Raw genomic sequence first — 280,835 nt, forward strand, 5'->3', positions numbered from 1 at the left:
AATTTGTTGAAAACAAATGAATAAAGAACAAGTAAGGCTTATGAGAAAAGGGGGGCTGAATCCATGAGTCCATGACTCCTTTCCATTGACAATCAAAGATATTCAAGTAAGCCACTGAGCTAAGGGCAGGGTCCAAGTCAGGCTCTCTGTGTGTTTGTGCTCAGTCGCGTCCACCTCTTTGCCATCCCATGGACTGTAGCCTGCCAGGCTTCTCTGTCCATGGGATTTTCCAGGCAAGAATAGTGGATTGGATTGCCATTTCCTACGCCAAGGGATCTTCCCAACCAGGGATCAACCTTGCGTCTCTTGCACTGGAAGGCAGATTCTGTACCACTGCACCAACTGCAGATTCTAACTAAGAGCAACAGGAAGCCTAGCAGGGAACTTAACAGAGAAGACAGAAGGAGTTTGGAAGCACGAGTATGTTTGTTTATCAAAGCTATGGGTGAGGTGAGAGTACTAGTTCTCCCCACATATACCATTGAAAATTCAATTACTACTAGCACAGTTAATTTTGGTCATATGAGTGTATTTCATGGGCCATGGCAGAGTGAGGGGCTCTGAGCTGAAAGAGACTTTACCACCTGTGAAGCTATTGCTTCTGGAATAAATTAACTGGCATCCATGGAAGGAATGAATACAGAGCTTCAGTGGAAGGTGTCTGGATCCACTGACGGTAGCAGTGGAGGACCAGAAAGAGTGGTCATTATAGTGTTCATCCTCAAGGAGAGCATCAGTTTCTGCTTCCCTAGTAGGAAAATCATGAGAGAGTAAGAAATGGTTCATGAACATACTCCTGGGGACCCTCAGAGATATTTAGGGAAAACTCCTGGGAATATTAGGAAGCTTTACAGCAAAGTGGATAGGGAACACAAATTCTTAAAATTTGGGATAATATAACTGTACTTTTTTGTCTTTTATTTATAAAATGCTAAAATTTCTTTATACCCTTACTCTTTTCTACAAATGCTTGAACTTCAGTGAAATCCTGATTTCCCCAATATCATTTTCTGGATATGAGAGAGACCACCGCCTATCTTTAATAGCAATTTAACTTTTTACTGGATACATGGTTTCTCTGAGTACATATTACATTTTTCAATCTCTGTTCTCACCTAACCTCCCGAGACTGTTGAGTGACCAAGAGCTGCCTCAAATGACATTAAAGACTTTGGCAACATGCCTTCAAGACTGTCACTCTCCACACCTTGAAAACTCCCACCTTTTACCCAGGCTTTTTTCCCACCACTCAAATAACCTCCTTTTAATCAAGTGCAATAATGTGTGCCTAGGATCAAGACCATCAGCCACAATAAATATTAGTTTCAAAACAGAAACAAAATTCATATGTCATTTTCTTCTGAGATCACAGGCAATATCCCTAGGAAGAACTAACCATTGCATCTTCCCTGCTTCCCCAGAAGTTCATCTTATTATGCTTACATTTACTATAACACATACCACATTTTATCGAAGTTGGCTGCTTGACCATTCAGCCCATGCCCCTCTGTCAAAGGTTGCAAATGGGATAAAAAATCATGTCACTGACTGGTTGGTTTGGCCAGCACATTATTGGTGAACAAACGAATTTGAAGGGTTGGCAAGCATCCTTCACTTTCTCAAGTGCCAACTCTCCCTGGGGTCTTATTCCTGCTTTACACACATTACAGATGATTTTCTGCACCTCCCTTCCTTGGAAGATTAGAGATCAAGTCTTAGTAATCTCAGTTCCTAACATATCACACTACACCCTGTTCATTACAGATACTCAACACATGCTAATAAGAAGTGAGAGAAAACCTTCTTTGTTATTTTGGCCCTACCCAGAGTCTAGGATAAAAAAAAAAGACTTATAAAGTGTTCCTGAATGTTTGCATGGTCACAGGAGATTTCAACACTATAAACCCTTCAGTGTTTCCTCTAAAGTTATCTTTAAGGGCAGGTTATAAGGCTGTTGCTGTTGTTCAGTCTCTAAGCCACACCCAACTCTTTGTGATCCTATGGACTGCAGCATGCCAGGTCTCCCTATCCTTCACTATCCCCCAAAGTTTGCTCAAACACATGTCCACTGAGTTAGTGATGCCATCCACGATCTTGTCCTCTGTTGCCCCCTTTTCCTCCTGCCCTAATCTTTCTCAGCATCAGGGTCTTTTCCAATGAGTCAGTTCTTCACATCAGGTGGCCAAAGTATTAGAGCTTCAGCTTCAGCATCAGTCCTTCCAATGAGTATTCAGGGTTGTTTCCTTTAGGACTGACCTATTTGATCTTGCCATCCAAGGTACAGGATACTGGATACTGAGATAGTTCAAGTGCTTTCCTGAGTTCCGCATTCCACCCTGGGAATGAGCAGGTCAGGGAACAATGAACAGGATGTCTGACAAAGGAGTAATGGTTGTGTCTGCTTCCCCAGCAAGCTAGGGCAAGCACCAGTCAAATCATTGCCTTCATCCTCCTCCTCTTCTTTAAACCGGTCACAGCGGTGCCGAGAGCTTTCTCAAAATACAGAATTGTTTTTACTTGCTTTTTTAACATTAACATAGAAGATGAGCTTCCTTCTCGCATACATTTGAAAGTGGAGAGTCTTACTTAACCCAAATAAACTCAGTGCATCTCATTATAGAGAGGGAAAAAAAAAGGAGAAAGAAAGAAAAATGCACCACCTAGGAATATGAATACATTTTTACAATTGCTTCGAGATTCAGGGCGTGAATTTTTTAATACTTAATATCCTAAGTTGTTTTCTTCATTTCCACAGAAATAACTCTGCAAGTTCAGAGTTTATTTTTTTAAGTTACCTTTTTTTTTCCAAATCAGTGGGAAAAAAATTACCATATCTTTCAGCTATATAAAATAGTTTTACAGTTTAGCACTTGAAGAACAACCCCCATCAATCACCTGCAGTAACTGAGGCACTTTATGTATCAAACAACTTAAGCTGAAATTGAAACAGCACTGATTGGCAAAACAATTTTGCCTTTCTAGTTTGTGGCCCGTCTTCTCATCAGTAGGTGTTATGTCTAAAGGCAAGTCCATCTTGTGGGCTTCCTTAAAAGATTTCTAGTCTTGGGAGTGGGAGAAGGAAAATTCTATCCCATTATTAAAAAGTATGATGCAACTACATGTGTTTTCCTGCAAATACTTACTGCCTGAGGAAAATTCCTTAAGGACATTATTATCTTTCGAATGCCTTATAAGAAATATTTAATGATCTGATTAAATATATATTGAATTTGCCAAGTAATGAAAGCACATTTTGGAAGGAAATAAAGTTGTTTATTCTTCACGAATTGTACTATATTAATATCTAAACCAGCTACCCTCTATGCCCTCCCCTTCCCCCACAAAGAAAAAAGTCTTGCTTTTCTCTTGTGTACCGTTTTCTGCCAGAAAGTTTCATTTCTGCCCAGTAGTTAGGGGGAAAGTTATTTTTGTGGGAAGGCATGCTAGAATAGCATTCTAGAACTTTACTGTGAACACATGAGCAGTCTGCAGTGTACTAAAAGATTAACTCTACATTAAGAAGTTTAATTTTCAATCTAAGTTACAGTATGCATATTACGTATTTATTAACACACATTTTAGATCTTCCCATATGATAAAAGGAATTATATTTAAGGTACTTTTCTAAAGTCTCCCACTTTTCCTTATGGGAGGGCAGCCAATTTCATAGCCAACAACACTGGAGAAATAACAGGATAGAGAAATAAGAGGGTTAGGTAGTAGATCTGCAATCTGTTTATTTGTTCATTCACCACCTATTTGTTACTCGTCTCTTCTGGGCCAGGCAGTGTGTTAGCTACTGACGCACTGTGCTGTAGAAAACTTACAGTCTAAGGAATAGCTTGTGACTTTTAGAAGCTAAGTGGTAACTAAGGAAGACTGTCCCCACCCCCAACTCTTCCTAGATCTGAAGAGAAAGATTCTCCAACATGTGAAATAAGTTCTACTTCCACTCTCTCTGTGATTTGTTCAATATAATATACTTACCAGTCCCTTTGCAGCAAAAGTGAACTAGGGATATAGACTACAATTAACCACGATCCAAGGGTGGAGTTTCTTGTAAGTAGCATTTTTTTCATTAGATTCTGTAATAAATTATAGAGATGGTATTTAAAAAATGAATACTTTATAAATGTGAGTCCTCATTAGAATGTATTAAATATTATTTATTAGAACATTAATGATTTATTAGTTTTTTTTAATTAATCATCAAACTGCTTTACACAATTAAGTCTAATTAATGCAGAGGGATTTCAGAGGGAGGGTGTTCTAAAATCTCTCTTTATTTTTATTAAGGAAACAGCACAATTTGAAGTTGCTACACAACCCTTAGCCACAGCTCAATTACTGGACAAGGAGGGAGTTTTGCAAAACAGCATACTTTATGGTTTGGGCACTAGGATCAGTTGGGGCTGAGAAAATGAAGTACTTTTGGGGGGTTATAAATTGTAGAGTGAGAAATTTAAGGGTTCCTAGAGTGGCTATCTGTTCGTTTGGGAGAAGCTCCACAGGTAACTCTGATAGTTCTTTCTTCTTTCTTCCACCTGCTGCACTAGGCCCTAAGTTCTTAAGGACAGGATGATGTCTAATTCATCTCTGCATGCCATTATCTATCACAGTACCTGACGCCTAGTATTATAAACTCGATGTTTGCGTTGCCTCCAAAACTCACATGTGGAAGCTCTATTCCCCAGTGTTGCTGTATTTGAAGTAAAGAAGTAACTGAAGTAAAGAAGTTAAATAAGATTTTAAAGGTGGGGACCTGACGCAACAGTAGTAGTGTCCTTATAAGAAGAGATACCTTGTTCTTTCTCCATGCGGGCACCCAGGAAAGGCCATAGGAGGACATGGAGAGAAGCCAAGAAGAGAGCTCTCGCCAGAAACTGAACTAACCAGCACTTTGACCTTGGACTTCCAGTTTCCAGACTAGAAGTAAGGGCATCTCTTGCTATTTAAGTCGCCCAGTCTATGGTTTTGTTATAGCAGCCCGAGTGGACAAGCACACAAACTAACTATTCTGACTAACAAATGATCTCTTCAAAAGAATCCAGGCCTTCTGAGGGCTCATGCCAAGGGGCACCTCCCAGGATGCTGCTGCCAGTGTCCCGTCCCTTCAGTGAGCCAAGCCTCCACAGGAGACCCTCCAACACCAGCCAGCCTTGACTACCGACATCTCTGAAGGCTCATCATTGCACCTGGAAAAGCTTTTGGCATCACTCTGACTTTGAAGTGAACTTTAACTCCTAAAAGAAATCTGTGATGACACAAAAGGCCTCAACTGGAAATCAGGAGGGAATATGTACATGAGTTTCAGCAACAAGTCACTCTGAGTTATGAGTGTGTGGATGAAGTTACAACAGAAGAACTCATCACCTGCTGTGTACTCAGGAAGTCCTGTGTTACACTGTCATGGAGAAAATTTAAAATATGCCCAAGAAAAAAAAAAATTCCAGGCTTTCTGGTTCAAACATTTGTTGAACATCTGCTGTGGCAGGAACCATGGCAGTCAAAGTGTCATGAGATGGAAGAGGATTGCAGTTATCTGTTTCTGGCATCTATAGAATGGGAACAACATTAATACTTGCTTAGATGTATGAGGAATGAATGAGATAAAGAGATCTTAACTCAGTCAGTGCTGAGGAACTACTTCACCATTTGTTATATTGTGTCTCAGGGTACAGTGCCACAGAAGAAAACTATAGGTGTTTTTTTCTCTTTCTGTTGACAGAGATGCCAGGAATGTTGCTCATCTCATCCGCCATTTTCATGGGTACAGTCCTTGTATTGTCTTGGGCACAGGGCTGAAACTTGGGTGAGGGAAGAAGAGAGACAGATACCCAAAATTTAAGGAGGCACCTGCTCTCAGGGTCATATAAGTAAAACCCTGTACTAGAAAGACACAGAGAATGAACACCGCCTACATTTTGCACTCTGGTTACCTTTCTACCTCCCAGCTCTGTTGGGGAATCTTTTTTATGAGAATGAGTCACCTAATAACTATTAGCAGTATCCTTCTTAGGAGTGTTGGAAGCTATCCCCATTGTGTGAGGGAAGAGATAGCCTAAGATTGTCTGGATTTTGAACATTTAAGAAAAAACTGCTTTTACTGAGTTGAGTAGTGTTCCCCCAGATTCACGTCCACTAAGAACCTGCAAATGTGACCTTATGTGGAAATAAGGTTATTGCAGATGTAATCAAGTTAAGATGAGGTCATAATGGATTAAGATATGCCCTAAAATCCAGATGACTAGCATCTTCATAAGAAGAAGGAAATTTGGACACAGACACACAGGGCAGAAAGCAATGTGTAGATGGAGACAGGGATGAATAAAGCATCCATAAGCCAAGGAATGCTGAGGATTGCTAGCAACAACCAGAAGCTACCAAAGGCAAGGAAGGATTCTTCTCCAGAGCCCTAACAGAGTTTCAGACTTCCATCTTTCACAACTGTGCAACATTTCTCTTTTAAAAGCCATTCATTTTGTGCTTATTTATTTTAGCAGCCTTGGGAAACTAATATATAGCTCAACTGTTAGATATGAATCTCTGGAAAAGAAGAGAAAGGGTGGCCTGGATCTGTGGGGTGCAGGACAGAATCAGTCAGGACCCAGTGTTTGTGCGGCCTCCTGTTTCTTTGGGAGGAAACTATCCATGCGAACTGAAAGGCTGAGCACTAAGATCTGAAACCCTGGGAGCCGAGAATAGGGCTTAGCTGTGACTAAGCTTAGCACTGGTGCTGGTGGTGTCATCTTCTTCAAAGACACATGGAAGTCCCTGGAGGAATCTCACCATCATTGTCAGGAGAGTAGAAGAGCATCTTCTCACATCCCTTGAGGGCCAGTGCTCATCAGAGACAAGTACCAGCAAGAGCCAATGGGAACAGCATTTGCCTTTCTATGTGAGTATGGAAGTTTCACTGGCCATCTTCTCTTCTTTGGGCTCCCTATACTCTCAGAAATCCTGGGCAGTTTGAATATGGGTAGGCTTAAGACAAACTGAAACGCGAGAAGGAGGAACCCTTGCAGAGGTGACACACACAGTGAAGGACAAAGGGGAGTCAGTAGAGATGAGAATGAAGGGGCAGTTTTAAGAAGAGAGGCTAGCAAAAATCAGGGCTTTGACTTGATAGAAAGATGGCACACTGAACCTGTGAAAGAACTGAGAAAGACTAAATGAAGGAGTTCTGAGGCATGAGATGGAGAAGTAAATGTCTCTATGTGGTAAGCTGAAAGTGATGGAGGTGGTGGGGTGGAGGAAAAAATATTAGACACTAAAACCAGGGCCACAGTAGAGGTAACTGAAACCCCAAACACATTTCCAAATGGGTATTGGTTTCATCAGTCCAATTATATCACACAGTTGCATTGTAAGTTCAATAGATATTAGTGGGCTAGCCTAGGAATTATATTAGTATTCTTAATAATGCTTTGTATAGATTATGATCTTCCTGAATTTCAAACAACCAACCTACAAAGAAGCCCAATTCATTTCTAAAAGGCAAATTAGCTATGCTAGTGAATTACATACAGTTACAGTTGCAACAGTTAGAACTGGACATGGAACAACAGACTGGTTCCAAATAGGAAAAGGAGTATGTCAAGGCTGTATAATGTCACCCTGCTAATTTAACTTCTATGCAGTGTACATCATGAGAAACGCTGCGCTGGAAGAAGCACAAGCTGGAATCAAGATTGCTGGGAGAAACATAACCTCAGATATGCAGATGACACCACCCTTATGGCAGAAAGTGAAGAACTAAACAGCCTCTTGATGAAAGTGAAAGAAGAGAGTGAAAAAGTTGGCTTAAAACTCAACATTCAGAAAACTAAGATCATGGCATCCAGTCCCATCACTTCATGGTAGATAGATGGGGAAACAGTGGAAACAGTGGCTGACTTTATTTTTCTGGGCTCCAAAATCACTGCAGAGGTGATTTCAGCCATGAAATTAAAAGACCCTTACTCCTTGGAAGGAAAATTATGACCAACCTAGACAGCATATTAAAAAGCAAAGACATTACTTTGCCAATAAAGGTCCATCTAGTCAAGGCTATGGTTTTTCCTGTGGTCATGTATGGATGTGAGAGTTGGACTGTGAAGAAGGCTGAGCACTGAAGAATTGATGCTTTTGAACTGTGGTGTTGGAGAAGACACTTGAGAGTCCCTTGGACTGCAAGGAGATCCAACCAGTCCATCCTAAAGGAGATCAGTCCTGGGTGTTCTGGAAGGACTGATGTTGAAGCTGAAACTCCAATACTTTGGCCACATGATGCAAAGAGCTGACTCATTGGAAAAGACCCTGATTCTGGGAAAGATTGAGGGCAGGAGGAGAAGGGGACGACAGAGGATGAGATGGTTGGATGGCATCACCGACTCAATGGACATGGGTTTGGGTGGACTCTGGGAGTTGGTGATGGACAGGGAGGCCTGGTGTGCTGTGGTTCATGGGGTCACAAAGAGTTGGACATGACTGAGTGACTGAACTGAACTGAACTGAACTGAGTGACTTACCACACCCTGAAAAGGCCTTGAAACTTGGGAGCAGATACAATTCAACATAAATTATCCTCTGCTACCAATATGCTCCAAATTGTTGATAAGCAAAATCATCACTTCTCTTCAATATTCACATGCTCTTTTTAGAAAAACTGAAATAGCCAGAAGTGCCACAATAGATCCGGATAAAACTAAGCCAAAAAAACAGAACCAAAGTACAGTTTGAAACATACCATTCCCTTCATGCTTACCACTGAGCCATTAGTAGCGTTGCCCGGGAACTACCCAGAGAGCCTGTTCTACCTGCCCTGATCTCAATCCAGCCATCCTTGAATGAACTCCAGAGACAACTGTATTTTCATAGGAAAACCTACCCTTTTGATTTTAGTGCAAGAGAAGCTGTAAGTCCAAACTCCTAGACTTACATAAAATACAATGGAGATTAAATAAGGGTGACAGTGGCTTCCTTGAATCCCCTTCCTGTCCAAGAATTAAATCCTCTTAGAGGTGAGACTCGCATCACCACAGAGCCTGGGGAAAGGACATGACTGATTGAGTTCATATTGTAATACCTGGTACCTCTCCTGCCTTGGGGAAGGAAACATAAAAGAAAGATGCCTATACCATGAAATACTCAAATATGTTCTTCAGAATTCAAGGACTTAAATTATTCATTGACTGGGGCATTTCTTTTTTATTTTATTTTTTTGAAGGAGAATAAAAGAGGTAAAAAATACTCTAATCTTTCTGTCACAAAATAAAATATCACTCCTAATATACAAATTCACCCTCAGAACACAGCATAATCTCACATTATAACCAATTTTGTAAAAAAAGTGAAAGTGTATGCAAAATAAGATAAACAAAAGGAAAAGAAAGCAACTGAGTACAAGAAAATAGCTCACAGCAAATGACATTTGGAATGAAAGATAGAAAACCCACACTATTTTGTTCTTTACCTAAATAGACAGAGAGCAGAAATGCACTGGAGACATTTGATAATCAATAAAACATTACCCTGAGGGTGCTATATACAGCTATAATCTTTAAAACAAAACTCAAGGAAATGGAACATTTAAATTAGAAGGACTTTTAACAACAACATGGCAAAAAAGAAAAAAAGGCTTAATGTCCTTTTCTATCAGGGAATTCTTAACGGTTATTTTTCACAGCCAGTTTTTAATCAAGCTATATGAGGAGAGAAAAAAAACCTTATGTCTTTCCTGTCACTGTAGCCTTCATAATCACCACAATTCAACATGACACCATGGCTTGTAAGAAATTCTCCCCGGCATCCATTTAAGTGGACACTAATTGGAAAGTTCAGTGAACAGAAAAAGGCTGTGAACAATATATATTTCACAAGCTGTATCCAATCCTGACCTTAAATGACAAGGAGGAAAAAAAATGGATCAACACAACCTCTGCACTCAGCACTGTATTGTGAAACCTGAATGTGAGGTAGCCCTGGGATAAACCACAGGCTTGTGCTAAGGCTGCAATCAAACCTGGAGACTCCAGGAGCGTCAATCTGCTCCAGACAGCTGGCTCTGTAAGGGAGCATCTGGGTGCCCAGCGCTGAAGGCGGGAACTCCACAGGCAAGCAAGTAACCATAAGATGTCACTGAAAACGGGAGCTCTCAACAGATGAACAAGGATTCCAACCTTTGATCCATCGTATTCTAGATGTATGTATCACCTTGGGCAGAGAGCTCCACCTCTCACATATGTCATCTATAAAATACTCCAGTGTTCTTGCCTGGAGAATCCCATGGACAGAGGAGCCTGGTGGGCTACAGTACAAGGGGATGAAAAAGAGTCAGACATGATTCAGCAATTAAACAACAATTCAGATGATGTAAATATAATATGTATGGACGTGAGAGTTGGACTGTGAAGAAAGCTGAGTGCCGGAGAATTGATGCTTTTGAACTGTGGTGTTGGAGAAGACTCTTGAAAGTCCCTTGGACTGCAAGGAGATCCAACCAGTCCATTCTGAAGGAGATCAGCCCTGGGATTTCTTTGGAAGGAATGATACTAAAGCTGAAACTCCAGTACTTTGGCCACCTCATGTGAAGAGTTGACTCATTGGAAAAGACTCTGATGCTGGGAGGGATTGGGGGCAGGAGGAGAAGGGGACGACAGAGGATGAGATGGCTGGATGGCATCACTGACTCGATGGACGTGAGTCTGAGTGAACTCCAGGAGTTGGTAATGGAACAGGGAGGCCTGGCATGCTGCGATTCATGGGGTCGCAAGGAGTCAGACACGACTGAGTGACTGAACTGAACTGAACTGAAATATAGCATAGCACCTGTCACATCATAAGTGCTGCTGTGTTAATAGCTATTAATAGTATCCATCCAGGGCTTACTACACACTATTAAAAAAACTTTTGTCTCTTGAAATAACCCTGTGAACTAGATATTATAATTCTTCCCATTTTATAGAGGAAAAAATTAAGGCACAGAAAGAATAAGTAACTTGCCTTGGTCACACAGGTGTTTAGCAGTAAACTAACACTTAACTCTGGAATTCTGGTTCCAGTCTACACATGCTGTTTCTAATTTAGTTTCATTAAATGAATGGTAATTATATTTTTATTCTTGAAGACTTGTAATCGTATTGAAAAGTGATAGCAACACTGTAATCATAAAATAAGATCCTATATAATCAATAGTTCTCTTTAAACCTCCAGAGAACCAAGTCCTACAAACAAGAAATGGGGACAGAAAGGGTTTAAGAATCATTATGAGAGTTTCTTCAGTGTCAGGGAAGGAACTACCTGACTGCCTACAGAAGATCCTAGGCAACCTAGGGTTTAGGGAAGCTGCCCCCATCCTGACTTTTGGTAGTTTCTTTTTTTTTTATTGTTTGTTTTTTAATTTTATTATTATTATTATTATTATTTACTTTACAATATTGTATTGGTTTTGCCAAACATCAACATGCATCTGCCACGGGTGTACATGTGTTCCCCATCCTAAACCCCCTTTCCACCTCCCTCCCCATACCATCCCTCTGGGTCATCCCAGTGCACCAGGCCCAAGCTTCCTGTATCCTGCATCGAACCTGGACTAACAATTCATTTCTTATATGATATTGTACATGTTCTAATGCCATTCTCCCAAATCATCCCCTCCGACACAGAGTCCAAAAGACACTGTTCTATACATCTGTGTCTCTTTTGCTGTCTCACATACAGGGTTGTCGTTACCATCTTTCTAAATTCCATATATATATGTTAGTATACTGTATTGATGTTTTTCTTTCTGGCTTACTTCACTCTGTATAATAGGCTCCAATTTCATCCACCTCATTAGAACTGATTAAAATGTATTCTTTTTAATGGCTGAGTAATACTCCATTGTGTATATGTACCACAGCTTTCTTATCCATTCTTCTGCTGATGGACATCTAGGTTGCTTCCATGTCCTGGCTATTATAAACAGTGCTGTGATGAACATTGGGGTACACGTGTCTTTTTCCCTTCTGGTTTCCTCAGTGTGTATGCCCAGCACTGGGATTGCTGGGTCGTTGCTCTGCTAATCCATCTCTTTCCCGGCAGCAATGAGGGAACTCACCTTTATTTTACACTCTGGATCCCAAGATTCCCAACTAACCAGTTTTCTGTGTCTAGATCTACACTTAGCATCTAAACTTAACCTTGGGAGTTGCAGTTCCATGATCCTAGAGACACTGAAAGGCTATGCCTCAGAACGGTTAAGCCTTGGTGATTGGGGACCAAGGGTAAAAACTTCATATATTATATTTGCATGATCTTTTTTTATAACTCACATTTCTTGATCCATGCAAAAATCCTTCACAACTGAAAGGGCTCAGGTCCAAAGATATAAAACTTGCACAAGGTCACAGAGTATAAAACACCGATCTAAACCTGGGTCTTTCTAGCTCTGCTCAGCATCCTCTTTGTCCTGATCCTTTACAACTACATAACGTGCAAATTCATCCCCAAGTTGCAATTATGCCTTAAGGTTAATTCTAAGAATTCCTAGAATTTTAGAAGGCCATTGATAAGATAACTGCTTGGTCTTCTGTCCTATTAATACTCTGGTTGCTAGATATTCTGACCCAGCAAAGAGGACTCTGGGAGACTATGAAATCTATGGTTTGATTACCTTTTGTGAGTCCTGCCTTCTGTTAACAGATTCTACCTCATAGTCCTTGGGTCCAGTCTATGGTCCAGATGGATCAATTACAAAATCCATTTCCCACAACACAGTGATTAACTCAGAGATGAGCACATAACCCAAGGGAAGCTGATCAGAATCCTTTCCTGGATTTGCTGCACACACACTAAGAGAAAGAAGTTCTCTATCACGTGATGAGAAGATGTGAATCTGGCATCTTTGATCAGTCTTCCAGGTTTTCAGCATCTACATTTCATGCCATGGGTCAAAGCCTGTTTTCACAATGCTGAGACTCTCTACCTCGCCTTGTATACAACCCCTGTACCAGAACATGGTGAACAATCCTCCTTTCTCCCCAAACCTACAAGTGCTTCACAAATCATGCAGACTTTACTGACGGTTTCTGAGAAGGGAGAGCTTCCCTCAGACAGCAGAGGCCTCCAAAATCCACTCTAAACATACTTCTCTTTCCTCAGAAAACAAAACAAAACAATTTCTCTCTAGAACAAGCATATCTCCTCTCCATTTTTCCAATGACCACCTTGAGCTCTGGTTTCCTGCCACACATACCTCTTAATATCCCCTCACCTAAATCAAACCCTGCTGGCTGACTGAGGAGTATCACTGGGAAAAAATAAATAAGTAACAAAGCCAAAATCAACCAGGGAATAAGAGTTTCCAATCACCCTTCCAAAAGCAAGTAATACATTTAAGCATGTACTATGTGACAGGCATTGTTCTTGGACCTGGGGATACAACCATGAAAAAGATAGCTTAGAGCTTATGTTCTAGAGAGAAGATCCAGACATTCAACAGCAAATACATATGTCAGTCTGGTGCTATGGTAACGATGACCAAGACTGGTGGGAGAAAGCTACTTTATATTTCACAATAAGCAAATGCTTCTCAGAGGAAGTCTGAGATCTGAATCCTAAAAGAAAGGGAATGGCCATGAAAAGATGTGCTTTCTAGAAGAGAAATCACCAAATATAAAAGTCACGAATCAATCCTAAGAGGGTCAGGAAAGCTGGGGCTAAATGAGGGAGGAGGAGAGAGAGAAGACAGAGAAGTATGTGGGAAGGCATTTATGAAGTCTGGAATTCATCCTCCATAGAGTGGGAAACCTATGTAGGAACTGAGACAGTGATGGACATTTTGTAAAGTATGATCTGACTGCTGCTTGGAGAATGACTGTGGAGGCTCAGGGAGGAAGAGTGAATGGAAGCTCCCCACCCGCTCCACCCCAGGCTGTTTGGCGCTGGCTTTCTCTGGGCTCACGGTATCGTGTGGGTTCTAAAATGTTAGCCATCCTGGTGGATGTGTAGTGGTATGTCACTGAGGGTTCAGTTTTCTGTTCTTAGTGTTTAGTAAGATTTAGCATCTCCTCATGTGTTTACTGGCCATTTATAGATCCTCTTTTATCAAGTACTAGTTAAAGTCCTTTGCTCACTTTTCTATTAGGTTACTTGCTTTTTCCTATTATTTTGTAGAAGTTTCTTAATTATTTTATACCTCTCCTGAGTCAGTAAGTTGTTGTTCAGTCACTCAGTTGTGTCCGACACTTTGAGACCCGATGGACTGATGCACTGCAAAAATCTTTCACTCTGTGGCAAGCACTTCCACTTTTTATATTTCTTAATTTTAACGCAGTCTGGCTAACTAGTACTTTTCTTTTTAGTTAATGATTCTGTGTATGTGTCCCTTAGCTTGTTTTAGCTTCCACATTTAGCTCCATGCACCAGTTTTTTTTTTTTTTTTTACATATATGAGAGAAAGGTTAACATTTCATTTTTTCTATATGAATATCCAATTAACTCAGCAACATTTATTGAAAAGATCATCCTTTCCCACTGCACAGCAGCATTATCTTTCTCATTAATCAAGGGACTATAAACGTGTGAGTTCATTTCTGGAATCTCTCTTATATTTACACTTATTAAAAAGGTTTCTGTCATATCAGAATCTCATTGCTTTGAAGTTTTTCTCATCTATTCCAAGTCTATTTGTCTATTCTTGCTCACGTATCACATTGTCTGAATTAGATTTGATATCTTGTAGTATAAATCACTTCTAGATCCCACATGCCACGGAGCTACTAGGCACCACAACTACTGAGCCTGCATGTTCTAGAGCCTTCGGGCCACAACTAGAGAGAGGCCCACGTGGGGAAGTGAAGAGCCCTCAGGCTGCAACTAAGACCTGATGAAGCCAAAAATAGATACATTAGTAAACAGAAAAAAATCACTTCTCTTAGTGACAGCTTGTATTATATGTAGTCACCTTTGTTTTCATCTCTCTGATTGGCTTACTATACCAGAAGCAGAAGATATTAAGAAGAGGTGGCAAGAATACAGAGAAGAACTATATAAAAAAGATCTTAATGACCCAGATAACCAATATGGTATGATCACGCACCTAGAGCCAGACATCTTGGAGTGTGAAGTCAAGTGGGCCTTAGGAAGCATCACTACAAACAAAGCTAGTGGAGGTGATGGAATGCCAATTGGGCTATTTCAAATCCTAAAAGATGATGCTATTAAAGTGTTGTACTCAGTAGGCTGGCAAATTTGGAAAACTCAGCAGTGGCCACAGGTCACTTTTCATTCCAGGAAAATGTCAGTTTTCATTCCAATCCCAAAGAAGGGCAATGCCAAAGAATGTTCAAGCTACCACACAGTTGCAGTACATGCTAGCAGGGTAATGCTTAAAATCCTTCAAGCCAAGCTTCAACAGTATATGAACTGGGAACCTTCCAGAGTTACAAGTGGGATTTAGAAAATTCACAGGAACCACAGATCAAATTGTCAACATCCACCGGATCATAGAAAGAGCAAGGGAATTCCAGAACAACATCTACTTCCATTTCATTGACAACATTAAAGCCTTTGACTCTGTGGGTGAAAAATTCTTAAAGAGATGGGAATACCTTACCTGCCTCCTGAGAAACCTGTATTCAGGTCAAGAAGCAACAGTTAGAACAAGACACAGAACAATGGACTGGCTCAAAATTTGTAAAGGAGTACATCAACGTTGTACATTGTAACCCTGCTTACTTAACTTGTATGCAGAGTAGATCATGTGAAATGCTGGACTGGATGAAGCACAAGCCAGAATCAAGATTGCCAGCAGAAATATCAATAACCTGAAATATGCAAATGACACCACCCTTATGGCAGAAATCAAAGAGGAACTAGAGACTTGATGAAAGAGAAAGACAGTGAAAAAGTTGGCTTAAGATGCAACATTCAAAAAACAAAGATCATGGCATCTAGTCGCATCACTTCATGGCAAATAGATGGGGAAACAATGGAAACAGTGACAGACTTTATTTTCTTGGGCTCCAAATTCACTCCAAATGGTGACTGCAGCCACAAAATTAAGATGCTTGCTTGCTGGGAGCCAGCGTGAGGAACTCTGCCCATGGGAAAGGTCATGAGGAAGGAGGCTCGGCATACGCAAATGCGGGATCGAGCCTCAGGAGTCCCCCTGGAAATTCTTGAGCATCTACCCCCAAAACCAGAGTCTGCCTACTTTCTGCTTTGTGCTCTCACCTACACCTCTGACTCTAGTGGGGGCTGTCCCCCACCACCATCTCTCTCCTGAACAGGTTCTTCCGGCCACATGTGATTGTTCAGAGCCTTCCAACCGTGAGAGGCATGAGATGTTCTAAACTGTCTGAATACAGATTCCTTTGAGCAGTTAAAAGATTGATTAGAAATTGTATTGGTGAAGGGTTTTTCCCTTTTTGGGCCAATGTTTGCTGCTAAGTTTTCATATCCCTTACCTGCTGTGTCCCTGGCAGTGTATTGATTAATATGATTGGTGTAAGTAGTAGCTTTAATGTTTGTAACCTTGGACCCTTGAGTTAATTCTTTTTCTTGTTATAGCCCACCACACCTTTGCCCTATAGGAATTTAACTTTATCTAATGCTTTTGGAGGGTGGTGCCTGACTAATCACCTTTAGAGAAAAATAAGTTTTCTGAAGAAAGGGTCTTAAAATGTTAACAGGCCTCCAGGCCAGAAGATGATGCAAATCACCTAAACTTTTGCATATGATAAGTTTGCAGGAAGAAAGCCTGGCTTACTGCATGACTCTACCCCTTCCCCCATTATCTTCTATGCATAATTTAAGGTATAAAAACTACTTTGGAAAATAAAGTGTGGGCCTTGTTCACCGAAGCTTGGTCTCCCCATGTGGTTCTTTCTCTCACCTTCTGGCTGAATTATTCAGCCTCTTTTCTCTACTGAATTTTCTCACTGAGCTATCCTTATTTAACCACTCTTTATATCCTTAATTAACGTTTAATTAAGCAATTGTTTCCTGATCCTTGCCGACACCGTCCCTGCTTCGAATTCCCTGGATCCACCAGGGCTGGACCCCAGCATTTGCTCCTTGGAAGAAAAGCCATGACAAACCTAGATAGCATATTAAAAAGCAGAGACATTACTTTGTCGACAAAGGCCATACAGTCAAAGCTATGGTTTCTCTAGTAGTCATGTATTGATGTGAGAGCTGGACCACACAGAAGGCTGAGCACTGAAGAAGTGATGCGTTTGAACTACGATGTTGGAGAAGACTCTTAAGAGTCCCCTGGACTGCAAGGAGATCAAACCAGTCAATCCTAAGGGAAATCAACCATGAATATTCATTGGAAGGACTGATGCTGAAGCTGAAGCTCCAATACTTTGGCCACCTGATGTGAAGAACTGACTCACTGGAAAAGACCCTGATGCTGGGAAGGATTGAAGGCTGGGAGGAGAAGGGAACAACAGAGGATGAGATGGTTGGATGGCATCACCAACCCAGTGGACATGAGTTTGGGCAAACTCCAGGAGATGGTGAAGGACAGGGAAGCTTGGTGTGCTGCAGTCCATGGGATCCCAGAGTTGGACATGACTGAGACTGAACAATAACAACACCAGGTTGTCATTTAAGGTTTTTGATGAGAAGATGAAATGCTCATTGTAGTATGTTAGGAATCTTGTGATACCATGGGTATCTTGACATGGTGTGAAGGATGATCAGTAAGGACAAGAGAAAGGAAGTGAAAATGAATTTAGATAAATTATGATAGGGGTCTACACTTAATATTAGAAAGAGAAATGAAAAGACAGATTTAAGGATGTAACAAAAGTAGTCAGGAGGGTTCATGCTTGACCGGATGGCTGTAGGAAGAAAAGGCAAGGGAGTCATCAAAGATTATAGAAAGGATTGAGGCATAGATATCTGAAAGACTGGTGAGACTACTCACTGAAATAAGAAAGAAAGGATCAAGAGCTGGTTTGAGGAATGAGGGGAAGATGAGTTCAACAGACAAGAAATGGAATCCACAGGATTTAAAGAACCATAGCTAAAAGTGTCCTGCAGGCAGCAGTGAACAGTGGATTGGATGTGAAAAGAGATCAGGGATGGAGAAGGAGAACTGGGATGATATATACACAGTGTGCTCTCAAAGGGAGAGTGCACGGAGAGAGGACAAGGGAAGAGGGATAGTAGAGGACCCAGACAGAAAAGGAGACCAAAATCAGAAAGAGACAGATGAGGAATGAACAGAAGAAGGAGAGAAAGAGGAAGAAGGGGAAAAGTGAGGAGGGAGGAAAAGAAAGAAAAAGATTTTTTTTGTCAGTTAATAGAAAAGCAAACTGGAAGTGTCCAACTCTTTGCAACCCATGGACAGGAGCCCACCAGGCTCCTCTGTCCATGGAATTCTCCAGGCAAGAATATGGAATTGGTAGCCATTCCCTTCTCCAGGAGATCTTCCTGACCCAGGGATCGAACCCAATTCTCCTATACTGCAGGCAGATTTTTTACTGTCTAAGCCACCAGAGAAGTTAATAGACAGAGCTAATGTCAAATCCATGTATTGCTCAAGCATTCTACTAGAAAATTACCTTGGTGGGACATCACCACAGAGCTTTTAAGACTCCATCTCCCTTCCTGATGTGCTCTTCTGTGTCCACAGCTTTCTCCTTGCCAGCAGAAGACCTGTGGGCTGATGGGGGAATATTTGGGAGCCCCTGGATTTCCTATTGTTGGGTATGCATTTGAAGTGATGGTAGGTGGGTGGGTACTGATTCCTTATATTATTAGAGTGGTCTTCCAAAGAGGAATTAATGCAGAAATTCATTGACTTGGGGATCAGGGGAAATTATGTTGCATATTATAATAAAATCATAAAAATAATGCCTTGTTTCCTAATTGCATTCAAGAATTTTTATTGCATTGCTTATCTTTTATTACACTTAGTCAAATTTTGGAATGTTGATGATTCACAAATAAAAGATCATTAAGTATTCCTAATGGCCTGTATACAAGGTTAATTTATACCTGGAAGCCATATGAGGTGTTAACTATATTCAGGTTGCACTTGAGTGGTTTGAAAGGTAATTGTTTTATATTCTCAGAGCTTAAAAGGACTTCCTAAAACAGAGTTGACTATCAAACACAAAGAGACAGTAAAACACTTGAATTGTTTTCTTAAAATTCTCTTCCATTCTCTGATCTATCTAACACCAAAGTATTTCATAACACATATTTAATAGTGAGACATTTTGGAGAAAGTTCTACCATCATTGATTAGAGTTTTGGGCCTTGAACAATTTTTTTGCTTAAACAAAATACTGAAAAATTAGAAAATGAAAAAAAAAAATCTTTTGCCTTAATCAATCTGATAAATTCAAAGAACTAAAGCATACTCAGCAGTCATGTCCATTCCTCTTTCACCTATCTGACCCCTTGGGGAAAACAAGCTGAACGTGAAAAGTGGAAAATTCATCTTATGTATGATGTCACTTAAAAAAAAAGCACTCCTTACTTGGACATGGAGAAGTAAATTTAAGCCAGCAAAGAGGTCTCACAGCAGCATTTTTCTCCCCTCTCCCCCACTTTTTTAAAGGATAATTTTGTTAAAAATATTAATAAGTGAACACACCAAGTTAACCTGCAGTCACACACATGAAAGCCCACGTGTCCAGAGGCACAGTACCGTGATTGGGAACTTGACTACTTGACTGCTAGAGCAACTATCTCATGACACAGTTATTATGATACTCAATAACCAAAATATTTCTGGATGGTTTTCAGAGCCAAAAAAGAAACTGGAGTGTAGCAATCAAAATTATGATGCAAAAAGAAGACAAAATAATTTGGCCATGTGAATAAACCCAGAATTATTTTTGAACTGAATTTCAATAATTCCCCTGGCCATCTGAGAGATTCTCACTCCTAAGACCTCAAATATCATGTGTTATCATCTTTACATTTTTGAAATAATAAAAGTTGTAAAGATCAAGTACATATAATCTTTGCTTGTCTTTCAAAAAAGTAACTTAAAAATGTGAGAGAGAGAAGGTTGGTGTATATGTACTTAATCCATTTTTCTATATTTAGTTATCTTGATTAATAAAAGTCAAATAAATAAAATAGATATTTCAGACTTCAGAAGTTAATCTGTTTTAAAAAATAAGCATTAACTTTTAATAAAGACTCCTGAACACAATCTAAGAGACATTTGGAAAAAAGTCCCTCAAAATGTTGATTTCTAACCAGGAAGTGGATCTGAAAAAAAATCATAGCCCAATTAGCGTCACTCATGACTTTATAGTCTTCCTTTTATGTTTTGAAGAATGCAAGAATTTGAATTAGATGAAAATTACAATTCAGAGGTTGAATTCAGTTGTGTACTTGAACATTGTGTAAATTCACTGAGCTGAGGCCCACATCTGTTTACCTGAGAACATTTCAATAAAGTCTTTATAATGTGCTTGCAGCTCCAAAGTGCTGCTAAACTCAAAAATTCTAAAGCTATGAATAATTTTTGTGTGAAATGGTACACTGAAATTAACACTACACTTTTTGAATAAAAAACCAAGGTGGTACATAGAAATGTCTTCAATTTTCTTGGCTCGGGAAACACAGCTGAAGCCGTGTCTATCAGGAGGCTAGGTAGCAATTTCTTAAGGTAGTACTGGAGCAACCTCCAGTCAAAGACAAAAAAAAAAAAAAAAAAACGCCATCCCACATTGGACATGCTGTGAAGTCTTCTGCTTCACTCATCCCCTGACTTGTGAAGCACCTGGCAGGATTCCTAACATCGCCTATTAAACTTTCCCCTCCAGCTCTCCTGGAGATCACAAAACCACATTTTATTTTCAAATGGAATGTATCCCACTTAAATTGTTTTCAATCCCCATTAATCTCCAACAGAACAGTATGAAAATGGGAGACCTTTGTCATTTGATGATGCTAATAAAATGGCCAATGTGTATTATACACTTATTGTGCATTAATCACAGCAATAACCCTTTACCTATGTTATTTCACTGAGTTCTCACACAGTCTATGAGATAGATTCTGTATTTCATCATCTCATGGAGACCATCAGCACATTATGCTTTTTTAAATATACAAATAAAAAAGAGGGAAAACATTGCCAAGTAAACTATGACATAATGTTTTCTGTTACTTCGAATTTATATTTTACATTTGTTGAAAGCACTCTTGTACCATACCACCAAAAACTCCTTTGCAATTTTTTCCTCAATATATGAAGGGATTTGGAATTTTTCCTGTGTGCAGTTCAGTTGCATGACTTGGTGTATGATAAGTAATCCTTTTGGTATACCTCAGCAACAAAATAAACACAGTTTCAGCTACATGTGGGTATCTTCCTCTTTGGGATATCATTAAGCACTTGATTTTCCTTTGCAAGAAAGTCTGTCAAGATGATCATTCTTCTAATGATGAATGTTTGCTTCACAAATATCAAATTTAAGCCCCCTGTTCTGTTTCTGTGTATACAGTAACTTTTTGTCTTAAAGCCAGTGCGTTGTGTGATCTTTCTGAAAACAACTTAAATGAAAATTAACTTAGCATGTGCAGTAACATCAGTGCCCATAAACTCCGGTAAAGTGATAAGAGGAACAGCAATGACCAAGTATGGTTCTGTGCACTGACAATGCCAGCTGTGTCTCAGCTGCCACGAGGCCAATAGTGACCGTAAAATACTGTTCTTTGTATGAGTCATCTCAATTTCTGAGATATGAAAACGTATAAATAAAATACGTTTATTTTATATCTATAAAATATAGTGAGTTCAAAACAGTATATAATTGTTAAGATGTCAATCCAGAAACCGTTACCCAGGAAATCGGACTCTGGACCACATTCTCTTAATTGCTACAATATACTAGTCATAGGAAAATTAAGGAAATAAGTCCATATCCTTATCTTAACTTTGCCATAATGAACTAAAGTTGGAACTCAATATAACTTTCACCTTAGGTCTGTGGATTTAATTTTAAAACTTTGCTGCTGCTTCTTGGGTTTTTATTAAATAGTGACACCAGCCTTAGTACTCTGTACAAAGAGGTGATGGTTTTTGACTGGAGAGTTTATGATCTAAATTAGACTGGACAAAACCTGGGAAATGAGATGACAAAAGATCATGAAAAGTTGGTGTTGGTTTCGATTTGCTTAATTTTCATGGCGCCGATTTTCTTAGTGCTTCCTCAATTTACACTTTCTGTCTCTTTTCTCCCATTATTTTTGAGGTATGTCAAGCAGCTAGTATGTTCCCTTTGTTGAAAGTGAAGAATCTGTGTGTACCAGTATTCACACAGCCAGTAAGTAGATAAGATGGTTCTAGCCTCATACTATCCCTGTATTAAGAGCACATCTATGTTCAAAAAATTATAATCTTGTTGCTGTGTTTAACAAATGGCTGAATACAATGATCCTATATGATGACACAAAAACGCTCCTTCAAGAGGAGAATTTGACGATGCACCAGATGTAAACATTTACCTTGAATTTAGTGAAAACAGCAAAGTGGAACGGTGAACAGCATGTGCTCTGGAGCCAGCCTGTCTTGGTCCATATTCTGGCTCAACCACTAAGGAGCTTTGCAAGCTTGGTCAAGTTACTTAAACTTTCTGTGAATTGGCTTCCTTATGTTGTATATGGCAGGGATCATATTAGCAACAAAAATTCTGGATGTAAAGAAAATGAAAGACTAAAACTCTATCAATAAATAAGATTGCATATATACTAGAAAGAATGGTCTTTAAAATAGACAGGAACCTAGAAAGGATGAGTAAAGAAATTTGAGGGAAAAAAGGAGGCACTCTGTTGTTATATTAAACTTGAATTGACTGTCAGTTCACCTCACCTTTGGTTTTTATATATGTTATTATTCATCCATACACATCTAATCTTTGTAGTGACCCTCAAAGGGTTATCAACTCCCAGTGCAACTCTTTTGCTCACTGAATAATACTTCCTGTTTAAATTTCCAGAAACATATCCACATATCATATCATAGTCCCAGTTCTATTTGTTTATACGTCTGGGCAAGAACATCTGATAAACACATGCTGTTGTCCCGAAGCCACTCTGACTTCTTGGTATTCGTGAGCACACTCAAGAGACTTACTAAGTGAATGAACGCCTGCGGAATCCATACTTTCACCTACTGCCCTTATAGTACCAGAGATAGTTACCAGCTCTTCTCAGGACTGTTAAGAAGCATGTTTACACGAAGATAGTATGGAAAATAATTTCTCATTCACAGCGGTATTAAAGTGCTCCAAAAGGGTCATGGTGAAGAAGCATAGTACAGCTGTGGTGAAATTTCTTAATTCATCAAGAAGTCTGTTTTCCCAATACGAAAATCTAGGCTTAATATGTGTCCCATAGGCATATAACTACTACTTCTGCTTAACACACTCTTCATATTATTGCAGGATGGAAGGGTGGGGAATAACCTCAAACATCAGGAAATCATAATGCTTTTGTTCATGGTAGACAGTGGTAACTCTAGCTGGCCTTTCATATTTCTCTTCTTTGAGCCTTCAATCACCAACATTCCCTCCACACATCCCACCCGCCCCTGCCCCCCATGCATACTTAGGAGAGGACCACATGACCCCGGCTCCTATAGTCACAAGACTCCATCCTCAAGGCCTCAGTGGCTCAGGAATAGGCACGTGACCAAGACCAGGCCAATCAAGAGTCCTTCTTGGGAAACTTTTCACTTAAACTGAAAGGAAAGATTTTGTTTTCTTTCTGTTACAGTGTTGGAAGAGTAGCAGGTTCCCAGCCTGTGGTGTTGGAGAAGACTCTTGAGAGTCCCTTGGACTGCAAGGAGATCCAACCAGTCCATCCTAAAGGAGATCAGCCCTGGGTATTCTTTGGAAGGAATGATGCTAAAGCTGAACCTCCAGTACTTTGGCCATCTCATGTAAAGAGTTAACTCATTGGAAAAGACTCTGATGCTGGGAGGGATTGGGGGCAGGAGGAGAAGGGGACGACAGAGGATGAGATGGCTGGATGGCATCACCGACTCGATGGACGTGAGTTTGAGTGAACTCCAGGAGTTGGTGGTGGACAGGGAGCCCTGGTGTGCTGAGGTTCATGGGGTTGCAAAGAGTCGGACACGACTGAGTGACTGAACTGAACTAAAACACTTTTAAGGTAGGTGTTACAGTTGTCCTTACTTTATGCATCAAGAAACAGAGGCAGAGAGAGATGACAGGTTACATAACTTTCCTGGGTCACAACACTAATACAGATTCAAATGGAGGAAATGGCACTCCAGCATCTGTCTTTGCCCAGAGTCAATACACGGTGCTCGGATGCTCTGCCCCAGACCCTAGAGTACATTTTTTAATAGCCTGTGCACCTGGGTGCCTGCCCTTTTTAATTTCCACTCTCATATCTTGAGTCTGTGTTTCCTGTTGCATGAGCTCCACAACCTATGTGCCTATGGGGCCTGACTGCCCCTCCTGTTCTGTCTACCTTGGCTCTATCTTCGTACATGTGACCCATGTGACCAAAGGTAAACTAATGCTCACTGAAACTGCCCAGATAATATTTGCAGTACTTGATCCCATACGCTGACAACAGAAGGATGGCCAAATATGAGGCAGCCCTGAATGAACTAACATTACCAGCAGGGAAGACCCAGAGGACCCACAAGTAACAAAAACTGCCTCTAATATTTACCTCCTTTTTTTTTTTAACCTGTTGACATTTGATAATATGAAATATTGCCTAAGATAAATTATTCTCTTCCTGAGAATTCTGGGGCTAGTTATCTGGTTTTACTCACTGTGTTTACTAAAAGAATTTGCACTATATTTGCAGAGAGTTCAAATATCAAAGATTAATTTTTATAAAAATATAAGTTACTAAAGGGATACTAGGTGTTGAAACTGGAAAAGGCTTTGAGGTTGATAAAAGGGTACAAACTAAGTTATAAGATGAATAAGTTCTCAGGATCTATTATATAGCATGATGACTGTAGGTGATTACAGCTAATACTACTGTATAGTATACTTGAAATTTTCTGAGAGTATTTGCTATGCATATTCACCAAAAAAAAAAAAGTAACTATGTGAGATGATGGATGTGCTAATTAACTCAATTGCAGGAATCATTTAACAATGCATATGTACATCAAACTACTTTGTATACTTAAATATGCTGCTGTTTTATTTGAAAAGAAAGGAAGGAAGAAAGGAGTAGGGATAGAGGGAGGAAGGAAAGGAAACTAGCCTTCAAAACAGAACAGGGAAAATCACAAACCAAGACAGCTTAGTGATTCGACTGACTCTTGGGTCCAAAGTCCAAACGCTGGAATGAATGAGCTTCAAACAATCTTTTTCTTGATGCAGTCAGCCAAAGGTTCCAAGTAAAAGCAAGCATCTAGACTAGCTTTCAGTTAGGACAAGGCAGGACACATGACTAACATATTCATTCATGGAGTTTCCCTTTTGGCTCAGACGGTAAAGAATCCACCTGCAATGCAAGAGTCATGAGTTCAATCCCTGGGTCAGGAAGATCCCCTGGAGAAGGGAATGGCTATCCACTCCAGGGGAGGACACATGACTGACATACTCACATTGCCCACAAATAGATGAAATTCACCCAAAAGTCACAGGAAAATTAAGAATGGTTGATGGTTGCTAGGCAGCAAAATAACACACCAAGGTCTCCTCTATAGTACTGACTTTAGCGCTACATCCTTGACCATGAGTATTGGGTAAGTTATTCCCAGTTTCAGTATCTACATCTAATGGTACCAAGGGGTGCTCCTATTCAGAACTTCATGAAGATGACAAAAATATTTACTGAGATCAAATAACTCCATACTTGGTAACGTTGCCTAGATACATGTTAAAATACAATGAACTAGAAAGGATACATACAAGGTTCTGACAACCTATCTGTCACACAAAGAACTTATGATTAACCTGGAACCAGGAGGCTAAGGGAATGGCCTGGCCCAGAACAGTATCTCTCTCTGCGTTCCATATTTTCTGTGCTGGGGCATGGACTTCAGTCTGAAGGGTTCCACAACTTTGCTCCTGCACCTATTTAAAGTCACCACCATTATCAGTGAATAGTTGTTAAGGTTTGCCTTACCTTAAGTATTCTGTTACACTTGGCTTTGTAATAAATACAGCGGTTCTCTGCCTCTCAGACCAGCACTCTCCAAGTCTGTGGCTGTATTTTCTTTGATGACTACCTTCTCATCAGAGGATCAGTCATCTTCAGGCTGCAAGTATGACATAATATATCTTTTAAAAAGGGGATCACTCCTTCGACATAACAATTGAACACTGATTCTCCTTTTCAAGGAAACATGGGCACCATGATAACTGCTGGATAAGACCATATAAAATCATTAATCTTTGCTCACTCCAGTCCTTGCAGTGAGTCCTCAGGATTAGGTACAAATATTATTTTTAAATATCTAATAAGATAAACTTTCTTCCTAGAAGTTATTCCACTAACAGGATCAATGAAGTAAATCAAAATCCCACCTTCCTTCTTGATAGTAAACATTTACTATCCTGATGAGAACAGAATTTAGTTCTCATACATAATTGTTGTCAGATTTTAAAACTTGACTTTTTCCTTTTTTTTTTCTTTTTCTAATTTTATTTTATTTTTAAACTTTACATAAATGTATTAGTTTTGCCAAATATCAAAATGAATCCGCCACAGGTATACATGTGTTCTCCATCCCGAACCCTCCTCCCTCCTCCCTCCCCATACCATCCCTCTGGGCCGTCCCAGTGCACCAGCCCCAAGCATCCAGCATCGTGCATCGAACCTGGACTGGCAACTCGTTTCCTACATGATATTTTACATGTTTCAATGCCACTCTCCCAAATCTTCCCACCCTCTCCCTCTCCCACAGAGTCCATAAGACTTCTATACATCAGTGTCTCTTTTGCTGTCTCGTACACCGGGTTATTGTTACCATCTTTCTAAATTGCATATATATGCGTTAGTATACTGTATTTATGTTTTTCCTTCTGGCTTACTTCACTCTGTATAATAGGCTCCAGTTTCATCCACCTCATTAGAACTGATTCAAATGTATTCTTTTTAATGGCTGAGTAATACTCCATTGTGTATATGTACCACAGCTTTCTTATCCATTCATCTACTGATGGACATCTAGGTTGCTTCCATGTCTTGGCTATTATAAACAGTGCTGCGATGAACATTGGGGTACACGTGTCTCTTTCAATTCTGGTTTCCTCAGTGTGTATGCCCAGCAGTGGGATTGCTGGATCATAAGGCAGTTCTATTTCCAGTTTTTTAAGGAATCTCCACACTGTTCTCCATAGTGGCTGTACTAGTTTGCATTCCCACCAACAGTGTAAGAGGGTTCCCTTTTCTCCACACCCTCTCCAGCATTTATTATTTGTAGACTTTTGGGTCACAGCCATTCTGACTGGTGTGAAATGGTACCTCATAGTGGTTTTGATTTGCATTTCTCTGATAATGAGTGATGTTGAGCATCTTTTCATGTGTTTGTTAGCCATCTGTATGTCTTCTTTGGAGAAATGTCTATTTAGTTCTTTGGCCCATTTTTTGATTGGGTCGTTTATTTTTCTGGAGTTGAGCTGTAGGAGTTGCTTGTATATTTTTGAGATTAGTTGTTTGTCGGTTGCTTCATTTGCTATTATTTTCTCCCATTCTGAAGGCTGTCTTTTCACCTTGCTAATAGTTTCCTTTGATGTGCAGAAGCTTTTAAGGTTAATTAGGTCCCATTTGTTTATTTTTGCTTTTATTTCCAATATTCTGGGAGGTGGGTCATAGAGGATCCTGCTGTGATGTATGTCAGAGAGTGTTTTGCCTATGTTCTCCTCTAGGAGTTTTATAGTTTCTGGTCTTACGTAAAACTTGACTTTTTCATTTGAGCAAGTGTTCTTCACAACTGACAACCAAAGAATTATACAAATTCATTCAACAGGTAAATCCATTTTTACATCTGGGGTTATATTTTACTATTAACTCAATTGACACATGCATCAGAATTAATCAAATAACATCCCATATAAATGCTATTAAGGCTTTTTTTTTTTTTTTTACCAGTGAGAATAGGATAGCTGGGGCTATGCCACTGACTCCCAAATCTCACTGAATTTACACAACAGAAGTTGATCTCTCACAAAGATGGCTGATGACCTCCAGGGCAACTGCTCTCCCTATAAAACTCAGCTTCTTTTAATCTCCAGGAATTAAAGCTTTATGACGTCTTTGTGCTACACATACTTGTTCCTTCCGAAACTGTAGACTTTCTCTCTCTCTGACAACTATCTTTAGCCCTTAGACATGCAGCTGCCTCCCCTCATTAGTTCTCTTTTCCTCTCCAAGGCTCTTCCCTCGCACACTCACATGTGTCATTTCCTCCTCCACATTTCGGAAACTCCCAACTAAGATGTCATCAGCTGCTTAGTTACCCTGACTACTGCCATTTTCCTCTCTGCCAGTGCTCCTTTGTCACCTATCCAATCTATTTAAAATCCCTCTGCCAAGATATTCTATTCACATAAGCTAAGACCAAGACAGCTGTGTTTCTTCCCACCCACCTCTAACTTCCCTTCCTTCTCTGACTTCTGGCTACTTTCAATCCAACAGTCCACAAAATTTACTAATTTGTTTGCAGGATACTATAAACTGCACTAGGAACTCTATTCAGGAGAAAAGGATAACATAGCTTCCATCATCAAGTATATTTCAGTGTTTCAGGAATTTTTATTTGATAATCCAAATAAAACTGAAATGTAATACATTATACTTTTAGGTGTATGACCATCAGAGGGAGTTCAATAGAAGGAGATGGATGCTTGGACTTGACAAATTAGAAAGCCTCTAATTCAGTGGTTTCCAATCATGACTGATCATTAGAATCATCTAGACATGGTAAACAAAAAATACCTCAGATGAATGATTCAGCAACTCCAGGGATAGCAAGACTGGGATCTACAATTTATGTGTGTGTGTGTGTATGTGTGTAGATATTTTAAGTGCATAAATGTATACACAGGCATCTATGTATATGAGTAAAAATGCCTGGTGGCTCAGATGGTAAAGAATCCGTCTGCAATGCAGAAGACCCAGGTTTGATCCCTGGGTCAGAAAAATCCCCTGGAGAAGGTAATGGCTATCCACTCCAATATTCTTGCCTAAAGAATTCCATGGACAGAGGAGCCTGGCAGGCAACAGTCCATGGGGTCACAAACAGTTGGACATGACTGAACGACTAACACACACATGCATTTATATACAAGCACATATGTATAAAGCATGTATGTATACATAAATACATACATTCACACATTATAAGTAAAAATAAACACCTCTCCAAGTGATTTTTATGATTTCTATGATCTTTATGATCAAAGTCAACTTCATTCCTATATCTTGTTAACCAAATTGAAAAGTGAATTGCAGACAGGTTTAACCATTTTAGATAAATCACACAGCTAAATACTGACAAAACTGGGATGTCAGAAGAGCTTTCTTGACTCACTGTCCCCAAACTCCTCCAATGTTTTGTACTCCAAGAAGATGGTGGGAATATTTGGAGCTTCAGTTGGAACATGAATCGTGGCTAGGTTTCATAAACATGAGGAACAGATAGAGTATTCAAGAGAAGTTTCTTCTCATCTCTGTTCCTATCCTACTAGTTTAAATTCAAGGCATATTTTGCATATTTATTGAGAGGCTAAAATATATAAGGCATCAACCTGGACACAATCAGGGAAGGTTTACCTTTGAGAGGATATTGCCCTTTAAAGTCTTTGTTAGCAATGGGGAACCCCTGAGGAGCATTTTCAACATTCAAGTTCTTTTTGTCTACCTCAGACTACCGAACTAAAATTTCTAGAGATGGGACACAGAAATATGCATTATTAATGTGTTTCTCAATTGATTCTTATGCACAGTAAATTCTAAGATACGTGGTAAAGGGGAATAAAGACAAGACAATGGCACAGATAACGATTAAAATCAAGATAAGGGTTTTCAACTCAGAGAGGGAAAGAGTGTTGTTTCAACTTTGTAGCAAGGTCAAAGCTGTACAAACTTTTCTTCACCCATTAAAGAACTGAGGTTGCAGGGCCACCAAGTAACCTGAAGTCTGGGGAGATAAGGGTGCTTTGGGGGAGAAACAGAACCAAGTATTTGTTTACCTGGAGCGGACAACACTAGACACCACCTTAGCTGGAAAGAAGGATGCAGCTAATTTTTTAAACAAATTGCTAGAGGATAAGGGTGAGCTAACATGAAAGTGCCAAGTACCTAAGGATCTCAGCTACAGGGGCCTTCATACCCTCTTGCAGGATTTGACTCCAGGAACCCCACCCTGGCTCAACCCTTCACCTCTATTTTCCTACAAAACAAAAGCTTTAATCTGCAGGAGGAAGAGCATGAAAACTTCCATGTTAAGGCCTGAGTGAAAACCCACTGCAGCTAGAGGATAGGACAGAAAAAGAAAGCAAGAATCACATTACCCCTCGGAGAGGGGCAGAAGCATATGAGAAGGCCATAAGCCAGAGACCCAGGAATTACTGAACATGAGCTTATATGATTATACACATACACGTTACAACCCATACCAATTTAGAAAATCTAACTGTCTGAAGTACAATTAAGAATTAGTAGGGTCTGGAAATGTAAATGAGTGTAGCCTCTATGGAAGAGAGTATGCTGCTGCTGCTGCTGCTAAGTTGCTTCAGTTGTGTCCAACTCTGTGCGACCCCATAGACCGCAGCCCACCAGGCTCCCCCGTCCCTGGGATTCTCCAGGTAAGAACGCTGGAGTGGGTTGCCACTTCCTTTTCCAGTGCATGAAAGTGAAAAGTGAAAGTGAAGTCGCTCAGTTATGTCTGACTCTTCTCGACCCCATGGACTGCAGCCTACCAGTCTCCTCCATCCATGGGATCTTCCAGGCAAGAGTACTGGAGTGGGTTGCCACTGCCTTCTCTGAGAAGAGAGTATGGGGATTCCTCAAAAATTAAAAATAGAATTACCATATCATCCAGCAATTCCACTTCTAAGCATATATTGAAGGGAAATGAAATTCATTGTTCAAAGAGATATCTGTGTACCCATGTTCACTGCAGCATTATTGACAATAGCTCAGACATAGACACAACATAAGCATCCATTGATAGATGGATGGACAAAGATGTGACGTGTATACATATATACACACACACACACACACACACATATATATATATATATAATTTAGCCATAAAAAGGAAGTCCTGCCATTTATCAATGAGATCGGTAGACCCTGATGGCATTATACTAGTGAAATAAGTCAGACAGTAAAGACAAATACTGTTAAATCTCATAAGGCAAAATCTAAAAAGACCACATTCATAGAAACAGAACAGATTGGTAGGTACCTAGTACTCTTGTCTGGAAAATCCCAAGGGCGGAGGACCCTGGTAGGACTCGACTAAGTAGGACACGACTAAGCGACTTCACTTCCACTTTCCACTTTCATGTATTGGAGAAGGAAATGGCAACCCACTCCAGTGTTCTTGCCTGGAGAATCCCAGGGACGGGGGGGCCTGGTGGGCTGCCGTCTATGGGATCGCACAGAGTCGGACATGACTGAAGTGACAGCAGCAGCAGCAGCAGCGGTGGCCAGAAGTGGGGGTTGGGATAAATAGGTGAAGATGTTAAGAAAATAAAAGGAAACCTTGAGTAAGAACCTCTCAGTTGAGCCAGGCAGTCAACAGAACTGAAAGAAATAACAAAATGGTTGTTTTACACCAAAGAAATATTGGTCTACGTCCTGTCTTGAGCAAAACTGAAGTAACTTGTATCTAACATAAAGTTGGGTCAACCATAGACTTTCTAGTCCCACATCAAATTTCTCAAAACCTCATGTTTCCTTTGCATTTGATTCATCTTGAGTTCCTGTCCATCCTTCATAAGAGTAATTCTGTTTGCTGAAAGATCTGGTTGCCTATCATATCTTCAAAAGGTTCATAATATCCATTCATTTTATTTATTTAATATCCAAAAACTTGCAATTTAATGAATTCAAAGTAAACTATTTAGGTAACTTTCTTCTGGCCCAGAATTTAGGTCTGTACATTAGCTAAACTGCCTAATCTAACCAGGTTTTAAAATTTTGAACTCAGATATACATGGAACGTTACCCCAGATACACTATCACTGGGAAGATAACTTCTGAAAGAGATCACTATCTAATACCAAAGCAATACCTTCATTTTCTAAGAATGCATTTGTGAAGAGATTCCTTACTTTTAAAAGACAGATTGTAAATACCTTATATAGTAAGCATATGGAGAAAGCAATGGTACCCCACTCCAGTACTCTTGCCTGGAAAATCCCATGGATGGAGGACCCTGGTGGGCCACAGTCCATGGGGTCGATAAGAGTCAGACACGACTGGGCAACTTCACTTTCACTTTTCATTTTCATGCATTGGAGAAGGAAATGGCAACCCACTCCAGTGTTCTTGCCTGGAGAATCCCAGGGATGGGGAAGCCTGGTGGGCTGTGCGGTCTATGGGGACATGACTGAAGCGACTTAGCAGCAGCAGTAAGCATAACGAAAGAGTAAAGGTCTAGGATTTGCACTCAGAGACCTAGCTTGCAGTTTACTATCCATATAAATTTAAACCTCTCCTAATTCTAATTAAATAAGTAGTGCATGTGTAAGCACCATGTCTCTAAAGTACCATGTAAAAATGTTTAATTTTGTATTATTAACATACACACTATTGTCTTTCTTTCATTCATTCAATAAACTTCTATTTAAACCTCTTTAGAAATTAGACAATATTTTCTTCAAGTGACTTTTCCCAACCTTCTCTTCCCTATCTGGGCTCTTCAGACTGAATCTGATTCATCTAAGTAGCTATGTAATTTAGTTCATGATCTGACACATAGCAAGTACTCAATAAATATTTATTAAATAATTTCAGTCACTGTCAGCTTCCTCTTCCTCTCTACTTCCAGCAACTAATATATTCTAAATTATGTGTGGTAAAGTTATTCAACAGCACCCAGATTCACTCCATGACAATGTGTAGTTTTTAAAAGAACATTTCCACTTTGAATCTGTCTAAACTTGCCAGAATTAAGATAATTAATGGACATTCATACTTTGAATTTTACATCTTTATTCAAACTTCATCTTTATAAAAAAAAATTAATCACGAAAGGCCCACCATATGTTCAAAAGCTATTATGATTGTTTAGATAGAGAGAGACGGGTGCTCCCTCTTCTGGTTCTACAGAGAAAGATGATGACAGAAAACCCTCTGCCGAGTCAGACTCACATCCTGGGTAGGGAGGCCTGCCTACGCAAAGCATTATTTCAGAATTCTGGGGTGTGGGAGGCTACATAATGACTAAGTTTGCTATACATCCTTAACTGACTTAAAATACCGCATTGATACAAATGCTTGCCAGATGGGAAAAATATTATGAAAAAAGAGATCTTACTAATCTTACTCAAGGTTTGAAAAGCTATTATTTAAAAAGAAAGAAAGAAAGAAACCCAAGATAATAAAACAGTAAAATATATATATATATGAAATAAAACTCAACAGTTTCTCTTAAAATGACAAGTATAAAAAAAAAACAAAGACAGTTTCTTTCTTGGTGTGAATGGCTGTTAACTTTGCAACCCCCAAATAATATATGTGTAAGGTATTTTAAAGTTGCAACACAGAACGATGAACATTATTGCAGTTGGTCCTCACAATAGATGCTATAAGTCAATAAGCCAGGGAATGAATATTATCATTGTTGTTTCCTCCAATTTCAATGGAAGTACCTATACAATGATGCATAGCTTTTTCACAGGGCTTGCAAAACAAGCCCAAGACCACTTCTATGTTTCAGATGTTAATAATGGCTAAATTCTAAGTGCAGGCTTTCTATGGTCAGGCACTGAAACAATCAGTTTATAAGTTATGCCTCATTTAATTTTCATAATAATTCTATGAACTAGACACCATTATCACTCCCATTTTACAGATGAGGAAATTAAGCACTTTTACAGATGAGGAAATTGATCACTTTTCAGGGCCAAATTCAAGATTATGCCCTATCGTCTAAAGTAAATCGTGTGAAAACTCCCTAAAGTCAACTCAAATACACATGAGGAATTGCTTGGAAATCACAGCACTCTTCACAGAATGCCACAAAATATTGATATATTTAGTCCCATTTTATAAACTAGAAACACATTTTCTAGCAGAAAATGTTACTACAATATATATATATGTATATATATATATATATATATATATGTGTGTGTGTGTGTACCAACCAAGTTATACTTCTATCATCTATGTTTAAACATAAAAGTAAGACATAAATCAACTCCAGATTTAAATAGGGATCTTATGTCTCAGAATACCTTTAACTCTAACACATACAGACTACCTCATGTCTTGCAGAATTATGTATTTTACTCACCGGATTTTACAAAAGTTGAAAATTCTCCTGGATATGTTTCAGCTGTTTTCAAACCAGTCCAGAAGTCTTCCCATACCCCTCTCCAAGATAAAAGTCAGCATGAATTAAAATTTCTTGACACCTTAGGGCCCAGGGCTTCCGTGATAGCTCAGCTGGTAAAGACTCCATGTGCAATGCAGGAGACCCCAGTTCAAAATCTAGGTGGGGAAGATCCACTGTCGAAGGGATAGGCTACCCACTCTAATATTCTTGGGCTTTGCTTGTGGTTCAGCTGGTAAAGAATCTGCCTGGGATATGGGAGAACTGAGTTTGATCCCTGTGTTGGGAAGATCCCCTGGAGAAAGAAAGGCTACCCACTCCAGTATTATGGTCTGGAGAATTCCATGGACTGTATAGTCAATGGGGTCGCAAAGAGTCAGACATGACTGAACGACCTTCACTTTCCAGCCCCCATGATTAGGTATAAGGTTTGTTTTTTTCTTTTTTTAAGATCAGCATGTCCTCCCTATAGATCTTTAAATAAATTTGACTGAAATCTTGGCTTTTCAAATGACTTGAAATAATCTGCAGTAAAAATGTATGGCAAAAATTTGCACAGAAACAGAAATAACATGCGACTGAAATCAAAGATCTTTTGCTGACCCTAATTTTTTATAACTACATCTTCCTCTTTGCTTTGCAATATTTCTCCACAAGACTACTCTGAGTTTCTGCAGGCAATGCAAAATTTTTTAATCTCTAAAATGATATAGGTCTCCACATTCCCAAAACACACAAAAATTTTCAAGAAAACATTTTATCAAGTTAAAACCATGTAAGATGAACCCAATTACTTTATGAAGTGATGAAAAAGCTTGATTGGCTGCCCAATTTGCCATTTTCATGCTCATTGTTTACCCAGCTGCATGAGCCACTGAGCAAACAGTCAGCAGCAGTTGCCAAGGTTTTACCATAATAACAAATTATGAGGGAAAAACTTGGAATTCAGAAAATTCTGCACAGAAACTTAACTACTTTCTGAGTACTGGGGAACATACCAGTTTAGTGAAATGTGGCAGCAAAACCCCACTGTTCTACGGGTGTGTGGGAGAGTAGTTTGAGAAGCACATTTCCTTGGATTCAGACTTTGCTCCTCTTCGACCATCTAACTTCCCTTCCATGGATGCCCTAATAGGAAATCCACAGTAATTATCATACAAGAAATTAAACTGTGTGAAATTGCTCTTAATTAAATTTTATATTTGAAAGAAATTGAATTAAATCAAGCACCAGTGGACGAGCTCAGAGGTAACAGAACATGGGAGAAAATGCACAGGCTGCCATGAAGTTGAGTAAGAAAAAATCAACTGACCCTTTAAAGAATCGGTAATGGGTCCAATTCCTGAGTTGGGAAGATACCCTGGAGGGGGAAATGATGACCCACTCCAGTATTCTTGCCTGGAGAATCCCATGAACAGAGGAGTCTGGTGGGCTACAGTCCAAGGGCAGCAAAGAGTCGGACACGACTGAAGCAACTTAGCACAGCACAAAGGGCTGTGGGTAATACAACAGGATAGGCTCCCTGGCTGCCCCAGACACAAGTGCAGTTGGTGCTAACTCCAGGTTCTTTTCCAGAGACGTCAGCAAAGGTGCTCATGACAAAAAACAGGGGCATGGTGGATACCCTGAGAGAGTCCCCCTTGGAAGTAGAGGCCGGCAAGAGGGAAACAGCTGCTTCTGTGCGCAAAGCATGAAATTCAGGCACCTGGCTCAGACCATTCTCTCACAAACAGCAAAAGCCTGTAGCTTCCATGAGAGGAGCAGAGGTGAAGACCCATTGCTGATGGGAGAATGCAGAAGAAAAATTGTCTACCCTGGAGTAGGGCCAGTCCAGAATCCTGGGTTAATGCCATTAGAGGTGTGCTGTTCCTGCTGGGAAGGGCCAGGAGACTCTCTCTTCTGCACCAGGATAGCAGAGAACCTATCCTGTCCTCTTCCTTCACCACCCTTAATCCCCACCAGCAACATACAATTACCAGAACAGTCAGCAATTTCATTCGAGGTATGTGCCCAAGAGAAATAAAAGCTTACATCCTCACAAAACCTGTAGAGAAATGTTTAGAGCAACTTTATTCATAATTGCAAAGGAAATAACCTAAATGTCCATCAACTGGTGAGTGGATGACAAACTATATTATAGCTGTTCAGTGGAATACTACTCACCAATAAATAGAAATAAACTACTATTAAATATAACAACATGAAGGAATCACAAATGCAGTAAGTGAAAGAAGGCAGACACAAAAAGCTATATACTATTAATATATACTTCTATTCATACAACATTCTAGAAGAGCAAAATTCTAGTGACAAAGAGAGTTCACTGGTTTCCTGGAGGTGGAAAGTGAAGGTGTGAGTTGCTCATCTGTGTCTGAGTCTTTGCAAGACTCAGTAGTCTTTGTAAGACCCATGGACAGTAGCCTGCCAGGCTCCTCTTTCGATGGAATTCTCCAGGCAAGAATACTGGAGCAGGTGGCCATTTCCTTCACCAGGGGATCTTCCCAACCTAGGGATCAAACCCAGGTCTCCGGCATTGCAGGCAGATTCTTAACCACCTGAACCACCAAGGAAGCCCAGAGGTGGAAGAAGGCACAAAGGAATTTTGGGGGAATGTAATCTTCTAAATGTAAATTGGAGTAGTGGTTACATGTCTGTACAAACCCATCAAGTTCATAAACAGTGAATTTTAAAGTATATAATAAACCTGACTTAAAAAGTCAAAATACATATTTTAGCTTCATTTTTGTCAGAGTTTGAATGATTTTGAAAAAATTTTAAATTTACTTGATAGATCAGCTTTTATGGAATACATACTAGTATGCTATGCCATGTTCTATCTAACATGAATTAGTTACGACCCTTTGAGATTTTACAGTGTCATACACTACTTCTTAAAATATCTTCAGCAGTTTATGGATTAAATATGAAATCCCAATGTGAAAATTAACATATATAGAATTATATATGAGACATACGGCTCAGCAGGTAAAGAATCCACCTGCAACGCAGGAGATCTAAGAGACGTGGGTTGGATCCTTGAGTTGGGAAGTTTCCCTGGAAGAAGGAATGACAATCCACTCCAGTATTCTCATTGGGAAAATCCCATGAACAGAGGAGCCTGGAGGGTTATAGTCCACAGGGTAACAAAGAATTTGAATCAACTGAAGTGACTGAGCACACACATATACATGAGATAAGAGGGGGACAGGGCACAATCTTTAAATGAATGACACAGCTGTCATTCATGTTGTGGAGGACACAACATGAACTAGGTAGAGCAAACTAGGTCCAAAATGGTGGATTTGCCAACTTCCACTAGACCTTGAGCCTCATTATGCACTCACTGTAATACATCAGCAAGCTAGATGACACTTCGACCAGCGCCATGACATTTCTGAGGCCAACCATAAAAGGCCAAGAGTGAGCAGCGCCCCAATTCCTGGAAATCCACCCCTTATCCAAATAGTTGCAATAATCTTCCCACTTATTAGCCTATGAAATTACCCAGCCCATAAAAACTAACCACCTCATATTTCAGGACTGCTCTCACTTTCTGAAATGGACTGCATTTTGTTTAGGGAGTGTGTGTGTGTGTGTGTGTATTCGTGCACAAAGACACTAAGTCGCTTCAGTTGTATCTGACTTTTTGCAATCCTATGGATTGCAGAGCCCACCAGGCTCCTCTGTCAATTCTCCAGGCAAGAATCCTGGAATGGGTTGCCATGCCCTTCTCCAGGGGAATCTTCTCAACCCAGGGATAGAACCCAGGTCTGCCCCTTTATAGGCAGATTCTTGACTCTCTGAGCCAGGTACAGAGGAGGGAAGATATAAAACCAATGTGAGAGATCTGCAGTTAAGTTACAGAGAGTAACAAAGAGTAAACAGTGAAATAAGCACTTTTAAAAAAATATCTATATTAAAAGTTTCTACAAACAAAAAAGAAAAAGACAATTGACTAGAAAGGTGGGGAAAGGAAATGATTTGGTAATTCACAGGAAATAAACATCATTGCATTTTTTTAAAGAAGCAGTGAAAACAACAATGCTGAAAAAGTAATGTTCTAAAACTTCCTCATCATTTTTGACTGAATAGTTATTTAACTTATACAAACATGTAGGACAGAATACTTTTTTCTCCATGCACATTCTTTCCAGGCTTCTCAGCAATGCTAATGGACTCCAGATCACTCCAACCACAAACATTTATCAGGGAGAACAAGATGGCAGAGGAGTAGGTGGATGTGGAGTACATCTCTCTCAATGGATACATCAGGAATACACCCTCAGACACAGAAGAGCCTGCAGAACATCAGCTGAGAGCAGGCATGAGTACTTGACCGTGGGAAAAGAATATATAGAACCATGTAAAACTCAAAACCAACAAAATTTGGTAAAGCAATTATCCTTCAAATAAAAAAAATTATCAGGTATCTGAGAAGAAGTACATTCTCAAATAGGATGAATTTAGTCTGCTTCCTTAATCAGAACCTTCCCAACTTGTGAATTAAAATGGATGTCATTACTTCTCAATAATAACAGCCAAGTTACCACTACTATTTTTAAAATTTCAACTTGCTTTTTCTCACACCCTTGTTAGCAAGACCCCAGGTAAGTTGAGTAGTGCCATTTTAGCTAGACTGGCTCCACTTATTTAGAAAATTGATTTAAGAAACAATTTTTTAACCTGATGGTATTTGAAACACTGAATAAGTGCTGTTGCTTCTTAAGAAAAAATAATTGGGAACTAGGTGATAGAGACTTATTTATTTTACTGTAATCCTGACATGTACAAAACAGAAAAACAATATAGAAAACCTACTCACTCTCTAATGGAAATGGCTTCATAAAACTAAAAAGATTTGGTAATACTGAGCATCAGTCCATCGGACAATGGTTATTATCAACACTCAGTGCCTAGCTTGCTAGTTAATGAGGTGAGAAGAAACCAAGAATGGTTAATAATCCCACAAACTGATCATAATCAAATCATCACAGTGTTAATAAGAGAATTAAGGGGGTTATAACCTGAAAAGAAATATAAATATAAAATCATTATTTTGACTATATGTATTATGGCAAAGCTATTTTCTAAACCTACATGGAAGTCAAAAAAGATTAAACTTTCTTCCACAAAAACTTTTTTCAAAAAAAAAAAAAAATCAGGTCAAGCAGATTTTATTGATAGCACTTAAAATATTTATTCTTGCTTTGTCATTTAAGTCTACAAAGGAAACTCTCAATCAATTTGCAGAGATATTTAATTTCCTAGACATCATATACACTAAGACAAACTGTTTTCTGATTATGCTATAAACTTAACTCTGTTAAATTTAAGTTACAAATCTAGTTTCTCAATCTCTTACCTATATTTTCAAAGCTAAGTTAACTGTTTTCATTCTACAATATTGATATAGATATTCTTGTTTATATACATGACACTAACAAATATTTTCTCATTACACATTTTAACAATAATCTAACCTCAGGACAATTGCCTCTTTTCATTGGATTTGTCAACCTTTATAACAAACATTTAACCTAATGAAGACAATACATTCCCAGTTATGTACTGAGAACATAAACCTTTTTTTCTGAGTATAAAATAATTGATTCTCATTGCAAATATTTGAAAAGCCCTGAAAAGCTGAGAAAAAATGGACCAGTATAATCTCACAAATCAAAGGCAGCTACTATTAATTTGTATTCCTTCCTTGTTTTTATCTTTTTAAATAGTTAAAATCTCAGAAAGATATAAATTTGTTTTACACTATTTTCACTTGAAATGATTAAGAAAAAGCACTTTCTACCTATAAGGAAAAATAAGCTGGAAAAGAATATATATAATGGGATTATATATGAAACATACACAAATTATACATGAAACATACATGATCAGTATCAGTTCAGTTGCTCAGTCGTGTCCTATGGCAACCCCATGGACTGCAGCACGCCAGACTTCCCTGTCCATCGCCATCTCCTGGAGTTTGCTGAAATTCATGTCCATGGTCAGTGACGCCATCCAAACATCTCATCCTCTGTCGTCCCCTTCTTCTCCTGCCTTTGATCTTTCCCAGCATCTTTTCTAATGAGTCAGCTCTTCATATCAGGTAGCCAAAGAATTGGAGCTTCAGCTTCAGCATCAGTCCTTCTAATGAATATACAGGATTGATTCCTTTAGTATTGACTGGTTTGATCTCCTTGCTGTCCAAGGGACTCTCAAGAGTCTTCTCCAACACCACACTTCAAAGGCATCAATTCTTCAGCACTCAGCTTTCTTTATGGTCTAACTCTCACATCCATACATGACTACTGAAAAAACCATAGCTTTGACTATACGGACCTTTGTCAGTAATGTCTCTGCTTTTTAATATGCTGTCTAGGTTTGTGATAGATACCAATATATGTAATGAAGGTTATTAATAATTTGTCATATACATAGAGGATGAGATGGTTGGATGGCATCACCAACTCAATGGACATGAGTTTGAGCAAGCTCTGGGAGTTGGTGATGGACAGGGAAGCCTGATGTGTGGCAGTCCATGGGGTTGCAAAGAGTCAGACACGACTGAGTGACTGAACTGATATACATAGTCAAATAACTTGTCAGTTTCTCTACCTTTAAACTTATTCATAACACTCCTGATTTTGAGAAATTTTACATTTTTCTATAGTCAAAACTTGGAGAAGGAAATGGCAACCCCACTCCAGTTTTCTTGCCTGAGAAATGCCCTGGAAAGAGGAGCCTGGTGGGCTACAGTCCACAGGGTCACAAAGAGTCAGATGTAACTTAGTGACTAAACAACATAGGCAAAACTATTACTCCTTTCTTTTGTGAATTCCCTTATCTAGAAATTGGGAAAAAATCACCTTTTATTTCTACTATAGATCTATTAAGTTTGATATTGTTCAGTTACCATTTTAATTCTAATGTTTTGGTTTATGCTGTTAAATGAGAATCCAAGTTGAATTTTTCTCCAATTAGCTAAACAATTTCCCAAATAAGATTTATAAAATAATCCTTCTCTTTCTCATTAACTCATAATGTTTCCTTTATGATATATAAAACTTTTATACATAATACTGTTCAATCTTACAAGGCACCAAAATTAATCAAAGACATTATCCATTGTACCTGATCTGCTTTTGAAAGAGCTGCAATTAAAGATTCCTCTGCAACTCTCCACGAATTGTCTCCCTTACCTGCTGGGCTGAGGAAATTTCCCAAGACAAGAAGGAAGGATGCACAAAGGAGGATACAGAGTAACAGAAAAACATTTTCCACATTTTCATTCATGGTCAGTCCTTTCCTCTCGCATTGCCCACAAACCTACACCATTAATGAAACGAGGTAGAATAGAGGCAGTATTTACCAAGCGTTTATGGTGTTCCAGATCCTTTCATCCCCTCAAAACCTATGATACAGACATTCTTCCCTAATTTTGCAATTATGGAACTACATTCAGTAATTTTACCTAAACTGCCCATTCCCATACAATCAATAAGTAGCCAAAATTGATAGGATTTGAGCCTCAGTTGCTTTGAATCAAAAATCATGTGTTGAAAAATACCCTTAGTTGGAAAGAATCAGCCTCTTTCTCTCTCATGTGATCATTCCTTTCCTGGAATAATATTTTCATATTAGCAGGCCCGTGCAACACAGACCATAAGTTGGAGCTTTTATACATTTCAAGAGTAAGTCTGAATGTGAAGTTGAAGGGATGAGAAGGGAGGACTCTCATGACTGGGATGAGGGAACCCAGCAACAAAGGGAGTTACTGTCCAACAGAAGGTTAGAAGAGGATGTGACATCTCAATAAGTCACCAAGGTTAATAAGGACAACATCAGGACCAGATAATACCTGTTATAAATTAAAGGATGCAAGTTCAGTGTGAAAGAGAACACTAACAATGGACACTCCCTCTTTACTAATGCCACCAGTGATTAAAGCTTAAGGTCCTCAGAGTCTCAATCCAGGTGAAAAGAGGGAAAAGAAGGTAAAACAATCCTAATTAGGACAGTTTCCAACCTAAAGTAACTGAATAAATTTGACTCTATTTTTAGATTTCATTTTGTGTGTCATGAAGAATGGGGGTTAAGGTTCAAAAATTTAAATAAGCTATAAAAAACAATTGCTAAATTTATAACAGATGTTCATGGAATTGAGCCCCACTCAAACTAGTAAAAGAAGAGATGACTGTGAAGAATAGACACAACCAGCCTGCAAGTACATTAGAAGGGAAAACAAGATAATGGAAAATGAGGCTTCTCTCTGTGTTTCCCAGAGACACAGACCCTCCTTCTCCTTGGGCAGCTAAGTGCTGCTCCCTCTCCTGGCCTCATCCTGGCTGCCTGGAAAGGCCTGGTGTCAATCAAGAAGTCTCTTGCTCATAATACCAGTGGCTCCTGCCATTTCAAATTCTATTTCCTCCTTCCTTGCTTGACATTTCTGACTTAATGCACTCCTACTGATTTTTTACTCATTTCAGTCTTCCCTTCTCTTTGCCAGCACTTTTTCCTCTATTTTATAACCCAATGCAAATATCATTTGCATTGTCATTTGATGCAGATAAAACTCATGGATTCCGTGTGTGTGTGTGTGTGTGTGTGTGTGTGGTATATGGGTGAGGGGGGATACACATGTATTAATAATATGGTAGATGTAACACTGGACTTATGGATTACATGAGGTGGATTCCAAAACTTATGTTTTATAAGTGTAACATATGTCTTTTTCTGTAAGTCAGCTTACTTACTATTTTGAGTCTATCCTGCTATGGTGGTGGAAACTTAACATTAACCACTTTGTGCCCAGTCTCCTCCCTTTCCCCAGGATTATGGTAAAGTTGTAGAGTCTCACGTAGTGCCAAGAAATTGGAGTCAGACCCCCCAAAACCTTCCATGTGTCCCCTCCAGATTCATTCTTGACCCATCTCCATTCTACTCTGCTCTGGAGCCTAAACTGAATGGAGCACAGGGACATGATTCACTTCTCTCTGGCTTCCACAAGGAAGCAGCCTTCTCCTTGTGCTGTTTTGCTTCTAGCTTCTAGAATCCTGCCCTCTTTTCATCTGGTTGGCCCAGCAGTGATGACAGTTCTGTTACTACAAGCCCCTCGGTTCCTACACTCTACACTGTGCCCGCACCTTTGGGATCACTCCTCCTGCAGATAATGCCTCCTCAAATTATCTTATTGTGGCAGTGCCAACTGTCTCCTGCTGTGATATAATTCTAGAAGTCCACTGTTCACATAGTGATTCTGAAAGACCTTTCATTCTATCTGGCTCCTGGTAGTCAGACCACAAGGTTTCTGCAGCGACATCACTCATGTTTGTACACTTCACCCTGAAGGTCTTAACTCTCTGCTGCTGTCTCCATGTTACACTGGGGACAGAAATATCCGTGAGGTTGTTAAGGTGCTGTCTGCCTAGATCTTGTGTGTACTCACTCGCTCTCTCTGTCTATGACTGCAAAATGCAGGAAGACCCTATCTGTGTCTATACATGTCCCACTCCTACCCTGTGAACCTTGTGCAGCCCACATCAGGGGACAGGTTTGACTGGAGAAAGATGGAAAAAAGGAGGTGTGTAAAATACTAAGGAAAAAAAAAATAAATGTCATAATATATAGAAGTGTGTTAATATAGATATTTAAACGTCACTGCCCTGCAACAAATCCATGAAACTGAACATTTACATGGCCACTAGAACCATGCAGCTTGTGAGCTCTAAAAATAAGGATTTAAACATTCCTAGTGCCAAATGTCTGGAGAAGGAAATGGCAACTCACTCCAGTGTTCTTGCCTGGAGAATCCCAGGGACACAGGAGCCTGGTAGGAGGCCGTCTATGGGGTCGCACAGAGTCGGACATGACTGAAGCGACTTAGCAGCAGCAGCAGTACCAAATGTCAGGTTCTTAATTTATTCAGAAAAGTATATTCTGAAAACCATATAAAAACTCACTGGATCTTCAACTCTTAGGTTATAAAATATACTCTATGTTATAGGCTGGACTGTGTGACTCCAAATTGTATATGCTGAAGTCCATGCAAGGTAATTCTATTTAGTTGTAAGGTCTTTAAAGTGGTAAGTAAGTTAAAATGAGGTCTTTAGAATGGTTCCAAATCTAATATGGCTGGTGTCCCTATAGGAAGAGGAAATTTGGACACAGACATGCACACAGAAAAAATTATGTTCAGGCAAAGGGAAAAGATGGCATCTGTAAGCTAAAGAGAGAGATCTCAGAAGAAGAAACCAACCCTACAGACACACTGATCTTGGACTTCCAGCTTCCAGAACAGTGAGAAAATAAATGGCTGCTGTTTAACTCACCCAGTCTGTAGTAGTTTTTTATGGCAGCTCAAAGAAACAAATACACTCCATTTTATAGATTAAAAAAGTGAACTTTACAGAAGTTAAATAGTCTGTCAAAACACTACTATTATTTTACAATAAATTATTTACAGTAAATCATTACATTAGTAATCCTAACACTTAAATCCAGGCTACCTCGCATCCTATATTCTGTCTCTCATGAGATGATTCCCAAGGGTTCTACAACTTGTATAATATGATTTTGATACGAGAATGTTCATGAGCATACGTGTATAAACTTCAAAGTCAAGGAGTGCATCTGCAGGCTTAGGCCACCAGGCTGTGGCTGCCACCAGCCCGTTTCAGGACTCCCTGCTCCCCTCCTGCCTCCATCCATTGACTGAATTTCCACTCCTTCCACACTCCCTGTCAGTTCCTGAATTACAGGTCCATTCAGAGACTGTACAAAGAGGGTAAGAAGTGAGGGAGTAAGCCTAGAGCAGCAGGCAAACCGCACTGAAATACCATGTGTGTGTGTGTTATGAGGCACATAAAGGAGAGGACACTATCACAAGGGTTACATTCCCCTACTGTGGAGAAGGAGCAAACAATGAACACCATGCGGATTTTCAATTTCATTCGGAATCCAAGCATAAGCAATGATACTGTGTGTGTACTAAGGTTAAAGGACAAGATAGAAATGAGAAAACCTGGGTTATGGTCTCAGATTTATGGATTCCATATCAGGAACTTAGGGCAAATTAATTATTGGGCTTCTGTTTGCTTACCACCAAAATGACTACATTATATTCAAGGTTTATTCTTTTTAACATTTGGTGAGATGTTTATCTGACACTGTAATGTTCTGTTTTTTTGTGGAAATATAGAATCACACCACGTGGTTCAGCTGCCATTTGAACATCAATGCCAAGTTTTGATAATCATGGGGAGCAATGTTTTGAAATACTAATCTCACTGCAATAGTGTTATTTTGAAATCAACCAATCAATTAATCCACTATCAGTAAACTAGGGGAAATTTTGATTTATTAATTTATTTAATATAATTATTAATCATAACCATAGAAAATGCTCCATTCATCTATTCATTCACTTAACCAAAATTGAAGGAATAACTACTGTGGCCTGAGTACTTACTATATATTCCCTTAGACGTTCATAGTTTCTCTAGTGGAAAACAGACAATATGGTGTGGGAAGTGCTGAGGTTAGAATATGTGTAGAATATGGGTTAGAATATGGGTAATCTCAGAGCAGCATGACAGCTTATGAAAGCGCAAAAGGGATTTCTAGCTCCATGCTTGCAAAGAGGATGAATCAAACCCCATTAAGACAAATGGGTTAATTTGCATAACATCCCAGACAGGGTTTGTTGCAGTTTAGGAATTATAAGAAAATAGAAACTCAGTCTATCAAAAGGGCTGAGTACTTTAAGATTGAATCATAAAAGACTCATACACTGCTTATAAATGAACCCAATCACAGAAAGCCAAATTTCTTTGCTCTTTGTCACCATTAGAAATGTTTCCAAAAGCTGTGAATTCTATATGTCAATCCCTAGTACTTATGTCTTTCCTTGCTTTATGAAGCAAGTATGTCTGAAGTCACAAAAATTAAATATATAAAGGACCTGATAAATCAGTTGGTTCAACTCACTCAGAGATAGACTGACGACACCCAGGTCTCAGGTCTCACAGCAGCAGAGCAAAATCTAAATCCCAATTATCTGAACACCCATGTCAATGTTTTGGGGGGGGTTTCCTACTGAACTTCCTTCTGGTTCCCACCAGCTATTATACAAAAACTCCCAGAAATGAAGTCAAACATTCTCTGTCATTCAGTTAACCAAGCAGTCTATCATTTAGGAAGCATGGCACATCTATATGTGCCTTGGAATCAACCATGATTATGTGTCAGTTGTGTTATTTATATATAGCTATCTGCTGATAGCTATAGCTGTTGTCTTGGCTGGAAATATCCATGAATGGGAACAGTGAAAGGAGATTGCAGTAATTTCCCCAGAGTCAACTGAGGAAGTGGACAGTGGCAAATGACAATGAACATTGATTCACAGTTCTTTCAGCAAACATTTTGTGAGCACCTAATATGTGTCAGGCACTGTCCTAATCAGCATCAGTGAAAAATAAAATAAGTGTAATAAGACAGCAGTGTTCCCCAGGTAACTCAGTGGTAAGGAATCTGCCTGCCCATGCAGGAGATGTGAGTTTGATTCCTGGGTTGGAAGATCCCCTGGAGAAGGAAATGGCAACCCACTCCGGTATTCTTGCCTTGGAAAATTCCATGGACAGAGGAGCCTGGCAGGCTACAGTCCTTGAGGTTGCAAAAGAGTCGGACATGGCTTATCAACCAAATAACAACAACAATTAAAGCAGCATCTATCCCAATGGCACCCCACTCCAGTACTCTTGCCTGGAAAATCCCATGGATGGAGGAGCCTGGTAGGCTCCAGTCCATGGGGTCGCTAAGAGTCAGGCACAACTGAGCGACTTCCCTTTCACTTTTCACTTTCATCCATTGGACAAGGAAATGGCAACCCACTCCAGTGTTCTTGCCTGGAGAATCCCAGGGACAGGGGAGCCTGGTGGGCTGCTGTCTATGGGGTCGCACAGAGTCGGACACGACTGAAGCGACCTAGCAGCAGCAGGCCACACGGTGCTTGTCTGCTGAGCAAAACAGCAATAAGAAAGAAACAAATACACAGTAACATCAAACAACAGTAAGTATATGGAAAAGGTTCAAACTGCAGAAAGTGAAAAGAAGTTTTAAATTCTGAAGGAACAGAAAGTGCAACGAGAAGAAACTGTAATGACTCACTTTTAGAAAAGAAAGATGTTTGGATACATTGAAACCTTTCACATTCACCTTCCTCTGCCTTGGAGTCATTCTTAGAAACCTAGTGGGAAGAAGTAGGAGGCACTCTTGAATTTCTTCTGGAGTGTCAAGAACCACCCTCTTAACTCTCACTGGACTGGTTTTTAGAGAGACATCACTTTGTTCCCAAGCACCCAACACTGTCGTCTCCCAACACTCAGTGTTCTGTGTGTTTTTACACTATTGGGCAGTAGTTCTTTTAACATTCCTAGAAGAGTTCACAGTCCCCTCTGAATAGATCTGATTTTAAATAGAGATCTTCCCTCTCCAAAACACTCACAAGTACCTACATAGAAAATATTGCATTAAATACTGGAGAGTTGATTGAAAGCCATCAAAGATCACCTTCCTGGAAATTCTCAAAAGAAAAAAAAAAAATCATCTGTCTCTGCATTATGAGGAATGGGTTCTAACTGGCTTCAGCTTAGGGGTCTGCAGTCCAAGAGTTTCCCAGTTTAAACACTGTGCATGTGCAGAGACCTCTCAGCCAAAGAGTTTTAGGTTGTCAGGCTGCAGTGCTCAGGGAGTGAAATACACATGTATATTGTTGATTGCTGTTTTTTAAAGAACAAATACGATTTCAATGCTGTTCATTTAAAAAAGAATTTGAAATGCATATGTGAAATTAGTTGCTCCTGAACTGCACAGAATGAACACAATGAAATTTCAATCCTACCCACATATTAAAATCACCTGGGAAGCTTTCTAAAAAGATTGATGCACAGGCCCCTATCAGATCAATTAAATCAGAATCTCTCAGGATGGAGTCCAGGAATTGGTGATGTTTCAACTCTCAGATAGGACCTTCCTGGTGGTCAAGTGGTTAAGACTCTGTGCTCCCAATGCAGGGGCCACGGGTTTGATCTCTGGTCAGGGAACTAAGATCCTGCATGCTGCATGGTGTGGCCAGAAAAAAATTAAACTCTCAGATAATTTCAGTAGGAGCCTGATCTTCACACACTGTGGATCTGACTTTACTTAAGAAGAGAAATATTTTAAACTAAACCCAATTGATCATAGAATTGTTTATTCAGTTTATCTGAATAAATATAGCTCAGTATAGTTCTGAATAGTCCTAACATTTCACAAAACATATGAGGAACAGAAAACTTATCAAAAAATAGGTAATTTGTTTCCATACATGGGTCCAAAGACCTGTGAAGCAAAGATTCTTCTTACTTCTTCCTAGAATTCCAGTACCTAGTATAGAGCTTGCCATATATGAAGGCTTAATTAATGTTTGCTAAGTTAACCACACCATTTTGGTCCTTCTTTCCTCTCAAAAACTATAGGGAAGAAAATGTCATGATCATTGTAAGTTGTCTACTGAGGCATTCAACTACACCCTTGAGAAACAATATTATTGAAAACATCCTTTCATTAAAACATTGATTATCTACCATGTGCCAAATGATATAATTGGTGCTGGCAATGATAATGATAATCCTTTTAAAATCATTCTTGACATTTTCTTTTAATCCAGTATTAGAATTCTGTTTCAAGAAGATTAAGAGATACTCAAGACCACAGAGTTAGTGTGTGAAACAGGATAAACTGAAAGTCCTGTCTTCTAGTTCCAAAGTGGTGCTATTTTGGGGACAGCAAAATAAGTCAGTTTTATCATGTACACATTTAAAGTAATGAGACTAATTTTAACAGCAGATGATCATGAAATAAAGACAAGGAGAATCAATCTACATAGAGGAACTTTCTGGTTGTATCAGTTTTGTGTAAGCAACTATGGGATTAGAAGCAGACTCCTTTCATGTGTGGGTTAAAATGTATTTTGTACTTAGAACAAATAGCATCCAGTTCTGTGTAAAGGTACAGAAAATTGTCTCTGAGACTCCAGGAGAATAAGTGAGGTAAGCAAGGCAAAGAGTAGCTGAGACTGGCACACAAGTTTAAGGAGAAATAAAATATTTTGATTTCAAAATCAGTTTCTAATCTCAAAAAAAATATGCAATTGTTCAGCAATTCCAGCTATTCATATAGATTACTGTAAGAATGTATAAAATTTAGGGGAAACCCCCTGAATAATTACAGATACTAATTGCTGGGAGAAATATCAACAATTTCAGATATGTAGATGATATCACTCTAATGGCAGAAAGCAAAGAACTAAAGAGCCTTTTGACAAGGGTGAAAGAGAAGAGTGAAAAAGCTGGCACAAAACTCAACACTCAGTAAACTAAGATCATGGTATCTGGCCCCATCATTTCATGGCAAATAGATGAGGAAAAAGTGGAAACAGTGACAGATTTTATTTTCTTGGGCTCCAAAGTCACATGTGGATGGTAACTGCAGCCATGAGATTAAAAGACACTTGCTCCTTGGAAGAAAAACTAAGACAAGTCTAAACAGTGTATTAAAAAGCAGAGACATCACTTTGCCAACAAATGTCTGTATAGTCAAAGCTATGGTTTTCCAGTAATCATGAATGGATGTGAGAGTTGGACCATAAAGATGGCTGAGTGCCAAAGAACTAATGCTTTCGAATTGTGAGAAGACTCCTAAGAGTTCCTTGGACAACAAGGAGGTCAAATCAGTGAATCCTAAAGGAAATCAACCCTGAATACTCATTGGAAGGACTGATGGTGAAGCTGAAGCTCCAATACTTTGACCACCTGATATGAAGAGCTGACTCACTGGAAAAAGACCTTGATGCTGGGAAAGACTGAGGGATGAGATGGTTGGATGGCATAATCAACACAATGGATGTGAGACTGAGCAAACTCCAGAAGATAGTGAAGAACAGGGAAGTCTTGCTGTTCGGCAGTCCATGGGGTTGCGAAGAGTTGGACAAGACTTAGCAACTGAACAATAACAATCACCCTTCTCACCCCATCTCCCACCACTCTTTCTCTCCTCTATTCTCAAGCAGCTTCCACCTTCTAACAGTATCTCAGGAAAGCCAAGGTTGACCCCCTTGGGTGTTTCCATAAGGACTTTCCTTTCCCCAACACTTTCTAAGGGCATTGCTTCCCTCTTTCAGTTCAGTTCAGTTCAGTCGCTCAGTCGTGTCCAACTCTTTGCGACCCCATGAATCACAGCACGCCAGGCCTCCCTGTCTATCACCATCTCCCAGAGTTCAATCAAACTCAGGTCCATCAAGTCGGTGATACCATCCAACCATCTTATCCTCTGTCATCCCCTTCTCCTCCTGCCCCCAATCCCTCCCAGCATCAGAGTCTTTTCCAATGAGTCAACTCTTCACATGAGGTGGCCAAAGTACTGGAGTTTCAGCTTTAGCATCAGTCCTTCCAAAGAAATCCCAGGGCTGATCTCCTTCAGAATGGACTGGTTGGATCTCCTTGCAGTCCAAGGGACTCTCAAGAGTCTTCTCCAACACCACAGTTCAAAAGCATCAATTCTTTGGCACTCAGCTTTCTTCCCAGTCCAACTCTCACATCCATACATGACCACAGGAAAAACCATAGCCTTGACTAGACAGACCTTTGTTGGCAAAGTAATGTCTCTGCTTTTCAATATGCTATCTAGGTTGGTCATAAACTTTCTTCCAAAGAGTAAGCGTCTTTTAATTTCATGGCTGCAGTCACCATCTGCAGTGATTTCTCTCTCCCAGACAGGAATTTTCTGAACACCCTACCCAAAACTGAGTTGTCAGACCTCATCATGTCCCCTATGCCACTACACTGCTGTATAATTTTCCTCTGAGCACTTACCACTCTCCGAAATTATTTTTATTTCCTTGTTTACAAGGTGGTTCCCTCCATTTATGCATATGCCTAATGAAGGCAGATTCTGGCTCTTTCTGTCATTGTTGTGTTCCTTGCAAATAATTCTAAAATTGATATGGAAACACAAAAGACCCTGAACAGCTAAAGGAATCTTGAGAAAAAAGAACAGAGTGGAGGCATCATGTTTCCTGACTTCAGACTCTACTACAAAGCTATAGCAATCAAAGTGGTATGGAACACAGGCATGATATCTATGTGGCTTTTGACCCAGAACCTGGTATCTTAGTGAATATTCCACTTGAGCTGCTACCCTGTTTTGAACCATGTTCATCAGAGATATTTGCTTGTAATTTTCTTTTTTTGCAGGTCCTTGTCTGCTTTTAGTATTAGCGTAATGGTAACCTTGTAGAATTAATTTGGGAGTGCTCCCTCCTCATCAGCTTTTTGGAATAGTTTGAGGAAGCTAAGTATTAGGTCTTCTTTATATGTTTGTTAGAATTTCCCTGTGAAGCTTTTGGGTTCTAAACTTTTGTTTGCTGAAATTTTCTTGATGATTAATTCAATTTCAGGCTTCCCTGATGGCTCAGTGGTAAAGAATCTGCCTACCAATGCAGTAGACGTGGGTTCAGTCTCTGGGTCAGGAAGATTCCTCTGGAGAAGGAAATGGCAACCCACTCTAGTATTCTTGCCTGGGAAATCCCATGGGTAGAGGAGCCTGGCAGGCTACCGTTCATTGGGTTACAAAAGAGCTGGAAACAACTTAGCAACTAAACAACACAATCCATTTTCACTAGTGATCAGTCTGTTCTATTTCTTTTTGATTCAGGCATAGAAGATTGAATATTTTTAGAAATTTCTCTATTTCTTCTAGGTTGTTTGATTTGTTGGCATATAGTAGTAGTTTTCTCATGATTTTTTGTATCTCTGTAATAATGGTCGTAATTTCTTCTTTCATTTATTTTACTTACTAGGTTCTCTCACCTTTTTCTTAATGAGCCTAGTTAATGGCTTATCAGTTTTATCTTTTCAAAAAAAATCTTAGGGAGTGTGGAGAAAAGGGAGGCTTTCTACATTGTTGGTGGAAATGTAAATTGGTGTACCCATTATAGAAAACAGTATGAAGGTTCCCTCCCAAAATAAAAATGAGCTGCCATATAACCCAGCAATTCCACTCCTGGGCATCTATCTGGGCAAAAGTATAATTCAAAAAGACACATGCAGTACTATGTTCATAGCAGCACTAGTCACAATAGCCAAGATATGGAAACAATCTAAATATCCATTAACAGATGAACAGATAGAGAAGATGTGGTACAATGGAATATAGAATGGAATAGTTTTCATCCATAAAAAGGAAAGAAATGATGCCATTTGCAGCAACATGGATGGACCCAGAGATTATCACACTAAGTGAATAAGTCAGAAAGAGAAAGACAGATACCCAAACTAATATGTGGAATCTAAAATATGATGCAAATGAACTTATCTACAATACAAAAAGAGACTCACAGACACAGAGACTAGACTTGTGATTGCCAAGGGGGAGGGAGGGGTGGATTGGGAATTTGGGATTAGCAGATGCAAACTATAATACATAGAATGGATAAACAAGGTCCTACTCTATAGCACAGGTCACTATATCTAATATCCTGTGATAATGGAAAAGAATATGAAAAAGAATATATATACATACACACACACACATATATATGTATGCACGTATAACCGAATCACTTTGATGTAGAACAAAAATCAACTCCAAAATTAATTTTTTTAAAAAGCCTTGGTTTCATTGATCTTTTTATACTGCATTTGTTGTTGTTGTTCTCTTTTATTTCCTCTTGATCTTTATTATTTCTTTTCTTCTGCTGACTTTGGGCTTTGATTGTTCTTTTTCTAATTCCTTTCAGTGGTACGTTAAGTTGCTTATTTGAGATTTTTTCTGTTTTTGGAGGGAGGCCTATATCACTATGAATGTTCCTTTGGGACTGTTTTTGCTGCATTCCATAAATTTTGGAAAGTTGTGTTTTTATTTCCATTTGTCTCAAGGTACTTTCTGATCTCTCTTTTACTTCTTCATTGATCCACTGGTTTTTTAGTAGAATGTTGTTTACATTTGTTGTCTCCATGTGTCTGTGTTTCTCCCATTATTCTTCCTGTAATTGATTTCTGGTTTCATACACTTGTGGTCCAAAAAATGCTTCATATAATTTCTATCTTCTTAAATTTGTTAAGACTTGTTTTGTGGCCTACAATGTGATCTATCCTGGAGAATTTTCCATGTACATTTGAAAAGAATGTATATTCTAATCTTTCTGGATGTCCTATAAATATCTATTAAGTCCAACTGGTATATGTCATTTAAGGCCTGTTTCTGTATTGATTTTCTGTCTGGATGATGACTTCATTGATGTATGTGGGGTGTTAAAGTCCCCTACTATTATTGCATTATTTTCAATTTCTCCCCTTACATTTGCCAATATTTGCTTCATATATTTCAATGCTCTCTGGTAGCTTTAATTTTAATTGATAAAACTTGAAAGCAACCAGAATGTTTTTCAGTAAGTGACTGGTAAATCAGATGTGGAATATTATTCAGCACTAAAAAATAATAAGCTATCAGGCCATGAAATATATGGGAAAACTCAAATGCATACTACCAAATGAAAGAAGCCAATCTGAAAAGGCTTCATGTTATGTGATTCCAACTATAAGACATTCTGGAAAGGATTAATGAAACAGTAAAAAGATCGGTGGTGACAACAGCTGGGAGAATGAGAGGTGAATAGGAAAAGCACAGAGGATGTTTAGGGCAATAAAACTATTCTGTATGATACTATAATGGTGGATGCTATGCTTTGCTTAGTTGCTCAGTCATGTCTGACTCTTTGAAACTCCATGGAGTATAGCCCACCAGGTTCCTCTGTCCATGGGCATTCTCCAGGCAAGAATACTGGGGTGGATTGCCATGCCCTCCTCCAGGGGCTCTTCGTAACCCAGGGATCAAACACAGGTCTCCTGCATTGCAGCCAGATTCCTTACCAGCTGAGCTATTAGGGAAGCCCATAATGGTGGATACATATCATTATATATCTGTCCAAACCTGTAAAATACTACAGACTTTGAGTGATAGTGATGTGTAGGTTCACAAATTATAGCAAATGTTCTACTTGGATGTACAGTGTTGATGGTGACAGAAGCTGTGTGTGTTTTGGACTAGGAGGTGGTATATGAGAATTCCCTGTACTTTCTATTCAACTTTTTTGTGAACCTACAAGTGCTCTAAAAATATAAATTACATTTTAAAAGACAAAATAATTATTGCCACTTGCTGCAACATGTATGCATCTTGAAAACATTATGCTACATTAAAAAATAACAATCACAAAAGACCACATACTGTATGATTTCACTTATTTCAAATATTCAGAAATGGTAAATCTATATATAGAAGCATAAAATAGATTAGTGTGTGCCATGGCCTGAAGGTTAAGGAGTAATGGGCAGTTAGTGCTACTGGCTATAGATTTTTTTGGAAGGAAAAGTGATGAAAATGTTCTAAAATTAGATAGTGTTGATGATAGCACAATTCTGTGAATATACTGAAAAGAATGAATTATACAGTTTAAATGTGTGAATTTTATAGGATGTGAATTATATCTCAATAAACCTATTATATTTATTAAAAGACTAACTTTAAAAATATTTTATACAAAGATTCAATTCAGTTCAGTTCAGTCACTCAGTCATGTCTGATTTTTTGTGATCCCATGGACTGCAGCATGCCAGGCCTCCCTATCCATCACCAACTCCTGGAGTTTACTCAAACTCGTGTCCGTTGAGTCGGTGATGCCATCCAACCATCTCATCCTCTGTACGAGGATAGTTGTATCATATTAAGTGTGTAGCTTTAACCATAAGTCAATGCATAAACATGACATTTAAATAACTTTGAATCCACTGGCTCCATCATTTGCTTTCTTTGTGCCTGCAGACAATCACTTAAGCTTATTAAAGTTTAAGTGTTTTCCTATCAGTAAAACTGAGATAACTCTCATAGCATAGCTGAGCAATTTAATACAATATCACAGGAAAAAGCATCTGGCAGGAGTTTCCTCACTGCTGGAGAATGAAATTACAAATATGTAAGACAGGAAGGCAAAAACTAATCCTGTGTTACTATATTGGAGTTAGAGATATCAGTATGAAGTCATGTTTATTTTAATATATTTAGAGATAGATAATGAGAATAATTATGTCCATGGTGATGTCGATGTTGATCACTGATGCCATGAACTTGGGCAACCTTCGGGAGATGGTGAGGGACAGAGAGGCCCAGCATGCTGCAGTCCATGGGCTTCAAAAAGAGGTGTACATGACTGGGTGACTGAACAACAACAACAATGAAAATAACTACAGTTATGTATATACATGGTTTAACAAACATACAGATATTTCCTAGCTCTGTTACGAGAGAGGGCCTCAGCAGGGATATTCCAGTTAGCAATCGGCACACCTAAAGTCCGGATCTGAGTTTCTAAATACCATTTTCCAATAAAAGGAGATATTTTTCAAGATTCCCTGAAGAAATAGAAGATACTAGAACAGGAACAGGGAAAATATAGATAAATCGAACCATCTAAAAGTTATTTTAGAAAAAAAAACAAACAATAAAGGATGATTACAAAACAAAAGGACAGGAAAGCCAACCTGAAAGAGCTCTCAACAGTCAGAGCTAGAACAACATAATAAAGATAATATTGGATTATGAACCCCCCAAAATAAAGTAAATATCCATAAGTCCAAAATTATTTATAGAAATGACTGAATCCATAAATAAAATGAGGAGAAGATACGTTCCCTTGAAAAGAATTCCAAAGGATAAACAGAGAAAAAATGAGGGGAAATAATATCACCATTAGACACAGCAACACCTGCTGCAGCCAAGACCCATGGATGTTTGCTTAAATTGACTTTGGGTGAAACTTTATGGAGTAAGAGGATATTTCCTTAGCCCCAAAGTATTACTGCCCCAAATTTTTATCAATTACTAGGTTGATTTACAGAGAAGGCAATGGCACCCCACTCCAGTACTATTGCCTGGAAAATCCCATGGATGGACGAGCCTGGTGGGCTGCAGTCCATGGGGTCGTGAAGAGTCGGACACGACTGAGCATCTTCACTTTCACTTTTCACTTTCATTCATTGGAGAAGGAAATGGCAACCCACTCCGGTGTTCTTGCCTGGAGAATCCCAGGGACAGCGGAGCCTGGTGGGCTGCCATCTATGGGGTCGCACACAGTCGGACACGACTGAAGCGACTTAGCAGCAGCAGCAGGGTGATTTAACATTTGTTTACAAATTTATAGTAACTTTTCAGTGAAGGAACCTGCCAGAAACCACCCTAACCAAAATGATTAAGGTTTACACCCCAGTTGGAAGTTATGTTGGTATCATGTACTCCTGATAACATGACATGATGTGAAAAAAAGGGCATATCAGTTTCATAGTATTCTTCCCACCCTTAACCACAGTCTAATCATGTGAAAACATAAAATTAAACCAAATTGAGGGACATCCTATAAATACCTGACCAGTATTCTTTTAAAGTGTCAAGATAACAAAAAATAAGAGAAAACTAAGAATCTGTCATCAGTTGGAAAAGACTTGACGACGTGATGACTATGTGCAATGTGTAGTATCTGAATTGGACCCTAAACAGAAAAAGGATATTAGTTGAACACTGGTGAAATCTGAATTAAAGTCTACAGTTTAAACAACAGTACACAATGTTCATTCTTAGTTTTAGTAAATGTGCCATGATTATGTAAGATATTAATATTAGGAGAAGTTGGATGAATAGTATTTCAGGAGTTCTGGATATTATCTGTACAACTGCTCTGTAAATCTATAATAACTTCAAAATAAAAAAGTTAAGAAACACAAGGACCTGGCTTGCTATACATGCTCAATGAATAATCCTCAATATTACATCACTTTGCTAGTTCAGAGAAGGCAATGGCACCCCACTCCAGTACTCTTGCCTGGAAAACCCCATGGACGGAGGAGCCTGGTAGGCTGCAGTCCATGGGGTCGCTAAGAGCCGGACACGACTGAGCGACTTCACTTTCACTTTTCACCTTCATGCATTGGAAAAGGAAATGGCAACCCACTCCAGTGTTCTTGCCTGGAGAATCCCAAGGACAGGGGAACCTGGTAGGCTGCCGTCTATGGGGTCACACAGAGTCGGACACGACTGAAGTGACTTAGCATAGCATAGCATTGCTAGTTATTACCACAGCCTTCTAGAGTGACACCTCTTGAACTGATTAAATAATCTACTTTCCACTTTCTGTAAACTCCCTCCCCAGGCTCAAATATCATTTTAGTTTTAATGCAAAGACTCCAAGGAATCACAATAGCCAATATAATGCTTCCTATCACATACCTCCTATGCCATGCTCTGTGATAAGTCATTAGACCAAGAATGGGTACTTGACCCAAACTAAGTCAATAAGCCAATGAGCCTTTCTTAAGGGAATTTAAGATTTCAGGTACTTCTGTCTGAATTCCTGAATGGAGAAGATCTACTTCAGAGTTCTTAGAGGCTATTTTCTAACACCTGGCCTGGGAATTAGGATTAATAAATCAATCCATTTATTATGGATAGAATGTTTTCCCCCCAAACTCACATGTTGAAATCCTAACCCAATATGTGATGATATATGGTGGTGGAGACTTTAGGAGGTAATTAGATCATAAGGAACCTTACGGCTATATGGGTATAGCCCTCATGAATGAGACAAGTGTCCTTATTTTTTTAAAAAAAGAGAGACAGAGAGAGAGAGAGCTTTCTCATTCTCTTCCTGTCAAATGAGGACACAATAAGTCAGCAATATAAAACCAGAAGAGGGTCCTCATCAGAACTCAACCATGCCCCACCCTTATCTTGCAATTCCAGCATCCAGAACAGTGGGATATAAACTTCTGTTGTTTATAAGCCACCCAGTCTATGGTATATTTGTTGCAGCAGTCCAAGCAAACCAAGACACCATTATACAGCAAGAGGACAAAATGAAACAGATAGGCTCTGAGAGGCAGAACTGATAAATGAAGAAAAAATTACCTAGGTTACTACGGTGCTCTAACCTTTAGTTCCTACTGGTTCCCAAAGCCTAGCTGCTCCACTACCCCTAGATTCCATGAAATGCCCACTTATTTCTATTTCTCCTTGGGCTTAAACTGGCTGGATTTGGTTTCTGTTAATATAACTTTAATGCACTAATTAATACAACTACTTTGTAAGACATGACATGCATTTACATGTATGGTTTCCGTTGAATTTGCTTTTTAATAGTCAAGGTCAGTAATTTTTTTTTAGTCACAGTTTATATAAACTATCTGGTCAAACTACCGCTGCTTTTTCACATATATAGGCATAAACCACATCTTTTCAATTCAAGTATTTCTCTGAAATACTTTTACTATATCTCATCATGTCCAAATTCCATCCACACTACCAGGTTTGGTTTAAATGCCGTCTCTTTCATACAACCTTCCATGCCACCCACCTAAAAAAATAATATCAATCCATGCCATGTTTTCTTATATGTATCTTTTATTCCTTTTATCCCTTCCTATCTTTGCATAGTCATTTACTTACGCTTATTGTCTCCCTCTTATACATGAAGCTACTTGAGATCAACTTATCTGTTCTCATGCAGGTAGCACTTCAAGAAACATTTAGGGAAACACTGCATTGCATAACAATACAAATACATCAATAAATTCCAACTGCTTAAGAAGGACAGAAATGAAAGACAGCAATGACAGTCATTTGTATTCTTTTACTATACTTAGTATGAAAATTATTTTTAAGAAATAAAGCTGGGACTTCCCTGGTGGTCCAGTGGCTTCCACTTCAAGGAGCACAGGTTCAATCCCTGGCCTGGGAACTAAGATCCTGCATGCCATGAAGTGCAGCCAAAAATTTAAAAAAAAAAAAAGAAGAAGAAGAAGAACTAAAGCTATCTCACACATCTAAAAGAAAATAATAGAGAATATCATCATCAAATTGGGTCAGGGAAAGATGTCTTAAACAGGAAATTGGGTCAGGCAAAGATGTCTTAAACAGGAAACAACAATAACAAAAAAAATTAGCAAAAGAAAAGTAGACACAATAACTATATTAAAATTAAGAATTTCTGTTCATCAAAAAGGATTAAAAGAGAAGAGATAAGCCACAGAGTCAGAGAAAATATTTGTAAGATATATAAAAGACTCAAACCTAGACACACACACACAATCCCCTATAAATTAATTTTTTAAGAAGCAAAAAACATCCTGGAACTTCCCTGGCAGTCAGTGGTTAGGACTCCATGCTTCCACTGCAGGGGGCAAGGGTTTGATCTCTGGTCAGGGAACTAAGATCCTGTATGCTGTGCAGTGCAGCCAAAGAGGGGAAAAAAGAGACAAACATCCTAATAGAAAAACTATGACAAATACTTGACCAAATGCTATACAAAAAGGGACATCAAGGTGGCCCAAAAACTCATGAAAATGTGTACATCATTAGTTACCACATTACACATTAAAACCACAATGAGGTACCACTATTTGCCCACCAGAATGGGTAAACCATGGCAAAAAAACACGTTTACAAAGTTCTTAAGGTAACAAACAAGAATGCTACTAGGAGTATAAACTGATAACGACTTTAGAAAAGTTTGGCTGTATCAGCTAAAGCTGGACATGGGCACACTCTGACCCAGCAGCAATTCACAGTTATGAAAGCATGCATGTTCATCAAAAGTCACACCTAGGAATTTCCATAACCCCACTACTCATAATAGCTCAAACCTGTTCATCAACAGAAAATGTGATATTCATACAAAGGCATATTACAAAGCAATCAAAAAACTATTACTAAATGCAAAAATGTAGATGAATTACTGAAACATGATGTTGAAGGTTTTCTTGTACATTTGTTAAAAGCAAGCACAAAAAGTTTCTGGTTGTAGGATTCAACTTATGTAAAGTTCATTCTCAGGCCAAATTAATTGATGGTACTAGAAAACAGGTTGTGGTTATCTTTTTCAGGGGATACTGACTGGGAGGGGGGAGCTTCCAGGGGACAGATACATTCTATTATGTTTTAATCCAGAGACTGTACAGGTGTGCTCATTTTGTACAAATCCATACAGTTGTAAATTTCTAATTTGTGTGTACTTTCTGTATGACTGTTACACTTCAATAAAAGACTTCTAAAAGAAAAGTTTTCACATATTGCTCATAGCCACAGTATCAATGCCTTAGGCATCGTGCTAAAGGGTTTGAATGCATAAATTACATATTCTTTTAGTAGCACAAAAGCCTATTAAAATCAATATTTTTATATTACACCTTTGAGAATTAAGAGGTAAAATTACACAGTGATTTATTCAGAGGTACAAATAAGGACAATAATAAATGTTTATTGATTCTGAAGTTATGGAGGCTTGAGAGTTTAAATCAGAGCTTTGGTATGCAAAAGCAATCAATTTGTTCAGATGACCTTGGTATTTATGATTGGCTGGGAATTTGATTAAGCAGGGGTTCATGTCATTACCCTGCAATGTGGAAGTGTTCCTTTTACTTTTTTTTTTTTATCCTTCGGTGTTTGTAACCTGAGGTGTTCTGGAAATATCATTAATGTTAGAAGCTATGTTGGAAAAGTAGGTGATGCTTAAAATCCAGCTAAGTGGGTTATGGTTGAATCAAAAGAATGAACTCAAGGTAATTCCTAGGACTTAAGGCTAGAACAAACCTTTTGTGTTAGGTCTTTGGGGTTTCAACATTTTTACTCAGTAATTAGGTTTAAATTTGGATAGACATTGGTCACAACCTTGAAAGATAAAAGAAGCCACAACAAGGCAAAGAGCAGTGTGAAGGGGAGGTAGGAGGGCTTAGAGGAGGAACGGCTACTAGGTCAGGAAAGAGGCTTGATGCTTTTGAGCTGTGGTGTTGGAGAAGACTCTTGAGGGTTCCTTGGACAGCAAGGAGATCAAACTAATCAATACTAAAGGAAATCAATCCTGTATATTCATTAGAAGGACGGATGCTGAAGCTGAAGCTCCAGTATTTTGTCCACCTGATGTGAAGGGCCGACTCGTTAGAAAAGACCTTGATGCTGGAAAAGATCGAAGGCAGGAGGAGAAGGGGATGACAGAGGTTGAGATGGTTGGATAGCATTACCAACTCAATGGACATGACTTTGAGCAAACTCTGGGAGAGAGTGAAGGACAGGGGAAGCCTAGCGTGCTGCAGTCCATGGGGTTGCAAAGACTCGGACACAACTGAGCGACTGTACAATAAGGAAAGAGGATTCCTTACACTTGCCATCTCAATCCATTCAGGCTGCTGTAACAAAAGAACCACAGACTGGGTGGCTTATAAGCAACAGACATTTATTTCTCGTAATTCTGGAGGCTGAGAAGTCCAAGATCAAGGCACATCCAGTGTCTGGTGAGAACCTGCTTCCTGGTTAATAGATGGCCCTTGTGCTCACATGAAGAACAGGTGAGGGAGTTCTGTAGGGCTCCTTCATAAGGACACTAATCATATTCACAAGGGCTCCACTTTCATGATCTAATCACCTCCGAAAATCTCCACCTCCAAACACCCTGACGTTAGGGATTAGGTTTCAACAAATCAATTTGGGAGACACACAAACATTTAGTCTACAGCATTTGCCATACTTCAAGTGCCAAGTAAATTGGTACTTACTTGGCAAAAGCATTTTGCCAGAGACTGAACAACAACAAGGGCATTTGCCATTTGCCTCTGCAGAAACTGAATCTTGTGCTGCTGCAGCTGCTGGCCTTCAATATCCCAAGGGGAAGGCAGGCTGGAGAGTGAGGCACTCTGTGCTCTAGGGAAATGGTGGAACAAGTCTTTAGATAGTTAAATATTTTCAGGAACTGATTTCATGATCCCAACACTTTCATCTTTTCATATCTAGAAAAGCACTAAATCCCTTCATGGTGACATCAGCTCCTCATGACTAACAGAAAGCCTTCTGTAAAGTAAGTGCTTGATTGCATTGAACTCCCCCTTCACCAAAATCTTGCATATTAACGTCCCCCTACTGCCTCTTGAGCCTTTGACTGTGTGGATCACAACAAACTGTGGAAAATTCTTAAAAGAGGTGGGAATACCAGACCACCTTGCCTGCCTCCTGAGAAACCTGAATGCATGTCAAGAAGCAGCAGTTAGAACTGGACATGCAACAACAGACTGGTTCCAAATCGGGAAAGGAGTACGTCAAGGCTGTATACTGTCACCCTGCTTATTTAACTTCTATACAGAGTACATCATGTGAAATGCAGGGTTGGATGAAGCACAAGCTGGAATCAAGATTTCTGGGAGAACTATCAATAACCTCAGATTCACAGATGACACCACCTTTATGGCAGAAAGTGAAGAGGAACTAAAGAGCCTCTTGATGAAAATGAAAGAGGAGAGTGAAAAATTTGGCTTAAAACTCAACATTCAGAAAACTAAGATCATGGCATCTGGTCCCATCACTTCATGGGAAATAGATGGGGAAACAATGAAAACAGTGACAGACTTTATTTTTTTGGGCTCCAAAATCACTGCAGATGGTGACTGCAGCCATGAAATTAAAAGACACCTGCTTCTTGGAAGAAAAGCTATGACAAAGCTAGACAGCATATTAAAAAGCAGAGACAATATTTCGCCAACAAAGGTCAATATAGTCAAAGCTATGGTTTTTCTGTGGTCATGTATGGATGTAAGAGTTGAAACATAAAGGCTGAGTGGCAAAGAATTGATGCTTTTGAACTATGGTGTTAGAGAAGACTCTTGAGAGTCCCTTGGACTACTAAAGGAAACCAACCCTGACTATTCACTGAAAGGACTGATGCTGAAGCTCCAATACTTTGGCCACCAGATGCAAAGAGCTGATTCATTGGGGAAGACCGTGATGCTGGGAAACATTGAAGGCAGGAGGAGAAGGGGATGACAGAGGATGAGATGGTAGGATGGCATCACCAACTCAATGGACATGAGTTTGACTAAGCTCTAGGAGATGGTGAAGGACAGGGAAGCCTGGCATATTGCAGCCCATGGGGTCACAAAGAGAAGGACATGACTGAGTGACTGAACAACCACCACCACTGCCTGTTTGGAGCAGTCTCTCAGAGATATCTGAGGTACTGGCTCCCGGCCTGAAGTCCTCAATTTGCCCCAAATAATACTTAACTCACAATGCTCACATTATGTATCTTTTTAGTCAGTACTTCCTTTGCAATTTAAAGATGTCAGTGATGGTTCTGGACAATTACTCCTAAAATCCCACAGAGTCACATCTAAAAAGCCCACCATCCAATGCCTTCAAAATGGGTAATAATGTTACAAATGACCTTACTACTTCACACTCTCCTCCCCAAGAAGTCCAGGCCTCTCCTTATGTCTGACAGTTTACTACATCCTACATATTCCCAACTCACATACACAAGCATGGAATGCATACGAAGACTACAAATAGAAGTGATGGAGTATTATCTGATTTACTGCAGACTAGACTTTTACATCTGCAAATCCAAGATAAGACAAGCAAACAAAATAAAACAAAATTGGGACTTCCCTGATGGTCCAGTGATTAAGACTCCTCGCATTCAATGCAAGAGGCTCCAGGTTTGATCCCTGGTCATGGAACTAAGATCCCACATGCCTCTCAGTGTGGTCAAACAAATAAATAAAACCAAATAAATAAACCAAAAAATAACAAACCGGTAGAGATAGAGAACAGAGTCGTGCTTACCAGAAGGGAGGGAGAGGGAGGACAGCAAAACAGGTAAAGAGGATCAATCGTATGATGACAAATGGAAATAGACTTTTGGTGGTGAGAACACTGTAAGGTGTACAGAAGTCAAAATATAATGTTGCACACATGAAACATATTATAAATCCATGTTACCTCATTTTAAAACTTCAGAGTCAGTTAAGAGAGCAAACAAAAATCCTTTTTGTTGAACATAAGGCAGAGAGAGAACAGGCTTAAGGTATGGCTTGCTGATAAAAATCTGATTCGTTTCAAGTGTCCAGAGTTAACTTTAAGAAAAGAAGCATGTATCAAAAGAATTGTTGGTACAGATATGGGTACAAGGAGCTATATGAAATCAACTAGACCAGAAGCCATGTATGTTTTTGAGGGAGTTGTCCTCCAAAAGATTATCCATTTCATACTAAAAATGAATTTGAGACATAAAATGACTCTTGCCCTCAACTTTCCATGGGTAGCCATCATTTGAAGTTAAGGGCTTCCCTGGTGGCTCAGACAGTAAAGAATCTGCCTGCAAAGCAGGGGACCAGGGTTCAATCCCTAGGTCAGGAAGACCTCCTGCAGAAGGGAATGGCAACCCACTCCAGTTTTCTTGCCTGGAGAATCCCATGAATAGAGGAGCCTGGCGGGCTACAGTCCACAGGATTGCAAAGAGTGGGACATGACTGAGCAACTAACACTTTGACTTCACTTCACAGGAAAACCGAGCCACTGTAAGTATTACAAGGAATAAGAGATTTACTATGGGAATTTGAGTTTACCCACCTGCGTACTGAACTAGGTTAGTGAAAGTCTCAGAAGTAGGAGTTGAAGGATTGGAGAAGTAGTCACTGGTGACTTTATCCTGACACACTGGTACAAGGGGACAAGCTGGAGCCTGCAGGAAAACACAAGAAACCTGTGCATCTCACTGCCAGAGAGGAGCTGGAAGGCCAAGCAAAGGAGGAGCTTTGTGGAAAGCTCTGTGCAAGCCTCTGTGGGCCTCAGTCAAGCTTACAAGGGCTTGAGGTCAGTGCCGCCAGCAATCAAGATTAGCTGGAGCAGGAGGAGGGAACAGGACACCCACCAGGCACCTCTACATATTGTGTCTGATTGTCATAACCTTCCAAGAGAAGTATCTTCTGCTTCTGTCTGCCTTCTCATCTCATCTAAGTTCCACTAACTGGCCAACTCTATCCCACACTATCTAAAGAAGGGGATTCTGAGAAATGTTAGTTCCCAACCTTAGAAAGGAGTCCAGGTGCTAAGCCAACAATAAATAATCCAGCCCAGGAAGCAGACTGAGGGGCTGCTCAGCTCCAGGGAGAGTATTTTCAGCTAGGGCCAACAATGATAACTGAAAACGCGAGAACTCCCAGAAGGCAGAGCTAACTAACGTCAGAGGATACAATGATCTGAAAATCTACTTACAGGAACCAAGACAATGGGTATAAACTTGGAACAGTCCCCACTCCACAGGAGCACGCTGTTCAATAGGATTCCAGTATTTTAGTGGACCAGTAACTGCTCTGTTCCTCTCATTGCTCCCCTTTCCAAGTAGAAGGGCTCATTCACTCTTGTCTCAATTCTTCTATCCAATCAGTATTCAATTTGTCTCATTAATTTCTTTCAAAAGTCTGTCAGGTGTCTGCAACTGTAGCCAGTAGGCTGAATCTGGCCATTGCTCATCTTTGAAAGCAAAGTTTTATTAGAAAGCATTTACATCTAGCCCATTTGTATACATGTTGCCAATGCCTTCTTTTGCATCACAAGAGTAGAGTTTAATAGTTGTGACAGAGACGCTGTGAGACCACAGAGACTAAATGTTTAGTAATCTAGCTTTTACAGAAAGTTTGCCAATTCATGAGTAAGCTCTATATGCTGCAGCCAGTGGTCACCTCTCTTGAGTCTATTTTAATCTTTTCATTCCAGTGATGAGTTCATAGTGTATATGTATATGATCTTTCTCACTTCTCTTTATCCTTGCACAGTATCTCATTGAGTGGATGTAACATAGCATTCAACCAGTCCCCTAATGATGGGCATTTGGGTTTTTTCCCAGTCTTCTGTTGCAATGAATAGCTGTGTGCAAATATCTTCCTATTTTCCCCTGGTGGTTTATTCAAAATAGGTTCCTAAAAGTAAGAATTTGGTGCCAACTAAGTGATACTGCCAACTCACCCTCCACTAGAAGTTTTACCATTCTGAAGTCCTACCAGTATGAAATTGCCTCATCAAGCCATTAGTGGGTGCTATCAGGCTTTTGGGTTTTGGCCAATTCTGTTAATGGGAAATAGGATCTCTGTGTACTTTTCAAATTGTGTTTCTGCTACTATCAGCAATGTTGAACACCTTGCAAATGATTAAGGTCATCTGTATTTCTTTTTCTATTAATCTATTTAAATTTTTGCTTATTTTTCTATAGGACCTATAAGTTGTTTTTCTCCTCTGTTACGTATAAGCTTTTTACATATTAGAATTATGAACCTTTGTCTTTGATACAAAACGCAAATGTTCTTCCCATTTTGTTATTTTTGCTTTGCCCTTCGTGGTTTTTATTTACTTGTTTTTTCCTATGCAAAAATTTGTTGTTTCTAAGTCTTCAGTTCAGTTCAGTCTCTCAGTCGTGTCCAACTCTTTGTGACCCCCCGTGGATTGCAGTATGCCAGGCCTCCCTGTCCATTACCAACTACCAGAGCTTGCTCAAACTCATGTCCGTTGAATTGGTGATGTCGTCCAACCATCTCATCATCTGTCATGGAACAACAGACTGGTTCCAAGTAGGAAAAGGAGTACGTCAAGGCTCTACATTGTCACTCTGCTTATTTAACTTATATGCAGAGTACATCATGAGAAGCACTGGGCTGGAAGAAGCTGGAATTAAGATTGCTGGGAGAAATATCAATAACCTTAGATATGCAGATGACACCACCCTTATGGCAGAAAGTGAAGAGGAACTAAAAAGCTTGTTGATGAAAGTGAAAGAGGAGAGTGAAAAAGTTGGCTTAAAGCTCAACATTCAGAAAACGAAGATCATGGCATCTAGTCCCATCACTTCATGGCAAATAGATGCGGAAACAGTGGAAACAGTGTCAGACTTTATCTTTTTGGGCTCCAAAATCACTGCAGATGGTGACTGCAGCCATGAAATTAAAAGACGCTTACTCCTTGGAAGGAAAGTTATGACCAACCTAGATAGCATATTCAAAAGCAGAGATATTACTTTGCCAACAAAGGTCCAGACATCTAGTCAAGGCTATGGTTTTTCCAGTGGTCCTGTATGAATGTCAGAGTTGGACTATAAGGAAAGCTGAACGCCAAAGAATTGATGCTTTTGAACTGTGGTGTTGGGTGAACACTCTTGAGAGTCCCTTGGACTGCAAGGAGATCCCACCAGTCCGTTCTAAAGGAGATCAGTCCTGGGTGTTCATTGGAAGGACTGATGCTGAAGCTGAAACTCCAATACTTTGGCCACCGCATGTGAAGAGCTGACTCATTGGAAAAGACTATGATGCTGGGAGGGATTGGGGGCAGGAGGAGAAGGGGATGACAGAGGATGAGATGGCTGGATGGCATCACCGACTTGATGGACATGAGTTTGAATGAACTCTGGGAGTTGGTGATGGACAGGGAGGCCTGGCGCTCTGCAATTCATAGGGTCACAAAGAGTCGGACACAACTGAGCGACTGAACTGAACTGGATTATATTTTGAAAACAATATGTAACCTCAAGTTTAAGAGTGTTATCTATTACACAATTGGTTAGTTACAAAGAACAGGAACAGCCCCAGGCAGAATTGTCAAATGGTGGGTCTGAATTCTTTTTACAATTGGCAATCTTTTCTTAACGCTCCTGTTCCCCCATAAGCCTTCATTTATCATACTGACCCATTATGCTCAGTGTGAAACTTGCTCAGTCTATGTGCTATACAGTCCATGTCCATAGTCTTGTACTATACAGTCCATGGAATTCTCCAGGCCAGAATACTGGAGTGGATAGCCTTTCCCTTCTTCAGGGGATCTTCCGAACCCAGGGATCGAACCCAGGTCTCCTGCACTGCAGGCAGATTCTTTACCAGCTGAGCCACAAGGGAAGCTCTAGCTTCCTAAATGAACCAACAGAACAAAACAAAGAAAAAGCTAGTGTGAATGAAGCAATGATGATTAAACAAACTCAAAAGGACTTTTAAGACCTTTATCAAAAATGATATTCCCTCATTAGCTAGTAATCTTTTAACCAGCTATAAGGGGTCATAGAGTTTCAGGTCTAGAATATAATTTAGCTTCACTCAACTCTTCCCCTACTGTTTTCTCTTGAATTCAAACTTGAATGGTTTGACTATTCTAACAACAACAAAAAATGCCTGACAGAAGCTCTATGACTACATTTATATTTATCATAGATAAAAAATATCTAGATATATAACATAAATCATAAACACAAATATAAAGTAGTATAATATATGCAAATGATTATATATTATTGACAAAAAACAAATGCATACCTTGAAGATTGAGAATTATATTTTATTCAGGGCATTATTGAGAACTATCGGCCAGAACAGCAGCCTGTCAGATAATTCTGAGGGACTATTCCAAAGAGGTAATGGAGAAGCCAGTATATAGAGGAGTTTTTGCTGAAAAAACAAACAGATGTAGTCTAAATTCAAATACTACTGCTAATCACAAAAACAAACATCTTAAATCAACAAATTAATGATTTTAGTGCTTTTCCATGTATGAGAAGATGCAAGAGTCTGGGTTTATAATCATTCCTTTGTTATGTACCTTAACTATCTAGGGGCAATACCCTGTTTTTCTTCCTCCTGAATTTCCCTCAGGGTGCAGCACTAGAGGAGGCTCCAGGGATATAGGCTTTATGATTAAAACATCCTTTGTTTACTGAAACAGCAGGAAACATTCTTTGTTCACAACATAAATGTTATGTTGCTGTTGTTCAGTCATTAAGTCACTTAGGACTTTTTGCGACCGCATGGACTGCAGCACCTGAGGCTCCCCCATCTTTCTCTGTCTCCCAGTTTGCTCAAACTCATATCCATTGAGTCCATGATGCTATCCAACCATCTCACCCTCTGCTGCCCCCTTCTCCTTCAGTCCTCAACCTTTCCCCACTTCAGGGTCTACTCCAATGAGTTTGCCCTTTGCATAATGTGACCAAAATATTGGAGCTTCAGCATCAGCATCAGTTCTTTCAATGAATATTCAGGGTTGATTTCCTTTAGGATTGACTGGTTTGATCTCCTTGCAGTCCAAGGGACTCTCAAGAATCTTCTCCACCACCCCAACTCGAAAGCATTAATTTTTCAGTGCTAAGACTTCTTCATGATCCAACTCTCACATCTATGCATGACCACTGGAAAAACCATAGCCTTGACTAGACGAACCTTTGTTGGCAAAGTAATGTCTCTGCTTTTGAATATGCTATCTAGTTTGGTCATAACTTTCCTTCCAAGGAGCAAGCATCTTTTAATTTCATGGCTGCAGTCACCATCTGCAGTGATTTTGGAGCCCAGAAAAATAAAGTCTGACACTGTTTCCACTGTTTCCCCATCTATTTCCCATGAAGTGATGGGACCGGATGCCATGATCTTCATTTTCTGAATGTTGAGCTTTAAGCCAACTTTTTCACTCTCCACTTTCACTTTCATCAAGAGCCATTTTAGTTCCTATTCACTTTCTGCCATAAGGGTGGTGTCATCTGCATATCTGAGGTTATTGATATTTCTCCCGGCAATCTTGATTCCAGCTTGTGTTTCTTCCAGTCCAGCGTTTCTCATGATGTACTCTGCATAGAAGTTAAATAAACAGGGTGACAATATACAGCCTTGACATACTCCTTTTCCTATTTGCAACCAGTCTGTTGTTCCATGTCCAGTTCTAACTGTTGCTTCCTGACCTGCATACAGATTTCTCAAGAGGCAGGTCAGGTGGTCTGGTATTCCCATCTCTTTCAGAATTTCCCACAGTTTGTTGTGATCCACATAGTCAAAGGCTTTGGCATAGTCAATAAAGCAGAAATAGATGTTTTTCTGGAACTCTCTTGCTTTTTCCATGACCCAGCGGATGTTGGCAATTTGATCTCTGGTTCCTCTGCCTTTTCTAAAACCAGCTTGAACATCAGTAAGTTCACAGTTCACATATTGCTGAAGCCTGGCTTGGAGAATTTTGAGCATTACTTTACTAGCGTGTGAGATGAGTGCAATTGTGCGGTAGTTTGAGCATTCTTTGGCATTGCCTTTCTTTGGGATTGGAATGAAGACTGACCTTTTCCAGTCCTGTGGCCACTGCTGAGTTTTCCAAATTTGTTGGCATATTGAGTGCAGCACTTTCACAGCATCATCTTTCAGGATTTGGAATAGCTCAACTGGAATTCTATCACCTCCACTAGCTTTGTTCATAGTGATGCTTTCTAAGGCCCACTTGACTTCACATTCCAGGATGTCTGGCTCTAGGTGAGTGATCACACCATTGTGATTATCTGGGTCGTAAAGCTCTTTTTTGTACAGTTCTTCTGTGTATTCTTGCCACCTCCTCTTAATATCTTCTGCTTCTGTTAGGTCCATACCATTTCTGTCCTTTATCGAGCCCATCTTTGCATGAAATGTTCCTTTGGTATCTCTGATTTTCTTGAAGAGATCTCTAGTCTTTCCCATTCTGTTGTTTTCCTCTCTTTGCATTAATCACTGAAGAAGGCTTTCTTATCTCTTCTTGCTATTCTTTGGAACTCTGCATTCAGATGCTTATATCTTTCCTTTTCTCCTTTGCTTTTCACTTCTCTTCTTTTCACAGCTATTTGTAAGGCCTCCCCAGACAGCTATTTTGCTTTTTTGCATTTCTTTTCCATGGGGTGGTCTTGATCCCTGTCTCCTGTACAATGTCACAAACCTCATTCCATAGTTCATCATGCACTCTGTCTATCAGATCTAGGCCCTTAAATCATTTTCTTACTTCCACTGTATAATCATAAGGGATTTGATTTAGGTCATACCTGAATGGTCTGGTGGTTTTCCCCACTTTCTTCAATTTCAATCTGAATTTGGCAATAAGGAGTTCATGATCTGAGCCACAGTCAGCTCCCGGTCTTGTTTTTGCTGACTGTATAGAGGTTCTCCATCTTTGGCTGCAAAGAATATAATCAATCTGATTTCGGTGTTGACCATCTGGTGATGTCCATGTATAGAGTGTTCTCTTGTGTTGTTGGAAGAGGGTGTTTGTTATGACCAGTGCATTTTCTTGGCAAAACTCTATTAGTCTTTGCCCTGCTTCATTCCGTATTCCAAGGCCAAATTTGCCTGTTACTCCAGGTGTTTCTTGACTTCCTACTTTTGCGTTCTAGTCCCCTATAATGAAAAGGACATCTTTTTTGGGTGTTAGTTCTAAAAGGTCTTGTAGGTCTTCATAGAACCGTTCAACTTCAGCTTCTTCAGCGTTACTGGTTGGGGCATAGACTTGGATTACTGTGATATTGAATGGTTTGCCTTGGAAACGAACAGAGATCATTCTGTTGTTTTTGAGATTGCATCCACGATACATAAATATAATTCATACATATTTCTATAATTAACTATAATGTATATTTATTATATAAGATTCAGTTTTATTTACGATAGATCTGTTTTGTGTCTTTTGCTTGTCTTTTAAATTGAAAATTTTAAAATGTGAGCCTTTTGTTTCTAGTGGGATTAAACTAGAATATGTGCAAAAATCAGTACAAAACCATTTCTATGACTGTTGAAACATAACAGATGTTAAGTACCCATCTACTGAATGAATACATTTATGATACGTTTAAGTCAGTAACAGTACAATTACCTATGAAGGATGCTACATTTTATTAAATAGCCAGAGATGTACTGAGAGGATTTTATGACCAAACTTAAACTGCACAAAAAGCTTTGCACATTCTTTCTCTCTTATGTGCAGAGCTAGTTACAAGTGAAGACTTTCTTGGAATTTCCCTGGAGTCCAGTGATTAAGACTCCATGCTTCCAATGCAGTGGACACAGGTTTAATCCCTGGTCTGGGAAACAAAATCCCACATGCTGAATGGAATGGCCAAAAAAAATTTTTTTTCTCCAACTTTCGGTGGAGTCACTTTCAAAATCAGAGCCAAGAAACAAACTTAGAGAGTCTCAGGTGTATGGTCAGTAAATGTCTTGATGAATTGGAATTTCCAGAACCCCAAAAATAAGAGTAGAAATGCAAAATAATACTCATAGGGGAAAAAAATAAACATATCTCTTTGCCATATACTTAGCAATTTTTAGATTTCAGTTAGACTCCAAGTTTGGACTGAGGTTAAAAATCATAGTTTTAATGACTCAATCTTAAATCTCTGAATTGTAGTGGGGAGGGGGCCCATCACATGTTGGAAGCACTTTCAGTCACAAGGTAATCAATCTTTCTTAGGCTTCCCTCTTTAACCATTCATTAATTTCTAATTAATATATTCAGTTTAGAACTGGCAGTGTGTAATATTTAAATATACGTTGGTTAATAAGCTCTCAGTTCTTTGAGCTCAGAGATCCTTAACGTACTTTCTTCATACCATCCACAAAACCTAATGAAGGACAGACAACAAAGTGCTGTTCAGTATATGTGCACGGCTGATTGATTTAGTTAGATCTGTAAAATAATAAATATACTAAAATTATGACTGATGACCCAGGAGTTAGCCGGAACCAAAGATTCAAAGGGCTTTTAAAGTTTCTTGAGGCCTGGAATACTATCTTTCTTCTTTTTATTTTAGGAATCCAGCACAGCAACAAAGCAATGCACAGTCAATGAGCATTGAGTAATTAGTAAGTCATTAGACCAAACTGAACAACAAGAGAGACGTTCCCCAATGGTACACAAAGGGGAGGCAGGCTTGTTCCAGAGCTTTTGCCCTACCCGGAATAAGCACCCATTGCTGGTTCTGTTCTCCTCCTCCTCAGATGCTTCTAATTTTTGCAAGTGAACTCCACAAATCTGTTACCTGAAACATTTTACAAAGTGATCCTATTCAGAGACCTTAAATTATCAGCACCCTCTTAACAATCCAAATAGAATTAAGTGATGGATTTAACAAATTGCACTAAAAAAAAACCTGGTGGTCATAGTGTCAAGTGTACACACACAGGTAAGACAGTCAGCTTAAGGTTTTGTCTCCAAACCCTACAACAGTCTAGTGAGGGAGGCACTACTGTCCCCACTTTAAAGATGAGAACACTTGAAGGATTTCCCTGGCATTCCAGTGGTTAAGACTCTGCCCTTCCACTGCAGGGGGCATGAGTCTGATCCCTGGTCAGGGAGCTAAGATCCGCATGCCACATGGCACAGCCAAAAAGCAATTAACAATAATTATTACTATAATTATTTTTAAAAAGATGAGAGAACTGACAATTGCTGTGGCATTTCTCAAAATATGCTCCTGGACTGTGTTAGTATCACATGGGCCAATTTGCGGCCACACTCTGGACATATTAAATCTGAGACTCTGGTGAGGGGTCCAGCACACTTAAGTTTTAACAAGTGTGCTAGAGTTTGAAATCACTGTGTTAGAGAATATAAACGACTTGATTTGCTCAGGTCACACACAGATTGGAAAGGCAGAACTGGGAACTGATTGGCATCAGCATCCAATGCCACTCTGCCCACTGCAGCCCATTTCCTCATGCTAGGGAGTCAAGTCACTTGCAGTTCAGTTCAGTTCCATTACTCAGTTGTGTCCGACTCTGCAACTCCATGGACTGCAGCATGCCAGGATTCCCTGTCCATCACTGACTCCTGGAGCTTGCTCAAACTCATGTTCATCGAGGCAATGATGTTATTCAACCATCTCATCCTCTGTCATCCCTTCTCCTCCTGCCTTCATCTTTCCCAGCATCAGGGTCTTTTCAAATGAATCAGCTCTTCGCATCAAGTGGCCAAAGCATTGGAGCTTCAGCATCAGTCCTTCCAATGAATATTCAGGAATGATTTCCTCTGGATTGACTGGTTTGATCTCCTTGCAGTCCAGGGGACTCTCAAGAGTCTTCTCCAACATGACAGCTCAAAAGCATTAATTTTTTTGTGCTCAGCTTTCTTTATGGTCCAACTCTCACATCAATACATGACCACTGGAAAAACCACAGTTTTAACTAGCAGACCTTGGTTGTCAAAGTAATGTCTCTGCTTTTTAACATGCTGTCTGGGTTGGTCATAGCTTTTCTTCCAAGGAGCAAGCGTCTTTTAATTTCATGGCTGCAGTCACTGCCTACAGTAATTTCGGAGCCCAAGAAAATAAAGTTTGACACTGTTTCCACTGTTTCCCCATCTATTTGCCACGAAGTGATCGGACCAGATGCCAAGATTTTAGTTTTTTGAGTTTTAAGCCAACTTTTTCACTCTCCTCTTTCACTTTCATCAAGAGGCTCTTTAGTACTTCTCAGATTCTGCCATGAGGGTGGTGTCATCTGCATATCTGAGGTTGCTGATATTTCTCCTGGCAATCTTGATTCCAGCTTGTGCTTCATTCAGCCCAGCATTTCGCATGATGTACTCTGCATGTAAGTTAAATAAGCAGGGTGACAATATAAGCCTTGGCATACTCCTTTTCCTATTTGGAACCAGTCTGTTGTTCCATGTCCGGTTCTAACTCTTGGCTTCTTTACCTGCATACAAATTTCTCAGGAGGCAGGCAAGGTGGTCTGGTAGTCCCATCTCTTTAAGAATTTTCCACAGTATGTGGTGATCCACACAGTCAAAGGCTTTGGCATAGTCAATAAAGCAGAAGTTGATGTCTTTCTGGAACTCTCTTGCCTTTTCAATGATCCAACAGATGTTGGCAATTTGATCTCTGGTGCCTCTGACTTTTCTAAATCCAGCTTGAACATCTGGAAGTTCATGGTTCATGTACTGTTGAAGAATTTTGAGCATTACTTTGCTAGCTTGTGAGATGAGTGCAATTGTGCAGTAGTTTGACCATTCTTTGGCATTGCCTTTGAGATTGGATTGAAAACTGACCTTTTCCAGTCCTGTGGCGACTGCTGCATTTTCCAGATTTGCTGGCATATTGAGTGCAGCACTTTCACACCATCATCTTTTAGGATTTGAAATAACTCAACTGGAATTCCATTGTCTCCACTAGCTTTGTTCATAGTGATGCTTCCTAAGGCCTACTTGACTTCTCATTCCAGGATGTGGCTCTAGGTGAGAGATCACATCATCATGGTTATCTGGGTAATGAAGATCTTTTTTGTATAGTTCTTCTGTGTATTCTTGCCACCTCTTCTTAACATCTTCTACTTCTATGAGGTCCATACCGTTTCTGTCCTTTATTGTGCTCATCTTTGCATGAAATGTTCCCTTGGTATTTCTGATTTTCTTGAAGAGATCTCTAGTCTTTCCCATTCTATTGTTTTCCTCCATTTCTTTGCATTGATCATTGAGGAAGGCTTTCTTATCTCTCCTTGCTATTCTTTGGAACTCTGCATTCAAATGGGTGTATCTTTCCTTTTCTGTTTTATCTTTTATCTTTTGCTTCTGTTCTTTTCTTAGCTATTTGGAAGACCTCTTCAGACAACCATTTTGCATTTTTCCATTTCTTTTTCTTGGGGATGGTCTTGATCACTGCCTCTTGTACAATGTCAGGAACCTCCATCCATAGTTCTTCAGGCACTTCATCTATCAGATCTAATCCCTTGAATCTGTTTCTCACTTCCACTGTATAATCATAAGGGATTTGATTTAGGCCATACCTGAATGGTCTAGAGGTTCCCCTACTTTTTTCAACTTAAGTCTGAATTTGGCAATAAGGAGTTCATGATCTGAGTCACAGTCAGCTCCCGGTCTTCTTTTTGCTTACTATAGAGCTTTTCCATCTTTGGCTGCAAAGAATATAATCCATTTGATTTCAGTGTTGACCATCTGGTGATGTCCACATGTAGAGTCTTCTCTTGTGTTGTTGGAAGAGAGTGTTTGCTATGACCCCAGTGTGTTCTCTTGGCAAAACTCTGTTAGCCTTTGCCCTGCTTCATTTTGAACTCCAAGGCCAAATTTGCTTGTTACTCCAGGTATCTCTTGACTTCCTACTTTTGCATTCCAGTCCCATATGACGAAAAGAACATCTTTTGGGGTATTAGTTCTAGAACGTCTTGCAGGTCTTCATAGAACCATTCAACTTCAGCTTCTTCAGCATTACTGGTTGTGGCAGAGACTTGGATTACTGTGATACTGAATGGTTTGCCTTGGAAATGAACAGAGATCATTCTGTCGTTTTTGAGATTTTTTTTGCAGTACCCAAGCACTGCATTTCAGACTCTTTTGTTGACTATGATGGCTACTCCATTTCTTCTAAGGGATTTTTGCCCACAGTAGTAGATATAATTGTCATCTGAATTAAATTCACCCATTCCAGTCCATTTTAGCTCACTGATTCCTAAAAAAATCACTCTCCCACTCCCTCAAAAGGCCAGGTGTGTGCAAGACTGATTCAATAAGGGAAAAGAATCCAGTTCCTAGAAGAGCTTCATAATCTCAGAGTCTTAAAGACCCTTAAGAATAAACTCACATACAAAGTCCAAAGAAGTAAATATATAATTTTCCTGACTAAAGTTAAATACATGTAATGATTTTTGCTCTGAAAATGAAGAGATCAGCAAGGACTTTAAAGTAGAGTGCTATACTCATTTTATTCAGTGCTTTTTTAAAAAAACTTTTTTACGGTATTGAAAACAACCTTTTCCTCTTTGTATCACCTGGTACTGACTATGAAATGATGCTTTAGAGGTATAGTAGTTCACAGAGTTCATAATTTAAGTACATGTAATTTGTGTCCTAATTAGCCATTTTTCCTTCCTTGACTTAAAAAGACCTATAAAACTTTCTGAGAGGAGAATAAAAACTAAAGAACACTCTGAACCGGTCTTGTTGAAAGTAGCACAATATCACTCAGGCCTTGGTATCAAAATCAGCTGGATTAGACACAACTTGAAAAACTTACTAGTCAAACAATTCATGTGGGCTCCCCATGCCTTAGTTCACCATCTAAATGTAAATAAGAACTGTAACTATTTCATTGAGTGGCTTCAAGAACCTCTGTAAATAACTCAGTGAAGCACTTAAGACAGCTCCTGCACTTAATAAAAGCTTAGTAGATGCTCATCCTCATTTTTATTATTGCTATTATTAGCCACGTGAGAATACTACCCCTGAGCTCCAGGTCTGCCACTGGCACATTCATCCATTCAGTGCTGTTTCCTTTATGTCATCCCTCACAATGTTTTATAGAGCTGTTTTAATTTTCAGTAGCTATTTCTTCTGCATGTGTTTTGTTTCCCCTAGTATACAAACCATATACACTCATAAACCCACTCATTCTCATGACTCAGACTTTATAATCATGGTCCAGAGTAGGGGCCCCTGTCCCAAAGCTAATTAGAGGAGTGATGCTTATTATGAAGGGTCCTTTCTCTGAAAGTATCCTTGCCACCAATCACTGGAAGTCTGTCATGCTTAGTGACTCATTCTGTTGTGTCATCATCAGCTCTTCCCTCTCCAGACTCCCTCTTTCAAACAAAATGCTACTGAAAATGGGTAACCTATTCAACCAACAGTATCAATAGTCAGACTGAATGAGACATGTGTGGATCTTGAGTATATTGGATTCTGCTGGGAAACAGAGTGAAAGAATTGAACATTCCCCAATAGTTGACTCTAGGAGCCAAAGGCAATGCTGTTCTGTGCCTTAGACATTCCTTTGTAAAAGTTGGTAAAGGTGTTTGCCTTGGAAATCAATACAAAGTTTCAGAAGTGTCTTTCCATAAACACAGTTTCAATTGGAAAATGTTAGCTCCATGAACTACCCAAAATCAGGATAAAAATACTGAGCATGAATATCAGCAAGCATATGCATAGCAGTGTCATCTGGCAAAAAGAAAGGAAAGAAGGAAGAAATGTGTGTGACCGGGGTTGGGGCGGGGGGGCGGTGGAGGGAAGGAAGATCCATAATTTCTCATACATGCTACTCCATGAAATCTTTAACCAGAACCAAACACACGGAGTATGAAGATTAAAATTAAAAACCCAACGTCAATCTTTCTATCTACACACATTAACCTAACAACTTTGATCTGCTGTTCAGTCACTCAGTCATGTCCAACTCTTTGAGACTTCATGGACTGCAGCTCTCCAGGCTTCCCCGTCCTTCACCATCTCCTGGAGCTTGCTCAAACTCACGTCCATGGAGTCCATGATGCCATCCAACCATCTTATCCTCTCTTGTCCCCCTCTCCTCCTGCCATCAATCTTTCCCAGAATTAGGGTCTTTTCCAATGAGTTGTCTCTTCAAAGTAGGTGGTCAAAGTATTAGAGTTTCAGTATCAGTCCTTCCAGCGAATATTCAGGATTGATTTCCTTTAGGATGGACTGGTTGGATCTCCTTGCAGTCCAAGGGACTTTCAAGAGTCTTCTCCAACACCACAGTTCAAAAACATCAATTCTTCAGTGCTCAGCTTTCTTTATGGTCCAACTGTCACATGTATACATGACTACTGGAAAAAACTTTGATCTAATTAGCACCATAGACAAAAGTTCAGTGCTAACAATGAGGTAAACAATGGTGATTGTCAACATCATCTTGATATTAAGAAGTCTGGGTCCTCATTAAATTAGCTAATTTGATATCCCAAATTTGCAATATTAGCATCTCCACCCTCCCAAAGCCACCACTATGTAGCATGGCCAATTACACTCAACAAGCATCAGCATGCCTGGGCTTTTAGACGCTACAGTCAGTTACTACAGATGAGTTAAGCATGTTTCCAAGCCACCCTAAGTATGAAAACAAACATATATTCAAATGAGGATACACAATGACCTAATGGGAAGCATTTAGTCAAGCGTCTACGGACCAGTTCAGACTGGCACCTTTATCCCTTTTGGTTTCATCTGTCCCTCCCAGTCAGGGCACCAGTACAGAGCTGAGGTGGGGAGGGGAGTGGTGGTCCTTGCAGAAGCCCAGGTGTTTGCCTAAACTCTGATTATAACAACACATCCAACAGCGGCAGGCATCCTAGCTGCACAGGCCTGATAACTCTATCAGACCCTACTCATTCAAAGGACTCCAGAGACCCCCCTTTCCACCCTCAGCTTGAGGCAGATCTCAATGGACTGACGAGTATGAGAAACTGAGATAAGTGCTAGCTACAATTACGGAGATAACGTTTGTGGTGCTGCAATTAGGCTTGTGTGAGCGCTTCTATTAACCTTTGCATTGCCAGCATTTTCCCACTTGGCATTCTAAGTGAGTCACAGCATGTAAATTAGGAAGGAACACAAGCTGCTGAGTTACAGGGCCAGTGAGAAGCAGCCAGTGGGAGATCATGACAGCCTCTACTGAGCTGCTCAACAAGCACAGCAGGAAACGAGGAGCTTTACAAGAAGCTCCCACACCACTGTTCTTGCATTCTCTGATGCTGAAATGATTTCTGGTGATGATGTGAATTTATAACTGTATCACCTGAGAGAATGTGGGCATTAGAAGGATCTTGAAAATTTATCAGGGCCTTTCCTTTGGCTGACTTAGGTTTCCTGACCAAATAGTCCTTTTAAACAGTGCTGCTGCTGCTGTCACTTCAGTCGTGTCCAACTCTGTGCAACCCCACAGACGGCAGCCCACCAGGCTCCCCTGTCCCTGGGATTCTCCAGGCAAGAACACTGGAGTGGGCTGCCATTTCCTTCTCCAATGCATGAAAGTGAAAAGTGAAAGTGAAGTCACTCAGTCGTGTCCAACTCTTCGAGACCTCATAGACTGTAGCCTACCAGGCTCCTCCGTCCATGGGGTTTTCCAGGCAAGAGTACTGGAGTGGGTTGCCATTGCCTTCTCCATTTAAACAGTGCAGAGTAATGCTTTTTCAGGCCATTTGAGACAAAGTACATAGGTTTTATGGTTATCAGTGGAGTTTAGTAACTCTCTGTATTAACACCCATTATCTCATTTAACATTCACAATAATTGAACAAGATTTATAGAATATGTCTTGTTACCTTTCTTTGACAGAGATTAAATGAAAAGCAGAGCAGTTAAGTAGCTTCCTCAAAATCACTCAGTAAGTTAAGTCCAGGACCAACACAAACCTAAGCATATAGATTAATATCCAGAACAGATCACATTAGTCTTTACCACTAAGGACTGAAATGCTAAAATACCTTTTCTTCCCTGTACCACAAGCCAGCCCTGAGTTGCCTAATCAAAAAAGAAAAAGAAACAAAAAAAAGAAAAGCTCAGGGTTTGAGAAATCTTATCATAATCACCATTAAGAAATATTTGCTAGGCATTTTATATATAAACAGATTTTTTTTTCTTTACTAATCCTCCTCTAGGATTCAAAAACTTTGTCACTAAAATTCTTGGTCACCCCTTGCTATTCAGCCTTGAATTCTATTAAACTGAAAAGAAAACAATAATCTTTTCCTAAAAACTAGATTGGGCTTCCCTGGTGTCTCAGTGGTAAGGAATCTGCATGCCAAAGTAGAAGCAGGTTTGATCCTTGGGTCAGAAAGATGCCCTGGAGAAGGAGATGGCAACCCACTCCAGTATTCTTGTCTGGGAAATCCCATGGACAGAGGAGCCTGGCAGGCTACAGTTCATGGAGTCACAAAAGAGTCAGACACAACAGAGCAACTAAACAACAACAATAACAGCAACAAAAACAGAATTCCATCTTTCTTATTTGATTTGCTTCAAATATTCATGTATAAACCTACAATGAATGATACCACCACCATCTTTTTACCTGCACCATATGATTCTCTTCCCTCAAAAGTTTAATGTTAGGAATTTTTAAATGACACTGATATGGTTTTTCTTCCCTTTATTAATAGGTTAAAAATTAATAACCTCAAATTTTGTTCACCTAACTCTGGTTTGGAATGCTTTTTTCCCATCAAAACTTAAGGCCGATTTCAAGTACATTGGGCCCATTGATCTGACTGACATTTGCAGCTGTGTGCCCAACCAACTTGGACGGTGTAAGTCTGAGCTGATTATCATGAAATCAAAGGCTAGATTTCAGTGGCTTTGGGCTAAATTAGTGATTTCCAAATTTGCTGATGATAAAAAATAAACTGGGGCCATTGTTAAAAATATAGATTTTCAGATTTGGGGGGAATCTCTAAGTTCAAGAAGTACCCCAAGGGATTACTTTTTTCAATTACATTTGGGAAACATGGTGCTAAATGTTTGTTTTAAATGAAAACCTAATATAAAGCAAGAATCTTGGTTGACTTGGTTGATCTTAGAGGTTCTCTTAATTCAAGAAACTGAAATTAAAAAAAAAAAAGAAACTGAAATTAGTTTATGTCAGTTGAACTTGGGAAGATAAAAAGTATGAAAGATGACTTTTGTGCCCTATATAACATATTTTACAAATTTTGGTTATAATTTTATCTGTAAGCATCAATCTTTTTTAAAATTTGTCACAAACAACTAAACCAGATATAGCACTGTGCTTGGCATAAAGTCCCTAATAAATATTTCATTGAGGAATGAATGGAGAAAATGACTCAAGTCTCCACCTCTCCATAAAGTCCTCACCCATCTTTCCAACAGTCTGTAATACCTTTTCCTTTTTTCATATCTTATAAATACAGCCAACTCCATCCCACAGTGCACTAGATCCAATTCCATTCTGTTGTTCCTGTATGGGAGCACAATGTAGTGAAGAGAAATATGGCTTTAGATTCAAACACACGTAGACAAATTTCTTCTGATCTGTAAAATGAGGATATGCTAAGTATCTCACAGGGTTGTTGAGGGCAGTAAATGAATGATGGCTGCCAAATACCAGACTATACACCATATGAAGGCATGAATCTTTGTCTTCTCGGCACTTAATACAATATGAGGTCACTGTAAGACCTACGCTTATGGTATTTTCTTTTTTCCTTCTTTCCTTATATACTCTAAAATACCTCAAAATGAGGGACCAAGTCTTATACTTATTCCCTTGCCCCCATTCTTCATCACTTACCTGAGCATATAATAGATACTCAAATAATTACTTGTTTAGAAAGAGAAAAAAGGAAGGGCAAAGAGAAGAAGCAGAGGAAGGAGGATGGAGCACTGAAGGGGAGAAAAAGACACACTTAAAAAAAGGGTTTTTTAGGAAGGGTTGTCTTACTCTCAATACTCCCAGGCACCACAGAACCAGCCCTCAGAGTCAACATCCTAAGATCGACAAGCAGGAGCTCTTTCTTACAATAATTGTTTGCAATTTTGTTCACTTCTAATAACTTAGGTTTCAGTACAAAGAATAAGTGATTTTGCCTACACTGCATGTTATTCTCTCTGAAATACAGTTTTTATTTACTGAGCCATCTCTACTTGCTTGCAAAACAAAGTTTCTTTCAAATATAATTCATATAATGGAAAAGAAAAGTAAGAATCATAGAATTATATATTATGCATATACCAGAATTCTCCACATTCCTAGCTCCAAGAAAAACAAACACTGAAAACAAGTGGGAAAAATTTCTCAGGTGGTTTTCATTTACTAGTGTTTATAGAGCTAAAAATTTATTAGAGGTAATTGTCAGTGGGCTCATCTTTTTACAGATGAGATCCAAAACTAACACCCAAAGAGGTTAAGTAGCTCACCTAAGAACACATGAGTCAAAATTCCAAGCAGGACGAATCATTTATACTTATAGAAATTGTATAGAATTCTTACATTTTAGATCCATAAGTGATCTTGGGTGCTGTGCCTGTGTGCTCAGTCGCTCAGTGGTGTCCAGCTCTTTGCAGCCCTTTGTACTGTAGCCTTCCAGGCTACTCTGTCCACAGGATTTTTCAAGCAAGAATACTGGAGTGGGTTGCCATTTCCTGCTCCCCACTGGAGTGGGTTGTCATTTCCTTCCCAACCTAGGGATCCTACCCAAGTCTCCTGCATTGGCAGAGGGATTCTTTACTGCTGAGCCATCAGGGAAGCCCCATAAGAGATCTTAGAAACTCCCAAGACTTTCATATCATTGCCAAGTCAAAATACCTAATACAACATTCCTTATGTTGCTGCCTGAATAGCACCTGTGAGAGCTCATTCCCTCACAGCCATTCTATTTATGAGTTTCGTTTTTATATCAAACCGTAATATCCCTTCTTCCACCTTGTATTCCTAGTTCTCATCTTCAAAAAATAGATTCATTCTGTGCTTTTTCTCTTTATATTTTCACTGTTCTCTCCAACATTTATTATATTCCACATTTCTGAGTATTTCCAGACATTACTTGGCCTGTATTGATGTTGATGAGAATGATGATGATGATAACAATGAAAATAACAGTGAGAAGAACCTATGTTTACTGAATGCTTTTTATATGTCAGTCATTGTGAAAAAGCACAAGCGTTGATTATCTGTTTTGTTCAGTGCTTATACACAGCACCTAGAAGAATGCCTGCGATGTATCAGACATTAAATAAACACCAGTAGACTGAAGGCATCCTCATCAAAACTCTCTGAAGTTGAGAGCTGGAGGGTTTCCCCTGTGCCTTAGCAGTAAAACATCGCCTGCAATGCAGGAGATGCAGGAGATATGGATTCGATTCCTGAGTCAGGAAGATCCTCGGAAGGAGGGTGTGGCAACCTGCTCCAGCATTCTTGCCAGGAAAATCCCAAGCACAAAGGAGCCTGGCAGGCCACAGTCCATGGGGTCACAAAGGGTCGGACACGACTAAAGCAACTGAGCACATATGTTGGAATTGTGAAGCGAGACAAAACTTCGCATATGCACTTAATCATTGTGCTTTATGCTTACAAATGTTTTTCTCTTGTAAACACAGTAACACAGCTGTGACCATAGATTTCATTTATTAGCTATTATATGTAAAGATTCTACATCTAGAACTAGCCTATAACATTTTAGAGTTCTGTCCACCAAGACTGATTCCCATCACATAGAGATAAGCCATTGTTTCTCTCTTCTAAAAAAAAAAAATAATAATCAGCTCTTGTCTCCAACATCTGCAAGCTACCACCCCATCAATTTTCAGAAAAATTCATTTAGACTTATCTACCTTGCTACCTCCAATTCCGCTCCTTCTGTTGTTATTTAAAACCACTTCATTTACTTTTGCCCAAATCCCCATGAGAATTACTCTTGTCATCATCAATGAATTTCACTGTTTGAATCCAATAATCAATTCATAGTTCTAATCTTATTTATCAGCCACATTGAACATTAATCCTCACTTCTCCTCTAACCACTGTCTTCATTTGCTTTCTAGGACACCCACTACTTTAGACTCCTCACACTTCACTGAGCAACCCTTTTCATCTCCAGTTCTCTCCCTCACTCTGAGCTCTTGGTAGAGTGCCCCAAGGCTCAGTCCCTGGTATTCTGTTTATACTCACCACATTGTTCATCTAATCCCTTCTCATGGCATTAAACATAGTCTCTATACAAAAACTCTCACATTTACAATTCATGTCCACAACTCTCTTCCCAACACTTTATCTAGTTGTCCAACAGAAAATCAAAATGCAACTCCCTTTACACCAAACCAAATCCCACTTGATGGAAACTCCATCACTGCTAAAGCTAAAATCCCTCCAATCAATATTAACTCTTCCCTTACAATCTGTCATTTAATCTTCCAGAAAATTCTAATGGTAAAAACTTCTATTTTTAAAAAATATAAATCTGATCATTTTACTCCTCTACTCAAAACCTTTCAATAGCTCTCCATATCACTCAGAGTAAAAACCAGGTCATTACAGTGATCTATTGTGTCCTGCCTAATCCAGCCCTCTGTTGCCTTTTTAACCTTAACCTAATTAATTCACTTGATCCCATAAAAATTGTGATCGCTTGCCATCCCTTTTTTATAGATGAGACTGAGACTCAAAGTTGAGTGAGTGATCTAAGATTAAAAGGCCAGCATATGGTATACAAGATGGGAACTCAAGTGACTGCTCTTCAGCATTATTCCATCTCTCTAACCAGGAAGCAACTTGACTTTCACTGCAGAATCCTGAGGAGCCTCAGAAACCTGTGGTGCTATGTACTCCTCAACATGGGAGATGAATGTGGGGCTGAAAACAGGAGAATTCATTGAATGTCTGATTAAGATTCCACACACCATCCTGCACAGATAGGCAACCCTGGAGCAGGAATAAAGATCTACCTGATGGCAACCATGAGCCAGAAAGATACTAGACTGAAGGATAGGCAGCCCTGGAGCAGGAATAAAGGTTTACTTGGTGGCAATCATGAACCAGAAAGATACTGGACTGAAGGACACTAGACACTAGAGAGGGTGTGGGGAGGCACACCATTCCCAGTCTGAAATTAGAAATATTCTTCCTATACGTCTCATCACTATTCCTACGAACATTTCAAAAACAGTTTTTAGAGTATTAACACGGAGCAGTATAGACCTGGCTAAACAGCTTAGTCAAAAAATTAATGAAAATGACAAGTCTGCATTCAAAGACAAACTATTTAATGACTAATTTTTTTAATTGGTTCTAGGCTGAAACCTTGTATAACAAGTTTCAGCACCGAGAAGAAATTTTATGCTACAGTTATGAACCTCTGATAATAAAAGATTTAATGGAATTTCAAATAGGCCATTAATTATAACATGCCAATATAACAAGAAGATTAAAATATGTCCAAACTAAACAAGTTCAATACAGTTTAAGTACTTTGTTTGAAATTAAATTTTCCCAAGTATATATTTTGATATCAAATCTTGAAAAGTTAAATACGGAAACAGATAGCAAAAGCTTTTTTTGTGGAAAATTTCCATAAAATATGCCCACATGGCTTACTTCAAATATTAACAACTTTTTAACCAAATGAATTAGACATTAGATCAAGCATACAGAAAGTGGGGATAAGACGGTTGTAGGATGTGTATATTTATAATTTCTTATATTTTTGAAAGAAATTTTTCATGGTAAATTTTGAGATGTTTGTGACAATATATTTCCCACAAAATAAGCTTCCAAAACAAGAAAAAGGATTGGGTAGTGTTGCTATTGAATGTTTTGAAGTGTAAACTTCTGAAGAAACAGATGGTATATAGAGGGCGCTCATTCTGCAGAGATAAAGGAAAAGATAGGAGGCAGTAATAGCTACTCGGTTGTTTTTCCTAAGAGGGTTGTGTGGTGTTGAGGGAATTATATAGATTCCAGCTGTATCTGGGGTTGGTATCAAAAAGATTTGTTTGTGGGTTGGATGTGGGAGGTGAGGAGAGAGAGGAATTAAAGATGACAAACAAGTTTCTGGCTTGAGCAACTGACAAAAGATGATGCCATTTACTGAAAACAGAAGCGGGTAGGGCAAACAGGTCTGTGGGGTGTGGAATCTCAAGGTCTTTGGGGGACTGCCTAAGTTCAAGAAGCTTGTTTGAGTCATCTAACTGGTAAAGTCAAGTGGGATGTAGAATATCTGAGTTTGGAATCATCTCCACTAAATCAGCAGCAGTGATCGTGGTGCTGACCAGAGTCAGCATCACATGTGTACAGAGTAAGCTGCCACCCTGAGAGTGGTGTGGTGGCATAGGAAAAGTCCAGCAGCAAAGCAAGGAAGTCAAGGCTCTTGTTCTCCCCTTCCAGTATTTAGACGTGGGATTCATTCCAACTTTCTACGTTTCACAATGATGCACAAACACTTCACAATCATTTATAATATATACTCTGAATTCAGAATACTGGGGTCAAATTCCAGCTGTACCTCTTACTAGCTATGTAACTTCAGAAAAGGTATTTGTTAGGGCCTCAATCTCCTCATCTATAAAAGAGGGATATCATAATGATTTCACCAGTTTGTTTTGAAAAATAAAGTAGTATGTGTTCCCTTGTGGCTCAGCTGTAAAGAATTTGTCTGCAATTCGGGAGACCTGGGCTCAATCCCTAGGTTGGGAAGATCCCCGGGAGAGGGGAAAGGCTACCTGCTCCAGTATTCCTGCTTGGAGAATTCCATGGACTGTATAACCCATGGGGTTGCAAAGAGTCGGACACGACTGAGCGACTTTGACCTCATTCACTTCACCAGTGTTTGACACACACATTACTTAGTGTACCTGACGTATAAAGTGCTAGTTAAGTATTTGTCCTCACTATTTTTATAAGAAGATTAGTCTACAGTAGCATTTCCCAAGATCTGTCTGTTGACAAGATCTTTCTTGAAAATAGCATTATGCAAAAACCCAATACGTAAAGAAAGTATAGACAAATACTTGTGGCTAAAAGGTAGCATCCCTCAGCCACCACCCGAACTTAGCACTTTTCCTTGCCTTACATCATGTATCCACTGAAGGTGGTCTGTGAAGTTTCTGAAAAAGCCATCAAGCTAGATAATCATTCAAAAGCAAGAGAAAAAATAAAGATGTTTTCAGACATACAAGCAATAAAGACTCCAACATCCATAAATCTTCACTTAAAAAAAAAACAACAACTCTGTGCATTGGCAATAAGAAAAGTGAAGCCGGAAAGTCAGTTTGTCTAACTGCAGTGATGCTTCTCCATTTATTATGCTTCACATTCCCTGGAGGGTCCTTCATGTGTATTATAAGGCCTTCCTCATCCCACCTCACCTTGACCTCACTCAGTCCTCCTCCGAGGAAGAATGAGTTAACAAGATTGGAAAATTTGAAGAGAGAGACTGGGTGTAAGAAGGCCAGTCCTGGGACCTAGGTTACCTGCAGGGAAGTACCTTGTGGGGTACACAGGGACCAAGTGGGGGGAGCTTGCCCTCGTCCTGAACTGCCTATGCCTTGGTTAGTATGACCATCTACTGGGATGGTAGCTCTGGGAACTGGTATTAGGAAGCCCACTTGTCCACCAATGTGAATTTTTCTAATATCCTGTCAGTGACAGAGGTCATATTTTGGTTCCCATATGCCTTTATACTTTTGCCTGATCTCTCAATTGGTTTTGAAAAATTAAATGAGGAAGAAGTGTGCTATTTAGAAGACCTTGATCTTCAATAATGTGGGATAACAGTGAACTCAGAAAGGGATCAAATTCACTGGCAGATTCCTAAGATAAGAAAGGCCCATATCACAAAACCAAAATTTATTTATCCTGCAGAGGAAGTTGGATTTTATTCTACCAGGAGGCAAAGGCCATTGAACCACTTTCAATCAAAGGTGACATGACCAGATTGGTATGTTGATTATTTTCTTAGATAGTGTGGGAAAGAAACAAAGAGAGCACTGAAAAGGGGGATCAGGTTAGAAAGAGAAGGCAGCATTTTCTGAAGGCTAAATTCACCTGTTTTATAACTTTGTCTAAGACTGTCACAAATGACGATGTCATGTTTTGCCAACCTGTTATCTAATTCTGAATAGCTGGTCTGCTGGCTCAGTAAGATTGCATTAAGCCAAGCAATCAGATAAGTAAAACTACAACTACATTTAGGATCTTTATCATGATGTTTCAAAATATGCTTTACAACTTTTCATTTAAGAAAAAGAATGAAGTAATGTTGCTCTCTTCTGACTTCCAAAGTTTAGTTTCCTAAAGTATCCATGATAAGTTTTTAGAATTTTAAAAGGCAAAATATTACTAGTCACAAAGTGATGGCTTGAAATTTTGTGGCTGTAAAATAGACCATTTTGTCATTCATAAAATCAGCACAATATTAAATTTTGATACAAAACAGATGTATACTACTTGCTGCAGCCTTGAAGATAATTTTTTAGCAATGTCAAAGTAGATCAGATGCTTAACGATACTTTTAAGCCATAAGCTGGTCCTTGGTCCGTTACCTTTCTGAGGTTTCTATTGTTGTGCCATTCCTTGGAGCAAGATACCTCCATTAGACCCAAGGCAACTGTTTTTGATTCCGAGTTAAAGTTTCTGGTTTCTGTCGCAAACATGTTCTATGCTCCATGATTGGTGTTGTCCAACATTGTACCAAACACTAGGTGTCTTGGCATAACAAGGTATGATATAATCCATGTTTCCAAAGAACTTGCAGTCTCTGGGAAAAAAACAGGAGTGATAAAACTTATAAAACAGCAAAATTTGTAAATAATTACAAATTTTTGTAAGAAATTACAAAAAATACAGTAATAATAACACCCCCATGTTCACTTCCTAATGCTTCCTTCCTCCATAAAGAAATCCCCTGACATTATCCAATACGTGGTAAGAAACAAACTTCTTTGGGAAAACAAAAAGCAAATATTCACCTAGCCAGGCAAATCAGATGTATTAAGTGGGGCTCTTGGGGATTTAAGTTCTTCCCCTGTTTTGTTATTATTGCTTGTTCTGTTATCTTTCGTTTGTTTGTTTGTTTTCCACACAGTTGCTCAGTGCTCTCTTTCTTCATTGACTACATTCATCCCCTTCAAAAGGGTCCTCTTTTCCAAAGTGCAGGCCTAGCTATTTCTGAAGTTTAACCACTCTTCTCCCTGCTGATCCGTAGGAAATATAATATATTAATAAGGAAACTCCCTTGTGGCTCAGCTGGTAAAGAATCCACCTGCAATGCAGGAGACCTGGATTTGATCCCTGGGTTGGGAGGATCCCCTGGAAAAGGGAAAGGGTACCCACTTCAGTATTCTGGCCTAGAGAATTCCATGGACTGGATAGTCCAGGGGGTCACAAAGAGTCGGCCATAACTGAGTGACTTTCGCTTGTACTTGTACTTCAGTAACAGAAATCTTACCCAATGTAGTTGAAACAAAGACTTGTCTAGCTTTCTAACTAACTAGGAAATTCAAACAATAAACTTGAGGTATGGCTAGATCATGGTGCTTCAATGATGTCTTCGAGGGCCTGACTTTTTCCCTCTGTCTCTGTTTTGCTCTGGACTGATTCTCCCCCTCAAAGTGGCAAAGATGGCCACCAGGAGCTCTAGGATTGCATCATTTTTATAGATAATAATTCTACCCGCTTCTTCCACTCCCTGCCCCACCCCTATTCTCCCCATTCCTTAAAACTAGAGCAAAACTTCCATGGACTCTTCACCAGAGAGATGCTATGAAGAAACAAATGCATATTCACTTTACACAGAACTCCTTTAATATTTTCTAAAGATTGTTTTACTTGTCATTGTTCAGACGACAAGTCATGTCCAACTCTTTGCCCCATGGACTTCAGCATGCCATTTTACTAACAGGGAATAAAACATAACCAAATTATAGTGGTAAGAAACTGCCACAGTCATCAAGACAGTATGGTACTGGCACAAAGACAGAAATATAGATCAATGGAACAAAATAGAAAGCCCAGAGAAAAATCCACACACATATGGACACCTTATCTTTGACAAAGGAGGCAAGAATATACAATGGATTAAAGACAATCTCTTTAACAAGTGGTGCTGGGAAAACTGGTCAACCACTTGTAAAAGAATGAAACTAGACCACTTTCCAACACCATACACAAAAATAAACTCAAAATGGATTAAAGATCTAAACATAAGACCAGAAACTATAAAACTCCTAGAGGAGAACATAGGCAAAACACTCTCCGACATACATCACAGCAGAATCCTCTATGACCCACCTCCCAGAATATTGGAAATAAAAGCAAAAATAAACAAATGGGACCTAATTAAACTTAAAAGCTTCTGCACAACAAAGGAAACTATAAGCAAGGTGAAAAGACAGCCTTCAGAATGGGAGAAAATAATAGCAAATGAAGCAACTGACAAACAACTAATCTCAAAAATATACCAGCAACTCCTACAGCTCAACTCCAGAAAAATAAATGACCCAATCAAAAAATGGGCCAAAGAACTAAATAGACATTTCTCCAAAGAAGACATACAGATGGCTAACAAACACATGAAAAGATGCTCAACATCACTCATTATCAGAGAAATGCAAATCAAAACCACTATGAGGTACCATTTCACGCCAGTCAGAATGACCACGATCCAAAAGTCTACAAGTAATAAATGCTGGAGAGGGTGTGGAGAAAAGGGAACCCTCTTACACTGTTGGTGGGAATGCAAACTACTACAGCCACTATGGAGAACAGTGTGGAGATTCCTTAAAAAACTGGAAATAGAACTGCCTTATAACCTAGCAGTCCCACTGCTGGGCATACACACTGAGGAAACCAGAATTGAAAGAGACACGTGTACCCCAATGTTCATCACAGCACTGTTTATAATAGCCAGGACATGGAAGCAACCTAGATGTCCGTCAGCAGATGAATGGATAAGAAAGCTGTGGTACATATACACAATGGAGTATTACTCAGCCATTAAAAAGAATACATTTGAATCAGTTCTAATGAGGTGGATGAAACTGGAGCCTATTATACAGAGTGAAGTAAGCCAGAAAGAAAAACACCAATACAGTATACTAATGCATATATATGGAATTTAGAAAGATGGTAACAATAACCCTGTGTATGAGACCGCAAAAGAGACACTGATGTATAGAACAGTCTTTTGGACTCTGTGGGAGAGGGAGAGGGTGAGATGATTTGGGAGAATGGCATTGAAATATGTATAATATCATATATGAAACGAGTCGCCAGTCCAGGTTCGATGCACGATACTGGATGCTTGGGGCTGGTGCACTGGGACGACCCAGAGGGATGGTATGGGGAGGGAGGAGGGAGGAGGGTTCAGGATGGGGAACATGTGTATGCCTGTGGTGGATTCATTTCGATATATGGCAGAACCAATACAATATTGTAAAGTTTAAAAATAAAAGAAAAAAAAAAAGAAACTGTGTAGCTTAATACTTTCTGCGGTCTTCTGGAGTTTAAGGAAATGGAACTAAACCAGCTATTTCTTAGCTCTTTTCACTGACCCATTTCTCACTGTACTGTTTAGAAACATCTCTATCCAACTCCTTTATTTGGGTTTCTGTTTCTACAATGATGCTCGTGGGCTTTCCAACTTCTTGGTTAGTATCCTTTCTTTCTAATTCATAAAGCCAACATCAGAATGAAATTATGTGGCTGCTAGTTATCCATAATAACTTAAAGAGAGCCAAGTAAAATATCTCTTCTCAGAGAAATATGCTAGGCTGTCTGTCTAGATCTAACATCTTCTGACTTTACATAGGAAAGTCAACTTATTTAATTCTGCGATGCTCTCCTGTTTCTGGGCTTCCTTGGTGGCTCAGACAATTCTTCAGACCTGTTCTTATAGCAACACTCCTTTTTTTAAGATTTTTAAAAATAATTAATTATTTTATTAAAGTATAGTTAATTTACAATGTTGTGTTAGTTTCAAGTGTTCAGCAAAGTAATTCAGTAATACATATACATTGATATCTATTCTTTTTCAGATTCTTTTCTACTCTAAGTTATTATAAGATATTGAATATAATTCCCTGTCCTATACAGTAGGTCCTTGTTACCTATTTTATATATAGCAGTGTGTATATTAATCTCATACTCCTAACATATCTTCTCCCTCCTCCTACCACTATCCCCTTTGGTAACCATTAATTTGTTCTCTATGTCTGTAAGTCTACTTCTGCTTTATTAGTATGTACATTTGTATCATCTTTTTAAGATTCAACATATAAGTGATATCATATGATATTTGTCTTTGTCTGACCGACTTCAGTTAGTGTAATAAGGTTAAGGTCCATTCAATGTCAACATTCTTTAACAGTGGTTGCCAAACACAGCTGGATGGCTGTCTCCTTAGACTGGAACACAGCAAGTTGGTGCAAAGCTTTTAAGAAACTCTCAAGAGATAGGACAGAGTCCAAGCACTCAAAGAAAATGAAGATTGCATATGCTCCCCTCAGCTGAGCTGATCCTTTGACCCTACCATTCCCTCAGGCTATAGGAAAGTGGATAAAATGTAAATACTCAGCCCACCACCTGTATATGTGAGGAAAAGAAATAAATCTTCCTCAGATGGTAGGAAGAAGGCATCAACATTGTATCACTGGAGTATTACCTGAGCATGATCAAAATGAAAATAACAGCATAGCAAGAACAAACAAATATTTAACATGAAATAAAAGAGTCCCACTTAGAAGATATTCTAACTTAAAACAAGAAGGTAATATCTCCCAATTATTTCAGGCAATGGCTGGACTTAATAAGAATAAAAATTCAACTTTTTATGGCTCAAAAACAAATCAAAGCAAAAGTATGAGATAAAAAGAAATTTGCTAGTCTGAGAAACTCTGGCTATAAACTTTTGTGGCTCTTCTCTCTTTCTTTAAACAAAATAGAGCTGATGAATACAGAAAATGAAGTGGACTCATTATTTACAGAGATTTTCTAAGATACCATCTGTTTCTTGCTTTAAAGATTATACCTTCCCTCAAATTTGTTAAGATCAGGCTTCATGAAGATACTGGTGGAAACTCGGCAAATACACACATGTACATATGCACATATACATGTGTGTGTGTGTGTTTGTGCATGTGCAGACACACACTCTCCAGTGAACAGAAGTAAATATTTGAGACTTGTGGAAGGGTTAAAATCTGTGATTCTCTAAGACAGTAACATAAGTTGACAAGAAGACAAGAACGTGCTGGTTACTCTCATTGGCCAACCTCCACCCACCACTGTCACCACCATTCCCTGCCCCTCTCTGCCTTGCTCTGATTCAGGCGAAGCAGACCCCTGAGACTCACCACCTTTGTTCCCATGTCCTCAGGCTTCCAAGTGGGTTGGAAACTAGAGGGTGGGAGGAGGGAAAATCTTAGGTATTTCTTCCTTCTCTCTCCCTGCTCCCATGCATATGTGCATGCGCAATCATGCCTGACTCTTAGCGACCCCATGAACTGTAGCCCACCAGACTCCTCTCTCCATGGGATTTTCCCTCCAAGATTAATGGAGTGGGTTGCCATTTCCACAACTCTAGCTTACATGCGAGGGATCCCCTCTTCCATGTGTTCACTGTCAGTGGACTCTAGGAACACTCTTTCCTCCCCTTGTGCCATAGTCCTAGGGATGGTAGCATCTTCAAGCAATTGTTAGTCCCTGGGATCTTACTATATCTTGGGTTTTTTTTCTCTTAACCTCATCCCCATCCCAACAGTAATCCTTTTCATAATAGCTCTAAATCTTAAGCATGGTAGGGCAATTCTGTTTCTTGCCACGATTCTGAGTTGTAAAAACTGAAACTGATTTTGGCCAAATTAAGAGAAGATAAACAAATTAGAAAGAGCAAAGGGAAGAGAAAAGGCTCTGCTGACTATGGAATTGCTCTCACAAAGAAAAGGCTAGAAATAATAAATGCAAAAAGGTGAAGGAGAAAGAAGAGGAGGAAGAAAGATCTAAGAGATTAGAGAGAAGCTAAGAGTTAAGAAAGAAAGTTAAAGAGGCTCTAGCATAAAGATATTGGGATATAAGGAACCAAAAAATAAAGCAGGAAAAAAAAGAAAATATAGAACAAGAAAAGTTTCCCAGAAATGAAGAAAATAAATGCTACAGACTAAAGGCATATGCTGTGTTTGAAATAAACTTCATGCCTAGCAGTCAATACCAACTTACATTCTAGGTATACTATCCTTTATGTGCTAGCTAGGTCATTATCAAGGATAAAGAAAAACAAATCAAGCAAAATACAAAAAAAAAACCAATCAGTGTCACAGGGGAAGAAACCATGCTGCCCTCAGATCCCTTTACAACAGAGCACAGTTCTACAAAGTTCTCAGGGAAAAAGAATCATTGTTATAGTACTTTATATATTTCTGTAAGTTAAAAAAGAACTCTTAATACCTAGAAGGTGGATAGAGTGAGATGAGAGGAGGTATCTCGTACATGCTAATGTCTCATCACACATAGCAGGGAATCACTCTTTCATATTTGTTATAGTGATCAGTGATCAACTGGGGCCATGTGTTTGGGGTCTTGGTTCTGACCCTCCTCTGGGCACCTCCCTTCTCCTTCACATGGCCGGTTTGGGTAGTCTCATAGTTCAAACAGGAAGAACTGCAAAGAAGACAAGCCCCCAAAGAAAAAGCCCTTATGAGCTTCTGCTTACATCATGCTTGCTAATATCTCATTGGCCAAAGCAAGTCACATGGTCAAGCCAGTCTCTGGGTGTAAGTGTATATACAGGGAATTTGAATCTCAGCTACCATTTTTGGCAAGTAATTTAATTTCTCTGCATCTCAGTTTCCTCTTCTGTAAAATAAAGACAGTAGTCAGTTCACTTTATTTGGGGGGCTGAGACAATAAAAATGTAGCTAGCAGAGAACTTAAGAAATAGTAATTGACTGGTAGACAATAATTCCCATTTGTCATACACTTGCAAAAGGGGGGTGCATGCATGTGTGCTCAGTCACTTTAGTTGTGTCCAACTCTTTGCGATCCCATGGACTGCAGCCCATGAGGCTCCTTTGTCCATAATATTCTCCAGGTAAGAATATTGGAGTGGGTTCCCATGACCTCCTCTGTAAAAGAAATAATCTATTAAAAGAAAACTGGGAGCTCCCCTCATAAAACCGACTTTCAAATAAGTCTCCCCTTTTTTTTTAAATCTTTATGAGATGGTTGGATGGCATCACCAACTCAATGGACATGAGTTTGGGTAAACTCCGGGAGTTGGTGATGGACAGGAAGGCCTGGCATGCTGCAGTCCATGGGGTTGCAAAGAGTCGGACACAACTGAGCGACTGAACCAAACTGAACTGTGGCATGTGGGATCCTAGTTCCTCAGCCAGGGGTCAAACCTGTCCTTCCATTGGTAGCATGGAATCTTAACCACTGGACTGCCTGGGAAGTCCATTTTTCTTAAAGCCTCACATTTTTGTAGAGTTGTGATTAGCATTGTTTAAATTTGCTTTTCAATGGTTTCATTTATTTTGGGTCCTCTATGCAAAGCATGTAATCCCTTGCATACAGTGACTTAATTATTTTCTATTCCTTTTATTTGTCATCTTATCTTTTACTTTTATGGGCTCCTAATTTAAAGAATACTTCCCTTGAACTACTTGAAGGGCACCTCATTTTTTTCCAGCTTTACTGAGATACAATTGATATACAGACATACCTCATTTTATTGTGACTCACTTTGTTTTGATTCACAGATATTGAGTTGTTTTTTTTTTTTTTTTTTTTTAGAAACTGAAGGTTTGTGAGAACCCTATGTTGAGCAAGTCTATTGGCATAATAATTTCGACAGCATTTGCTCACATTCTGTCTCTGTGTCACACTCTGGTAATTTTTGCCACAACATTCCCTTAAGCCAAAGCCTAATTCAGAGCAAAGCCCCAACTCTCTCCAGTTCTATGAAGGCTGGGAGAGGTAAGGAGACTACAAAGAAAACATCTGAGGTCAGCAGAAGTTGGTCCCTGAAGTTTAAAGACGCTATCTCCATCCATAACATGAAAGTCCAAGGTGAAAAAGCAAGTTATGCAGAAGGTCTAGCTAAGAAAATTCACAAAGGCGACTACACTAAACAAACAACAGATTTTCAGTGTAGGTGAAACGGCCTTCTATTGGAAGAATATGCCATCTAGGATTTCCACAGCTAGAGAGAAAAAGTGCCTAGCTTCAGAACTTCCAAGGACAGGCTGACTCGTTAGGGACTAATGCTCACTTGCGTGAGTCCATGTTTAGTCGCTAAGTTGAGTCATATTCTTTGTGACCCCCTGTACTGTAGCCCACCAGGGTCCTCTGCCCATGGAATTTTCCAGGCAAGAATATTGGAGTGGGGTGCCATTTCCTCCTCCAGGGGATCATCCCGACTCAGGGGTTGAACCCGTCTTCATCATCTCCTGCATTGGCAGGCAGATTCTTTACCCTACTGCCATGTGGGAAGCCACTGCACACTTAATCATTCTTAAAATCCTTGGGCCCTTAAGAATTATGCTAAAGCTACTCTGCCTCTGCTCTATAAATGGAACAACAAAGCTCGGATGACAGCACATTTGTTTATAACATGGTTTACTGAATGCTTTAATCCCATTGTTGAGAACTACTGCCCAGAAAAAAAAAAAAAAAATCCTTTAAAAATGTTACTGCCTATTGACAATGCACCTGGTCACCCAAGAGCTCTGATGGAGATGTATGAAATTCATGTTGTTTTCATACCTGCTAACATAACATCCATTCTGCAGCCCATGGATCAAGGACTAATTTCAACTTTCAGGTTTATTACTTACAATACACATGTTGTAAGGCTATCGCTACCACAGACAGTGATTCCTCTGATGGATCTTGGCAAAGTAAACTGAAAAGCTCTGGAAAGGGTTCACCATTCTAGTTGCCATAAAGAAAATTCATGGTTCATGGGAAGATATCAAGATATCAACATTAATAGGAGTTTGGAAGAAGTTGATTCCAACTATCATGGATGACTTTAAAGAGTTCAAGATGTCAGTAGAGGAAGTCACTGCACATGTGGTGGAAATAGCAAGAGAACTAAAAGTAGAAATGGAACCTGAAGATGTAACTGAATTGCTTCAATCTCACAAGAATACTTCAGCAGATAGGGAGTTGCTTCTTATGGATGAGCAAAGAAAATAGTTTCTTAAGATGGAAACCAGTCCTGGTGAAGCTGTTGTGAAGACTGTTGAAATGACAACAAAGGATTTAGAATATTATGTAAATTTAGTTGTCTCCAATTTGAAAGAATGTCTACTCTGGGTAAAATGCTATCAAACATTTCTCTGATTACAGAGAAATTGTTCAGAAAAAGCAAAAGCAAACTTCATTTCTGTCTTATTTTAATAAACTGTCCCAGCCACCTCAACTTTCAGTAACCAGTATTCTGATCAGTCAGTAGCCATCAACATCAAGGCAAGACCCTCAATCAGCAAAGAGTACAGAAGTGCTGAAGGCTCAGATGATGGTTAGCACTTTTTAGCAATAGAGAATTTTTAATTAAATTATGCACATTGCTTTTTTAGACAACGCTATACCATACTTAATAAACTACAATATGGTGGAAATGTAACTTTTATAAGCAGTGAGGAACCAAAAAATTGGTGTGACTCATTTTATCGCAATATTCACTTTATTGTGGTGGCCTGTAATCAAACCCACAATATTTCTTCTGAGATATGCCTGTATAATATGATGTACTTTTAAGGTGTACAATGTGATCATCTGATACATGTATATACTGCAAAATGATTACTACAATATTAAAACATGCTTCACTCCACATAATTGCCATCTTGTTGTTGTGGTGAGAATACTAAAGCTCTGCTCTTAGAGAAACTTTCAATTATGTAATACAGCATTGATAATTTTATTCATCTTATAAGTGAAAGTTTGAAGCCTTTGATCAATATTACCAATCCCCCCGACCCCTCAACCTCTGGCAACTATCAATTTACTCCCTGTTTTTATGCTGCTGCTGCTGCTTAGTCGCTTCAGTCGTGTCTGACTCTATGCAACCCCACGGACTGTAGTCTGCCAGGCTCCTCTGTCCATGGGGTTCTCCAGGCAAGAATAGTGGAGTGGGTTGTCATCCTCCTCCAGGGGATCTTCCTGGCCCAAGGATCGAACCCAGGTCTCCTGTATTGCAGGCAGGTTCTTTACCATCTGAGCCACCAGGGAAGCCCTGTTTTTGTGAGTTCAGTGTTTTTAGATTCCACATATGAGTAGGTCATACAGTATTTGTCTTTCTCTCTCTGACTTCTTCCACTTAGCATGATGGGAGGGCTTCTTAGTTGATCTTCATATAATCTTGTGAGGTAGATAAATAAATTGTCATCTTCAGGACTTCCCTGACAGCCCAGTGGTTAAGACTCTGTGCTTCCACTGAAGCGAGCACAGGTTTGATCCCTGGTCAGGAACTAAGATCCCCCATACCACATGGCATGGCCAAAAAAAAAAAAGAAACAAATTGTTATCTTCCCTTCACTGTTGGGAAATTACAACCATGAAAGGTCAAATAAAAAATGAACATCAAAGGTCATCCAATAAAAGATTCAAGACTAAGTCCAAAATCTCAGACCTTCCAGGCCTCAGATCTTTAGACTAACATATTTTTCTAGATTCTTTTGAGCCCTTTAAGGAATTTGTGTTGACACTGCAGGACTGTTGCTATTGCTAAGCTTGTATAATCTTTTTCATATTCAATTCACAGTAGTTAATAGAATTTAATTAGTTAAGCTCTTTCTCTGGATATTAAGGACAAACCTGTTATGAGATTAGCATGTGTATAGCATTGTGTACCAACTTTAAAAAGAATGTTTCTCTTTTCATTTGACTAAAATAGGACTTATAAATTCACTAATGAATGGAGAGAGTGCTTAAAGGAGACTCCTTAGAATGCCTATGTTCTGCTTTGAGTCCAGCAATTGCCCTTAATTAGAAAAGACCAAGGTCTCATAAAAATGTTGATGAAATCTTGGTATCTGCACATGTGTCTCACATACCAACATGCATTCACACAAGCATGCACACCAACATACAATCCATGGAAAGAATATTCCATATATAGAATCCTTTAGAAAGATAACACAGATTGAGGAGTGCAAGTTCTTGTCCGTCAAACGAGGAAGCTTTGGAAGACCTGAATAACAAAAAGGACTTATTTGCAGGCTATGGAGTGACTCACAGACCAAAGGAGTTAAGTGCAGAAGGGTGATCGGGACGCAAGCAGTAAGAACCAGTATAGGGTTTTATCAGGGTCCCTCAGAGGATGAATGGGTTCTAGTTTTCCTCTTTCTATCACTCCTTTCAAGAGTCAAATCTTGGGGACTTCCTTAGTGGTCCAGTGGTTGGGAGTCCACCTACCAATGCAGGCATCACAGATATGATCCCTGATCCAAGAAGATCCCACGAGCCAGGGGGTAACTAAGCCCATGTGCCACAGCTACTGAAATCCGTGTGCCCTAGCGCCCATGCTCCACAACAAAAGAAGCCACAACAATGAGAATCCCACGCACTGCAACTAGAGTAAACCAGAAAATTCTACATGCAGCAACAAAGACCCAGCACAGCCGAGAAATAAACAAATAACTTTTAAAATTATATATACACATATACATACATATATATATATATACACACATATACACACACATATATATATAAAGGGCTTCCCTGGTGGCTCAGGCAGTAAAGAATCTGCCTGAAATGAAGGAGATCCAGCTTCAATCCCTGGGTCAGGAAGATCCCCTGAGGAAGGGTATGGCTACCTACTCCCGTATTCTTGCCTAGAGAATCCCATGGACAGAGGAGCCTGGCAGGCTATAGTCCATGGGGTCGCAAAGAGTCGGACATGACTGAAGCAACTAACATGTATTTAAAAAGAGTCGAATCTTGGGAAGGAATATATCTGATTGGGTCATGGGTTCAAACTTTTTTAAAAAAAAAATTTATTTTTAATTGGAGGATAACTTTTTTTACAGTGTTGTGTTTGTTTTTTGCCGTATAACAATGTGAATCAGTTATAAGTATACACATATCCCCTCCCTCTTAGCCTCCCTCCCAGCACACCCACCCCCACCCCTGTTTCACCCCTCTGGGTGGTCACAGAGCAACAGGCTGAGCTCCCTGTGTTGTACAGCAACTGTGGACTGCTCATACCTTAACCAGGTGAGGGCAGAGTTGACAATTAACAAGATTGCAAACAGTAAGAAGTAATTCCCAAAAGAAAACAATGGTGCTTAATCAAAAGAAAGAAAATAATGCTAGACTGCAAAAAATATAATGAATTTAAATAAAATATCCAATGTCTCATTTAGATTTACTGCTTTCTATAGGTGGAGAAGGCAATGGCTTCCCACTACAGTATTCTTGCCTGGAAAATCCCATGGATGGAGGAGCCTGGTGGGCTGCAGTCCATGGGTCTTGAAGAGTCGGACATGACTGAGCGACTTCACTTTCACTTTTCATTTTCATGCATTGGAGAAGGAAATGGCAACCCACTCCAGTGTTCTTGCCTGGAGAATCCCAGGGACGGGGGAGCCTGGTGGGCTGCCGTCTATGGGGTCGCACAGAGTCGGACATAACTGAAGCGACTTAGCAGCAGTAGCAGCAGCTTTCTACAGGGGAAAAATTTGCCTCAGGAAAAGATGATAAATTAGGGCTTCCAGGTGGCTCAGGAAGATCCCTGGAGATGGAAAGGCAACTCAATCCAGTACTCTTGCCTGAGAAATCCCATGGACAGAGGGGCCTGGCAGGCTATAGTCCATGGGGTCGCAAAGAGTCGGATATGACTTAGCAACTAAACAGAAAAACAAAAGACAATAAATTAAGCTGATTTAAGATTATCCTATTTAATCATTACAGAGACTTATTCTAGAAGTCTTCAGTACCTCCAGTTAGATGTAGTTGTATATTACTCTCTTAGTATGTTACTTATAGTTACCTATTTTACTGTATTGTTATTATACTGTCATTTAAAAACATAAGCAGCACAATATAGTTCATTCTAAACTCCACTTTCTCTCATCACATAATTACATTAGAAAACACTAAGCCTTCTGCTACAATGAGATAATACAATCCCTAGGTGTTCAAAGACACATGGCAAACAATGCCTAAAAGGGGAATGTTATCTTACAGTAAAATATGCCTACCTCTGAGGGCTTTGTTTTACCACTACTAATGTGCTTTTGGAATTCTGACAGAGATGTACCTATAGGAATGCCATTGACTGACAAATCATTACATACAGAAGAGCCAGAGGGGGAAAAATGACACTAAGAATTCAAAACAAGACAGTGAGTGCATTTTGAAATGAATTTTGAAAGGCATATTACATGCAAATTAAAACCTTTTTTTTTGAAAACTGCCATAACTGTTTTCCTTGATTGTAATGAGGCATTTTGTAGAATTAAGTATTTGTTATCTATAAATCATTTAAAAGATGGAAAAAAGAGATAGGGTTATGGCTGTGTGACATGTTGCCCCTGAGTTTACTCACGGAATGAGGTATAAAAATGTGATTCTGTGAGTTCTCCCAGAACAGGACACAGTTTTACACAAGGGTAGATATGAGTATATGTGAACTCGGGGTTTTAGAACTCAGAGATAGAGTTCAGAAATTATCCAATACAGATTCTTCTTGTAATAGGTTCTCCTGTCATTCATGTGGTTTATATGTCTTGTTCAAAGTTAGTAGCAATCCCTGTCATTTCAACTCTGTTTCACTCTTGTATTACCATGGTAAGAAGGAAACTTTCACCAGAATATCTGGTAAGGGTTTCAAATTGCTTTGTGCCACCAGGAAGTCCCTGGGGTGAAGAAAGTAGGGGAAAATCATGATGAAAATGTGGGCGGGTCCTCTGTGTTTCAAGTACATTGAAAACATTCAAAGAATATGAGAATTGTTAGGGACCTAAGAAGTTATCTCTGTATATATTTTCTGCTTTGTTTTTTTAAAATAAATGTATGATCAGTGGTTAGGACTCCATGCTTCCATTGAAGGGGGCCCAAGTTTGATTCCTGGTCAAGAAACTAGGATCCCACAAGCCCCAGGGCCTAAATAATAATAATTATGCATGACGGCTTTAGACAGCAACTAGCAGAATCTTCTTTCCCACAGAGTCTGTATCATCTCAAACTGATGTTTTGTTTTTATTTCAATGACAAGTCCCACATTTATCCACATGCTGCTTTCCTATGACTTAATAAAGCTAGTTATTAGAAAAACCTTCCTTGTATGTATTCTCTTTTCTATAACAGTTTGTTTGGCTTAACAAAATGCACTTTGAGGATTTCTTTCAAGATCATAATCGGTCCATAAACTTCCCACGAACACTACTAATTTTTCTTCCTGAATCAAAGACACAAATGAATCAAAAGCTCATTTATCCATGTCAAAATTAAGTGTCTCTCCTCATACTGAATCAGCGTCAGAATCACCTGCTGTGCAAATTCATAGGCTCCATTCCAAAGTGAATAAATCTAAATCTCTGAAGACCAGAGAATCTACATTTTTAAATAACTCCTACTGATTCTTGCTGTTGTTGCTGTTATTGAGTCCCTAAGTCCTGGCCAACTCTTTGCAACCCCATGGACTGCAGCATGCCAGGCTTCCCTGTCCTTCACTCCCCCAGAGTTTGCTTAAATACATGTTATTCTGATTCTTCAGTTCAGTTCAGTTCAGTCTCTCAGTCATGTCCGACTCTTTGCGACCCCATGAATCGCAGCACACTAGGCCTCCCTGTCCATCACCAACTTCCGGAGTTCACCCAATCTTATGTCTATTGAGTCCGTGATGCCATCCAACCATCTCATCCTCTGTCGTCCCCTTCTCCTCCTGCCCCCAATCCCTCCCAGCATCAGAGTCTTTTCCAATGAGTCAACTCTTCGCATGAGGTGGCCAAAGTACTGGAGTTTCAGCTTTAGCATCATTCCTTCCAAACAAATCCCAGGGCTGGAATCCTTCAGAATGGACTGGTTGGATCTCCTTGCAGTCCAAGGGACTCTCAAGAGTCTTCTCCAACACCACAATTCAAAAGCATCAATTCTTCGGTGCTCAGCTTTCTTCACAGTCCAACTCTCACATCCATACGTGACCACAGGAAAAACCATAGCCTTGACTAGACGGATCTTTGTTGGCAAAGTAATGTCTCTGCTTTTCAGTATGCTATCTAGGTTGGTCATAACTTTCCTTCCAAGGAATAAGCATCTTTTAATTTCATGGCTGCAGTCACCATCTGCAGTGATTTTGGAGCCCAGAAAAATAAAGTCTGACACTGTTTCCACTGTTTCTGCATCTATTTGCCATAAAGTGATGGGACCAGATGCCATGATCTTCATTTTCTGAATATTGAGTTTTAAGCCAACTTTTTCCTCCTCTTTCATCTTCATCAAGAGGCTTTTTAGTTCTCCTTCACTTTCTGCCATAAGGGTGGTGTCATCTGCATATCTGAGGTTATTGATATTTCTCCTGGCAATCTTGATTCCAGCTTGTGCTTCTTCCAGCCCACTGTTTCTCATGATGTACTCTGCATATAAGTTAAATAAGCAGGGTGACAATATACAGCCTTGACGTACTCCTTTTCCTATTTGGAACCAGTCTGTTGTTCCATGTCCAGTTCTAACTGTTGCTTCCTGACCTACATACAAATTTCTCAAGAGGCAGGTCAGGTAGTCTGGTATTCCCATCTCTTTCAGAATTTTCCACAGTTTATACTCTTTAAATCTGAGATCCAATGCCTAAAAGATAGGGATCAAATGCTGATGTGTATTCAACTACCTTTAAACTTACTCTCAGAAAATCTTTTCATTCCACAAGAAAAATAAATAAATAAAGTTACCTGAAAGCTCTTCAGCCCCACAGAGCACTAGATTTACACAGGTGTAGGAATCCAATACTTAGTACTTACCCAGTTTGTTGGGGGTTAATCCTTCAAAGGATCATTGCCTGTATGGAGAATGCACTGAAATAATGAGAGGCAACTAGCATCAAATCCCGGAAGTCAGGGGTGGGGGCAGCCCTGTAAAATGTTGCCCTCATCTCCCATGAATATGAAAAAGACCCCATATACCTGAAGTTTAATAAGGCAAGCTTGTTTTATAATAAATTCGGATCCTAGAGACTATACAGTCCATGGAATTCTCTAGGCCAGAATACTGGAGTGGGTAGCCTTTTTCTTCTTCAGGGGATCTTCCCAACCCAGGTATCCAACCCAGGTCTCCTGCATTCCAGGTGGATTCTTTACGATCTGAGCCACCAGGGAAGTCTGAAGGATTGGTGCTGTTAATTTTTTAAAAACCTACAGAGTTCTCCTAACTCCTTCTAACATATGAGGACACAATGAGAACATGTTGACTGTTGACTATGAACCAGAAAGAGGGCCTTCACTGCATGCATGCTCAGTCATGCCGACGGTCTGCGACCCCATGGACTGTAGCCCACCAGGCTCCTCTGTCCATGGAGTTTCCCTGGAAAGAATACTGGATAGGGTTGCCATTTCCTTCTCCAGGGGATCTTCCCAACCCAGGAATAGAACCCTCCTCTCTTGCAACTTCTCCACTGGCAGGCAGATTCTGTATCACTAGGCCACCTGAGAAGCCCAAGAGGGACTTCACCAGAATGTAACTATGCTGTAGCTTACTTAGACTTCCAGGCTCTAGAACTATAAAAAATAAATATGTTATTTTTAAGCTACCCAGTATGTGGTATTTTGCTGTAGCAATCTAAACAAAGACATCTGCTTATTTTTTTATGTGTTGCCATATTTAATATACTCTATAATTTTTTATTTATTATTTTCCTTTTTCCACTAGGATATAAACTTTATTGAAGCAGTGATTTTGGACTTTTTTCCCCCACAACTGTATTTTCAGTACCTAGAATAATTCCTGGAACAAAATAGGGTTTCAAATAAATGTTTTCTAAGTGAATCAGTTAATGAATAAAGAAGCCTGCCCGGTTCCACTGCCTTGATAGAACAGGTCACTTAAGTTCACATCCTCTATCCTCATTTGTAAAGTGTGACTCATGCTCCTTATTAATATTTCTTCCATGTTCTAAAATTAACACCATGATCATAGATCCATAGATATGGCAGGAAGCCCAACGATGCTCTGGGACAGAGTCTCACTATTTGAACACTGTTGTAAAACCAAGCTGGAGTGGCTGTGAGAAAGGCACCCAGTGGTCCCCATGATAGACACAGTTTTCAACACAACTTAGTGTCAAGGTGGATCTGACATCGCATTCTCCTGTCTCAAAGAGTCTTCAAAAAAAATGTTCCTATTGGCTTTGTCCTTATATCTTTTAGTTAGTTTTGGCAACCCTGCCTCTGACCAGCATGGTTTTGTAAACACTAGACACTCTATAGAGTTTCAAGAGACAAAATATCTAATTAAAAGGAGATTTCTGGTTGGAATAGTTTTCAGAGAATGATGATGTGATGAGACAATATTTAACCAAAAATATCTGAGACTAGTAGTCAAGAGAACTTAATCCTAAATCTAGTACTGTCACCATCACTGTGACTTCAGCCTTTTATGCCTCAGTTTCCTCATTTGTCAAAGAGGGATTTGCCCTTCCTCACAGGGTAATTGTGGAAATTGCAGAAGATAATCAACGTAGAAGTACTTTTAAGTTTATAAACACTCTATACCTACTTAGTCAAAGCATTGTGTCATTCTTTTAAACCACTAACAATGTGTTAAGTGCTAAAAATGATGGAGAATTAAATGAAATCTTTGCTCATAAAACTATGAGAAGGAGTCCTACAGGATTAAAATCTACCTAACAGGATATGACATGCACACTGGGGGATACTCCAGGGAGGAGGCTGTTGACAAAGTGGAAAAGTCAGGCATGTGCAATTACAATGCTGAATCCAATCATCGTCATGAGTTCAGGGTAGATATTTAAAGATCATCATGGGGACTGGGAGACCTGACATTCTGGGTGCATAGTAGGAGACAATGTTCTTGAGGAAGGAGAAGTTATCAAAGTCACTTCCAAGTCAAGAACTGGACACTTTACAGATTGTACAACTCATCTATTTAACAGGCCCTCACATTTGCTGCATGCAGAAACTGAGTTCAGTTGCCATGTGACCACAGTAGATATTCTGAGTGCCACACTCAGTAGCAGCACAGCTGTAATCAGGACAGAATGCAATCAGGACCCTTTCCTCAGGCTCCATAGAGACTGACAAAATCTGTGTTTTCTTCTTCCAGGGCCCAGCTCAGAAATCAGTGCTGATCAAACAGAGCACACATCCCCTCTGGCACTGAATTTGACTTGGTAGAGTTTGCGTGGAGATGCTGGCAAGCAAGAGATTGATTTTTCTAAGCCATGGAGAGTCCCTGGAAGCAAATGTAATCCTAGTACAATGTTCCAAGAAGAAAAGTGAAATTTCTAGAGATGGGGAGAAGGGACGATATAAGAATTAACCATAACAAGATCCTTAGAGGGAGAGCCATATTGGGTTAAACTTTATATGCCCTTGGGGAAGGAAATGGCAACCCACTCCAGTACTCTTGCCTGGAAAATCCCATAGACTGAGAATCCTGGTGTAGGCTACAATCCATGGGGAAGCAAAGAGTCGGACACAACTGAGCGACTTCACTTTCACTTTATAGGCCCTATAACAGCTATATAGTTGCCCAAGTAAGTGCCTATAAAAAACTAACTCCATATGTTAATTAATGAGAGGATGAAAGCCTGGTAAGGACAGGGTAAGTATGCATGATTGCATTCATTTGGTTGCAGAATCAAAAAAACATTCAGACTTTAAAATCACCAGGACTGGCTCATTACTCTACAGATATACAAATGTTATTTCTGAATGCCATCCATGTGGCACAGCCACCAAATTGAGGCACCAGTCAGAAGAAGCAGCAAATGGGTGCTCTGTGCTCTGCCCCTAGTCAGATTTAGCCAAGGCCACACAGATAGGTTCTACAAAGGAAGCATTATTGCCATTGTGACTGAAACACAAATCTTTTGGGAGACAAATGCCTTATAAACACAACAATTAAAAACAAAGTGAATTTAAGCCTATATAAGCAAGAGAAGATTCTTTTTTTTTTTTTAATTTTTGCTTTTTCTAAGATTTATTGAGATACAACTGACAAATAGCCTTGTCTAAATTCAAGGTGTGCAATGTGGTGATTTGATATACAGATAGATTTGGGGACACAATGGAAACAGTGACAGATTTTGTTTTACTGGGCTCCAAAATCACTGCAGATGGTGACTGCAGCCATGAAATTAAAAGACTCTTGCTCCTTGGAAGAAAAGCTATGACCAATCTAGACAGCATATTAAAAAACAGAGACATTATTTGCCAACAAAGGTCGCCTAGTTAAAGCTATGGTTTTCCAATAGTCATGTATGGATGTGACAGTTGGACTATAAAGAAAGCTGAGCACCAAAGAATAGATGCTTTTGAACTGTGATGTTGGAGAAGACTCTTGAGAGTCCCTTGGACTGCAAGGAGATCCAACCAGTCCATCCTAAAGGAAATCAGTCCTGAATATACTTTGGAAGGACTGATGCTGAAGCTGAAGTTCTGATACTCTGGCCACCTGATGTGAAGAACTAACTCACTGGAAAAGACCCTGATGCTGGGAAAGATTGAAGGCAGGAGGAGAAGGTGATGACAAAGGATGAGATGGTTGGATGGCATCACCAACTCGATAGATATGAGACTGAGCATGTTCCAGGAGTTGATGATGGACAAGGAAGCCTGGCGTGCTGCAGTACATGAGATTGCAAAGAGTTGGACACGACTAAGCAACTGAATTGAACTGATATCGTGAAAAGATTACCACAATAAGTTAGACACATCTTTCATATCACATAGTTACCATATTGTGTGTGTATGTGGTGATAACATATAAAATATATTCTTTTAGCAAATGTCAAGTATATAATACTTAACAAGATTAGTTTTACTTAGTTTTCTGGATCAAATAAGATCAGGTGTACTCTATTTAATATGTTCTAAAATACTTGCTTATGATTATATTAATTTGTGCTCCAAGTGCTTTTCCTTCTGCCTTTTTTTTTTCTCTCAGATTCTTTCCAAGCTCAAATATTTTATTTTCCATGGCAATTTCTTCCCCTGGATGTTTAACACTATGTACAACGAGTCCTTCAAAAAGTAGGCTCACTGACTGGTGCTTACTGGCTACATCTTATATAGAAAAAAAAAGCAATAGATTACTCAGCAAACAACCAAAATATTCTGGGAAATAATACAAATTTAAGGTTTTCCTAGCATGATCTGCATAGCTCTGGACTTCTACAGATGTGCCTTCCTGGCCATTATGCTATGAAGAGAAAGCTAAACTCACTTCTCTGTGTGCATCTCATACTCATCAACCTGAGTTATTCCTTCTTTATCTGTTTTATATATTGGAATTCCACATAAGGTTGTTTGTAAAATGGGTTTTATAGCACAAAAATAGTTTGACAATAAGCAATATTTCCCCAACTACTGATTGACTGTGAATATTTCATTTTGGTTGATCTATTGCTTGGTGATAAACCTACTATTGGAAAGTAACAGTGATGTTGAGAAGTCCTTTTGGTGTAGAAATATTTTTAAATCCTTATCAAAGGTTCACTACGACAAGGCTGCATATTGTCACCCTGCTTATTTAACTTATACACAGAGTACATCATGTGAAATGCCAGGCTGGATGAAGCATAAGCTGGAATCAAGGCTGCCAGGAAAAATATCAACAACCTTAGAAATGCAGATGATATTACTTTAATGGCAGAAAGTGAGGAGGAACTGAAGAGCCTCTTAATGAAGGTGAAAGAGGAAAGTGAAAAAACTGGCTTTAAACTCAACATTGAAAAACCTAAGATTATGGAATCCGGTCCCATGATTTCATGGCAAACAGAAGCAGGAAAAGTAGAAACAGTGACACATTTTATTTTCTTGGAGTCCCAAATCACTGCGGACGGTGACTGTAGCCATGAAATTAAAAGACACATGCTTCTTGGAAGGAAAGCCATGAAAAACCTCAGTTCAATTCAGCTCAGTCATTCAGTCATGTCCAATTCTTTGTGACCCCATGCAGCACGTCAGGCCTCCCTGTCCATCACCAACTCCCGGAGCCTACTCAAACTCATGTCCATTAAGTCGGTGATGCTATCCAATCATCTCATCCTTTGTCATCCCCTTCTCCTCCTGCCTTCAATCTTTCCCAGCATCAGGGTCTTTTCCAACGAGTCGGTTCTTCCCATCAGGTGGCCAAAGTATTGGAGTTTCAGCTTCAGCATCAGTCTTTCCAAAGAATATTCAGGATTGATTCCCTTTAGGATGAACTGGTTTGATCTCCTTGTAGTCTAAGAGACTCTGAAGAGTCCTCTCCAACACCACAGTTCAAAAGCATCAATTCTTCAGAACTCAGCCTTCTTTATAGTCCAACTCTCACATCCACATTGGTAAAGTAATGTCTCTGCTTTTTAATATGCTGTCTAGGTTGGTCATAGCTTTTCTTCCAAGGAGCAAGGGTCTTTTAATTTCATGGTTGCAGTCATCATCTGCATTGATTTTGGAGCCCCAAAAAATAAAATCTGGCACTGTTTCCATTGTTTCCTGATCTATTTACCATGAAGTGATGGGACCTGATGCCATGATCTTAGTTTTTTGAATGTAGTGTTTTAAGCCAACTTTTTCACTCTCCTCTTTCGCTTTCATCAAGAGGTTCTTTAGTTCTTCTTCGCTTTCTGTCATAAGGGTGGTGTCATCTGCATATATGAGGTTATTGATATTTCTCCCAGTGATCTTGATTCCAGCTTGTGCTTCATCCAGCCTGACATTTCACATGATGTATTCTGCATATAAGTTGAATAAGCAGAGTGACAAAATATAGCCTTGATGTATTCCTTTCTTGATTTGGAACCAGACTGTTGTTCCATGTCCGGTTTTAACTTTTGCATCTTGACTTGTGTATAGATTTCTCAGGAGGCAGGTAAGGTGGTCTGATATTCCCATCTCTTTAAGAATTTTCCACCGTTTGTTGTGATCCACACGGCCAAAGTCTTTGGTGTAGTCAATAAAGCAAAAGTAGATGTTTTTTGGAACTCTGGAAACTCTTTTTTCTGGACAGAGTTTCTGGAACTCTCGTGCTTTTTCAGTGGATGATCCAGTGGATGTTGGCAATTTGATCTCTGGTTCCTCTGCCTTTTCTAAATCCAGCTTGAACATCTGGAAATCCATGCTTCATATACTGTGGAAGCCTGGCTTGGAGAATTTTGAGCATTACTTTGCTAGCGTGTGAGATGAGTGCAATTGTGCAGTAGTTTGAACATTCTTTGGCATTATTTTTTTTTGGGATTGGAATGAAAACTGACCTTTTCCAGTCCTGTGGCCACTGCTGCATTTTCCAGATTTGCTGGCATATTGAGTGCAGCACTTTCACACCATCATCTTTTAGGATTTGAACTAGCTCAGCTGGAATTCCATCACCTCCTTTAGCTTTGTTTGTAGTGATGCTTCCTAAAGGCCCACTTGACTTTACATTCCAGGATGTCTGGCTCTAGGTGAGTGATCACACCATCATGGTTATCTAGGTCATGAAGATCTCTTTTGTATAGTTCTTCTGTGTATTCTTGCCCCCTCTTCTTAATATCTTCTGCTTCTGTTAGATCCATACCGTTTCTGTCCCTTATTGAGCCCATCTTTGTATGAAGTATTCCCTTGGTATCTCTAATTTTCTTGAAGAGATCTCTAGTCTTTCCCATTCTATTGTTTTCCTCTCTTCCTTTGCACTGATCACTGGGGAAGGCTTTCTTATCTCTCCTTGCTATTCTTTGGAACTCTGAATTCAAATGGGTATAGCTTGCCTTTTCTCTTAAACCTAAGAAGCATATTAAAAATCAGAGACATCACTTTGCTGAAAAAGTTCCATATAGTCAAAGCTAAGGCTTTTTCAGTAGTCATATACAGATGTGAGATTCAGACCATAAGGAAGGCTGAGCACCAAAGAATTGATGCTTTTGAATTGTGGTGCTGGAAAAGACTCTTGAGAATCTCTTGGACTGTAAGGAAATCAAACCAGTCAATCCCATAGGAAATCAGTCCTGAATATTCATTGGAAGGACTGATGCTGAAGCTGAAGCTCCAATACTTTAACCACCTGATGCTAAGAGCCGACTCATTGGAAAAGACCCTGATGCTGGGAAACATTGAGGGTAGCAGAAGGGGGCAATAGAGGACAAGATGGTGAATGGCATCATCAACACAATGGACATGAGTTTGAGCAAACTCAAGGAGACGGTGAAGGACAGAGAAGCCTGGTGTGCTGCAGTCCATGGGGTAACAAAGAGTCTGACACAACTTATCAACTGAACAACAACAAATGTTCACTGCCGAATAAAACCCATGTACTCCCCATACTTACTGTGCAAAGTATCATTATGCCCAACACTCAATTGAGCTTCTACCTTACCATTCTAAAATCTAAATAAACATGAGTTTGTTGCTTTGAATATATGAATTAGAAATTATTGGAGAAGTACATTCTCATGTAGTTTGACTCTTTGCATTGGAGTAATTACACATTGCAGCTGGACTCAAGGAATTTTGAATGTAGTAATGAATTGCTGCAAACCTTCCAAGAAATACAAAACCATATGTCTCAGGGACTTGGTTGTAGGCTGAAGCTATAGATAAGGACGTGGAAAGGGAATGGTAGTGCTTCTAAAGCCAACTGGTTATGAATTGAAATTCAGTGCTAATGTAAATGAAGCTGGAATGCTATTCAGGGTGGAATTTGTCACAGTAGCAGGAATTTGGATGCTAAACTTTATAATTTGCTTTCTAAAGAAGAGAATGTCCATATTCTTATAATCTTCATACTAGAAGTTCAAATTTATATATAGTTTATAATATATGGATGGCTACAATCAGAAACCCTTAGAAGCTTAGGCAAGATCAGAAAAAGGCCAAAATATGAGACTGAAAATAATGAGAATTAAAACACAGTAGATGAAGGTAGTAATCTGGAGAAGTTCCATATTTAAGACATCTTTTCTTCTTCCGGAGGAAATCCAAATCCAGGCAAGAAATAAAATGTAAATAAGAAAAGCAGTAACAATTAATTGTATCCATTTACCATCTCTAGAAAGGGTAGGACATGTTTATGGAACCACAGTATTTTAAAACTGAGGCTGGGAAGAGAGGAACCAAAAATAAAGATTCATAAGACTCTCTAAGAAAAGGTACTATATCTAAGTCACCTGGGGTAAACTCTCATTGAATGAGGATGGTTTGGCAAGTTTTTCTTATAGCCTTTAAGCAACTTTTAGGATTTCATAAAAGAATAGGGAAAATACCCATATATAATCAGTTGACTTTAAGTAAGAGATTATTCTCTATATACTCAGTGGGCCCAATTCAATCTACTCAAGGGCTTTAAGAGCAAATCTGAGGTCTTCTAGAAGGAGAAAAAAAATTCTTCTTGCAGACTGTAGCTCCAGCCTTTGTCTGAGACTTTAGGCCTGCCTTTCCTGACAGCCTGCCCTATGGATTCTGGACTTGTCTAACCAGCTTCCACAGTCACTTAAGCTAGTTTCTCAATATAAATCCCTTAGTGTATCTTTCCTATTGGTTCTGTCTTTCCTGGTTGAACCCTGACTGACATCCTCTCACACACCCTTTCTCAGGCAACTAACAGAGAACATACGTTGTCGAAAAGAAAGGCTCAATAAAGAAAGAGGAAGACAAGGATCAAGCAAACAGAGAATTCAATTTAAAATAGAGATAAAGGGAATCCCAGAATGATGGTGACTGAACATTTCCAGGATAACAGCTGTGGACCAGGTTGGATAGGATGTCTAACATCTCTCAGAAAAGCAGAAAAGGATACAGTAGTTGCCCCTTATCCACAGTTTCACTTTCCGTGGTTTCAGTACCCGGGATCAATTGAAAATATTAAATGAAAGATTTCAGAAATAAAGTTTTAATCAAGCTTCTTTCTGAGTAGTGTAATGAAATCTCAGCCATCCCTTCCAGGACTCAAATCATCCCAATGTCCAGCGCATCCTGCCCATTAATCACTTAGCAGCCACCTCAGTTTTCAGAATGACTGTCATGACATCACAGAGCTTGTGTTCAAGTCACCCTTATTTTACATAATGAAGGCCCCAAAGCACAAGAGTGGTGATCTGGATCTACCATAAGAATGCTTCCTTTAAGAGAAAAGGTAAAAGTTCTCAATAAAGAAAGGAAAAGAAAAATGTATGCTGAGGTTGCTAAGATTTATGGTAAGAATGAATCTTCTATCCATGAAATTGCAAAGAGGGAAAAAGAAATTTGAGTTAGTTTTGCAAACCCCAGAGTGACAGCCAATGTGTGATATGTGTTGAGAAAGAGGCTACATTCACAAACTTTTTACTACTATATAATGTAACAATTGTTTTATTTAATTATTATTGTTGTCAATCTCATTGTGCCTACTTTATAAATTAAAGTTTATCATAGGTACATAAGTATAGGAAAAAACATAGAGTATAGTTCATTCCTTCACAACACAGATTTGAACTGCGTGGTCCATTTACACACGAATATTTTTCAGTAGTAAATCATACAGAACTACACAGTCCAAGGTTGATTCAATCTACAGGTTCAGAACCTCTGATACAGAAGAACTAGAGATACCGGGAAACTTCAGATACAGAGGAACCAATGGCTATGGAGGGCAGAGTATAATATTCAGATTATTTACAGCAGCTCTAACCCTTGTGGTTCAAGGGTCAACTGGAAACAGGATTCAATACTATCCAAAGTTTCAGGCATCCACTGAGGGTCTTGGAATGTACCCCCTCAGATAATAGGGGACTACTTGCTATACACATAGGGTGAAAATCAGTAATACATATCAGATGAACAGATTAGTACCTGAGGGGAGGACAAAAGGCAACCTATTTTAAAACAATACCCACAGGAGTTCTGAGTGACCAAGACAAAAATGTACACATTGCCTTGTCTGGCCGTTTATGGGTGGAACCACAGAAGTCTGCTGCTCACTCGTGAGCACAGGACACAGGGACATCATGAAACCCTTCCAGTGACCTAGATGTGCCTTAATTGTGCTTTTGACTGAAATTATTATCAATTTGGTATTCTGAAGAAAAATCTAATCTACATTTACAAAGGACAAGGTTGGGGGAAAAAAAGATCTGAGCAATGAATGCTTAAAATGAAGCTTTCTGAACAGGATTGAAGAAATGATCTGGGAAAGATGTCAGGAAGGAAAAGATTTCTAGGAGGAAAAGGAGAACTAAAAGCTGTGTTGATTAAAAAAAAAAAATTTGTTTTTAGCAGATGAGAAGAAACTAAGTACTACTCAAGTTGTACTGTGGGAAATAAAACCCAGTGCCAGAGTCCCAACTTTGATATTGTTCAGCTGTCACAGACTATAAAATAAAATCACAGTATTTAGATATTAGCGTCATGTTTTCTGCTAACTGGGGTCAAAAGCCGAATTTAAAGCAACTTTAGGTATAAACTGGATTGTTAGGAGAAGGAATGCCTTCTGAAGTTCAGGGGAGTTCAGTAATCTTAAGTAATGGAATTATAAGCAGTGATTTCTATTAGGCTCAGGTAGATACATGAAGTGTCATTCATGTAGGTAATAAGATCCAAAAGTGGATGGACAGGTTACAAATAGTAAGCACAATGATCTGGGTCAATTAAGTAGTGGCTTCAAGGGCTGCAAAGAGCTTTAAGAGTTATTTCTTCCACATCAGGATCTGAGGATTCTAGAGAAAGTTGGAAATATAATGCCTTAATCTTCAGAGCGTTTTTCTTAAAATAATGAAAATAAATGCACTCACATGTGCATATAGGGATAAACGCCACAGTGTCATAAATTAGGCAGACTGACTCTTCAGCAAGTCAGGTTGTGAAAGCTGGACAGCTACATGTAAATCAGTGAAGTCAGATCATACCCTTCAGATCATATCAGATCAGATCAGCCGCTCAGTCGTGTCCGACTCTTTGCGACCCCATGAATCACAGCACGCCAGGCCTCCCTGTCCATCACCAACTCCCGGACTTCACTCAGACTCACATCCATCGAGTCAGTGATGCCATCCAGCCATCTCATCCTCTGTCGTCCCCTTCTCCTCCTGCCCCCAATCCCTCCCAGCATCAGAGTCTTTTCCAATGAGTCAACTCTTCGCATGAGGTGGCCAAAGTACTGGAGTTTCAGCTTTAGCATCATTCCTTCCAAAGAAATCCCAGGGCTGATCTCCTTCAGAATCGAATGGTTGGATCTCCTTGCAGTCCAAGGGACTCTCAAGAGTCTTCTCCAACACCACAGTTCAAAAGCATCAATTCTTTGGCGCTCAGCCTTCTCCACAGTCCAACTCTCACATCCATACATGACCACAGGAAAAACCATAGCCTTGACTAGACAAACCTTTGTTGGCAAAGTAATGTCTCTGCTTTTGAATATGCTATCTAGGTTGGTCATAACTTTCCTTCCAAGGAGTAAGCGTCTTTTAATTTCATGGCTGCAGTCACCATCTGCAGTGATTTTGGAGCCCAGAAAAATAAAGTCTGACACTGTTTCCACTGTTTCCCCATCTATTTCCCATGAAGTGGTGGGACCGGATGCCATGATCTTCATTTTCTGAATGTTGAGCTTTAAGCCAACTTTTTCACTCTCCACTTTCACTTTCATCAAGAGGCTTTTTAGTTCATCTTCACTTTCTGCCATAAGGGTGGTGTAATCTGCATATCTGAGGTTATTGATATTATACCCTTACAACCATACAAAAAAAAATAAACTCAAAATGGCTTAAAGACTTGAACATAAGACATGACACTATAAAGCTCCTAAAGAGAACATAGGAAAAATGTCCTTAGACATAAATTATACCAATGGTTTCTTAAGTCAGTCTACCTAGGAAATAGAAACAAAAACAAAAATAAACAAATTGGGTCTAATCAAACTTACATGTTTTTGCACAGCAAAGGAAGCCATCAACAAAATGAAACAACATACAGACTGGGAGAAAGTATTTGCAAATGGTGTTATCAACATCATTAATTTTGATGATATTTGATGATGTTTGTTAATTTCCAAAATATTAAGTAGCTGCTGCTATTGCTGCTAAGTCATTTTAGTCGTGGCCGACTCTGTGCAACCCCATAGACAGCAGCCCACCAGGCTCCTCCATCCCTGGGATTCTCCAGGCAAGAGTACTGGAGTGGGATGCCATTTTCTTCTCAGATTAAGTAGCTAATACAGGTCAATAACAATATCAACAACAAAAAACCCAATCAAAAAATGAGCAGAAGACCTAAATAGATATTTCTTCAAATAAGACACACAGATGGTCAATAGGCACATGAAAAGATGCTCAACATCACTAATTATTAGAGAAATGCAAATTTAAACTGTAATGAGGTACTACCTCACACTGGTCAATGTCCATCATTAAAAATTCTACAAATGCTGGAAAGGGTGTGGAAAAAAGGAACCCTGATATACTGTTGGTGGGAATGTTAACTGGTAAAGCCACTATGGCAAACAGTATGGAGGTTCCTTAAAAAACTAAAAATAGAGTTGCGATATGATTCGGCCATCCCACACATGTGCATCTGTTCAATTCAGTCACTCAGTCATGTCCGACTCTTTGTGACCCTATGGACTGCAGCACGCCAGGCTTCCCTGTCCATCACCAACTCCAGGAGTTTACCTAGACTCACGTCCATCGAGTCGGTGATGCCATCCAACCATTTCATCCTCTGTTACCCCCTTCTCCTTTTGCCTTCAATCTTTCCCAGCATCAGGGTTTTTTCAAATGAGTCAGTTCTTCACATCAGGTGGCCAAAGTATTGGAGCTTCAGCTTCACCATCAGTCCTTCCAAAGAATATTCAGGACTGATTTCCTTTAGGATGGACTAGTTTGATCTCCCTGCAGTCCAAGGGACCTTCAAGAGTCTTCTCCAACATCACAGTTCAAAAGCATCAACTCTTCAGTACTCAGTTTTTTTTTATAGTCCAACTTTCACATCCATACATGACTACTGGAAAAACCATAGCTTTGACTAGACGGACCTTTGTTGGCAAGGTAATGTCTCTGCTTTTTAATAAGCTGTCTAGGTTGGTCATAGCTTTTCTTCCAAGGAGCAAGTGTCTTTTAATTTCATGGCTGCAGTCACCATCTGCAGTGATTTTGGAACCCCCAAATATAAAGTCTCTCACTGTTTCCCCATCTATTTTCCTGGGCATATATCCAGACAAAACTATAATTTGAAAAGACACACGCACCCCTGTGTTCACAGCAGCACTGTTTACAATAGCCAAGACATGGAAGCAACCTTAATGAATGGGTAAAGATCATGTGGCAAATATATACAATGGAATATTACTCAGTCATAAAAAAGAATGAAATAATGTCATCTGCAGCAACATGGATGCAATTAGAGATTATCATACTAAGTAAAGTAACTTAGAAGAGAAAGACAAATGTGGTATATCACTTACATGTGGAATCTAAAATATGACAAGAATGAACTTATCTGTGAAACAGAAACAGACTCACAGACATAGAGAACAGTCTTGTGGGTGTCAAGGGGTTAGTGGGTAGGGGAGAGTTGGATTGGGAGTTGGGGATAAGCAGATGCATACTTTATATACAGAATGGATATACAAGGTCCTATTGTATAGCACAGGGAACTATATTCAATATCCTGTAATAAACCATCCTAAAGGAGATCAGTCCTGGGTGTTCATTGGAAGGACTGATGCTGAAGCTGCAACTCCAATATTTTGGCCACCTCATGCAAAGAGTTGACTCATTGGAAAAGACCCTGATGCTGGGAAGGATTGGGGGCAGGAGGAGAAGGGGATGACAAAGGATGAGATGGCTAGATGGCATCACCGACTTGATGGACATAAGATTGGGTGAACTCTGGGAGTTGGTGATGGACAGGGAGGCCTGGCGTGTTGCGATTCATGGGGTTGCAAAGAGTCGGACACAACTGAGCGACTGAACTGACTGACTGAACTGATACACACACACACACACACACACACACACATACACACACACACATATATACGCTCAGTCACTTCAGTTGTCTCTAACTCTTTGTGACCCTACAGACTATAGTCTACCAGCTCCCTCTGTCCATGAGATTGTCCAGGCAGGAATACTGGAATGAATTGCCACGCCCTCCTCCAGGCAATCTTCCTGACCCAGGGATCGAACCCAAGTCTCCTGCATCTCCTACATTGCAGGTGGATTCTTTGCCACTGAACAACCAGGTAAGCATATATATAACTTAATCATTTTGCTGTACACCAGAGATACAACATTGTAAATCAACTATAATTCAATTAAAAAAAAAGGCAGACTGAGACTTAAGGTACGTTGGTACCTTAGCAACATATATAACAAGGAAAGGCAGAAAAGCTGAGACTGAAAAACAGGGCATAAGGATACCAACCAGTCTTGAGTAGCTAGCTTCTAGAATAGCCAGGAAGTCAAACACCAAAGGACATGGCAGCCTCAAAGCTGATAATTAAGGGTCTCCATCAGTCAGGCAAAGAATAGCATCCAGATTCCATCTGATGTTGATTATAACTCTCTTCACAGCAAGGCTCTTGCCAGGAACCAGAGTCCACAGGAAAGAGACTTGGTGCAAGCCAAATAGGGAGTTGGAGTCATAGCCAAGTGAACTCCAGCTCAGGGAGTATATCCAGTCCAACAAGGAAAGCAGAGCATATTCGTGATCTGAATTAATATAGGGGGGTAACAGTGGCAAAAAAATCCTGCAACAAAATGTACTCCAATCCAAGAGCTTCCTACAGCCATGCCAGTTACAAACTAGCAATAGTGATTCTAGGTTCTATCTACAGGTGGTGCTAACAAAACTGCTTTAACCTCCTGACTTGGTTAGGATCTTCTAGGAAACTGGGATCAGACTAGTCCAGCAAGTGAAGGACATTATTGTCTCCAGCTGGGAAGACCTGGAGATGATAAAAGTAGAAAAAATGAGATCATTAAGGATAACAGGAACATATCTGTAGCTACATAAAATGAAATGACACTTGAGTCTCATTTCAAAGCTGTTATCTCTGCTGAGAGTCCAAGGAACCCTTGTCAGTAACAAATCAGAGTTTTTAATGAATAGGGCTATAGGAGTTCTATGCTGTATATTTCTAAGAATTCTGCTCTGAGCAGGCCAATGAAAAGAAACTTCTGCACATTTACTCAGACAGATATCTGTTCAGAGTGGTAACAGGAATTGTTGTTTTGATCTCAGTAATAGTTTATGAAGCCGACTGTAGAGTCATGGAAAAAATGATCAAAGCAAGGACAAAAATAATCTATACTTTCTTTTTCCCATAGAGCCTGAAAAATCTTTTTTAACCACCTTTCATTATCTTTTGAAACAACTTGTAGGGAAATAAAAGCAGATGTCTGGAGAAGTCATCAAGAAAAAGCCACAAATCAAAGAGATTTCAAGCAGGTATGTTTTAAATGAACTCGCTGAAGTTTGGGGTTTTTTTTGTCCATTCCATTCCAGCTGAACCCAGAGTGTTGGTGGCTGAGTGTTCTAGCAATTAGCACTTTTCCAAACCTAAACATTCTGTCGTTTTACTTCTCTTTGGTAAGAAAAGACTTAAGAAAGTGGATGAAAGTATGACTTAAGAAACTCAAAAGAGCTTTCTTCTGTAATCCAACTCTTTAGTCCACAGTTAAAGCCACCTGGACCTGGGAAACTTGGAATAATTCCTTGTCTGTCTTTCTGTTATACTTGCAAGGGAAAAAGTAAGATATCACTTCTTATGAGAGCTGACTTGATTTATGGTATGTGCATTCATTCATTGGCTTTTTTCCTTTCTTTCCCAGAGTCATACTATTTAACAACAAAATTGAAAAGATCTTTTGGTAGTTTGGGTACTTTTTTATGTTTTCTGTTTAAAAGAACAGATAATTGTTTTCTACATAGCTAGAGGTTTTGGATAGACAGACATTATTTCTGGATAAATAGAACTCCACCCAAAAGAGGTAATTTCTACAACTTTTGATCCTTAATATCGCACTAATTCTAAGTCAGCCAGTGGTTTTAGGATCAGAAGAGGCCTGAAAAGATCATCTTGCCTTATCCCCTGTGTTCTAATCATCAAGATATAATTATGTCTCTGTCTTCATTTTATGGAGTAAAGTTCAATATCATGCTAGAATTTCTCTGCAACTCAGAAAGCAAAAGAATCCAGGACAACTGCCTCTTGTGGAGGGCCTTGATCTACCACTACCCCATGCTGTTTCTCTCCTGGAACAATGGCTGATTTAAACTATATTATTACAAACCAGGCCATAGACACTAACTTAGTAATTGAGTTCTGTGGAATTTCCAAGCTAGATGACAATGACTCAAGAGTATCTTCACAATAACAACATCATAATTAAAAGAAGGTATTGTAGAATACTGTAGGCAATAAAATACATTTTTTCTTTTTAATACAATGATAATAACAGGAGGCATTATTGGTAGTTATTCTGATCCTCATATGAACACATATAATTATAGAATTTTTACATATCATAGAGAATATATTCTGGTCTGGAATAAGATTCTAAAGTCAAGAATTGTAACCAGTGAAACAAACAAAAAGACTCCTATACAGAAAGATATGGTAGGACATGCTAGCACAATATGGTAAGAAATTTGCTGTGATCCCATGTGTCCTTTGGTAGATGGCTCTAGAAGGGGATAATTTGAGAGAATAGCACTGAAACATCTATATTATATGTGAAACAGATGACCAGTCCAAGTTCAATGCATGAAACAGGGCACTCAAAGCCAGTGCACTGGGACAAACCAGAGGGATGGAATGGGGAGGGAGGTGGGAGAGGGGTTTGGGACAGGGGGACACATGTATACCCATGGCTGATTCATGTCAATGTATGGCAAAAACCACCACAATATTGTAAAGTAATTAGCCTCCAATTATAATAAATAAATTAGTATTTTAAAAAAGGATATGGGAAACCTAGGATTAAACATTTCCAAATGGGAATGATGAGTTTACACTCTTCTACCCTTGCCCCAAAGAATGCCATCAAACACCACCAAGCATAGTTCACTCAAAATCCTGGTTTTCCAAGGAAGACGAGTACCACACAACGGACACCAAAATGAGGAAAGTGGAGTTTCCAGATAGTCTCAAGCTTGGGCACTTCCTTGGTGGCTCAGATGGTAAAGAATCCACCTGCCAATGCAGGAGACCCAGGTTCTATTCCTGGGTCGGGAAGATCTCCTGGTGATGGCTAACCACTCCAGTATTTTTGCCTGGAGAATTCCAGGGACAGAGGAGCCTGACAGGCTACAGTCCATGGGGTCATAACGAGTCAGACATGACTGAGGGACTAACACTTTCACTTTCAAGAAGCTTGTGTGTTGTCTCAAGCCAGTCTTTGGGAAATTCTCATATCCAGTGAAAAACGAGGATATAGAAAATACAGTTTATTGTTAAAAATGCATCATGTTTTAAAATGTTATTAAAGTAAACAGGTATTTCCATGATACAATTTTAACATATTTCATAAAACTGAAGATTTGATTCTTGACATTAACAGTGTGAACTAAGACTTCTATCTGGTAAATTAACACTCTTAACTCTAGTGCATGTGGCCATGTATATTTTTTCTTGTTTTAGAATAAAATCTTTTGGTATTGATATTTCTTATAAAAATTATGAGAAGAACCACAAATTTCTTTTTCTTTTTTTTAATTTATTTAATTGGAGGTTAATTACTTTACAATATTGTATTGGTTTTGCCATACATCAACATGAATCTGCCACGGGTGTACACGTGTTCCCCATCCTGAACCCCTCTCCCTCCTCCCTCCCCATACCATCCCTCTGGGTCATCCCAGTGCACCAGCCCCAAGCATCCAGTATCATGCATCGAACCTGGACTGGCAACTCGTTTCATATATGATATTATACATGTTTCAATGCCATTCTCCTTAATCATCCCACCCTCTCTCTCTCCCACAGAGTCCAAAAGACTGTTCTATACATCTGTGTCTCTTTGCGGTCTCGCTTACAGGGTTATCGTTACCTTCTTTCTAAATTCCATATATATGCATCAGAGAAGGCAATGGCACTCCAGTACTCTTGCCTGGAAAATCCATGGATGGAGGAGCCTGGTAGGCTGCAGTCCATGGGGTCACTAAGAGTCGGACACGACTGAGAAACTTCACCTTCACTTTTCTCTTTCCTGCATTGGAGAAGGAAATGGCAACCCACTCCAGTGTTCTTGCCTGGAGAATCCCAGGGACAGCGGAGCCTGGTGGGCTGCCATCTATGGGGTTGCACAGAGTCGGACACGACTGAAGCGACTTAGCAGTAGCAGCAGCACACTGTATTGGTGTTTTTCTTTCTGGCTTACTTCACTCTGTATAATAGGCTCCAGTTTCATCCACCTCATTAGAACTAATTCAAATGTATTCTTTTTAATGGCTGAGTAGTACTCTATTGTGTATATGTACCACACTGTGGTTATGATACTTTTTTAAAAGTTAGGCTAAACTGGTATAAATTCTATATGATTGATGGAACTTTTTTATTTTTTAAAAGTAGTATTTTTAGAATTTCATACTTATAGGTGAGTATTTCTAGACAAGATGTTCAGATTTACTTGTTTATATAAGTATATTTTATACATTGCTCTGTTCCTAAAAGAATACAAGGGAGACTAAAAACATCAACTATTTGAATCTACCTTTGGATGATTAGATTAATTCAGGATTATATTGCAGAGAGATTCCCTGGTGGCTCAGACGGTAAAGCGTCTGCCCGCAATGTGAGAGACCCGGGTTTGATCCCTGGGTCGGGAAGATCCCCTGGAGAAGAAAATAACAACCCACTCCACTAATCTTGCCTAGAAAATTCCATGGATGGAGGAACCTGGTGGGCTACAGTCCATGGGGTTGCAAAGAGTCGGACACAACTGAGCAACTTCACTCACTCACTCCTAGATGATTAGATTAATTCAGGGTTATATTGTAGAGTAAACAGCTGTACTTGACAGCATAGGCTAGGATTGTGCTTTGATAAAAACAAAAACAGACATACACACACAACCCCAAGTCCTAGCAGCTTAATAAAATCAAAATTTGTTTTCTTGTTTACTTTAAGTCTGTTTTGAGTCAGGGTAGCTCTTCAAGCAAATATCCTTCACAAAGAGACTCAAGAGATTGAGGCTGCTTCACCATCTTCTAATATCATTTTTACTTTTATCAAAATTATTTGAGTGAGGGAATTCTTTAAGTATAATACGATGCTATCAACTGTAACTTTTATTTTAAGCTGTATCTATCTATAAATTCTTTGTTAGGATAGGGTTTTTTGTTTTTTTTTTTCATCTATCTTCACAATACTTACACTTGCTACATTGCTTTTTAAGTGATACTTAAAAGCATGCTTACATGATTATCTTTGTAAAGGCATACATACCCTCATCACTCATCACCCCTGCCAAAAAACTAAACCTATTTACATTATTGTGCCTCCCTTTTTTTCTATCCCTTTGGAACAATTCAGTCAAGTGACTTATATAAGCATTTTAAATTAGCATTGATTTTGGCCATCTCAGTTTGATTGTTTTCTCCAAACAATACTATTTGTTTAAAATTGTTTCAAAAATGCCCTAAAATGTGAAAGACTTAAAAGAATCTGAATGTAAGACGGTATCCTTTTATTCTGAGACATACTTTTGCATAAAATATTAAGAGTTTATTAAATTCTAGGCATTATGCTAAATCCTAAAACAAAGATAATGCACAGAGGCAGGGATAGACCCGAGAACTAGGGGTGTGGATATGCGTGCGTGTGCCATTTTGACTCTGGTAGGGAGGGTAGGATGCTCACAGAGGTGATACACTTGCTGAAGGCCAAGTGAGCTAGAGAGTGAACCATGAGAGGTTTAAGGGAAGGACATTCCTGCCAGGAGTATTAAGCACAGAGCACAAAAGCCATAAGGTATGAACAAGTTCAGTTTGTTTAAGAGTCTGAAAGAGGGTCATTCTCTGGATGGAGAGCTGTAGAAGATTAGTTGAGAGGAGCAGGTAAGATGTGACTCATACAGCCATACTAGCCATGGAGTGGAGCTTACATTTAAATATGCTGAAAAGTAGCAAATAGCCCAGGGGGGTGTTTTTAGGGGTGAGTATGATCTCATTCCTATTTAACAAAGCCCACTCTGTCTTGTACAGAGACTAGGGTCCAGGAGACAGCAGTGGAAGCAGAGACTTGGTAGGAGCTTAGGTCTCCAGTCCAGGTGGGAGCTGATGGAGGCTTGGACCAGCAATGGAGAAGGAGAAGCACAGACAGAATTCCATAAGGAAATTTCCAAGACACACATGAATTGGAGAAATATTTGTACTCATATCAAAAAGGGTTGTTTTTCTACAGATCAGTAAGAAGACTGATAACCTGAAAAATGAACAAAGAATATTAACATGCAGTTTGCATGTTAAAAAAGAAATAAAAAGGAATTCTAAATATATGTTAAGTTGCTCAACCTCACTCCTAATAAGATAAATGAAAATTAAAATTACACTGAAACACTTGTTTAACTAGAAGATTGGCAAAAAGCAGAATTTAATAGAACATGAATTTGGGGAAAATATGAAGAAATAGACACATACATTTCTGGTACGAATGTAAGTTAGTATACTTTGTGTAATGGACAATTTGGAGCTGTCTATCAAAATCACAAAGGAACTTGTTTGTAATGCCCAATAATTCTGCTTATTGTAATTTATCCTACAGATAAATCTCTATTCTATACCCTGGTAACAGATGTGGTCAGTGTTTTGTCCCTATTTCTCAGAGCTGCAGCCCTTAGTTAATGCCTCTTAGATGTTGGTATGTATTTACCTTTCTCTCCCCACTTCAGGATGGAGTTAATTGGAACGAATATGTTTTGCTCCTTTCTCAGATTTGCCCATTTTTAACTTCCTATTAGGTTAATCTCCACTTACCCGCTGAGGTACCAGCTTAACAGTATACCACTGGTTGCCTTATTTTCACTGCATCACTTTCCTCTTCCTTTACTGGTCTTCCTAGCACCTTTAAATAAACAACTTACAATAAATGTTACTACAAATGAACTGCCCCTGCCCCTATCTAGACCAACATATTCTCTAGTATCTTAACCCCATACATTTTTGCCTACTCAAGGACATCACTCCAGGAAATCGCATCTCTCTGCCTGAATCACCAATTTCTCCCTTTCCACTGTGTCACTACTTTTGGCATTCATGTACACTGCAGTTCTACCCATCAGAAAATGTTAATACACTCACCTGGTTTTTGTCCTACTTTACTGGCTGCTGTGTCATAGCTTTCCTTGTGGGTTCTGCCTTATTCGCCTGATTTCTAACCAATAGAGGGCCCCAGGGTTCAGTTTATGATTTTTTCTCTATGCTGCCTATATTAGTGATTTCATCCAGTTTCATGGCTTTTAATACCACATACACATGAACAACTCCATAATTTATTTCTCCAGCCCTCTCCTCTGAATTCCAGACTCACATATCCAAAATTCTACTTGATCTCTATCTGGATACCTGGATAAATGGTTTTAAATGGAAATGTTCAAGTCAAACTTCCTATCTCTTCTTATTGAAACATGCTCCTTCAGTGGTCTTCAACCACTTGGGAAACAGCATACCCATCCTTCCAGTTGTTCAGACCATACTCCTGGTATCATTATTTGATTTTTATTTTTCTCTCATGAGTTACATCTACTTTATTAGAATAGAATTCAACCACCACTTACTCCTCCATTATCAGTGAAGATGTCTATCAAAATTATAAACATACTTGTCCTTTGACCCAACAATTCTGCTTACTGTAATTTATCCTACAGATAAACCTTTATTTTATATCCTGCTATCAGTTTTTGTCAGCGTTTTGCCCCATTCCTCAGATCTGCAGGACTCAGACAATGCCTCCCAGATGTTGGTGTGTATTTACTTTCTCTCTCCCTGGAGAAGGAGTAATTGGAAGGGGTGTGTTTTTCTCCTTTCTCAGATTTCCCCATTTTTAACTGAGGAGGTTAAGCTCCAGTCACCCACTGAGGTACCAGCTTAACAGTGTACCACTGATAGTCCAAACTATCAATTTTTAAAAACTGCAATAGCCTTTTGAGTTTCCTATGTTTATTTCTGCCCTGTTCCCCAGTCTAATTTCAACAAAGAAATCAGAGCGATCTTTAAAGACTTAAGTTAGATCATGTTAGTACTTCAATCAAAATTCTGCAACTCACTGGAGTAAAGGCAAAAGGCCTCACAAAGGCCCATAAGACACATAGAATCTGATCCCCAGCATTACTCCACATGTTCCCTCTTTGACTAACTTGAAAAAAAAAAAACTGGAGAGTGAGGCAAATGCAGATACATTTGGGAGTTGGAACTATTAAGACTTGCTAGTGGGTTGGATGTGGTAAGATTATGGAAAGAGAGTAATCAAAAATGGTAAATGAATCGTTAGTTTTTGGCCTGAACATGTGAACAAATAGTTGTGTTACCAACTTTCATAAGAAAGATATGGGAAGAGTAGAATGGGTCTGATTTGTGTTTAGGGGATGGGGTTACAATGAACAGATAAGAATTTTGTCATGTACGTGTTAGGTTTTAGGGACCTATCAGACATCAAAATGAAAATTATGCATATGCAGCTGGTTATACAGATTTGCTAAAAGAAAATTTGGCCTGGTTTCCTGGAACAAGAGAAAATAAAGTGCTGTGTTGAAAAGGATGCAGTGGTAAACTGTTTTTGATATTGCTAAGAGTGAATAAAATTGGGACAAAGGTTGACAATGAGTTAGACACTCAGGTCCCTGGTGACCTTGAAAGACTGTGTCAGTGGAGTTGTGGGATGAATGAAGGAGAGATGAGAGAAGTTAAATGGAGGACAGTTTATATAACCGATTTGAGAGTGGGAAGATAAGTTGGTTACCTTCTAATTATAATCATTCTTGAAACATCCTTAATATGATATGTGCTGTGCTTAGTCGCTCAGGAGTGTCCAACTCTTTGTGACCCCATGGACTGTTGCCCACCAGGCTCCTCTGTCCATGCGGATCCTCCAGGCAAGAATACTGGAGTGGGTTGCATGCCTTCCTCCAGGGGATCTTCCCAAGCCAGAGATCGAACCCAGGTCTCCCACATTGCAGGCAGATTCTTTACAGCCTGAGTCACCAGGATATAATTAACCACAATTTTCTCTCTTGGCCATACCACTTGTGGGATCTTAGTTCCCCAACCAGGGAGTAAACCTGGACCTTCAGCAGTGAAAGCACCAAGTCCTAACTACTGGACTGCCAGGGAATTCCCTAAATTGAATTATTCATATTATTTTTAAAAATAAATCAGTGATTTTATTTATATATTCTTGGCTGTGCTGGGTCTTCATTGAGGTGAGCAGGCTTCATTAGTTGTGGCTCACAGGCTTAGTTGCTCTGTGGCATGTGGGGTCTCAGTTCCCCAACCAGGGATCAAATCCACGTCCCCTACATTGGAAGTTGGATTCTTAACCACTGGACCAACAGGGAAGTCCCTATTCATCTTATTTTTGAGTTGTAAAACTTCTTTATACAATCTGTATTCAAGTCCCTTACCAGATATATAATTTGAAAATATTTTCTGCCTTTATTTTGGTTGTCTTTTCATGTTCTTGATAGTGTCCTCTAATAAATGAGTTTTTAATTTTAATGAAGTCAAATATATTTAGATTTTTTTTGGTTGTTTTGTGTCATCATATCTAAAAATTGCTGCCTAATTAAGCATTAATTAATTAGGTCATTAAGATTCACAATCATGTTTTCTTTCAACAATTTTATAATTATATTTACATTTTTGTTTTTGATCTATTTTGAGTTAATTTTTGTATATGTTACATGACTATCAATTTTATACTGTGGTGCATACAATTCTTTCCTTAATTTCATTCTTAATTTCTTTCTGCCTGAGGAATGGCTTGTAACTTTTCTTAGTGTCTGCTACCAATGAATTCTTTCAGCTTTTGTATGTCTGAAGATATATTTACTTCACCACTTTTGGTGAAAGACATTTTAGCAGGACATATAAGCCCAAACTGCCAAGTTTTTTCCTTTCATTACTTTAAAGATGTTCCTCCACTGTGTTTTCAATTGTAGGACACGACTGAGTGACTGAACTGAATTAAAAAAAAACAAACTCATGTCACTCTCACCTTTATTGCTCTGTACATAACATATCTTTTATCTCTGGATAGTGAGATTCTTCCTCTTTATCACTATTTTTTTTTTTTTTTTTACAATTTTGTGATGATAGACCTACGTGTAATTTATTTACTTCATGTTTCTTGTGATGGAGTTTCATTAAGGCTCTTGAATTTGTGGGATTACAGGTTTTACTGTTTGGAAAGTTTGGGGACATATTTTCCCCAATATTTTTTTGTCCCTATCTTCTTTTATCCTATGGGGCCTCTAACTACTCATTTATTAGCCTGTTTGAAGTTGCTCCACAACTCAGTGATGCTCTTTAATTATTCTGGATTCTTTGTGTGTGTGTGTGGGGGGGGGGTTTCTTTTTGGATTGTTTCCATTGCTCTGCCATCAAACTCATTAATCTTGTTGCTGTTATTCAGTCACTCAGTCATGTCTGACTCTGCAACCCCATGGACTGCAGCATACCAGGTTTCCCTGTCCTTCACTATCTCCCGGAGTTTGCTCAGATTCATGTCCATTGAGTAGGTGATGCTATCTATCTAACCTTCTCATCCTCTGCCACTCCCTTCTCCTTTTGTCTTCAATCTTTCCCAGCATCAGGGTCTTTTCCAATGAGTCAGCTCTTCTCATCATGTGGCCAAAGTATTGGAGCTTCAGCTTCAGTATCAGTCCTTCCAATGAATATTCAGGGTTGATTTCCTTTAGGATTGACTGGTGGTTTGATCTTGTTGTCCAAGGGACTTTCAAGAGTCTTCTCCAGCACCACAATTCGAAAGCATTAATTCCTTGGTGCTCGGCTTCTTTATGGTTCAACTCTTACATCCATAGATGACTACTGGAAAAATGGAGTTCTCATGGCTAGAATACTGGAGTGGATTGCCATTCCCTCCTCCAGTGGACCAAGTTGTGTCAGAACTCTTCACTATGACCTGTCCATCTTGGGTTACCCTGGATGGTATGACTCATAGCTTCATTAAGTTATACAAGCCCCTTTGCCATGACAAGGCTGTGATCCATGAAAGGGTCAAATAGCACAGGCGGCTGCGATGGCACACATAGCGTGGCCTAGAGGAGCTACCCCACGTCCGAGGTCAGGGGCAGAAGCCGGGAGGACCCTATGCCCAAGGGGCGGTGGCCAAGAGGAGTTAACCCACGTCCGAGGTCAGGGGCAGTGGCCGAGAGTGCGAGACTGCGACGGGGCAGGAATGGCCGAGAGGAGCTACCCCACGTCTGAGGTCAGGGGCGGCAGCCAAGAGGAGCTACCCCGCATCTGACGTCAGGGGCGGTGGCCGAGACTGCCAGGCTGCGACAGCACAGGAGCAGCCAAGAGGAGCTACCCCATCTGCGAGGCCAGGGGTGGGGGCCGGGAGGAGCAACCCCACGTCCAAGGAGCAGTGGCTGCGCGGGGGCAGGAGGGCCTAGAGGAGCTATTCCATGTACAAGGTCAGGAAGGGCGGGGTGAGGAGATACCCCTCATCCAAGTAAAGGAGCAGTGGCTGCGCTTTGCTGGAGCATCTGTGAAGAGATACCCCATGTCCAAGGTAAGAGAAACCCAAGTAAGACGGTAGGTGTTGCAAGAGGGCATCAGAGGGCAGACACACTGAAACCATACTCACAGAAAACTAGTTAATCTAATCACACTAGGACCACAGCCTTGTCTAACTCAATGAAACTAAGCCATGCCCGTGGGGCCACCCAAGACTGGCGGGCCATGGTGGAGAGGTCTGACAGAATGTGGTCCACTGGAGAAGAGAATGGCAAACCACTTCAGTATTCTTGCCTTGAGAACCCCATGAACACTATGAAAAGGCAAAATGATAGGATACTGAAAGAGAAACTCCCCAGGTCAGTAGGTGCCCAATATGCTACTGGAGATCAGTGGAGAAATACCTCCAGAAAGAATGAAGGGATGGAGCCAAAGCAAAAACAATACCCAGTTGTGGATGTGACTGGTGATAGAGGCAAGGTCTGATGCTATAAAGAACAATATTGCATAGGAACCTGGAATGTTAGGTCCATGAATCAAGGCAAATTGGAAGTGGTCAAACAAGAGATGGCAAGAGTGAATGTCAACATTCTAGGAATCAGCGAACTAAAATGGCCTGGAATGGGTGAATTTAACTCAGATGACCATTATATCTACTACTGCGGGCAGGAATTCCTTAGAAGAAATGGAGTAGCCATCATGGTCAACAAAAGAGTCTGAAATGCAGTACTTGGATGCAATCTCAAAAACGACAGAATGGTCTCTGTTCATTTCCAAGGCAAACCATTCAATATCACAGTAATCCAAGTCTATGCCCCAACCCGTAACGCTGAAAAAGCTGAAGTTAAATGGTTCTATGAAGACCTACAAGACTTTTTAGAACTAACACCCAAAAAAGATGTCCTTTTCATTATAGGGGGCTGGAATGCAAAAGTAGGAAGTCAAAAAACAACTGGAATAACAGGCAAATTTGGCCTTGGAATACGGAATGAAGCAGGGTAAAGATTAATAGAGTTTTGCCAAGAAAATGCGCTGGTCATAGCAAACACCATTTTCCAACAACACAAAAGAAGACTCTATACATGGACATCACCAGATGGTCAACACTGAAATCAGATTGACTGTATTCTTTGCCGCCAAAGATGGAGAAACTCTATACAGTCAGCAAAACAAGACCAGGAGCTGACTGTGGCTCAAATCATGAACTCCTTATTGCCAAATTCAGACTGAAATTGAAGAAAGTAGGGAAAACCACTAGACCATTCAGGTCTGACCTAAATCAAATCCCTTATGATTATACAGTGGAAGTGAGAAATAGATTTAAGGGCCTAGATCTGATAGATAGAGTGCCTGATGAACTATGGACTGAGGTTCGTGACATTGTACAGGAGACAGGGATCAAGACCATCCCCATGGAAAAGAAATGCAAAAAAGCAAAATGGCTGTCTGGGGAGGCCTTACAAATAGCTGTGAAAAGAAGAGAAGTGAAAAGCAAAGGAGAAAAGGAAAGATTTAAGCATCTGAATGCAGAGTTCCAAAGAATAGCCAGAAGAGAGAAGAAAGCCTTCCTACGTGATCAATGCAAAGAAATAGAGGAAAACAACAGAATGGGAAAGACTAGAGATCTCTTCAAGAAAATCAGAGATACCAAGGGAACATTTCATGCAGAGATGGGCTCAATAAAGGACAGAAATGGTATGGACCTAACAGAAGCAGGAGATATTAAGAAGAGATGGCAAGAATACATAGAAGAACTGTACAAAAAAGATCTTCACAACCCAGATAATCACGATGGTGTGATCACTCACCTAGAGCCAGACATCCTGGAATGTGAAGTCAAATGGGCCTTAGAAAGCATCACTACGAACAAAGCTAGTGGAGGTGATGGAATTCCAGTGGATCTATTTCAAATCCTGAAAGATGATGCTGTGAAAGTGCTGCACTCAATATGCCAGCAAATTTGGAAAACTCAGCAGTGGCCACAGGACTGGCAAAAGTCAGTTTTCATTCCAATTCCTAAGAAAGGCAATGCCAAAGAATGCTCAAACTACTGCACAATTGCACTCATCTCACATGCTAGTAAAGTAATGCTCAAAATTCTCCAAGCCAGACTTCAGCAATACATGAACCATGAACTTCCTGATGTTCAAGCTGGTTTTAGAAAAGGCAGAGGAACCAGAGATCAAATTGCCAACATCTGCTGGATCATCGAAAAAGCAAGAGAGTTGCAGAAAAACATCTATTTCTGCTTTATTGACTATGCCAAAGCCTTTGGCTGTGTGCATCACAATAAACTGTGGAAAATTCTGAAAGAGATGGGAATACCAGACCACCTGACCTGCCTCTTGAGAAACCTATATGCAGGTCAGGAAGCAACAGTTAGAACTGGACTTGGAACAAAAGACTGGTTCCAAATAGGAAAAGGAGTACGTCAAGGCTGTATATTGTCACCCTGCTTATTTAACTTCTATGCAGCGTACATGATGAGAAATGCTGGGCTGGAAGAAGCACAGGCTGGAATCAAGATTGTCGGGAGAAATATCAATAACCTCAGATATGCAGATGACACCACCCTTATGGCAGAAAGTGAAGGAGAACTAAAAAGCCTCTTGATGAAAGTGAAAGAGGAGAGTGAAAAAGTTGGCTTAAAGCTCAACATTCAGAAAATGAAGATCATGGCATCTGGTCTCATCACTTCATGGGAAATAGATGGGGAAACAGTGGAAACAGTGTCAGACTTTATTCTTTCTGGGTTCCAATATCACTGCAGATGGTGACTGCAGCCATGAAATTAAAAGATGCTTACTCCTTGGAAGGAAAGTTATGACCAACCTAGATAGCATATTGAAAAGCAGAGACATTACTTTGCCAACAAAGGTCCGTCTAGTCAAGGCTATGGTTTTTCCAGTGGTCATGTATGGATGTGAGAGTTGGACTGTGAAGAAGGCTGAGCGCCGAAGAATTGATGCTTTTGAACTGTGGTGTTGGAGAAGACTCTTGAGAGTCCCTTGGACTGCAAGGAGATCCAACCAGTCCATTCTGAAGATCAGCCCTGGGATTTCTTTGGAAGGAATGATGCTAAAGCTGAAACTCCAGTACTTTGGCCACCTCATGCGAAGACTTGACTCATTGGAAAAGACTCTGATGCTGGGAGGGATTGGGGGCAGGAGGAGAAGAGGACGACAGAGGATGAGATGGCTGGATGGCATCACTGACTCGATGGATGTGAGTCTGAGTGAAGTCCGGGATTTGGTGATGGACAGGGAGGCCTGGCGTGCTGCGATTCATGGGGTCGCAAAGAGTCGGACAGGACTGAGCGACTGAACTGAACTGATATATATAATTTTCCGTTAATCCCATCTAGTTTATTTTTCATCTTGGATATTGTACTTTTCATCTCTAGAAATATGACTGAGATCTTTTTTTAAACCTCTGCATAACTTTTTGAATATGGAAGGTGATGGCACCCGACTCCAGTACTTTTTCCTGGAAAATCCCATGGACAGAGGAGCCTGGTAGGCTGCAGTCCATGGGGTCGTGAAGAGTCAGACATGACTGAGCAACTTCACTTTCACTTTTCACTTTCATGCATTGGAGAAGGAAATGGCAATCCACTCCAGAGTTCTTGCCTGGAGAATCCCAGGGACGGGGGAGCCTGGTGGGCTGCCGTCTATGCGGTAGCACAGAATCCAATACGACCGAAGTGACTTAGCAGCATGGTTACATTAATTGTATTAATGTTCTCTGATAATAATATTATTTGTATCAATTTGCGTCACTTTTGACTTACTGATTATCCTCCTCATTATGGTTGTATTTTCCTATCTCTCTGCATGCCTGGTAGTCTTTGGCTGCATGCATACTTTGTGGGGGCTTTCTAGGTGACACTAGTGTAAAGAACCCACCTGCCAATGCAGGAGATGTAAGAGATATAGGTTCAATCCCTGGGTCAGGAAGATTCCCTGGAGGAGAGCATGGAAACCCACTCCAGTATTCTTGCCTGGAGAATCCCACAGACAGAGGAGCCTGGCAGGGTACAGTCCACAGGGTCACAAGAGTCAGACACAACTGAAGCAACTTGGCACACATGCACATACTTTCTGGACTTTATTTTGTTGGGTACTGGATGCTTTTGAATTCTCATAGATTTTCTTGAGCTTTGCTCGGGAATGATGATAAGTTATTTGGATACAGTTTGATCCCTTCAGTTTTTGCTTTTACAGCTTGACAGGTTGGGAGCAGTTCTCAGTATAAGGCTAATTATTTCCCACTAATGAGGCAGGACCTTCTTAAATAATCTACCCAGTGCCTTATGAATTATGAGTTTTTCCATCCGGCTCCTAAGAACTGACAATGGCATAGACTCTCATGCTTCCAGATGATTCTTTCCTGGGCCTCATGTAGTTTCCTCATTGGCATATGCTGATCAGGATTCTGCTGAATATTTGATAAGGGTCCCTCTGTAGACTGCCAGTGCTCTCCTGGTAGCTCTGTCCTCTTTGTCACTCATCTCAACTCTGTCTTGATCTCTCTAGACTCCAACCTCCATCTCTTCAATTTAGGGTCCTAATTAGGCTTTATCTCAGTTCTTCTTCCATATGCCATGGCCTGAAAACTTTCTCAAGTGAATACACTGGGGCAACAGTTGGTCTCATCTCTCATGGCTCTTTCTTTCAAGAATCACTGTCATTCATTGCCTGATAGCCAGTGTCTTGAAAACCACTGTTTTATGTATTTCGTCTGCTTTGGGTTTGTTTTCATTTTTGTGTGTGTGTTTTGTTTTGGTTACAGGTGGGAGGGTAAACCTAGTCCCTATAATTCCATCTTGGCCATACAGATTTTCTTAAGCAGAGGTAGCAAGGAGGAATCTGAAATAATCCATCATCAACATTTTTCCTCCAATATTTATGATGAGGATGGGAAATCTGGCTAGGCCATTTCTATATATGATAGTTTTTGCTTCTCAGATCTCAAAAAATGGATGAGGCAAACACTGATACTTCAAATGATTCCTTCTCCAGAAAGAAGAGACTTCCACTGGGGAATATATTGACTTATAGTATGGTATGCTAGCCAAAGTTTTGTTCTGGCAGAGTTTGCAGATCCAAATGTGTACACAGGGTAGACAGAAGATGTGAAGCGGTAAGCCAGAAGCAATACGTGATAAACTGGGGCAATGACAGCAAATGTAGAGGTAGGCCTGGCCCAAAGTCATTCAAGTTCAATAGTATGAGAGCAAATAAGAGGACCCAAACTTTCTGGCTCAGCTTAATGGCACTTTCTAGATCATAAACTCCTACTACTTACCTCAATTATAAGACAGTTCTTACTAAAATACTTTATGAAAAAAATCTGTAAGAGTAATATATAATATTTTTAGCAAATGCAAGTCTGTGTGCCTGATGTACAATGAGGCCAAACAACACCAAAACGTCTGACTTTGGATCAGAGAAAGATTTACTGCAGGGCCATAGCAAGACTGGTGGCTCATGCCTTGCTGTTGCTTAGCCGACTCTCTGTGACCCCATTGACTATAACCCACCAGGTTCCTCTGTCTATGGGATTTCCCAGGCAAGAATAGTGGAGTGGGTTGCCATTTCTTTCTCCAAGGAATCTTCCGGACCCAGGTATCCCTTGTGTCTCCTGCATTAGTAGGCAGATTCTTTACCACTACCACCTGGGGGGGAAGCCAGCTGGAAAGCTCATGCCTTAAAAACCCCAAACTCCCCAAAAGCACTTAGCAAAGCCCTTTTTATAGGAAAGGTGAGGGAGGGGCGTGGTTAGTTGTTGCACACTTCTTGGTGTCAGACCCTTTGTCCTTGAGGTCAGGTCATGGCCAAGTAATGAATGATGTTCCTCTAAACCTCCACCAAACAAAATATTATTACCTGGTCTGACAAGAGAGTGCAAGGTCCCAAGGCTCAGCTTCACCCTTTGAGGTCCAAATCCTGGCTACAAGGAGGCAGATCTCAGCTGGGGGCGCTTTCAGTACCAGACCCTGCTCAGGTGTCATCACTGAGCAAACCAGGCATCCAGGACTCAGGTTTTTCATTTAAACTGGAGAGGACTATGTGTACAGGATCAATAGGAATGCGTGTTGCAGCAAATGCCATTCACGTTCATTTCCAGCTCACAACAACTGTCCTTGTTTGAGAACAGCCCCAACTACAGAGGGGGACCTGAAGTAATGATGTGCAGCATTGTTGCAGCTTAACCCTGACCTCTGGCCACCTCCCAGGGGTAGACAATATATCTACACTGTACCAATTTTTGAAACTTGAACAGAGAGATTGAAGCTACCTGAAGCTGTTACCTTAATGGAGTGCACGTGTGCAAAGTCATTTCAGTCATATTTGACTCTGTGCGACCCTATGGACTGTAGCCCGCCAGGCTTCTCTGTCCCTGGGGTTCTCCAGGCAACAATACTGGAGTGGGTTGCCATACCCTCCTCCAGGGGATCTTCCCAACCCAGGGATCGAACCAGTGTCTCTTCACATCTCCTTCATTGGCAGGTGCTTTGCCACTAGTGCCACCTTAATAGCATTGTCCACATATTCCAGTTGCTGAGGCCTCCGTGGACTGGGACCCGTGGAGACAGCTGCCATCATTAGGCTGCAGAGGTGAGGATGAAGGAGAGGTTCGCTGTTGCCTCGAGGCCTGGGCCTGGCCAGTGGGAGGCCATGGGGAGGGGTCTGGAGCTCTGTGGTACATAGCCCTCAGCCTGACCCTGTGCCCTTAGCTTACTTGCCAGGTCCAGGCTTAGGGCTTACAGGGCCCAGAGGACCCTAGTGAGAAGGTCCTTTCACTGCAATGTATGCTGGGAGCAGCACTGGGAGGCTGACTATTGGCAGAGTAGGACCTCTAACCTCCCACTAAGGTCTCGCAATAACAGGCACTAACAGCTGTGTGCCCACCCCACCCCACTACAATATTAATTATAGTGATATTATTATTCATGTTGATAAGTCTTTTGAAGAGGGTCCATAGGTTCCCAAAGAAGATTAACCAGAACGCGGGGGCGGGGCAGAGGGAGGAAACAAACATAGATGAGGAAATGAATATAATTCTCCTGATGCGGCAACCTTTTTACCAATCTTGGAAACATAAAGCTTAGCAATATATTCATGTTAAGGATCATACATCTCTTCTATCTTCCCAGCAAAAATAGCCCTATTGCTACAACCTGTTTCTCCTGTTTTACAACCTGCTTTGATCAACATTTTCTTAAGCTAGTAAGAAAGCTAACTGTCAGAGTTGAGATGGGAAACTGGCTTTAGGAACTTGTTGACAACATAAGCTAGGAGAGATAGTTTCAGACATCTGGCATCAATATTTTTAAAATAATAATTTCTGGATTTTTCTTTTTTGGCTGTTCCTGGTAGCTTGGGAAGCTTATAGAATCTTAGTTCCCCAACCAGGAATTGAATCCTGGGCCATGGCTATGACAATACCAAGTCCTAACGACTGGACTATCAGGGAACTCCCAATAATTTCTGGATCTTAAACAGCTACAGTTTGTTTCCAGTGTCCTAGAAATCCAATGGTGAAGAAGAATATCATATTAGGAACCAATAATATGAAAAATTCGATTGATTATGATCTAGCAGTCATGCTCATAAAATTCTAACTTTGCTGCTACTCAAGGTAGTCTATATAAGTATGCTATGCTATGCTAAGTCACTTCAGTCGTGTCTGACTCTGTGCGACCCCATAGACAGCAGCCCACCAGGCTTCCCCGTCCCTGGGATTCTCCAGGCACGAACACTGGAATGGGTTGCCATTTCCCTCTCCAATGCATGAAAGTGAAAAGTGAAAGTGAAGTCGCTCAGTAGACCTAGAATATCTGAGTTATGATAGAGATATAGGTTCCTAGTAATATTAGAGGTCCCTTGCCTTAAAGGACATCAAAAGATATCAGCATATGAATAAAGTATTAGTGTGGTTTTTTAATATCTAATAAAAATAACAAAAGGTATTAATTGTATTAAGTAAGTCCACTTAGTTAGGCAGCCCAACCACAGTATTCAGCAGGAAGATGAGTCTCTCCAACATAAATACTTAGTAGAACACACATGACTGCTATGACAGTGATCAGTGACAGGGTTTATGGATCTCTAAAATGTTAGGGTACGTTCCATGACTGAAATGCATTTTTAAAGTCCTTTTCCAAAATCTCTTTGAAAGTTTATTTTTTAACAGCCTAAATTAAGAGGTGACTTTATAAAAAGAATAGCAAAATTTAAATTTTCCTAAAATAAAAATTTAAAAGAGTAAAAATACCTGTTTTCCAAGTAGATTGGGTTAGATCAGTGCTTCTCAACCTCAGGTTTTATGCTTTTTGCTCCACCTTTTCTCTCAGTGCAGTTTGGCAATGTTTAGAAATGTTATGGTTGGCAAAACTGAGGAGGAAGGTGTTACCGGCATCTAGCAGCTAGAGGCAGGAATTCCACCAAACGTTTTACAATGTACAGAGCAGCCTCCTACAACAAGAATTATCCAGTCCCAATCGTCAATAGAACCGAGATTGAGAAATCCAGTGTTACAAGAAGGCCGTGTGATGCTATTAAACTTCAGTATAAATTCCAACTGAGAAATACCTTTGTGCTAACTTTCAAAATTACATTTGTTTTGAGGAAAAAAAGTCTTATTCACCACTTTTAAGTAACTTCTTACATTTTATCATTCATAAAATCCTTTCATTAATCTCATTTGCTCTTCACAGCTCTGATGAAGAAGTCGCCTTTTTTCCCTGTTTTACTACCCAGAATGCTGTTGTGCAGAAAGAGCTAAGGTACTGGAGTGAGGTCACACAAGTTCAGCTTCTGGGTGGATAATCTAGTGCCCTGTCTGCCATCCTACAGCTGTCATACTCTTGTTCAGAACACTATAGAAAAGGGGATTTAAAATATTTTAAAGCAGGATATTGTGCATCTATATGGATATGACTCCAGAAGACAGATGTCATGTGCTTTAAGGATAGAGAATGGGAGAAGGACTGGTCTCAGGCTGGGTATTACCAGTCCAATACCATACATACTGGAAAGCAAGTATGGGAGGTAAGGAGCTAAAAGAACAATGACATTAGCCAAGCCAAGTGGAGGAACACAAACAGATCCCTAAGTTAGACCCTGATGCTGGGAAAGAGTGAAGGCAGAAGGAGAAGAGGCGACAGAGGATGAGGTGGTTGGATGGCGTCACCAATTCAATGGACGTGAACTCGGGCCAACTCCAAGAGAGGGTGAGGGACAGGGAAGCCTGGTGTGCTGCAGTTCATAGGGCTGCAAAGAGTCAGACATGCTTTGACCACTTAACAACAACCTCCCAAGTCTTCCCTGGCAGTCTAATGGTTAAGATTGCACACTTCCACTGCAGGGGGCACGGGTTCAATCTCTGGTGGGAGAACAAAAATCCTGAAAGGCGCAAGGTACAGCAAAAAATAAGGTAAAGTAGAATGACTACTTCTCTATGAACATCATTCTTTCCTGTATAAATAAGAAAAGACCCTTACAAAAACATAAAATGGACAAATGTGCTGAGTCTAACCAGAAAAAAATAAACCACACTCATTACTTTCAACAGAGGATTTGATATATCCATTGCACAAATGATGGAAAAACTGAGAATTCAGGGATAAGCAACCACAAGAAGCCATTACACTTTTAAACAGGCCAGAGGGAGGAGACAGTATTGCCAGGGCTGATTCGGTGGTAGGCTTGTCCAGCAGAGTTGGAGCCTGGGAGATATCACAGTTGCTGCAGGGGAGGGTGCCTAAGGCAGAAAAAGAGGGGAATAATACACCAGCTTCTCCACTCCTTCCTTCCTTCCAGGATCCTGACAATGTCTCCTGTTGAATTTCCAGCAGGAAGCCAGTTGACACAGGAGCCTGGGAAATAGTCTGCAAGAGCTGTTTAAGATGTGGAGCAGAGAGGGGAAAGGGCACTGGGTGGATGGGAAGGCAAACAGGTTCAGAATCATAGCATATGCCAAAAGAGGGACACCACGAATTAGTGCATGGCATTAAGTGAATAGTCCAGGACCTAAATCCTGTTTTCCTTCAAGTAAAGGAAAATATATCTTAAGCCTACACTGGCTCAAACAAATAAATCAGTAAAATAAAAATCAAACTCAGAAAGTCAATTTGACAAATGAAGCGCAATATCATTTTGTATAAATATCCAGTTTTTATGGTTAAGTGATTACAACTGAGAAAAATAAAAAAGAAAAGAAAGAAAACAGCTTTAATAGGTGTTCAGAAAGGAAGCTGGGCTTTTTCACACCTGTTTTGCACACAGTAGGCTCCACATTCAAAATAGAAGCAAATTCTTGCTGAGCTCTTGACAACATGAAAATAAAAACATGCATCACCTCTCCTCTTAAAATTGTAGACTGCAGCAGAACACAATTTTTAAAAGACTAGCCTAATTTTCTTTCTGGGGAAAAAAAATATTAAGAAAAGGAGACTGAAGAAGCAATACTGGTTCACTCTATGCACTGAATATTCATAATTCAATTTTAATAAATACATTGATATGATAGAGTCACTAGAATAAAATCCAGAAATCCTGGAAAGTAAAAGCCGAACTTCTAATGGCTATTTCAGCTAAGTAACAGTTAGTACTTAGAAGAGATATAATCTGGGGTAACTGTTGGGGACATTTTGGTTTCTTTGGTTTCTTGTATATAAATTCAATCTGCAATAAGGAATAATCAGGAAAACCTGCAGAGAAGTGTAGCAGTAAGGCCATGTGTCACAGAGGCATTAATAGTGCCTCCTTCAGGGAAGGAGATGCTCAAAACACAACACAGAGAAATGTGAGCAGGTACTTAAGTAGAAAAATGCAAAGTGTGATTTCTGGTAGTTATTCTGCTTTGGACACAAGTGGGCTTTGCTGGTCAGTCCTAGCAGACAGGGTAATACTGTACATCCAAACTGCAGTAGGAGACCTGTCTCATACAGTAGGGAGTTGGAGGGTGGTGGAGGGGAGTGGGGGAAGGCAGAGAGATGGATGGAGCTGCACATTTACGAAAGTCCATTCCAAAAACATCGTCACTGTCATACCCACAGGATCAAGCAAACATATGCCATAGTTGAAAGCTGCAGTCTTGGGGGTCAGGGGGCTTCAAGACAATACCCCAAGGCCTTCAGTGGTGGAAGGAATGCTGTGAAAGGGAATCTATAGGATGATGATGCTGTGCAATCCAGACCAGCCAGCTAACACTGGGAACAGGGCTTCCCTGGTGGCTCAGCAGTAAAGAATCTGCCTGCCAATGCAGGAGAGGCAAGTTGACTCCCTGGGTCAGGAAGAACCCCTGGAGAAGGAAATGGCAACCCATTCCAGTATTCTTGCTGGGAAATCCCATGGACAGAGGAGCCTGGTGGGCTACAGTCCATAGGGTCGCAAAGAGTCTGACATGACTAAACAACAAGAACACATGTGAGCAGCATGGGTAAAAAATGAGTGTCCAAGGCAAGGGTCAGAGAAACCCAGTTAATAAAAACTGGGGAAGAGAAAGAGTTCAGTGATGATGAGATTGGTGGGGAAAGCCCTGAGATGGAGTCAAGTGTGGAAGGGCTTTCCTTCCCCCTCCCAGTGCCATTTTTTAATCCTTTTAAGGGTTCAGGTTCTCACTACAGGCACAGTGCCCAGGACCCATAAGTTTTTCCAGGTTTTATCAAATTGTTTTGAGAGCTGGAAAAGAAAATGCCTTGGCTCTAAAATATATAGAGAATTGCAAAATGAAATTATTAAATATTTTGAAAGGAATATTAGATGAATCTCATTTTGCATAACAAAACATCGTATTTTTCATGTAAGATGTGGTTACATCTTTTCATGTTTGGGAAGCGGTCTCTATATCTAGGATTTATATAGCCCTAAAGTTGGCCCTTTTCCAGCCTGGCATAGTTCAAATAGAGAAGGTCAAGGGTGCTAAAACTTCAGCAGGGATGGACAGGCAGGGAGGGGAAGGCAAAAAAACCAAATCACCTAGGCTAGAAATGCAGGGAAGGGGAGAGAGGCTTGCAGGGAGGGTGTCTGGCAGGTACCTTCACAAAGGCTAGGCTTGACTGGGTGCTGGGATGTGCAGGCGCAGTGTCCCCAGATATGGATGGCACTGTCTGGTTTCTAATTTTGGAAATGGCCATACCAGGATTTCCAATCTGGCAAGCACGCTGGCGGCAAAGGGCTCTGAATAGCAGAGAAAACCTTCTGGAGGCAGGCGGCCACTCAGTGTGGTGTAGGGGTATGAATGCAGATTTGGCAACAGCTAGACAGCATGGCGTGGTTTCTAAAGCAGGGAGGCAGCAGAAGGTAAGACAGAACTCAATCCATCTGAGGCTGTAGGGCAGGAAGAAGCAGCAAGTCAAGGAACACTGAGGCCCGGAGATTCCAAAGTTCCTGGGTTCACTAGCATCTGATTGGCCCCTGGGCAGCCCCAGGAGTACCGCTGCAGCTCACCCTATGGGCCCTGTGGGACTTCTAGATTGCTGGTCTGGGAGCAGGGCCCAGTTCTACATGTGGTCCCCTGTAGAAGGAGTCCTTAGTCTGAGTGAAACTGAAGCCCATCTGAGATCCCGCTGGAGGCAGGGCCCCTTAACATGTCCAGAGAAAATAGCCATGGGGCTGCCATTTCTTGAGTTAGGGTCAGAAGAAAGTGGAGTGATATGCCCCAATTTTGAAGAAGGTTAGAATCTGAGACCTACCCAGTGGGCGTGGCAGAGGCAGATATTTTGAATAAACTCCTCTAACCAGAAACTGCCCTGATAGGCATTAGGGTGTGTCTCTCTGGGAGGGGACCAAAGACCCTGACCTGGAGACATTGTGATGACTGAGCAGAGATAAAAGAGGAGACAGCGGCTGCACCTCTAGAGCCATTGGGGGCTGCTGCAGAGGCTGGTGATCCTGGCTGGAGAGCACAGTGGAGCGTTCCAGGCTTCCCCTGGGACTATCTCCAAGGACCAGAATCAACCGCAACTTCTCAGGTTACCTGGGAAGCTGAGAAGGGGCAAGGTCGGGGCACCAGCAGAGGAGAGAGAGTTTAGCTGGCCACGATGAAGAAAGGAGAGATCATCAGGGACTATTAGATCATGGCAGCAGCGACCGCCTGGATCCTGGCACAGTAAAAATATTTCCAGCAACCGTAAGTGACCTTGGGTGAGAGTTCTCAGGGTGCACCTAGAGTGATGCTCTAGGGGCCTTGGATAATCCTGTAGAAGAGATCATTTTTGTTGTTTTCTCACATTACATTGTGAATAGAGGACTTCCAAGTAGGGTAAACCAAGATTTTTCCAAGACAATGTATTGTGTAGGTAGAGGTATTGCTGTCTCATTCATTGAGCATTATGGATCCAGAATCTAGGGATTATTGGTGGTTTAAGAGCCTCAAAATGTTTCAAACTTGGTTAAATTTAATATTCAGTTAAATTTCTAGAAAATGTAACGTATGCCAACTAGTAAACTGCTGCAACTCAACTCTTACTCTCCACATGGTGATAAAACAACAAAAATCCTTTCTCCTACAGTAGACAGAGTATGCAAAGACCCAAAGCATTAAATACATGAATGTGTCTGAAACCAGGAAACATCTCAAAATATTTGACATATCATAGCTGAGGACATGAAAATAAAAAATGTCAAGGAAGGACTTAAAAGACATAAAAGAACCTGTTCTCAGAGTTCTGGTGCCTATTCTGTTTTCTTGGAGTGATTTTTAAGTGGTAAGTGCATCAAACTTGCCCTTTTTGGGGGCATCACTACACAAGAGTTCTAAGTATAATGCTAGAGTTCTTAGGTTTTTAGCTCTTTAAAAAGTGAATATTATAAATGTAAAAGTACTACAAAACTAGGAATTTATATGCAAGATGAAAAGCCAGAGATAAGACAGAAATGGAGACAAAGGGGAAAAAAATGAGATTACATGTAATTGACAGGCTATTCAACAAAGGTTTTAGTGTTTTCCTCCAGATAAAAGGCCTAATATCAACAACAGTGAAAGATAATTACCAAGAGTTTTCCTTTTCTTTCCACCTAAATTCCAAAAACTAAATGTTAAGTGTCTGATCACAAGTGTTAGCTTGTGAAAAGTAAGACCAGAGTGGTTCCCTTGAAAAAAATTTAAGATAGGAGGGAATATGGTTAGCAGAAGCCAGATCACTAGAAGAGAAGCATTTGGTGAACCACATTAGTAGGGTAAGGGTATGAGGCAAAATGTCCAGGGGAACTCAGAGAGCATGTCACTTAGGATTCATGAAGGATACTGTTTGCTAATAAGCACATCGTTACTTCTGTTTTATCTCTAAACAGAACGTAATATTGGATTTATGAATTCTATAGGTTTTGACAGTTAGAATTGGACAATGATAGTACAAAATGGGGTGCTAGTATGGAAAACACTGGTAAGTCGGTTATGCCATGAAATGGAAAGAACTGTGATGTTTAATTTAGAAAAGAGGCATAAGATGCCACAGTCACTAAAACATCAAAGTGGAGTGCACGGATAGCTTTTCAGACAGAGTCTCATAGGGCTGAGTCAAGAAGATTCAAAATCTGGTCCTCCTCTGTGTGCATTAAGCTCAGAGAAGGAATGGCTCTTCTGATCTGTGCTAACTGCCAACCTGTTATCTGCAATAAGAGTTTCCGAATCAGCCACATCCACTGAGAATCTGACTGGTTTCCTATAGAAAACTGACAGTGAGCAGCAAAATCAGTTATAATAAAGTTTCTTGGCATCTAAAGAGTTGGATGGTCATGACAGCTAACGCCTTAAGCAATGCAAACTTGATACATGACTGGAAGCTCACTATGTTCTACACCAGTGATAAAGCTGTTACTTATTTCTATATTTTTAAAAAGTCACTTATGGCAGCACTAAACTAAAACCTCTTTTAATAATCTAGTTTTCTAATAGGTATCCAACAAGTAGGAAATCAAGAAAGGAAGTTCTTTAGGGGACTGGTAATAAATCTTTAACCTATGATGATCATAGAGTGATCTTTTACTCTGCCAAACTTTTCTTTTTTGTGGGGTGGGCATGCCCCGAGACTTGTGGGAACATAGTTCCCTCCCTCAAGGATGGAACCTGGGCCCTCCACAGTGAGAGCAAGGTGTCCTAACTCCTGGATTATCAGGGAATTCCCAATCACATTTTTATTAGCATTAGTTACAAGCCATATTCAGTTCAGTTCAGTCATTCACTCATGTACGACTCTTTGTGACCCCATGGACTGCAGTACGCCAGGCCTCCTTGTCCATCATCAACTCCCAGAGTTTACTCATGTCCATTGAGTCAGTGATGCCATCCAACCATCTCATCCTCTGTCATCCCCTTCTCCTCCTGCCTTCAATCTTTCCCAACATCAGGATCTTTTCAAATGAGTCAGTTCTTCACATCAGGTGGCCAAAGTATTGAAGTTTCAGCTTCAACATCAGTCCTTCCAATGAACACCCAGGACTGATCTCCTTTAGGATCGACTGGTCGGATCTCCTTGTAGCCCAAGGGACTCTTGAGTATTCTCCAACACCACAGTTCAAAAGCATCAATTCTTCAGCACTCAGCTTTCTTTATGGTCCAACTCTTACATCCATACATGACTACTGGAAAAACCATAGCCTTGACTAGATGGACCTTTGTTGGCAAAGTAATGTGTCTGCTTCTTAATATGCTGTCTAGGTTGGTCATAACTTTCCTTCCAAGGAGTAAATATCTTTTAATTTCATGGATGCAGTCACCATCTGCAGTGGTTTTGGAGCCCCCCAAAAATAAAGTCAGCCACGGTTTCCCCATCTATTTGCCATGAAGTGATGGGACTGGATGCCATGATCTTAGTTTTCTGAATGTTGAGCTTTAAGACAACTTTTCCACTCTCCTCTTTCACTTTCATCAAGAAGCTCTTTAGTTCTTCTTCACTTTGTGCCATAAGGGTGGTGTCATCTCTTACAATTTACTGTTATTTTATCAGTGGATAAATTCACCAAATACTGGCAGAAAAAGAATGATATATCCTAATACTGCAAAAAGAGCAAGTCTAGGGGGAAGACTATAATAATACCCTGAGAAGCAATTTGACATCCTGTGGGGGCAAGTATATTGAACCACTCCCCAACTAGAATTCAGTCAAGTATCAAAAGCCACCAAGTACCACTCATTTCTTAACTCACAGTTGGAAATCTACTGAAGGATTTATTGCAGTTCAATTCCTTGAACATATTACATTTATTAGTGCATAATAATGGTCAATTAAAGAAAGTGCATGAGTGATAAGAGGTTGAGACAGCTAAAAGGCCTGGGCAAAAAATTACATGTAATTTGTACTGTTTCTGTCACATACCATAAAGTTAACACACACCCACAATGAGTACAGCAAATAATAGTATCTGGTTTTCTTCATGTTTGGAGAACATGAAATTCTGCACTAATATTTCCTCTCCCTACAGTCCCCAATACATCAATGCTCATTTTCACTTCTGTTTTTTAAAGTGAAGAAGTGAAGTGAAGTCGCTCAGTCGTGTCCGACTCTTTGCGACCCCAGACTGTAGCCTACCAGGCTCCTCTGTCCAAGGGATTTTCCAGGCAATAGTACTGGAGAGGATTGCCATTTCCGTCTCCAGGGCATCTTCCAGACCCAGGGATTCTGTTTTTTAACTCTTTGCCTAAGGCAACTTTGAGACCTGATTATGCTGATCTTTTCTCCTTTCTGATAATCTGGCTAGAGCTGTTTGTATTCCACGCACGTTTTTTTGTGTTAAATACATAAATAAGATTACATTCTCTGAACTCCATGAGGCAGTCACCTCATCTCTTAAGACATTTGCTTAGCTACAGCTCTGTTTACCAACGTCCAGTCTCTGGATGCCTCCTGCTCTGCTATGCTTCTCAAGCATCCTTCAGCCGCCCCTGGGCGGACCCCTTCCCTTCCTAAGCCTGATAAGTTACGGCTCATCTCCTCCTATGGAAAAACGCTTCCACCGTGGCACTTCATTTGCCTAGCAGACTGTTGTCTTTATCCCTATTAAGAGATTGTATACTACTGTTTTGTTGTTGCTGTTTTTCCCTTTTGGCCGCGCTGAGTGGCTTGCGGGAACTTAGTTCTTCACCAGGGATGGAACCCGCGCCCCCTGCAGTGGAAGCGCAGAGTCTTAACTACTGGACCGCCCGGGAAGTCTCCATACTGCTGTTTTTGTTTTAGGAAGTCATATACTTCTGAGCTCACATTTAGTTCTGAGCGATCGGTACAAATTGTATCTTGGCTTTTCAGCCTGGTACAGCCCTAAGAAAACCGTGCGCAGAAAACAGCAGCCGCCTCTCACACTGACCCTAGGTCAATTAGATAAGCTGTTAGGGGGGATCAGTGAGTTTTTTAGAAAAGTTTTATGCTGCACTGAAGCGGGGGAGTCCCTACCAGGCGAGGCTCGGCCGGGGATGTGGAGCGCGGCAGGCTGAGAACCAGTGCCCGGCGCAAAGGGCGCCGGTTACATTCAAACCACGGCGGCGGATCCGGCCCGGGCCGGAAGTGCTCGGCGCAGAAGGGGGGAGGGAGGGACTGCCTCGCGAGCCGCCGCCGCTGCGCGCACGCGCGCTCGCGGGCTAGGGCTGGGGCTGGAGTCGCAACTCGGAAGCCGGGGCCCGGACGGGCCCGGAGTGGGGGGGCTGCCTGGGGGCGGGAGGAGCGGAGGCGGCCGCCCCTGGCGGCGGGTTTGTTTATCCCGGGGAAGAAGTTTAGGAGCGGGAGACAGGGGAGAAGGGCGGACTGGGGAGGAGGGATGCGGCTCGGCGGAGGCGGTCGCCACAGGGACTCGCCGCCATCACCTCAGCCGGAGAGGAGCCGCCGCTGGGACTGCCCGCCGCTACCCCTCACGTCCGGGTAGGTGCCCCTCCCCCGCCGCGGTCCCGGCCACAGCGGTGGTCGCTTGCTCCCCCCTCTTCCCTGGGACTCACCTGCACTGGAACCCAGCGGCCTCCTCCCGCATCTCGACACCCTCCTCTTCCTCGGCCCAGGACCCCCGCTCCTGAGGTGTGCCTCCCGTCCCCCGGACCTCCCTAACCTCTCGAGTGTCTACTTCCCCTGGGAATCATCCCCTCCCCCATTGACTCCCTGCTTCCTTTTATCAGGATCCCCCCGACCTTCCTCCGCAAGCCTTGCCCCTTTGCCTGGCCCAGTCTCCCCCCTTTATAAACTGTAGACCTCCGCGCCCGCCCTTTAATACCTTGTCTGTTTCCCCACCCTGAGTCCTGCCTAGAGCGAGAAACTGCCCTCCACCCCCGCGTTCACGTCCATACCTCCTTATCCGAAAAGTATATACACTTGAAGTATCTCCATTACCCCTTTTCACGATGAATTCTCAGCTCTCCAGCCGGACCTCTCGGTGCCTCCACCCTGGTGGCCCTGCCCTCAATCTCCCTACCCCCAGATATGCATTGCCCTCTCAGAATTCTCTCTCACCAGGGACATCAGACGGACTCTGCGGGTCAGGGTCCACGACGTCCTGACTTACCATCTTTCTGCTCCCTCTGCCATCATTTCCCCTCACTTTTGAATCTATGCATTTGTGTAACTGAATTACAGAAAGGCAAGGGGATGGGCAGGATTTTCTCCTTCAAAGCAGTAGGTCGAGTAGAAATAGGATTCACCTTCTGCTTATCCCAACTTTTGGCATCTTTCTCTGTGAATAGTGTCTTTCACAGCCAGACTTCTGAAGCTTCTGGTGCTTTGTATTTAAAAGACTCCTGGGCCTATATTATTTCATTATAATACTCATCTTCCTAGTTTTTCCATAAAACTGATGAACCTCCTGTTTCTTAGACTGGAAATTTAACTAATAAAAAAGTTCATACTTTGAAGCATTACATCTCTCCTGTCATAATGGGGAAGGTGGAATATTTCAAATTATCATCCTACTATTCTTGAGATAAATGGTGTCCAGTGCTTAAGAACTCAGACTCTAACTGAACTGTCAGGATCTAAATCCCTGCCTTTCCATCTACCATATCTGGCCTTGAGCAAGTTATTTAATCTCTCGGTGCCTCATATTCTTACAGCTGTAGAATGTGGATAGGAGTGTACTTCATAAAATGGTGGTGATAATTGCATAACTTAATTCAGGTAAGATACAACAGTGCCTGATAAAAGTTCAATAAGTGTTTTTTATCATCATTTCTTAGCTTGATTTGGCTATTGGTAGGTTAATTTTGAGAAAGGAAGTGGAGGGAAGGAAAGCTGTCTTTTGCTTTTTTTATTTTAACAGCTTTTTTGATGTAGGTATGATTCATATTTTGTTTCTGTATAAAGTAGTTCCTTCTGGTGTGAAGAGTATAGTTTTAGCTCCTTATTTTCAGGTAAGTTACCAGGCTATACGTTGTATCATTTTCAAGTTATCTATTTGGAAATTTAAAATTATCTTTGTTTTGGGAGTAACTGAAATTGTGCAGCATATTTATCATAGGGAAAAATGAGGATTTTACTGAGGAAAATTGTAGTACTACAATTAAATACTCAAAACTGATAAGATACTTCATACCTGCTTGTCCTTTATGTTGAATTGCTACTAAGGCTAGAGCTTTGGCTTCATTCAGAAGACATTGCTTTTCTCTTGTTGACGGGTTTTATTCACATGACTGTGTCTTAATGTTCCCCAAGTTTTGCTCTTTAAAATCCTGACTAATTTTGTCATATTTGCTCGCTTCCTGTGCATTGTTTTCTTGATACTTTTTTCAAACAACTCACTTCTTTGAAAAGTCCAAATAAGTTCTGTTAACTTAATGTTGTTACAAGTAGTAAAAGTTTGGAATCACAATTTGCTGTCCTAATTACACATAAAAACATGTGCATATGGAACTTTCAAATATTTTGCCTATGTATAGCTTAAAATTTTTTTTTTTTTTTGTATCACCAATGGAATGTTCTTTAAACTTTGGGTGACACTGCCTCTGCTGCTTATGCTATTCCTTGACCTAGAATAACCTTTGCTCTTTCCCCTGCATATCCAAATTCTACCTATCTTCCACCTATTACTGTTTCCACATAGTTCCTGCCAACATTGGTTTCTATTTCTTGGCTTTCCTACTGTCTGTATTCTGCATTTTTGGCTTTAAATAATATAGACTCCCCCAGTTCAAGAAAAATGAATCTGGTAGAATCATACTTTTAAAGTTCATAGAAACTTTGAAGGGGTGGAATGAAATTAACAATTAGTAGCTACTTTGTGCTAAGCACTATTCCTTTGGTTTTGAAAAGAACCATTCTTTCCAAAAATATTTAATGAGCACCTACATCATGCAGTCCATGGGGTCGCTAAGAGTCGGACACAACTAGGCAACTTCGCTTTCACTTTTCATCTCATGCATTGGAGAAGGAAATGGCAACCCACTCCAGTGTTCTTGCCAGGAGAATCCCAGGGACGGGGGAGCCTGGTAGGCTACCGTCTATGGGGTCACACAGAGTCGGACACAACTGAAGTGACATAGCATAGCATAGCATACATCATGCCAGACTTTGGGGAATACAAAAGAGCAGCCCTTTTCAGCAGGGGTTCCAGTAACTATCGGGCCCTATTGCTCTAAAGCATCCAAAGTATGTAATGAATTAAACTGCTCTTCAATGCACCTAGATTGGTGCTAGCTCTGCCCTATGCTTGAGAAAGAACTGAGGAAATAGTCACTTAACTCAGTTTCTGTAGGGTTTAAGTCCTCTGAGAAAAGTTCTATTAGAGAATAATAATACGGACTTTTTTTTTTTGTAATTTATATCTTAATGTGGCACTGACAGACAATAAGCAAGCAAGAAGATAAAAGTATCTTCTAAGAGCACTAGTAAAATGTTAAAGATAATGATAATCACTAATACTTCTAAAGCACTGGGCCAGCCATTCTTTCAAATGATTTATATATATTAACTTGTTTAAACCTCAACAATCCCCCTTTGAAGAGCCTTAATTATATTTCCATTTCACAAATAAGGAACCTGAGAATCAGATTACTTCCACAAAATCACACAGCCTAAGTAAGCAGTGGAGCCAGGTCATATGGTTGTAGAGTCTATTATCCTTTGTTGCCTCTCAGATCTTCCAATTCTTCGTTGGTTACTTTAAACAAGATTCTTCACCTTTCTGGAAAAAAAAATTTATTTTGTAAAAATCTCAGCAATGGGGTTTACCTGTCTTTTGTAATTAATCCTAGGGGTAGTGGGAAGCCATTGGAGAATGTCAAACAGCTGAATAAGTTGCTTAAATTTTTGCTTTAAAACCATCACTTGGCCGCTCTGTTGAGGACATATTGGAGATAAGCAATAGTAAGAGCAAGGAGACCAGTTAGGCCAGTGCTTCTCAAACTTATCTGCGGTAAAGGATCTGTTTTGTTTTGTTTTACTTTATAGTTTGTGTGGTATTTTGGTAATGTACAATAAAATGGATATTGTGGCAGTGTCTGTCAAATTGCTCTAAAAATTTCTGAGTGCTCTCTGTTGCTGTATTTACCTTGTGTCACACCAGTAACAGAGTTTGTGGATCAGTATGGGTCCACAGATCACACTTTGAGCAGAACTGAATTCAGCTATTTTTGTAATTTAAACAAAAGGTAATGAAATCTTGGTCCAGACTTGGCAGTGATAAAGTAGCTAAATTCAACAAATATTTGAGAAGTAAAGTTAATAGAATTAGGTGGTGGATTCGATTTGGAGGTCTAAGGAGAGGAGAAGGCTGATTTCCAGGGTTGGTGGTTCTTGTGCCTAATACAGGGGAATACTGGGGAGAGGAGAGCAGTTTTGTGTTAGTTTCTGGTAATGGAGGACATGCTGATTGTAGTTCAGTGGGGAATAATCAGTATATAGCTGTTAGTGGATGTCTTAATGTGGAAGGTGGGGGATGAGATTGCCTAAGCAGAAAGTACATAGAGAAGATACAGGAATGTGGCCCCCTATGACTCTTCAGTATTTAACATTGAGAAGAAGAAATGGAGCAAAGGGGACAGAGAAGATATAGCCAGAGGTTGAAGGAGATTTTCCTTAGCAACACTGAAGCCAAGGCAATAGACCAAAAAAGGAGGGTGTGGCTAATCTATGTTGATTGAAGCTGAGAAATCAATTAAGTTGGAAATTAGAACACAGGGCTTCCCTGGTGGCTCAGTGGTAGAGAATCCACCTACCATTATGGGAGATGCAGGTTTGATCTGTGGGTCAGGAAGATCCCCTGGAGAAGAAAATGGTTAACCCACTTCAGTATGCTTGCCTGGGAAATCCTATGGACACAGGAGCCTGGTGGGCTGCAGTTCATGGGGTCACAAAAGAGTGAGACGTGACCTAATGACTTAAACAACAACAAAGAGTACACATTGTATTTTATGGGCAAAACATTTTATGTCTCGGTTGCCTGTCCGTCCATAAACTATTTGATTATGAATTTTGTTTTTTGTTTTTTGAATTTTGTTCATTTAACTGTCTGCCAAAGCAACAGTTACAGATTTAGGGTAAAATGTTATCTATAACATGAGCCATGTCTTCCTTCCTGAGCTCAGAGCCATGTTTCTGTTCATCACTATATGGGTGTTCTATAAGCATCTCAAACTCATTCATTCATTCATTTAGAATATATTCAAATAGAATATAGTTTTTAAGTACTATTTATCAAGTATTAACTATTATTAGAGTTTTCGAAATTCACTTAGACCTCAGAGTCTAGGGGCAATGGACAGTTAAATGTTGTGTAGTGTGATTAGTGCTATCATAGCAGTTTATTCAGGTTGCCTTGTAAGCAGAGAGAAGGTGCCTTAGGGAAAGCTTTCAAAAGAAAGTAGACCATTGGGCAGTACATTTTGGAAGGACAAATAGAGGGATGGAAAGGGCAATGCAGGGGTAGAGGAGTTTATTTTGAAAGCTTGCAAAGGCAAGGGATTGTGGCTGTCACGTATGGGTGCTAGATGAGAGAGTTTGGCCATACTATCCAGAAGTTTGTTTCTTGAACTTGAACATCTTTCTGTTCGCTGTTTTGATTAATATCATCACTACCTATTTAGCCACCAAGCATGGAGATAGCTTCTGAATACCTTCAAAACATAAGGATTTTCTTTGTTATTGTCCTAGGTGGTGTTTTGTTTTTGCTGGTTAGCTTTATATTTTATAACCTATATTTATAGGATCATTAAGTAACTGATAGTATAACTTGAATATTTTGGTTATATTTTAATGGTTTTCTTTTTTTGGATGGGAGAAATTTTATACATACAACTTTTTCTCAGATTTAGAGAATTAAAATTAAGGCCTTGGTAAGGATTGCTAGGAGTTTACTCCTATCCATCAGATATATGGTCAGTGATCATACTTTGGGTCTCAGTGGAATAATAGCAGTCCCCTGATACCGTAAATGCTATTTTAGATAGTCTAAATGGTTATATCATAGTAGAACACAGTTTATTTTCAGGGATTCCTTCACAAAGAATGTTGTAATTGGCAAAACCTTAGTTGACAAGAAACAAGTGTATTAGAAAGAGAAATTATGTTAAGATGGGCTTTGTTGTTGTTCAGTCACTAAGTTGAGTCCGACTCTTTGATTTCAGTTCACTCAGTTGTGTCTGACTCAACCCCATGGACTGCAGCACACCAGGCCTCCCTGTCCCTCACCAATTCCCAGAGTTTACTCAAACTCATGTCCATTGAGTAGGTGATGCCATCCAACCATCTTATCCTCTGTTGTCCTCTTCTCCTGCCTTCAATCTTTCCCAGCATCAGGGTCTTTGCAAGTGTGTCAGTTCTTCACATCAGGTGGCCAAAGTATTGAAATACTGACTCTTTGCAACCCCATGAACTGCAGCATACAAGGCTCCTCTGTCCTCCACTATCTCCCAGAGTTTGCTCAAGTTCATGCCTGTTACATCAACCATCTCATCCTCTGCCGTCCTCTTCTCCTTTTGCCAGCATCAGGGAGCTCTTTTCCAGTGAATATTCAGGATTGGTTTCCTTTAGGATTGACTGGTTTGATCTCCTTGCAGTCCAAGGGACTCGAAAGCGTCTTCTCCAGCAACACAGTTCGAAAGCATCAATTCTTCGACACTCAGCCTTCTTTATGGTTTACCAACACAGTAAATAAAGGTTCTAGAAGACATCTGTTTTAAAAAAAACAGGATAGTCTCTATCAAAAATTTTGCTTCTGATAACCTTTCTTAAGTTTTTGTAGAAACATTAGATTATTCTAATCTGCTAAGGCAGTCTTCCTTCTATTTTATATTAAGAAAATTGTAACTTAAAAAAAAGTGCTTTTATTAGTTCCTTCTGTCTTTTGCTCCTCTTCTCCCTGGCTTTTAGTTTTTTAAATCTTAATAAATTCTTGGACGACAACTATATATTTTTTGTATATTATGGTTCTTACAGGTACACTTTCCCAAGTCTTTTATTTATATATACATATGTAGAACTCTTCAGATATTCTTCAGACTTACCTACATGTTCTAAATGAGGACAGGATAATTATTAGCATTAAATTCTGAATTATATAACTATGTGAAATAGAACTTTACATACATAAAAAATAGTTTTTTAAAAATTTGATCTACAGATATAAAATAGCATTGCCTCAAACTATGGCTGGGATAGGTTGTTTATACACTTAAAGCATAAGTAATATAGGAATAAAAATAATTAAGAATAACGGATACAAAAGAAGAGAGGTTTCACTCTGCTATTAGGTGATGCAGTATCTCAGAGGTTGTAGTGTAACTGAAAAGTAGTATGAGGCTTTTAAAATATTATTTGAAATTTAATACACCATTAAAGAAGATACCATTGTTTCCTGTCTGGGTATATTTACAGAACAAATTTTCAGTTTTGTGAAAGTTCATTTCCCTCCTGCCCTATCAAAATTAAGTGATTTTTAAGGTAAAGTGTACAGTTGGGTTTTTTTTAATTGAATTTTTTAGTTGTAATCTGGATGCAGTTTTGGTGTTTTAGTGGGAAATTACCCTGAAAGGTAGCTTTAACCACTAAGACAAAAGCAGACAAAGAAAAAATTGAACATTATTCATCCTGAAATTATCAAGGCAAATATTGACAGGAATATTTAAATAAATTGAATTTTTAAAAAACATTTGTTTATGGACTGCACTAGTTCTTTTTTGCTGTGTGTGGGCTTTCTCTAGTTAAAGCAAGTGGAGCTACTCTTGGTTGCAGTGTGTGGGCTTCTCATTGGTGGCTTTTCTTGGTGTGGAGCACAGGCCCTAGGCACACGGGCTTCGCTCGTTGCAGCACATGGACTCAATAATTTCAGCTTGCCGGCTCGAGAGTTGGGGGCTCAGTAGTTATGGTGCAGGGGCTTACTTGCTCCGCAGCTTGTGGAATCCTCCCAGATCAGGGATCAAACCCATTTCCCTTGTTTTGGCAGGCAGATTCCTATGCACTGTACCACCAGGGAAGTCCTGAATGAATTGAACTTTATTTAAATTTTTTTGGTGGCCACTCTTAGGATCAGTTTAAACGTTTGTTAAGCAGTTAGCTATGCAATATGGCCATTAAGTTTAACATGTCCAGCTTTGTTAGAGTAGTTCAAGTAGGGTATGGGCATACACTGAGCGTATTTGATCAGTTCTGGTTGCATTCAAAGTATATTTTTTAAAAAACTGAAGAAACTTAGGTGAGCATTTTTATCAGTGGCGTTTGAGAACTGGCTTGAATCAAGTGGTACTGGTGAGGTATCTTGATTTATGCTTTCCTGTTGATTTTATTTTCTCAGGTATCTCATTTTGGCTGTTATTTTGGCTGCCAGCTTTTTTCCCACCCAAAATTCTTTATTTCTTCATCAAATTGTATAATGAAACTAGTTATTTTTCCCTAGCAGTATATAACCAGGTTAGTTCAATGTGGGCCTGAGAAAGTGACAACTTACTCCAGTGGAATTTACCTTACGTTTACCTGGAATTTTGTCATAGATCATTTTGGGGAAGAAATACCCTTTTTAAAGCCCCTGTACCAGACCTGTGAGGTAATTTAGATATTTTGTCTTACTTACTTAGCACTAACCCATGAGGGCCACAGCTTTTGAAGTGTACTTGCCAGCAGTTACCAGATGCACTGTTGTTTTATGTGTGCCAGAGAGAGAGCACTGTCAGTTGCAGTTGTAAAATGCCATCAGTTTCAGACATACTAAAATATATGTATATAAAAAGATGGGTATCTTAGAATTTGTGAAATGTGCCGTTAGTGCTGTTTCACTTTGTGGTTATCACCCAAGATCATCAACATAACTAGCCTCCCAACATCAAGTGAAGTCAGGATAAATTTAGTTTTACTTTACCTCAGAGATCTCTAGGCAGTATAGAAGTTAAGAGTGCATCCAGTCTGCTTTTTAATAGCTATCTGACTTTAGGTAGGTTACTTAGCGTCTCTGCCTCAGTATTCTTATCTGTAAAATGGAAAGGATCACCGTACCTACCTTGTAAGAGTTGTTATAAGAACCAAATGAGTTTTATTTACATTTAGAGTAATGCTTTCCACATAAATCACTTTGTGTAAATGTTGGTTAATTAAAAACAGTTAATTAAATAAGATTCTTATTCTTAATCTAAGAATAAGGAGATGCTTAAAAGGAAGGGGGAAAGGATCTAATAGTTCATTATTATTTTGTGCATACAACAGAGATTAAAAGTATTTTACTAATTTGTCTTTGAAAGTCTAATGTATTCGTAAGATTGCAGTCTTGACGATTTTGATACTTAAATTCATAAAAATAATACCACTGTATAAGGATTCAGTGAAATCCGCTTTCCTTTCTGTTATGACATATTTAATCAGAATATTGATGTGCTGTGACAGATGTCTTAAATATAACCTGTTATATACTTGTGATTCCTGTCAACCTCATAAGGAATTCATTCAGAAATGTTTTTAAGAGTTTCAATATTAAAGAACTGTATTTAAGACATCTGGCTTCTGCACTGTGAAATATATGGAGGAAAAGTTTTTATTTTTATATATGAGGCAGTTTTTATTTTAGAAGTTTTAATATGTACGTGATTTTGTTGCTTCACTTTTTTTTTTTTTTGGCCGTACCAGGTGGCATGTGGGATCCTACTTCCCCGACCAGGGATCAAACCCGTGCTCCCGCCCCCCCCCCCAGCATTGGAAGCACAGTTTTAACCTCTGTACTGCCAGAGAAGTTCCTATTGCTTCATATTTTTTTAGGTTTATTTCTTTCTTTTTGGCTGCACTGGGTCTTCCTTCTTGAGCCAGGGCTCGCTCTAGTTGAGGGGCTACACTCTGTTTGCAGTGTATGGGCTTCTCACTGCAGTGGCTTTTCTTGTTGGGGAGCATAGGCTCTAGGTGCACAGGATTCAGTGGTTGCAGCACGTGGGCTTAGTTGCTGTGTGGCATATGGGATCTTCCTGGACCTGGGCTTAGTTGCTCTGTGCCATATGGGATCTTCCTGGACCTGGGCTTAGTTGCTCTGTGCCATATGGGATCTTCCTGGACCAGGGATCAAATTCGTGTCCTGTGCATTGGCAGGTGGGCTCTCAGCCACTGGACCACCGGAGAAGTTCCTTGTTGCTTCATTTGAGATTTAGAGTCTTGTCATTTACCCTGATGTAAAAATAAGCCCTTCCTTTGAGCTTCTTGGTATTTCCCCTTTTGCCTTGTTTTTATTTCTTTTTGTTTTACACTCACATCATTCATTTATTCCATAAATTGACCAACTGTTAAATGCTGGATTCTGTATTTCAGTAATGAATTGGAAATAGCCCTTGACCTGGAAGACTCACTATTTGGGATTTATTACTACTGTTTAGTCATTCAGTGCATAGGCACAGTACTGAAGACTTGATATATCCACTCTTCTTGTTTCAATCCTCGTAACTACCCTGCTAGGATAGGTCATTACTTTTCAAATGTTTCCATTAAATAAATGGCAGAGAAGAGTGCCCTTTTAGGTGGTGAAGATCTGAGTGTGGACAAGGTAATGTGGAGAGGGAGAGCTTTGGTGTTAAAATTCTTTTCAGATTAGTGTCTTGTCCTAAAAATGATTTGACTGTTGCATTCTGTTACCCTAATATAGCCTTCTTTGTTTTAATGTAGAAATGGTTTAGATTAGCATGAGGGAGGATTTTTTTTTTCAAGTGTTCTATCCCAGTTTTAGCATGGAGGAGACGTGGCACTGGGAATCAGATTGTGTTATAAATGTTTAGCCATCAAAGTTGCTTATTTATTATATATTGATTTGTTTTTCCAATTTTAGGTAGACTTTTATTGGAATGTAACATATGTTCATGGACATGCATGTAACATCATACAGCAACAACACCCTTGTGTATGCCTTCTTAAATCAATTTTTATGTGATCCATCGGTATAGTGTGGTAGCTTCTTCATTCTCTTTCTATTGTATTCCATCCTGTTGTATGACTGTGTATATATAAATACTGTAATTTATCCCTTCTGCTGTTGATGAACATCTTGGTGGTTTCCAGTTTTGAGTCACAATGCCTAATATCCCTATATTCTTGTACATATCTTTTGCTGCACATGTGCACATAATTGCTGTAGTAGAATTTTTGGATCATATGTGCTTTTGTTCCATTTCAGTTTATATTACTCAGTGTTTCCAAAGTGTCTTTTCAATAGTGAATGAGGGTTCTATTTGTCCCACATACTCTGCAACATTTGCTTGATATTGTTTGATTTATTTAGCTGTGCTGGTGGTTGTAAAGTGGTATGGCTAGTTTTTCAAAATATATGTGATTCCTTTCTTCAGGCATACTCACATACCCCTCCCGTGTGCACACCAAAGGAAAATAGAGACTTGTATAAAACTCATCAAATGATTCTGGTTGCCTTGTCAGTTGGTAAGATGCAGAGTATAAAACAATTGTAAGTATAATTTAAGGAAAATAATGCTGTCATGAAAATTGCAGCTTCACTATATAGTCTACTGACTTTCTGATAAATGGTGCATTTCTGCCTAGCTGTTGCTAAACATGGGAAAGGTTTTAGGATTTTGCAAGCTGGCAAAAAGTTCTGTAGGCCCTTTTATTGAGTTAGTCTGTAGGATTGCCCCAAAGCTCTAATTATGCAATGCTGAAATGCACTTGCTCTTGACTGTCTACCCAGATTGTAGGTTGTGTTCATTCATTTTGTGAGGTTTTGCTGCCCCTTAAATAAAGGAAGTGCTGTCTACACAGCCAAGCTTACTCAATTTTCAGAACTTGAAAGTTGAGCAAATTTTACCAAATGCTCACAGCTTGCTATGTTGTTTTAGACTTAATTTTCTGTTATATGTGAAATCTTTCTTGTGTCACAGAAGACAGTATTGCTACTAGTATTTTTTTTTTTTAATTATCAGATTGTATAGCAAATACCAAGGATGTGACAAATATTTTTACTTGTGTATCTTTTTGAGGCTTAGGATGTGGTAAGTCTCTTCTCATGCCCCAGTGAATATAGATCATGTTAGAATCATATGTAGGGAAGCACCATTCCTGTATCTTTCAGAAACCATAATTAGTTGTTGATTTCTTCCATTAAAACACTCATAGAGATTCATAACTGCAGATGAACTCATAGTTTTCCCTTTTTAACATTGTCTTAGGCATTTGTAGAGCTAGTATTTTAATATCTGATCTTATTTTTTAACTGCTACAAAGTACTGTTCCTGGGTAGTGCAGCTCTTTGATTAATACTGGTGCTCTACATATTCTTGACTAGCTACTGATTTGCTAGTCATAAGAATCTTGAAATTATTAGCTTATCATGAGAAGAGCTGAGATGGCATTCATGTAGTTAAAGTGTTCTCTTGAAGGTATAAGAACATCTATTTTGCAAAGCTTTTCCTTGAGAGGTCAGGGCTGGTGGGTAGATGGCAATAGCCTCCTTTTATATACTCTAGGTTGACCATGTGTTACATCATTTCAAAAACACTGAATTAAAACCCAGGGTCTCTTAACACAGTGTTCTTCATGGATCAGCTTCATTTCTTTCTCTTTCAACTTCTTTCTCTTTGTCTGCCCCCTTCCCCCCTTTTTTTTTTCCATCTTTTTTTGCCTCTGTAAACTAAGCAGCTATACGAAATGTTTTCCTTTAAGGAGGATTAAGCCATTTTAATGGTTATAGACATGCAGGATATAAAGATATAGACAATTTCTTTCCCCTAGATTTTATAATTTAAGAGTTCCTAAAAGTTGTAGTTCCTCATATCTTTCTCAAAGATGATGATTTTTCCTAATTTTGTCTAGGTTAGTACTAGTTTATGTCTTCTGTCCCAGCATCTTGTCTGACTTAACATTTGTAATGTCTAATTTTTAATGAAATATTGTTAACAACTGCTTTAAAATAAGCCTTAGTAGTTTGGTAGAATTTTTATTTCTAGCTGCTGCCATGGTGTGGTCTAGTGATAGGTAAGAGACATGTGTAATAGTGAGGTCTGTCTTAACAGGTGGTAAAATTTTAAGTACTCCTCTCTTTCCCGAACCCATCTCAGATACATTATAACCAGTGACAGTATCAGGGTGGGGCTCTCCATGATTAGAAGTGGGCTTGGACATTAATGATAAGGAGCAATTAACTCCTCTTGGTCTCAGGTGATGGTAAGAGACTTGATGCCTCTGCCTTCATCTCTTTGGGCACCAGCCTGTTGTTCCATGTTCATGCAGCTTACAAGATTCATGAAATTAGAATGATGGCAGCAAGTGGTATCAGTGGAAAATTGTAGGTTATATAAGCTGAAATTGTGATTGAGTGGTCCTGGAATAGAATGGGTAAGCAGCATTTTTTAGTAGAGCTTTGTGTGATGGTGGAAGGGTTCAATGATCCCCACATTCCATCATTGGTAGCCTTTGGTCACTTGCATCTATTGAGCACTGAAAATGAGTCTAGTACAACTGAGGAGCTGAATTTCTAGTTTAAATATTTTGTTATTTGGTAAGACTTTTTTATTAGCAGTTCTACTTGAGCTGCTTTAGCTAGGTATTTGCCTCCCTGACCTTATCTATGTTTCTTCACTGCCTGGCTGATTTAGGTTCTTAATGAATGTTTGCTCACTAAATGCTAGATGAACGTGAAATTGTTCCAGTGTCCTGGAATTCTAGAACAAAGAACATTGCTTCAGTTCAGTTCAGTCTGTTCAGTTGCTCAGTCGTGTCTGACTCTTTGTGACCCCATGAATTGCAGCACGCTAGGCCTCCCTGTCCATCACCAACTCCTGGAGTTCATTCAAACTCACGTCCATCGAGTCGGTGATGTTATCCAGCCGTCTTATCCTCTGTCATCCCCTTCTCCTCCTGCCCCCAATCCCTCCCAGCATCAGAGTCTTTTCCAATGAGTCAACACTTCGCCTGAGGTGGCCAAAGTACTGGAGTTTCAGCTTTAGCATCATTCCTTCCAAAGAACACCCAGGACTGATCTCCTTAGACACTTTTTAAAAAGTGACTTGAAAACTAATAAAAGTAAACTACTGTGTTTTGTTTTTGGCCATGCCACTTGGTTTACAAAATTTTAGTTCTCCCACTAGGAATTGAGCCCTGGCCATCAGCAGTGAAAGCACGAGTCTTAACCACTGGTTCACCAGGCAGTTGCCATGTTTTTTACTGTAATTAAATGAGAAGAAGGAGAACTTTGAAGAAAAATGACTTATGATTTTTAAAAAATAATACCTTGTGGAGGCTAAAGCTTTAATCAAATGTTTATTCATATTTTCCTAAAATAAAAGAGATGAGGGGAAGAGTAGGAAAAAGGAGAGGGAAGGGAGGAAATACAGCTTTTATTATGGATGAATGTTTTAGGACTCAGATAAATCTGAACAATGCCTAGGGTTAATGTAAGTGGATCAAGAATTGGCAACTAACTGTGCAGAAACTACAGTAAGTATTTTACGGACCTTATCTCTTAACACTCATTATATTCTTTCTGAATGAAAAATTATTCCCTTTCTGAGGATGAGAAAGGTAAGGGCCAGAATGAGAAAGTAACTTGTTCAAGAGTTATAAAATCTAAAAAAGTTTTTTTTTTTTAATTTGCATTATGTCATGTACAGATCTTTTCCTTTGTGTCCATTTTGATGAGTTTTGACAGGTATATTCACCTATGTAACAACAGCCCAATCAAGATATAGGATCATTTCCATTACTCCAGAAAGTTCTCTTGAAGATTATGCAATTTTTAAGAGACACTTTGGGCATCAGTTTATCTTTGTACAGCTACACCTCCATGTTACTTGCATTAAAAGGGAGGTGGAAGCTGTTAGAGATAAGCAGTGTGAGAGCAGCAGCATTCATAGCTCAGTAATAGCTGATGAAGAGCCAAATGATAAAGGTTAAAAAAGCAAAAACAACCTCAAAAACATATTAAGGCAAATTTAACTGTTCTTCATAATTCATGAGATTATTACTATTTTGTAAACTAGTTCTATTTTTGAATTTTATATGAGTACTCATACACATTGAACCAATTTATTGAGTGCTTTCTGTGTACCAGGCACTATATTAGGTGTTGTCTATACAGTCTCATTCAATATAGCAGTCATTTGAGATATTACCATTTATTATTCCCAATTTACAAACAAGAAAAATGAGACCCAGAGAACTTACACAGCTGCAGGATTTTTACCCAAGTCTAAAATCAGAAACCAAATTCTTAACCCTGATGGTGTTCTATTATTCTATAATACTAAATGCTACCTGGTACTTTGATTTTTAGGAGGCAACAAATGATATGCTGTCTAGTAAATATGTAATACTTTTCCAGTCAGTCAGTTCAGTCGCTCAGTCGTGTCCAACTCTTTGCGACCCCATGAATCGCAGCACGCCAGGCCTCTCTGTCCATCACCAACTCCCAGAGTTCACTCAAATTCACATCCATCGACTCGGTGATGCCATCCAGCCATCTCATCCTCTGTCGTCCCCTTCTCCTCCTGCCCCCAATCCCTCCCAGCATCAGAGTCTTTTCCAGTGAGTCAACTCTTCGCATGAGGTGGCCAAAGTACTGGAGCTTCAGCTTTAGCATCATTCTCTCCAAAGAACACCCAGGGCTGATCTCCTTCAGAATGGACTGGTTGGATCTCCTTGCAGTCCAAGGGACTCTCAAGAGTCTTGTCCAACACCACAGTTCAGAAGCATCAATTCTTCAGTGCTCAGCTTTCTTCACAGTCCAACTCTCACATCCACATGTGACCACTGGAAAAACCATAGCCTTGACTAGACGGACCTTTGTTGGCAAAGTAATGTCTTTGCTTTTCATTATGCTATCTAGGTTGGTCATAACTTTTCTTCCAAGGAGCAAGCGTCTTTTAATTTCATGGCTGCAGTCACCATCTGCAGTGATTTTGGAGTCCAGAAAAAATAAAGTCTGACACTGTTTCCACTGTTTGCCCATCTATTTGCCATGAAGTGATGGGACCAGATACCATGATCTTCGTTTTCTGAATATTGAGCTTTAAGCCAACTTTTTCACTCTCCTCTTTCACTTTCATCAAGAGGCTTTTTAGTTCCTCTTCACTTTCTGCCATAAGGGTGGTGTCATCTGCATATCTGAGGTTATTGCTATTTCTCCTGGCAATCTTGATTCCAGCCTGTGCTTCTTCCAGCCCAGTGTTTCTCATGATGTACTCTGCATAGAAGTTAAATAAGCAGGGTGACAATATACAGCCTTGACGTACTCCTTTTCCTAGTTGGAACCAGTCTGTTGTTCCATGTCCAGTTCTAACTGTTGCTTCCTGACCTGCATATAGTTGACTTCAAATCTAGTCAGTATGTCTTTGCTTAGTATATGCCATCTTATACAATAGGCAGTAGTTATGTAAAGTTGAAAATAGAATCATCTCAAGGAGTTCTTCCTGTTTGATGAATTGAAAAACCATAGTATTTGCAATTAAGAATCCTGGATTCAATTTCTGAGTTACTTTTTTGGGTTTTGTTTGTTTTGTTTTGTTTTTTAACTCTGTTATTTTAGATCATATTACTTCTCTTTGTCAGTTTCTCTGTAGAAGTAGCTACTTCATTTAGTTGTTTAAAGGATCGAATGAGATAATATGTGTAAGAATAAAATTCTAAACTATGAAGTAAAACCTTATGGATTACTATACTAATAACTACATTTGATTAATTCTGTATGTGAGGCATTGGTTATGAAAGTGTTTGGGTAGTAGCTAAGAAATTATTCATTTTGCTGAAGAAAATGGTATGGGAATAAACTTAAGTGTTTGGTTAGTAAATGTTTTACAGAAGTGGCAATTAAGGTGGGCAGATTAAAACACTGTTGGTGCTTAAAGAAGAGATATGGTTAACTTATCTATTGTTTGTTCATTGAGATAGCTTCTCTCGAATTTGAGAAAAAAGTGCTGTTATAGTTTATAAATTAGAGCCCTGATAAAGGTTTTACCTGAAGGGACTTGGGAGGTCTAGTTCATATCATGTCTTCGTTCCTTGTTTCCTCCACTTGTGCTCACTGTGGAGCACAAGTCAGTGATTGCGGAGGGGCTGAGAGAAATAGACTATAAAGGAACAAATGAATGAGTAAAAACAAAAAAAATAATAGGTTAGTGGTCTTGCAGCTTGCCATACTGAGTTGTCTCCTGACTGCTAGTTTTGCCCTTTTTTGGTTCACCACAGTTTATATATCACTATAATTTAAAATCTTATTTCATGAAGTTTAATGAACATAGTTATAAAGTGCCATGCTAAGCATTTAAATAAGGCTGATTTTTTAAAATCCCAATACTGTCTATAAGATTTCTGGAAATAACCTCATTTTAAAAAGTGAAATTATATGCTTCATATATTTTTAAGGGAATATGGCCGTTAATACAGATCTATCTAGGCTTCTAATTTTCTTATTGTGCCTTGTATCTAAGTTATTTACATAAGTAATAAGAAAACAAATGAGCTTGTAGCAACTAGCATGACATACATATCTAGTTATTTTTAAATGATGATTTTTTTTGAATGATTGCCAAAGATCCAGAGTGTCCTTAATATATAATGCTACAGGAAAAGCAATCAGGTTTTGAAGTGATTGGTAGTTTATTTTTTCCCCAAGAAGGTCATTGATTTGCCCTGTGAGGAGATCATGTAGTGATACCAAGTACCTCTTGGTCTACAGTGTATGAGTCTTCCTTTATAAGCTTACGATAAAACTGGATCACATTTAGTGATTCTTGCCCTGAATGCTTTGTTTAACCAAAAGCTCAGTTCTGTGCAAGAGCATATGTGATCTGAAGCCAAAAGGGACTAGGGGTAGAATCCAGATCTCTCAACACAGACTCCAGGGCTTTTTTCCATTTTTACCTTTATTAAGATAAGCTATAGTGTGTCTCTGTTGAGAAATGTTAAATGATTTTTACTTTTACTCCTTTAAAAAAAAATGTTAAAACAACAGAAATGTAGTGATTTTTGTGGGATTACAGTGTGTGCACACAGGGATTCCTCTCTGTTTTATTTTTTTTTTTTTTTAAGGAGAACTTTGGTGTTGAATGATAAGGCAACAGTAAGCAGAGGTTTTAAATTCCTGTTTGTGTACAAACCTTCCCCAGCAAGTATTAATGACTTTAGGACTTATCAAATAGAGAAAGAGTTGGTCTTAAAAAGTCTATTTTGTCTGTTCTAATTAAGTTTCCATATATGTATACTTAAAATTTCTTCCTTACTATTGGTGTTAGAGGATGTTATAGATTTCAAAAGAGGTGCCATAACACTGAAATAAAACCGTGGGACAAAGAAGTTGAAAAATAGCCTAGTCTCTCAGAATAACACCTAGGTAGAATATTGAAGTCTGTGAAGACTGAGTCATAAGTGGAGGACAAATGGATAGCTGCAGCAGTGATGATGAGATGAATGTATTATTGGTATTAATAGCTTTCTAGTCTAATCCTCACACTAGAAATGTGGTCCTCAGTGTGAAATTCCTAGATCAGCACCATCAGCACTACCTGAGACTTGTTAGAAATGTAAATTCTGGGGCCTGACCCAGACCCACTAGACCATTAACCCTGGGATTGGGGCTCAATAATCTGCTTTAACAAGCCTTCCAGGTGATTCTCATGCACAATTAAATTTGAGAATCACTGCCCTAGAGAAATATAAAGCTGTGAGTCTACCATTTGTAATTATGTAAGAGGCTGAAACTACTTATTTGGACCATATCAAGTTACAGATAGTCTGCTTTTGATTTACAGAAACTTCAAATTACCAAATTCTAAAGAAAAGTCACCTTTTATTTTGGGCAGAGAGTTCAGACTGTAAACAATTACTTCACTTAGGCCTCTGTTAATAGCCAAAATAGGAAAAAGTTAAAGGCCCAGGTAAAGTAGACTATGGGGCTTTCCTGGTAGTTCAGATGGTAAAGAATCTGCCTGCAATGCAGGAGACCTGGGATTTGATCCTTGGGTCGAGAAGATCCCCTGGGGAGAAGGAAATGGCTGCCCACTCCAGTGTTCTTGCCTGGAAAACTCCATAGACAGAGCCTGGCAGGCTACAGTCCATGGGGTCACAAAGAATCAGACATGACTGAGCAACTAACACAACAACAACAAAGTAGACTATAAAGTAAAAGGAAGTATTTGCTCAACCCCTGTGGTGGGGAAAGGCGGGGAGTAAGGCCCTGTGGAATTTCATCATCGTTAGCTGTAACTCCTGGAGGCCAAAACCCTCCTCCTGCTCTCCCCAGCTCTTTCCTCTTATGTAGGAGTATATATAATCAGGAGGAAAGAAGGGTCTTTCCACCCTTAGCCAGCTTTTTTTTTCTCTCTCGAGGTTTCAGAATATTTCCATTGCAGTATCCTTTATCACCCCCTGTTCTTGTTCCCCAAAGACTTTTACCAGTACCTGTGTCTAGGTGTGATGCCACTGAGTCTAATCACTCTCCTTAGAGTCACAGTTGTTTCTGTTTCAAAGAGAAGCCTTTCTCTCTGTGTTATATACACTCTAGTGAACTTTAGTAAACTTGAAATAAACTGGTTTAAGTGAATTATAGCTACAAGATGGCTATTCTCTTTTTGCATCTAGGTTTGACTTAGCTATTCCATTAATTCCTCAGACCATTTAATTAGTCCCTTCCTTAATTTTAAAAAATAGATTCTAGGCCTTGCACTGCAGAAATGAAAAGAAAAACCTTCATGGAGATCATAGTTTAGGTAAATACAAAACTGTGCACCTAAATCTCAGTCATAAAAGACAGTAAATGACGGGGGTACGTGATAAAGGTGGTAGGTATATTTAATGTGAACTGACTATGACAAAATGTGGTCCACTGGAGAAGGGAATGGCAAACCACTTCAGTATTCTTCCTTTGAGAACACCATGAACAGTATGAAAAGGCAAAAAGATAGGACACTGAAAGATGAACTCCCCGGGTCACTAAGTGCCCAATATGCTACTGAAGATCAGTGGAGAAATAACTCCAGAAAGAATGAAGAGATGGAGCCAAAGCAAAAACAACACCCAGTTGTGGATATGACTAGTAATGGAAGCAAGGTCCCATGCTGTGAAGAGCAATATTGCACAGGAACCTGGAATGTCAGGTCCATGAATCAAGGCAAATTGGAAGTGGTCAAACAGGAGATGGCAAGAGTGAATGTTGACATTCTAGGAATAAAAGCAAACTAAAATGGACTAGAATGGGTGAATTTAACTCAGATGACCATTATATCTACTACTGTGGGCAGGAATCCCTTAGAAGAAATGGAGTAGCCATCATAGTCAACAAAAGGGCCTGAAATGCAGTACTTGGATGCAGTCTCAAAAACAACAGAATGATCTCTGTTCGTTTCTAAGGCAAACTATTCAATATCACAGTAATCCAAGTCTATGCCCTGACCAATAATGCTGAAGAAGCTGAAGTTGAATGGTTCTATGAAGACCTACAAGACCTTTTAGAACTAACACCCAAAAAAGATGTCCTTTTCATTATAGGGGACTGGAATGCAAAAGCAGGAAGTCAAGAAACACCTGGAGTAACAGGCAAATTTGGCCTTGGAGTACAGAATGAAGCAGGGCAAAGGCTAATAGAGTTTTGCCAAGAGAATGCACTGGTCATAGCAAACACCCTCTTCCAACAACACAAGAGAAGACTACACATGTATATCACCAGATGGTCAACACCGAAATCAGGTGGATTATACTCTTTGCAGCCAAAGATGGAGAAGCTCTATACAGTCAGCAAAAAACAAGACCAGGAGCTGACTGTGGCTGAGATCATGAATTCCTTATTGCCAAATTCAGACATAAATTGAAGGAAGTAGGGAAAACCACTAGACCATTCAGGTATGACCTAAATCAAATCCCTTATGATTATACAGTGGAAGTGAGAAATAGATTTAAGGGACTAGATCTGATAGAGTGCCTGATGAACTATGGATGGAGGTTCGTGACATTGTACAGGAGACAATGATCAAGGCTGTCTCCTAAGAAAAAGAAATGCAAAAAAGCAAAATGGCTGTCTGAGGAGGCCTTGCAAATAGCTATGAAAAGAAGAAAAGCCAGAAGCAAAGAAGAAAAGGAAAGATATAACCATTTGAATGCAGAGTTCCAAAGAATAGCAAGGAGAGATAAGAAAGCCTTCCGCAGTGATCAAAGCAAAGAAATAGAGGAAAACAATAGAATGAGAAAGACAAGATCTCTTCAAGAAAATTAGAGATACCAAGGGAACATTTCATGCAAAGATGGGCTCAAAAAAGGACGAAAATCGTATGGACCTAACAGAAGCCGAATATGTTATGAAGAGGTGGCAGGAATACACAGAAGACCTTTACAAAAAAGATCTTCACAACCCAGATAATCACGATGGTGTGATCATTCACCTAGAGCCAGACATCCTGGAATGTGAAGTCAAGTGGCCTTAGAAAGCATCACTATGAACAAAGCTAATGGAGGTGATGGAATTCCAACTGAGCTATTTCAAATCCTGAAAGATGATGCTGTGAAAGTGCTGCACTCAATATGCCAGCAAATTTGGAAAACTCAGCAGTGGCCACAGGACTGGAAAAGGTCAGTTTTCATTCCAATCCTAAAGAAAGACAATGCCAAAAAATGTTCAAATTACTGCACAGTTGCACTCATCTCACATGCTAGTAAAGTAATGCTCAAAATTCTCCAAGCTAGGCTTCAGCAATATGTGAAGTGTGAACTTCCAGATGTTCAAGCTGATTTTAGAAAAGGCAGAGGAACCAGACATCAAATTGCCAACATCTACTGGATCATCGAAAAAGCACAAGCATTCCAGAAAAACATCTATTTCTGCTTTATTGACTATGCCAAAGCTTTTGACTGTGTGGATCACCACAAACAGTGGAAAATTCAGAAAGAGATGGGAATACCAGACCACCTTACCTGCCTCCTGAGAAATCTGTATGCTGTTCAGGAAGCAACAGTTAGAACTGGACATGGAACAACAGACGGGTTCCAAATAGGGAAAGGGATATGTCAAGGCTGTATATTGTCACCCTGCTTATTTAACTTCTATGCAGAGTACATCATGAGAAACGCTGGGCTGGCTGAAGCACAAGCTGAAATCAAGATTGCCAGGAGAAATATCAATAACCTAATATATGCAGATGACACCATCGTTATGGTAGAAAGTGAAGAAGAATCAAAGAGCCTCTTGATTGAAGTGAAAGAGGAGAGTGAAAAAGTTGGCTTAAAGCTCAACATTCAAAAAACTAAGATCATGGCATCTGGCCCCAGCACTTCATGGCAAATAGATGGGGAAACAGTGGCAGACTTTATTTTTTGGGCTCCAGAATCACTACAGATGGTGACTGCATCCATGAAATTAAAAGATGCCTACTCCTTGGAAGAAAAGTTATGACCAACCTAGACAGCATATTAAAAAGCAGAGACGTTACTTTGTCAACAAAGGTCCACCTAGTCAAGGCTATGGTTTTTCTAGTAGTCATGTATGTATGTGAGAGTTGGACCATAAAGAAAGCTGAGTGCTTAAGAATTGATGCTTTTGAACTATGGTGCTGGAGAAGACGCTTGGAGTCCCTTGGACTGCAGGGAGTCCAGCCAGTCTATCCTGAAGAAAATCAGTCCTGAATATTCATTTGAAGGACTGATGTTGAAGCTGAAACTCCAATAGTTTGGCCATCTGTTGTGAAGAGCTGACTCATTTGTAATGACCCTGATGCTGGGAAATATTGAAGGCAGGAGGAGAAGGGAATAATGACAGAGGATGAGATGGTTGGATGGCATCACTTACTCAATGGACATGAGTTTGAGTAAACTCCAGGAGTTGGTGATGGACAGCAAGGCCTGGCGTACTGCAGTCCATGGGGTCGCAAAGAGTAGTACACAACTGAACTGAACTGACTGGCAAACCAATTTCAGTTTTCTAAATGGGTTGCTGCTGCTAAGTTGCTTCAGTCGTGTCCGACTCTCTGCGACCCCATAGACGACAGCCCACCAGGCTTCCCCGTCCCTGGGATTCTCCAGGCAAGAACACGGGAGTGGGTTGCCATTCTAAATGCGCATATCATGTTAAATACTCCCCCCCGAACCAAGCTTATAATACTTCTTAAAAGTAAGTGTCATGATTATATTGAGGTTCATTTTACATTAAGAGTAAAAAGAATAGGAAGCTACCTTCCCACTCCCAGTTCTACTTCCCACTGTTTTTCTATAACTGTAATTTCTCTTACTTTATTTACAGGCCAGTTCTAAAACTTTTAAACCCAGATATTTATAATGTGATAATATAAATATTTACTATAGAACAAAGTTGAATGGCCTCACAGAATGAAATGAAATCCTGTGTACAATGGAAAATTTTCTAAATATCAAATTATAGTGGATTCTTCTAGTTTTTTTTGGTTTTTTTTTCCAGTTTCTTTCTCTTCCAAGACCTATTCAGTTCTATTGTCTTTTCAGTCCCATGATTTTTTTCTTTAGATTCCTTTTTCATTTGGTTAGCGCTGTGGTCTTCAAAAGAAGCATCCACGTAAAGGGATTTCACAAGATCATTTTAGGGGGTGTCAGAATATATTAATAATTAAATTATTTGATTTTATCTGATTATTTTTAATTCTGTATGCTTTGTATATATGTTAGTATAATAGTATGTTAATTTGTAAATAGACATGTGTGCTGAGGGCATATGTTTTTTTTTTTTTACTCATCAAGTCATGTCATACAAAAATGTTTAGAGTTCATTGAGTAATTTTCAAAATAGAACGGCAAACTTCAAGTATTTGCTATCTGAAAATGTGCTTTATTCAGCTTGCAAATGAGGGCTACACTTCATTGCAGTGGCTTCTCTTGTCCCAGAGCACAGGCTCTAGGCACATGCGCTCACTGGTTGTAGTTTGCAAGCCCTAGAGCATGGCCTTAGTAGTTACGGCACACAGGCATTTGCCATGCATCATGTGGAATCCTCTCAGACCAGGGATCAAACCTAATTTCCCTGCTTTGACAGATGGATTCTTAACCACTGGATCACCAGGGAAGCCCTATTTCTGTTACCCCTTGAGGAACACCTGTTAGGTCTCCTTTTGGAATATTGTATCTTTTCTATCTGATCTCCAGCTTCCTAACTTCTCTTATTTCCTATATTCTTTGCATTTTTAGTTTGTCTATTCAAGAATAATTTTTATCAAGAGTAGTTTCCGTCATTTTATTGTTTATCTTGCCCATTGAATATTTTATCATTTACATTTTTAATTAACAAGAATTATTTTCTGACCATTTTTTCAAAGACGCTTATATTATTTCCGTCTCCTAAATTGTCTCCATTTCTACCATTGTTATTTTGTTCTGTTTTACATTTTTGGACTGTTTCCCAAATGTCTGTTGTGATTTTTCTCCTTTAGTTTCTCTGCTAATCTTTTCTTATCTAATTGATTTTTCTGCTAATTTGTCCCTGTTTATCTACCTTGAACTAGTCAAAATTTCTGATATACCAATATCATCCTTATTTTCCAGTCCTGTTATGACTTCATTGTTTTGTTAAAATGTGTTTTCATCTCATTGGAATGTTGGGAAATAAGAGAGACAGCTAAGTGTGCTCACTTCACTGCCTTGAACTGTGCACTGTTTTCAGGGTTCCATTTTGGCTATAGTATGTGATCCAGATGTCTAGAAATTAGAAAGTTGATAAGGCCATTTATCTATCATATGAGTTTGGAGGACAGTATGAATTACCTTTGCTTTGTCTTTTCATTTCTTTGGTTTTGTGTGTGTGTGTGTGTTTTCTGTTAGTAACATGCTGGAAAGATTGTCTTTAAGAATTTAGTGTAAGCTTAGGCTTGAATGTAGCCTAGGCAGGCATTGCCAAATTTTAGCGTTATAATCCTGGGCAAATTACGTAAACCTTTTTGTACTCTATTTTACTCGCCCGTAACATTGGCAGAAACAGTGATTACCCTTCTCATAGAGTTATTTTGGGAGTCAAATTAGACAAATACTTAAGCCTGGCATATATCAAGAAAAAGCCTCTACAAAATATTTATTCTTGATATTATTAGATTGCTTTCTATTCAGGAAAAAGTTACACATTTTAGATAGCCCTTTCTACAAAGTGGGCTAATGAAGTGGATTATTATGAAATAAATTTTCACAATGATTCTCTGTATAATACTGAAAATGCATTTGCAGAGAAAACTTCCTCTGATCCATGAGCTATTCCCTCTTAGTAAGTACCTACTGGAATAATAGTAGGATCTTTACGTGATTAGGCTCATAGGGAGCTAATAATTAAACACTCAACTAATTGTATCATTTTTCTGTGTGTATACTTCTGTAAAGGTATAATAAAAATGTATATTATTCTGGTCTTCTTGACTGTGTTCATAATTCCACTTCCTTCCCCACTCTCAAACTCTTTAAGTTGTCCCAAAACCCAGCTTCTTCTTGTGACTTAAATGAATCCCCTTTATCATTGACTTACCTGTTTTCTAAACTACAAACCTTGATATCACCCATAATTCCTCAAAACCTTATCATTTATACCTCTGCTCTTCTGACTTCTTAAATCTTAAGTTAGTTTTGCCTGTTTAAAGCTTAGAATGGATTTATACAGCATGTTTGACTTTTTTGGCTTAACTTTAGGAGATTCGTGAGATTCATTCAGCCTGCATGTTGTAATAGATCATTCTCATTGCTGTATATTTCACTATATGAATGTACCACAGTTTATCCATTCTATTACTTATGAACATTTGGGTGGTTTTCAGCTTTTGGCAGTCACAAGTGCTTTATTGCTTTGTCTGTATTTATACCTAAGGCCAATCTATAAGCTGTCTTGTACATATATTTTGAAGAACATGTGAGTGTATGCTTTTGACGGTGTACCTAGGAGTGGAATTGATGGGTTTCAAGGTATTTAGTTATTTAGCTTTAATAGATATTGCAGTTTTCCAAAGTAGCCACTAAGTAAAAATAGGACTATTTATGATTTTTTCTTTCACATTGTATGTCAGTTTTAGAAAGTGATGTTCTTCAGATGATTTTCTCATTTTATTTAAATTATCAACTAAGTTGGTAGTTAAGTTGATGTAACATTTTCATGATATCTTCATTATCTTTTAGAGCATTATTTTTAGTGTTGAAAATTTGGTTCTGTCTCTTCTGATGGTTAGTCTAACTAAAGCTGTCAATGTTACTACTTTTTTCTAAGAGCCAGCTTTTGGCTTTGTATTTTTTTCTCTTGTACATTTTTTTCCAAGTCACTGGTTCCTGTTCATACCTCTGTTATTCATTCTACAGTCTTTGGGTTTTTACTTATTTTTTTGTAGCTTTTTTAGATAGAACCTTAAGTCATTGATTTTCAGCCTGCCTTTTCTGATATGTGCACAAAAGGTATAAATTTCCTGAGTATTATAACTACATCTTTAAAAAGTTTGGACATTCCTTATCTTTAATATTCAGTTCAAACTGTTTTTTAATTCTCATTGTGATTTCTTTCTTCACCCATACATTTAGAAAAGTTTCTTTAATTTTTGGAGATACAGGTATTTTCTGGTTATCTTTGCCTTATTGATTTTTAACTTAATCTCACAGCAATTAAGGTTTATACTCTGAATGATTTCAGTGACCAGTATTTGCAAGATTTTCTTTATCCTGCAGTAATATGGTCAGTTTTGGTAAATATTTCCTGTGCTATTGAAAGTAAATTTCATTCTTTTGCTTTTGGGTATTACGTCTTGCTCCTTGCCTCTTGCCTTTTTCCGTTCCTTCCACCCTTCATAAATACATATAAATATATGTATATATGGAAGGGACAGAAAATGTATATACATATACATTCATATATGTATATATGAATACATATATGTATGTTTGCATATTTATATATGTCATTAAGATTGTTCTTTCAGAAGTGAATTAAAGTCTCCCACTGTGATTATTTTTGAATCAATCATACTGCATACAGACAATTTAGAATTGTTTTCATGATTGACCTTTTTTCACGTTTTATTTTCCTCTTTATGTTCCCTAATGCTTCTTGCTTTAAAATCTCTTTTATCTGATCCTAATATAGCTGTACCTGATGTAAGTTATATATTTTCTCTTTCTTTTTAACCTAGATCTTTTTATACACTTATACAGGCACAACTTTTATTGCATTTTACTTTATTGTGTTTCACAGATAATGTGGGGTTTTTTGGTGTTTTTTTTTGGTTTTGTTGTTTTTACAAATTGAAGGTTCATGGCAACCTGGTTTTGACAGATGACTGTTAGCATTTTTAGCAAGAAAATATTTTTAATTAATGTATGGACATTTTTTTTTAACAGAATACTACTGCACACTTAGTAAGCTACAGTATAGTATAAACATAACTTAGATGCACTGGAAAAGAAAAAAGTTCTGTCAGTCACTTGTGTTATTCACTTTATTGCAGTGGTCTAGAACCCACAATATCTATGAGGGATGCCTATATTGAAGTCTTCTCCAAACAGCAAATACAGTTGACTCCTGAACAAAATGAAGATTAGGGGCACCAACCTCCTAAGCAATTGAAAATTCTCATGTAACTTTATAGTCAGCCCTCCATATGTAGTTCCTTCATATCTATGGTTCTGAATCTGAGGCAAAGCTACTATACACTGTGGCTAGACTCAGCAAATATTCTTAGGAAAAAAGTATCTGTAGACTTGTTGGCTTGGCTTCAGATTATTCCCTCTTCTCTGGAATCTTGGGACCCTCTGTTCTGGTTGCTTGAGTAGCTCTTAACTCCCTCTAAATAGATAGTTACTTTATTTTTATCCAGGTTTTTCTGCTACATAGCATAACTTAGTTCTCTTGCAAGCTTTTTCGTTATACTCAGAGGTAGAAGACCCCATGATAGCCTCTAAGTACTTTTTGTATACATTAAATTATCTTGGTTATTACCAGTCTTAACCACCACTGCCTAAATTATCTTCAGCTGTCACCTGTGAAGTTTTCCTTGCTCTGTGTCTGTTCTAGTAATCACATTATGCTAAGTGTAAGTACTTCACCTCATTGGGAAATGAGGTACTATAAACTTTTAATAGGTAAAAGAAAGAACCAGTATCTGTAAGATTACAGAATTCATGACAAAGCAATGATTCACATCGGTCTTAGAATAGAACTCTTGCTATTAAAATCTCTGCTATAGTTGTGGTCTTCTATAATTTGTTTGCTTCCTTTAGAACCCAGCTCAGGGACCACATCCTCCTGTCCTGAAAGTGCTCCATTATTACTCTTTACCTTCCTCTATCATATTACCATATTGAAAGTAATCACATATGTACCTGTCTCTCCTACTGTATTATAGTCTTCTCCAAAACAAGGACTGCATGTTATTCATCTTTGTAGTACTTCCAAGTTCAACAACTAATTCCATTAGTCTGGAAGCTTGATAGCTAACACACGTAGGAATACTACACAGTTGTTGAAAATGACTCTCTTGAGGGTTTTTAAAAATAATCCTAATAAACTAAAGTACTTTATTCTCTAATAGTGGCTAATTTAGTCTCCATAGTTATAGAAGAGACTAATTTCATGTGACTTGCTTTGTGATAAGTGCTTTATTGTGGTGGTATGGAACTGAATCCTTAATATCTTGAGCTATGCCTATGTATGCTAGTTAAAGTGAGGTCCTTAAAGGCATATTCTTATCTTTTCCCATAGTTGTTAATACTTGTCTCAAGATAAATTTCTAGGATGAATCTGACCAAAAAAAATTTCCCTTGATATTAGCTATAAAATTGTCCTAGAAAAGATTTGCCAGTAACATTTATATGCTTCCCTGTAGTTTTCCTGGCTGTATGAATTAATAGTTTAAAAGAATCTTGGACTATACTGTAGTGAAAAATGGTATGGGTTTTTTTTTTATACTCTACTGATTACAAATGAATTACAAATTATAAATTCAACTCTCCCTCCCACCCTGCTTTTAGCTATTTTCCTGCAAATTGCTTCTTCATCTTTTCCTGAATTTTTTTTGAAATAATTCTTGGTTGACAACCATCTAATTGGTTCTCATGGACATCAAATAACACATAGGCATTTTTATACTTTTAAAATTAGTAGCTTATTAGTAGTATCATTTCCTTTCCTTTTTTCCAGAAATTTTACCATTAAAAAATGAGAAAGGAGGTTATTAAAATGTTACATATATTCCCACAAGTAATGTATGAGAATGCCTATCCTTAAACTCTAACCATTTTTTTTTTTTTTGGATTATTACGATAATGCTGGGTTAAAACATGGCTTCTTAATTTAGTTTTAATTTATACTACTATAATTATGAGTGAAGTTCTTTTTCTGTGAATTAATTTGTATTCTTTTTTCTTTCTAATTTTTAGGAAATCATTAAATATTAGGGAAATTACCCCCTTTTTGTGCTCTATACATTGCAAATACTTTTGTTGGTTTGTTGATTTCAAGATTGGTCATGGTGGCTTATTAGCTTGCTTCAGAATCACTGGCAAAAGTATTGACTAGGATCGGGCTCTTTTCACATGGGTAAGTCAATAATCATTGCCCTTTTGGTACATTTATTAACTATGAGTTTTCTTAGAAATATCCAACTCATATTTCTGCTCCTGTTTCTACCTTCAGCCCAGTAGACGACAGTGGTAGTTTTACTAGAATGGGGCTAGCCAGGAAAATCAGAGCTTTGCTGCCGGATGAGGTGGACTTGATCTGGGGCCAGGAGGGGGTGGGAAGACCATGGCTTTGGCAACTGAAAGTAGCAAACTTGGTTTAAAAGAAAGGGGACAAACCAGGTCAAAAAAAAAAAGAATGAAAAGCCAAACAGGTATCAGCAGCAACTGCACAATATGGTAGAGATAGATACTGCAGTGAAGTCCTAGCAAGTTACTAAGAAGAAAACAGCCATGCATAGAAAAATAAATCATTATGCAGAGTTGCTGCAGTCCAGCTTTAAGCCAAGTATTATGAGATATGCAAAGAAATGGGAAACCATGATACATATTCAGGGAAAAAAGCAGAAGCCAGACATAAAACTACATATTGTACAATTCTGTTTACATGGAATTTCTAGATAACATATAACTATGGGGAGCACATTAGTGGTTCCCTAAATTTGGGGGTGGGAAGGACTTTTGGGGATACTGAAAGTACTCAAACTATATAAATGCACAGCTATATAACTAAACTCACTAAAAATCATTGATCTGTACATTCAAAATGAGTGGATTTTGTGATATGTAAATTATACCACAATAAAACTGTTTAAATGTGGAAGGGGAACCAACATCTTTAAAACAACAGTACTCTTATTAGTGATCTCAGCTCCCTGTTGTGACTGTCAGTCTGCTGTTGTGTTTTCAAACGTAAATAACCAATTGTAGTTTATAAAAGTAATTGAAGACAACTGGAGGTACTTCAATAAGAGAAGTACCTAATTTTTATGTAGAAGTGAATAATTGTTAAAGTGACAGTGTACAATACTCTTAAACTGTGTATTCACTTTTCTTTGAGACACTCTTACTACCTCCAACCATTTATCTCCTCTCTTCTTGCTTCATTAAGGAGCATCTTCACCTTCACTCTTCTTCACGTCTCCTTTAATGGTCGTTGTGACTTACAAGTGCTCCTCATAGAACATTCTGAGTGTTATCATCCTGACTTTCTTGTCTGGCTACTTTGCTGGTTCCCTAGTTTATTGCATTGTGCTCCAAGTATGTGATACGATAGGAACTCTTCCGTATGTGAGGAACCTACATAAATAACATTTGGGTCAGTATATTAGTATAGACGCCATTATTGAAAGGGGAAATAATTTAATCATAAAGGAATAAAAACCTGACATAGTGTACAATCTTTTTGCTACAGCCCCTTTCTCCTTAGAACTCTGTAATAATTAATCCTGTTTCCTATATGTATTTAACAATGAGAAGAAGAATGGGGCCATCTTGATTCTTATTCCTTTAATGGAGCATAATACTTACTCAGAGCAAATATTCTGCATTTTGAATGAAATCCTCCCCTTTTTTCCTTTAGTAGTTTCTTCTTATAGGACTCATATGGTTTTCTTCGCTCATTAATTATTCTTAAATGAAAAAGAGTTCTCCAGACTTGAATCTTTGTACTAGAATGTAATCTTGAAACCATCCATACCCCTGAAAGTACAATAATTATGTATATCTTTTGGATTTTGCTTCTTTCTTGTGTAGACTTCTCCAAATTGGAAAGCATCATCTAGTTACTAATGTCCTGGCCAGGTTATGATGATTGTGTGTCCAAATGGATATAGTTCAAGAACAGCTAATTGGGAAGAAATTTTATGATACAGTAGATGTTATCTGGTAGGAAACACCGATGTGGACAGAGTCTTATCAGAGAACCTGTGTGTCTGAGATAGAGGTAGAGTTCTGTGAAATATAATTCTTCAGCATTGCCTGTTAGGTCACATCCTTTGTTTATAGTTGATCAAAGCTTTGGGCTCTGACAGATGAGTAAGTGATATTTGTAGTTTCCAGGGCTGTTCTAACTTTCTAACCCTTTTGATTTTCACATATATGTCAATAGAAAGGTGAAGGAAAGTGAATCAGATATTCATTGCTGTCAGTAAGTTTCCATGTGATTTTTATGTTTATGATCTTGCTGTTACAGTATTTTATTTTTGATTTGTGATTATTTAAGTATGCCTTTGTAAAATAGCTTCTGTAAGTATTAACTTCATTTAGATTCAAGTATTACATGGCATAAAGGCTTATGATTTATTTCTTAAAAAATTATTTTTCGTTAATTTAAATGAAATCACATTTCCTCATAATATAATTTGAGAAAGTAATTGTTTTATGACTGTTTAAATACTTCTTCCATCTTGATTCAGTTAAACTTAGTGATTATTAAATGAAACTTCTTTTCTTTGTAGTAAAGTACTCACCTGTGTGGGATATTGCATACATCTTAGAAGACTGCAATAAAGTGGCAATGTCTCGGGAACCCACCCCACCTCTCTCTGGAGATATGTCTATCGGTCCTATAGCAGAAAGCTGGTGTTATACACAGGTACATGCTATTAAAAAATGCCTTACTTTATGCTAGATATTGTATACTATTTTGAGAATATTATGAAGCACTTCAGCATTGTTATTAGAAGTGTTAGGAGATGAGTCATAGGATGTTCAACATGTGACAAGTCAAGAATGTAAAAGTCATCATTGTAAAAGTTGTTTTCTGAATGTTCCAGGTTAAAGTAGTAAAATTTTCCTACATGTGGACCATTAATAACTTCAGTTTTTGTCGAGAAGAAATGGGTGAAGTGTTAAAAAGTTCAACATTCTCATCTAGCCCCAGTGACAAAATGAAATGGTAAGATTTTTGTTTTTTTCAGATATTTGTTTTTGATGTAATCATTAGCACTTTATAGATTCATTGTTAGTTTCTAAATGAATATTTGTCAGATTTTTACATTTGATTTATAATAAGTTCCTAGTAGTATAGAGAATTATAAAGAACTGTGAGAATATTGACAGGAAATCTGTTGTATTATTTAGATTATTTAACAGATGATTTCAGTATTGCGTCTCTCTTGAATGTTTAAACTATTATCTTCCTCCATGTGAGCCTATTGTTTTATTTTAGGTGCCTGAGAGTAAATCCAAAGGGATTAGATGATGAAAGTAAAGACTACTTGTCCTTATATTTGCTTTTAGTCAGCTGTCCAAAAAGTGAAGTTCGAGCAAAATTCAAATTTTCCCTTCTGAATGCTAAAAGGGAAGAAACAAAAGCAATGGGTAAGTGATTTCCAAACTGACTGGAAGACGTCTTTATGTAACTGTGTACATGTACTGTGACTTTTGCACTTTTCCCTAGAAAAACTTAGGATTTTTTTTCCTAAAATCTGCTTAACCAAAAACATTTCATTTTGGCTGATAATGTTAAATGCCAGGGTAAAATTACAGTTGTTTTACTAAGTCTTCATAAGACGTGTAAAATTAGTTTTAAATCATATTTAAATTTTTCATGTCCTAAAATGACATTCATTTTTCACTTGTAAAAATAGCTGCTGTTAGGACAAGGTACCTGGTTCAGTGCCTGGCATATATAATAAGCGTTCAGAAAGCATTTCTTTTTCTTCCTTGCCATTTTTGCCAGATAATAAAATCTAAAGAACAATGTGAATGGTGTTTCAGTGCCCTGATACTTTGTCACTGTAATTTTTTTGAGCAGTGGACTAAACAGTGACTGAAAGGAAACGGTTTTTCTTAGTCTTAGAACCTGTTAAATTCAGTTCAAGCCTCTGAATTATAGCCAGCTGAAAAAGTAGCCTGGCACTTCATAGTAAAAGATCATTATAGAAAATGTACAGTGTGTATAGTAGGAAAATATATTGTGCATTAAATTTTAAGTGATTTCTAGAAGGGATTAACAAAATCAAGTAACATCATTACAAAAAAACTCTCCAAAACACATTTTAAATACTATATCTCCTTGCTGAAGTAATACATAGTTTCACATGAATTTTCATAATTCTGACATGTAAGATAAGATAATGTCTTAGTTCAGGCTGCTGTAAGAAAGTAGCATAAGACTGGGTGGCCTATAAGCAACAGACATTTATTTCTTACAAATCTAGAGGCCGAGAATCTAAGGTCAGAGTTCTAGCATGGTCACATTCTAGTGAAGGCTCTACTTACAGACCTGCCCACGTTGCATTGTGTCTTCACATGGTGGAAAGGACTACGGAGCTTGTGGAGTCTCTTATAAGAGCACTAGTCCCATTCATGAGCATCTCTACCCTCACAGTCTCATCTAATCCCAGTCATTGGCCTCTTAATACCATTACACTATGGGTAGGGTTTCAACATAAAACTTTTAATGGTATACATTTAGTCCATAAAATGGAGTATCTCAATTAGATGTATTACTGGTTTTCTACCTTCAATTTGTATAGCAATAGTGAATATAGAAAGGACCTTGTTTATTTCATAATATATAGTTATTAACCTGTTTATATAAGGCATAAGAAACATTTACTTTAGACATTTATTAAATATTTTACCCATCACACTAAAACCATCTTGTGGACCTTGATGAAAATTGTTTTTAGAGGTAATGGGATTATGTTTAAAGACCTAAGCAATGATAGGGGACTTTTTTTTAGCTTTTTTCTCCAGTTACTGGATTTTTCTCTAGTTCCATAAAACTTATATCAGTGGGATGGTTATCCCAGGAAAGCTCATATCACCAGGAATTATCACCAGGAAGGCCCTGGTGATTTAGAGCATCCTTTTTTTAAAGGAAGAAGCAAGAAATTAATATTTCTAATCTTGTTCTGATATTAGATAATGAATACTATGCCTTTGCCAATGTGTTTTGATCCTACTTTATTATTAAATGGCTTAGATTGTTTGAAAGATCTCTTACTTCTTGAGATTTGATCTGGCTTTTCTTCTACTTAGATATCTAGGAATCTGGAAGTGAGCTCATTGATAATAGCCAGAATTCGTGGTAGTACTGTGAAATGATCTGGTTCTATCTAGTGTGACTCTTACCATTTTACTTATGAAAACACATATCTGTAATTTATATGATGGATGTATTGGTCAAGTCCTGTTTTTGCACATTCATTTAATTGTTATTATTAGCAGAATGTTTCTTGAATACTTGTTTTATTTAAACTTATATTGTGTTTTCCACCAGAAAGCCAAAGAGCATATCGATTTGTACAAGGGAAGGACTGGGGTTTTAAAAAATTCATTCGAAGAGATTTTTTGCTTGATGAAGCTAATGGTCTTTTACCAGATGACAAGCTTACATTATTTTGTGAGGTGGGTACATTTTTTTATTCAAGGAACTCAGTGTTTGGTTATATTTAGTAGTAAAGCAAAAACATGCACTAGAACAATATTGATTGCACTTTTTAAATTAACTAACTGGTATAATTGGCAAGGTTTTATATAAATATTCTAAAAGTAAAAGCTAACAAGTTCTTAGAAATCAGTATAGTAGCCAGCCTGAAAAAAGTCCTATCGTTAGCTATAAATTGTTTATACAGTTATACTATCACATACTTCCTCATACAAAGACTCTGAATGTGTATGACTTTATATGAAAATTTCTAAATATCTTCTTCATTCTGAATAATTCTAAATGGCCAGCATTTTTTGTCATATTCAGATTGATGATATTAAATATAGTGGCTTATCAGTTTGAATCCATACTTGCATGGTAGTGAAAGTGCCTGAGAAAAGATTGGGAAGCTTTTTGTTCACTTATTCAAACAGATGTTAGCATTATAAATAATGGCATCTCAAAATTTTTAAGCTACACTTTTGTTGTCAAATATATGATATAATCATATGCATGAAATGCCATCTTTTGAAAGTTGCTAGCATTGCCCCTTCCAATAATTTACACTTATGATTTGTCTTAATTTGAGGCTTGAACTAGCTTCTGTCATTGTTATTACATAGCTTTATCTATATGAATTGTTGAAATGATTGGGTAACCTCAACATTAAATATGTTTCAGTAGGTTATTTTAGACAGATGAGTGTCTTAAAAGCACAATAACTTACTTAACTGCTACTGAATTAGCTTGACGCTTCTTATAGAAAATGTGTAAAATTTCTTGGCAGGATTACAAATTAATTATATGTCATTATGCTGTGTCAGAAGAATAATTGAAATATGGCCCCAGAGACTACATAGTGCAAATGGAATGCATCTTATTTTCACTTAGACAAGTTAAATGAACTATAAGATGAATTTGTTATGAATACTATTATTTGGTTGATAATGCACATAGCACAAGTGTCTTGAGCAGAGCTTATCATTAAATAATTTGATAAAAATACACACTAAAGCATTTGTTGCCAATAGAGAGATATTCTAAGTAGTATTTAAATAATTATAGGGTGTGTTATTTAAGCATTCTTAATATAGAATATTTTCAGAATTTTAGTAGTTATCCTAAATTTCAACATACTAATTTATTTTAATCACATAATCATAGAATTTAAAGGACATTAAAGGCTATGTAATCCAATTAAGGAAAAAAAAATCTACCTACTGCAGCTAAAAGTCGTTTTGTGAATTTTAAGAAACTGTTTCTGTTTTTAGAATTGAAATATTGTTTACTAAAGTATGCTTCCCTAAGTATATTTTATTGGAACCTAGACAACTAAAAAATTCAGAATGAAGGCTGAAACTAAGATTTATTTTGATACATGTTTTTGAAGTATATTTTTTATCTACATGCTAAATTTTACATGCTAGTCATCTCCTAAAAATAGAATCCACCAGTGACATACATTTTAAGTTGATCACATTTAGTGTTAGATACTATAATACATACCTTTACTGATAGAGACATTGATACCTTGGGCACTGTATATAACATAGGTGGGCTTTGAACAAACTTTCCTCATGCCCTCCACCGTTTCTTCCATACCTCTCATTGATGCCCTTCCTTCTACAGCATCTCCAGCACTGCTTGCAGAAGAGGAGGAAGCATTGCACTGCCCTACCTAAAGAACTGCCTCCTCCCCCTCCCCTGCAAGTGGTGCTGTAGACAGGTAAGGCAGTTTGGTGCTACCCTTTTGTGCAAGACATAAGTAATCTTGCAAGTCCTGTGAATCAAGTAGCCAGAGCTAGAAGTTTCTGTCAGTGTAAACAGTTCTTTCTGCTGCTGCTTTTCCAAAGTGATGCAGAAAACAGGAATTGAAGAATAAGTAGGAAAAATAGAAAATTGGTTAGATTAATTTATCTTTTGGAATCCAACAGATTTTAAATAGTCTCAATCTGTAGATCCATGCTAGTCTGTGGTAAACAGAAGACTCTATATACAGATAGATAATATAGGTAATGAATTTTTCATAAAATTAAAAAAATTCATTTAGAATTTTCTTTCCTCCTATTTTTCTGTTACTAAGTTATCCTTTCTGTTTTAATATACTTTTGGTAATGGATGGGAGTTGTGTTTTATTCTCTAAAAATGACAGAATGGAAAATTGACAACCATATTTCTATCACCCAGTTTCTAAAAAAGGATACCTATATTTGAAAGCCAGAAAGTTTAAGACCCACTATTCAGGAAAATGATATGAAATTGGACTACTTAGAAGTTTCTCATTTTAGAGCCAGTGTGAGGGATGGTTCAATAGTTGATTAGAGCATTAAGATTTGTAGTACTATGCACCTTTGTAAATTCCTAGCTAGTCTTTACAATTTGTTTAGAGAATCGAGACAATTTTAAAAATAGGAACCAGTAGTCACCTTAATTCCACACTAGAGGAGACCCAGATTTCTAGGACAGTCATAGCTGATTAGAGCCTGCACATGCTCATCTTTAGTCTGAATTATATCCTCAGAGTTGAGCCAAAAGCAGATTTGAAAAAGAGCTGTCAGAGGGGTTTGAGGTATTACTTTGCAGCATTTGTCAGTTTTGATTATTGTGCATTTGTCATTTTATTTTGAAAGAACAACCACTTCAGAAAAGAATCTCAGCCTTTCTTCTGAATTTTTTTTTACTCTTAAGTTCCATTCATAAGAATGTTCATTACCTATATTTGAATATGTACTAGAAAAAGCTAAAATTTTACCAATTTCTTTATTATAGGTATTAGAAAAAATAATCATCACAACTCATTGCATAACAGTTTAAATTAGATCATTAATTTCTGCTCTATAGTCCCTTGAATACTCTTCAGAGTGTATGAAACGTTAATTCTGTCTTACTTAAAATTTGTGGCTGCTGTGATAATTATATGTAGATGCGTATGCCAATAATATAATTTCTTATGAATTACAATTATATATAGTCAAATATAACATCAATATGTATGAAATATCTTTTTTTAATCTTTTTTCCTTCTATCACCTGATTTTTGTGAAACTTACACATTAAATATATTGTTTTGAGTTAGGATTATTAAACAATAAATAGAACTTAAGAAATCTTTTCCTAAATTTAAATATGATCACATTCTTATGACTCCACTACATCCTACGTACTTTATGCAAGTAATTGAACTGTTCAATTCACTCCAGCTTTTGCTCACTAGAAGTTACAAGAGCAGTGCTGATATGAACAAGTGAATAGTGTCTTTGTGACCCTTGACTAAACCCTGAATAGTGATACCAGTATTTTTTATTTAAGTATCATTAAGTTATAATGTATGATATAACAGCAATCAGGTAAGAATTACTGAAGATTTTTCCCGTTTTGTAATTTGTAAAATTTTAGAAACAATTTGAATAGTTAAAAGTTAATAGAAGAATTTTTATTGGAGGACTTATTTGTATGCATAATGTCTTAGCTCCTGTACTTGAAAAAACTTCTTGCAAGATTGTTGCAATAAATCCCTTCAGAGCCATAACTGCGTTAAAGTATTAATACTGCTGCTGCTGCTAAGTCGCTTCAGTCGAGTCTGACTCGGCTCCGCTGCCCCTGGGATTCTCCAGGCAAGAACACTGGAGTGGGTTGCCATTTCCTTCTCCAGTGCGTGAAAGTGAAGTCGCTCAGTCATGTCCGACTCTTAGCAACCCCATGGACTACAGCCTACCAGGCTCCTCCGTCCATGGGATTTTCCAGGCAAGAGTGGGGTACCATTGCCTTCTCTGACTATATAGTGCTGCTGCTGCTAAGTCACTTCAGTCGTGTCCAACTCTGTGCGACCCCATAGATAGCAGCCCACCAGGCTCCGCCGTCCCTGGGATTCTCCAGGCAACTACACTGGAGTGGGTTGCCATTTGCAAAGAATGCTAAAAAAGGGAATCTGGGAATGTAGGTCTAGTCTTCCTCTGATACTGACTAGCAGTGGGTTTAGGATGCTTTAGTTATCTTCTCTGGATCTCACTTTTTCAAATTTTTTAATAAAATAAGGTGATTGGATTAGATGATTTTTATGACATGTTTTCAAAAAGATTAGTAAAATCAGGAAAACAAAATGGTTAATGAGAATATCCTCAGAAAATAGTGTTTGTTCATTCGTATGAAATAGATGTTATTACATCTAGGTGAGTAAGGACTAATGAGACTTAATATTCTCAAGCATTTTATATTAGACTATTATTATACTTTCTTAGCATGTTAGTAATTTGGTCCATTTTATCCATTTCTAGTGTACAATTTCTACAGTTTATTTGTCCATATACATACCAATACTATTAATTAAAGAAAACCTTATGAAATACAGCTTTAAATTAACAGTCATCTATTGCTGCATAACAAACAACCACAAAATTTAGCAGCTTAAAACAGCATTTTTTGTGAAAGATGGTTCATTTACTCTGAAACATTTGCCTTACCAGTTGAGGTAGTATTTTCTTCCACTTATTAAATATAATATGAAATTTCTAGTAATATTAATAGTGTATTCCTTTTCTTAAAGTTTGTGCCAAACTTAGTGGTGTTTTAAGATTTCATTTAAAATATAGTCATCTTTAATGAGAAATAATTTAATCCATATTATGTTGGGCTCCATGTAAAAGCAAAGTTTTAATCATCAGTTCAGTTCAGTCACTCAGTCGTATCCGACTCTTTGCGACCCCATGAATCGCAGCACGCCAGGCCTCCCTGTCCATCACCAGCTCCTGGAGTTCACTCAAACTCATGTCCATCGAGTTGGTGATGCCATCCAGCCATCTCATCCTCTGTCATCCCCTTCTCCTCCTGCCCCCAACCCCTCCCAACATTAGGGTCTTTTCCAGTGAGTCAACTCTTCACATGAGGTGGCCAAAGTATTGGAGTTTCAGCTTTAGCATCAGTCCTTCCAATGAACACCCAGGACTGATCTCCTTCAGAATGGACTGGTTGGATCTCCTTGAAGTCCAAGGGACTCTCAAGAGTCTTGTCCAACACCACAGTTCAAAAGCATCAATTCTTCGGCCCTCAGCTTTCTTCACCATCCAACTCTCACATCCATACGTGACTACTGGAAAAACCATAGCCTTGACTAGATGGACCTTTGTTGGCAAACTAATGTCTCTGCTTTTTAATATGCTATCTAGGTTGGTCATAACTTTCCTTCCAAGGAGTAAGCGTCTTTTAATTTCATGGCTGCAGTCACCATCTGCAGTGATTTTGGAGCCCAAAAAAATAAAGCCTGACACTTGTTTCCACTGTTGGTTTTAATCATACCAACGTTTATTTATTGATTATTTCATAGATAAATTAAAGGTCTTTGAATCGAACTAAGTTATATTGTTCTGTTTTTTTAATGAAAGATTTCCATGAACATTAATAATTACATTGTTTTATGAGAATCCTTATACTTTAAAATTTAAATCAATATTACTAGATATTTAAATCAGTGTTATTAGCATTGAAACATGTAGGGACAATACTTATACTTAAAATGCTGCCCAAATTGCATATTATAGTCTGTAGTTTTAAACAACATTTTAAAATATTCTAAAATGTCATAAGTGTTATGCTGTGTTTATTATATGTTCAATAAACTTTAAATATTGATAGTTCTGTAATGTGAGGAAATAAAAAATTAAATTTCTTTCTCCTCAGAAAAGTATTTTCTCCTATTTGAATTTGGAATTATATTATGACCTTTTTTTGTTGTTGAGAAATAGTTTTTGTGATTACTTTAATAACTGAGCATTCTCAGAAATCAGTAAGCCATTTATTTACATAAAATGTCACTTAAAATGATCTAATTCGTTTCAATTTTTTTTTTTCTGTATCATTTCTCTCTTTTAATTTGTGACTTTAAATTCAGTTCCCAAATGTTAGCATTTTTGATACGGAGTACATTGAATTTTCTACGTGATTTTAATGATAAGTTTAGGTTGAAACTTAGTAGCTTACTACTGATATTAATTTATGAAAGTATTTTTTCTTGCTGTTCTTTTTTTTATTAGGTGAGTGTGGTCCAAGATTCAGTAAATATATCAGGACATACTAATACAAATACGTTAAAGGTACCTGAATGCCGACTAGCAGAAGATTTAGGTAATCTCTGGGAAAACACAAGATTTACAGATTGCAGTTTTTTTGTGAGAGGACAAGAATTTAAAGCTCATAAATCTGTTCTTGCAGGTACTTTCTACTTTTGAGTAACATATTACATTTCTTTCATAAATTTTTGCATTAAATAATGATGCTTAATCTTGTTACAGCTCGATCCCCAGTTTTTAATGCCATGTTTGAACATGAAATGGAAGAAAGTAAAAAGGTAAACCTTGTTTAAAGGGCTCACATCTAATTTATATACATGTAGAATTTTGGAATGTATATTTTACAAGTAACAGTACATGTTCTTATTGTTAGGATTTTAGAAAGAAATAAGAGGATGGGGTGAAATGGGTTCTGTAGTAGAAAAATAGATTTAGCTTAATGTGGGCTAACATTCCAAATAACAGCTATTGCTATTGTGGTGTGTCACAATAGCAAAATAAGTGAGTATTTGTTATTAAAAAAGGATAGCTATCTGAAAGGACTGTTCTGATCCATACCTATTTGAGAGTTCTCCGGTTAAGGTGTGTATTCCTTATTTCCAGACTTTTGAGTTGATTTTGGAATTTGTTTTCTAGAACAGAAACAATTCCTACATTCTTTTTACCACTATAATCAGAATAAGTGTATTATATTTAATAAAGGACATAAATGATGTTATTATTAGTCTACTTGAACTGTAATACTACCCATTTGGTTTTCCCAGATATTTCTCTTTTATCTGCCATTTTGAAATGTAATCAGACTAAAGACCAGAGATTGATTTTTGCTGGTTGTATTACATGTGCGCCAACTGGGCAACTCCTTCCTAAGTTTATTTACGTGGCTCAGCTTTCTCCTCCCTAAAGAACTAGAGGAACAAAAAAAGTTAATAGCCATCTTCCTCTAAGATAGAGGTCAGAAACTGAATAAAGATATATTTAGTTTGACCTTACACATTTGTTTTTATTTATATTTGACTTTTTAACTGAGAAACTGGGGTTTCTATTTCTACATGGTAGTGCTTGACTTGGTATACTTCTTCTTAGACCTGCCTGCTTAACTTTTAAAATATACTTTAATGAATATTTGAGTTGTACATTGCTTAAGTGCAGATTTTGGGCTTTTAAACTATTGTCAGTTTTGCTCTGGTTCATTATCTATGTGCTTTTTTGAAATACAACATTTTTTGTGTTTTCAATACCAGAATCGAGTGGAAATAAATGATGTAGACCCTGAGGTTTTTAAAGAAATGATGAGATTCATTTACACAGGGAAAGCGCCAAACCTTGACAAAATGGCTGACAACTTGTTGGCAGCTGCAGACAAAGTAAGTAATTAGGTCTTAAAGAGCTGAAAAATGTCCTCAAGCTTGACATATCTAGAAAGCTATCATCAAATGAGAACCCTCAATAACTTGAAGTATTGAATTAATTTATACTATTTGAGGATGCCTCTTGAGAGTATTATGAAATAACACAGTGGGATAATATGGAAATGAAAAAATTTTAAATCAGTAAGACATAAAAATATCTTGAGCTGATTTAGAGTATATGGAGCAAATGGAATGTTAACTCAGACACAGTAGTTTTGAGTGTATCTTTACTCTGTTTTATGAGAACACATGCAGTAGTGCAAATAATTTATTGCAATTTTGAGATAGTCTTAAGATACATTGCATGATGTTCATCTATAAAAAAGGAAGAAAATATTGTGTATTTTTTCTAATTTAATCCTGTATTCATAGATTCATTTTTTAATACAAGGATATAGAGAAAAAAAACATCTTATTTTGTAATGTTCTTTCACAGTGCTAAATTCTTGAAGATAGGGAAACAGTGTAAAAGTGGCAGGAGATTTCAAAGTCAGTAGTTCTCAATCCTGAAAATGCTAAAGCTCATTGGGAGCTTTCTCCAAAAGTACTAATATCCATGCTGCTTCTGTCCATGTATATGTCTGTATGTGTTTGCATGAATATGTATTTATAGTGATAATCATACTCATTTTGAAAAATGTTACCATAGGGAGAAACTGGGACAAGTGTATATGGAATCTTATTTCTTATAGCTTATAGCTTTCTTATTTCTTATAGCTTATTCAAATCTGTAACTGTCTCAGAATTTAAATGTATAAATGCCATTATAATGGAATGCAAAATACAAAACACGTAGACATGAGTCTGACAAAAGATGTTCAAGACCTGTATGCTGAATATTACAATATACTGATAATAGAAATTCAGGTACACTTCAGTAAATGGAGAGAAAGTCTTGTTAATGGACAATGCACTTCTCTTTTGATTAGGAGAAGCAGCAAGTCAGTATCAAAATCCTAACCTGCCTTTGCAGGGATGAGGGGTACAAATTGACAAGCTGTTTTAAAATTTTATATGCAAGTGCAGGGACCTAGAATAATCAGATAACTTTGAAAAACACTATTAATAAAATGGAGAACTCATAAAGCTTTAGTATTTAAGACACGGTTGTATTGGTGACAAGATAGACAACTCATTGAAACAGAATAGACAGTACAGAAATAGACTGTCACATGTACGACTCTATAATTTTTGATGAAAGTGCAAGGATAGTTGATTGGAGAAACGATAGTCTTTTCAGTACATGGTGCTGTAGGAATTGGTAGTCTGTACCCAAGAAGATGAACTGTGGTTGAACTCTTGAAAAAACCGAATTCTGTATGTGTACTTCACATCATATTCAAAAAGTAACACAGAATAGATTATAAACCTAAAAAAATCTTAAACTTCTAAAAGAAAATACAGGAGAATGTCTTTAAAGTCTTACATTAGGCAAAGACTTCTTGGCTATGACACCAAAAATATATAAAAGGAAAAATGATAACTTGGGCTTCAATGAAATTTAAAACTTCTTCAGAAGACACAGGTGAATAAAAAGACTAGCCACAGACTGGAAGAACATATTTGCAAAGCATAACTGATGAACAACTTTTATCCAGGATATATATGATAAAGGTCTTTCATATTCAGACTACATAAAGAACTCTCAAAACAATTATAAGTAAACACAGTTATTTCTAAAACTAAAAATATTTGAATAGACACTTCTTAAAATAATGTCAATTCAGTATATCAAAAGATGCTCAACCTCATTAGTGTAGTATAAGTTAAAACCACCATGAGATACATCTATGATTGTTACAACAGCTAAAATTATTAAAAGCATACAAAGTATGGTCAAGGATGTGGACTCTCATATACTGCTTATGAGAGTGTAAAATGATACAACCACTTTGAAAGACCGTTTGGCAATTTTTTTAAAGTTTTACACTTAACCATATTATCCAGTGCATTTATTTATAGGTTTATACTCAAGGGAAAAGACAGCATATGCCTGTTTAATGACATATGAATGTTTGTAGCAGCTTTATTTGTAACGGCTAAAAACTGGAAACACCCAAATGTTCATCAACAGATCAATGGGATACCACTGAGCAGTAAAAAGTGTAGAACTATTGATACACAGACAACAGCATGCATGAATCTTAAAATAATTATAATTGCTGGAAGCCAGATAAATACAAGTGCAAATTGTATGATTTCTTTTATAGAAGACTTCAGAAAATGTGAATTCTAGCAGTAGAAAACATATCAGAGGTCTTGCCTGAGGTGGGGTAAGAAAGGATTACAAAGAGGTAGAAGGAAATTTGGGGGATAATGACTATGTTCACTCTTGATTTAATGATGGTTATGTGGCTGTATAAACTTCAAATATGTGCATTTTATTGTATGCCAGTTATACCTCAGTAAAGCTGCCAAGTATGTTCTCTTCACATGTATGTCAAATACAAGTTATGGTTATGAGTATTAAGCTTTATCATTTTTCTTCAGGATTAAGTAGTGACAATATGCTGTGTCCTGACTGGTGTTTAAAATATTAGAAAAGAGAAATATACTCATTAAGAGTATTAAGTAATAAAGGTATTTTTGTTTGTTTGTTTTTTGAGTACTAAGAGGATTTTAAAGAAACTCTTTTTTAAAAATACACTATACCTTGCGTGTGTGCTCAGTCACTCAGTCTGTCCCTTTGGACTTCAGCCCTCCAGGCTGCTCTGTCCACGGGATTCTCCAGTCAAGAATACTGGAGTGGGTTGACAGTTCATCCTCTATCTTGAACTAGATAGAAATTTTCTTAAGATAGAAATTTCTTAAGAAAAATTAGTCTTTATCTTGAATACAGTAACTCATACTTTCTTTATATTTAAAATAAAAACTTTTAAAGTACCCTCAGTTCGATGTGTAATATGCTTTAAATATCATGTATTTAGAACTTGGCAGTTTTGAATAAATGTTTAATTTTGTGTTTTCCTTTCTGGATAGTATGCACTGGAACGGCTGAAGGTCATGTGTGAAGAAGCTTTGTGTAGTAACCTCTCAGTAGAAAATGTTGCTGATACCCTTGTCCTTGCAGATTTGCACAGTGCAGAACAATTGAAAGCACAAGCCATAGACTTTATTAATAGGTAAGCTGTGCTTGTATTTCAGTGGACATGACACCTTCAACAGTTTTTCACCTGACTTTTTCTTAAGTGTGTTTAAATCTTCAATGCAGGTGCAGTGTACTTCGACAGCTTGGGTGTAAAGATGGGAAAAACTGGAACAGCAAGTAAGATGACATCAGTTTCTGACTTAAAGTTGATCTGCATACATGAAATTAAGTGTTTGTTGCATAGCCTTTTGTTCATCTACAATAAGTATGAATCCAGATATTAATGACATGAAGCAAACTGCCAGTTTAAAAAAATAATACTTTAACCATGTAGTGGATTCTTGAGGCTATGCTCCCTTGTAGATCAGCTTGTAATGTGAACTGGGATGGACACTGTCTTTTCTTAAGCATATATGTTCACATTAGCATGTGGCTCAGTCCAGGTATTTCAGTGACTACTAGAGACCCTGTGCCTGCCCCTTCAGAAAGCATTTCTAAAAATGTGGGAAATATTTATTTTATCCTATGAGGAAATGTACCCTCCAGGTTTACCTGGAAAGTCTTGACATTTGAGTGCCACTGCTTCTTAGGGCAGCCAGGTACCTTGCATCACATCTGCATTAGGTTAATTACCTAGCCTTCCATAAATGGTAGCAATTTGATCTTTCCCCTGGTAAAACTGGTAAGGAGCAGGGTAGTCGTGACATCTTTCTAAGCCTGAATCTTCAGAATGACATAACCATGAGAATTTATTATTCCCTTTTTTTCCCCCTTCTTCACTCATTTTTTGAGTGACTTTTTTACTCTTTGCAGTTACTCAGAATCAAAAGGAGAGTCAGTAGGTTGAAGAATTTGCATCTGCTTTTGATTAGTTTTTACCTATGTACCATTAAACTCTGTTCTTGGAAATTATCAAAAATTGATGTAAGAAATTAAAAAAAGATTGTGTCAAAGACAAGAAAATGAATGTTTGACTTACAATTCCCTTGCTTTCATCTGTTTTGATAGATTTGAAGTTAGTTAACTGAATTCTTAATAGTTCGTGAATTCTGTTTTCTGAAGGTAAAAATGAGTGAATACTTTTACTAGCTAGTCTGTATATTAAAAAAAATCGAATGATAATTTTGTGATGCTTCATACTTTGCCACATTCAATCTCTGATTTTAGTCTGTTAAAATATTTTACAATGTCAAAAAAATATAAGCTTATTCTGTATCCCATGTAGAAACTATGGTGTACATAGAGACCATCAATAGATACTTGTTGAATTAAATCAATGAAAATATCAGGCATATTAACAATCTGTGTGATTCTAAACAGCGAGTTGAAATTATAAATGTGAAAGTACACTGGTAATTTGATGTCAGGCAAATTTTTTAATTGTTATTAGCTAATGTTTAGTTCAGCAAACTAAACTAAATGCCTAGCATCAGTTTTGTGTCAAGCACTATGCTGAGGTGCTGCATATAGAAACAAGTATGAGGAAAAATCCTTGTTCTTAAGAAATTTATCTAATAACAGAAACACATCCATGCATATTTCATTATAATATGGTAAGTAACGTCATAAAGAAGGGTATGTTCAGGACACAACTAAGGCTGGAGGTTTAGACGTAAAGATGACTGAGCTTTGTCTTAAAATCTGAATAGAAATAAGCAGAACTGAGGAGGAAATAAGAGGCATTGCAGACAGAAAGCATCGCTTGAATCTAAGTATAGATGCATGAAGCAATAGTAGATCATTCATTTGACAGATATTTATGAACACAATATATGTTTTTCATGCCTTCCTGGAGTTTATGGTTTAGCAGGAGATATATAGGAACTAAACAAAGTAGTTGAAATAAAGTGTAATAATAGGTAAGGCAGAGCATACCCATCTGAGCACATAGCAAAAGGACCTGACCTAAGTGTCCTTTTGAAGAATTGTTGTATAAAGACCTGAAGTATTAGTAGAAGTTACCTCGGTGAAGAAGAGGGAAGAGGTGGAAAGGTATGTCCCAGAAAAAAAAAAAAGATACAGGCGTGCAACGGTTTGAAGATAAGAAAGAAGAGTATGGGGATGAGGAGTATGAGAAGCTGGGGAAAAAAGTCAAAGATCAGATCATGGAAGGCCATCTAAATAACATTAGGGCTTTTAGACATTATTCAAAGAGGATGGTCATACAGTAAAAGAGTTTAACCTAGAGTAGAATGTGATTGGGTGTTTGTTTTAGCAGTCTCTCCACATGCTTGAGCGTGGGGAGGTTGAGGTGCTGGTGGTAATTAAGGAGCATGGTTATGTATAGGTAGGCCAGTTAGAAAGGTATTGAAGATAGTCCAGGCAAGAGATGAAGGTAAAAATTTGACTTGATTAGTGATAGTGGGGCTAGAAAGAAATAAAAGGATATAATATTTTGAATGGACAGTCTATAACATTTGGGTATTATTTGGATGGTAGGTAGGTAGAAAGGAGAGAAGACAGGAGACAAGCAAGGATAACTAGATTTATTGCTTGAGTAACTGTGTTAACTCAGAGCATGTTGTACATCCTTTAACAATAAACAGTTCAGTATTGCTGTTGTTGTTATTATTAATATTTTACACAGTGCCAAAGCATGGAATGGGAGGTAGAAAGCTAGGGGGAAGAACTGGGAAACTTTGTTTCTGATTTCTCTTTCTAAAGAACCTGTGTACTGGCATTGGAGAACAACAGAAGAAGACCTTTTTAAGGTGTTTATTACTGAGGTAGCATGGAAGCTGGTTTGAGAAGAGCATGATAGGAGAGTAGAAGACAAATTAGGAGACTGATAATAATTCAAGCATGAGATGTTGTGGGCCTTAACTAGGGATTCAGGATACCTTTGGGAATTCAAATAGGGCTTTAATGGTTGATTGGAAAGGATGGCATCTAGGGTGACTCCCAGGTTTCTGACTTGAATCACTGGGTGATGATGGAAGCATTAGCTTATTGGAAATGAGAGAGGAAGAATTTGGGGCTCAAGAGAGACATGTTGAGTTCTTATCCTCATTCTGAAATTTACGGTTTTCAAGGCATGTCCAAGTAAAGAAAACAGGCGGTTGGGGACAGACCTTGTGGGAGGCCTAGGACTTAGCAAATCACTGTTTATCATTGTTGAGTATGATCGTTAAAATTGTGAAAGTGGCTGAGATAAGATGAACAGTGAATTCTAAAGAAGAATAGAGGGCAAAACTTGGAACTCTAGAGAAAACCTGTGTGTAAGAGCTGGAGAAAGGAGCTCTTGAAAGAGTGAGTGTAGAAATGGTAACAGTGGGAGTAGAGCTCTGCAGACAAGTGTCATACACTTCAGGAGAGTAGAATTTGCAGAAAAATTGAACAGTTTCAGTTACAACAGAAAATACCAATAAGGTAAAGATGATATTTTAATGAATTCAAGTGGTGTGAATACATAGGGGGACAGAATTTTGAAATCTGTAAATTAAAAAAAAAAATGACAGTGTAACAATGCATTTTGAAAAGTACTCCTTAGTAAACATCTCTTACTTTTATTTTTCAGCCAAGCAGCGGACATAATGGAAACATCTGGGTGGAAGTCCATGATTCATTCTCACCCACATTTGGTAGCAGAAGCCTTCCGAGCACTAGCATCTGCACAGTGTCCACAGTTTGGTATTCCACGAAAACGGCTAAAACAGTCTTGAAACCTTCCATGAACTGTAGAAAAATGGAATTGACTTTTACTCCTCCAGGTCCAGAAGGATTCTAATACACAAACCATAAGCGAGAGTTGTTTCTGTTGTCTTGTCCACAGAACAGAAGCTGAAAAAGCATATTGCTTGCATTTCAGGTGGATAATTTATGGTTTATTCTTCAGCTTTAAATTAGACTGATTATACTCTAATTCACTTCAAGGCCTTAAATTATCTTCTGTGACTTCTCTTGTTCATATAATACTTTAATTTTTTTATTGTGCCTTGTCATTGTGACCAAGGCTATGCAGGATTGCACTAGCTCCATAATGCAGTAATATTGATAACTGAAGATAGTAAGTTCAAACAGATCTTCCATTAGTTTGAGAAAGGCAGATGAGTTTTGTAGGCTTTGTCCTGCACTAAAAGTTTAAAACTAGGTTTTCCTTTAAAAAGCACTTGTGTTGGAGATGACTGGTAATGTTTCTAGTCTACGTTCTGTAAACACAGGAGAACCTGCTTACCTTCAAGGTAAGTTATGGCAATACACTGCTTCAGTTCTAATTTATTTTTCTTTTCAGGGGGCAAATATGCAATGAATTGGCCCAAATTTTTAGTGAAATTTGTGATGTTTGTATGTTAATTGTCCAGCAAACTAAGAGAAGCATAACAAACCTTTACTTGTGTTTCTTTGTGAATTTATCCAAGTTTACAATGATTGAGAACTGATTGAGGTTAAGATTTCAATAAGAAGAAAGCATGTTTAGTGCTGAATTAATTTTTTTTTAATTTATAGTGACCTACATTTACATGAAGAATTCTATATGTTAAAAGTAAGGATGACCAAATGTAAATTTAATGACTGGGCCAATTAAGAAGATATATATGCACTTTTAATGTGTAATTTTTATATGCTAAATGGTACTTTTTTTTTTTCTTTCTTTTGAGGGAATTGATGTGGTATTATTAATTGTCTTAACTTTTGAAAGAATTTTTTAAGAAAGATGGAGGCAACTGGGATGTTTGTGATAATAGATAAGAAAGATATTCCCAATTACAGTTACATTGGTTTGACTTTCAGACATTCATTATTGAATTTACTACTGTTTGATCACACTTTAGAGAAGGCACCTGAACAGTAAATGAATCCTAGGCAGTCTACTCTCCTTCTAAAAACAATGAACTGTTATTATGTGAAGACCAAAGGAGAGGACCCTTAGAATATGTCAGGCTACACTCTGAAACCTTTTTTCCTCCCGAGGTTTCTCCTGTCTATCTCAGTAACTGTACCAACATTGTGGATGATAATTGAAATAATGCATAATGTGAACAGGATAAACTGTTTATAAACTGCTTTTCACAGGCCAGTTCTTTATTATAAATGAATTTTAGCTTTAAACACATACATATCTTCAGTTTGTTCACAGCAGAGGTCTGTTCTAGTGCATTGTCATGGCGAAGCAGGAGTGATCAGTGTCAAGCCCTGCATCGGATTTCCTGTAACAGTGGTAGTATGCTTCTTAGGCAAGATTTGTGTTTGACCACAAGGGGAAAAAGTGTGTCACTGGAAAAAAGAATGCATATATTATATATTTACCTATGTAACTATTCTCCAGATTAAAATTTGTTTATTTAGTTTTTGAAGTTAGGGCAAATGGGAAAAAAATGAAGCTAAAGTTTTAAAATAGATATTATTTTTGTTTTCTATTAGGTATTTACTGAATCCTAATATGCCAAGAATGATTCGTATTTACATTGAACAAACACTGTCAAATAACCATTTGTTATCCACATCAAACTGAAGTTTGAAAAGATGGTATTTTCAGATATCTTCATTTCTTCTTTTGTAGTTTGAGTCTTTGTTGTATTAAGTTAAATTTAATATTGAAAGACTACCTTGGGATAGAAGAAGGATTCTTAGATATGAATGGACTCTGTCCTGTGTAAGAGTATTATAGGGAGTAGAAAACTATGTAAGAGTATTACAAGGAGCAGAAATTCACTTCTTAGCTAAACCATAAGATTGAGCCTTTTAAATTTACAGTGTGCAGCTTAAAAAAAAAAAACACATACATACACACTTTAAGGATTTGAGATTTTGCCAGGGTCTTAGAAGAAAAAAATTCCTCTCTCAGGCCCTAGAATTTTGTTGTCACATATTAAAAAAAAAAAAAAAAAATACTGGTGTATCCATTTATATCAAATGCACACAGATGCATTGTGAATTAATTCACTGCTTGAATCTACATTTCTAACCATAGTGACTTCAGTGGTAACATCTATAATGTACATTTCAGCTTACCCTTACTTTTGTGTTTATTGCAAATCTGAAGGGTTTTATTATAAAGATTTTTTTTTAGTTTGGTAACACATTTTGTACCAAAAATGTCAAACACTGTGCTGTAAGGATATCCACGTTTGTAGAAATGTCCACTTTTCAGATAATTTAATGCCTACCAATTATATTAACAGAATCACATGGTAGTTGATTTATTTTTTTTATTTATTATGTATATTTTTGGTATTGTGGGTTCTTGAGGCATTGTAAAACTGTTAATGTATTCTGAAATGAGTGTTCTAATAGCCTTTAAAAAAAAAAAACAACTATACACATGGTTTTCAGTAGACACAGATTTTGTTCAAAGCAGTGTTGCCTTTTGAACTAAAGCCTGCTCCTGTTTCCCTTTTGTCACCTAAACAGCTCTTTCTTAGAAAAGTAGTTACTGGTCTTAACGTTACATATTATAAAAGTAACCATTGGAGAACTGTTCTTTAGATTGAGATACAGAAACACTATATTTGTGCCTTTTTCATTTTTTAATTTTAGTGTGTATCGATATTTGGAGCACAAATATGAAGGTGCCATCACATATGGCCTGCCATTGTTACCTCCTTGAATACTCATGTGTCATTGTCTTGAAATAGTAATTGGAGATCCTTGCATGTATTATGTGGTCATTAGGCATGTGTGTGTGCGTGTGTATGTGTGTATATGTATATTTGCTTGGATTTGTGTGTGGTATGTTCAAAAGTGAATTTCTGAAAATAGGACTCAGTTAAATGTTGAAAGTTTAGGTTAGTTGAAATGTATTCCATTTAAATGTGCTTTATTTGGGGGGACAATTGAGGAAATTATAATTCTCAGAAATGTGACCAATTTACTGCATGATGAAATGTGAAAACAGTGCCTTTTTAGGACATCAGTTTTGAAATTGAGTTTAAAAATATAATGAAGATCTCTTAAAAATTTGTCATGAACATTAATGTTTTATTTTTAAACTAAATTTAAGTTAGAGCTTAAATTGCCAGACATGTAATTGACTAATTTATTTACCCATTTAAGTTTTGTGCATAAATTCAAAATCTAAGCAGAATCTTTGTATGCTTCCTAGTGTTAACTAAAATAGAACACTAGGGACTTCAGTAAGTTGTTTTGTTTAAGTCCAACTCAGCAAGCTTTTCTCAAAGCCAAGTCTGCTTGAAGAGATGAATTATTCTGAGTTGGATGTTCATGCTCTTTGATGGGTAAAATGAAAATATTCAGTGTACTCTTGGAAAACAAGGTGGGTGGGTGGGTTTTAGTGTTTTCAGATTATAAAGACAGCACTTTCAGCACACATAAGAGTATTTTGCAAACCTCTTTTATACAGATTATGAGCTCTACTTTGTTTAAGTGTTAAAATGGAATGATGTAAATTTTAGGTGCAGTTGAACAAATATTGAGTGCCTACCATGCGAGATTTCCTCTTCACTAAGAATGAAATCACCACACCGTGTCTTCTGTTTGCAGTATGTGGACTTTACGTTTGAAAAAGAATTCTTATATTTAAATCTTTTTTTGTTGTTAGAGTTTATCATTGTATACTGTAACCCAGTTAATTTTTGCCTTCAGTTTTTTAGAATGAAAATATAATTTGAGTCCCATTTTTGAAAATAAAAGTCTGCTGAAATTATTTAAAAATTAGTTCTGGGGGGAATTGATTTTCAAGATTCAAATGTATAAAGACACATTGAACTTTTCAGCCTCATTTTTAATCAAGCTGATGTCAATGATGAGATACATACTTTTTGTATCTTGTTGCTGAAAATATTTTTTGCATTTCAGCACGTTGAGTTAAAATAAAGTTGTTACTACTTATTCAGAATTATTTGGTTTATTTTGTGTTTATTTGAAAAGTATGAATGATTCTTTTTCAGATTACTGTGATGTTTTACAAGAAGAGCTATGTATTTGATGTGGTAACCTTTAGAATTATGCATAGTAATTGTCTTTTCTACATAGGGAAGCTAGTGTTTTTTTGGAACCTACTAAAGACCTGTTCCTGGGGGTATTGCATATGTGTGTATTTGCTTCCCTCGTGGCTCAGATGGTAAAGAATCTGCCTTCAATGCAGGAGACCAGGTTCAGTGCCTGGGTAGGGAAGATCCCCTGGAGAAAGGAATGGCAACCCACTCCAGTATTCTTGCCTGGAGAATTCCATGGACAGAAGAGCTTGGTGGGCTACAGTCCATGGGGTCACAAAGAGTCAGACACGACTGAGCGACTTTCACTTTTCACCACCTTTCTTGAGTGACTTAATGCTCATATTATGTAATTTAATGTAGCACTTAAATATTTCCTTTCCCTGGTCCTCCTACCCCTTTTTAATTTCAACTAATTATTTGCTGCTGTCAAAAAGAGCAACTTTTGGACAGCATATTACTGGGCCAGCTTGGTGGCAGCAACATAATTAGTGCTTAAAAATTATGGCCAAGAACTTCTTAGCTATCCAGTGGTTAAGACTCTGCCTTCCAATACAGGGGGCGTGGCTTCTCTCCCTGGTGAGGAAACTAGGATCCCATATGCCACAAAATGTGGCAAAAAATTTACATACAAACATACACACATATATGGCCAAAGTGACAGAAATGTACAGTGAAAAGTCTATATACTCAACACACACATACACACACACTGAATTATCCTTAATAAAAGGGTTGAAACACTTAAATATTACCTATACAACTACAGTAAGATAGGACAAGTGGTCATATTGTAAACTTTGAACTATATTTGACCTTCTCCCTTATTCTGCAGCAGCTGGCCCCCTTCATGCTTTACTTTAGAACACTTGAATGTTGTGTTTTCTTCATTCTATCACCTCATTCTTTTCTAAGAGAAGTCAAGACTGGCATTTGCTTTGATCACTATTTTTAGATAGAAGACATTAATGGAGACATTTACATTATTGCTGCCTTCTTACATTCTGTGCTGAGGTTTGCATGCATCTGCAGTGGATAGTGGCAAAGGAGCTTGTCATCCCTGTTATGAGTACTTCATTTCCCCTTCTCTCTCTGCCCTTAATTCCCATTTTTAAAGGATTCAGGTATAGTTCTGTCCAGTCTGTAACATCAGAGCCAAACAATTCTTTTGGTATCTAATCTTTCCTCTTGTCCAAATTCAGACCTGGCCTTAATGGGTAAGTGCAAAGAAAAAAATTGCGGGATTTAGGAATAGCAACTGCAGCATGCACACACGCATAAAAGCAACCACTGTCATGAAGACTGATATTACCGACACAGAAGGTTTTTAGAATGTGTACTTTATAAATGCCCAAAGTATGTGGGGGTCATTGGAAAATTTTGCAAGCGTAAGAAAAGTTGAAAGTAGTATGCAATTGAAAAAGCCTAGGAGCCTGGGTTTCCCAGGTGGCTCAGTGGTAAAGAATCTGCCTGCCAATGCAGGAGATGTGGGTTCTATCCCTGGGTTGGGAAGATCCCCTGGTGTCGGAAATGGCGACCAACTCCAGTATTCTTGCCTGGAGAATTTCACGGACAGAGGAGCCTGGTGGGCTCCAGTCCATGGGGTCGCAGAGTCAGACACGACCGAGCATGCACACAGGCAACGAACTGACTTTCTAAAGGACTAGGTAATATTTTACTCACTGGCCATGCCACTGTAATATGAAAGCAGCCATAGACTGCGAACACAAGGTGACTCTTCCATTGCTGCTAAGGCGCTGCAGTCGTGCCCGGCTCTGTGCGACCCCATAGACGGCAGCCCACCAGGCTCCTCTGTCCCTGGGATTCTCCAGGCAAGAACACGAGTGGGTTGCCATTTCCTTCTCCAATGCATGAAAGTGAAAATGAAAGTCAAGTCGCTCAGTCGTGCCCGACTCTTGGCGACCCCATGGACTGCAGCCCACCAGGCTCCTCTGTCCATGGGATTTGCCAGGCAAGAGTACTGGAATGGGTTGCCATTGCCTTCTCCAGACTGTTCCATTAGAACTATACAAAAGCTGGCAGTGGGCTGGATTTCACTTCAGTGCTACAGTTTGCTGATTTCAGAAATTTGAGAAGAACAGAGGAGTTCTGGAATAGCAGATGTGAAGGAAAACCCTGATGGCCCACTTGAAATTGGAGCGGCCATGACTTTACAGAGGAGGAGTTTGCATAATTGGTTCAAAAATAATTGAAATAGAAGGAGTGATTAATGTTTCTAACAAAAGTAGTGTGAGTAAGCAATAAATTTAAATAAAATTTAAACTGTGTTTCTTAGGCAATACTTTTTAAGTAAAAAATTTTGAACAAGACTTCTTAGCTGTTTAGTAATTCACTTCTAAAGTTAACACAAATTATACAGGGACATTGTATTAACATAGTACCCAAAGCACAGAAATCGCTGAAAAGTGATCAGAAGTATTTCAAGCGTAGGAAGTTAAGGCTTAAAAGGATTGGCCATGAGTATTAAACTGTTAGAAGGAAGTCTGACCAATTGTAACATTGTTTACAAATATGGCCGTACTGCAGTCCATGGGGTTGTCCGAGCCTGAGCAACTGAACTGAGCTGAACTGAACTTAAAAATATAAACATTGAAGTTTGACCCACAACCCTACAGAAGGTCCTCCTTCCCTTCCCTCACTGATGAACCCTGGCTGGTTCACAAATAGAAAATGTAAAACATGATGGTGATCACCTACTGTAAATAAACAGGAAACTGGATGAGAGGAACAAGGGGCTGGAATTGGGAAATAAAAGTGCAAAATTCTTCTATAAGTTGAGAATTTAAAATGTTTTCTCACTCAGTTTTAAACTTTGAGTTATAAACATTTAAGCATTTTTTTGAGAATAATTAAGCTATCCACTGGTAGCATTTAATATGTATTCTCAAAAGCACAAAATACTGTGTGTGTGGCAAAGTCAGGGGAAAGAACCAAGTAGGAAAGGAAAAAGGAAGAAAACAAAGATAACATCACAAAGATCTAGCAGAAGCAGTATGACAAAATGTATCTACTACCAGAAAAACCTATTCAGTGATTATCTCATTTGTGGTGTGTTATAGACATCCTTGTTCTTACGGGGTTTAATAAAATCAATAATAAAATATGAGCCTGGGAATAGGAGAGCAGTGGGTATTGTGTAGTACATCTCAACAATAGTTATGCTAGCCAGGCAGAGGAGAGTGTTTTTATAAGGGAGTAAGTGTGGAGGCTCAGGGGTGAGAGGAAATGGTGGTTTTACTGAAATTCAGTAGAGATGAAAAGCAGTGCTTTCTGTTTGTGTAGTTCCTCTGTGTGCAGGTCTTTTTTCTGAAGGGAGTAAGAATGAATACAAGTGAGAATTCTGAATGAGTACCTAGGACTGCAGTCAGCAAAGGCCTTTTGGCCAAATTGACAATCAAGGGGGGAAAATGCAAACAATTATAAAATAATTACCTCCACAAAAGTCTTGGAACTATTAATAGGTTGACTTTATATGGAAATTATTTGAACTTTCTAGGACGTTCATGATAATTCACATGATATAGGCATTGAAGTAAACACTGAAAGATAAATTCAGCAATACTTTTACTAGTGTAATATGAAACCAGAAATCCTTACAAAACTGCAAAAAAAATGAATATATGTAAGATACTAAGGCATTATCCTAGTGATAGCAGTAGCCTAGTAAATGCTAGTTCCTGGTGTCTTTCTCCCTTTTACTAAGAGAAAACCCAAAAATGAGGCTTACACACCCATCTCTATTATAAGCATAAGAAAATCCTAAATAAAACCCTAAGCTAGAAAGCAGTAATGAAAAACCAAGTCACCTAAGGTTAACCTAAAACTCTGAGGATAGTTCAGTATTATGATGCAATCCTCTAATTGAACTCTGCACAAGATATTCTCAGAAACAGTATGAGAGATTCTTCAAAACCATTGAGACCTCACCCTCACACCATTAGCCAAAAACATCACAATGACAAAACATTAGGGCAGTTCCCCAGAATCAGGGCCAAAATACAAGTAGTTTGACAATATGTTTATTTTTTTTTAATTATTCTAGAAAGTTTAAGCAATGGAATAGCTATGAAGAAATGTTAAGTATGGGAAAGGAAACCTATATTTGAAAGGTACATATAATTGTTGTCCTAAAAGACCCAAATTCAATTTAAAATTTAATGCTAGTTTAGTAAAATAGCTAAGAAAATCTGGAGACACTCTGCAATATAATAGGTCGTGGCAGGAATCATTTATGAGAAATAAGATCCCAATTGTTGTTCAATCGCTAAGTCACATCCAACTTTTGTGACCCCATGGACTGTATCCTGCCAGGCTCCTCAGTTCATGGGATTTCCCAGGCAAGAATACTGGAATGTGTTGCCATTTTCTTCTCCAGGGGATTAGGCCCATGTCTCCTGCATTGTCCGTTGGGTTCTTAACTGCTGAGCCACCAGGGAAGCCCATATTCTTGCTAAATTAATCCTTTTATCTTCTTAAAAGATCTTTACCTACAGTGATACTCTTCCTTTTGAGATACAGATTTAATGATTAACATCATCCCATCAGCTTTCTTACACTGTTTTCAAGGTATATCTTTTTCCATTTTTTGTACTTTCAGACTGCCTGTCTTTATGTTTAAGCATATTTCTTATAAAGAGGACATAGTTGGATCTTGCTTTTTTAGTGTGAAAACCCTGCAATTTACTTGGATGTTTAGTCTATTTCCAATTAATGTGATTGTTGATGTGTTTGGGTTTAACTCTCCCATCTTGATATTTATCTCATCCACTTGTTTCTTCCTCCATTCCTGATTTCTGTTGAAGAAATCACTTATTTTTGTTTTTTTGTATATTCCCTACGATTTTCAACATAAATTTTTATCTTTTAGAACAAAATAAAATTTTGCTTCTTCCTTTCTATTCTTTATAATTTTTGTTTTGTTTTGAGGAAGGGGCTTATTTCATTATCTACAACCCCCAGTGCAATGTTGAATAGTTGGGAAAAGAGTGAGCATCATTCCCAGCTTGCTGAATTAAAGAGGAAAAGTTTACTATTTTCCATTAGGTATGGTGTTATCTGCAATTTATCATGCAATTTATCTGCAATTTATCTGCAATTTATGCTTTTAACAGACACAAGCTTCCTTCCATTCCAGGTTTGCCGGTTTTCTCATGAACAGGTGTTGAATTTAGGCAAATATTCTTTTTTTATCTGTTGAGATGATTTTATTCTTTTAATGTGAATTGCTTTGAGAAATTCAAATTGTTTAAACCAATCTTGAATTTCTGGAATAAAGCCACATTGGTTACAAGATACTCTTTCTATTTTACTGGTTAAATTTGCCAGTATATGTTTAAGGAATTGTGTGTGTGTGTTTGTGAGAGATTTTGGTATGTATATGTGTGTTTTGTTTCATTTTATCTTGTAGTAGTGTTCTTGCCTGGAGAATCCCAGGGACGGGGGAGCCTGGCTAGCTGCTGTCTATGGGGTCACACAGAGTCAGACACTACTGAAGCGACTTAGCAGCAGCAGCAGCAGTTGTATTAGGTTTTGGTATTACAATTATTCTAGCTAAATTATTCTAAAATGGGTTAGGTGATGTTCCTTTGTCCTCTATTTTTGAAAGAGACTGTAACACGGCAGTATTGCCTTCTTAAATGTTCAAAAGAATTCACCAGTGAAGTTACCTAGACCAGAAATTTTCTCTCTAGGAATTTTATTTTTATGCAATTTATTTAATAATATAAAGCAATTCAGATTTTTACTTCTTTTCATGGACATTTTGGTAAATTGTGTTTTTTTACTTATGACAGTTTTATATATGTTGTCAAACTTAACTGGCATGAATTGTTTCTCATCTTTTTTCTCATCATGTTTCCTTTTTGTATCCTTTTAATATTTATAGAATCTGTAGTGATACCCATTTTTCATTCTTAATATTGGTATTTATTTTCCTTTAGTTTCTTGACTATCATGGGAGGAGTTTATCAGCTTTAATTAATCTTTTTGAAGATCAAATTTTGTTTTTTTAATCTTTTGAATATTCTTTCTTATTGTTATTTTCTATTTTATTGATTTCCTACTTTATTTCCTTCTTTGTAGTTGCTATAAGTTAAATTTCCTCACCCTTTTTTAAAAATGTTTTTAATATTCTATTTCATTTCCTCTATTTACTTTTTAGGCTTTATTGTTTTGCATTTTTAGGAGCTGTTTTAGACTTAAAATATATATCCTTAACTTATCACAGTCTACTTATAATTAATGTTGCATCATTTCATGTAAGTTATAAAAAAAACTACAGCTATTTAATTTCATTTATTGCCTCCTCCATCTCTTGTACCACCCTTGTCATGTGCTTTATTTCTGTATATGTTATGGTGGTTTTGTGTTTGCTCAATCATTTCTGACTCTTTGTGACCCCAATAGACTGTAGCTCCCCAGGCTCTTCTGTCCATGGAATTCCCTAGGCAAGAATACTGCAATGGGTTGCCATTTCCTCCTCCAAGGTTATATACCTTATAAGCCCCCAAATTATCATGTTATTGTTATTGTTCTAAACAGCCAATATCTTTTAAAGAAATTAAAAGAAGGAAAATAAAATATTTTCCATTTAACTGCATATTTACAATTTCAGTTCTCTTTACCTATTCCCCTAGATCTGAATTTTCTTCTATTGTTTTTGCACTTATTTAGATAATTCTGCACAGAGTTAGTGAATAAGTTAATGTTTGATAATTAGAAAACTAAGCAAATATACAAAAACGTTTGTTAACCCTAGGGAACAGAAATAATCCTACAGGGAAGAAATGTAGTCAGATCATACTATGTAGTTTAACTGGGAACTACCATGATATGTAAACACTGAATATTGCCATAGCTACAAACTGTGATATTCTTAATCTTTCTCAGTGGGAAATTGACAGATAATGTCTGAAACTAAAAAGTAAAAGAAATGATAGGGGAATCCCTTGGCAATCCAGGGGTTTGGACTCTGTCATTCCACTGCAGGGGCATAGGTTCGATCCCTGATTGAGGAACTAAGATCCCATATGCCAAGATTCAGCCAAAAAAAAGAAAGAATAAATAGCTGCAACAGCAAGTTTTGGAGTTGTAAAGAAGGAGGAGTTGAGAGTTGGCTGAGTTTGCCTCTGGGAAGCAGGAGTGGCAGTTAAGTAGGAGCTGCTCTTTCTCACACAGGTTTAGTTTTACTGTTTGCCTTTTTTGCATAATGTACATGTACTAGTCTGATAACAAAACAATTGTTAAGCTAATGGGAATATTGCAGTGAGTGGGAAAACATGAGTATATAAGAATCAATTTAATGGACTCTGTAAGATTTCTGACTATACACATTGGGATGATTTTCAATAACATAAAATTGACCTTAAATAGGAAAAAAAAAAAGACACTTGTTCTGGTCTGTTTAACAAGAGGGAAGGAAATGGAATCAGAGCAGATGATGGTAAGTTTACACATTTGGTGGTAGGAAACTGAAGGGCATCCTGGTTCGATTTGCTATAAAAAGTTAGCAGGAGAATAAAATGCAAGTGCCAACAGCTTTTCCCTGAGGCCTAGCAGGGATGAAGAAAAGGGGATTTTGTTAATCATTTTAAAAATTTCCATTGAGGCTTCCCTGGCAGTCCAGTGGTTACAACTCCCCTGCTTCCAGTGCAGGGGGCACGGATTTGATCCTTGGCTGAGGAACTAAGATGTCAGATGCCATGCCGTGAGGTCAAAAAATAAAAATTTTAAAAATGTCCATTAATTTTTTTTGTCATCACGTTCATTCTTATAGCCTGACACTTCTTAGTTTATTTTATATGTATTTCCTTTCATGATTTTTCATCTGCTTGGTCTCAGGTTTATTCCCTTGAAAAGATATTTGTAGTCTTTCGAAGACGTGTTCTTTTCCTGTTCTCTGAATATTCAAAATGTGCTTTATTTATAAATATCAGAGGGCTGTTAGCATGAAGAAAAATCTTAAATGTCCATATCCTCCCTGTAATTCCCTAACTCCTGTGCTTTGGAAAGTGTATTGTCAAGATGGGAAGGAAGCTGGAAATTGGATGGGTGTATAACACAAAGTCTCCTATGTGTAACTTTCTGCCTTAAGGAGCCAGATAGACACACTTTGGACCTAGAGGAAGGATTTAGTAAACTTGATAACAGTGACTGAAGAGAGCTGCATAGACGTTGGAGAGATACTCATCCTAGGCCATATGATTAGAACTGGGGTCCGCAAACAGCTTTAGTTTCCTAAGCACACACAGATTTAATTAAGCGACTGAGAGTCAGATGGGATCCTTCACTGCTTACCAACTGTGTGTTCTTGAGCAAATTACTTAAACTCTGAGTTTAATGACCCATTTTTTAAAACGTTAATAACTTTATTACCTTATAAGAATGTTCTAAGGATTGAATGTCAGAGTGGATGTGAATGCAACTCTTACACTGACATACCTACAGGCACATACTTGGCTATAGGAGAAAGTAGCTCTCATCACCACCACGGGATCCATCATTAGCTAAACTGAACACCAACTCTTAGAAATTTACTTTTGGAGAATGAAGAGTTTTCACCTTTCAATGAGACAGTTGGCCATTAGTTTAAGATTCTGACGTGGGAAGTAGAAAAACAAAGTGGAGAAAGATGAGACTAATGTGGAAAGCTAGGAAAAGGGAGAGAACAGTTTGAGAACAGTTGCACAACGAAGATGCTGAGCTCCTAACTGGGTCTGATGGCTCTGAGAATGGACATAGTGGTAGACTCAGTATTTCCAAACTGTGCTAATATGGCCAGTGTGTGAATGTGAGTTTCCCATAATAAAGCTTCTGCTTCAAAGCCCCTCACTTGTACACATGAGCTCCTTCCAACACTCTGGGATAGAGTTTGTTATATGATTGCATATGCATGTGTTTTCATAAAATTTGCAAAATAAGATGTTCGGACTGCAATTGGTTAAGACTCTCGTTTCTTTTCACCTCAACTTTCTAACACTCTTTCCCTTGTATTGGGTGGGGTGGTATTGTACTGGAGTGGCCCTAGGCATTTTGAGCCTCCAGACCAGGGAAAGATTGAGTTAGGAACACATTTAGTTTGGGTTTTGTGGGATCTATGGAGGAGGATGACAAACATCCATGTACAGTTAGTCATTGCTAGCTGGTTCTGGTGTAGGAATGACTTCCAGAAATAATCCTATGGCCCACCATTGCAACTTCCCAGAAACAGTGTAAAAAAAGGTGTAGGGTTAAATGTATCCTGATATAAACATGCCCTACTGCACCTGGCATTGAAGTAGATGGGTAATGTGCTGTGCTGTGCTTAGCATCTGACATGCTCAGTCGTGTATGACTCTTTGCAACCCTATGGACTCTAGCCCACCAGGCTCCTCTGCCCATGAGGATTCTCCAGGCAAGTATACTGGAGTGGGTAGCCTATCCCTTCTCCAAAGGATCTTCCAGACCCAGGAATCAAACTGGGGTCTCCTGCTTTGCAGCTGGATTCTTTACCAGCTGAGCTACCAGGGAAACCCGTATATAGGTCATAAAGGAGTATTAATATGTGATGTGTATAGAGTCACGTGACCTGTGGGAAAGTCTCCCAACCCTCAGATGCATAAATTTTCGAGAGGTGAATTCGGTTCTCATTAACACCTAGGAAAAATGGAAGTTGTATTCCGGGAGAACATAGTACCTTATAATGAATGCCCCATATGTAAGTTGTGAGGCTGAACTTTTTTAAAAAAGCTATCAATATTATAACATAGGTTTCATCAGCAATTTTTCAGGCTGAATTATGTTTCTGTTACTTCTTTTGAGATAATATATTACAGAATTATCAATATGAAGAAGTATTCAAAGGTTATGCAAACTGTAGGGAAGAAGAGAAATATAATGTCAGGCCATTAATTAATAAAAAGCATCGTGTTTGTTTTGATTTTGTGATGTCTGTATTTATCACCTTTTAAAAGTTTGTAATTTAGTGTGATTTCTCATTCAAAATAAAAATTTACTTTTCTAGAAAATTTTGCAGTGGTAATTTAGTTCTTTTATATTATTATTATTATTATTATTTGCCTAAAGACTCCCCCTCTGGCCCCTGCCAAAGTGGTATAAACTTAAAAACTCTCAAACCTGACACCACCCCCAGACAAGTTAGATAGTACAGGATAGAACAGATTTTCTAGAATGGGATGTTAGCTCACTGCTAGCACCACTAAGAATTTCCGGTTAATCATGAAGCGAATGGTTCCACAGACGGGACTACTCTCAAAAACTGACTTTTCTTTTAGTTCCTTAGCTACAGACTCTTAATTCTCCATAATGGATCAGCTGCCTCCTAGAGCAGATGTTGGCCAAAACCGTTGGGTACCTTTGTGCTTAACGACTTTCTCTTTGAAATTAGCAAGAGAGCTCTCAAGTCGTCTTGTTTCCTCCCAGCAAAATGGGGCAGCCAGGACACAGGACCTTGAGATGCCAAAATAAACGTTTTGACATTTTCTTTGTTAGTGCTACAGGTAAAGAGTGCATCCTAGTTTTTCTCTTCCTTTTTTTTATTCCAGTGGAGGGAGACCCTCTTTATGTCTTGCAAATCCAAAATTGGGCTTGAATTGTTTCTGAGATAAAACCAGGTGCTCTTTATTGCAGTGATTACAAATGAAATATTGATATTGTGGATATTCACATTGTAATTTAAATGCAAACTGCTTTTAAGGATTTGTTTAACTCATTCTGCATTACTAACCTTCAAAAGTGTCTGTAAACTTCCATAGACCTTGTCATTAAGTACACGTTGAAAAGTGAAAGTTAAGAAGCAAACTGTTTCTACTATTTTTTTTTTTTCCCTCAGCAAGCCAGTCTGATAGACCAATTTACAGTAGGATCAGTTCTCACTTAAGGAACAGTTGTCATATTACCTTGTGTAGTTTGCTATGATTTCCTTTGTTCAGAGTTTTGCATTTATAACCTCTCATGTCCTAAGAGCAAAGACCTTGGTGCTTCCCTAGGAAAAAGGATGACTTCCAATACCATAGTGTAGTAAAAGGAGATGGACCAGGTCAGATCAATTTAAGGAAGAGCTACTTATTTTCAATTTGACTTTCATCTTTATTGAGGCTGAACCAATGGATTTTTTTTTTTTACTTTTTATTTTGTATTGGGGTATAGCTGTATAACAATGTGATAGTTACGATAAACAGCAAAAGGACTCAGCCATGCATATACATGTATCCATTCTTCCCCAAACTCCCCTGCCACCCAGACTGCCGCATAACATTGAACAGAGTTCCATGTGCTGTGGTGCTTGTGCTGTGTTTAGTCACTCAACAGTGTCCACCTCTTTGTGACTCCATGGACTGCAGCCCGCCAGGCTCCTCTGTCCATGAGGATTCTCCAGGCAAGAAGAGTGGAGTGGGTTACTGTGCCCTCCTCCAAGGGAACTTCCTAACTCAGGGACTGAATCTAGATCTCCTACATTGCAGGTGGATTCTTTACTACTGAGCCACCAGGGAAGCCCAGGTCCTTGCTGGTTATCCATTTTAAACATAGTAGTATGTACATGTTCATCCCAAATTCCCTAACTATCCCTTCCCTGTGGCTTCAGAACCATAAGTTCTGAAGCAATAGATTTTTAAAATAAGAAGACCCATGCTTTGGTTTCTTGATTCTTAAAAAAAAAAAATGTTGAACCAACTTCCTGAACTAGAAGCCATGGAAATGAAAAGCCAGCAGAGCAAACAGATGAAGCTGAGTGTTTTGTTAATCTGTAAAGTCAGCATTCCTCACATGGTCCATATTCCTTCCTCCTGGATCAGACATCTGCTTGTTTGTGTTTTCCATCCAGGCAGTGTTTTATCCCTTCCCTTCCTCTCCAAAATGTTTGTTGATTTTCAGATTTGCAGGAAGATCTTTATGTGATGGCTGTGTTTATTCCTTTGCAGCTCTTGATATAGTAAAATGTATCTCTGATTCTTGTCTACATTCAAGTTTAGTGATTTCCTAGCTTCTTGGTCAATATTTGTACCTCTTCGGGCTTTGAGTTTGTTTTGTGAGAAGGAGGCTGAGAATTTCTTCTTCAAATTGCTTCAGGTTAAGTGATCTTCTGCCTAGGAGTCTTTCAGTTCAGTTCAGTTCAGTTGCTCAGTCGTGTCCAACTCTGCTTTAGGCCTGTATTTTTTAGCTGATCCTCTCCTACTCCTTTTCTCTCTAGTCCTCTATCCTTTCTTCTCCCAGATCAGTTCCCCTTGATTTCATTGTCATTCAGGGAAGGCTGGAAGAATGAGAAATTATTCACGGCTCTCATCCTCTCTGCTGGGACCTGCAGAGGACTCAGTCCATCCGGACAAGATGACTACAAGGTGACATCAGACAGAAAACAGCTTCTGCTTAGAGACCACTGGATCTTATACTGAACTGTAACCAATGTTGAAATCAGAGCAATACACAGTGAATGATGGTCAGCTTGGAAAGGGACATTTTCTCAGAATTGTGAAATAGAGTTTATCTCTTTGCTTCTGGGAGAGCTAGCACCCTCATCCTGCATAAGATGTCATTTTAGGAAAATACTCATGGTACAGAAAACTGAAAAACCATGGATTAGATCATATACCTCTCCAGTCCCCTGAACCTGAGGTCCAAACTTCATTATTATTTATGTTTAATCCACAGTTCGTACACAGAAATGAAGTTGCTGAGTCAAATGGTAAAATATGTCTGCATGTTTGATAGTTAATTGCAAGTTACCTCCACAGAAGCAATTTGTGCTCCTGCCAATGAATGAAAGTGTTGTTTCCCTTCAGCTTCACCAACATGAGACATTGTTAAATGGCTGGAATTTTCCTGACATAATATGCTGAAAGTCTTATTTTAGTATGGTTTTAATTTATATTTCTATTGTTGCTTAGTCACTAAGTCTTGTTCACCTCTTTCACAACCCCATGGAGCCTGCCAGGCTCCTCTGTCCATGGAATTTTCCAGGCAAGAATACTGGAGTGGGTTGCCATTTCCTACTCCAAGGAATCTTCCTGACCCAGGGATCGAATTTGGGTCTACTGCATTGGAAAGCAGATTCTTTACCGCTGAGCCACCAGGGAAGACATGTATATGAATAAAGCTTAAATTTTTTTTTCATTTAAGGAACATTTTTTCCCATAAAAAGCGTATATATCTCTTTTTTCCCTTTAATGTTGTAGATTGTGTAGATCGTAATCTCATCATTTGTGTAAAAGCTCTTTATGTATTAGAAGAATTAGCACTATACTGCTATTGTAAATTGGCAATAAATACTTTAATCACTTATACTTTGCCTTTGCTTGTATTTTTTTTTTTTTTAACTGAGTAGAAGTTTTTATTTTTATGGACACGAATGTACCCATCTTTTCTTTAATAGTGTCTAGATTTTGATTCAGGTAGAAAGAACTTACTGCAAGTTTGCAAATGACTTTCCTGATATTCTCCTCTAGTAACTTTATATATTTTTTAACATTGGATTATTTGATTCATATGGAATTTATCACAGAATTTTTTTTAGCTGTTCCAACATCACCTACTGAAAAACCAATTTTGTTCCCTCTCATTACAGATGCCACCTTTATATAGATCTATCTCTGAATATTTATTTTGTTCTATTTTTTATTTTGTTCCTTTGTCTTTTTTTTTTTCTTTCCTTTCTTGGCTGGACTGCACTGTGCCCTAATCAGGATCTTCCTGGACCAGGGATCAAACCAAACCCACCCCACGCCCGCCCCCGCTACCCCTCCACCTTCGCAGAAGAAGCACAGAATCTTAACCACTGGACAACCAGGGAAGTGTTCTCTTGTCTTTTTTTCATTATGAAGAATTTATTATCTGTTTTACCATCTTATAGATCTAGATCCTTTTCAATGCTTCTGTTTTCCAGAACTTTCCATGCTGTTTTTCTCATTTATTTTTCCATGTAAACTTTAGCATCACTTGTTGAAGTTTTTTAAAAAGTATCTTGTTGGCATTTTTGAGATTATATGACATTTCTAAATCAATTTAGGGAGGACTGACATCTTGTTATTTTTTCCCCCTATAAATTATATCCTTCTTTGACTTAATTAGAAATGGGATTTTTTTTTCTTCTACTACATTTTGTAACTTGTTTCTGGTATATATGAAATCCATTGATTTGTGTATATTAATTTTCTACTCTGCTACCTTATTGAATTTTCTTACTGCATGCATGAGGAAGTTTTCAAGTTAATTTTACTATCCAAGTAAATAATCGTATCATCTGCAAATAGCGATAGTTTTATCTCCTCCTCATTTTATACAGGCAATATATTATCATTGAATAAAAATTTAAACAATACAGAAATATTTTGAATCACAAACAAGAGTCCTTCCTATCTTCCCCCACCAACTATTTTCCCCAAGTATATAATAACCACTGTTCATTTAAAGCTCTTTCTACATATTTCCATAAGTCTATATGTAAATTTATACATAGTTTTGTTTTTCTATTTTTATATTTGGAGTAGACTTTATGTACTATTATTTTGTATAGTTATCTTTAAGAAAATATTTTTGAAACAATTGCAAACTAGAAGTTCCAAGTACAGAACAAAGAATTTACTCCCCTGCGTTGTTCTGAGGAAGTTACTGACCTGATAATCCATAACTCTGAATACTTTTATGTGAATTTCCTACATCAGGGATGCTAGCCAATAGCACCATTGAAATCAGGTAATCAACATCAGTATGTTAAATCCGTCTAAACTGATACCCCATTCTCATTTTGCTAATTGTCGTAATCATGTTCTTTATGATGAAAGTTTGAAAGTTTGCCCTTCAGCTTTGCATGTTGCATTTGATTGTAATAATGTGTCTTGTGTCTCCTTCAGTCTTTCCTTGAGTTTCATGACCTTTACAGTTTTGAAGATTCATGGCCAATTATTTTGTAGAATGTCCTTCAATTTGAGTTTTTGAATTGGTTTAGAATTTTTCCTCTTCTCATGATTAAATTGAAGTCATATGCAGGAATACACTGGCAGGAATATCACAGAAGTAAATCTGGGTTCTTCTCATTGTATATTTGGTGACACATGAGTCCCATTTATCCCATTATGTTCACCTTGATTATTTAATTAATGTGCTGTCAGCAGGGCTTTTCCACTGAAAGGCAGCTTTTTAATCTTTTTGAAACTAAACATTTTGTGAGGAGTTACTTTGAAACCACATAAGTATCCCATGCTTCATGAGACTTTTTTAGTTGGTTATGTATTTATTTATATTTACATGAACATGATTTTCTATTTTATGCAATGGGTTATAATCCATTACTATTATTATTTCTTTTGATGGTCAAAGTGTCCCTGATTTTGCCCAGTGAGGGCTTCCTTCACCAAGCTGACCTCTGTGTTCTTTTTCATGTCTCAGCATTCTTTGAACATTTCCTTGCTTCCTGATACAGGGAGATGTTTCTGATTTTTACTTCCTGCTTCAGCCCTAGAATCAAGCATTTTTTTCAAGGACTCCCAGGTCCTTTTAGTGGAATATAGTATGTAGAAGGCAGGACCTGAGTACTTGGCATGCTTATTGCTACTGGAAGAGCTCAGATGCTTTTAAGGATTAGAGTGAGGGAATATATATATATGTACATGTGTACATTTATTGTGTACTATAGCCACTATAATTGCTCTTTTCTCTGGTGTGGCTGCCTACCTTGTTCTGTCCCACTTAGTGACTTCAGAACTGAACTGTTCAGAAAGATGTAGAGGAACAGGAAGTATAGCCATATATCCTAGACAAAAAATGTAATTGTAACATAACCCAAACATTAACTTTGAAATCAAAATCAATATTCATGTACATATGTACATATATATTTACATATTTTTTCAGTGTTTATTCTGTGTTTATCTGTGTATTTTGAACACTATAAGTTCACATTGATACCTCCAAATCCAATACCAAACCACAGGATTCATTTTAGTGTTCTCCCTTTCATAGTTACAGACCATCTTTTTGCTAGTATAAACCTATCTCCCACAACCTTTAATATACTTATGTGATCACTCTCCTTTTTTTTCTTTAAGTATTTATTTTTATTTCTTTGACTGCATGCAGTCTTAGCTGCAGTACATAGGCTCAGTAGTAGTAGCACACATTCTCCAACCAGGCATCAAACCCATTCCTCTGCACCACAAGGCAGATTCTTAACCACTGAACCAGCAGAGAGCCCCAGATCAATTTTCTAGAGTGTACTCTATTTCCTACTTCTGCCACCCGCTCAGGTTCACATGAGCATCTTCCTCGCCCTGCTCAGACCCTGACATTCCACTCTGGGCCACTATAGTTGCTCTTTTCTCTGGTGTGGCTGCCTACCTTGGTCTGTCCCACTCAGCAACTTCAGAACTGAACTGTTCAAAAAGATGTAGAGGAACAGGAAGTATAGCCTGATATCCTAGACAAAAAATGTAATTGTACTTTACAATATTGTATTGGTTTTGCCATTCATCAACATGAATCTGCCACGGGTGTACATGTGTTCCCCATCCCGAACCCCCCTCCCACCTCTCTCCCCGTACCATCCCTCTGGGTCATCCCAGTGCACCAGCCCCAAGCATCCTGTATCCTGTATCGAACCTGGGCTGCCAATTTGTTTCTTATATGATATTATACATGTTTCAATGCCATTCTCCCAAATCATCCCACCCTCTCCCTCTCCCACAGAGGCCAAAAGACTGTCCTATACATCTGTGTCTCTTTTTATTAAAATTAAAAAAAATGTAATTGTAACATAACCCAAACATTAACTTTGAAATCAAAATCAATTTTATTTCAATTTGCCTTTTATTTTATGTAAGGTATGTATTGAAAATCTTGCATTATGAATATTCATATGCCTATTTCATCCTTTTAAAATTGCCTTGATGAATTCTGTAGTACGGCTTTATCTCAGCTTCTCAGTAAAGGAAGGGTAAAATATATGTTTGATTTCTTGGACTTTTCTATGTTATAAAGTATGGATATCATGTATATATTGCCTCCTCATGTATATTTCTGTGTAGAAAATGGGAAGTGGAATTTCTGGATTAAGAGGTATTATTGGTACTTTATTTTAGTCAGTATTTTTTGCTGAAGGACTTCTAGTCCCCAGAATTCCTAGTCTACCAAAGGAAACTTGAACTAGGCTGTTTTATTTTACCTATTTGCCTCTAAAACCAAAGGCAGACCGTGATGAGTAAAATTCTTAACATCCCTGCTCCTGAGGTTATAGTTCAGTCAAGAGGACGCTCTAGCTACATACACAGCCAAATCCAATAAAACTTTATAAGATTTAATGTTTAAAATTCTATGACTTCATAGCAGAAATGAGATATATGAAAGTAGCTTGAAGATTTAAAAATACACAGACAACTGAGATCATGCAGTATCTGTCTGTGTCTGGCTTATTTCACTTAGCATTATGTCCTCCGGTTTTATCCATGTTGTCACAAATGGCAGGATTTCCTTCTTTTTGATGGGTAAACAATATCCCATTGTGCATGTACATATATCAGTTTTGTTTATGCACCCACCCACTGACGACACAGGTTGTTTCCATATTTTTGTGAATAATGCTGCAATGAACTTGGGAGTACAGATAGCTCTTCAAGATCTGATTCCATCTCCTTTGGGTAAATACCCCAAAGTGGGATTGCTGTACTACATGACATTTCTATGAAAAATCCTTTTTTCAATGAGTTAACTCCTTTATTTCTTTTATTTTTGGCTGCACTGGGTCTTCAGTGTTGCACACGGGATTTCTCCAGTTGCAGAGAGCAGCGCCTACCCTCCCGTCACAGTGCATGGGCTGCTTGTTGCGATGGCTTCCCTTGCTGCGGAGCACAGCGTCTAGGCGCGCGGGCTTCACCAGCTGCAGCAAGTGGACTCAGTAGTTGTGGCACGGTTTCTCCACGGCACGTGGGGTCTTCCCGGACCAGGGGTCAAGCACGTGTCCCTTGCATTGGCAGACGGATTCTCATCCACTGTACCATCAGGGAAGTCCTGTTATTTCTATTTTTAATGTTTTGAGGAACCTCCATACTGTTTCCCTTAGTGACGGCACCTGTTTACATTCCTACCAACAGTAACGAGGGTTCCCTCTTTTCCACATCCTCGAGAGTCTAAAAAAGTCAAACTCACGCAAGCAGAGAACAGAATGGTGGTTGCCAGGGCTTCTGGGTCAGAGGAATTGAGAGATACTGGTTAAAGGGTACAAAGTTTTAACTAAAAAAATGAATAAGTTCTGGAGCCTAATGTGTAAAATGTTGATTATAGTTAGTAAGTACTGTCTTAAACACTTGAAATTTGCCAAAAAGGTAAATCTCTAGTGTTCCTGCCACATAGAAAATGTTTCATAACTGAATATAGGCATTTGTTTAAGCATTTTGTTGAAAATACAGTTGCTCATTCCTCAGCGAAGTTTCTTAAGATTAATATTAAACTACCTAAGAACAATAATCACCCAAGGAATTTGGTCTAATTTGGCAATACTGTCAATAAAACACAAGTTATGTGAAAAGCTTGATATACAAAATGATTAGTATATTTTCTGAAATTAAAGCAAGAAAAAGAAATTCTGTGGAATAAATATATGATAATTTATCAATTAGGAATGTTTTATTTTATGGATCATCCTAACATCACCAACCCTTCTACAGAACATGCAGGCAGATTATCTTTGATATTTTGCCAATTTTCAATTAAATCAAAACTATAGCTTTCCAATTTATTTTTAAAGCTTGTAGTAATGAAGGTATATTTGTCAAAATAGGAGAATATAACATGAATATTTGAAACTTGTAGTTTAAAATATAACTTTAAATAATTAGACACATGATATGTGCTGAGAAGGCAACGGCACCCCACTCCAGTACTCTTGCCTGGAAAATCCCATGGACGGAGGAGCCTGGTGGGCTGCAGGTCATGGGGTCGCTAGGAGTCGGAGATGACTGAGCAACTTCACTTTCACTTTTCACTTCCATGCATTGGAGAAGGAAATGGCAACCCACTCCAGTGTTCTTGCCTGGAGAATCCCAGGGATGGGGGAGCCTGGTGGGCTGCCGTCTCTGGGGTCACACAGAGTCGGACATGACTGAAGCGACTTAGCAGCAGCAGCAGCATGTGGGTATCTATTTGGCATCTTCTCCTGAGGCCAGCAAAATATTACGAGTGGGCTGGTATATTGTGATTATATTAGTGACCCCTATGTACACACTGGACAAATAACCACGAGTGTCGTAAGTCTCAGCACAGGGGAAGAAAGGAGTTGATGAGACTGAAGAATGAGGGAGGGGAACCCAGACTATTGCATTGCTTTTCTTCTTTTTCAAAAAAAATTTTTTTGAAATATAGTAGTTTTACAATATTGTGTTGCTTTCTACTGTACAGCAAAGTGAATCAGCTATACGTATATATATAGATCCCCTCTTTTTTAGATTTCCTTCCCACTTATGTCACCACAGAGCCTTGAGTAGAATTTCCTGTGCTATACAGTATGTTCTCATTAGTTACCTATTTATACTATCTATACATAGTATAAATATGTAGTATCACTAGTATATATATGTCAATCTCAGTCTCCCAATTCACCCCACCTCCTCCCTTTTCCTTTTGGTGTTCATATGTTTGTTCTCTACGTCTGTGTCTCTATTTCTGCTTTGCAGATAAGGTCATCAATACCATTTTTCTAGATTCCACATATATGTGTTAATATACGATGTCTGTTTTTCTCTTTTTGATGTCACTCTGTATGACCCTCACTCTCTAGACCCACCCGTATCTCTACAAATGCCCCAATTTTGTTTCTTTTCATGGCTGAGTAATGCTTATTTTTCTGCGTAAGCATCATGGTGTTACAAGTCCCTCTGGGCTTGACTTATGATAGTCTTTCTACCAGAAATATCTTCTCCTCCATGTTCACTTAGATGCTTCTATTCGTTCTTTATGTACCAATGTTATGGTTGAATTTTGTCTTCCAAAAAAAAGTCGAAGTTTGACATGGGTGAACATGACCTTACTTGGAAATAGTCATTGTGAATATTTCAAGGGACTGTGAGGTCTACGGGATGATCAGATCAGATCAGATCAGTCGCTCAGTCGTGTCCGACTCTTTGCGACCCCATGAATCGCAGCACGCCAGGCCTCCCTGTCCATCACCAACTCCCGGAGTTCACTCAGACTCACGTCCATCGAGTCAGTGATGCCATCCAGCCATTTCATCCTCTGTCATCCCCTTCTCCTCCTGCCCCCAATCCCTCCCAGCATCAGAGTCTTTTCCAATGAGTCAACTCTTCGCATGAGGTGGCCAAAGTACTGGAGTTTCAGCTTTAGCATCATTCCTTCCAAAGATTGGACCCTAATGTGATGACTGCCGTCCTTGTAAGAAGGCCATGAGTGACAGTGAGAAAGGCCAAGTGGTGATGGAGGCAGAGGTTGGAGTGACTTGGTCAGAAGCCAGGGAATACCTGGAACCACCAGGAGCTGGAAGAAGCAAGAAATAAGTCTTGCCTACAAACTTCATGGGGATTGTGGCCCTGAGTACACCTTGATTTCAGACTTCTAGAGTTGGACACTAGAATGACTTCTTTCACTTTTCACTTTCATGCACTGGAGAAGGAAATGGCACCCCACTCAAGTGTTCTTGCCTGGAGAATCCCAGGGATGGCAGAGCCTGGTGGGCTGCCGTCTATGGGGTCGCACAGAGTCAGACGCGACTGAAGCGACTCAGCAGCAGCAGCAGCAGCCTCCAAAAATGCAAGACAGCAGATCTATTGTCTACCCAGCTTGCGGTACTTTGTTACTGCTGCCCTCAGAAACTTATCCAAGCATCATGGTGTTTCAATCCCATGGACCTGACTTAGGAGATTTCTTTCTACCAAAAACACACTCTCCTCTCTACCTGCTTGGACACTTCCAATTCATCCTTCACACCCCACTCAGCTCTTCCAAGTGGACTTTGTTGACAGCCTAGAGGAATATTGGCTTCAGGCTGGCAGAGGGAGAGCTGGAGATAGCATAGGGCCAGCTAGAGAGTGATACTGCTTCTTCCAACCTCCCATCAGCTTGTTGTTTCCCTTGTAATTAGGAAGAGCCCTGTGCAGTCTCCCAGCAGCAGCAAGTCCTCCCAATCTGTTCCCGGGATTAAACTGTCTAACAAATCAAACTGGCATAGCCTGGGTTCATTCTTTCCAAATCTCTCCTTTTGGAAGGTGGCAATGTTGGCCAGCAGCTGCTCTCAATCTAGGAAGGATGGCTATCTTGATGCTCATTCATCTGGAGAACAGAACAGGCTTTTGGCGCTATGACTGGTTCCACCAGATGCAATGGCTTGGCTTCTCTATGCTCTGGAGGCTGAGTCTCCAGGGCCATGTACCTGGCACTGATGTCAGAAGCAGCACTTTCAAAAGGACCCAGGTGTCAGCAGCTGCTTCTGTGGGTAACATGAGGTGTAATCAGTCACTTAGACACACAGATTAAGAGCTGATTAGGCCAATTTTATCCAGATCATTTTTCCCTATGAACAATGGCAGCTACAGAGCACATTTAGGAAAAAGGAAAAAGGAAAAAAAAAAAAAGATCTAGTCTAAAATAGGAGAAAGAGATACTGTTTTTTCTTGTTCTTGGAAATGAGAAAATAGATTTGGGCTCAGCTCTTGAATGATTATTTTGTCTCCCTTGGTTTCAATAGGGAGCCTAATATTAACAGTGGGTAGAAAAGAAGCATTGTAGTCTGGAGGGAAGGAGTTTGTCCTCTCAACGAATTGACATCTCTTCTACTCTATATAACACTTGAGCTTGAATATGCAAATGGCCCTCTAGTAGAAATTATCATTAGTCATTCTTTCACAAAGAAATAAATGAAGAACACTGTGGAAGATGACAAATGGCATTAAGATTCACCAAGGTTCAATTCTTCGATCTGTCAACTTGTCAGAAAGCAGATGTCTTCGTGGCCTGGCTATTCAAACATTGGACTCTTTCTTCTGGTGCACAGTTGAGTCACCTCTTATAATTTGCTTTGAAATGAACAAGACCTGGCAGCGTACATCTTCTATTTAATGGGCAATATTACGAACAAGATAAAAAGAAATGGCTATAAAGCTGTTGTCTTTGTAACTTGGATTTGTCAAGAGCTTACTGGACACATTATCAGGACTGATCACTAAACTGGAGAATGACATCATTTTTTTTTTTTCTTTATAAGTCTTAGTAAATATAGGGGAGATTTTATAATTCTAACACTAATAGTTACAGAGAGTCTAGGATGGATTTCAGCAAGAGATCATGTGGGCCTTCCCTGGCGGTCCAGTGGTGAAGATTCTGCCTGCTACTCTAGGGGGCACTGGTTTGATCCCTCTTCTGGGAAGATTGCACGTGCCGAGGGGCAACTGAAGCTGCATGCCACAATTACTAAAGACTGTGCCCTACGACTAGAAAGTAGCCCCAGCTTGCTGCAATTAGAGAGAGCCTGTAAGCAGCAACGAAGACCCAGCACAGCCGAAAACAAACGCACACTGTGTGCCTGTGTGCTCAGCTGTGTTGGACTCTTTGCAACCCATGGACTGTAGCCCGCCAGGCTCTCTGACCATAGAGTTTTCCAGACAAGGATACTGTAGTGGGTTGCTGTTTCATCCTCCATGTTATCTTCCCAACCCAAGGAACGAACCCAAGTCTCCTGTGTCTCCTGCACAGCAGCCACTGAGCCACTTGGGAAGCCTGAAAATAAATAAATAATTAATTAAAGGAAAGAGAGATCATGTGATTCACTTTTAGAGGCATATAGAAGGAGTTCATTATTCAGTATAACTTTCAGTGTTAACTTTGATCTTTGATCTTTAAGGTGCAGTTGAGATGATGTTGGGGAATCCATAAATTTGAAAGATTTTAGGATTCTCTCTAATGCTAATGAGTTGCTATTTACTGAGTGGTTACTATGTGTCAGCTATTGTATTGAGTGTTTTCCATTTAATCCTCATAGTGATACAAGATGAATAAGACAGTTGTTTCCATTTTCAAACGAGTAATAGGAGAGTTTTGTTGTGGATGTGACTGGTGATAGAAGCAAGGTCCAATGCTGTAAAGAGCAATATTGCATAGGAACCTGGAATGTCAGGTCCATGAATCAAGGCAAATTGGAAGTGGTCAAACAGGAGATGGCAAGAATGAACGTCGACATTCTAAGAATCAGAGAACTAAAATGGACTGGAATGGCTGAATTTAACTCAGATGACCATTATATCTACTACTGTGGGCAGGAATCCCTTAGAAGAAATGGAGTAGCCATGATGGTCAACAAAAGAGTCTGAAATGCAGTACTTGGATGCAATCTCAAAAACGACAGAATTATCTCTGTTCGTTTCCAAGGCAAACCATTCTATATCACAGTAATCTAAGTCTATGCCCCAAACAATAACACTGAAGCAGCTGAAGTTGAACAGTTCTATGAAGACCTACAAGACCTTTTAGAACTAACACCCAAAAAAGATGTCCTTTTCATGATAGGGGACTGGAATGCAAAAGTAGGAAGTCAAGAAACACCTGGAGTAACAGGCAAATTTGGCCTTGGAATACAGAATGAAGCAGGGCAAAGGCTAATAGAATTTTGCCAAGAGAACGCACTGGTCATAGCAAACACCCTCTGCCCGCAACACAAGAGAAGACTCTACACATGGACATCACTAAATGGTTAACCCTGAAATCAGATTGATTATATTCTTTGCAGCCAAAGATGGAGAAGCTCTATACAGTCAGCAAGAACAAGACTGGGAGCTAACTGTGGCCCAGATCATGAACTCCTTATTGCCAAATTCAGACTTAAATTGAAGAAAGTAGGGAAAACGACTAGACCATTCAGGTATGACCTAAATCAAATCCCTTATGATTATACAGTGGAAGAGAGAAACAGATTTAAGGGACTAGATCTGATAGAGTGGCTGATGAACTATGGATGCAGGTTCATGACATTGTACAGGAGACAGGGATCAAGACCATCCCCATGGAAAAGAAATGCAAAAAAGCAAAATGGCTGTCTGGGGAGGCCTTACAAATAGCTTTGAAAAGAAAAGAAGTGAAAAGCAAAGGAGAAAAGGAAAGATATAAGCATCTGAATGCAGAGTTCCAAAGAATAGCAAGGAGAGATAAGAAAGCCTTCCTCAGCGACCAATGCAAAGAAATAGAGGAAAACAACAGAATGGGAAAGACTAGAGATCTCTTCAAGAAAATTAGAGATACCAAGGGAACATTTCATGCAAAGATGGGCTCGATAAAGGACAGAAATGGTATGGACCTAACAGAAGCAGAAGATATTAAGAAGAGGTGGCAAAAATACACAGAAGAACTATACAAAGAACATCTTCATGATCAAGATAATCACGATGGTGTGATCACTCACCTAGAGCCAGACATCCTGGAATGTGAAGTCAAATGGGCCTTAGAAAGCATCACTATGAACAAAGCTAGTGGAGGTGATGGAATTCCAGTTGAGCTATTTCAAATCCTAAAAGATGATGCTGTGATAGTGCTGCACTCAATATGCCAGCAAGTTTGGAAAACTCAGCAGTGGCCACAGGACTGGAAAAGGTCGGTTTTCATTCCAATCCCAAAGAAAGGCAATGCCAAAGAATGCTCAAACTACCGCACAATTGCACTCATCTCACACACTAGTAATGCTCAAAATTCTCCAAGCCAGGCTTCAGCAATACATGAACCGTGAACTTCCTGATGTTCAAGCTGGCTTTAGAAAAGGCAGAGGAAGCAGAGATCAAATTGCGAACATCCACTGGATCATGGAAAAAGCAAGAGAGTTCCAGAAAAACATCTGTTTTATTGACTATGCCAAAGCCTTTGACTGTGTGGATCACAATAAACTGTGGGAAATTCTGAAAGAGATGGGAATACCAGACCACCTGACCTGCCTCTTGAGAAACCTATATGCAGGTCAGGAAGCAACAGTTTGAACCGGACATGGAACAACAGACTGGTTCCAAATAGGAAAAGGAGTACATCAAGGCTGTATATTGTACCCTGCTTATTTAACTTCTATGCAGAGTACATCATGAGAAACACTGGGCTGGAAGAAGCACAGGCTGGAATCAAGACTGTCGGGAGAAATATCAATAACCTCAGATATGCAGATGACACCACCCTTATGTCAGAAAGTGAAGAGGAACTAAAAAGCCTCTTGATGAAAGTGAAAGAGGAGAGTGGAAAAAGTTGGCTTAAAGCTCAACATTCAGAAAACAAAGATCATGGCATCTGGTCCCATCACTTCATGGGAAATAGATGGAGAAACATCTAAACAGTGTCAGACTTTATTTTGGGGGGCTCCAAAATCACTGAAGATGGTGATTGCAGCCATGAAATTAAAAGACGCTTACTCCTTGGAAGGAAAGTTATGACCAACCTAGATAGCATATTGAAAAGCAGAGACATTACTTTGCCAACAAAGGTCCATCTAGTCAAGGCTATGGTTTTTCAAGTGGTCATGTATAGATGTGAAAGTTGGACTGTAAAGAAAGCTAAGTGCCAAAGAATTGATGCTTTTGAACTGTGGTGTTAGAGAAGACTCTTGAGAGTCCCTTGGACTGCAAGGAGATCCAACCAGTCCATTCTAAAGGAGATCAGTCCTGGGTGTTTTTTGGAAGAAATGATGCTAAAGCTGAAACTCCAGTACTTTGGCCACCTCATGAGAAGAGTTGACTCATTGGAAAAGACTCTGATGCTGGCAGGGATTGGGGGCAGGAGGAGAAGGGGATGACAGAGGATGAAATGGCTGGATGGCATCACCGACTCGATGGACGTGAGTCTGAGTAAACTCCAGGAGATGGTGATGGACAGGGAGGCCTGGCGTGCTGCGATTCATGGGGTCGCAAAGAGTCGGACACGACTGAGTGACTGAACTGAACTGAAACATTAACTTGCCCAAGACCAACACTGGAAAAGGTAGTCAGAATTCAACTCTGCCCACTTACCTGACTCTAGAGCCTGCAATTTTAGTCACAGGAGTTAATAACCTAGATCAGAAGAACATTGTGCAGGGAGAACTTCTGTTTAGGGAGCTGACTGAATCTCCTGATTCCCTTGGAGCCGTAACCTAATCTCGATCTCGGGTGAAACACAGCCCCGGGGGTAGACACACAGCGGGCACTTGGCTCTCATCATTGACACAGTCTCTCCCTTTTAGTTGCTGCTCTTTTTGGACAAATAGAAGTTCTGAACCTATGGAAGCACTGAACCTTCTCAAAATGGAAGTATTAGGTGCTTGAAACTGTGATTTATTTATTTGTTTTAAGGCACCTTATTTATTCATATATTTATTTGGTTGTGGCATGTGGGATCTAGTTCCCTGACCGGGAATCAAACCTGCATTGAGAACGCAGAGTCTTAAGGACTGGATCACCAGGAGAGTCTGAACACTGTGTGTGATATATATTAAGAAATATTTATTTGGCCTTCACCCCCTCTCCTGGCAGAGTTCCTAAAACTCTTGGAATTCCCATGTGAAAAGAGCAATAAAGGTATCTTAGGATTTATAACAAATCCCTCACTTTCAACCACACCTGAACTTATGTTAATAAAATGGCTTTTAAAAAGGACCTGAGGAGGGGTGTAGTTGATTAGAGGCTTCAGTCCAACTCCAGACCTCTGCGGAGGGAAGGGGGCTGGAGGTTGAATCAGTTGTCAAGGCCAGTGATTTAATCGATCTTACCTACATAATGAAGTCTCTATAAAAAACCAAACAGAGAAGGAAATGACAAACCACTTCAGTAATCTTGCCTGGAGAATCCTGTAGACAGAGGAGCCTGGTGGGCTGCCGTCTATGGGGATGCAAAGAGTCAGATATGACTGAAACGACTTAGCATGCATGCATGCATAAAAAACCAAAAGGATGGAGCTCGGAGAAGTTCTGGGTTGGTCAATACAAGGAAATTTGGGAAGAGGGGTGCCTGAAGAGGGCCTGAAAACTGTGCACCCCTTCTCACACACCCTGCAATTATGCATCTCCTCCATCCAGCTGTTCTTGAGTTATATCCTTTTTATAAAAAACCTTCTTTAAAAAGATTTATTTATTTATGTATTTTATAAAAAATAACCATTTGTTATTTGTTATGTATTTTGTTTGTTATGTATTTGTTATGTTATTTATTGTGTATTTTATAAAAAATATACTTTTTATAACAAAGTGAAGTGAAGTCACTCAGTCGTGTCCGACTCTTTGTGACCCCATGGACTGTAGCCCACCAGGCTCCTCCATCCATGGGATTCTCCAGGCAAGAATACTAGAGTGGGTTGCCATTTCCTTCTCCAGGGGCTCTTCCCAACCCAGGGATCGAACCTAGGTCTCCCGCATTGCAGGCAGATACTTTAACCTCTGAGCCACCAGGGAAGCCCTTTTATAACAAATCTTTTTTTTAAAAAAATATTGATTTATGTATTTATTTAGCTGTCTTGGGTCTTAATTGCAGCACGTGGGATCTTTAGTTGCTGGAGCATGGAGTCTCTAGTTGTGGTGTGCAAACTCAGTAGCTGCAGCATGTAGGCTTAGCTGCTCCACTGCATGTGGGATCTTAGTTCCTGGAACAGGGATCAAACCTATATTCCTTGCCATTGCAAGGCGGTTTCTTAATCACTAGACCACCAACCAGGGAAGTCCCAACAAACCTGTAATCTTGTAAGTATAATGTTTCTCTGAGTTCTGGGAGCTGCCCAAGGATAGGGTTGTCAGAACTTCTAATCTATAGCCAGATACCCAGAATCACAGGTGACAACCTGGACCTGGCAATTGGCATCTGAGTGTGGGGGGACAGACCCATGGGACTGAGCCCTTACCCTCTGGAATCTAATGTTATCTCCTCTCCAAAGAGACAGCGTCAGAATCGATTTGAATTGTAGAAATGTGTCACACACAACAGTTTGTGTCAGAGAACTCCTGACACCATTGCTGGACCAAGTGCAGCCAAAAATAAATAAATAAATAAAGCAGTGTGTGCATGACCCCCCCACCCCCTGCCACCAAATTTTTTTAAAGAAAAAGCAAATGTTTGTTAGATTATCTTAAAGATGCATTTCAATATACATTTGGTGCAGACAAATACTGTTTGATTCACATATATGAGATTTCTAGAATAGTCAAATTCGTAGAATCAGAAAGCACACTGGTAGACATCAGGGGCGGAGTCAGAGGAAAGCGTATGGGTGGTTAGCAGTTAATGGGAACAGAGTTTCAGTTTAGGATAGTGAAAAATTTGAGAGTTGGATGATGGTGATTGTGAATATACTTAGTGCCCCTGAGCTACATATTTAACATACAGTTAAATATGGTTAAAGTAGTATGTTTTATATATGATTTTTACCACAAAAAAATTTTTTTAAGAAAAAAAAAAGCAAATACTTGAAAGGCAGAACCATCACTGCTCAAAGATATATGGTTGGTTAGAATGCATTGTAAACATGTAAGTCAAAAGATGGATAAAGAATGCAGGGTTTGGGTGTGAATGTAGTGACACCTTTGGAGCCAGAATACCTGATGATCAGCCTAGTTGGAGTACAGTCAAAGAAAACTTTGTTCAGCCTTATCCTAAGTGAATGTGCCCCCAAATTCCATAACGGATGTGATCCCTGGGAGTTCTCATCTATACCATGGTTATAATTCCCATCTACATCTCCATTTGAATCCTGTCTGGTTCTTTCACTTGAACAATATTCTTTGGTTTCTGATGCATAACAACTTCAACATCTCAGTCGTTTACAGCAATGCTCACAGGTCTTCAGATCAGCTGAACAAGGTGGCACTCAGCTGAGTCAGGCTGGATCCAGGCTTCAGGTTGTGTTCAGGTCAACTCCATATGGCTTCATTCTGGGGTTTAGACTGGAGGGCCAGGGGATCCCCAAAACATACTCTTTCGTGTTAGATCAGAAGACCACAAGAAGTCAAGCCACAGGTGAAAGTCTCTGTTTACAGCTTGTCCACCAAAATTATATTGATCAAAAAAAGTTACATGGCCAAGGCCAAGATCAATGAAAGAAATATGCTCCTCCTTCTGGGAGAGTCACTTCAAGTTACATGGCAAAGGGCGTGAGTATAAAATCCTATTTCAGGGGAGTGAAGAAATAGGAATCTGCCACCAGTATGCTCCAGCCCCATCTATCCATCTACCTAATAGAGACAAATGCATTTGAATATTGTTAAGGCACTTATAAATTCAATGTGAGCAAAACCAAACCCTTGATCTGTCTTCTCCTAACCCTATCCATGCCCACAAGGCCCATTCCTCCTCCAGTGTTTGCTGTCCTGGTGAATGGCACACCAGCCATCCACCCACCCATGTAAGCCAAACCCCGGAAGTCATCCTTGGAGTCCCTCTCTCCATCACCCTCCCTAAGTCATCAATCACCTGATCCTGTTGACTGATCTCCTAAATGTCTCTCAAGTCCATCCATTTTTCTCCATTTCTAATCCTTTTGCCTCTTCTTAATATCTTCTGTTTCTGTTTGGTCCATACCATTTCTGACCTTTATTGAGCCCATCATTGCATGAAATGTTCCCTTGGTATCACTAATTTTTCTTGAAGAGATCTCTAGTCTTTCCCATTTTGTTGTTTTCCTCTATTTCTTTGCATTGATCATTGAGCAAGGCTTTCTTATCTCCCCTTGCTATTCTTTGGAACTCTGCATTCAAATGGGTATATCTTTTTTTTCTCCTTTGCCTTTCGCTTCTCTTCTTTTCTCAGCTATTTGTAAGGCCTCCTCAGACAACCATTTTGGCTTTCTTTTTCTTGGGGATGATCTTGATCACCGCCTCCTGTACAATGTCACAAAGCTCCATCCATAGTTCTTCAGGCACTGGGTCTATCAGATCTAATCCTTTGCTCTTTGTCATTTCCACTGTATAATCATAAGGGATTTGATTTAGCTCATACCTGAATGGTCTAATGGTTTTCCCTACTTTCTTCAATTTAAGTCTGAATTTTGCAATAAGGAGTTCATGATCTGAGACGGTGACTACAGCCATGAAATCAAAAGACTCTTCCTCCTTGGAATAAAAGCTATGACCAACCTAGAAAACATATTAAAAAGCAGAGACGTTACTTTGCTGACAAAGGTCCATCTAGTCAAAGCTTTGGTTTTTCCAATAGTCATGCATGGATGTGACACTTCTGAAACTATTGAACTTTTACTACAGAGCACCTCGTAGGGCACCTTCCTGGGCAGAATCTTCAGTCTTTGTATGATGTGGGGAGGGGGTGTTGAAAGAAGGCTTTTTATGGCTCAGATGATCATATCACTTTTCCTCAAGAAGACATTATTTTGTTGGACTAAGACTGTCTCTTAGTAACACACATACTTAAATGGACTCTTAGGAAGACACTGAGGATGCAAAAGATAAAATCACCCCTCAATGCCTGAAGGCATTGACACGCCAATGTTCTAGTACTTATAGCAAGAGTTGAAAACCAGTGACCAGCCATGAAAGCGTTAACCCAGATCTAGAATCTCAGAGCCTACAAAACCATTTGATCACCCTGTTACATTTCTCTTGTATCCCTTATCATCATCTGAAATTATTTTTTAATTAGTCTCCTTGGTTATTAACTGCTTCTTCCCTTAGCATGTAGCACCACAAGAACTAAGGAGTTGTCTGCATTCATCATTTATCTCCAGAGCCTAAAAGAGAGGCTGTCATAGAGTAGAGGCTCAATAGCATACTTGCTGAATGAATGAATGAGTGATACAGAAATGCCACTGTCCACAAACATGGGCACAGCATCTGGAGAACTCAAGGCTGGATGGTGTGGATGAAGAATGTCACCTGCCGTATACATAAGCAAAGGATGTTGGGGCCATGTAGCCAGCAGCACCTGAAGCCACCCCGGAATGTGCACCCTGAGGGGATTCTGGACCTGAAAAGCAGGTCCTGGCCCTAGAAAATTAAGGTGTGTATGAAAGGAATGATTTCAATGAACCTAGATTCCTGCATCTTTCCATATACTGAAAAGCTCTAAGTTCACTGACTTGTGATGTCTAGTTTTCTTCGATCAACAGTAATATTGATGTTCCAACAACCTGGTTTTTGTTGCAAAAATTCCTATATCCTGGCTTCTCCCTTACCTCTTTGGAGCAGTCCCTCAGAGCTATTTGAAAAGCCTCTTCCTAGCTTGAGTCCTCAGCAAGTCCGTCAAATAAAGCATAATTCTCCCTTGTAAGTTGTGCATTTATTTTTCAGTCAACAATAGTTTTTTTAGTGTCCCATGTCTACAGATGCTACAAGAATTCATAAGTGTGCCATTTTGATGGATTGCTTTGGACTGTATTTTCATGAAAAGTAATACAGAAAATGTACCCAAATTTTTGTGAAGTAAAATAATCCCTGAAATACTTAAATATTGTGTTCTGAGCTGACACCTCTAAGCACCATTTAAATTTCTTTTTTTAATAATTTTTAAGGCTTTAAAAATTTTTATCTATTTTTGGCTGCACTGGGTCTTCATTGCTGCACATGGGCTTTTGCTAGTTGTGGCTCACAGGCTTCTCGCTGTGGTGGCTTCTCTTGGAGCACAGGCTCTAGGGTGTGTGGGCTTCAGTAGCTGTGGCACACTGGCTCAGTTGCCCAGTGGCATGTGGAATCATCCCAGACCAGGGATTGAACCTGTGTCCCCTGCATTGGCAGGCAGATTCTCAAGCACTGGACTACCAGGAAGTCCCACTTAAGTTCTTGGAAGCCTGGCCTTCCCATGAGGCTTCGGGGCACTAGGTTGGCCCCAGAGGCTGCTTGTGCTCCATCTCACTTCACACAGGTGTGACCTGACAGCTCTGCCCTGGCTGGGCTTCCTCCTGGCAGAGCCGGCGACGCTCAGGCAGGCACAGCTGCCAGTGATGGGGGTAACCAAACTCAGATGCAAACCTTTGACCAGTGAGAAATGGAAGTGGAGAAGCAGTACAGTCTTCTTCCTTTCTCCTGCATGTAGTGGACAATCTTGAATCTCCATCTTCTGAAACACTTCTTGGAAAAGTACCCTTGAGATGGAGCAGGTGGCGGCTGGCTTCTCCCCTCCACCCCACCCTTGTCTCTATTCCTGTTCCCTGGAGATTTTAATCTTTGATAAATATTAGTCCGTACATTTTGCCTCTGGCGCTATCACCTGGGAACCCAGGATAAAACACGGTCTAAACATTTTCTCCCAGAAATTATGATAAACATCAAAAGAAAAATATGACTTGAAAGTTAAGTATTTATTGTGTGCACATTTTTTTTCATGTTGATGCCAAATAGTATAAAGAAAGGTCAACTGCTTTGGGGAGCCTTTGGAAGTTCAGTGTAAATAAAGTCCACATTCCTGCCAGCAGAAGCACTCCCATGGATTTGGTAAATAAATATATGAAGAAGAAATTAATGCCTTTCATCAGTAAGTTTTATAGAATTTCAAAGCTCTTTCAGATTTTTATATATTTTAATAATTGTATAATGTAATATCTTTATATCTTTAAATAATTATCTCTTTATAGCTTTAAAAAAACTTTTACACAAAGAGAAATGGAAAATGGGAGTTTTAATCAACATGTTTAAAGTGAAATAATAACAAAGAGCTGGAACAGGGTATAAATAGTCTAAGTTTTCTCATCTTCAATAAAGCTTTCTTTCCCTGTACCTCCCTGCTTGCTTCTCCAGACCTAAGTCTGTTAAAGAGCACACGGAGAAGGCCCTCTCTGGTGGTCTGCTGGTTAAGACTCTGCCCGTACACTGCTTTCAAACTGGGGTGCTGGAGAAGACTCTTGAGAGCCCTTGGACAGCAAGGAGACAAAATCAGTCAATCCTAAAGGAAATCAACCCTGAATATTCATTTAAAGGACTGATGTTGAAGCTTCAGCTTCAGCTTCAATACTTTGGCCACATGGTGCAAAGAGCCAACTCATTGGAAAAGACCCTGATGTTGGGAAAGATTGAAGGCAGGAGGAAAGGGAGGTGACAGAGGATGAGATGGTTGGATGGCATCATTGGCTCAATGGACATGAGTCTGAGCAAACTCCAGGAGATGGTGAAGGACAGGGAAGCCTGGCATGCTACAGCCCATGGAGTTGCAAAGGGTCAGACTGAACAATAACAAGCAACTGAACAATAACACGGAGCAGGCAATGGCACCCTACTCCAGTACTCTTGCCTGGAAAATCCCATGGATGGAGGAGCCTGGTGGGCTGCCGTCCGTGGGGTCACTAAGAGTCAGACACAACTGAGCGACTTCACTTTCACTTTTCACTTTCATGCATTGCAGAAGAAAATGGCAACCCACTCCAGTGTTCTTGCCTGGAGAATCCCAGGGACGGGGGAGCCTGGTGGGCTGCCGTCTATGGGGTCGCACAGAGTCAGACACGACTGAAGCGACTTAGCAGCAGCAGCAGCAGAACAATAACAAACATTTACTAATCAGGAGAGGGAGGGGATGCAGAGACAAGGGTGGGTGGGGCAGTCAAGAAACTCTAGTGCAGCCTCGGGAGCAGAGTCCTTGTTTTTCCTCAAGAGATATACATAACAATATCTTTGAGCTCTTCTGAAGAACTAAAACTCCCAAAAAATGGAAGATGTTAGTTAACTGCTTACTGAAGCATTCTTCATTCCAGAAAGAATGTCATAGGTTTGATAACCTCTAGAACCACAGAAGCTCACCAGGAGACCATCTGAGGCCAGGTTAAAGGAGTGCAGACCTTGCACATACCCCAATCTTTATCAGCAACCCCTCCTTGGAACCATTGCTGTAAATACTCACCAAATCCCCCCAGGACGGGGCATATAGATTTTGAGGGCAAGAGCTCCCTGTGTCCCCCTTTGCCTGGCAAAGCAACAAAGCTATTCTTTTCTACTTCACCCAAAACTGTCTCTGAGATTCAACTTGGCATTTCTGCACAGAGGCCGAGTTTTAGCATCAATCTCTTAGGAATAATTGTTTAGATGAGAATTCACATGTATCTCTCAAGAACAAGCCACAGTTTCCAAGTACAGGACAATTCTATTCTTGCTTTAGGGTGAAGAATTTATTTAACAATTCAGGGACATTCTTTGCTAAAACATAGAATTTATTTTACTAGTCTGTTTGCTTAATATTTCAGTCTACATATAAGCCTTGCTACATTCAAGGCTCTAGGGATCAAACCTGGATCTCTCACATTACAGGTAGATTCATTACCATTGGAGCCACCAGGAAAGCCCAACTTTTTAACTTAGTATTTCAGTCCACATACAAGCCTTGCTACATACAAGACTCTCCTAAAGAAACTATCTGGATACTCATCTGACATTTGCATGACAGAAAAGGGTCATTTCTAGAAAGAGAGAAGATAGGCCCCAAGGATAAAGATGGATTCTGGACCAATACAGCAGAAAAACTGTGAAGAACCAAAACATAACAGGTTTTCAGCTTTTAAAAAACCTGATGCTTCCGTCCCTTTGGGTATAACTCATGTTCACCCAAACAAGGGCATTGGGGAAACCTTCATTGTAGGTGGCTCAGGGTCTTTCCTTGTGGTCCAGTAGTTAAGATGCTGCCTTACAATGTAAGGGGGTGCAGGTTCCATCCCTGGTCAGGGAACTAAGCTGCCATATGTCATGGGGTGTGGTCAAAAAACTAAAAAACTAAAAAAAAAATAGATGGCTCAAAGGAATTGCTCCCTTTCCTTCACATCAGACCCTCAGAATAGCTCTAAGTTTGATGATTATTTTGGGTATCTACCCAGGTTGATATTTAATAATTTTATGCACCCAAATATTTAGTTGCTTATAGCATGGTTGATATTCCAGATGTTTTTCTAATTCTGACACTAAGTATAGAACATATGCCAACTCTTTTTTCCCTCACTATTTAATTTCTGTTCCTTTTAGCTGCAGTAAAGATCCATGCAATTATGAAGAAGGAAGAGGTTTATGCTTCTATAGTACCTGTTTGGCAAAATGTCCCATCCGGCTGCCTGTTACTAAATGAATTTTGACAGGAAGTGGGTAACTTCCAAATTGAGCCTCATCTGAGAAATCTTCTCCCTATCTACAGGAAAAAAATCAGCTGAGTTAATCTCTGATTTGTACAATTGGACATATTCCTCTGGCTATAGCAGTTAAGCATCAACTCTTTAACCTTTTTAAACTAATCTATGCGTCCCAGTGGTAATGAATCCACCTGCTAAGGCGAGAGTTGCAAGAGACATAGGTTTGAGGCCTGGGTGGGGAAGATCCCCTGGAGTAGGAAATGGCAACCCACTCCAGTATTCTTGCCTGGAAAATTCCATGGACAGGAGCCTGGTAGGCTACAGTCCATGGGATTGCAAAGAGTTGGACACAAATGAACACACACACACATGCCTGGGATACCATCTCCTCTGCTTCATGACATCAGTGAAAATCCTACACAACCAAGTTACCCTATACTTCTGTTTCTCACTTTGCCACCCCTAAATTTTAAACTAGCTTTTCCAAAATAAATCTAGATGCCTCACATAGGAATCTCAAATGTATGTGTCCCACATCAAGGTCACTATTGTCCCTTACAAATGGGCTTCCTCTTATGCACTTATATTACTTACAGGTGAGTTAATCCATTTACTCATCTGCCAAGTGTCCTAACACCTCTGAGATCCATCTCCTTCACTACTCGTATTTACTCTATAGTCAAGGCCAGGTATTTCTCCTTGTTCCCTTTCTCTCTTGAGGCCCCCCTATTAACCTAAAGACTCCATGAAACCAAAGACCTTGTCCATCTTCCAGACCACTCCATGCTGGAGCCAGCCCAGAAGAATGTATGGTGAATAACAAGTGCTTAGTATTGTGGAACGAATAAGAATTCAATGTTATTATGTTATCTCTTCAATCTTTTCTCTTTTTTATTATAAAATAAAAATAAATTTATGAATTTTTTATGAATTTTGTATGAATATTTATTTGAGGTTTTACTGGGTGCAATTATTTTTAGGACTTTTAAACAAAGTTAGCAAGACTTCAACACGCAGTTCGTTTCTAAAAAAATTAATTTTTATGGAGTATAGTTGATTTACCATGCCATGTTAGTTTCTGCTGTACAACAAAGTGAATCACTTACACATATACATATATCCCCTCTTTTTTAGATTCTTTTTCCATACAGGTCATTACCTTTTTTAGATCCTTTCTCTGTCTGGTTTATTTCACATGGTATCATGACCTGTTGTCACAGAGTATGTGGGTTTTTCTAACTTCTTTTCCCCTTTGCTATGACTGAGCGACTTCACTTTCACTTTTCACTTTCCTGCATTGGAGAAGGAAATGGCAACCCACTCCAGTGTTCTTATCTGGAGAATCCCAGGGATGGGGGAGCCTGGTGGGCTGCCATCTATGGGGTCGCACAGAGTCAGACACGACTGATGCGACTTAGCAGCAGCAGCAGCAGCTGGAGCCTAAATGTATCAGACAGGTGGAAAGAATGCAAAAGAAATAAGCCTTCCCTATTATAAACCACTGATTCTGGGGTTAGAAGGCAATGGCACCCCACTCCAGTACTCTTGCCTGGAAAATCCCATGGACGGAGGAGCCTGGTAGGCTGCAGTCCATGGGGTCGCAAAGAGTCGGACATAACTGAGCAACTTCACTTTCACTTTTCACTTTCATGCATTGGAGAAGGAAATGGCAACCCACTCCAGTGTTCTTGCCTGGAGAATCCCAGGGATGGGGGAGCCTGGTGGGCTGACATCTATGGGGTTGCACAGAATCGGACACGACTGTAGCGACTTAGCAGCAGCAGCAGCTTATCCTGGCTGACCATTCAGAAACACACACATGAATCTGTTGCATTCTATCAGCTGCAAACTAAGGGCATAATGTTCTTAGTAAAACATACAAGGGTCTTTAAGATTTATCCATAGCTTACTTCCTCAATCTAATTCTGCCTGTCTGTCCTGAGACACTCTGTGCTAATTCATACATAATTTTTAAACATCTCTTAAACATCAATCTGAAAATTGGTAGACCTGTTTCCACCTCTCTTTGAAGTCCTGTTTCTTCTTAGCAACTGAATTAGGAAAAGCAGAACTATCTCTTGACTCTAGTGATCTTAAGGCAGGATTCCTAGCTGATTGTTACATGGTTTACAAAATCACTGGGAGGATGCAGGGAACTCACTGTAGGCAAAGCTTCCAGAGAGACTCCCAAGGCCATAGTCCAGAATCAGGCTGACAAAGGAGTAGCTGGTCAACCACAATTATTAAACTGTCTTTCTCATCTAGAAGCTACCTCTCCAGCTGCTTGCTGCAAAACCAGGCCACTCCTGTAACAGCTAGCACCAGCAAAAACCAGGCTCTTCACTACAACTAAGCCCGCACTCAAGTCTCACATAAATGTATGTGACTGGCAAAACCCAGTCATACCAGACCACCGATTGCAAGGTCATCTGAGGCATGTCATTTTTAACTTCTAGGCCTTACAGTAGACTAATGAATCCTAGAGAGGTTGGGATAAATGCTGATCAGATTATTCCACACTCTTTGACACATGGGTAATTTCTACAGTGCTTCGCCTTGAGTATGAACTCAATGTATCCCTGCTGTCCTTGCCCCGCCAGTTCATATGTTGATGCCCTAACCACCAAAGTGATAATATTTAGAGTTGGGGCTGGGAATTTCCTGGTGGTCCAGTTGGCTTAATCACTCTATATTTAACCACTTAATCACTCCATGTTAAGTGGTTAAGCTTCCACTGCAGCGGTGAGGGTTTGATCCCTGGTTGGGGAACTAAGATCCTGCATGTGGGTGGCCAAAAAGTAAATAAATAAAAATAAACAAATTGAGCCAAGAAACATTAACAAAATACTGTTAGAGATGGTGCCTTTGGGAGGTCATTAAATTTAGATGAGGTCATGAGGGTGAAGGCCCTATGATGGGATTAGTGTCCTTTTGGGAAAAAGAGACCAGAACACGCACATTCTCTCTCCTTTGATGTGAGGGAATAGCAAAAAGGTGGCTTTCTGTAAGTCAGGAGGAGAGCCCTTACCAATAACTGAATCTGCCAACACCTTGATCTTGGACTTTTCAGGCTTTAGAACTGAAAAATGAATGACCGTTGTTTAAGACACTGCCTTGTCTCCAGTATTTTGTTAGAGTCACAGGTGCCAAGACAACCTACAGAAATGAAACTTCTTGCATCTCATCTCATGGTGACCCCTTGAGCTTTGTAGAGCCAGTATCATTATTCCCATCTCTGAGACTAAGGCAAGTCACACAGTCAAACCAAAGCCAGAGCTCAGTTGTCCTAGATGCTGGTCCAATACGCCTCCCAAAACACTCAGGAATCTCAATTTTCACTAAGTCCTAGCATCTGAGAATTTGAAAACGAGAGTGGCCACTGTAGCTGCTGCTGTTTCTCTGTGTGAGGCAGTATTATCAGTGAGGCAGGAGCATTGCTGGAGGGAGAGCCTGCCTCTGACAGGGTTGGGGAGTCAGCTCCAGGAAAAATATCAATCATTAATCCTTGAGTCTCCTGATTTCTATTAGGATAGCGTCTCTCTCATTTGTTATCTATAAATGAAATGAAGGGGGAATTATCAGAAAAGTGTGCTTCCTCCTCTGCTTGTTGGGAAATTGGGGGAAGCAAAAAATATTTTCCACGTTTTGATTTTCACTGGAAATTTTCACTGGGAAAGTAAGATTTTGTGGGCCATTCATATGCCTAGTAAATCCCACTTGCTGTTTTACAAGTCTGACCAGAAAAGAGAATGATTGATTTTCCTGGTAAATAATGAAAAGCTATTAAGGCCTTTATGCCTACGTGCATTTAGAGTGCCAGTATGCAATGGCACCCCACTCCAGTACTCTTGCCTGGAAAATCCCATGGACAGAGGAACCTGGTAGGCTGAAGTCCATGGGGTTGCTAAGAGTCAGACATGACTGAGCAACTTCACTTTCACTTTTCACTTTCATGCATTGGAGAAAGAAATGGCAACCCACTCCAGTGTTCTTGCCTGGAGAATCCCAGGGACGGGGGAGCCTGGTGGGCTGCCGTCTGTGGGGTCGCACAGAGTCGGACATGACTGAAGCGACTTAGCAGCAGTAGCAGCAGCATGAATATATTATTCTCATAAATGGCACTTCTAGAAAATGATTCATTCCAAAGCCAAAGAAGAAACAGATTTGAAAATTCAGGGGTCTGAAATATTAATTTCATGTTCTCGAAGTCTAGAAATAACTGAATCTTAGAATGTTTGAGCCAGAAGAAATCTCAGAAATGATCTGTCTAGTACATTTTTACCAAATTTAGAGCAAGAAAAATTTTGTTCAAATGAGATGTTATGGGAAACTCCCAACAAGATACAAACAGAACTGTTTTGGATGAAATGAGGCAAGATCGCCAGGCCTGATGCATGTGGCCACTTTCTCACAATGCCCCCACCCACACCACATCTCCAAGGAAACCAAAGCTTCAGAGAACACATTTCAGAGGCCATGAAGATTGCCCAACTGAAGGTCAAGTAGACAGTGCCAGCACTGGAATTTGAACCTGGTCTTTCTGACTTCCGTATTCTTTCCTTGAAAATTCTTGGGACAACATTTTCTTTGTTGACATCTGCAGATTTCCCTTGATCACATTCTCAATCACCCACACTTGCTTCTCACAGCAGCTTAAGGGGCAGTCCCTTTGCTCAGTAGATGGGCTTCCCCGGTAGTGCTAGTGGTAAAGAACCAGCAGGCAGAAGTCGTAAGGGATATGGGTTTGATCCCTGAGTCAAGAAGATCCTCTAGAGAAGCACATGGCAACCCACTCCAGTATTCTTGTCTGGAGAATCCCATGGACAGAGGAGCCTGGTGGGTTACAGTCCATGGAGTTGCAAAAATTGGACACTGAAGTGACTTAGCACTCACACACGGGATGACTCTGCTCCTGAGGATCTTATATTTCAGAACAAATACTGTGCAAGACATTAGGGATGCACTGATTCTAAGACCTTGCCCCTGACCTTAGAGAGGAACAGTGTGGATTGTTAAAAGAGAAAGCCAAGAGAGAGCCAGAGGAACAAAAAGATAAAGACATGGATTTTGAGCAAATTCAAATTAATCTTGGAAACTCCTGGGACCTGACTCTTCTTCTCTTCTTCTAGGGATGGAGCCAGGACAAATCATACTTTCCTTTTCTACCTGTTTCTGTCTCCCTCACTCAAGCACTGCTCTGAATCCTTCAAGGCGATTGCTCTCAAACTAGTTCCAAGGTTGAATTATAACAGCGGTGTGCATTTGCATAAAAATTAATATAATTGATAGAATCTTCTCAAACTAAAGTTTATCTCTCAAAGTACTTTTTAACCTTTGGTGTCTACTGCTGCTGCTATTGCTGCTAAGCACCTCAGTCGTGTCCGACTCTGTGCGACCCCATAGATGGCAGCCCACCAGGCTCCCCCATCCCTGGGATTCTCCAGGCAAGAACACCGGAGTGGGTTGCCATTTCCTTCTCCAATGCATGAAAGTGAAAAGTGAAAGGAAGTCGCTCAGTCGTGTCCGACTCTTCGCGACCCTACTGCTTGTCAATCACTGAGTGCTAACAGATGGCAAAATTAGATGATTTGGGAGAATGGCATTGAAATATGTATAATATCATATATGAAATGAGTCGCCAGTCCAGGTTTGATGCACGATACTGGATGCTTGGGGCTGGTGCCCTGGGACGACCCAGAGGGATGGTATGGGGAGGGAGGAGGGAGGAGGGTTCAGGATGGGGAACACATGTATGCCTGTGGTGGATTCATTTTGATATATGGCAGAACCAATACAATATTGTAAAGTTTAAAAATAAAATTAAAAAAAAAAACAAGAAGAAAAAAATAAACATATAGCAAAAGAATATTTATGCAAAACCTAGAAAGAACTGATTCTGCTCAGCTTAGCAGCTTCTTTCTTTGTAGACTCATGGGCTCACACCTTTATGCTACATCCATTCATATAGTAGAGCTTGTTGTATGTTTGGTGAAGATAATTGTTAACAATTCATGTAACAATAAGAATATCAATGTTTATGCTTACATATGCTTGGGATATCTGTACATCATTGCCAAGAAGCTGGTCATGGTTGTGGTGTCTGAAAAGATAATAGATGTTGGACTAAGAGGTGGGAGGAGACTTACTTTTCATTCTCTATACTTTTTTATACATATAAATGTTTCTCATGTGCATCTTCTCAGTTTTCAAAGAAATTAAAACGAGAATGTATGTGCTTTAAATGATCTGATGCTGGGGTCTCACCTCACAGATCCTGATTTAATTGGTCTGGAGTGTGACCTGGGTATTGGGTTTTTAAAGAGCCCCCCAGGTAATTAGACTGTACAACCAAATTTAAGAACTACATCTCTAAGCTATTATCCGTTCTCTTACTGTCTTATGTTGATAACTGTAAATTATTTAAGGCAGGCATTCCTAGTTTTTTGAGCAGGGAAGTTTCACAGTTCCTCACACCACAGTTGACCCATTTTTTTGTATATGTTGTGAGAAAATATCAAATATGCAAAGTTACTAAGAATTAATCTCATTAAAATTGATATACATTTAAAAAGTAGTCATAAGTGTACAAATGTAGGTGAGATGCAATACCAATGCTCTTTACAGGTAATTCTATTTAGGCATTCTTATATATTCTTATAGGATTTGCATATGTAGAAATTCCCTGGAGGTCCAGTGGTTAGGACTCCATGCTTTCACTGCTGAGATCCTGGGTTCAATCCCTGGTCAGGGAACTAGGATCCCACAAGTCATGTGGTGTGGCCAAAAAAAAAAAAAAAAAAACTTGCATATCTACAGGTATAAGGGTCCCTTGCAGGATCACTGGCTCCTTTGCAAAGGTTCACAGGAGTCACTGAACTTAGGAACTGCTTTTCCAGAACAGGGCTGTAGAGAGATATTTTGACCTCTTGAGCCATAGACAGCAAATAGCAAGTGTTGCCACAGTGTTGGCTTGAGATGAGCTTGTTTGTTACTCATCTGTTTAAATTTCTACCTCTGTCCTGATATTCTCTAAACACAAACTCCACCATTTGTATTCATATTTACAAGCTTTGCCTACACATGCACCAACCTTTTCTCTCTTGGTAGTTTGACTGGGGCCACTTGTTTTGTTGGGAACAGTAGCAGAGCCTGACCCTGCTCTTTCTGACACTTGCCTCCTCCAATATGGTGATGCCCTTGCTCAACCTAGCTTTCAGTGAAAACCTCTCTTCCAGTCTTTTGTTATCACTGTGAGGTAACTAGCCCTTCTGCTATTTCAAGCCCCCTGATGTTCCTCTTTGAAGGTGAAGGTTAGGAGGTCTGTTCCCTTGCTGGGTGTCAGAGGAGAAGCACTGTGAAGACTTTTCAGGGCTGCTGTTTGCTTTAGGGACCCCAGGGAAGTTTTGGACCTCTTCTGTAAAATGAGGGTATGACAAAAGACCTTCATCCTAAGTTCATTCAAAAAAAAAAAAAAGAAGTTCATTCAAGGAAGGAATAGTGACCATCCTGAAAGCTCCCACATTTTGTGGTCATGGATTACATTGACTCATTTAACCTTCAATCAGCAATGAAGTTTTATGCAACCAAAATTAACATATGCTAATCTAAGGAGAACTATTCCATATATTGGATTTTTTTCTTAGATAGATTACCAAACTGTGGTACTTGGCATGGGTTTTGCTAAGCCTTATATTCTTGTCAGTTCTGAAAACTATGGATTTTTTTCCTCCCTTGTGGATATCTGACTCTCCTTTAAAGTTAAAAATCATTAAAGAAATAGGAAAACATTAGATTTATTATATGTGCAATAAATATATAATTCAAATCCTACCCATTTTGCAAGCAAGCAGGACTCCAGCCATCAATCAATCGGTAGTAACTTTTATTTAATTGTATTTTAAAGGCAAATAAGATGACAGTAGGAGCTGGAAAAATCCTGTCTCATCTAAGCTGCCACATCATTGTTAACTAATAGTGCAAGTGTTAGTTCTTGCACTAATTCTGCAAGGTTCTCCAGAATCTGCTTCCAAGTCCTCAGGAAGCCTGGATTGTTCTTTCATAGGTTTTCTTCTGTCTCTTCCTCATCATCTTTGTGAACTCCTGTCTTATAATGAAGTTCTTCCCTCTTTGTTTCTTTTTTTTTATAATTTAATCATAAAAGTAATCCATGCTTAATTATAGAGCATTTTGGAAGAAAAACATGTATTAAAAAAATCTTTTAGATCACCATTATATCTTATCATTCAGAGATAACCACTCTTAACATCTGGTTACATTTCTTTTTCTCTTTTTCCTGTGTAAATTTGTGTGTGTGTTTATACATATATATACACAAATTTATAAGCAAAATAGGAGCATATGGTATGCATACACATGTTCATCTTCTGCATTATTAGTACTTGTGGCCCTATTTCTCATGTCTTCTCTTCTCTGTTCTCTTATTTGTTGCCTCAGTTCCAGATCTCAGATTCTCTCTTCCAGTTTATTTCAGTAGCCTCTCTCCTGGTCATTTTCTTAGTCCTTACCTTCTTTCCCTGCAATCTAGCCTCAGTGCTGCAGTCAGAGACATTTCTCTGCAGTCTGGTGCCAATCACATCACTCCTCTGTTTTAAAGCCTTTGATTGATCCTCTTTGCCCCATAGGGTAAATCCAGTATCAGTGTTAGTCACTAGTCACTCAGTCATGTTGACTCTTTGTGACCCAATGGACTGCAGCTTGCTAGACTCCTCTGTCCATGGGTATTCTCCAGGCAAGAATTCTGGGATGGGTTGTCAAGCCCTCCTCCAGGGCATTTTCCCAAACCAGGGATGAAACCCATGTCTCCTGCATGTAAGGCAGATTCTTTACCATCTGAGCCACCAGGGAATTTACCATCTGAGTCACATAGGGACTTTTAAACAATGCAAAATCTTGTGTTACATCCTGAATCAGAAACTCTACATATAGATCCAGGATGCTGTATTTTTAATAAGCTTTCCAAGTAATTTTTGAATACCTTATCACATGAAAACTTCTTTTCTAAAAGCTTCTAATAGAAAAAATGAAAATGGATTGTTTAAAGGCACTCTCCATCAATTATATACCTCACTTGGTACTCATTGCCTTGCTCTTACATCCATTTTACTATTATGCTACTCATGCCACAGGTGAGGAAACATACAGGTGAACCAAAGACTTGAAGAGATTCATCCAATGTACATAGCCAGTAAAGTCTGGAGATAACATTCAAGTCCACTCCTTTCAAATCCGAATCCCATGAGCTGTCCACCATACAACGCAGCTTCCTGCTTTGATCTGAGAAGACAGTGCTGTGTTTTATGTGCCTTTGGTGGATGTGCTCACCCTTCAAGGTTGTAATAGATGTGGTAGGCGCCCTTACCATGCTCCTCCAGAACTTACCTTTCCAGTACAGACGGTTCGTCAGCATTCTACTGCACTCACCTACGATTCTCTGCCGGCCCAAGCAAGAGGTGGAGATGTGCCAGGGAGTTAGAACTGCCAGCTGCCAATGATACAGGGCCTAGAGGTAAATACTCTGGCTTCCTTACCTGGAGTGGGGTGCTGCTAAGCTAAGTCGCTTCAGTCGTGTCCGACTCTGTGCAACCCCACAGACGGCAGCCCACCAGGCTCCTCCGTCCCTGGGATTCTCCAGGCAAAAGTACTGGAGTGGGTTGCCATTTCCTTCTCCAATGTGCCAAAGTGAAAAGTGAAAGTGAAGTTGCTCAGTCGTGTCCAACCCTCAGTGACCCCATGGACTGCAGCCTACCAGGCTCCTCCATCCATGGGATCTTCCAGGCACTGTACTGGAGTGGGATGCCATTGCCTTCTCCAGGATCGGGGTAAGCAGACACTAGATGTGTTCTACAGAGAAGCCCAGAGATGTTCACAGCGATGCACTGCTTCCTAAAGCAGACTTCCTTCTGCTTTTCAAATTTTGATATGTCATACATGCTATTAGCATAGCAATTAGTTCATTGATTTCATTCACCTTCTGTTTACAGTAGGACTAAGCTTAAACTAGCTGTTATTCTTGAATCTGAGCCTCAGGAAATCTCAGAGAGCTGACTGACTCCAAATTGGGGATCAGCATTGTTTCTTACTTACATCATAAGAAATGTCACGTCTCCTCCCCATATCCAAATGCCACAGCTGCCTATCCCCCTGCTAGAAGTAGAGTGCTATTCACTCCTTCAGATTATTTTAAAATCTATTCAACTCACTAATTCACAACCCTGAGAGAAGTCTAAAGCAGTGCCCTGCAAGTGTGGTTTGTGAACCTTTACTGATCCATGTAAGCTAAGTACAAAAATTGAGAATAAGAGGACAACAATTTGAAAAAGTAATTTCTTTTGTTTCTTTCATATTCTCCGTTACTATTTATTATAGGATATTGAATTTCGTTCCCTGAGCTATACAGTAGGATCTTGTTTTTTATCTATTTTATATATAGTAGTTCATATCTGCTAATCCCAAACTCCTAATTTATCCCTCCCCCAACCCTTTTTCCCTTTGGTAACCATAGGTTTGTTTTCTGTGAGTCTGTTTCTGTTTCGTAAAGAAGTTTATTTGTACCATATTTTAGATTCCACATATGAGCGATATCATATGGTATTTGAAAAGAGTAATTTTACATCTATTGAGTCTAATAATAAAATATTGAGACTTTACTTTGTAGGTATTTTTATTTTTTCTATTCTTTTTTTAGAGTTATAAATTATTTAATGAGGAATTTATGGCTTTTCATTTTGCAAACTGGTAAATTGCATATTGACATAGAAAAAATATTTGTTACTCCAAAATGAAAATATAACCTTTAAAAAAACATATAAACCTTCTGAGCTCCATGTAAGAAGGATATATTTGCTAGCACAGTAACAGAGTAAGGAATAATTTCAGTAAACTACAAAAGGTCAGGCGTGTTGGGTCTGGCCTCGTATTATTGGACTTTGATTTCTGCTCCTCCAACTTGTTAACTATGGTTTGTATAAATTACTTACTCTGTGCCTTTTTATTAACTATTCACTAATAATAATATAGTTATCATCATCATCAAATGCTTTATAGGATTTCTATGAGTATATGAAAATTGCTTGAAAGAAACCCTGGCATGCAGTAGGTAATAAAAGTGCTATTATTTAATAACTTTTAAAAAACAATTAGTCACAGCAAAAGGGCAATGCAATACCCAGATTCCCTTACATTAAAATGTTCCAATTATTTATTAGTATTAATTAGAAAATGACTTTTTCAGAGTCATGTTGATCTTTGCCACCCTGGATTCTATCCTAGTGCCTGGCATGTAAACATGCCTGCAGTGCTCTTCCCTGAGACCTACACCCACCAGTCTCTTCCTCCCATCAGATCTCATCTTTCAAATCCTTGCCTCAGAGACCCCCCTTCAGGGACCACCCAGTTAAAAGCAGCCCACCATGCTCTATCACTCTCTGACTCGTTACCTGCTATTTTCCCCCCAATTCTCTTGTCACTATCCCAAATTATCATTTTCTTTATTAGTTTACTTATTTACTAATTCTTTTCTTCCCACTGGGGTATAAGGTTTATGGACTCAGGAAACTTCTTTGTGTTTTATTTGCTGTTTCATCATATCAGTGCCCACAATAGTGTTACTGTTTTCATTCTTTTTGTTGTTTTTTGTTGTTGTGTATGTGTGTGTGTTCTTGTATTTCAAGGATGTTTCAATTCACAACCAATGGAAAATCATAAAGATGAAACAACATGTAAGACACTAACCTAGTCCTTCACCACAGAGAGTTAAAAAGACACAGGTATGATGAGTCATATTTACCATTTCCATTTTCACACATATATAAACTGAGTCATAGGGCTGCTTAAAGGTCAACAGATGCTTAAATTATGGGACCCACTTGAAACTCACATCCCAGGATTCTGGCCTTGAGTTCTTTGTTCTCCTGTTGCAGAATCCCTTGCCTCTACCAGGATAATACACTGAGCTTCCATGGTTGTACAGGTGTGTGATTTGTTAAACCTCTTTTTTAAAAAACAAACAACCAAACCAACAAACAGCTGTATAGCACAGGTGGCACAGTTGCTAAAGAATCTGCCTGCTTGGGGCTGGTGCACTGGGACAACCCAGAGGGATGGTATGGGGAGGGAGGAGGGAGGAGGGTTCAGGATGGGGAACACAGGTATACCTGTGGTGGATTCATTTCAATATTTGGCAAAACTAATACAATATTGTAAAGTTTAAAGATAAAATAAAATTAAAAATAAATAAATACATACATAAATAAATAAATAAGAATCTGCCTGCCAATGCAGGAGACACAGAGACTCGGGTTTGGTCCCTGGGTCAGGAAGATCTCCCGGAGGAGGAAATGGCAACCCGCTCCAGTATTCTTGCCTGGGAAATTCCATGGACAGAGGAGCCTGGAGGGCTGCCATCCATGGGATTGTAAAAAGTCGGACATGACTGAGCACACGCACACGCGCGTGCATGAACACACACACACACACACAGCACAGAGAACTCTACTCAGTGCTCTGTGGTGACCTAAATGCGAAGGAAGTATAAAAAAGAGGGGATATATGTATATATATAGCTGAATAATGTTGCTGTACAGCAGAAACTAACATGACACTGTAAAGCAACTATACTTTGGTAAAAAATAAAGTCAAGCTCAAAAAAATAATAATTCTTACTATTTTTTGGCTTCCCTGCAGGACATGCAAGATCTTTGTTCCCTAACCAGGGATTGAACCCATTCCCCCAGTGGAAGTGCAGAGTCTTAACCACTGGATTGCCAGGGAAGTCCCAGTTGTTAAACTTTTGATCACAGGTATCCAGCTCTGAATGCTTCCCCAGTTCTGTGCAACAGCTGACACCCCAAGAATTGTGCTCAGACAGTAGGGTTCTCTCCCTGATGCTTCCAGAATTTTCATTAGCCCTGGATTTGCCTTGCTAAGTAAACATGCTTATTTGGTTTTAATATATTAGGCTCTGCTGTTCAGAACTAGATTAAAGTGTCAATCACCTCCCTCATATTTCATATTGTTTCCTCTGGGTAGGGGCACGTGAAATGTTACACATGTCTCACCAATAAAACAGCCCTCTGGACTGAAATCTGTTCAGGACATATAGCAAGATGTCAAATTAATTGTACCGAAATAATGAGTTAGCACCAAATGCTAATTAAATATTGATGAAAGTCATACTTTCAATTATCTTCATTATGGCCCCATGTTTTATGTAGGTATTAAATGGTTGCAGGACGGGTACGTCTGGTAATTAGCTGTGTACGATTAAAAAAAGGCCCGAGTTATGGCCCTCCATTTTAAAAGCACTTAGAAACCACTTAGAAAACGGAAACACTGAACAAAGGTTTTACTTTTTTTTTCCTGAAAATGTTTGAAATTCTATAAATTATGTACTTCCTGTTTGTAGTATTGTATTTTGTTGTTGTGTTGCTGTTTAGTTGCTAAGTTGTGTCTGACTCTTTGTGACTCCATGGACTGCAGCATGCTAGGCTCCTCTGTCCATGGGATTTCCCAGACAAGAATACTGGAGTGGGTTGCCATTTCCTTCTCCAGGGGATCTTCTCAACCCAGGGATCCAACCTTTGTCTCAGAGCCATGGAGACCATGTGGACTTGGAGTCTGGAAGCCCTGGCCATATCTGATGAATCTTGAATCTACCATTTACTGGCTGTGTGACTTTATTTAAGATACTTAACTTCTCTGAGCCTCAGTGTCATCATCTGTAAAATAAAGGACTCTACTGCTGAGCCACCAGAGCCTCCTCTTTTTCTGACTAGGCAGATTAGAAGTAAGAAGGCTCTTTGAAATTTCTGCTAAGCTCTGCTGAGTCATGGCTTTTACCACTCAAGCTGACTTTTGACAGCCTCTTCTAAATACCTGAAATACCTTTTACACTTTTCCTGCCTGCAGTTGAAGTGGCTTCCTCTGGCAAATTTGACTATTATTACCATTTATTAAGATGATTAAGATAGTTCTTGCAGTAGAATCACCTGGGTTACTACTTAATGTACAGATTCACCAGCACCCCCAAAGGTGCCCCAATAAAGAAGGAGGAGGTCGGAGATGTGGAGGATAAACTTTGACAATGAATACATAATTCAGTGTTTTTAATCCTGACTTCACAGCAGCATAGACTTGGAGTCTTTTAAAATTTAGTAATTTACCTGGTCTTAAGTAGGGCCATGGAACATATGTATATGTGTGGACACACGTGCACACACAGATGCACACACATCTGATTCAATTCTAAAGTGAAGTGAAGGTGGGGACCCAGCATCACAGTCTTGAAACAGTACGTACCCTTGTTGTTCTTTCTGCTTGGAAGTTTTGTCTCCCTTCTGTCCTTGAAAATATTCCTTTTCATTCATTGTTAGTGATGTACTTTGTTTTGAAATGTGAACATTCTGTGTGCTGGTCATTTGCCTGTTTTCAGATCCATTCTTTTCAATATAAAACACATTGAGGGGAAGAAACAGGTGCAGCTGGGTAGGTCTGTCAGGGAACCGTGGAGGCTGTGTCGACTTGGAGTCTGGAAGCCCTGTCCACATCTGGTGAGTCTTGCCTCTACCATTTATGAGCTGTGTGACTTTACTTAAGATACTTAACTTCTCTGAGCCTCAGTTTCATAGTCTGTAAAATAAAGGTAATAAAATCCATCCAGTTCCTAGTTGTCATGAATTACCAAATGGTTGATCTCCAGTAAAGGCCTAATGAAAAGAGGCTGCTCTTGAACCACTTGTCACCTGTGAAAGGGCTTGGAAGATCATCAGAGCAAATGTTCCATAAATGTCATTTAAAATAATTAATTGAGTTCTAGAGTTGTTCATATTCATTCACTGAATTGAAGTAGAAATAGAAGAGAAAGAGAGCATTGGAGAGAGTTGGTTCTGAATGTTTGGTTGGTTCTGAATGTTTCTGCTTCCGGGCATAGGCTGAAATGTTCTGTGCCAAGAACGTAGCTCCTGTCACTCTGTGACTCACAGTACAATGTTTTCCTTCTTGCTTTGACACTCAGAGTAAAAGCCAGCTCCTCCCTCACGTGGTCTAGCATCCACTCCTACCACACTCAGCTGGGTTCCAGCCTCAGCGGTCTTTGAGCTGTTCCTAGAACAAGCCAAGTGAACGCACTTCAGGGTTTTTATGACTTTTTAGTCCCTCTGCCTACAACCCCCTTTCCTCATCACCATGTTTATGGCCATCATCTTCCTGACTCCACTCCTTGGCCATTCTATTCATACATGAAACAGCAGCCTGACGTCTCTCCTCCTCACCCTGCTCTATTCATTTTCTTGCTGCTTAGCTAGAGTACTGTCTGTGTATTTTGTTATCTGCCTACTCTTTTGGAAAGTAAACTCCACAAGAGCCGTGATTTTGTGGGTTCACTGATGTATCTAGAAGAGTGCTTGGCATGTTTTGAATAATTAATGAAGGAAGGCTGGGAGTGAAAAGAGAAAGTTGAACATTTCCTCTACTGGGTCCTAAGCCAGGCTTCATAGTCACTCTTAAGGAAAGTAACGTCCTCACCATGGCACACGCGGGCTCATACTCTGTGGTTACAAAGTCACAGTGTCCAAAGTCATAATCATGATCTTTCTCCTCAGCCTGCCTTGCTTCCAGAGAATCTTATCTCAGTGAAATGGCAGCAGCATCTTCCGAGTTGTTCAAATTAGAAAGTGAGGAGTCTTCCAGGGTGTACCTGCTCCTTCATTGCCTAGATCCAATCCATCACAACGTCTTACTGATTCTGCCTCCTAAATATCTCTCAAGTTCATCTGCCTCTCTCCATCTTTATTGTTAATGCTCTTGTCCAAGGAATTCTTATTTTTCACTTGGAATTTGCAATAGCTTCCTACATGGTTGACTCCCCTTTTCTATGCTTTTTCCTCTAACAATCCATTCTCTTCATGGAAACCTGAGTAATCATCATAAAATGCAGAACTGATTATACCCTGGCCTCCCTCTCTTGCTTAGGTATTGCAATGATTTCCCATTGTTCTTAGCATAACACCGATGTCCTAACCTTGGCTCACCTGGTTGGGTACCATCTTGCCTCTCTTCATCACTTTCCACTCTGTTTACTGTGTGCTGGCCATTCAGGCTTGTGCCTTGTTTATTACACTCCAGGCACCTTCCCAGCTCCACCCATGCACTCTCATCGTCCTTCTGCCTTGTTGCCTTGTGATTAATTTCTCATCCTTTAAGTTTCAGCCCAGTTATAGTTTGAAAATGTGTCCAGATCGCACAGACTACAGATTGATGTGAAGCATGGTATAACAAGTGACTTCTCTGTCAGGGACTGTGTCACAGTTAAAACCAAGGGATCGTGAAATTTTACCTATCTTTCCTACTAGATTATAAACTCCTTGAAATAGCATCCTATACATATTTTTAAAAATTTCACTGAACTTGTAGGAAATCATGTATTTATTATTTTGTTTATGCTTATAGAAAAGATAATACATTAAGTTAATTTTATTTTTTATTTTTGGTTGCACCACGTGGCATGTGGGCTCTCATTTCCCAGACCAGGGATTGAACCCATGCCCCTTGCAGTGGAAATGCAGAGTCTTAACCACTGGATTGCCAGGGAATTCCAAAATTTTTGTTTAAAATACTTGAGGCTATGAATTAATGACAATGAAGAAATAACATGTACCAACTCCTTTCACATGCTGTCATATTTAGTTCTTAAAGATGAATGAAGCTGGTTTCTTGCCCATTTTGTAGCCAGAGAAACTGAGCCTCAGAGGGGCTAAGTATCTTGCCCAAGATTCCTTATATACATTTACTTTATAGCTGTTTTTCCATCACTTAGAATCACACAGGGAGAAGGCAATGGCAACCCACTCAAGTACTATTGCCTGGAGAATCCCATGGACAGAGGAGCCTGGTAGGCTGCAGTCCATGGGGTCGCTAAGAGTCAGACACGACTGAGCGACTTCACTTTCACTTTTCACTTTCATGCATTGGAGAAGGAAATGGCGACCCACTCCAGTGTTCTTGCCTGGAGAATCCCAGGGACAGGGGAGCCTGGTGGGCTGCCATCTATGGGGTCTCACAGAGTCAGACACGACAGAAGTGACTTAGCAGCAGCAGAATCACACAGAGAAAGCACTCAGTAAAAATCATTGAATTAATGAATGTGACCTAATCTTGAATGGTGGACCTGATAAGGTTAGATCCTGGCTTTGAACCTGAGGCTGTCTGACCTATTCTCACCAACATTCTTTCCAAAAGTGTCCCAGTCCAAAGCCTACCAAGGGCCAGAGAGGAGAGGAGGACTGGGGTTCTAGCAGACTGAAAAGTTCTGCCTGAAAGTAGAGGTTGGGAGGCAGCCACCTGTGGGGCCACTCTTGCTCCAGGTCCACAGAAGTGCTGTGTTCTCAGCCTTCATCGTCAGCCTCCAAGACTGGTTTCAGTTCTCCTTGTTGGAGCTTACATTTGATTTCTCACTTCCCTCACCTTTTGAAGCCGTGACAGAATATCACCTTTCAGGAGGTGCACTGCCTCATTTGGAGCTGTTAAGATAAGCTTAATTGATGGGAGAGAGACAAGACAGGTGCTGTGGTACAGCTGAAAATGAGGTGTGAGGCAACTGGATCTACGGTGACAGCAGCAGCTCAAACAGGGCCATGCTGCTAAAAAGCATGGAAAACCCAATCATTCATTCATCATTCATTCATTCACTAGCAGCATTCACCATTCAGTACTGATGGAGTTCTTACTGGAAGCAATGCACTGATCTAGCACAAGGCATACACAAGGTATCTCACAAAAAGTAAAGAAAATAAAAATAAAAAAAAGAATAGCTGGCATTGTTCTAATGGGTCTTATATTTCAGTGTGAGAAGACAACAAACAAATAATAAATATATACCCAACTTAGCTCACGATATACACTTTGAAGAAAAGTAGTGTGTGGTAAGGGGATGGTAGACAGGGATGGAAGAGGGACTAGATTATTTTAGATGAATAATCATAAAAAGCAGACCTTTTGGAGTGGATGGCATTTAAATAAAGATCTAATCGATAGGCAGTATTAATACAGAAAGGTTTCAAGCAAAAGAAGTAAGTGACACAGCAAGAGGTTTGGTACCTAATTTAGTTAGGCAAGGACAATGCTTTAATAAATATCATTCACTCCCACCATGGAACCTCAGTGGTTTAATACAGGCTTGTGAAGTGAAGTGAAGTAGCTCAGTCGTGTCTGACTCTTTGTGACCCCATGGACTGTAGCCTACCAGGCTTCTCCTTCCATGGAATTCTCCAGGCAAGAATACTGGAGTGGGTTGCCATTTCCTTCTCCAGGGGATCTTCCTGACCCAGGGATCGAACCCAGGTCTCCCGCATTGCAGGCAGATGCTTTAACCTCTGAGCCACCAGGAAAGCCCACTAATACAGGCTTAGTGGTTTAAAATAGGCTTAGTTCTTGCTCATAGCAGAGGCTAGTGCGTATTTAAGGGATGTGCTTTCATATAGGGCTTCCCAGGTGGTGCAGTGGTAAAGAACCCACCTGCCAATGCAGGAGATGCAAGAGGTATGGAGTTGATCCCTGAGTTGCAAAGATCCCCTGGAGGAGGGCATGGCAATCCTCTCCAGCATCCTTGCCTGGAGAATCCCATGGACAGGAGAGCCTGGCAGGCTGCAGTTTATGGGGTCGCCAAAGAGTTGGACATGACTGAGACGACTTAGCACGCATGCACGCACACACTGTGCAGCACAGGGAACTGTGCTCAGTGTCATGTGGCAGCCTGGATGGAAGGGGCATTCGGGGCAGGATGGATACATGTATATGTATGACTGAATCCCTTTGCTGTTCACCTGAAACTATCACAACATTGTTAATTGGCTATACCCCAATACAAAACAAAAGTTAAAAAAATCTAAGTGTTAAAAAGAAGAAGTTATTAGATTAAATCCATATTTTTTCAGTGAAGGCATCAAGGTTCAAATGATTAAGTTGCTCATGTCAGATCCCATGATTTGTGCTGACAAATTAACTGACAGAGTTAACTACTATCCAGATGTGGGGGCTGCTTCCCACTGCTTCTTCATCTATCTTATAATCAAAATAATAATTTTGTAATTATCCAGTAAAGGATAAAAGGAATCTATAAGATGAAAGAAAAAAAAGAGGGAAACAAAGTGTGTTGGATAATATTTTCCCCTCTATATTTGCTCTTCACCCTTCTAGTAGGTGCAGAGCACATTCTATGGAAAGGAAAAAGTATTCAATCATGTTTGTAATATTTCAACTAGGAAGGGACTGGGAGAGTCCTGAACAGTACCCAATACCATAGTATTGTGTCAAGAAACACATTTCAGATTGAATGGGAAAAGTAGGATGAGCTGTTGGAAGAAAATGAAGGAAAAACTCTACTTGTTATCCTTATATTGGGAAGCAGAAATTACTCTGGTTTTGCCTCTGCTTGAGAGCTCTAGACCTGGGCTAGACTTTGGCTGGAGGTGAGTGAAGGTGGCTTCCCTGGTGGCTCAGTGGTAAAGAATCTGCCTGCCAATGCAGGAGATGTGGATTCAGTCTCTGGGTCGGCAAGATCCCCTGGAGTAGGAAATGATAACCTACTCCATTATTCTTGCCTGGAAAATTCCTTGGACAGAGGAACCTGGTGGGCTACAGTCCATGGGGTTTAAAAAGAGTTGGACGCAACTGAATGACCAAGTGCGCACGAGGAAGGGTACAAGAGGTCAAACCCACGGTGGAGGTGATGGATGTGGTGACAAAGGGTAAAAGCTTCAAGGGGCAAGTCCCATTTAACCAAAGTGTGAAGAGGTCAAATTCAGGGGCTGAAAAATAACTGTAGATGGTGGGAAAATAGATGGGACTGACCAAAAAAATCCATAATAATAAATAAGGTACATACAGTACCTGATTACAAGAGAAAGATGAACCTCACCAAGGAAGAGAGTAAGAACAGCTCATCTATCTGTCTATTTACCCAGTGGTGAAACCAGGCCATATGAGACAGAGATCTTCTAGCTCCATCATCCCTTTTGGATTTATGAACTGGCAATCTACTGTAGGGTGGAATTTTCTCTTTTCCTTCATTTATTGATTTGTTTGTATCAGCATGTACTCAATGCTTTCTATTTCACTCAAGGAGTTACAGTATGTTACAGTTATCAAGTTTATATTGAAATGGACATGGACTTCACCAGTGGGAATCTATTTAAACCGATTCGTGTGCCCTTCTGATGTCTCCATCACCCTTCAGCAATTCATTACTTTCTGGCACAAAAGGTGTTAGTCATCTAATGTATTTTTCTTGCCCCAGTCCTGGAGAGAGCCATTTCTTCAAGAAGCCCAGGTTCCTTTTAATGGAAAATAATATTAACAAAGCAAGATCAGTTTTCAGAGTGTTGTTGCTTCCAGGGCCTCTGAATGTTTGTATCAATCATTGTATGTATGTACACACACGCATCTATACCTGTTTAATCCATTATCTACCTGCCTACCTACCTGTCTATCTATTACGGGTCAATTCAAGCCAGTCCAGAAGTATGTGATTAACATTCCCATTTTCTTAATAGTAACTCCTTTATTCTACGATGAAAAACCGGAATCCCCTTATTCTCAATGCATTTATTTGTTCAATCTCCTGACCACACCAGCTGAAAACTTGACGCTGGGCAACATGGTCCCTCCCATCACACTTCAGCCCCACCAAGCACTCTAGCCAACAGCTTGGAGCCAATGAAGGGAAGGTAGTTCTCTGCCTCTTTCCACCTCTTGGCCCGAAGGCCACTCAGCTTGAGCTCAGGGCTACCGGGTTCCACCAGCTTCTGGTTTTTACCCCTTATGTCTCCCCAATACTTCCATTACATAAACAGTCACATGAACAAAAGCAGTTCTGTTTCTGGTCCTTCCATTTTGCCACAGAGACGCTAGCTTAGTTTCTTGGCTGAATGCAGTGTGATGGTTTTCTGTTCCTGCTTTCTTAGCACCTCCTCAGACCTTTCTCATCTACTCCCCACTCTTCTAGCATTCAAATTTTACCCTCTTTTCTGAATAACAAAACATGCACCAACCGTATTGATGGGTATGAATATATCCAGTAGGAAAGAGGGTGGAGTGACATCAGATCCAGAGCTCAGTCCACCCCAGGTGCCCATCTCCCTGATCTGATGATCTCGTGCTGCTTTTAGCACCCCAAAGACAGGCTGACAGCGACACGGAAGGGAGGGCTTCTCACCTCCCATATCCAGCCAAGCCCTGTGGTACTTTGGAGAGAAAACACATTGCTCCAAAGCTGGGCCAGCCCTAAGCAACTCACACTACTATAGTGGGCCAGGCTGAATGGAGCAACAGAGTAACATCCCCAACAATGTGGGGATTGATGGGTCATGCTTGGATTACGCCATGAGGGTGGGTGGCTTCCAGGTCTATTCAGTTTAAGACACAGTTCTGAGTATGTCCTGCATTCCAGACATTGCTAATTGGCAAGGTTACAGGGTTGAATATTAGTATTAAAAATGACAAGAAATAGTCCTTTTGACTGACATGTACACATTGCTGTATTTAAAGTAGATAACTAACAAGGACCTGTGTAGCACAGGGACCGGAGCTCAACATTCTCTAACCTAAATAAGAAAAGATTTTGCAAAAGAATATATACAAGTATATGTATAATGGAATCACTTTGCTGAGCCCCTGAGACTAACACAACAGTGTTAATCAACTATTCAAATAATATTCAAATATTAAAAAAAATTTAAAATAAGCAAATAGTCCTTTTCCTCGAATGATTCACTACCTAGTTTAAGGGACAGGGAAATGAACAAATCATTGTAATGCATTGTATTTGGTGGGATGTCAGAGTACGATAGAAAGGTAGAACAGAGAGAAGCTGTCAGATTGGTGCGGATATGTGCTCTCCTCAAGTTCACTGTAAGGGGAGTAACAGGAGCCGGGCTGACTTTATAATAGAAACAAAGGCATGAGGTGACAGAGAACTTGACAGTTGGTGGGTGGGAAGGGGACATGGGGTTTGTGCTAAACAAGAAAATTAGGAAACCAGCCCAGCCACACACTCAAGGTCTGCTGTAGAGTCCAAATTGGTATAATCTTCCCAGAGGACAATTTATATTTCAGCAGCCTTGGTCTTTGACCCATTAATCTCACCTTTATGAATTTATCCTAAGGAAATAACCAGAGAGGTAGGAAAATACTTAAGCACAAAACCATGTTTATCTCAGTATTATTTATAATAGCTATTATAATAGATAAATAAAGTGCCCATGGTGAAAAGAAAGATGAACCTTGCAAAGGAAGAGATGGAGAATAATCACTGAAATAATAATATTTCAAAACATTGGAAACAACTTCTTCGTCTAATAAATTATAGTGGCATATTCATGGGTTCTTAAAATGGAACATTACACTAAGGAGACTGTGAAGACATCAGATGCAATGTTTTAGCACACGATTACATGAGGTGGGGAAATGTTCACAGTTTATTATTGTAGAGATACAATACAGTAAGATGTGGTTTTCTAGGCATCCATGTCTCTGCTCCTTCTGCCAAAGTTGCTTGCTCTTTCATTTATAAAGTCAATCCTTCCCTAGGCAGACCAGCCATGGAGTCTGGGGAGAAGAGACCCCACTCCCCAACTGCCCACTCCAGGATGGGCTCTCATGGATTCAAGTCCATCAGCTCACCCAATTTGTCACTGGGAGGACCACTTCCCCTCAGTGGGGCCTTGAGAATGAAACTATGGGCTTCTTCTTAATGATTCAGAGATAAATCTTCTCTTGATTCCCTTCTGGATGGTATGGAATATGAGTTCCAAGTTTGAAACAGAAATGGTTATTTTTGCTGCTATAAACAATGAAGTGAGCCTGAGAATGAAGCCAGCCCATGTGAATGGCAGAGGTGACCAAACTGCAGAAAAAGGGAGCTGGATTTCTGAAAAAGCCCTACTTTGGGCCTTTTCTATTATTGGAATAAAGAAATGTTTTTGATGGTTCCAGCCAGTCTGATTTGCAATTTTAATTACTTCAGGCTTCCCTGGTGGCTCAGAGGGTAAAGCATCTGCCTGCAATGCGGGAGACCCAGGTTCAATCCCTGGGTCGGGAAGATCCCCAGGAGAAGGAAATGGCAACCCATTCCAGTATTCCTGCCTGGAGAATCCCATGGACGGAGGAACCTGGTAGGCTACAGTCCACGGGGTCGCAGAGTCGGACATGACTGAGCAACTTCACTGTCACTTTCACATGTGGAAACACTTTACCCGATACAATTAAGTGAAAATAACAATAAATGAAGCTGCAAACACACATAATTAATTTGCTATTTTTGTACCTAGTGTGTTCCCCAAGATGTTTTTAGAAGTCAAGTAATAGGAGGAGATGACATTTAAATGGATGCAGGAAGTTCTGATGTGAGTCGGTGGAGGGAAGTGCAGAGGAGGGAGTGTGTGGACAGATGTGGGTTAGAGACTTCTGATGGGAAAGAGAGGTGGAGCTCAGGAGAGAAGTACAACCAGTGTGGATGAGAGGAGGTGGTACAAAGACCACCTGGGAAGTCTGGGAGGGTCAGATCAAGCCAAAATTATCCTTTAAGTCAGGAGGAGTGTCAATTCTCAGAGCAAATGGCAAGTCAACAAAGGTTTTAAAGGAAGTTTGGGTAGCAAAGACTGGGTGGGTCTTGAGAGAGGATCACGTTTAGATTTTGAAGTGGAAAGAAGATTCTCTCTGTAGAGTAGAGAATAAATTCAAGTGGGGAGGTCAAGAAGAAATGAAATGATTATTTAGTGCTCAGGTCAGTGCACACAGGAGTGGGTGATGGCTGTGTCATGGCATGGTGGGTGGATGATTTGGGAGTAAAATCAAGGAAACTTTCTCATCAAAGGAACATGGCAAGATAAGAAGACTCAGTCTTGTGTGTACCATATTTAGTACTTATTATCGATACAGGCCTACTGTTTTATTATGCTTCATAAAAATTGAGCTTTTTACAAATCTTCAATTTGTGGCAACCCTACTTTGAACATGTCTATGAGCCTTTTTTCAAAAGCATCTGTTCACTTTCCATCTCTGTGTCACATTTTGATGATTGTCACAATATTTCAAATGTTTTCATAACTACATTTGCTTTGATGATCTCTGATCGGTGATCTTTTATGTTACTGTTACTGTTGAAATCTATCGATTTCAGCTTGCTGAAGGCTCCGATGATGGTCAACATTTTCTAACAATAAAGTTTATTTTTTATGGCTCAGTGGTAAACAATCTGCCTGCAATGCAGGAGATGTGGGTTTGATCCCTGGGTGGGGAACATCCCCTGGAGAAGGAAATGGCAACCCACTCCAGTATTCTTCCCTGGGAAACCCCATGGATGGAGAAGCCTGGCAGGTTACAGTCCGTGGGGTCACAAAAGAGTTGGACACTACTTAGGGAAAAAGATTCAAGACATGAAACTACATGGCAGGATATGTTAGCAAAATTAATACACAGACTAGGGACAACACTGAAGCTGGAATGGGCTAGGAGCTGGAAGGGTGTTACAGGCTTTAATGACCAGAGTCTAGGGAGGAGGAGGGCCCTGAAGGAATAGAATAGTTCAGACGGGTGATGCAGCTGTGTTTAAAATGCTGAACTCTACTCAATGCTCTATGGTGATCTAAATGGGAAAGAAATCCAAGGAAGAGGGGATATATGTATACGTGTGGCTGATTCACTTTGCTGTATAGCAGAAACTAACACAACATTGTAAATCAAACATAATTATATTTAAAAATAAATTATTAAAATTATTAAAATTTAATTTTAAAATTAGTTAAAATGCTATTATACAATAATAAAATAAAAGCTTTTTCATGCTTAAATTAAAAAAAAAGTTGTAATGAACTTTTTGCTATCTCAAAGGGATCAGAGAGTGACTGAATATGAGACTGACTGAAAAAGCTATAGGATCAGTCTGAAATTTCATCCAGGGGCGAGAGAAGAAAACAGTTTGTAGAGCAGACTGGAAGGCAGTGAGAGCAAGCATGAAGCTGGTTTCTGCTTAGATTCTACTCTGTTGAGCGTATTCAAACACTGATAGCTTTTGGCAGAGCTAGTGACTTGTGGTAATCTATATCCCAGGATTAGTAACAAATTTGTTGGGATTTCATCTACAGCAGGGGTTGACAAGCCACAGCCCAATAACCAAATCTGGTTCACAGCTGCTTTTGTAAATAGTTTCAGTGGCTTCCAGTCATACACTTTTGTTTAGTATTGTTCCCAGCGCAAATTTAGCAACATGGTGGGAAGGTTGAATACTTGTGACAGAGACCCTTTGCCCTGCAAAGCTAAACATATTTGGAACTTGACCTTAAAGAAAGACAGTGCTGATCTTCAATCTAGAGAAACTGAGAAATGAGAAGGTCACTTCCTAACGCAGCGTAATTTTAGAGAGAGATAGATAAACTGATTTAAATGAAAAAATTTCAAACAATTTTTATTAAACAGTGTGAGAAGTCAAATAATACATTTAGAAAAAAAGAAGTGAGGTTTTATCCACATCACTACCACAGTCTTATTCTACTATTCATTCCATCTTTCATTCATCTAATAATTGTGTATCAAGTATATACTATGCGCCAGGCACACACAGCTGGCTGGGAAAAACCCCAGTCACATCAGAGCTTTATTCTTAAGAGTGGGGAAAGATTGATGGAAAGATAAAATAAAAATGAAAGTAAAAATGTATAGAATGTTGATGGTGATGCATACTATGAAGAATAATAGAGCAGGAAAGGAGGAAAGTGAGGGTGGATGGGTATTTAAAATAGGGTGGTTAGGGAAAGCCTCGTTAAAATTTTTTTTTAAATTGATGTATAGTTGATTTACAGTGTCGTGTTAGTTTCAGGTGTATAGCAGAGTAAATTGGTTATACACATACATATACCCACTCTTTTTAAGATTCTTTTGCCATATAGGCCATTACAGAGTACTGTATATAATTCCTTGTGCTATACAGTAGGTCCTTATTATTTATCTATTTTATAAGAGTAGTATGTATATGTCAATTCAAATCTCTTAATTTATCCCTCATCTCTCCCCTTATTTTACCCTCTAGTAACTGTTTTATTTTTTCTTTACGTCTGTGACTCTGTTTCTGTTTTGTAAATAAGTTCATTTGTACCATTTTTTTAGATTCCACATATAAACAATATCATATATTTTATATTTTTCTGTCTGACTATCGTCACTCAGTATGACAATCTCTCGGCCCATCCATGTTTCTGAAAATGACATTATTTCATTCTTTTCTATGGCTGAGTAATATTCCATTGTGTAAATGTACAATACCACATCTTCTTTATCCATTCATCTGTCAGTGGACATTTAGGTTGCTTCCATGTATTGGCTATTGCAAATAGTGCTACAATGAACACTGGGGTACATGAATGCTTTCTAATTCTTCCCAGGTGGTGCTAGTGGTAAAGAACCTGCCTGCCAATGCAGGAGACATAAGAGACATGGGTTTGATCCCTGGGTCGGGAAGATGTCCTGGAGAAGGATAAGGCAAACAACTCCAGTAATCTTGCCTAGAGAATCCCGTGGACAGAGGAGCCTGCAGGGTTACAGTCCATAGGGTCACAAAGAGTTGGATACAACTAAAGTGATTTAGCATGGCACAGCATGCTTTCAAATTATATGCCCAGGAGTGGGGTTGCAGGATCATATGGTAGCTCTGTTTTTAGTTTTTAAAGGTACTTCCACACTGTTCTCCTTAGTAATTGTACTAACTTACATTCCCAATAAAAGTGAAGAAGAACTAAAGAGCCTCTTGATGAAAGTGAAAGAGGAGAGTGAAAAAGTTGGCTTAAAGCTCAACATTCAGAAAATGAAGATCATGGCATCCGATCCCATCACTTCATGGCAAATAGATGGGGAAACAGTGGAAACAGTGGCTGACTTTATTTTTGGGGGCTTTGAAATCACTGCAGATGGTGATTGCAGCCATGAAATTAAAAGACGCTTACTCCTTGGAAGGAAAGTTATGACCAACCTAGACAGCATATTAAAAAGCAGAGACATTACTTTGTCAACAAAGGTCCGTCTAGTCAAGGCAATGGTTTTTCCAGTGGTCATTTATGGATGTGAGAGTTGGACTATAAAGAAAGCTGAGCACCGAAGAATTGATGCTTTTGAACTGTGGTGTTGGAGAAGACTCTTGAGAGTGCCTTGGACTGCAAGGAGATCCAACCAGTCCATCCTAAAGGAGATCAGTCCTGGGTGTTCATTGGAATGACTGATGTTGAAGCTGAAACTCCAGTACTTTGGCCACCTGATGCGAAGAGCTGACTCATTTGAAAAGACCCTGATGCTGGGAAAGATTGAGAGCAGGAGAAGGGGATGACAGAGGATGAGATGGTTGGATTGAATCACTGACTCGATGGACATGGGTTTGGGTGGACTCCGGGAGTTGGTGATGGACAGGGAGGCCTGGTGTGCTGCGGTTCATGAGGTCGCAAAGAGTCGGACACGACTGAGCAACGGAACAGAACTGAACATTCCCACTAACTTGTAGGAGAATTCCCTTTTCTCCGTACCCTCTCCAGCCTTTATTGTTTGTAGATTTTTTGATGATGGCCATTTTAACCTGTGTGAGGTGATACCTGATTGTAATTATGATTTGTATTTCTCTAATAATTAGTGTTGTTGAACATCTTTTCATGTGCTTTTTGGCCATCTGTATGTCTTCTTTGGAGAAATGTCTATTTAGATCTGCCCACTTTTTTGATTGGGTTGTTTATTTTTTCATATTGAGCTGGATTAGCTGTTTGTATGTTAATCCCTTGTCAGGTACTTCATTTGCAAATATTCTTTTCCCATAGGAAAAGCCTCATTTGATAAGGAGACATTTGAATTGAGACCTGATGGAGGTGGAGGAAGACGGCAGTGTGGCTCTGAGGCTGAAGCCCCCATGGAGGGAGCCAGAGGGCAAATGAACATGCCTGCTGAGTTAGCAGAACCTGAGCAAGGAAGTGTCCCTGCAGTGGGGTAAAGCTAAAGGAAATAAGGTGAGAGGAGAAATAGCAGTCAGATAATGAAAGACCATTGTAGAGACTTTGCTTTTTCTTTGAATGACAAGGTGGGACTTGCAAAGTTGTGGGCAAAAGAGTAGTATGACCTGACTTAATGTTTTAAAGCCTTTTTCTGCCTGTGACTTGAGAACAGATTGTCAGAGCCTGGATAGATGGAGGCTAGCCAGTTAGAAGGCAATAATCCAGGCCAGAGGTGATGTAATTTAGAGGTGATGTGATTTAGAATCCAGGCCAGAGGTGAGCAGTTGAATGGGCAACTCTAACAAGATTTGCAATTGGGTTGGATATGAAGTATGAGAAAAATGCACAGCACAAGTATGACTTCAAGGTTTTGGGGATGAGTGATGGGAAAGATGATGGAAGTCTGTGGGAGAAGCCAATTTGGGTTGAAGATTAGGAGACTGAATTTGGACTTATTAAGACTGAGATGCCTATGGCATCCACATGGAGATGTCAAATAGATAGAGGAGGTGCATGTGTCTGGAGTTCAGGGGAGAGGTCCCTTTTTTTCAGTCCTGGATATAGCTGTTCCAAAAATTTAGGGAGACCACAGGTTTGAGAAGGGCAAGATGCTATTGAATATGATCAATTCAAAGACTTTCAGACTTAAGGTTAAATAAAATTTGACTTTAGACACCTAGAGGTAGAGATTTCTTTCTTTTAAAGGAACAGAATTTTGAAAATCATTTAAAACTGATTTTACCCAACTAATATGTCTCAATAAATATGATTTCAATATCCTATTGCTTGAGGATATTGAGGATATTATCCTTTTCCTAAGAGGCCTTGTAGCTAAGAAGTTAAAGAAAAAAACAATCAAACAAGCAAACAAAAACCAAACCAATTGATGGCATTCAGGGCAAGCCATTCCCAAGTACACCACTTTGGCATTTTGATTATTTTGAATTAAAGTCATTTAAGAAACAGCTGGTGCAAGGATACTCTGAAGCTCCTTTGTCCCCTTGAAAGCAGAAGATAAATCTCTCATGTGAAGTGCATGCTCCTGTACCAGGGGAGAGGAATCATCCTTATCACCAGGGACAGGGAATTCAGGTCCTGGAGACTCCATAAACAAATTTTGTTACTTTCTCCCTAATTTATTACCCTAAGCTCAGACTTCTCTGTCTTACCAATTCTTCACAAATTTATTGTTCCTTTGTCTAAAAAGTATAAAAAAAACTGCCCGCTTTGTCACTTCTTTGAGTCTCATATGTTTAATGTATATACAACATTAAATTAAATTTGTTTTCTCCTGTTAATCTTTCTTTCATTATAGGGAGGGGGCAGTCTTCAGCCAAAAACCTAGAAGACAGAGGGGAAGTCATTTTTCCTCTCCTACACACCTAAGCAAAAATAAAAACAAAGTGCAGTCTAAAGGGTTTTTGCAAAACTTAAATCATGTTATAAATTTCTCTTTAAAATGCAGAGTAACAACTTGTAGAGAACCCAAGTTTGTAGTCCTTTTTTTAAATGAAAAAGAGATGGTAATGCATGGTCTGGTGAGTAATGTTTAGAAAACCATACAAGATTGCTGTCCACCTGAAACTCATACCTTCCTCCCACCCTCTGTCTTGAATTAACTTCCTTCTTTCCTGCCCCCTGCCTGCCTCTCTCCTTCCTTCCTTTGAATTGCAGGTTCATGTTCATGGCAGATGCTGTATTCTCCCCTTCATTTTTAGTGAAACAACTTCAGTTTTATTCAGGGCTCAATTTTATTCATTTTATTCAACTTCAATTTTATTCATCTGCCAAGTTAAACTACAACAACAGCAGTATCAGCAGTGGATTTCTCAGCCCATCGTGCATGTGCGGTCCTAGCTCAGGAGATGTGGATTCACTGGGAGGGGCTTCGAGGAAAGCCCTTTAAAATGGGGAAGATAAGCCAGCTTGTTACATTTGTTTTCTGGCTTTGCCCTGTCTTTTCTCTTCGTCCTCCCTGATGTACGAGTGCATTGCTGCAAGCCTTTTCACTGTGTGGTGAGGAGAGGAAGGCCGCCTGCAAAGCAAGGCCCAGCAGGAAGAGTCTGGTCCCTATTGGTGAGATTACATCCTGATGCTTCCACAGCAGCTCCAGATTTCCCTACTTACCTTCAGACTAATTTTACACAAAAACAACAATATGTTTGCTTAAGCCATTCTAAGCCAGGTTTTTTTTTAGGTGCAACTGATGATGTGTTCTCTGTCTCTAATTATGAAGACTGCTGCTGCTACTGCTAAGTCCCTTCAGTCGTGTCCGACTCTGTGCGACCCCATAGACGGCAGCCCACCAGGCTCCCCCGTCCCTGGGATTCTCCAGGCAAGAACACTGGAGTGGGTTGCCATTTCCTTCTCCAATGCGTGAAAGTGAAAAGTGAAAGTGAAGTTGCTCGGTTGTGTCCAACTCTTAGCGACCCCATGGACTGCAGACTACCAGGCTCCTCGGTCCATGGGATTTTCCAGGCAAGAGTACTGGAGTGGGGTGCCATTGCCTTCTCCAATTATGAAGACTAGATTTTGGTTATTAATGTAGAAGAATTCTTTTGAGTTAAGAGGGTATAAATACTTATTTAGTGAGTATTGCCAAATATTTTCTAGTTTCTCATTTCTTTAAATGTATTTTTGTATAGTCTGTTTTGATATTTTTAAAAATTCAATTATCAAATTTATCAGTTTATTGTTTTATAGTTTCTGCCTTAGTGTTATATTTGGGGAAACTTTCTCCAGTACATGATTTATTTATTTACTTATGTTTTCATTTAAAACTTAGATTTCATTTTTTTAATGTAAAAAAGACTATGATGATATATCTGTTTTCCCTGCCACACTCATGACAAACATTGCTAATTGATTGTGTTACTTATTCTTAGTGAGCAGCAAGGCAGGCTGCAAATCCTTTTTAACACCATTTCCTGGGCCTCCACTACCAAACAATAAAATTTCATGTAGCATAAAAGTCATCTGTCATCTCTGATTTATAGCATTTTGTATTAAAAAAAATATCTTTCCCTCTAAACCACTTTAAATAATTTTTGGACAAGATGAAACATGAGTAAATAGACTGATTTACTAGTACTTTTAATAATGTTGGTCAAGCATCACTGAGGGCAGATGACCGGCTATTAATATTTCATAGACTAGAAAAGAAGCAAAGAAGAAACATTAAGAAAAGTTATGTAGCTTCCAGTCTCAAAAGAAAGTCAATGCAATTCAAATGATGATATCCTTCAAATGATAAAATCCCTGATCTATCTAAAGAAATCAACAATTATTTAGATAGTTTTTTTTTTTTTTTTTGCCTCTCTTCTAATATATAGGCTAGTTTTTGGTATTCTAAGTGTTTGTGGGAGAGTCTAGGTTTCTGGGGTATTTAGAACAATGCCAGTTTAGTGGGAGGACTTAAGAGAAAGATGAACATCTTTGCACAATATCTCCAAAATAGGGAGTAGTAACTCAATAATTAGAAACAATAAATACAAATCTTTAGGGAGCAAAAAGTTCTTCAGCAAGATTGGAGGAGCTAAAAGTAAGGGGAACATTGTCAGTGGACCCTAAAAATAAATTGTTAGAGACCTTTGGGAGTCATGGTGATTTTTCTTTGACCTTCAACTAGGCCCATTCCCTTCACACTCTCTCTTGGAACCCGCCTGCCTCCTAACTAACAGAGAAGGTGCTGATACCTATTATGACTTTCCTTCTTGCTCTCTCCGCCGAATGCAAACCAAGGGGCACTGCGGATGTAGATGCATATAACATTGAAAGGAAATAATTCTTTAAAATATGCTTTCTGTAGTTCCTTTCAGGGTTTAATTTATATTATTAGATGCTGAAAGGAAATGCCTAGACAGCCTCTAAAATCCTCCCTCTAGCTAGTGTCTGCCACAGAGCTACTAACTGAAGATGAGTGGCTGGCCGCTCTGAGGTTATCGATGGTGATACCACAGCATAAAGTAGGAAGAAATAAATGGGACCGGGCTTCATTGGTTTAACCTCTAGAAGAATCATGGAGCTAAGAAGAGAGGTTGTGGGAGGGGATCAATAGTTGACAAATGAAAAGAGTCTCAGTCAGTTGGAAAGGGCATTTATTTTCCCATGATGTAGCAGAATAAATCACTTGTAGAATCCCACAACTCAGGATTGTCTTTTGCAAAATAACACTATTTTTTGTTACCTAAAATCTTTGAGAACCACAGCACAAAGTTTCTTTTTATTCTACATTAAATAATAGGGAAAACAGAAATACAGCTCTTTAAATTCATGCTGGAAGAGAAGCAAATCTATCATCGTTGTCATTGTCCTGATCCAATACTTATGTAATGTATAAATTATGGGTAACAACCTTAGGTACTGTAGAATCAGCTTAGATAAAATATGACTCCTCTTCCTATCAAGTTATTTCCTTTCAATAAAGTAACTTATAGCTTATTAGTAACCTATGGACTTTGAAGAAAGCCGAGTGCCAAAGGATTGATGCTTTTGAACTGTGGTGTTGGAAAAGACTCTTGAGAGTCCCTTGGACTGCAAGGAGATCCACCTGGTCCATCCTAAAGGAAATCAGTCCTGAATATTCATTGGAAGAATGGATGCTGAAGCTGAAACTTCAATTCTTTGGCCACCTGATGCAAAGAACTGACTCATTTGAAAAGACCCTGATGCTGGGAAAGATTGAAGGCAGGAGGAGAAGGGGATGACAGAGGATGAGATGGCTGGATGGCATCATCAACTTGATGGACATGAGTTTGAGTAGACTCTGGGAGTTGGTGATGGACAGGGAGGCCTGGCGTGCTGTGATTCATGGGGTCGCAAAGAGTCGGACACGACTGAGCGACTGAACTGAACTGATGGTCTCTAACTTCTTTTCTATTGAGAGAATGATCTCAAATATTTATGTATCTCTCATTAATCCTTTGTGTAAGTAAAATTTATCTTTTACATTTGTAGGACTCTTGGCTCAGTTCAGTTCAGTTCGGTTCAGTCACTCAGTCGTGTCCGACTCTTTGCGACCCCATGAATTGCAGCACACCAGGCCTCCCTGTCCATCACCAACTCCTGGAGTTCGCTCAAACTCATGTCCATCGAGTCGGTAATGCCATCCAGCCATCTCATCCTCTGTCATCCCCTTCTCCTGCCCCCAATCCCTCCCAGCATCAGAGTCTTTTCCAATGAGTCAAATCTTCTCATGAGGTGGCCAAAGTATTGGAGTTTCAGCTTTAGCATCAGTCTTTCCAATGAACACTCAGGACTGATCTCCTTTAGGATGGACTGGTTGGACCTCCTTGCAGTCCAAGGGACTCTCAAGAGTCTTCTCCAACACCACAGTTCAAAAGCATCAATTCTTCGGCGCTCAGCTTTCTTCACAGTCCAACTCTCACATCCATACATGACCACTGGAAAAACATAGCCTTGACTAGATGGACCTTTGTTGACACAGTAATGTCTCTGCTTTTTAATATGCTGTCTAGTTTGGTCATAACTTTCCTTCCAAGGAGTAAGCGTCTTTTAATTTCATGGCTGCAGTCACCATCTGTAGTGATTTTGGAGCCCCTCAAAAATAAAGACTGACACTGTTTCCACTGTTTCCCCATCTATTTCCCTTGGCTATGTGACACATAAATATGTTTGAGTTATTCGGGAGTTAATCTACACTTGTCCTTTTTGGTTTCCATCCTTTCACTGCCATTATGGCTAATGGCTAGTGTCTGCCATCTTGTGTTGCTCTATGCTCTGGGATGCTGAGCCCTCTGGACTTCTTTTCATGGGCCCTCTCGCTGAGTGACTTCCGGTTGACTTTGACAGTGGGAGATGCTGTCAAATATGAACAAGGATAAGAGGAGGGAGAGACCTGGATATTCATTTCTTTCCTCTGCTCTTCTTTGAGCAGTGGCTACATGTCCTGGACCACAGCTTTTCCTGAGCTTTCCTCATTCCTGCAGCTTTCATTGGCTCTCAATATACTACTTCTTCCTTTATTTCTTAACCTAAGGTACTGAAAGCCTCCAGCTATTGTTACTCACTGTATTTATCAGTTTTTACTGTGGCAACAAACAACTGCAAAGTTTCAGTAGCTTAAAACAATTTGTTGTTGTTCCGGTCGCTCAGTTTTGTCTGACTTTGCGACCCCATGGACTGCAGCATGCCAGGCTTCTGTGTCTTTCACCATCTCCTGGAGCTTGCTCAAACTCATGCCCATTGAGTCAGTGAAGCTTAAAACCATAGACACTTGTTTTTGGCTCATGTTAATGAAAGGTATGAGTCAGCTGTGGCTCAAATTCCAGGTGTCTTCTCATTTTAAATTCCAGATTGAAAGGGTATGATGCTTTCATGACAGAGGGTAGAAACCCCAAAGACAGCCAACATAGCCCGCACAATGACATGGAAAGCTTCTGCTTGGATAGGACAGAGGTCAAGTCTATCCACATTCAAGTGGCCAAAGCATGTAACATGGCCAAGCCTAAAGTCAAATAAGTCAGGACATTTACTTCTTCCCTAGGATTCTCAGATGATCTGAGTGATCTTTATTTCTTGCTATGACTCTGGATAATAGAGTTATCTATAGGGGGAAAAAAAGAACATTTATTAAAATGATACATAGTCTCTCTGAACTCAAAGGCAAGGATTGCAGGTAGCCCCTGGGAATGAACTGCAATTAGAGACTTGCGTGCTGGCTATTTTTCATCTCTGTTTCTTTCTGTTTGCTTCCCTCTTTCTGTTTCTGTAGGATGGTTTCATTTGCTTCTTTACTTGCATGATGGAAACATCATGTCCAGCAGTCCCTAAGTGTCTCTAGGTCCTACCTTGTAGGACTTATGACAGGCTTAGAGTGCAACAGGTGCTCATTTCCAGCACTATCGAAAGACTCCAACTGGCAAGACCACATTGCACAAAATAGCTGCTGGGATCCAGCAATGTAATTACATTGATTATAGTAAAGTAAAATTGATAGGAGATGGTGGGGGTAGCAAGACCATCCACTAGGTGCTCACTATACAGATAATGTTTTGGTCATAGGCTTTCCTTTAGTCATCAATATTTTGTTAAACAGCATTTATAAATAAGTAAAATCAATTTACTTTTGCTTTATCTTTTAGTTTAGTGAAATATCTATTCCCTACTTAAGAAATCTAGACTTTAAGAATTTAGCTGTCGCTTGTTTTTAAAATCAACTTTCTCTGTGCAGGGCACCATGTCTAAATATTCAACCTCTCCCAAAGGAAGAAAGGAAACATCTTGGGTAGATATCTCTCCGAAGATGCCTGAGAAATCCAACTACTTGTTTCCTGCATATATTGCTTTAAGCCTGGTACTAAGGACATTTTCACTGACATACCAAGTACTTTAGAGGGAGAGATTTTGAATAAAAACAATGAAATATAATTAGTTACACAGGCTTTGTTATGACTGCATTTTGTAAATGTAATAGAAAATAATTAAAAGAATATTGTGCTTTAGGGTTCCTAACCGTCTGTTATGTTTCATAATTTATGTGAAATTTACTTTCACCTCAACACTGCTGTGAACCAGGTATTCTAACTCCATTTTGAAGATGAGAAAACTCAGAGAAGTTCAGCAAATGACTCAAGGTCATGCATGCATGTGTTTATGCTGTACTAAGTTACTTCAATCATGTCTGACTCTTTGCAACACTATGGACTGTAGTCCCCCAGGCTCCTCTGTCCATGGGATTCTCCAGGTGACAACACTAGAGTGGGTTGCCATGCCCTCCTCCAGGGGATCTTCCCAACCCAGGGACTGAACCCATGTCTCTTATGTCTCCTGCATTAGTAAGCAGGTTCTTTGCCACTAGTGCCCACCAGGTCGCACAGCTATTAAATGGCAGGCTCAAGACACAAATCTAGGTTGAGCTGACTTCAAAGTTGGTACTTATTTGAAAAGTATCTAGGATGGTGTCAAAGCCATGTGTCAAGTTGTGTTAGTCATGTCTGACTCTTTGTGATCCCATGTACTGTAGCCAGCCAGGCTCCTCTGTCCGTGGGGTTTCCCAGGCAAGAATACCAGACCCATAGTAAACATCAATAAACATTATCTCTCCTTTCCTATATAGACTCTTTCACTTTGTTATACTGTGATTTGAATGGTTCTTTCAAGAAACGAGTGGAGTGGGACTATGCTAATGATAGACTACATTTGCCTCATTAGTGCCAGCGGGGATCCAAGATGGAGCTGGCTTCCCAGATGCCATTGAGCTTAACTCTCTTAATGAGGGTTTGTAATTTCTCTTTGGCCAAATTCTGCAAAATTGTCTTATGTTTTTGGGACTAGAATAATTCCGTGGGACCTCTCTTTGTTATAGTGTGGATGACAAGAAAGAGAAAGTAGAGATGGTCCCATTACTCATATAATCCTGGGGTTATTCCATTTTTGAGGGCATATTGAGCCATACAGCATTTCTCATATGATTTACCGAGGAAATGTATTTAGTGTCTTTATATTCCAGTAAAAAATTTTGTATATAAGATATAATGGCATATTTATCATGTTACCATACTGTACCTATTGCAATGACATAAAAACTGTGTATATATGCATGTATACACACATATCTTTATATATGGGTACAGATAAGAAAAATATATTTAATTTATTGGTGATGAGATTCTTCTTATTATTTTAAGAATATTTTAAAATTAATACTTTTTGCATTAACAGTATTTAATATTTTTAAATTATATGGAATCTAGAAAGATGATTCTATTTGTAGGGCTGCAAAGGAGATGTAGACATAAAGGACAGAATTTTGGACACAGTATGGGATGATTTGAGAGAATAACATTGAAACATATACATTACCATAAGTAAAATAGATAGCCAGTGGGAATTTGCTGTATGATGCAGGGAATCCAAAGCTGGTGCTCTGTGACAACTTACAGGAGTGGGGTGTGGAGGGAGGTTCAAGAGGGAGGGGACATATATGTATGGATGACTGTTGATTCATGTTGATGTATGGCAGAAACCATCACAATATTATAAAGCAACTATCCTCCAATTAAAAATAAAAAGTAAATTAATAAATTTAAATTAAAAATACTTGATATTTGAAAGTGATTTGTTGAATTAAAGAAGGAAACAATAACAAATAAACATCATAAAGCTTCAACTAAACAAATGCACACAAAAGGGAGAATCTGGGGAAACTGAATAAAACATTTCGAATCATTTAAAACACTTCTGAACATATTCATTTATCTCTGCCAGGGTACACATGGTTTTTATACAATAGTTTTCCTTTGGAGAGGAAGCAGAGTGGTGGGAGTGAGTACTTCATTGTGTATCATATTGATATCTTTGGAATTATGAATCTATGTAAGCATGTCACTGACAAAAAAACAAAGACAGGAAAGAAAAATATACTCTTCTTTCCTGTTTTATTAGGTGAAGTAGAATTAGCATGATTCTTAAAATGCTGTTTTATTATCTTTTACGAATTCTCCATCTTTATTTTTTAATGAGTCATTAAAGCATATGTTTTAAGTACATAATTTCCTATGTTAACTTTTAAAGCAGTATAACATCATCTAGAAATCACTTAAAGGGCAATAACTGTATTTGGGCATTGTGGGACATTCCAAAAAAGTATAAAATGTAATCTATGGCTTTGGTGAACTTACTCTTTTCTTCTTTGATGATGGAACACATGAAATATAAACAGTAAGGCAAGATAAAAGTTGTGTGTATGAAATTATTACTGTAATGCCTGAGAGACTGAAATAATTCAAATAGAGATCCAAGTGGGCACACAGATAGAGATCTTATGCACCATTTGTATTCCTGTTACTGAGGAGAGTGTTATGTGTTGGTTCCTGCTGCTTTGCTGCTCAAAATCCCATAAATATTCATTGGTTAGCTCTAGTAATTTTCTCGTGGAGTCTTTAGGGTTTTTGATGTAGAGGATCATGTCATCTGCAAATAGTGAGAGTTTTATTTCTTCTTTTCCAATCTGGATTCCTTTTATTTCTTTTTCTTCTCTGATTGCTGTGGCTAAAACTTCCAAAACTATGTTGAATAGTAGTGGTGAGAGTGGGCACCCTTGTCTTCTTCCTGACTTTAGGGGAAATGCTTTCAATTTTTCACCATTGAGGATAATGTTTGCTGTGGGTTTGTCATATATAGCTTTTATTAAGTTGAGGTATGTTCCTTCTAATCCTGCTTTCTGGAGGGTTTTTATCATAAATGGATGTTGAATTTTGGCAAAGGCTTTCTCTGCATCTATTGAGTTAATCATATGGTTTTTATCTTTCAACTTGTTAATGTGGTGTATTACATTGATTGATTTGTGGATATTGAAGAATCCTTGCATCCCTGGGATAAAGCCCACTTGGTCATGATGTATGACCTTTTTAATATGTTGTTGGATTCTGTTTGCTAGGATTTTGTTAAGGATTTTTGCATCTATGTTCATCAGTGATATTGGCCTGTAGTTTTCTTTTTTGTGTGGCATCTTTGTCTGGTTTTGGTATTAGGGTGATGGTGGCCTCATAGAATGAGTTCGGAAGTTTACCGTCCTCTGCAATTTTCTGGAAGAGTTTGAATAGGATAGGTGTTAGCTCTTCTCTAAATTTTTGGTAGAATTCAGCTGTGAAGCCGTCTGGTCCTGGGCTTTTGTTTGCTAGAAGATTTCTGATTACAGTTTTGATTTCCATGCCTGTGATGGGTCTGTTAAGATTTTTGATTTCTTACTGGTTCAGTTTTGGAAAGTTATACTTTTCTAGGAATTTTTCCATTTCTTCCAAGTTGTCCATTTTATTGGCATATAGTTGCTGATAGTAGTTTCTTATGATCCTTTGTATTTCTGTGTTTTCTGTTGTGATTCCTCCATTTTCATTTCTAATTTTATTGATTGATTCTTCTCCCTTTGTTTCTTGATGAGTCTGGCTAATGGTTTGTCTATTTTATTTATCTTCTCAAAGAACCAGCTTTTGGCTTTGTTGATTTTTGCTATGGTCTCTTTTGTTTCTTTTGCATTTATTTCTGCCCTAATTTTTATGATTTCTTTCCTACTAACCCTGGGGTTCTTCATTTTTTCCTTTTCTAGTTGTAAGATATAAAATTAATACACAGAAATCCCTTTAATTCCTATACACTAACAATGAGAAAACAGAAAGAGAAATTAAGGAAACAATTCCATTCAGCATTGAAATGAAAAGAATAAAATACTTAGGAATAAATCTACCTAAAGAAACAAAAGACCTATATATAGAAAACTATAAAACATTGATGAAAGAAATCAAAGATGACACAAATAGATGGAGAAATATACCATGTTCATGGATCAGAATAATCAATATAGTGAAAATGAGTATACAATCCAAAGCAATCTATAGATTCAGTGCAATCCCTATCAAGCTACCAACAATATTTTTCACAGAACTAGAACAAATAATTTCACAATTTGTATGGAAATACAAAAAACCTAGACTAGCCAAAGCAATCTTGAGAAAGAAGAATGGAACTGGAGGAATCAACCTGCCTGACTTCAGGCTATACTACAAAGCTACAGTCATCAATACAGTATGGTACTGGCACAAAGACAGGAATATAGATCAATGGAACAAAATATAAAGCCCAGAGACAAATCCATGCACCTATGGACACCTTATCTTTGACAAAGGAGGAAAGAATATACAATGGAGAAAAGACAATCTCTTTAACAAGTGGTACTGGGAAAACTGGTCAACCATTCATAAAAGAATGAAACTAGAACACTTTCGAACACCATACACAAAAATAAACTCAAAATGGATTAAAGATCTAAATGTAAGACCAGAAACTATAAAACTCCTAGTAGAAAACATAGGCAAAACACTCTCCAACATAAATCACAGCAGGATCCTCTATGACCCACCTCCAAGAGTAATGAAAAAAAAAAAAAACAACTCATGGGACCTAATTAATAAAAGCTTTTGCACAATGAAGGAAACTATAAGCAAGGTGAAAAGACAGCCTTCAGAATAGGAGAAAATAATAGCAAACGAAGCAACTGACAAAGAACTAATCTCAAAAATATACAAGCAGCTCCTGCAGCTCAATTTCAGAAAAATAAATGACCCAATCAAAAAACAGGCCAAATAACTACACAGATATTTCTCCAAAGAAGACATACAATGGCTAACAAACACATGAAAAGATGCTCAACATCACTCATTATCAGAGGAATGCAAATCAAAACCACAATGAGGTACCATCTCACACTGGTAAGAATACTGCTATACAAAAGTCTACAAACAATAAATGCTGGAGAGGGTGTGGAGAAAAAGGAATCCTCTTACACTGTTGGTGGGAATGCAAACTAGTACAGCTACTATGGAGAACAGTGTGGAGATTGCTTAAAAAACTGGAAATAGAACTGCCTTATGACCCAGAAATCCCACTGCTGGGCATACACACTGAGGAAACCAGAATTGAAAGAGACACATGTACCCCAATGTTCATCACAGCACTGTTTATAATAGCCAGAACATGGAAGCAACCTAGATGTCCATGGGCAGATGAATGGATAAGAAAACTGTGGTACTTATACACAATGGAATATTACTCAGCCATTAAAAATAATACATTTGAATCAGTTCTAATGAGGTGGATGAAACTGGAGCCTATTATACAGAGTGAAGTAAGTCAGAAAGAAAAACACCAATACAGTATACTAATGCATATATATGGAAGTTAGAAAGATGGTAATGTGACCCTATATGTGAGACAGCAAAAGAAACACAGATGTATAGAACAGTCTTTTGGACTCTGTGGGAGAAGGCAAGGGTGGGATGATTTGAGAGAATAGCATTGAAACATGTATATTATCATATGTGAAACAGATAACCAATCCAGGTTCCATGCGTGAGACAGGGTGCTCAGGGCTGGTGCACTGGGATGACCCTGAGGGATGGGATGGGGAGGGAGGTGGGAAGGGGGTTCAGAATGGGGAACACATGTATGCCCATGGCTGATTCAAGTCGATGTATAGCAAAAACCTCTACAATATTGTAAAGTAATTAGTCTCCAATTAAAAGAAATAAATTAAAATTTTAAAAAAGCCAATAAATAGGCCAGGTTGATGGAAAGGAAAGTTTGTTTTATTTCAGATACTGGGAACATGAAGGGGAGGGTGGGGGACATATGTCCACCTGACTCTCCCCCCTTCCCACAAGCAAGGGGTGAAAGACATCTTGTGGGGCAGGGGCTTCATAAAGAAACAGCAGATCATCTAACAATCATCTTCAGATTGGTCATTAGTGGTCTGACCAGCATCATCTTGAATGTTTCAGGTACAGTTAATCTTCAGTTCCAGGGTCCAATTTTTCCCATTTCTTTGTGGTCAATTCTTGGAATTGTGGCAACTCAAGTCCTGGGCACAGTCTGGTCATCATGTAGTTAACTTCTCCACCTGAGGCTTTAGTATCCATAAGACAGCTCACAGAATATGGCTCAGAATATTATCTACAGCCCTTGAGAAAGAACTAAAGGTCTTTGCCAATGCTTCATGACTACATTTTTATTATTTAGTCTCCTTTGACTGTTTTCCTTTGTTTCAGCATTTCTCACTTCTCAGATTAAACTTGTTCTTTGAAGTTTTCTACAGGCAAAAGGCAGGCAGAAGACACAGTGGGGGGGGGGGGGCGGGCAGGGTGCAAGGACCATACAGTCCTGCTCCATTTTATTAGTTAATTCACGGTAAGATGCAGTAACAAATCCATCCCAGTAATTCAATGGCTTAAAGAATAATATACATGTTTATTTCTCCTGTAGAAGTCCAGGGTGGGCTTTTGGTTAGCTGGGTGGCTCTCCTTCATGGTTGGAAAGACACTCAGATGGACAGTTGCTTTGCCCTCTTTACTGGGCAGCATCTCAGGTCCTTTTAGTTATCTATCTGAAACAGTTGAAGGGACAATAGCATGGACAAGTCTGATGTGCTTTTACATAAATTGACACATCCCTTGCTCTCATATTCTACCAGCTCTAGATCAGCAACCAGGCCACATACCTCACTGCTTTAGGGGTAGGGGTATGCAGTCTAGCAGGCTGGCCACACCCTTGACCCTCCCACTTCAATAGGAGAAGGCAGAAGCTCCATGCTGGTGGCCAGGTGACAGTCTGTAACACAAATACAGAACATCAGTAATTTGGAATAATAAAGAAGAGAAAGAATGGCTTTATCCAGGCAGGAAGAACAATATAAATAACCAGGCTGTTAAACCTCACCCGGTTCCCAATTCTTTCTTTTTTTTCTTTTTTTGTCCTCTGCTTCTTTCTTTTTAAAAAATGTTAATTAATTAATTAATTGTTTGGCTACACTGCGTGGCATGCAAGATAGATCCCTGAACAGGGATTGAACCCATGCCCCCTGCAGTGGAAGCACAGAGTCTCAACCACTGGACTGCCAGGGAAGTCTCTCCAATTATCTGATAAACAAAACCTATTCTAGATCACTTCCAAACATGTTTCCATCTTTTATATTTCTGTGGTTCTGGGAGCTAGCATTTAGTGAGTATCACATTAGGCTGGAGCAGTGTCTTCATCTTGGAATGGTGCAAGAAAATTCATGTTAGGTGGGTAAAGTGAGTCTTGAATAGTCACTGTTTTTTGTAGGAGATTTTTTAAAAATCAAGTGACAAATAATGATCAAGTACCTACTTTATACTAGATACTTTGTCCCGTGCTGTAGAGGGCACAGTCAACTCATTCCTTCTGAGAAGAGATTACAGACTATTTATGGGGGAGCTGAGAGGGATGATAAAAAGGGAAGATTACAAATGAAGCATAATGGGATATGTTTCCAGGTTTCCAGACCTTGCAGTAGGGGTTAAGACATGAGGTGAATATTAAATGACTCCTGAATATATCTTACAAGATTTTTATGAAGGAAAAAAAAAACCTCTAGCAAGAGTTTGTTTACCTGAAATTTGTCACTCACAATGGGAGACATGAAATTTCCATTCATTGAAAGTTCTGATTAACTTGAGGTCAACTATAGTTTTAACTGCAAATAAAAATGCATGATGCCACCCTATATTTTATAGGCAATGAATTAATTTAAAATTCTTTATTAAGTAAAGTTGGACCTTTAGGCTATGGAGACATTCCATCCCATTTACCTATTTCTATGAAAATATATTCTCAGGTGTTAAAATCTGTTGAAAATTCTGTCAACTCCCATGCTCTACTGCTGTTAATTCTTAGCCAGTCATACCTCTAATACATCCTAGGATGCTCATCTTTGGACAAAATGGCTTTATCCTGACTTTACTTTTGTGTAGTTTAAGCTTTAAAAAATTTGTTTTCATAGATGTATCACAATCTTGAGGATTTGCAGAGAGAATGTTTCCAGCCTTTTTCATGTTTAGTTTTGGCTTCTGGGTTATGTCTTCTTATAAACTCACTGCAATTATTTTTTGTTTTGTTTTGAATACCTGCTTCAACTTACCTTTCTACTGTAACACAAGACCTGGGACAAGGAGGCAGGAGACTTGCATTTCAGTTGGCTTTGTCACTTACTCAGTGGTCATGTCCTTGACTCTGACGGGGCCCTGGTTTTGCTTATCTGTCAAATGAGAAGTCTGAACCAGAAGATAGTGTAGGCTGCACTCTCTTTGAAATACTATTCTTCTACACATTAATATTGGTTTACTTTTCTTTATTTTGTTATCAATCTACTCATTTAATTTTCATTTTTCAAAGGGTCTATTCCTTCAGCCATTTTCAAAAGTATTGTCAGAAGCCCATTTGAACCACGGTAACCAAAGTTTCTTAAGATGCAGATTTTTAATTCCTAATTTACTAACTCCATTTACTAAATCAGAGTTTCTAAGGAAGTACCTCTCTGTCTTTAATGTAAATACAAGTCACGTGGTGATCTTGTTAAAACGAAAACTCCAATTCAGTGTTGGAGGCAGGACCCGAGACTGTATTTCTAACAGGCTTACAGGTAATACTGCTAATGTGACAACTGCACTTTGAATATTTAAATATGGACTTCCTAAGCCATAATGGCAGCTCCCACCCAGCAGAACCATGTCTCTAATGGAGATAGGTTTAGCCAGTTGCAGAATGTTTAAGATGTAGTAGTTGTGCCTAAAATGTAGCATGTAGCATTTGGGTCATATAAAGTTCTTCAAATAAAGAAGAAAGGTGTTGCAGAATAACAGTGTTGGACAATAAAGATTACAGGATATAATATGCTATGAATCAGCTTCTCTTATGAACAGACATGTTAGAGGACCATACTCATTACTGCTGGGGTATTTTAGATCAGGAGAATGTGTTGATATTTCAAGTACCAAGTAGAAGAATGAAGGAAAATTGTTTTCTTTTCACTGATTACTGCTGTGCTACATGGTGTCCAAAAGTTTTGTCTTTTTTATTTTTTAATTTCCCCTCCCCAGATTTTACAGCAGCTATGGGTGGTATGATCACCTTGTTCATAGTCATGGAAATACAGCCTCCTTCCTGATTCTGTGTGGTGATGAGTAATAAGATTGTTTCTGCAGAGGGGTGAAAAGGTCTTAAAACTAGTTTGCTTTCTCATATATAGAGAGATCCTGAGAAGATGCCTAACATATCCCTGAAGATTAAATTTCTGCTAGTGTTTTAAAAAATTTTTTAAATTAATTTTTTATGGAGGCATAATTGACACACAACATTATATTGTTTTCAGGTGTTCACTCTATTAGTTTAAATCTCATTTTAAAAGGGTCTGTTTCTTTATATTTTGGACAGTTTGTGATTGGGCATAAAATTAGCTTACGTGAACGTCCTTTTCCTCAACTGCAGTACTCTAAGGCAAAAGTGGCTTTGTAGGAATGTGTGCATTTGCATGTTTAAATGGGATCTGATTTATATTGTGCCAAGCACCATTACTGACAATTATGTAGGCTTTGAAATGAAATTATATCTAAAAAATATATGTGGCATATGTTCTACGCCAATTAAAAAACATGCCTGAG

At 39.1% G+C, this 280,835-nt stretch overlaps 1 protein-coding gene and 1 long non-coding RNA gene across 30 annotated transcripts; one reads left to right on the forward strand and one right to left on the reverse strand.

Annotated features, from left to right (window-relative positions):
* Positions 1-25,113: 25,113 nt before the first annotated feature.
* On the reverse strand, positions 25,114-148,655 carry LOC147378268 (uncharacterized). The gene is made up of 4 exons (XR_015151752.1): positions 148,508-148,655; positions 88,967-89,181; positions 26,074-26,206; positions 25,114-25,446 (listed from the first exon to the last, which is right to left on the reverse strand). It is a non-coding gene; the product is annotated as an uncharacterized LOC147378268 (long non-coding RNA).
* SPOPL (speckle type BTB/POZ protein like) lies at positions 143,066-200,763 on the forward strand. 29 transcript variants are annotated; one of them, XM_086368233.1, is made up of 14 exons: positions 147,800-148,091; positions 158,948-159,063; positions 176,943-177,102; positions 179,483-179,619; positions 179,801-179,922; positions 180,196-180,347; positions 182,257-182,384; positions 184,036-184,132; positions 188,433-188,610; positions 188,691-188,746; positions 189,713-189,835; positions 192,860-193,002; positions 193,092-193,145; positions 196,486-200,763. In XM_086368233.1, the coding sequence occupies exons 6-14, from the start codon at positions 180,318-180,320 to the stop codon at positions 196,628-196,630; spliced, it is 954 nt and encodes a 317-aa protein (XP_086224359.1). In that variant the 5' UTR covers positions 147,800-148,091; positions 158,948-159,063; positions 176,943-177,102; positions 179,483-179,619; positions 179,801-179,922; positions 180,196-180,317; the 3' UTR covers positions 196,631-200,763. The 29 variants fall into 29 exon arrangements, with proteins under 29 accessions (XP_086224370.1, XP_086224403.1, XP_086224241.1 ...); XM_086368244.1 differs by lacking the exons at positions 147,800-148,091; positions 158,948-159,063 and adding an exon at positions 143,066-143,371; XM_086368277.1 differs by lacking the exons at positions 147,800-148,091; positions 158,948-159,063 and adding an exon at positions 143,066-143,371 and having other exon boundaries at positions 179,488-179,619.
* The last annotated feature ends 80,072 nt before the right edge of the window (positions 200,764-280,835 follow it).

Source organism: Bos grunniens, chromosome 2, assembly GCF_055505025.1.
Source record: "Bos grunniens cultivar Pamir isolate PY7600 chromosome 2, Bosgru_T2T1.0, whole genome shotgun sequence".
NCBI lineage: Eukaryota > Metazoa > Chordata > Mammalia > Artiodactyla > Bovidae > Bos > Bos grunniens.

Excerpts from the sequence above, each read along its gene's own strand:
- SPOPL (XM_086368115.1), top strand. Across the intron at positions 179,620-179,800 it reads AAAGCTGGTGTTATACACAG|GTTAAAGTAGTAAAATTTTC; the intron begins GTACATGCTATT and ends TGAATGTTCCAG. Across the intron at positions 193,146-196,485 it reads GGGAAAAACTGGAACAGCAA|CCAAGCAGCGGACATAATGG; the intron begins GTAAGATGACAT and ends TTTATTTTTCAG.